At 45.8% G+C, this 232,173-nt stretch overlaps 2 protein-coding genes across 2 annotated transcripts; both read left to right on the forward strand.

Moving 5' to 3' along the window:
- The first annotated feature begins 17,614 nt into the window (after positions 1 to 17,614).
- On the forward strand, positions 17,615 to 119,109 carry LOC142501950 (alpha-2-macroglobulin-like protein 1). The gene is made up of 36 exons (XM_075612580.1): positions 17,615 to 17,740; positions 19,218 to 19,401; positions 26,581 to 26,743; positions 28,629 to 28,681; positions 29,364 to 29,384; positions 31,353 to 31,506; positions 31,593 to 31,677; positions 35,056 to 35,182; positions 35,438 to 35,555; positions 41,733 to 41,842; positions 42,580 to 42,747; positions 45,498 to 45,728; positions 49,245 to 49,311; positions 50,038 to 50,183; positions 51,385 to 51,534; positions 54,543 to 54,749; positions 57,855 to 57,960; positions 58,354 to 58,516; positions 59,146 to 59,371; positions 59,545 to 59,671; positions 60,094 to 60,215; positions 80,543 to 80,603; positions 90,747 to 90,830; positions 91,618 to 91,794; positions 98,602 to 98,683; positions 99,461 to 99,617; positions 99,948 to 100,022; positions 100,244 to 100,406; positions 100,901 to 101,109; positions 101,424 to 101,639; positions 101,796 to 101,920; positions 102,422 to 102,512; positions 102,646 to 102,714; positions 103,062 to 103,164; positions 104,153 to 104,194; positions 118,368 to 119,109. Exons 1-36 carry the CDS (start codon positions 17,673 to 17,675, stop codon positions 118,391 to 118,393), a joined length of 4,476 nt encoding a protein of 1,491 aa, XP_075468695.1. The 5' UTR covers positions 17,615 to 17,672; the 3' UTR covers positions 118,394 to 119,109.
- Positions 119,110 to 156,067: 36,958 nt separating this feature from the next.
- LOC142501949 (alpha-2-macroglobulin-like) lies at positions 156,068 to 225,553 on the forward strand. The gene is made up of 36 exons (XM_075612579.1): positions 156,068 to 156,226; positions 158,337 to 158,520; positions 164,006 to 164,168; positions 165,806 to 165,858; positions 170,828 to 170,848; positions 172,123 to 172,276; positions 172,363 to 172,447; positions 174,703 to 174,829; positions 175,085 to 175,202; positions 180,674 to 180,783; positions 181,520 to 181,687; positions 189,475 to 189,705; positions 192,123 to 192,189; positions 192,910 to 193,055; positions 193,697 to 193,846; positions 194,433 to 194,639; positions 198,551 to 198,656; positions 199,067 to 199,199; positions 199,795 to 200,020; positions 200,194 to 200,320; positions 200,610 to 200,731; positions 207,886 to 207,946; positions 215,598 to 215,681; positions 216,470 to 216,646; positions 218,558 to 218,639; positions 219,377 to 219,533; positions 219,864 to 219,938; positions 220,160 to 220,322; positions 221,016 to 221,224; positions 221,541 to 221,756; positions 221,913 to 222,037; positions 222,352 to 222,442; positions 222,576 to 222,644; positions 223,518 to 223,620; positions 224,837 to 224,878; positions 225,342 to 225,553. Exons 1-36 carry the CDS (start codon positions 156,090 to 156,092, stop codon positions 225,365 to 225,367), a joined length of 4,515 nt encoding a protein of 1,504 aa, XP_075468694.1. The 5' UTR covers positions 156,068 to 156,089; the 3' UTR covers positions 225,368 to 225,553.
- The last annotated feature ends 6,620 nt before the right edge of the window (positions 225,554 to 232,173 follow it).

Below are 232,173 nucleotides of genomic sequence, written 5' to 3' on the forward strand. Positions count from 1 at the left end.
CCTTTGTTACTTTTATCGGTAGTGGTCAACAGCTGACAATGATATGCACTGTATAAATATGCATCACATACATTGTAATCTCCATTTTATGTAATTGTTATGTCATTTTGGAAGACTCATATATGTGCGATGTGAGTCTTAATTGCTGTTAACTACAAGTCTGTTGCTGCTATGCTATTTGATTACCATACTTAATTTAAGCCAATGGGACTCTAGCACAGCCTATAAATAGTCTCTTAGAACATGTCAGATTACACTCCTGATGAAACCGCTATACGGAGAAACGCGTAGAGTGAACCCTGATGAGAGAAGACCACTAAAGGATCGAAGTTCCCCAGAGAGCCAAGCGCAGATGACGTCACTTCCGGTTTCCGGTTTGGGTGAGACGCATCAGTGAAACGCACGCCGAGGCGAAGGGGGGACTAACACAGCTGCTTTGCACAGAGATCCAATATGTGATCTAAACGCTTGTTATTCTTTTATACATTGTGAGTGTATTGTACATCCACTTACCATTTTAATAGATATTTCGTACAGTCTGCACTATGTCTGTTTCCTCATTTTTTACCTAAGGTCCTCAGTATCCACCTAGATACACTGACCCACCTCTACCACGGGTAGACAGGCTGTCCCTGAAAGATACCTTTATGGGAACAACACTCACCATACACTTGTGAGTACTTAGCACACCGCACTTTAATTTTTTTATTTATCTACATCACAATACTGCACCATCAGGAAATGTGTTTCTGTTTTACATGACTTTGCGCTTCCCGATGATCTTCACTTCTTCCACGTCCACGGGATCGAGAGAACGACCCCCCCTCTGGGTTAAGCGGCATTCACATGTTTGTATTAGTATCACCTTATTTATATGCACTTGTTTATATAGGAATATAATTTTAGAGCGCCACATTGATATATATTTTTTCCAATTTGCACATTGTTCTCACCATTATCAAGGCTGCCTGTATTATATCACTTGTATAGTAGTAAGTGTATCATGACTAGCCCAAATATATTCCAGAATAGAACCAATAGAAATTTGAATTTGGATACTTATTTTAAGGATGCAAATTTGTCATTTAAAGATGACCAGGAAAAGATTAATGCCACATGTATAAAACTTGAACGTACACTGATACGAGACACAAAAAAGTGGCTAGATCTATTGTTCTTAAGAAAGTATGTGGAATATAAGATTATTCCTAGAGGACTGAGGGTCCAGAAAAATCCTTCTATGGATTTGAGTGATGAGGAATTTATTATGAAATGGAATAGTGCACAAGATGACTGTTCTTTTAATCTGATTAAATTGATTATGCTTCAGCAAGAAAAACATCTTACAACACTAGATAAAGAAATAGAGGACTTAAGACTTGAATTGGGGTCTTTGGAAAATATCAAAGACTTCAATGAAAGAAATGCTAAAATGCAAAAAAACATAGATGTCTTTAAGAAAGAAGTAATAGAGATCAAACTGCAAAAATTTAGGAGGGATCAGGACGACTATGCTAAAGGCATAGAAAGAACTTGGAATAAAAACTCCAAAAAAGGCCAAAAAGCACAGTCGACCTTAGATCCCTGTAACAAAAGTGCAATGTCCACAGAAAAAATGGACACTTCATTTAGAGGTAAATTTGCAGACAATTATCCCAAACATCATGCAGGATTTCTCCCCCAGGTGTTGGTTAAAAAGGCAGATAAAAAACCTGACATTAAATTACCCAATGTAGGAGGAAAAGCCAAAGAAAAAACAAAGCACATAGATATTAGTGATATCATTGGCACCTCCAATAATGTACAGCTGGCATCCAGAGGTGAGATGACACCCACAGTAACTCTGAGGGAAACATCCTCTTTTTTGGGACAGAGGGGGTGTATGAGTTCATGGGAAACCAGGAACCCATTTGACCCCCTGGCAGTCCCAAGCACCTCTGGAAGGCCCAAAAACAAAAGACGCATGTCAGAGGGCGACGAGGGGGCAGATTACGGAAAAACAAGAAAACTAAAATAGAACCAAAAAATATTTTTAATCTCAGCAGTAAAATTCTCACGGACCCTCAAAAGAGAGTAATAAGCAAGGGCCTTACCTTTGCCCCAACTATTGGCGCAAGTAAGTTTGGGGTATATTTAGATGCCCATAGATTTTTAAGATCCCTGACCCTCAAGAGGTTCTTTATTAATAAAGATGCTGAAACCAGGAACTGGGATAAAACAAAAAGCCCCAATGTTGAAGATGTTTCCAATGTGAACATCGACACAAGGGACTTTGTTCACTCAAAATTTAAACCAAAATCCCATTTCTTTCCAAAATTTGCAAAAGGCAATCATTTGGAAGTTTTTTTCCAACTTGTTATAAAAGATTTAGAATCCCTTTCTGGAAATAACCATAGGAAACAACATTCAAATTTATCAAAGCTTGAAAAACTGGCACTAGAGGAACTCTCAGCAGATAATACAATCGTGATAAAGCCAGCAGACAAGGGAGGAGGAATTGTAATAATGAGTCATGAATATTACATGTTGGAAGCCAATAATATACTAGGCGATATAAACACCTATCAAAAACTCATATCCAACCCCTCTTCTGTGTATAAAAAGGGAATTGCAGACCCTACTGGAGGATGGTAGAGAGCGGGGAATACTGGAGGAGCATGAACTCCAATTTCTAATCATGGAGGATCCGGTGTTCCCTGTTTTCTACTTTCTACCAAAGATTCATAAGAATCTCACACATCCCCCGGGGCGGCCTATAATTTCTGGCATTGGGTCCATAACGGCCAATTTATCTGAATTTGTGGATAGCTATCTACAAGGAATGGTCAAAAAACAGCAATCCCATCTAAAGGACACAAATGATGTCATTTTGATGCTAAGGGACATTAAATGGCAAGAAAATTTCATTCTAGTAACAACAGATGTCACGGCCCTGTACACATCCATTAAATATAGTGATGGTTGTAGAGCCGTGAGACATTTTTTGGAAAAGGAAGGGATTTATCCGAGTGAACAAATTGATTTTCTGGTAGATTGCATTGGATTTATCCTAAGTAAAAACTTCTTTTGGTTCGATAACAACTTTTACTTGCAACTCTGTGGGACCGCCATGGGGACCAAATTTGCGCCCAGCTACGCCAACCTGTTGATGGCCATGTGGGAAGATCAGTACATATGGTCTTGGACGGGGCTGGACGCAAATTTGGTCACATGGCGGAGATATATAGATGACATCATCTTTATATGGAAGGGTACTGTGACAGATTTGAATTTGTTTCTCCTGTATTTAGATGTAAACGAGTTTAATCTGAAGTTCACATCTACGGTCAGTGCAACCACTATTAACTTCCTAGACCTTTGCATATATGTGGAAGATGGCACTATTAAAACAAAAAACTATTTTAAGGAGGTGGATGCAAATAACTACATCCTCCAGTCCAGCTGCCATCTCAATAAATGGATAGAAAACATACCGTACGGGCAGTTTCGTAGACTTAAGCGCAACTGCACTGATAACCATATATTTGAGGAACAATCCACAGTTTTATCCAGAAGGTTTAGTGAGAGAAATTACAATAAAAATGTGGTAGACCGAGCATTAGCTAGAGCGAAGGGTACCCCTAGAGAATCCATGCTAACACCTGCCCCCAAAACATCTATTGATGATGGCACCATAAAAGTGCCCTTTGTCACGCAATATAATAAGGATGCCAGCAAAATTAATAAAATCCTTAACACCCATTGGCCGATACTCAAAAATGACCCAGTTTTGGGGAAACATCTGGCTGACAAAGTAAAAATGGTATATAAGAAAGCACCAAATATTAAAAACTATTTGTCACCTAGTGCCTTAAGAAATATACCTACAAAAAAACACACGTGGTTAGATCCACCTTTAGGATTTTATGATTGCAGAATGTGCACTGCCTGCCAACACAGTTCTAAAATGTCACACAGTTTCAAATCAAACACAACACAAAAATCTTATACTATTAAGCAGCATTTGAACTGTAGAACAAGTTTTGTTATTTACCTCGCAGAATGTGAATGCGGTTTACAGTATATTGGCAAAACTACACGTCCGCTTAGAACGCGCATATTAGAGCATTTGGGTAACATAAAACGCAAAATCACAACCCACAGCGTGTCAAACCATTTTTTATTAAAACATAACTCTAATCCTGCTAGCTTTACATTTAAAGCTATTGAACAAGTGTTGCCCCACTGGAGGGGGGGCAATAGAGACTTAAATTTAATTAAAAGGGAGTCCTTTTGGATGTTCGAGCTAAAAACGATTCATCCTCAAGGCTTAAATCTAGAGTTCGATATAAAACCATTTCTTTGACTCTAACATGTCTCTCTTCTTTCCCACTAGATGCCAAATTTTACTATCACTAGCAATACTTGCATTTAGCTCAGTCCATTATGAGGTTAATTGCCTATCTTAGCTGTAATGAGGCGATTCATATTTAAGTTTTATATTTTAATCTATGTATTTTTAGATGTTTGTTATTTAGTTTTTATTAAAACATATGTACTTAATTTTTATGTAATTTTATGTAATTGTTATGTCATTTTGGAAGACTCATATATGTGCGATGTGAGTCTTAATTGTTGTTAACTACAAGTCTGTTGCTGCTATGCTATTTGATTACCATACTTAATTTAAGCCAATGGGACTCTAGCACAGCCTATAAATAGTCTCTTAGAACATGTCAGATTACACTCCTGATGAAACCGCTATACGGAGAAACGCGTAGAGTGAACCCTGATGAGAGAAGACCACTAAAGGATCGAAGTTCCCCAGAGAGCCAAGCGCAGATGACATCACTTCCGGTTTCCGGTTTGGGTGAGACGCATCAGTGAAACGCACGCCGAGGCGAAGGGGGGACTAACACAGCTGCTTTGCACAGAGATCCAATATGTGATCTAAACGCTTGTTATTCTTTTATACATTGTGAGTGTATTGTACATCCACTTACCATTTTAATAGATATTTCGTACAGTCTGCACTATGTCTGTTTCCTCATTTTTTACCTATGGTCCTCAGTATCCACCTAGATACACTGACCCACCTCTACCACGGGTAGACAGGCTGTCCCTGAAAGATACCTTTATGGGAACAACACTCACCATACACTTGTGAGTACTTAGCACACCGCACTTTAATTTTTTTATTTATCTACATCACAATACTGCACCATCAGGAAATGTGTTTCTGTTTTACATGACTTTGCGCTTCCCGATGATCTTCACTTCTTCCACGTCCACGGGATCGAGAGAACGACCCCCCCTCTGGGTTAAGCGGCATTCACATGATTGTATTAGTATCACCTTATTTATATGCACTTGTTTATATAGGAATATAATTTTAGAGCGCCACATTGATATATATTTTTTCCAACAATCACCCACATGTCTTAGTATGCAGGCTAGGTTAGCGTCTCATACATTTGGTATGCTAATTCCTCCCCTTTCTTTGGCGATCTGTAGTTTTATTAGCGCTGTTCTTGTTTTTTCCCTTGCCAAAGGAATTTGCTCATCCCCTTATTCAGTTCATTAACATCGCTGTGTTTGATTAGCAGTGGGAGTGTTGGGAGGAGATATAGCAGCCCTTCGAATGATACAGTATCATTTTTATGACACATGTCCTGCCAAAAAATGACAGTGGAAATGTCCTCCAGGATCTCATCTCTTCCAGGAATTTTTTTTAACTATTGGCTTGTGGTTATTTTCATATAGTTTTGTGAGATCTGCTTCTAAGTATTTTCCTAGGTATTAATCAGGGCCTTTGTTACTTTTATCGGTAGTGGTCAACAGCTGACAATGATATGCACTGTATAAATATGCATCACATACATTGTAATCTCCATATCATATGGTAATAGTTTGCCAATAAAGATAAGTGACTAAACAGAGTAAAAATTGCATCTCAATGATACAGAGATGACACAAGGATCATGCACACAGTGAAAAAAGTACAGACAATGATCCTTAGTGCTGTACCATACACAATTATAAGTTTGTTTATAACCATCCCTCTTAGGCCGCGGGCATGGTCAGCGCTTAGCCGCTGACCCGCGCTGAGCCGCACTTGCGCTTGTCAGTGATCCCCTGCAGCCGCAATGAGAGTGGCTTTAGCAGGAGCTCGCGGAAGCGTGCCGACTTTCACCCAACAGTCGGATTTTAGCTTGAGCGCTGAGTCCGCTCACGTGATGCCAAAGCAGCCAATGAAGACGAGGAGAGTGAGCAGGGGGAGAGATGTGACCGGGGGAGAGATTGCCTGCCAGCGGGGTGAGTTGCTGATTGGGATGGGGGTAGGTGGGAGATGGGCCAAGGGGACAATATGGTGCTCGGGGGGGGGGGGGGGAAGTGGCCCCAGGGGACATTATGGTGCTCGGGGGGGGGGAAGTGGCCCAAAGAACCGCATCCCGCCCCACCCCCCGTCTCGCACGCGAGGCTAGAAAATGGACGTAGCCTTAGGAACCTTTACTTTATCCTGACCTAGATGTTGAATTGGTGTTCTGCTACTCTTCTTGTAACTTTCTCTTAGTCATACATACATATCATTTTTCATATGTGAAAACTAAAGGATACATGTGTCACAGTTCATGAATCCGCTAAATTTATATTTCTCCTTATGTTGAGAATTTTCAAAGATCTGTATTTTTTGAGTTGTCAGCCACTGTACTGTAGGAGTTTCCACACTTATGGGGGAGGAGACCTGTGCTACAGTCAGTTTATACTAAGTTTAGGACTTGTGACTGTGTTGAAGATATAAAAAAGGATACATAATCTATCTATGGCTATCTAGTATGATTTGAGGGCAGTATCTGTGAGAAAGTACAAACAGTCTCACGGCTAATATCAAACCACATCTAAATACAGCCATCCCTCCTAAAGAGATAGCTACAGTAGTAAAATGTTCAATGGCAACAATTATAGAATAGTCCTATATAGGAAGTTAACATGGGGACAGATTGAGGATCTGTGAAAGGACAAACAGCCTCAAGGCTAACACCAAAACAAGTATAAATGCAGCTTTCTCTCCCAATGAACAAGCTACAGGTTTCATAGCCAGATAGAATGCTGCAGATCTTAGTGCACACTCTGTAACTCCATATTAACAGCACGTCAATATATTATGGCATAAATGTACTCTCTGCTGTTTGGGAGGATAACTTGCTACTGCTGATGTTTAATAATGTAACGGGTATTCCCCCACCCAATCGCATATATGGCGTATGTAAGGAGAACCTATATGTTACCAGGTGTGGTGCAGTATACCTGTCAGGCTCACAGGAGGTCTGAGCCTCCGCTAGTGAGAGCCTGGGGTGAATCCTCTGGAACGATCTTCTAATTACAGCGCCTCCACCTGTGCAGGATTCTAGGAGTGTAGAATGTTCCGTACACAGGACCCACATATATGAACCACATACACCAAGGTATATATAACACAGGTTTACTATATGGCCAGATAAAACACAATACACATGCATCAAAAATATGACATCAACAGTACATAACTTCAGTGTCACCCTGTAACACTACTAGGCACACCTACCAACACACCTCGCAGGGCCTTAACCCCACACAGTATTCCCAAAGTCCTTGTACCCAAAGTCCCAAGAGTCCCACAACCCCACCCACGTGTGGGACAGCGCTGCCCACTAAGATGAAGTGTATAGGTGGTGCACTTGGTGACTTGGATAATACCTGCCCGGTGCTCCTGCTACCAGGTGCTCAGATGACCTTTACCTGGAATCCCTTGCTCCAGGAGATGATCCAAGAGGCCTCCGCCTCAACGGTGGGTGGCTCCCGCATGGAGTGATCCACCTTTATAATGTTTCTTATCCTTGCTAACGCAGAGGATGTTATACTTTCATGCAATTCACCTTCACAGCAATTGCCAGGATAGTTACGTTTCCTGGCTGGATCCTGTCCCTAGTCTAAGGGGAGTCCCTGTAGTAACCACAAGCTGAGATGAGTAGGGCCTAGCTGGGGGCTAAGGGGAGACTTCTGGGCTAGTGCATGAGGCTACTTTCCTCCCTGCACAAACACACCTTCCCCTCTCTGTGTCCCAGCTCCAAACTGACAATCCCTGTCTGCACACAACATTGTTGCAACTTTGCAGCATGAGAATCTGTCAGTCTTATTGGCTGTCTGGCTGCCTGTGACAAGGGTGAAAGTGCAGTCCGCAGAGGCTGCTGGGAATTGTAGTCCTTGGTGGCTCTATTTAACATTGGGGCAGCGTGCGCGCTGTGTAATGGCCGCCGCTGCTGCTAACTGCGCACGTGCGAACTGGGGGATGTCCCTGACTATGGAGCGCCTCTTCTCACTCCCTGTAATGTATTGTATTGCATTGTATGTCTTTATTTATATAGCGCCATTAGTGTACATAGCGCTTCACAGTAGTAATACATGTGGTAATCAAATAAATAACACATAATATAAATAACAGATCATGGGAATAAGTGCTTTAGACATAAAAGTAACATTAAGGAAGAGGAGTCCCTGCCCCGAGGAGCTTACATTCTAATTGGTAGGTAGGGAGAACGTACAGAGACAGTAGGAGGGAGTTCTGGTAAGTGCGTCTGCAGGGGGCCAAGCTTTATGTATCGTGTTCAGAATAGCCACAGTGCTATTCATATGCTTCTTTAAGCAAGTGTGTCTTAAGGTGGGTCTTAAAGGTGGATAGAGAGGGTGCTAGTCGGGTACTGAGGGGAAGGGCATTCCAGAGGTGTGGGGAAGTCAGTGAAAAAGGTTTAAGGCGGGAGAGGGCTTTAGATACAAAGGGGGTAGAAAGAAGACATCCTTGAGAAGAACGCAAAAGTCTGGATGGTGCATACCGAGAAATTAGGGATGAGATGTAAGGAGGGGCAGAAGAAAGTAAAGCTTTAAAAGTGAGGAGAAGAATGGAGTGTGAGATGCGGGATTTGATCGGAAGCCAGGAGAGGGATTTCATGAGGGGAGATGCTGAGACAGATCTAGGAAAGAGTAGAGTGATTCTGGCAGCAGCATTTAGGATAGATTGTAGGGGAGACAGGTGAGAGGCAGGAAGGCCAGACAGCAGGAGGTTACAGTAATCAAGACGGGAGAGAATGAGGGCCTGAGTCAGAGTTTTAGCAGTCGAATAACAGAGGAAAGGGCGTATCTTAGTTATATTGCGGAGGAAAAAGCGACAAGTTTTAGAAATGTTTTGAATGTGAGGGACGAATGTGAGAGAGGAGTCGAGTGTGACCCCTAGGCAGCGTGCTTGGGCTACTGGGTGAATGATTGTAGTTCCAACAGTAATGTGGAAGGAGGTAGTAGGGCCAGGTTTGGGAGGAAGTATGAGGAGCTCTGTTTTAGCCATGTTGAGTTTAAGGCGTCGGAGGGCCATCCAGGATGATATAGCAGAGAGGCATTCAGAAACTTTGGTTTGTACAGCAGGTGTAAGATCAGGTGTTGAAAAGTATATTTGTGTGTCGTCGGCATAGAGGTGATAATTAAACCCAAAAGATGTTATTAGGTCACCTAGAGAGAGTGTGTACAGAGAAAAGAGAAGAGGTCCCAGGACAGAGCCCTGGGGTACCCCCACAGAGAGATCAATAGAGGAGGAGGAGGTGTTAGCAGAAGAGACACTAAAAGTACGATAGGAGAGGTAGGATGAGATCCAGGATAGAGCTTTGTTCCGAATACCTAGAGTATGGAGAATGTGGAGGAGAAGAGGGTGGTCCACTGTGTCAAATGCTGCAGAGAGGTCGAGTAATATGAGCAGAGTGTAATGACCTCTGTCTTTGGCAGCATGGAGGTCGTCAGTTATTTTAGTGAGGGCTGTTTCCGGTGGAGTGAGCAGTGCGGAAGCCAGATTGTAGAGGGTCTAGGAGAGAATAGGTGTTGAGAAAATGGAGCAAGTGAGAGAATACAAGACGTTCAAGGAGTTTAGAGGCATAAGGCAGAAGGGAGACAGGTCGATAGTTAGAAAGACAGGTAGGGTCAAGCTTTCTGTTTTTGAGTAATGGTATGACTGTTGCATGTTTGAAGGAGGATGGAAAGGTTCCAGAGCAGAGGGAGGAGTTAAAAATGTGTGTAAGCGTAGGGATTATAGTAGGAGCTAGAGGTTTTAGGAGATGGGAGGGAATGGGGTCAAGAGGGCAAGTGGTAGAGGGAGAAGAGGCGATCAACAGCGACACATCCTCCTCTGAGACAGTGGAAAAAGAGTCAAGAAAGGCATGAGGAGAGTTAGGAAGAGGTGTAGGATGGGGGGAAGAAACAGAGGGGATGTTCTGCCGTATGGATTCCACCTTTTCCTTAAAATAGTCAGCAAAGTCCTGAGCGGATATGGAGGAAGGAGAGGCAGCTGAGGGTGATTTGAGTAGAGTATCAAAGACAGAGAAGAGTCGGCGTGGGTTAGACTTGTGCATGTTGATTAGTGCAGAAAAGTAAGCTTGTTTAGCTTGCGAGAGGGCAGAGTTGAAACAGGATAGCATAAATTTGTAGTGAAGGAAGTCTGCGAGAGTGTGAGACTTCCTCCAGAGGCGTTCAGAGGAACGAGTGGAGGAACGCAGCATGCGCGTGTGGGAATTTAGCCAGGGTCTAGGGTTAGAAGGGCGAGGGCGGCAGAGAGAAAGCGGGGCATGTAGATCAAGAGAGGAGGATAAGGCAGAGTTGTAGTTCCTGACCATATACTCTTTGATAAAGTCCCATGCTAGGGATGAAACGCGTTAGAGTGGTTCTACTATGATGTCCAGCCTTTTTTTCTAATAAAGTCATTTTATTTTACTAGCTTGTAGTTTTACTAGAAGTAGTGACCATCCGCTTTTCCTACCTCTTTATACTTATTTGGCATGGAGCACACAGCAGTCTCTATGGCTACAGGTGATTTTCATTAGAACTGAATGGAGGCAGTATCCAGCTGATCTGCACTACAGCAACACCCTGCATGCAGTCTCCCAGGTCACAGCCCGGCTGATTGCCTCTGGAGGCAGACCCAGGAAGATCTGAGAGTTGGAGCGTTCTACCCGGGGACCCCAGCACAGCCGGTGAGCTTTGTGACACTACGTCCATGCCATCTGTTTTGGTCACAGCACGGCTGGTTGCCTTCTGGGTGGGAGCCCCAATGTTATCCATGGGCTAGATCGCACTGACCCGTGGGACCCCAGTACAGCGCGACCGTTGCCTTGGTGACGCAGCCCCTACGTCATCTACACCGGTGAGCTGAGGGTTTGGCATTCAAGCCGGGCAGCAGAGCAGTTGCGGTCTCCATCTGCAGATTCAGTGAAAGGAGCGCCCCGGTTCTTTGATCGTTCAACAGCTGGGATTCCCCTGCCATATACAGGTTGGAGGGGACTTCTGCTTTATTGCACTCTATGGCTGATAAGGTGGCAGGATTACCGGTCGGGTCAGGTTAGCATTATTGGGACCATTATTGAGTACAAGTTGGTGAAGCTGCGGTCTCACTACTCTTTATTCAGGTTCACATTTGCATTTAACCCCCGACTGGTGTGCCTATACCTTTATAACCATCTTGATATTATCCCTTCACATTTATTATTCTACACCTGCCTTGAGACATTTCCTAGTTACTCCTGGACAGTGTTTACATGTCCTGTTTTTTTATGATTTGCAGCATTGGAACATTGGCGTTCACTCTCCATTTTTTTCTATCAGTAGTTCCTGACCAGGTTGTCAGGGTCTGTAGCAGAGCTGAGAGAGGAGAGGGAGGAGCGTAAAGTGGACTCAAAGTCAGGTAAGTGAATAGAGTGCAGGTTTCTGCAGAACCGGGGGGTAGATGGAGATGTAGAAGGGGAGAAGCGAGATAAAGAGAATGAGATGATGGTCAGAGAGAGGAAAAGGGGAAATGGAGAAATCAGAGAGAGAGAAATTTTTAGTGAAAACCAGGTCTAAATCGTGGCCATCCTTGTGGGTGCTGGCTGCAGTCCACTGTTGAAGGCCAAAAGAAGAGGTAAGAGAAAGAAAGCGGGAAGCCCAAGAGAGAGAGGGGTCATCAATGTGGCAATTGAAGTCCCTAAGGAGAAGAACAGGGAAGTCTGAGGAGAGAAAGAAAGAGAGCCAGGATTCAAAGTGAGAGCGAAAGGCAGAAGGGGGATGAGTAGAGGTAGGTGGGCGATAGATGACCGCCACATGAACAGGGAGAGGAGAGAAGATCTGGACAGTGTGAGCCTCAAAGGAGGGAAAAGCAAGAGAGGGGGGAATAGGAAGGGTTCGGTAATGGCAGAGAGAGGAGAGCAGGAGCCCCACGCCTCCACCCCTGCCATCTAGGCACGGAGTGTGGGAGAAGGAAAGGCCACCATAGGAGAGGGCAGCTTCCAGAGCAGAGTCAGACTGAGTTAGCCAGGTCTCAGTTATAGCAAAGAGAAGCAGGGAGTGAGAGAGAAAGAAGTCATGCACAGAGAGGAACTTGTTAGAAAGAGAGTGTGCGTTCCAAAGAGCACAGGAGAAAGGGAGAGAGGAGGGAGGGTGGCAGGGGATGGGTATGAGGTTGGAGGGGTTGACACCAGAAGGAGTAGAGGTTGCAGTTGGCAGGCGAGGACGAGCGGATGTAGGAATAAGACAGGGACCAGGATTGGGAGAGATATCCCCAGAAGCAAGGAGGAGAAGCATGGATAGAAAGAGGATGTGTGAAGAGGATTTGTAGGGGTGTTTTTTAGTGCATGGGATATAGCTGTGTGGTGTCAGAGGACGCAGGTAAGAAAGGAGTTCATGTGAACTGAGAAGTGGTGAAGGAAGGAGAGATGGAGATATATGAATAGAGTTTGAGACATACTGAGGCTGGTAGAAAGAAGTGCATAATTTGAGAAGAAGTGAAGTCACAGCAAATATAAATGGTAAAGGCAGCATCACAGCAGTAATGATGCAGTCTGGTATAGATGATATCCTCCTTTCCAGCGTAGTTCAAATGCAGGAATCAGGGCCAGATGGGGTGTCCACTTCTTCCTCACTTCTTTTGAACTTCCTTTTAAACTTCAGTTGTTCAGTAGTCATGCCACTTATAATGGGCCACTTGGATATGGGCTGCCGTATCGCATCTGGGTCTATACTGCGCGTGCGCGAGCTTCCGCGCATGCGCGAACGCACACACAAGATGGCGGCGCCCTGTAGCTGATGTCGCCGGGAGCCCCCGGTGCCGCGATCACCCCTGCAACTGCCCTCACGCTGTCGCAGGTAAGAGAGAGAGATCCGAATGTCTGGGGAGCCAGAGGGACCTGGCTACAATAATATAATGTCCAAAGGTAACTATCATATTATAATAATCCTATATATGTATGTAGCCAGGTCCCCCTCTGCCCGTTGCCCCTCCCTCACCTGGCTGGCGATCGCGGGTGCCGACGAGCCAATGGCGGACCCGTCGGCGATTGAAGGAGTGAGGGGCAGAAGGGAACCGGAGCGGAGGTTGCCGGGAACGCGAGCGGCCGGTTGTTAGGGCGGGCGCGTCGCTAGGGCTCTTGGCGGCTCCCGTGCAGGGCGTCGCCATCTTGGATAGGTTCGGGCGGCCAGGACAGTTGCGCATGCGCGAGCAGCAACCGCGCGAACCCTAGCCTACCAGGGAAGGCTCTTGGACGGGACTACGAGTCCCATGAGCCTTAGGGGACCCCATGTGACACCAGGGAGCCAATAGGGCTTTAGGACCTCGGGACACAAAGGTATTAGATACATTTTGCGGGATTGGAAGCGTGAGAGGAAGCAGGGAGCTGGGTAGGTGAGGGTGCAGGGGAGCAGTAGCCCCTTGCACTAGGCCAGTCACCCCCCACAGGCCCCAGATAATACTTTCCCTTGCCCCCAGTTTGTGGTTGCTCCAGGGACAGACATGTACACGGGCAAAACACGATGTTTTAACCCCTCAGGTGCTCAGAAGGATAATCATGGGTGCTGTTGTGTATAACTCCAAGATATAGTCAGTTAATGTTGATTACCCACTCCACATAGCTATGCATTCTTTGACAAAGGCCCCACGGGCTGAAACGCGTCAGAGGACCCGTTAGCACGCTGTTTCAATAAAGTCTTTTTTTCAGTTAGCCCCATCAGCCTTTTTCTGTTCATTTCTTCTGTGCTGCTGCTTTGCCCCCCCCCCCCCCCCATGGTAGGATTCCTCTGCTTCAGGGACAGGCCTTAAGTTAAGGAGATCTGCCCCTTTAGCTATTTGGTTAAGTAAGGAGACATGTAGTGGCGCGCAGCCTGATTCCTGGGTCTGGGCTCGGACCCATATATATATATATAGACTATCTGCCCAGAGACTTTTATACCTATAGACTATCTTCACGGAGGCCACGCCAAGTAGCGACTGCGGCCTGCCGGCTGCAGATGGATCTTCGCCAAGGTACAGATGGTGCGGAGCCGCGATGATATTATCCACGCCGGAATTCTCCCCACGCGTAGGAGGACATCACGTCGGAGCAGACGGATCCACACCCATTGGTATAGCGGCACCCGTGGCGGGAGCCCAGGCAGGTATCTATAAAGAGTGCACCAACACGTCACGGGATAGCGCTATCTCCAACACACATTGGGTGAGTTTAGACATACGGGACATCGGGGAATTGGTGCCCAGCACCCAGGTACTTGGAGGAGGAGATACATATGTGGATGTGTGTGCATCAAGGGAAGTTACATGCATGTTGGTTATATGCTAATGGTTCTTGTTATTATCCTGCCAGTGAAACTGTTATGCAATCACGTGTGGAATTATATATATGTGGGTTCTGATAAGGGCATACTCCCTCCTCATTGGTATCCGTCATCAGTGGAGGCGCTGCACCAAGTGTAAGTACACCCCAGGCTCCAAGCGGCGGAGGCTCAGGTTTTATGTTATCCTAACAGGTGACGCAGTACCAGTAATACCGTACCCCAGGGGACACCCGTTACATGTAGGAAGGAAATATGGGGACCGACTAAGGAGATCACTCACCCATGCAGCACGTTACAAACCCTCAAACAATAACTAAGTGTATCAACAACTCTGTGTACGGGTCCAATATCTAGCTATTTCAGCCTATATTAACCATATAGTGGCTTATACCCCGTGTCCTGGTCAGTAACTGAAGAGTACGCATACTTTGACTGAGAGAGTCCAATAGTGATTTGAGGCACCACTATTGTCACTCTTTTAAGCTTCGTGGTAACATACAAATTTGACTACAGTGAATATTTACAATAGTCACACCATTACTCTTTTAATTAAATGTAGTACAGGTCCAAAGGTCAAGAAGAAAATCATGATATTCACTTCAAAGAGTAAACTGCACTAGCTGTATTGCAGCAATATATGGGAAGAATTACGATTATGAATATATCATTCTCATCACCACAATAGCACATAAACCATATGACCCCAAGAGATAGGATCAAAAAAAGCACCCCCGTTATTGCACTCATTGCCTAGTATATAGTATGTGACATAATATCCTATATAATTCTGTTACATGGTATATTAGGTCAGAAGGAGAGGGTTAAAAATGAAAATAATAAAACTTTAAAGCTGCAGTTCAGTCAATATCCTGCATGTGTGTTTTTTTAATAAATCAGTTCTGTAGTAAGAAAAAATACTTTTAGCATTTTCTGTTTTAAAAAACAACAACTTTGAAAGACCAATTTTCTTGTATTCTATTTTAACAGCCATTTGCTAAGGCACTGCCCCTTCATGTCCTGCCACAAACCCTGGCACACCCCTTTGTCAGCCCTGCCCTCCCTCTAGCACATGTCAGTGCAGGAGTGCTCATGAATAATCATGAGCTTCCACTGACTGACAGAAGCAAATAAAAACATATGCCAGCTCTAATTATGTCACCAAATTTCGCCTATCAATACATGGAGAACGAATTGACCTGCAGCTATACAGTTCTTTAGGTAATTAGAGATTGCACACATGAAACTATTGAAGTAAAAAAATAAATTAAAAAAAAAAAAGACTGGACTGCAGCTTTAATACATCCAATTCATTAAACACTCAAAAGTTAAAAACATAGATAGTCCTGTTAGTGAAGTGCAATAACTGGGGTGCTTTGTTACCCTTTGCACCTGTGTTTACTAGGACCTTTATTAAGTAGAGCAGTCTGATTCATCAATGTTTGTTTTCATCACCACAATATATTATTATAAATATTTAGTGGTGCTGCCTAAGTGCAGTAGTCCTCTAAACAGAAATAAAGACACTAAAAGTCAAGAGGACAACGGCTTATTATATCTGATATTTGCATAAAGTCAACTACTTATGTAAAATATCATTTATTGTTCTGTATATGTCAGTATTACTGACCGAGAATATCTAGCATTCGTTGTGTTTTCATTTATACCCCTTTATTTTAAGAATATTATTAATAAAACTATTTTTAAGTATTCAACTATACACATTCCGTTAGGGTCCTACTGTATATAGCTTTTATTTACCGGGGACAATCTGAGTTAAAAAGAAAATAATTTCTCCTGTAGAGATCACCTCTGCTCTAATTCTCTATTGGAGAAATTACTTTATTTTAAACTCAAATTGTTACATGCACCATTTTATTTTAAGTTTCATTACATGCTAAATTTTACCCAGAGGCATCAATAGGGATCTGTTATACATACTGTAGTATGGTTATGAATATATTACCTGATAGCACCCCTCTGACTTACACAATATACTTCAGTACAGGTTAGATCAGGTATTGTCTCTTTACTCTAACAAATGAATGATTCCTAGGAAATGGTTCTGTGCTCTTTTATTGGAAATGAATTTTTCTATATGAATTACAGGACCTGGTTATCCTCAGGAGCGACTGTCAGAATCTCAGAGGAACCGGCATGATGCCAGAGTCTGAGCAGCCCTGACAGCTAGAGACACGATGGGAGCGGTTCTATAGATGCTCAAGCAGCTATTTTCTGACAAAACTCCCTATACACTTCAATGGGGATTTTCTGTCAAAAATCATTCCAATGGCCGTTTTGGCTTAAATACAATAAAATGTAACCTGAACACTATCAGACTCATTAATTCACGGGTGATATACTGTATATACCGCCTCTGGACAGCATGCTCTGTCATGTCACAGAAATACCAACTGAGGGCCGGCTACAGCAGTGTGATTGTTATAGAGATGCGAGGTCTCCTCCAAAGGAGAAACCAGGCACAGAACAGGGAATCCATCTCCGAGAATTCATCTACTCTGAGGGTATATTTGGAGCTGTGACATGGGATACACACTTACATTTTTTCTGTAAATATATAAATATATTTGTTTTAGCAATACATTAATAAATCCCCACATTATGTATAAACCCAACAGTGCCTGAACCCAACAGACAATCCCAAAGATGCCTGGTTAGGTTTTATTTAGTTTGCCTGAGGAGACTAGTGCACACACTTCCTAATCAGGGCTGTCCTGTTAGGTTTAGTCCTTTATTCCTAGTTTGCACAAGACTGTAACATTCCCAATATAAACAATTGTCCCTAACCATAAAAACCATTTATTTGCCTATGTCCAAATCCCCCTCTAACTTCCACCCCCACAAACCTTGAGTGAACCAATCAGGAACTCAACAAATATTTGTCAGGCTCTGGTCAGTGTCCAGCCTGTGTGTGACCCTGTGTGTGAGTGTGGGGGTGTGAGGGCAATTTAAGTGGATGTGCGCTGGTCCCCCTGGCCACTCAGATACAGGACACACAAGCAGCAGCTGCTCAGAGCTCTCACATAATGCTGCCCCACGGCCTGTGTGTGGGGCTGATCCTACTGCAGCTCTTGGGGGCATTGGAGGCAGATCTGTGAGTATTTGTGTAGAGCTGTGTGTACAGTGAGAGCTGTGTGTGTGTGACAGTGAGAGCTGTGTGTGTGTGACAGTGAGAGCTGTGTGTGTGTGACAGTGAGAGCTGTGTGTGTGTGACTGTGTGACAGTGATAGCTGTGTGTGTGACAGGGAGAGCTGTGTGTGTGTGACAGTGAGAGCTGTGTGTGTGTGACAGCGAGAGCTGTGTGGCAGTGTGGCAGTGAGAGCTGTGTGAGCTGTGTGACTGTGTGACAGTGAGAGCTATGTGACTGTGTGACAGTGAGAGCTGTGTGTGTGGCAGTGAGAGCTGTGTGTGTGACAGTGAGAGCTGTGTGTGTGGCAGTGAGAGCTGTGTGTGTGGCAGTGAGAGCTGTGTGTGTGGCAGTGAGAGCTGTGTGTTTAGCATGACTGCAATATTCTATCTTTAACTCACAGTGTATGTCTCATTATCGGTGTCTGATTGTATCTCACTATGTGTACTGCACAGTATGTATCATACAGTATTTGTCTGTATCTCTATCTCTCTGTGTCTTTAGCTACTATATATCGTCTTCCCTCTGTCCCTGTGTGTATAGTTCTCTGTATATCTCACTTCATTTACAGCATGGCACATTAATATAAAAACACGCCCAGCCATTTACTGCAGGCCCCCAGTCAGTGAAGGGGTTAACACACATGACTCAATCTCTAATTGTTCAGATAACTCTTATCCTCTGTATCCTCCCCTCATACCCTGCATCCGTCTTTAGACTCTATGCTGAGAGCCTCCTCACCTCAGACTATGCTGTGATCCCCCTTCTCATTTCAAATGCCCCCTTCAGATTCTACACTGTTACATAGTTACATAGTTACATAGTTACATATTAGATGAGGTTGAAAAAAGACTTCTGTCCATCAAGTTCAACCTGTGCTAAATTTAGACAACAGATATTTTATCATATATCTATAATTATTGATCCAGAAGAAGGCAAACAAAACCCCAGAGTCATATCATCCAATGATATCTCATAAGGGGAAAAATAAAGTCCTTCCTGACACCAAGAATTGGCAATCGGATTAATCCCTGGATCAACATCCTTCCCATGTATACTTATTTGGTATATCCCTGTATACCTTTCCCATCTAAAACGATGTCCAACCTTTTTTGAACAAATCTATTGTCAACCCCTCTTTCTCTGAATCCCCCTCACAGTCTATGGTGTGACCCCCCCTCCCCACACCCTCTCATTCTCTGTATCCCCAGCCCTCTCTGACTCTATTATCCTTCCTCTCATTTTTTCTGCCCCCCCCCCCCCCCTGCACCTGCTCTCACACTCTGTGCCCCACTCTCCGACTCTATACTGTGAACCCTCACTTTAATTCTCGGTATCCCCTCTCTGGACTATACTATGATCTCCCCTCTCATGCACTGTGACTCTTCCACCCCCAAACGGTTTGCTGTGATCCCCCCTCTCACTCTCTGTGTCCCCCTCTCAGACACTATGCTGTTATCGTCGCCTCCGAGATCCGCTTGCCCGAACCTGAGCTGGCGTGTCTCCACCTCTGGGGTGTGGAGGGAGAGAGCAGTGTGCAGCTGATCCTGCATATGAGCACCAAGAACATAACCCTGATAGACAAGAGCTTCCAGCAGGACACAGTCTCCACCTGCGTCACATTTCAGGTACAGAGCAGCACGTAGAGCACAGAGAACACAGCACAGAGCACAGAAGAGAACCCAGCGCACAGTCACTTAGGCCCGTAATATAGTGGGCGCGCTTGCTCCGCCGTGTGCTTTCGGCACTTATAAAAATTGGCTGTGGTTAGCCAGCTGTTCTACACTAGGGCTGCCAGCCTCGCAGATGCACGTGCAGCACAGGCAGCGGGGCTGTAGCCCAAGAGCCATTCTATAGATTGTGCGGCCGTGCGCGCGCCTGTGTGAACGCGCGTGCACGTGACGCACGCTTTTTGTGTGTATGCTGTGTCTGAGTGGGGTACTGTATGTATGTGTGTGTGTATGTATGTGTGTTTGTGTGTGTGTTTGTATGTGTGTGTGTTTAAATATGTTTCGAAATAAATAAATAAATCTATATTTATAAAACTCAAAATCTGTTTGTCTGTGGGTTTTTGCGCGCTCTCATTGGCTGTCATTGGCTGTCAAGCTCTCCCATTGGCTGACTGCGGGGCGGGCCTTGGCTGTCATGGCTCTTATTGCCTGACTTTGGGTCGGGTCTTGGCTCTCATTGGCTCTCGCGGTCTCTGAGTGCAAGGTAGGGTGACGTCATTATTTACACACAGAGGGGAGATACATATATTATATACACACAGAGAGGGGGAGATACATATATTATGAACACGCAGAGAGAGGGGACATACATATATTATATACACACAGAGAGAGAGGGGAGATACATATATTATATATACACAGAGAGAGGGGAAGATACATCTATCTATCTATCTATATATATATATATATATATATATATTTGAAAACATTGTATCTTGGCTGTGCTTATGGGCAATCTGATTGGTCCGTCGGTCTGTCACTCAGCCTCTGGCCAATCAGATTGCTCTGTCAGCCCACCCACCCCCCACGGCTCTCATTGGCCGGTGTGGTCTAACAGTGTAATCCACTCTTACACACACACCACCCGCGCCTCTCCAAAACTGGCTACCACAAGATGTGCACCACCCGCCACCACCTCCCGCCCAGGTAAGTAACTAAACTGCCGCCTCACACCCCTGCACCTCCAGCCTCCCCTCCCAGCTCACACCCCTGCTGGCGGGCTGCCGCCACAATCCCCTGCGCCTCCCCTCCCAGCTCACACCCCTGCTGGCGGGCTGCCGCCACAATCCCCTGCGCCTCCCCTCCCAGCTCACACCCCTGCCGCCGGGGCCTCAAATCCCTGCGCATCCGGCCTCTCTTCCCGCCTTGCCTCCCAGCTCACACCCCTGCCTCAGGGCCGCCGCCTCACACCCCGGCGCCTCTAGCCGCCTCACACGCCGGCACCTCCCGCCTCAACCGGCTGGGACCAACAGCAGAACAGACGGCTGGGACCAAGCGGCGGAACGGACGGCCGGTAGAGGGAGCGGGCGAATGTAGGAGTAGGAGCGAGTGGCCGGGACCAACCGGAGAAGCGGACGGCCAGGAGTGGGAGCGGGCAGCCCACACCCCACACCCGTACCACACCAATTGCAAACACGCTGCCTCTTGCCTCAGATCCGTGGGGGAGCGGATGGACGGGTGAGGGAGCGCCCGCCGCGTGCACACGCCTCTGTCTGCTGAACATCCCCAGCAGACGGAAGGTTACCGAGGGGGAGGGTGTGAATGAACAACTGGCCAAGACAGCATGGTAACGGCCGGACGGATAAGCAAGCGGCCGCAGGATAAATTAATTGTCACTTACCCCCCTTCCCCTCATCCCCCCTACCCCTCATCCCCCTTCCCCTTTAGCTCCCCTCACCCCCCTCACCTCCCCCTTAGCTCCCCTCACCACCCTCACCTCCCCGTTAGCTCCCCTCACCCCCCCTTATCTCCCCTCACCCCCCCTTATCTCCCCTCACCCCCCCTTACCTCCCCTCACCCCCCTTACCTCCCCTCACCCCCTTTCCTCCCCTCACCCCCCCTTACCCCCAACACACCCCCTCACCCCCCCACCCTCCCTTACCCCCCCACCCTCCCCCTCACCCCCCCACCCTCCCCCTCACCCCCCCACCCTCCCCCTCACCCCCCCACCCTCCCCCTCACCCCCAACCCCCCCTTCACCCCCCCCCTTACCCCCCAACCCCCCCTTCACCCCCCCACCCTCCCTTACCCCCACCCTCCCTTACCCCCACCCTCCCTTACCCCCCACCCTCCCTTACCCCCCAACCCCCCTTACCCCCTCACTCCCCTTACTCCCCTCACCCCCCCTTCACCTCCCCTCAACCCCTTCACCTCCCCTCAACCCCCCTTCACCTCCCCTCCCCCCTTCACCTCCCCTCCCCCCTTCACCTCCCTCCCCCCTTCACCTCCCTTCCCCCCTTCACCTCCCTTCCCCCCTTCACCTCCCTTCCCCCCTTCACCTCCCCACCCCCCTTCACCTCCCCACCCCCTTCACCTCCCCACCCCCTTCACCTCCCCACCCCCCTTCACCTCCCCTCAACCCCCCTTCACCTCCCCTCAACCCCCCTTCACCTCCCCTCAACCCCCCTTCACCTCCCCTCAACCCCCCTTCACTCCCCACCCCCCTTCACCTCCCCTCCCCCTTCACCTCCCCTCCCCCTTTCATCTCCCCTCCCCTCTTCACCTCCCCTCCCCCTTTCACCTCCCCTCCCCCTTTCACCTCCCCTCCCCCTTTCACCTCCCCTCCCCTCCCCCTTTCACCTCCCCTCCCCTCCCCCTTTCACCTCCCCTCCCCCTCCCCTCCTTCCCCCTTCACATCCCCTCCCCCTTCACATCCCCTCCCCCTTCACATCCCCTCCCCCTTCATCTCCTCTTCCCCCTTCACCTCCCCTCCCCCCTTCACCTAGCGGGACACACGCCTCACATTTTTATATCACTTATGTCACCAAAATATACATTGTAATGTGATGTGTTTACAATAAACCATTTTTAATCAACATCAGATTACATTTTCTTCCATCTTTCTTTTCAACATTATTATCCAACCTTTCGAACAAATACTCAACCTATTGTTCCATGATTTATACATAATAATACCTAATACACATTTACATCCCGGGCAACGCTAGGTCTCTCAGCTAGTATATTACACTCACAGAGAGAGCGGAGATACATCTATATATATTTTTTTTTAAATGTTGTATGTTGGCTATGCTTATGGGCAATCTGATTGGTCAGTTGGCCTGTCACTCAGCCTCTAGCCAATCAGATTGGTCCGCCCACCCGCCCTCCCATGGCTCTCAATGGCTGGTGTCTCCTCCCCCCCGTGTGTCCCCCCCCCACGGCTCTCATTGGCCGGTGCGCTCTAACCCAGGGGTCCCCAACCCCCGCCCATACTGCTGCTGGTGCATGAGCTGAGGAAGTGCTCACTGGGGCTGTTACTCGGGGGGGGGGACATGTGAGTATTTGCCCCACATCCCCCAACTCCGTTTTGGGCCCCACACCCCCTAGCTCCGTTTTGGGCCCCACACCCCCAGCTCCATTTTGGGCCCCACACCCCCCACCTCCGTTTTGGGCTCCACACCCCGAGCTCTGTTTTTGGCCCTACACCCCCAAGCTCTGTTTTTGGCCCCACACCCCCCCAGCTCCGTTTTTGCCCCCCCCCCACCACCAACTGACACACAGTGACGCACACACAGTGACGCACACACAGTGATGCACACACAGTGTCAGATACACTGACACCCCCTCCTTCCCCCCGGCCCTGCCTTCCTCCCCCCCGCCGCTTCCTTTCTCCCCCCACACTTGCCTTCCTCCCCCCCCGCCCCTGCCTTCCTCCCCCCGCCCCTGCCTTCCTCCCCCCGCCCCTGCCTTCCTCCCCCCGCCCCTGCCTTCCTCCCCCCCCACTCCTGCCTTCCCCCCCCCGCCCCTGCCTTCCCCCCCCCCGCCCCTGCCTTCCTCCCCTGCCAGTCCATGAGTATATGCTTAAATGGGCAGCAGAATTGAACATTGATATAGACAGAGAGGACTGGGAAGATATTTGGGAATTCACGGCAAGGACCTCCATATGCACCACTACGAAGGAGAATATTTATAAGATTCTATTTCACTGGTATCTCACCCCAGTGAGACTGAAACAAATCTACTCCCTGGTCTTTGATTTATGCTTGAGAGGCTGCGAACAAAGGGGGGATTCGACTCATATTTGGTGGTTATGTCCAAAAATTCGGAAATATTGGTCCTCTATACAAACGCTTATAGAAGAGGTTACGAATCTCATCCCCATTGATCCTCTGACCTACTTATTGGCAAAGCCAATTGAGAATATTGGCAGACCAATAGGAAATTCATTTCCTTCATTCTTACGGCATCAAGATTCGCGATAGCGGCCTTCTGGAGGAAGGTATCTGCCAAACAAACGATAAAAAGGCGAATTACTGAGGTCATGCTGATGGAAAAGCTGACCGCATTTCTAAAACAGTTTTTACCGGACTTTTACCAAACATGGGAGCCGTGGCTAATGCTCTGAACCTAGTTATGGGACTACCCGTCAGCAGAAGCTAATTAGATCTAGCCACCTTGTCCATTGACACTCAGGCTCGGGTGCCTGGCGGCTGAGGGGTGACGTTACCTTCTTTCTCTTGCCTCTTTCTCGACTGATCTTCCCATAACCTTCCTCCCCACCCCCTTCAGAGACATCCGTGCTTAAAAGATATATAGTCGAGCTAAAACCCTACCCCCCACCTGTTCCCCCTCCCTTACTCAGTCGAGGTCCACTAAGTGATCTAGAGGCCTCGCTGCTCCCGGCGATGCTCTACCCTTAAGGGGGGTAAAAAAGGAAAAATTTTATTTTAGGCAATGCTTATACTTTGTTATGTTGTTTGACTGTTTTTACCTTATAAAAATGTTTGGGGAAAAAAAAGAGAAGCAATTGTTGCTGCCCATCAATCTGGGAAGGGTTATAAGGCCATTTGCAAACAATTTAAAGTCCATCATTCTACAGTGAGAAAGATTATTAAAAAGTGGAAAACATTCAAGACAGTTGCCAATCTTCCCGGGAGTGGACGTCCGAGCAAATTCACCCCAAGGTCAGACCGTGCAATGCTCAGAGAAATTGCAAAAAAAACCAAGAGCTACATCTCAGACTACCGGCTTCAGTTAGCATGTTAAATGTTAAAGTCCTTGACAGTACAATTAGAAAAAGACTGAAAAAGTATGGCTTGTTTGGAAGGGTTGCCAGGAGAACAACTCTTCTCTCTAAAAAGAACATGGCAACACTGCTTAGGTGTGCCAAGTTGCATCTGAACAAACCGCAAGACTTCTGGAACAATATCCTTTGGACAGATGAGACCAAAGTGGAGATGTTTGGCCATAATGCACAGCGCCACGTTTTGCGAAAACCAAACACAGCATATCAGCACAAACACCTCATACCAACTGTCAAGCACGGTGGTGAAGGGGTGAGGATTTGGGCTTGTTTTGCAGCCACAGGACATGGGAACCTTGCAGTCATTGAGTCGATCATTAACTCCTCTGTATACCAAAGTATTCTAGAGTCAAATGTGAGGCCATGTGTCCGACAGCTAAAGTTGGCCGAAATTGGGTCATGCAACAGGACAATGATCCGAAGCACACCAGCAAATCTACAACAGAATGGCTGGAAAAGAATCAAGGTGTTGCAATGGCCCAGTCAACCTCAACCCGATTGAAATGCTGTGGTTGGAACTTAAGAGAGCTGTGCATAAACAAATGCCCGCAAACCTCAATGAACTGAAGCAACGTTGTAAAGAAGAGTAGGCCAAAATTCCTCCACAACGATGTGAAAGACTGATAAAGTTTCTTCAAGTTATTGCTGCTAAAGGTGGTTCTACAAACTATTGAATCATAAGGTGTACTTAGTTTTTCACACATGGCTTCTCCATTTTGGCTTTATTTTTGTTAAATATATCATGACACGGTGTAATATGTCATGTGTTGTTGTCATCTGAGGTTGTATTTACCTAATTTTTAGACCTGCTAAGGAACAGATGATTGTTATTATGTCCTGATATGTAAAACCATAGAATTCAACGAGGGTGTACTTTCTTTTTCACACCACTGTATATATGTAAATTTACGTATACTGCTGTGGCTAAGCTCAGTCTAAAGCTTGCCGGGAGCTGGCCGGGATTGCAGCGGGCTAGCCGCGGGTCCATTCTCCATTTAAAAACAGAGTTTTCCCACGCGGCGCCCGCTTCAATAGATGAGCGCTAATGGCGCTTACTATTGAAAGCGCCCGAGGCGCAGGAAAACCAGCCGAAACCCGGCCGGGTTTCGGCCGGAGACTGCCGCGCGCCGCCCCCGCTATTTTAAAACTGCAGTGGCGGCCGCATTAGAGTCAGCTCGGCCGCCACTGTGTACAGTTGTGTGAAAAAGAAAGTACACCCTCTTTTCTCTGAGCATTGCATGATCTGACCTTGGGGTGAATTTGCTGGGACGTCCACTCCTGGGAAGATTGGCAACTGTCTTGAATGTTTTCCACTTTTGAATAACCTTTCTCACTATAGAATGATGGACTTTAAATTGTTTTGAACTGGCCTTATAAGCCTTCCCAGATTGATGGGCAGCAACAATTGCTTCTCTAAGATCATTGCTGATGTCTTTCCTCCTTGGCATTGTGTTACACCTGAATGCTCCAGACCAGCAAACTGCTAAAACGTCGGCTTTTATAGAGGTGGTCACACTTGCTGATGACCAATTAATCAAGGGCATTTGATTAGCAGCACCTGTCTGCTACTTAACATGAAAATTCTTATGGGAGCAGTAAGGGTGTACTTCGTTTTTCACACATAGCTTCTCTATTTTGGCTTTATTTTTGTTAATGAAATCATGACACAGTGTAATATGTCATGTGTTGTTTTGGAGCTAGGAAGGAATTTATTTTTCCCCTTATGCGTTATAATAGGATGATATGTCACTGGGTTTCTTTGTTTGCCTTCCTCTAGATCAATATTCAGTAAGTACGGATATAGGATAAAGTATCTGTTGTCTAAATTTAGCATAGGTTGAACTTGATGGATGTAGAGTATGTCTTTGTTCAACCTCATCTACTATGTAACTATGTAACATGCAATGCATTGCAGGCCTCTCTGGCAGCGGAAGGGTTAATAAAGAGCGCTAGGCCATATTGGGATATAATTATTTCATTCTTGGATTCTGCGTCATACAATTTCAGAACTTGACCCCTTCCAGTAATAGTTGGTTTCTCCCCTTCAGGTCCCTCCTCCTTCCGAGGGCAATGAGGAGGTGGCTACGCTGGAAGTTTCCATTGAGAGCGGAGGGCAGGCGATAAACAGTAGTAGCAAAGTTCTGGTGAAGAGAGAAAGATCCAACATTCTGATCCAGACTGACAAATCCGTGTATAAACCAGGACAAACCGGTAACATTTCAGGGACGGGTCCAACACACCAATTATCTGAGTCTCACTGATTTTATGTCTCACAGACTTTTTGCAGAAAGAGGCAGAGAGAGAGACAGAGAGATTGTACAAGAGCCCCAAGTGCTACAGTACAGTATATTTACCCCTCAAACCCACAATGTGCACAGAAAAGAGCACAGCTGAGATACCTGGGATATATGCTAATAGGAGTCATTTAAGTATAATTTGCATATCTCTCTCCCTCCGTCTCCAAACCCCATATTTCAGGGTTTGGAGCACTATCCCTGTTCATGCACCCTTTGGGGGGTTTCAAAGTGTGTCCTAGGGGGGCGCGAACAAATATGAGTAATGGTGGCTGAAGGGGAAATATGGCGCACAAGGTGCTATCGATGCTCAATGTCTATAACGACAATCACCGCCGGCATCGGAACTTTGCGCCCTATAACTCTCTGCTCCGCATCACACGGGAGTGTACGCAGGGGGATGCAGGCAGCATGACGTGGGCACATAGTGCGGGAACCCTTCCGGCTGCATGAGATCAGTCTCAGGGGCTCCATTCTACACCCTCCTCGTCTAACCTCTGCAGCCTTCCTCCTCGTCTAACCCCTGCAGCCTCCCTCCTCGTCTAACCCCTGCAGCCTCCCTCCTCGTCTAACCTCTGCAGCCTCCCTCCTCGTCTAACCCCTGCAGCCTCCCTCCTCGTCTAACCCCTGCAGCCTCCCTCCTCGTCTAACCTCTGCAGCCTCCCTCCTCGTCTAACCCCTGCAGCCTCCCTCCTCGTCTAACCCCTGCAGCCTCCCTCCTCGTCTAACCCCTGCAGCCTCCCTCCTCGTCTAACCTCTGCAGCCTCCCTCCTCGTCTAACCCCTGCAGCCTCCCTCCTCGTCTAACCCCTGCAGCCTCCCTCCTCGTCTAACCTCTGCAGCCTCCCTCCTCGTCTAACCTCTGCAGCCTCCCTCCTCGTCTAACCTCTGCAGCCTCCCTTCTCGTCTAACCTCTGCAGCCTCCCTTCTCGTCTAACCTCTGCAGCCTCCCTTCTCGTCTAACCTCTGCAGCCTCCCTTCTCGTCTAACCTCTGCAGCCTCCCTTCTCGTCTAAACTCTGCAGCCTCCCTCCTCGTCTAACCTCTGCAGCCTCCCTCCTCGTCTACCCTCTGCAGCCTCCCTCCTTGCCTAACCTCTGCAGCCTCCCTCCTTGCCTAACCTCTGCAGCCTCCCTCCTTGTCTAACCTCTGCAGCCGCCCTCTTTGTCTACCCTCTGCAGTCTCCCTCCTTGTCTACCCTCTGCAGCTTCTCTTCTCATCTAACCGCTGCAGCCTCCCTTCTAATCTAACCTCTACAGCCTCCCTTTTTGTCTAACCTCTGCAGCCTCCCGCTTTGTCTAACCTCTGCAGCCTCTCTCTTTGTCTAACCTCTGCAGCTCCCTCTTTTACCTTCCAGTATGTATCCTTGTTGTCTGTCTCCCCCCCACCCCTCCGCCCCCCACCCCCCTCTCCTCCCCATCCCTCCCTTGCCCCCGGGACTTCTTTCATTTCACTCCAATGCCCCCATACTCAAACCTCTGGCTCCTTCAAGTTCACGCTGCCCCCTCCCCTACCAACCATTCCCCCCTCCTTTCTCCCACCAACTCAGTGTAATACAGTAGGTAGGGGGAGATTTCGGCCATGAGGATGGTGGAGGAAGAGAGGAGAATGGTGGAGGGAGAGAGGAGGAAGAAGACGTGGGGAGGTGGTCATGGTGGAAGAGAGTTGCTGCATGTGGGGAGATGGTCATGGGGCAGAGAGGTGCTGCATGTGCGAAAGTGGTCATGGGGCAGAGAGATGCTGCAGGTTCTAAAGTCCCCTCTCCTATAGTTAATATTTTTTTTTACATCTTCATTTTTTACAGTGAAATTTCGAGTGGTTTCTCTAAAAGAGAATCTCCAACCAGACAATGTGCAGGTGAGCGGGGCGCACAGGAAGTCACACACAGAGCAGGGAGCACAGGGTGTCACACACAGAGCAGAGAGCACAGGGAGTCACACACAGAGCAGGGAGCACAGGGAGTCACACACAGAGCAGGGAGCACAGGGAGTCACACACTGAGCAGGGAGTCACACACAGAGCAGAGAGCACAGGGTGTCACACACAGAGCAGGGAGCACAGGGAGTCACACACACAGCAGGGAGCACAGGGAGTCACACACAGAGCAGGGAGTCACACACAGAGCAGGGAGCACAGGGAGTCACACACAGAGCAGGGAGCACAGGGAGTCACACACAGAGCAGGGAGCACAGGGAGTCACACACAGAGCAGGGAGCACAGGGAGTCACACACAAAGCAGGGAGCACAGGGTGTCACACACAGAGCCGGGAGCACAGGGAGTCACGCACAAAGCAGGGAGCACAGGGAGTCACACACAGAGCAGGGAGCAGAGGGAGTCACACACAGAGCAGGGAGCACAGGGAGTCACACACAGAGCAGGGAGCACATGGTGTCACACACAGAGCAGGGAGCACAGGGAGTCACGTGAATGGAGCACAGGGGGTCACACACAGAGCAGGGAGCATAGGGAGGCACATACAGAGCAGCACATACATGTATGATATGTTTCCTAATGTCTCATTTATCTGTTTTATTTCAGTTTCCCGTTATAGAATTACAGGTACAGATAATACATTATATACCTGAGTGAGTGAGATGCAGTGAATAGCTGTGTGTGATGGGCTGGAAGTACTAATGAGCACCAGTATTCAGCTGCAGTGTGTGGGTGGGGGCCCTTTATGAGGTATGTGCTACGTGGGACAGGAATCAGGTGCAGTGTGTGGCTGGGCTCCATATGTGAGATTCAGAAATTTTAGCAACCGGTTCTCTCTCACCTTACCATCCTTTCATAGTGAAAAATCAGCTCTTTCCTTCTTCATCATCATCATCATCATCATCATCATCATCATCATCATCATCATCATCATCATCATCTCCCCCTCATCATCAGATCTCCCTCAGCCCCCCTCATCATCATCAGATCTCTCTGAGTTCCCTGCAGCATTCTCAGATCTCCCCCAGTCTCCCTCAGATTCCCCAGATCTCCCCCAGTCCCCATCAGCATCCTCAGATATCCCCCTGCCCCTAAGCATCCTCAGATCTCCCCCAGTCCCCCTTATCATCCTCAGATCTCCCCCAGTCCCCCTTATCATCCTCAGATCTCCCCCAGTCCCCCTTATCATCCTCAGATCTCCCCCAGTCCCCCTCATCAATCTCAGATCTCCCCCAGTCCCCCTCATCATCCTCAGATCTCCCCCAGTCCCCCTTATCATCCTCAGATCTCCCCCAGTCCCCCTCATCAATCTCAGATCTCCCCCAGTCCCCCTCATCATCCTCAGATCTCCCCCAGTCCCCCTTATCATCCTCAGATCTCCCCCAGTCCCCCTTATCATCCTCAGATCTCCCCCAGTCCCCCTTATCATCCTCAGATCTCCCCCAGTCCCCCTTATCATCCTCAGATCTCCCCCAGTCCCCCTTATCATCCTCAGATCTCCCCCAGTCCCCCTTATCATCCTCAGATCTCCCCCAGTCCCCCTTATCATCCTCAGATCTCCCCCAGTCCCCCTTATCATCCTCAGATCTCCCCCAGTCCCCCTCATCAATCTCAGATCTCCCCCAGTCCCCCTCATCATCCTCAGATCTCCCCCAGTCCCCCTTATCATCCTCAGATCTCCCCCAGTCCCCCTCATCATCCTCAGATCTCCCCCAGTCCCCCTTATCATCCTCAGATCTCCCCCAGTCCCCCTTATCATCCTCAGATCTCCCCCAGTCCCCCTCATCAATCTCAGATCTCCCCCAGTCCCCCTCATCATCCTCAGATCTCCCCCAGTCCCCCTCATCATCCTCAGATCTCCCCCAGTCCCCCTTATCATCCTCAGATCTCCCCCAGTCCCCCTTATCATCCTCAGATCTCCCCCAGTCCCCCTCATCAATCTCAGATCTCCCCCAGTCCCCCTCATCATCCTCAGATCTCCCCCAGTCCCCCTCATCATCCTCAGATCTCCCCCAGTCCCCCTTATCATCCTCAGATCTCCCCCAGTCCCCCTTATCATCCTCAGATCTCCCCCAGTCCCCCTCATCAATCTCAGTTCTCCCCTAGTCCCCCTAACATCTCCCCCATTCGCCCTCAGCATCTTCACATCTCCCTAAGTCTTCCTCAGATCTCCCCCAGTCCCCCTCCCCGCCATGCCTACCTGGGAGGACGCAAGCATGGGGAGATGGTATGCAGCGGCACGGGCCCGAAGCTTAAAGAATTAAGCTGTAGAAGAATAACTTAGTGCAGAGTCTAGCAGCAGACACCGGTAGTTCCGGGTCAGACTGCTAGATGGTGCTCCTCGCCTGCAGTCCTGCTCTGACTCTGCCTCAAGTGATTCTTCTACTTGCTAATTCTTTTGACGCCAGGGGCTGCAGCTGCCACTGCATACCCTCTCCCCACGCCTGTTAAGGACCGGTTCAGCGAACTTCTTAGGAACAGATTCGGACGAACCGGTGCGAACTGTCTGAATGTATGTGCTCCATGGGGCAGGAATCAGGTGCTGTAAGTGAGTGTAGGCTCCATAATCAAAAATCATGTGCTATTCTCTCCCAGGATCCAGGCAAGAACCGGATTGGCCAGTGGCTGAACGTGAGCCTCCAGCAGGGAATCGCTGATCTTTCTCTCCCCCTCTCTTCCGAGCCTCCCTTGGGGGAATATTCCATCCGGGTCAAAGACACCGTCCATACTTTTAGTGTGGAGGAATATGGTGAGGATCCTTCCCGCCTGTCCTCAGCTCTGCCGCTGGCTCCGTGTCTGACCTCTGACCCTGTCCCAATTCCCCTCTTTTCTCAGTGCTTCCGAAATTTGAGGTCACCCTCCAGTTCCCTAAAGTTGTCACGGTTTCTGAGGAACATTTTACTTTGAAACTATGCAGCAGGTGAGAAAGGTTACACCCTGTGTTCACTGTGTGTATTGTACTGTATATTCCCTGTGGGTGTCATTGAGGGACAGTGAAACCCTTTGGTCACTGTGTGTATTGCATTGTACTGTATATTCCCTGTGGGTGTCATTGTGGGACAGTGACACCCTTTGGTCACTGTGTGTATTGCATTGTGTACAGGGCCGCCGTCAGGGAGGGATAGCTGGTACTCCAATCCAGAGCCTGGTGATTAAAGCATGAGAGCAAATCATTCAAAGAGGCCTCCTGGAATGTGTTGTCAGAGGGAGCCTGCTGGAAGGTGTCCTTGGAGGTGCCTGACATGGCAGCATGCAGTAGGCCGGTGGAAAGGAGGCAACCCTCCCACGCACCTTCGTGTGCTCCCTCCAGCAGGCAGCTTTGCAGGCACCTTCACAGGCCTCTAACAGGCCCCTCAATTCTAAAGGGCAGCAGGTAGGCAGTGGGAACACTCCGTTCCTCTCCTCCTATCACCCTGTTTCCCCCTAATTCCCCCCTATTTCACTCAATCCCCCAAACTCTCACCCCCCTCCCTTTCACCCATCACTCTCCTCTCCCACTTTCTCCTCCTCTCTAATTAGTTAATCATATTAGTTGAATCTTTACTAATTCCAAGATCCAAAAATGTGACTTTGGATTGACTATGTTCAGAGGTTAGACGTAAATTAAGAGCATTAACATTTAGTTTATTTGTAAATTCAAGCAACAGATTCAATGGCCCACTCCAAATCAGGAGAAGATCATCAATAAATCTGAGCCACAGATCTATATGTTCGGTGTACAAATTATTCTCATCAGTAAAGACAATGGTAGCTTCCCACCACCGAACATATAGATCTGTGGCTCAGATTTATTGACGATATTCTCCAAAGTCACATTTTTGGATCTTGGAATTAGTAAAGATTCAACTAATATGATTCAAACTACAGTGTTTAGAAAACCCACCTCTACCAACAATTTGCTATTAGCAAGTAGCCAACATCCAGTCTCCTTAATACGGGGGATACCGACAGGCCAGTACCTGCGCCTCAGGAGAAATTGCTCAACTATGAAAGACTTCAGAATAGAATCTAAAGATCTAATAAATAGATTCCTTGAGAGAGGTTACTCCATAAACAATTTAAAAAGGGCATATAATAGGGCTTTGATGTGTGATAGGGACACCCTACTGATTCCTAATACAAAAGTAAAGGATACCCAAATCAGATGTATTGGTACCAAGAGTAATAGATGGTCAGATATTAAAAAAATATTTTCAAAACATTGGCATATTTTGAGATCAGATAGTGACTTGGCATTAATACTGAATGAGACACCTAGTATTACAAGTAGGAGGTCAAAAAATCTAAAAGATAATCTTGTGCATAGTCACCATCACAAAAAGACACCACCAACATGGTTACCAAATCCACCTAAGGGCTGCTTTGCTTGTGGCAACTGCAAGGCTTGCCAATATATGCGAACAACTAAAATATTTGAAAATCATGACCAGTCAAAACAATTTGAGATAAAACATTTTATTAACTGCAGGAGCTTTAATGTAGTATATCTCATCAACTGTAGCTGCGGTCTAAGATACGTTGGAAAAACAATTCGTGAACTACGTAGACGCATATTGGAGCATGTTAACTCTGTTATCAATAAACCTGACACGCCAGTAGCACGCCACGTGAATTCGACACACAGTGGTAACTTGAGCTGTTTGCAATTTATGGGGATTGATTTGGTCAAAAATAATATACGTGGTGGAGATATTGATCTCAAACTCCTACGACGAGAAGCAGAGTGGATATATTGTTTAAAAACTTTATATCCACTAGGCTTAAATGAGGGTTTTACATTTACTCCTTTCATTTGAATACCTTATTCCAATCTGTATCTGTATCCCACCAAATCACTACTCAACCCATTCCGAGAATTCAGGTTAAAGGTCACAGTTTTCACTTGCTCTGTGTAGCAGCCAGATTTGTCCAGCTGAGGGAGAGATGCAGATGTCAGTCCAACCTCGCTCTGCCACTGGTCTAGAGTGTGACCTTTGGCCACTGTCCGAGGCGTGATGGTATGACTTACAACCCCAGAACCCAACTACTTTTCCCCAATATCTAATACATTGAGAATGTTTCTAAGGTCAGAAACTGTACCACTATACTGCCAGGGGCAGCTCATTCTGTCTTTAGCTACAGAGTCCAATGGACACATTCACTATCCCATCTCACACTCTTTTCTCACCTTCCCACTGAAGGAAACACACAGATCAACTAATTTCCCAGATTCATGTCTGAACCAGTGGAAGGTAAAAGCTTTCCGGCACACCGCACTCGTAAACTCCCCTTGCACTGGCTTCCCATACGTGTATCTGACGGGAAAGGGAATAAAACATCTCAAATCCACTCTACAATTGTTAGTACTGTGTAAAATGTCCTTTACGTCCCTTTCATAATCAATTGGCTTCTCATATTGACGTATCATCACTGTATAAAATATAAATATAATGTTAACGTAGTGTGCACCACAAATGTACTATCTGTGGGTGATTCTGTGACTTTGTCACACCTTCATTCAATTGTTAATACTATTAGCATTAAGTACATAGGGAGCACCCATTTATGTCTTAACTAACTGTAAAAAAACTTTCAATATCATTGATTAAGTGAGCGGTGTGGCTCCTCTTTTGTGTTGTGTTGTTAATCGTATTGCCTACTCATCAGACTATTGCTGACAAAATTGCTTGACAATTCCATGCAGTATAGTGTAAGGCCCCAAACTGTACCTCAGTGCAGACAGCGTGGGTGGTATACAGTAGCTATCAATTACTGCAGGAGCTTCCAAAGTCACGCCCTACAATGCATTGATGCTTTGCATGCAAAGCATTGTGGGGACTGACTTTGGAAACTCCTGCAGTAATTGACAGCTATACCAGCCACGCTAAAGGTGCAGTTTGTGGCCAAGTCCGCAGTCCCCACACAGGCTCAGGAACCCGCTATACTGCCTGTGATACGCCATTACATTATATTTTGGGGAAAAACCCCTTGGAGACACCTAACAAACCCCTAGGGGTTCCCACACCCCAGGTTGGGAATCACTGTATTAGATCATTTTGGAAAGGATATCATGCAGTTATAGAGACACTGTGTATTATGTTTTTTTCCCCATACTGTTTGTATAATGGAGTTACACTGACACCCTGGGGTCACTGTGTTTTGCTTGATATACTGTTGTACCTATGAAGAAGTGACAGTAACACCCAGTGTTTGCTAACAGTTGCTGTTTTCATTTTGGAAGTCTTTTCTGTGTATAAATCCCATACAGTAGTAACAACGGGACAGGGGATTTGAGCTGTTTTATTCCCTTTCCCGTCAGATACACCTATGGGAAGCCAGTGCAAGGGGAGTTTACCAGTGCGGTGTGCCGGAAAGCTTTAAACTACTACTGGATGAGACGTCAATATGAGGAGCCAATTGATCTGTGTGTTTCCTTCAGGGGGAAGGTGAGAAAAGAGTGTTAGATGGGATAGTGGATGTGTCCATTGGGTTCTGTAGCTACAGACAGAATGAGCTGCCCCAGGCAGTATAGTGGTACAGTGTCTGACCTTAGAAACATTCTCAATGTATTAGATATTGGAGAAAAGTAGTGGTGTTCTTGGGTTGTAAGTCATACCATCACACCTCGGACAGTGGCCCCAGGTCACACTCTAGACCAGTGGCAGAGCGAGGTTGGACTGACATCTGCATCTCTCCCTCAGCTGGACAAATCTGGCTGCTACACAGAGCAAGTGAAAACTGTGACCTTTAACCTGAATTCTCGGAATGGGTTGAGTAGGGATTTGGTGGGAACGGCCTCTATCACCGAGGAGGGGACAGGTAAGTGACTTACATTTGAGGAGAGTGATACCTTAGTTGCTGAGTCTATTAATCACTTAGATTTCCTAAAGGTGCTTCACATCTGAAAGTAAAATTCACATGCCGAATCTATTCAGTTTCCCAATATCGTTCTATATTACAGTGATGGCCACTAGCCATAAGAAAGAGTTAAGTCACCAAGTGTATACTGTCTTTGATGTTGGTAACCTCTATGGGGCCTATTCATTAAACAGTGATAAAATCAGTGCATTGCCAATTGACGGTGTATTGTTTTACCGCGCAATAAAACATGTGGGTCAAAACAGTATTCACTAAGAAAAAACACACGTTTTTTAAAGTTTGCAAAAATTGATGCATCGAACGACTTGTTATTTTTCTAAGTGCTATCGCGCTATCGCGGGAAGCAGGAGGTCCTGGAGGCTGAAATCAATGCGGTTTAGTTCAGTAGACTCCCTGCTCCCGTACACTTTTAGTAAAATTCACATTAAAGCAGCTTCATTACCTTAGCTGCTAGTCGCTAAGGCAATGAAGGGGTTAAGGCACAGTAGCTGATGTATTGGGGGCAGAGGAGGTGAGTGAAGGGGGTACTTGACACAGGATGGGTGGTTAGGCCTACTGGGAAGGTTGCGGGGGGAGTTAACCCCTTTATTACCATAGCAGCTGTAACCCCCCTGCTACTCACCTGGTAGGCCTAAAGAAAAAAACTCTCCAACGCACAGCCAAAATAGAGTGGGTCCCAAGCAAGAATATTAAAATAAAAATCTTTATTAATCCATATTTAAAAAAACGGAGGTAAGTACCCTCCTACGCGTTTCGTACCTACTGGTACTTTATCAAGGAGTGCTTGGGACCCACTCTATTTTGGCTGTGCGTTGGAGAGTTGTTTTCTTTGGATCTCTGCTTATTCTCCTGGTTGCCCGCCTACAGGATACATTGGACTGGGGCAACAATATGTGAGTACTTTATTATAATCTATGTGAGTCTAAGTATTTCCCAATGAGGCTTTAGGTCTGAGTTCATTGTGCTTAGCCTTCAGGGATAGAGACATCCTGCTATTGATTGTGTAGCCATCAAGTGCTTTGGAAATTGTCTGTATACCTCATTAGCCCCAGTAGTCTATTCTCTGTATCTTTCAAAGGACATATATTATCAAATTGTCTTTTCAAGACTGGAATTAAATGTTGGAGCGCATATCACTAATTTGCTCCACCCAGTAGGCCTAACCACCCACCCGGGGCCAAGTACCCCCTTCACCTCTACCCCCAATAAACATTAAAATACCTACTACCCCTTAACACAGGGGTGCACAAACTTTTGGAGCTGCGCCCTCCCGCCTGCTCCCCCAAGTGCTCGCGCCCCCGTACCTTTTTTGCTGACGTCAAATGACACATGACCCCTTTGCGTAATTTGACACTGCATTGCCATGGAGATAGGCATCAAATGACGCTGCATTGCCATGGCGCACATCACCCCAAGCCTCTAAATCTCGGTAAGTTGAACTGCAGAGGCCTCGCGTGGTTTCCTGGCATTTAATTTAAATGCCTTAGGGAAGAGCGTGGGGCCTCTGCAACCGCCGTGCCCCCCCTGAAAAATCTTATCCCCCCCGTGGTGGGCACCCTTGCCCTACATACAGTGCAGTAATGGGAAAAATTGCTCTTATCCAAATATGGATACTAGTGTATTTGCCCACAAAAAAGAAAACATTACCTTGCCATCATAAACTAAATAAAAGTTGCACTTACCCCTGCCAGGATGAAGGCCACCCTCATCTTCCTCCCCGTCCTTGTCCCCCATTGACAGGAACATTACAATAAAAATACAAACTAATGGCCCCTAACCCATTAATCACCTTAGTGGTTAGTAACTGCTATAGTAATTAAGGGTTTAACCCCCTTCCCCCGCTACCCACCTGGGAGGCCTAACCACCCTCTCTGGGGCAACTACCCCAACCCTACACCCCAGCTACCCATTGATTGGCACAGTGTTAAAGCATGCCTATATAATCTGGGCATAATTTGCCACTATAGCAATAAATGGGCAAGTTAAAAAAAACGTGCACAAAATAATACAAAAAAAAAAAATACATTAGAAATGCCAATAAACCAATTGAATGGCTCAGTGTTAAACCATGCCCATATAATAAGGACATGCTTTGACACTATGGCACTCATTCGGCAACCTAACAAAAAAAGCAAATGCCAGAAAAACACAAGAAACCAAAAAAGCAAACACTAAAAAAACAGAAGAATTTAAAAAAGCAAACACCAAAAAAACCCAAGAATTAAAAAAAAGCAAACACCAAAAAATATATAAGAAAACAAAAAAGCAAACGCCCAAAATCAAAAAGAATTCAAAACAATCATCTAAAATAAACAAGAATAAAATAAATCAACAAAAAAATAAAAGAATTAAACAAACCAATCAACAAGAATACATAGCAATGAAATAAAAACAAGCATTTGCCGAAAAATGCATTGCTTGTCACTGTATTTATCTACAGACCTAAAGGGGCATAGACAAACACATTGGCATTCAATGGGCAACCAACAAAATACAAATTAAAAAATACAATCAAAATACCTGAAAAACAAAAATTACATAAGTACAATCAATGTTTTTCTTACCTTTTGATGTCTTCACCGTCCGATTCCAAATGCATCAGGATGATCTTGATCCGCACGCAATGCTCCTCAATGCTCCTCTTTTCTTCTTTCTTCAGTCTTCTCTTCTTAATTGTATTCAATCCATAGTGGATGTTGTCTCGTCGTCTTCTTAAGGTCAAATGAGAAAGGACAGGCCTTATATTGAGTGCCAAATGATACACTTCCAATCTGGTTTATTGGTGTACCATTTGACAGTTTTTTGTTGTTGAAAAGATGTGACGTCATCAAAAGGGAGGGAAGCCAGCTAATCAGGAAGACTATGCTTCCCTCCCTTTAAGATTACGTCACCAAAAACAGGATGGCTGCCATCACATGTTACTCCATTGAGAGATATATCATGGGAGGCATCTCATGGTACACCCCCAATCCGATTGGTTGTAGTAAACCATATGAAAGCTTCCATTTTTTTTAAAAGATGTAACATCATCTCAAAGGGATGATGTCACATCCTTTTAGAAAAAAATGGCTGCCATCACATCAACCAATCGGATTGTGAGATATATCACATGGTACACCTCCAATCCGAAGTACCATGTGATGACAGCCCTTTTTTAAAAAAAAAGGATGTGACATCATCCCTATAAGGCCCGGGCCATAGAGCACTCAGGCGTGCTGAGCCGCGCTGAACAAATGCAGAACGCCCCTGCATCTGCTATCAGCGCGGCTATAGTTTCTCCCTGCTGATGCGCGCTCATGCGCGCTGAGGAGGAGAAACTCTTGCCCGAGCGCCAAACTGATATATTTGGTGCTCGGGGAAGCGGAGGAGCGGTCATGTGACTGCTCCCATCCAATGGGGCTGCAGCCGGTTCCCTGCAGAGCCGCCATTACCAGACATGAGACAGAAGGCATTGTGTTGTGTGTGTTGTGTGTGTTGTGTGTGTTGTGTGTGTGTGTAGGAGGGGAGAGGGTGATGCCCCGATCGCTGTCTCCCTTCTGCTCCGGTCCCTGCCCCGATCGCTGTTTCCCTTCTGCTCCGGTCCCTGCCCCCCTTCTGCTCCGGTCCCTGCCCCCCTCCTGCCCCGATCGCTGTCTCCCTTCTGCTCCGGTCCCTGCCCCCCTCCTGCCCCGATCGCTGTTTCCCTTCTGCTCCGGTCCCTGCCCCCCTCCTGCCCCGATCGCTGTTTCCCTTCTGCTCCGGTCCCTGCCCCGCTTCTGCTCCGGTCCCTGCCCCCCTTCTGCTCCGGTCCCTGCCCTCCTTCTGCTCCGGTCCCTGCCCCCCTTCTGCTCCGTTCCCTGCCCCCCTTCTGCTCCGGTCCCTGTCTCCTGTGTGTGTTGTGTGTGTGTCTGTGTGTGCGTGTGTATGTGTGTTTGCATTGTGTGTGTGTATGTGTATGCATGTGTGTGCATGTGTGTGTGTGTGCATGTGTGTGTGTCTGTGTGTGCATATGTGTGTGTGTGTTTGCATTGTGTGTGTATGCATGTGTATGTATGTGTGCGTGTGTGTGTGTGTGTGTGTGTGTGTGTGTGTGTGTGTGTGTGTGTGTGTGTGTGTGTGTGTGTGTGTGTGTGTGTGTGTGCAGACCGCCACCGCCGAGGGATACCTGACTTAAGACCAGGAGACAAGGTATGGCTGTCCTCTAGGAACATACGCTTAAAAGTCCCCACACTCAAGCTGGTGCCAAGATTCTTGGGCTCTTTTTCAATTCTGGAGAAGATTAACCCAGTGGCATATCGATTACAACTCCCAGCATCAATGAGGATCCCGCAGTCCCCATTTCTCGGATCCCTCTCCTACACCACCGACCCCCCCAACTCGTACAGGGGCACCAGGAGTACGAGATACAGGCGATCATAGACTCCAGGGTATCAAGGAGAACCATCCAATATCTGGTTCATTGGAAGGGATACGGACCCGAGGAACGCTCTTGGATTCCACATCATCAGGTCCATGCGCCCGAGCTGGTCAGGAAATTCCACCTGAAATACCCCCTAAAACCTCGCAAGGATCGCCCGGAGGTCTCTCTTGAAGGGGGGTGTACTGTGAGGATTACGGACGCACGCCTACCCCGCGCTTCCTCTCGCGCATCTCTGCGCACGCGTGGGGCACCTTCAGCCCGTACTCCTCTCCTGACACGCACAGCGGACATGCGTGCAGCAGTGACGTCACCTGACGCTCCCAGTGCGCAGTGCACGCACATGACATGTGCACCACGCCCCCAAGCTCCGTGGCAACTACATCATCAGCTGATACTACAGCTGTACCTGCTCATACGCTGGAACCTATCACATGCTTCTGTGGAGGCCGCGCCTCTGCTCCACCCCCCAAGGGGATTGGCTAATCAAGCCTATATATGCTCAGCTGTGCCACTGGCACTTTGGCTGAGCATAGATTGTGTTACCCTGTGTTTGCCTCTGCTGATCCTGTCTTGTCCTTGTCCTGCTGCCGTGCTTCCTAGATTAACCCCTCATGTACCGACCTGGCTTGCCTTTGACCACCCGCTTATCTGGAATCCTGAACTCGGCTTTGAACTTCAACTACCCTGCTCTCTCCAACTCTGACCTTGGCATAGTACCTTCCACGCTCCGGACCTCTCCTGCACTAAACCTGGCAAGTATACAACTACCCTGGCCTCTCCACTCCAGACCCTGCTGCCAAGACTATCCTGCACTCCGCACGTGGCCCCCGTGTCTGTGGCTGGTGTTTACCTATTCCCATCTCAGTACCGGGGTCTCGTCCTGTTTGTGGTGAGCACAGCGTTACAATTCATTAGTATAGTAAAATATATATATATATCCTTTTTTGCATATCACCCATTGTCGTTTGCATTTATATTCTTTGAGTGCTGGGAACTCCCACTCTGCTCTTGATTGTAACTTTGGAGTGAATTAGGATTCCTCCTCGTTCCCGTGCACCGCACCCTCATTTATTTAGTGATTCGACATAAATCTACTGAGGTGCTATTAAAACTGTATACTATCTTTAGCACCAGCCTCTTGCTGGCACCAAAATATTGCATAATTTTAACGTTCGATATGCTTATCACTGTTTAGTGAATAGCAGTTACTGGCAACAATAAGTGATTCGGGGCTCTCTTTGGCTTGTGGGACGACTTTTTTTTCTCGGAGTGTTAAAGCTCGTTAAAAAGCCATTATTGCGCGATATTGCACTGTTATCACTGCTTAGTGAATAGCAAAGCAGGCAGTTTCACACTATAGCGGCATTTATAGTTCTATAAACCACTTATCACTGTTTAGTGAATGAGCCCCTATGAGTGAAAGATATTTAAGCCCAATCCATCCTTAACTGCTCAGAGATTTGGTCCTAGAGAAAGTACAGATTCTAACCCTATTAATTCCTTATCTTTTTCCCATAAATAAGAGCTCACTCAGTGTATTTGTCCACATGCCCCTTACTCACTTCCAAAGCAAACCTTACTGGCAGGAATAGGGTTAATCATCTTTCTTAGAGAGAGAGCTCCATCGGTGTTTGCTTTTTTTAATTCTGTTTTATCTTTGTTGATTGTTTTTTTTTTTACACTTGTGTTTAAACCCTCAACGTTCCTTCTTCTTTAAGGTATTGTGTTATCCACGTCCAGTAAAACCAGCATCTCGTCTGTAATCACCAAAGTGACCTTTGTGGATGCTGACAATTCCTACAAGCCCGGGATACCATACAGTGGGACGGTAAGGAACACATCTTTCTTCTCATACACTCAGTGCCTCCTTCCACTGCTTCTGGGTGCTGCTAGAACAGCACAGTCCTGTCCCCTCTCACTGCTGCTGTGTATAACACTGGGCGAAAAAGAAAGGGAGGACAGGTTTATACAGTTCCAGAAGAAGCAGAAGTTATCGAGGTTAATAATGAATGAATGAATCTGGGGTGTACTGTGATGTCACTGATTATTCTGAGGCGGTGTATGACATCACACATTAGAAGTGGCTGTCTTTAGATTTCTTTGATGAAATAGAGAATATTTACCTTCATACAGTCTTTCTATGTGCAGAACTTAGATTCACATGGTAGGTTCAACCTACCCTCCTACAGTCCTCCTACCTCCGATCATTGCTGAGGATTATGGACAATTCTGTGTAAATTACTGGGTCATTCCTACATACAGTACATCAGCCACTGTTTCTATCCTCAATACAAATATAACCTACACACTGGAATAAGTGACGTAAATGAACTTACATCAGGACACAAAGCCTGTTTATGGACCTTGATGTGTAATTTCACTGCTCTATAAAGAATAGTAAATGATATTCTCATTGATTGAGGTTTGCTAGAGTTTAGGTTTTAGATCTGGGTATGGAGTATAATAACCCATGTTCTCTGCACTCTCCCCTCCTCTGTGCTACTCACAATCCCTGGTGACAGCTGGTGAAGCTGATTACCTTCTCTCTCTCTTGCGTATGTGCAGCTGAAAGTGGTAGATGCCAGTGACTCTCCCCTCCCAGACAAAGTGATCTATCTTACCTGCTCAGACCCAGGCAGCGGCACAAACCAGACCTTGGTGACAGATGAGAATGGACGAGCCTCCTTCAAACTGGAGAACACAACACACTGGGTGGACAGTGTTAATCTGAGGGTACGTGAGGAACTAAATTAACCTATTTCTCATACTAGCACACAGCTTTTAAGCACAGCATGGGATTAGATGCAAAGCCAGTCAAACCACTCACAGACAGCTGTTTCGACCTTTTGGATCTCATCAGTGTGAGGTTGGTTGTAACAATTGGAAAATTGAAAAGCCAGAAAAACCAATCTCACACTGATGAGACCAAAAAGGTTGAAACAGCTGTCTGTGAGTAGTTTGACTGGCTTTGCATCTAAACCCATGCTATGCTTAAAACCTGTGTGAACAGCGAGCATTTGTGTATAAGGGTTCCGTGTAAAAATGGATTCCAGGCAAAAATGTGACACATTGTGTGCCCATTTCCATGTAATTTCCCAGAATCCCTTGGTGCAGTGAAAGCACTGTATGCTAGGGGATAATGGTGAAAGGCAGGGTTGCAGATCTGTCTAAGACGTGAATGTGCTCACAAGTGATATTCTTTATTGGCTATATGCTAACAGTGGAGGTTTTTGTCGCCTTTTTCACCCACCATAACTGAAATAATATGTGTATATATATATATATATATATATATATATATATATATATATATATATATATATATATATATATATATATATATAGATATATATGTTACCATCCGAGGACTGATAAAGTAGAGACAGCACACAGTAGGTAGATAACAAAAAGGTTATATTAGCTTAAACAGCATAGATATCACGAATAACCGACGTTTCGACCCCACAGAGGGGTCTTTTTCAAGGGGATGTGTATACAGTTCTACCAACATGTGAATGCATATAAGACCCCTCTGTGGAGTCAAATCATCAGTTACATAGCGTGGGACCTCTCTAACTGCTGCACCCCCCCAGAAAATCTACCGCCCCCCAGTTTGCGCACCGCTGGTGTAGAATATTGTAGTAATTGTATGGATAAATGTATGCTAATATCTGCTAGTAAAAACATTTTTTCTGCATATTTAATGTAGTGGTTTTATTCCCCAATTTTATTGGGTGCGTCTTAGAATTGAGGAAATACGGTAGTAAAGGTATGTGGCAAAACAGATTTAAACAGTGGCGAATGGAGCCAGAATCTAGTCCACCGGAATGATAGTTACATAGTTACATAGTTACATAGCTGATGAGGTTGAAAAAAGACGTACGTCCATCAAGTTCAACCTATGCTAAATAATGATAACAGATATATATATATATATTTCTGTGTGTATACTATACATACAGTATGAAAATAATAATAGTAGGCACTTACAGTTTAGTTTAAATAATATTCAAAATGTATTAACAACATCAATGTTTCAGACCTATTCCATTTCTCTTGAATGTTTCACATTGTATATAAATCACCCCTTGCATTGTTCTTTTTGGATTGTTAAAGTTATTTGTGGTTCCTCTATGACTGAAACATTCAGCAGACATTGTTTCTCTGTCTTGCCGTGTTTGGGACTCCTGGAGGACTGTATTGTTCAGGACACATTGTTTCTCCTGGTATAATAAATAATAAAGAATATTGTGTGAAGCTCCATGAATATCACATCTCATGTCTGCGTATATACTGAGAGATGTGTGGAAAGATGGTGCTGAAATATAAGTGTAGATCATGCAGTATATAAAAGTTGATATGCAGATGGTTGACTGGAACCTATCATGGTATATAACAGTCCATAAGAAAACTACATTCCAGGGGTAACCAAACCCAGCAGTAGCCACTTGATAACTGCATCCAGTGGTCTGGATATATAAACCCCATGATGATCCCAAATGAGGTCAAAGGTAAACAATTAGAGCCAAAGCCCGTTACCTCTCCATAGGGAAATCGTGGATGAATCCTTTATTCTTAGGTTCCAGGGCGTGCTATCCTGTAAGGTTAAATCAGCCGGTGAAGATAGTGGAGCAAAGGAGCACAGCACAAAGTCCATCCATGCAAGGAGAATACAGTAAAGTCAGGGCAACTCCAAGTAAAAAGTATAAGGTGGTATAATCAAAGTACAGTGATGAAGAGAGGACTAACGCACCAACGCGTTTCATCCGACAGAGACTTTATCATGGTGTAATTATACATACCATACTGCACCCTTTATACTTACACCCGTCGCGCCAAAACCGGCCGGTGTGGCATCATACGAATGCGTCTGGGTCCGTCGCGTCACTATACATCATCCAGGGATCGCCCAGATAGTTTATATACTGAGCAATGTGTCTCATTCATGCATATATACTGATCAATTTGTCTCTTTCCTGTGTATATTCTGAGCAATGTGTCTCTTTCCTGCATATATACGGTGTAATGTGTCTCTTTTCTGCATATATACTGAGCAATGTGTCTCTTTCCTGCATATATACTGAGCAATGTGTCTCTTTCCTGCATATATACTGAGCAATGTGTCTCTTTTCTGCTTATATACTGAGCAACGTGTCTCTTTCCTGCATACTGTATATACTGAGTAATTTGTCTCTTTCTTGCGTATATACTGATCAATGTGTCTCTTTCCTGCATATATACTGAGTAATGTGTCTCTTTTCTGCATATATACTGATCAATGTGTCTCTTTTCTGCATATATACTGAGTAATGTGTCGCTTTTCTGCATATATACTGAGCAAAGTGTCTCTTTCCTGCGTATATACTGAGTAATGTGTCTCTTTCCTGCGTATATACTGAGTAATGTGTCTCTTTCCTGCATATATACTGAGTAATGTGTCTCTTTCCTGCGTATATACTGAGTAATGTGTCTCTTTCCTGCAGGCCAGTACAAACCTGGAGACTCATAGTTACAACTATGACTACGTTTCTCCTGAACACACTGCTGGGCACCTTTCCCTTAAACCCTTCTACTCCCGCAGCAAAAGCTTCCTGAAGCTGCACTCCATGGAGAGGACGCTCCCATGTGAGGGGAAGCAGGAAGTGAGGGTGGAGTATATCATTCCACAGAAGGAACTGGAGAAGGACGCCAAGCACTTGGAGTTACATTACCTGGTGGGGAGCTTGTCACTTCACTGGGAGGGACCGATTAAAAAAAGTCCCTTTTGTCTGTGCCACTCTGAAATTGGAAAAACCTACCGGTATTAAATGACACATAAGTTCATTCTTTTAGGGACAACATTTCACCTTCAATGGGAGGACAGATTTAATGGGACAAATGTCACTTCTGTATATGTCACTGTGTCAACCTGTGGTGAGACAGACAGACTTCTGCCTCAGCCAATATGGAAATAGGACGTGGGAGTGAACGATTCAGAGGACCATAATGCCCTCCCATGTGGACCAGGAACAGGTCTCACATGTTTGTGTAATGTGTCATATGTTTCACATAGATTACATGATGAGCTTGTAATAAATTATTTATATATGGTAGCTTGTGCACTATGGATCACACAGCCTACCTAATACAACCCGTATTATATATATGTATGGAGATATGTATCACAAAGTGATCATGAAAATGTAAATGTGTTCCATCTGGCAAACAGTGTATAAAATTGGTGACGTTTTGGACTATGCAGTCGTTTGTCAACCTGGACAATCCGAAGCGTCTCCCATTTTATACATTTTTTTGCCAGATGGAATAAATCGAACTATTGATTACCACCTAGTGATTCTTTTTCGCCATGCATGTCACTTGGGGCTGGATTGTGATTCTGTGTGCACCCGACGGGAAGCTACATATCTCTCCTTTATGTGTGTGTGTGTATATACAGCTCAACCCCGTTATAGCGCGGATCCGCATATAACGTGGATCCGCATATAACGCGGTTTGAGCGTGGACCCGAATTAAAAAAAATTATGTTTTTTTTGCATACACACTGCACACACTCACTGCACACTGCGTACATTCACAGCACACTGCACACACTCACAGCACACTGCACACACAGCACACTGCACACACTCAGAGCACACTGCACACACACACACACACACACACACACACACACACACACACACACACACACACACACACACACACACACACACACACACTGCACAGCAGACTGCATACACTCATAGCACACACTCCCAGCACACTGCATACATTCACAGCACACTGCATACACTCACAGCACACTGCACACACTGCACACACTGCACACACTGCACACACTGCACACACTCAGCACACACTCCCAGCACACTGCATACACTCACAGCACACTGCATACACTCACAGCACACTGCACACTCACATCACACTGCACACACACAGCACACTGCACACACACACTGACACACTGACACACACACACAGTCTCACAAAGTCAAATACACACACACACACACACACACACACACACACAGAGACACACTGTCTCTTTAAGGGAGCTTGCTCTTGCAAGACGGAAGCAGAAGCAGGAAGCAGAGACAGGGAGAAGAGCTGCCAGATGCCGGGTAAGTGCTGTGTGCTGTTGCCGCTGCCCCACCGGGTCTGGGAATGCTGGGAGCATTCTCAGCTTTCCCCTTCCGGCAAATACGGTACCACCACAAAAAAAAAAATTCGGCGGCCGTTTTTTTTCTGCAACCCCGTTTATAATGCGGTGGTCGCGGGTGGCCCCCGAGGACCACACTATAACAGGGTTAAGCTGTATATATATATATTTAGGCACTGTACTGTGTATTTGTGTCATAGGATGTAGCACTGAGCTCTGTCTGTGTTTCATGTTCTGTCTCTGGTTTTAAATATATATTGCCATGCTCGGTAGCTCTCCTCTTTGACACTTATACGCATATATATATATATAAAATGGTTATTTTGGGGGTTCAATATGAGCTTGTAGGGGTTCTGTGTGTTATATATATATATATATATATATATATATATATATATATTATAATATAATATTAGTTTATATTTAAGTGCCCATTTTCTGGTATATATATATATATATATATATATATATACACCAGAAAATGGGCACTTAAATATAAACTAATAAGTAATACTTATATTAATTATTTTTTTATATGCTGTGTTTCAACAAGGACCAGGTTCGTACTGGCCCAATGAGAATTCAGGGAAATGAAGGGTGGACCTTGAAGGTCAAGCATCCCAGAATGAGTGGGAGATTCACAAAATCTTGGGTGGACTGGGAATAGTGGCCAGATCTTCCATGGCAGCCTGTGAGTGCAGCTACATGTAGAGCTGGTCATCTCTCTATCAGTGTATTTATGTATCGGTGGGGGTATGTATCAGAACAAAAGAGGCACCTCTCTCCAAAGGCGAGGAGAGTATAGAATACGCAAAGTTTTGCACTCGCTAGACTGATGTGGTAGACTAGTGGCTAGCACAGAGAGACACATGAGGTACAGTATGTACTTGCGGTGGGTAACTGGGTGACCCTAAATACTATGGATGGTAGTATGAGGTAGATTAAGAATATTTATTTTAAATGTAAAAAATTATCAAATAAATAGGGCAGAATAAAACACACACTTTGGGGGCATTAAAGTGTTAAAGCCACCTCAGGCATATAACTAATTGGTGGATGAGGTACAGGCCACCAAGTATACGCAACTATTGGTGGCTAGTGGCACGCAGACCGCTCGTGATAGGGCTCTGTGTGACAAAGTATTCAATCAGCTGTATGAGCAAGTGCTGCGGTCCCTTTAAAGGAAGGGCTGACTATTAAACCAGCCGTGTATGCAAAAGCTGCGATCCCTATAGGTGAGGCTGAACCATTGCGTTCTCCTGGCTTAGTGCTGCTCTAATGGTAAGAGCCTGTGTGGGTTCAGCCTGTTAGTTTAGAGTGTGATTTAAATTGTACAGGCAGAATGCCGGTGCCCGCGATAGGCTCGCTGGGTTTTATCCTGCCCTATTTTATCATTTTTGCATTTATAATAAATATTCTTAAACTACCCTACCTCATACTACCATCCATAGTATTTAGGGACACTCAGTTGCCCACCACAAGTACATACCTCAGGTACCTCTCTGTGCTAGTCACTAGTCTACCACTCAGCCATCTCAGTCTAGCGAGTGCAAAACTTTGGGTATTCTATACTGTCCCCGCCTATGGGGAACGTGCCTCTTTTGTTCTGTCCATTAATTGACCCTAGTGCACCTTGACTACATATTACCCTAGGTTGAGTGGGAGGTATCTTTCTTACTTCACTGTGTATGTATCAGTGTGTGTGTGCGTGTGTGTATCAGTGTATCTATGTATTTATGTATCAGTGTGTATATATGTATTAGTGTGTGTATGTATTTCTGAGTGCAGGTGCATATGCATTAGTGAAACATGTACAGTATGTCCCAGTGTGTATGCTCAGTGCAGGCCCTATTATAACTATTTTGTTGATAATGTTCCTGTAGTGGACGCTGCAATCTGTTTGTAACTAAAGGCCCCTAACCCTGACATTGGTTCTGTCAGTGTCACTGTGTCACCCTGTTATGCTGCGGGAGGGACAGATACATTGGTTCTCACTTTCCCTATAATGTATTATCAGAACTAGTGCTATGGACAGCTCCGTTATAATCCTTTGTGTCTCTTCTGCCAGGTGACCGCAAAAGGAACTTTACAGGATTATGGAAATGTAGAAATACCAATAAAAAGTGAAGAAGACGGTGAGAGAATTAGATATTTACCACAGTAACCGTGACATTTGTACTATATACTGCTTCCCAACACTCAGAAATCTACCCCCTGTCTCCCACACTAAGAATCTGACCCCTCTCTGCCCCACACAGAAATCTACCCCCTGTCTTCCACACCCAGAAATCTACATCCATTGTGTATTTTGTGAGAAATCTTTACTTCTTTTCCTGACTTTGTAAAAACAGAAAAAGTCCCTTTCTCCCTCTTTGGCACTCACTCCTCCCCCACACCCTCTCTTTCTCTCTTACTGCTCTCTCACATTCTCCCCAATATTGCAGTGTTCTGGGCAGTTACTCACATCTGCTAATCTGAGTTTGGGCCTTAATTTGTTGCATTTATCTCCATGCTAGTGGAACCCTGCAGAGTATTACCCCCAATCACCTCTCCCCTTCCTGCAGACTCTTAATCTACTGTCTCTTTCCTTACTAAAGTCAGGTCCTTCCCACCAAGCCCTCAGGATCAGGAACTGGTTTATTGTGGAACTATCTTACCCTCCTTCTTCTTCTCTCCCCTCTCTCTCCTCTTTTCTCCCCCACTCTCTTTTCTATCCCCCTTTCTCTTCTCACTTTTCCAGATGTCCTCCCTCTCAGAGTGCGGTCCCTCTTTGTGTCTATACAAGTTCAGGTATCTCCCTCTCTCGCAGTTTAAAGTGAGCTGTCTTCAGTTTCCTACTTTCATGTCTCCGTCTCTCTCAGTCCTGCAGGGTGCGGTTTCTCTCCAGCTCCCCCTCAGTGTGGATGATTCTCCGACTCTTCGCGCCCTCGTATACATTTTACTCCCAGATGGAGAACTTGTGGCGGATTCTGCAAAATTCAACGTGATGAGATGTTTCAAGAACAAAGTAAGTTCGGAGAGATACGGTCACATAGGGAAACACAAAGAGAGAGAGTGTCCCACAGGGAGAGACATAGAGAATGTGTCCCACAGGGAGCGACAGAGAATGTATCTCACAGGGAGAGGCAGTCACATAGGGAGACACAAAGAGAGAGTGTGACATAGGGAGAGACATAGAGAATGTGTTCCACAGGGAGAGACAGAGAATGTGTCTCACAGGGAGAGGCAGTCACATAGGGAGACACAAAGAGAGAGTGTGACACAGGAAGAGACATAGAGGATGTGTTTCACAGGGAGAGACAGAAAGAAAAGTGTCACACAGGGAGAGACATAGAGAATGTGTTGTACAGGGAGAGGCAGTCGCATAGGGAGACACAAAGAGAGAGTGTGACACAGGAGAGACCGAGAATGTGTCCCACAGGGAGAGACAGAGAGCGTCTCCACAGGTGGAGGAAGAGTGTCCCGTAGAGTGAGACAGAGGGGGAGTGTCCCACAAGGAAATAAAGTATCGCACAGCGAGAGATAAAAAGAATGAGACAGGAAGAGAGTGTGTGTTTACACAGGAAGAGACTATGGGCCTCATGCAGTATGCGTTCATAAAAAAAATCGCCAGTCCATGTAAATCGCCGGTTTTTGGAGTGTTGCTATCATGGTATTCAGCAAGCCTTCATTACCGTTCATAGCAAAATTCCCAAAAAGAGCGAGTTGCTGACAGCGATAGGAACGACCCTGTTAAAAGGCCTAACCCGGCGATACATTTCTGCTGCAGAGAGTGTTGCTCTGAGAGAGCCGCCTCTCCCAGCGAAAATGTCGCCCGAAAATTATGTTTTTTAATATACATTTTATTCCTAGTGTAGATGAACCGTGTTGGTTTCAGGTCCGGGGAACCCTGCTTCCCGAGACACAGGCCCCGTTATGGGTGCCGGTATCTCCAATGCATTGAAATGTCCCGCGTCACGTACTTATTTGATATATATCCCTGTATACCTTTCCTATCTAAATAATGTCCAACCTTTTTTTGAACAAATCATTGTATCTGCCATCACAGTCTCCATGGGTAATGAATTCCAATTACTGTAAAGAACCCTTTAATTTGTTGCTGGTGAAATCTCCTTTCTTCCAACCTTAAGAGAGTGTTACAGAGAGGCAATGTCAAGTCAGTGTCGGTGTGAGTGCCCCCCTGCACAGTGATCTCTCTCTCCATACAGGTGGCGGTTCAGTTCACTCCGGATGAGGTGCTCCCGGGATCGGACATGTCTCTGCGGGTTCAGGCAGCCGCAGGATCTCTGTGTGCCCTGAGAGTAGTGGATCAGAGTGTGGTATTGATGAAACCCGAGAGAGAGCTGAGTGCTGATCAAGTGAGACATGTTGGAGTGCACACTCGTATTCATATAGGGCTGAAAAATCTAGACCTGTATGAGTGCACACTTGCATTCATATGGTGATGTAAGAGACATGTAGAAGTGCACACTCACATTCATAAAGTTCTGACAAATCTAGACCTGTATGAGCTCACATTAATATAGTTCTGACAAAGTGAAATGCAGGATTACACACTCATGTAGTGTGGACCAAGACAGTCATGCTTAAGTTCAAATTCAAATACAGCACTGACAATATCTTATACTTGCTAGAAGCCTGCAGGGTATCTCTGCAATATCATTCCTCTTCCTGTCTGTACTGTAGATCTCGCCTTTTTCCCCCTCTCTTTTTCTCTCTCTCTTCACTATAACTGTCTTTCTCTCTGTCTACCTGCCTGTCTCTTTTGCACACTCTCCTCTCTCTCTTTTTTTTCTCTTGCACTCTCTTCATCTCTCACCCTCCCTCACTCTGGCTTTACCCCGCTCTCTCCCCTATCTCACCCTCCCTGTCCCTCCCCTTTCTCATACATTGGGGGCTATGCACTAAGCTCCAATATGTGGCTTTTAGAGCGCAAAGTGCTTTTAGAACGTGATATTGCGCTCAGAGCGGTTCACTAAGCAGTGATAACAGGGAGTTTGCGCTCTTACACTGGCTTTTTTCAAGAATTTTTTCTAAAGTCCCAAAAAGCTCGCCCGATCATCTAAATGCGCCGATTTCTGCTAGTCTGCGCGATTCTCAAAGCTGCAATAAGTGATCGTGCTTTAAAAACGCGCAAGAAAAAGCACATCAACCAAAGGCAGGTGCAAAAGGAGCTAGACTTAGAAAAATGTCTTTGTTTACCTTTTTGCAGGCACACCATCCATACAACAGGCCGGCGGGTGTCCCCGACTGACCCCGCGGAGGTCCGGGGGTGTCTGCGGGGGTGACCGGGGGTGTTCTTGGGGTTGACCGGGGGTGTCCTCGGGGGTGTTCGAGGGTCTCGCAGGTGTGTCTGAGGGTCCCGTGGGTGTGTCCAGGGGTCCCGCGGGTGTCCGCGGGGGTGTCCGTGGGCCTGCGGTACCAATGGTGTGCCCCCAAAAAATAAACAATACTTTTAAATAAATACACCGCCCCCTAACCCATACACTACAGTAATGGGCAAAATTACTATTATCCACATATGGATAATAATGCATTTGCCCATTTCAAATACATTAAGCAGAATAAATAAAATAAATACACCCTTGCCCGGCTGCCACAATGAAGGCCACCCTCATCCTGTCCATGCCCACCTCCGTTGCTGCAAAAAATACACAAGAATAAAAAGAGCCAATCTAATGTCCCCTAACCACATAATTACTTTAGTGGTTAGTAACCGCTATAGTCATTAGGGGTTAAAACTCACTCCCCCACCACTCACTCAGGAGGCCTAACCACCCTCACCCACTACCCATCCGGGAGGCCTACCAACCCTCCCTTGGGGACAATACCCCCTTCCCCCACTCCCACTGCCCACAATAAAAACACTACACAGAACCGCCCCACAATAAACATTACTATATTTAATAAACATTAATACATACAATACCCCCCCTCCCACCACCCCGTACCACCAAACACACATACAGTACAGTAATGGGCAAAATAACTATTATCCAGATATGGATAATAGATTATTTGTCCATTATTAAACACATTAAACAGCATAAATAAAGTTACAAAAATACAGTTCTACTTACCACAGCAATATGAAGGCAATCTGACAGTCACCAATGTCCCTGTCCTCCGTTGCCAGAAAAATACATTGCAAATACATTCTAATGTCACTTAACCCCATATATATAATGGGCATGATTAACCAATATACAAAGAAATGAATACAAATTACCAAAAAATACACAAATATAAACAGCACATCTCAATATCAAATCACATTGCATCGCTAAAGAGCACATTGCCAAACAAAATAAATCTCATCTCCCAAGAAAACACAGCACCTAGCCAAATAAATATATACCAAATGCCAATAAAACAATAGAATTGTACACTGTGTACATGATGCAATTGATCTGTGCATCATGTAACACTATGCCAAATCAATGTTCAAAATAAAAGAAACAATTACAAGCAAGATACAATGCCATCCAAACAAACATAAAATAAAAATAAAGCAAGAAGTAAACAGAAAAAATTACCATCAATTAATCCAATCCAAAATCAATTACAATCCAAATCAATTACACAATTCACTATTCAAAGTCTAAAACCTAACCATTCAGAAATAAATGCATGTTCAAAGTAACACAGTCAGCCAAAATCTTAACTACCAAAAATAAGCAACTATTCAAAAGCAAGCCCCCGCCCCTGAAATAAACTTTTGCAAATACAACAAAAAATTACATCTAACTAAATTAAAATTACATTGCACAAATATTTTTAAACAAAGCAGCAAAATACATGTTAAATACATCAAAACAAGGCAACAATCATTTGCAAAACACCCATTGAGTGTCCCTGTATGTATGTCTATCAATATAGACATACATACATATAGGAGCAATAAATGGGCATAAAAAAACCCCCAAAAAAACCAATCACATTAACAAAAATTAAAAAACCTGAAAAAGTAAAATAACATATATTTCTTTTGTTTCCTTACCTTTAGATAAGCTCACTCACTGAATCCCGGGGACACCGCATACTCTCGCACGCACGATCGGGCAGATTTGAGCTCGGCCGATCCAGAATGCGCTGAACTCCTTAGTGAATCGCGCCTCTGGCTTCAATTTTTAGCGGACGTGAAAAATGTTTTCACGCCGCTAAAAATCTCACTTCTTAGTGCAAAGCCCTCTCTGTCTCTGCCCCTCTATCCGTCCTTGCTCTGACCCTCTTCGTCTCTCCCTTTCTCTCTGTTTTCCATCCTCTCTCTTTCCCCCTATCCCCATTCCCTCTCTCACCCACTGTCACCATCCCCCTTTTCTCCCCCTTCTCCTCCCTCACCCTCTCTGTTTCTCCCCTCTTCTAGGTTCACAATCTCTTCCCATTCACTGATTTCGGAGGGTATGATTATCGGGTTCAGGATACTAATTCCTGTGAACATGGCCACTTACATTACCACAGACGCTCTTTTTTACCTGTAAGACCCATGCGTCCCCCACGTCGTCCATCCAGGCGCTCTATAATACACCCCAGGTTCCAACAAGATGATGCTGATGTATACAGCTTGTTTAAGGTTAGTGCATTCTCACTTTACTTTGATCCTGGTAGGAAAATACCAAGGGGTTGGATATAAAGCTGAGCTCCCTACAATTTCAGCATTACTTAAGTGGCAACCCCCATAGCAAACAAAAGGATTTTGTAAACAGTTCTTCACTACTGTTGGCCGCCTTGTAGGTATATTAATTGTAGTTTTTATTATCGTTTATTTGTAAGCGCCAACGTATTCTCTAGCGGGGTACAATAGGGTTACAGACACATGCACATTACATAAACAGAATAACATACCAAATAAAGACAAACGCAAACAGAAGGTAATGAGGGCCTGTGCCTGAGAGCTTAAAATCTAGAGGGAATAAGGAGCAATGCTGGAACAAATGGTAAAGTGGCTGATCATTGTGGAACAGAGTATGTCTCCGGGTACAGTATGCCGCATTGCTGATCTCATTAAGGTTTGGGGGTGAGGATGTCAGGGGGTGTTAGGGTGGAGTCGTACAGCTGGTCCCAAGGGGGAGATGTAAGAGGTATGCCAGATAGGCTTCCTTGGTGCATTTTCAGGGAGTTTTTAAATGTCTGAATGCTGACGGAGAGTCTGATGGTGCATGATAGGAAATTCCAGAGACAGGGGGCAGTGCGGCAGAAGTCTTGTAGGCGGGAGTGAGAGGAGGTAATAAGGCAGGAGGAAAGGCAAATGTCATGGGCAGAACGTACAAGGCAATTAAGGATATATTTGGGGATGAAGAATGAGATGTGAGGGGGCAGGGTTGTTGAGAGCCAGTGTAGGGATTTGTATAGTGGGGCAGCAGAAATGGAGTAGCTGAGTCTGGCAGCAGCATTTTGGATGGAATGGAGTTGGGACAGGCGGACAAGGAATGCCATCTAGGAGAAAGTTGCAATATGGAAGGTGAGACAGGATGAGTGAGTGAATTAGGATTTTAGTGGCATCATGAGTGAGAAAAGGGCATATCCTAATGATATTTCGGAGGTCGAGGCAGCAGAATTTAGTGATTGTGTGAATGAAGAAGAGGGCAGAGTCAAAGATGACCCCTAGGCAGCGGACTTGTGTTGTTGAAGAAATTGTGGTGTTATTGACTATGAGGGAGAGTTTGGATGCAGGGATGGCAGTGGCAGTTCTGTTTTGGATATGTTAACTTCAGGTAATGGTGGGACATACAAGAGGCGATTGCAGAGAGACACTTGGTGACATGCGACAAAAGAAAGGTGGGTCAGAGGAGGAGAGAGGTCAATTTGGGTATCATCGACATAGAGCTGATACTGAAAGTCAAAAGATTGTATTACGGTATTTCACCAAGAGAAGGTGTAGTGTGAGAATAGAGAAGAAAAAAAGCCCTGCAGCGCATGGATTCAAGTCATCATCCCTGATGTATGGATAGGGAGAAAAAGACAGAAGCAAAAACAGTAGTGTAATGTGTGTATAAGGGCTGAAAAACATACAATGTATATACTAAAATACATACACTGACATGTAACTAGTTCACACTAGGATGAGACTCTTCCACACTGTCAACAATGATGTAAACAGTTAAAACACATTGACATTTGTGAATAGCTTTCCAGCATCAGCTCTGATGCTGGAAAGCCTTCCCACGTCCATCCCTCTGCTGTGAGGTATCTGCGTAGTGTCTGCTTCAGCCGTTTTTTGGTGCCGACTCCTGCCTGTGTGCTGCAGCGGCATCCCTGGCTTGTGCACAGCTTGATTAAGGTCATCCATTGTTTTCATTTGCTTAGGACTTGGTATACACATGCGCACAGATGGCTGATTGGGGAATGGCTGTCTCCGTGAGCTATGGTGTCTTGCGGTGTCCAAAAAGTAATCAAACGTGTTTCGCTCTTGGCTTTGTCAGAGGCAATTGCAGGGAGACAGTTGGTGACGTGCGACAAGAGAAAGGCGGGAGAGGTCAGAGGAGGAGAGAGGTCAATTTGGGTATCATCGACGTAGAGCTGATACTGAAAGTCAAAAGATTGTATTAGTTCACCAAGAGAAGAGGTGTAGAGTGAGAATAGTAGAGGGTCACAGTCAGAGCCTTGTGGGACCCCAACATAAAAAGGTTGTAGAGGAGGTGACACCAGAGAGGGAAACACTGAAAGAGCGGATGGATAGGTAGGACATGAGCCTTGAGAAGGCTGCGTCATAGAGGTCAATAGAGGGTAGAGAGTGCAAAAGAAGGGGGTGATCAACAGTGTCAGTCAGCAGAGAGATCCAGGAGAATTGGTAATGAGAAATTACCCTTAGACTTAGCTGTGAGTAGGTCATTGACCAGTTTTGTTAGTTCTGTCTTGGTAGAGTGTAGAAGACGGAAACCAGATTGCAAAGAGTAAAGCAGGGAGTTGTAGGAGAAAAAGTGAGTGAAGTGGTTGTATAAAAGCCGCTCAAGGACCGGTAGTTTGAAGGCAATGGGGATGGGAATGTGCCGCAATTAACCGAAAATTTAAAAAGTTGATTTAGGGTAGGACCCGCCAGAGAGCGAGCGGAGACGTGAGGGAGTAGGATCAAGGGGCAAGTTGTATGGTGAGATGACGAGGAGCACGGAAACATTTTAGAAAGGTCAAAACAGACCCATTTTGTATAGTATTGTAAATAAATATTTTACAAATAATAACAATAAACATGTAGAGAAAACTGACTTCAACTGCTTGTATCAGGAGTAGCTCAGTGGTAATATGACTACGTCTCAAGAAGATAAATCTCAGTGTTAGCTACTGGTGAGTTTGGACAACATCCTGTGTCAAAGGTACCAAGATTAGACATTAAGCTCTTTGAGGCAGGGACTCATACTGCGACACAAGTCTATGTACAGCTGGAAGGCCACTGTTAGCGCTAAATAAAAAACAAATAGCAATATTATTATTATTATCCACACCCATAGCGACATGATCCTATTTCTGTTCTCAGCAGCATGGCCATATTCACTAACTGGTGCTATTCTATAAGACACCTTCCCGCGCTTGGCGTCATCCTACAGCATATTAAAATGAATAGACTGTAATCTGTCTTTCAGCGCCAGACGATGTCTTATGGACTAGCACCATTTAGTAAATACTCTATAAATAAAGATTAGTCTAAGTAATTTTAATTGCTATTGTCTGATTATATTTTCAGGCCACACGCTTAAAAATAATCACAAGCTCGGACATTAAGAAGCCTGTGACCTGCTGGGAACCTAGAGTTGGACTCATGGTCCCACAACTTACAAACAGGTTTACATGTAAGAACATCTCCCTTGTAAATACTTTTACACACAGCCCTGGCATTCTACCTCCTGCATGAGGAACCTCTGTTATAAGAACGACCCTTTATATGAATGTCTTTCTCCGCAAAAAGTGTCTTTCTATGGGAAAGAACACACCCCCTACAAGAACATCACAGCCCCCTATGTGCCCCTTTCTATAGGGTGAACCCCTGTTATAAGGATGCCCCTTATAAGGACATCACGGCCCCCAGTGTGTTCTTTCCTACATGAGGAAGTCCTGCCATAAAAACGCCAAAAGTGCATCACCGCCATTATTTGCATGTTCCCGTGGGTGCATCCCCTGTAGTCGGAAGCTTTGCCTCCTATGAGAGGAATCTCTTATTCACCCTGCTTTGTCTCATCATGTAGCTATGCCCATGGGAGGGGCGGCTCACCCATTCATGGAACCAGTAGACAGCCAAATCCCAACCCTGCAGGAAAAGGCTGAAACAGTCCGGACGGACTTCCCCGAGGCTGAAACAGTCCGGACGTACTTCCCCGAGACCTGGATATGGGAGCTGACAGCTGTGGGGTGAGTGACTGCCAAAGAGTGTGGGGAAAATCAAAGGAGTGTGATAAAGAATGAGATAGAGTCAATGAGGGGGGGGGGGGGGAGAACACACAACAAGATCCTCTACCCAAGCCTGCCTCATCTCTGCTCCTCCTGTCTCTCCTGAAATATGTATTCTGTAATGCCCCACTCCACCTATCTATAAATAGAGAAATAATCTTCTAGTAGTAATGGCAGTGTCTCTGAAGCGGTATTTCCAGTTCCTTGTGGCCTTAATTAAATATCTTTCTGTGTGTGTCGATATTCCTTCCTGGTTGACTCGTGTTATTAACTTGATCTCTTGTTAAAGTATTTGCTCATTATGAATATTCATCTTCTCAGTCTGTTGTGAGAAGGATTTCAAGATTCCTCAAATTTGCATCTAGTTAATTATTCTACAGCAGCTCTGACTATCACTCGGGGACCGAACCTGGGTGCTCTGTGTTAAAATGAGACCCTCTGGCCTTCTGTTCTCTGTGATGCTTTTCACTGTGGGCTCTAATCCCAGTGCCTCTGTACATCACTTCTGTATCTCTACCAGTATCTGTGACTCCATCTCAAACAGTTTCTATCTGTTTCTTACCTTCTATCTATTACTGTCTGTCCCTCAGAGAGTCTGGGAGTGCTGATCTCCATCACTCGGCCCCAGACACCATCACAGACTGGAGCGCAGGAGCCTTCTGCATGGGGCCCAGCGGTTTCGGCCTCTCCTCCCCGGCCTCCCTTCGCACCTTCCAGCCTTTCTTTGTGGAGCTCACTCTGCCGTACTCTGTGGTGCGAGGAGAGACTTTCACTCTCAAAGCCTCTGTCTTCAACTACCTGAAGCAGTGCATCAAGGTGACAGCGCAGCGCTCTCTGCATCTCTCTGACCTCTCTATAGAGGCATTAGTGATCACCTCCATGGCAGACACTACAGGCCTCAGACCTCTTCCTGCTGCGGACACCTGTAGAGCATTGCTGCTATCCAGCCCTCACCTGTTGGGCCCTATTAAACCCCTTTTTTCTGACAGGTTCAGGCCACTCTGAAGCCGTCCCTAGAGTTGCAGGAGGAGCCATGTGCTGACTGTCAGTACAGCAGCTGCCTGTGTGCAGACGAGAGCAAAACCTTCTACTGGAGCCTCACTGCCACCAAACTGGGTGAGGCCTGATCCTGTAACCAACTATAAGTAATGACACCCCAAACTGGGTGAGACCTGACCCTGTAACCAACTATAAGTAATGAAACCTCAAATTGGTGAGACCTGATCCTTTACCTAATTATAATTAGGACACCCCAAACTAGGTATGTCTTTATTTATATAGCGCCATTAATGTACACAGCGCTTCACAGTAGTAATACACTTTACAATCATATAAATACAGTAACAAATAACACATCATGGGAATAAGTGCATCAGACATAAAAGTAACATTGTGGAAGAGGAGTCCCTGCTACGAAGAACTTACAAACTAATTGGTAGGGAGAACGTACAGAGACAGTAGGCACATTGTACAGACCCTCTCTCTACCTCTCTATCTCTCTCTTTGACTCTCTGTTGTCTTACCTTCCCCCTCCCCAGGAGAAGTTAATATCACAGTGCAGACAGAGGCTCTGGACACGCGAGATTTGTGCCATAATGAGGTTCCAATTGTCCCCAAGCAGGGGAGTATCGACACAGTGATAAGGCCACTGCTTGTGCAGGTCAGTCTCCCTTCATGCTCTCAGTACTGTGCAGAAGCAGTTATGGAAATGACAAAACAGATAACAAACTAAATAGAATAGATGGGGAAATAGCAAGGGGTTATGGAGGTAAAATGGGGGCAAGTGCGAGTTTGACGAGCAGCGAGACACCCATAGTACGAACAGATAATACTAGAAAACTGCACCTGGATTGAAAACTGGTTGAAGGACAGACAACAGAGGGTTGTCATAAATTTAACTTTTTCAGGTTGGGATAAAGTCGTGAGTGGAGTACTTCAGGGATCCGTACTGGGACCCCTGCTTTTTAACTTGTTTATTAATGACCTTGAGCTGGCATAGAGAGCAAAGTCTCCATCTTTGCTGATGACACTAAATTGTGTAAGGTAGTAGAATCAGAGCAGGATGTCATTTCTCTCCAGAAGGGCTTGGAGAGACTTCAAACTTGGGCAAGGAAAATGGCAGATGAGGTTTAATACAGATAAATGTAAGGTTATGCATTTGGGAAGCAAGAATAAACAGACAACTTACAAATTAAATGGGGATAAACGAGGGGAATCCTTGATTGAGAAGAATTTAGGAGTGCTGGTAGACAGGGCCACCAACAGGGGGGTCTGCCGGGGTTGGTGTCCCAGGTCCGCTTGCTGGGGGGGACCTGGCCGGCGCTGCACATTTCCCCCGACCTGGCCAGGCCCTGCTGCCGGTCACGGTCAGGGCCCGGCCCTCAGCTGCCTCTTCCTTTCTCTGCGCCAAGCTTTCACTGCCGGCGCTCGACGGGACTCTCTGAATAAGCTTGGCCCAGCTTCTGGCGCGTCATGTGATGACATCAGAGAGTCCCATCGCGGGCCTGCAGTGGATTCTCGGCAGCGTGGGGCAGAGAAAAGAAGAGGCTTGCAGGCAGCTGAAAGCGCAGGCCTTGCTGCGACCGGCAGCAGGGCCTGGCCAGAGGTCGGGGTAAATCTGCAGCGCAGGCCAGGCCACCCCCAGCCAGCAGAACCCCTCAGACGCCTGGCCTGAGCCAAGGTAAGTCTGTATTTTTATATGTATTGGGGGACTTGGGAGCATTCTATGTATTGGGGGGCTTGTGGGAATTTTTATATGGGTTGGGGTATTTTTTATATGTATTGGGGAGGATTATTAAAAAAAAAACATACAGTATATATTGTGTGTGTGTGTGTGTGTGTGTGTGTGTGTGTGTGTGTGTGTGTGTGTGTGTGTGTGTGTGTGTGTGTGTGTGTGTGTGTGTATATATATATATATATATATATATATATATATATATATATATATATATATATATATGTGTGTATGTATATATATATATATAATCTGAAATGTTCAGGGCACTCAAAGGGGAAAAAGTAAAAGGAACAAACTAATCTGATCAGTTGTGGTGCTCACAGTGCGGCCAGGACCACCATCCAGCAACAAAAATAGATAAATACCCAGTATAGAAGAATCTGGAGCACTCACAAATTCGAAAAATACAATTTAATGAAGTAACACAGGTATCAGGGTGTAATCACAGAAAATAGAAGCAACGTTTCGGACCCACTGGCCCTTTCTCAATAATCTGACATCCATTGTGAACATTTATAATGCTATCAATCAGCATTTTTTGGTTCCAAAAGTTCCCCACCCAGGCTCTTACGGTGGATCATCAACTTTCCACACCAATAAAAAGCAAGAGCGCGGACTGAACACTCTCCTACGGTGGCTCATATTGGACAAAAACATACACTTCAAAAACAAAATTACAACTTTGCATACCAAAACAGAGAAAGGACATATAATGCTCAATCCTTGGTGTAATAAATGTAATAACTGTATATAAGGGGTAGGAAGGATATTGTAACTGTATAATGTACACTAAACAGCTGAAAAAACGAAGCAGCTGTATCTCTTAACCCCATGCCCATGCACACTGCCATATGGTTGAATATAAGAAAAACCTTGCTATGGAACTCCTATTCGTCCAATATACATGTGGGGCATAAAGGTACTGCATATAAAGGCAGTTGCTGTTCCTGATTCCCTCTCGCCTAATCAGCTGTTCGCTTCTAGTGCGGCTCTCCTGCCAATGCAAAAAGATGCACAGTCTCATGTGCGCATGTGCTTACAGTGAGACCGGACAGATACTGAAGCCGTACCTAGCCTAACCATACCCATATGTACAGCATCTAGTACCCCAATCTGTGTAAATAAAGCATATATGTAGAATAGACACATAAGGGACCACACTATATTGTATCTATACAAAAACAGTCCATGTACAGGTATATCAAACGAAGGACCACTATGCATCAACATCCACCACAATGATATCATGAATATTGTATGCTGAGACCAACCAATTAGTTATATATAACTCATGTAACATAATTATGTACATTATACTTCATTGGTACAAAACGCATCCTTGCTATATGTTACCCTGTTACACCTAACATAAAGATAGTCAGACAGCAACATAGGAACAGTCCATTTGTCGAGCCCCAGTGGTGTATTCAGCTTTGATGCTCAACAATACATGGTCTGAAAAATAGAAAATATTAAATATAACAATGAGTTAGTGTCCCTATGTGGCCATGTCACCTAACTGGTCAACTAGGATGCAAATTAAAGTCCAAATAAGACACGAAGGTGAGAACCCACGTGTCTAAAATAAAATCAATTTTAAAAGACCGGATGGAGACCCGAATCTGGAATATTCTAAACAGCCACAATCTAAATATATGTACCAATACAACGGACCCAAGACGGAACAAAGAAAGTCAGAAGACTATGATGTCATCACATCAGTCAACCATGACCAGGCTAGATCTAATGTTTAAAAGGGGACCCTCAATAGTAACAACCACATACTATCAGGCTTTACAGACTATCAGAGGTAGCCCCACACCAACCGTCCACAACTCCCCAAGGGCAACCTACTGTGATATGCCATAGGCGACAGCCATAGTGGTGGGATATACTGACATGCTCTTGTATGCCAGTGGGAGGCCTCTGCAATTGGTACCTAAGGATCTGAAGTGAAACGACAAAAACTGGTTTGAGTGATAGGTGAACTATGGCACTCATCTCTCATCCCAAACGTCGTACACAAAGAGACACACTAGGACAGGACAGTGAACAGGTCCCGCTATATTAGCGACATCATATTCCCTGTTCAAGCCCCCTGGATGTAGCGTACCCAATTCCCGAATCCAGAATGCCCCCCTTTTCCTGAGTGCACGTACCCTATTTCCACCACGCCGTGGTTTAGCCACCACTTCTATTATCTGAAACCGTAATTGGCTCACATTGTGCCCCGCTTGTACGAAGTGTGAGGACACGGGTTGGTCCAGCACTTTATATCTAATAGTAGATTTGTGCTGACTAATTCGTTCTTTAGCTTTGCGAATTGTTTCGCCTACATATGCCAACCCACAGGGACATTTGAGTAAATACACCACAAAGTCAGTATTACATGTGGTATAGTCCCTTATCTGATACCTTTTGCCCGTACGTGGATGCGAAAAAGAGGAACCCTTCTGCACATTACCACACTGTGCGCACGTCAAACATGGAAAGGTACCTTGAATAGGTATACCTTTAAAGCGAGATCCTTGTATTTTCGCTGAGCCAAGGTCTGCTCTGACCAATGCATCCCGTAATGTGGGAGCCCTTCTGTATGACATCAAAGGTGGAGCCGTTAATAAACTGTCCAATATTGGATCTAATCTAATCAAGGGCCAATATTTTCTAAGGATTCTATTAATCTTTGGACTTGCTATTCTATATGTACTTACAAAAGATATTCTTTGTAACTTAGTTTTGGTTCTGGTAGATTTTAGCAAAGTCTCCCTGTCAAGATTATCAACCCTTGTTCTTTCATTAGTGAGATCACTAATCAGGTAACCCCGGTCCTCAAATTTCTTAGTCATAGCTGTCAGTTGGTTCTTAAGTCTATTGGGTTCACCCACAATTCACTTAACACGAAAGAATTGACTTCTTGGTAATGCCCGAATGGTACTGGGAGGATGGAAACTACTGTAGTGTAGCAAAGTATTGCGGTCAGTAGTTTTAGAGAATAAATCTGTTTGTAGTTCCCTGCCCTTTTGTAAACATTGGTGTCCAGGAAACAAATTTCCTGGGCATCCTGATGTGCTGTAAACGAAATGGTAGGTATTCACCCATTCAAATATGTATTTAACACAGAAAGGTCATCCGAGGTACCCGTCCACACAAAGAAAATGTCGTCTATATATCTCAACCATGAGAGTGCAAATCTCTTAAATAGTATATGGGGGTATAGACGAATCTTTCCTCGAACAGATTCATGAATATATACGCATATGTTGGGGCCACATTGGACCCTATAGCCATACCTCTTATTTGATTATCCTCAAAGAGGAAATAGTTGTCATGCAATATGATCTTCAAAAGCTTAATCAGTACTTCACGTTCAATGGATGACAGGTGGTTCTGCTGGATCAGATAGAAATCAACAGCCCCCACCCCCTCCACATGAGTAATGGAGGTGTAGAGGCTGCCGAGATCCAAAGTGACCAGCACCGACTCACATGTGATGTTATGCAGCTGTCTGATGTGTAAAAGGAACTGCATAGTATCTTTAAGGAACGAAGGTCCCATTTCTACCAGTGGTCTAAGGATGCGATCTAGGAAAATGGATATAGGTTCAAAAATGTAACCTGTCCCTGCCACTATGGGTCTCCCTGGTGGATTCCCTAGCCGTTTATGGATTTTGGGGTGTACATAGATGACTTTGATCATAGGTTCCTCCATTGTTAGATATAACCGTAGTTGTTTCGTAATGGTCCGTCCACCCCTGCCTTCTCCAAAATCCCCTGGATAACGTTATAAATACCCAAAGTGGGGTCTCCTTGTAGTGGTCTATAGTTCTCTAGATTCGATTGCTGTCTTAAAATGTCAGCCCTATACTGGGATCTATCCATCACCGCTATCGCTCCCCCTTTTTCTGCAGGTTTTATAACAATGGCCTTGTTGTTTTTAAGACCATTGACTGCCAAACGCTCCTGTCTAGAAAAGTTGGTGCTAGCAGAATTCCTATTACCAATAAGGCCCTTAGCCTGTAACTTTTCAAGTTCACGTATAGTGGATTGAATGTAGGCCTCAACCAGATGATTGGTAAATGGTGGGCTGCGTGTGCTTTTACGTTTAAGGCCAACCGCTAATTCTATAAGGGAAGTATCTGTCCCAACAACTCCTGCCGCAGTTACGTTAATGGTCCCTGCCTGAGTTTCCAACCCATCCTGCTCTACATGCCTTCCTCAATGGGCAAAAAAAGCCTTCCTTCTTAAATTGCGAAAAATACGCGCAATGTCCAGATCTAATTCAAAATTGTCAAGTCTTTTGCATGGGGCAAATGACAACCCGCGCTGTAAGATCTTATCTTCCATGTCCGTTAAAGTGTATGCAGATATATTCACCACTAATGATGGGTCTTCGTTACAATCATGTTCCTCGACTCTGGTACTTCCTTCTTTTCCTGGTAACAATTTCCTTTCTGAAGTCCTCCACTGTCTTATCCATTTTCGTTTTGAGGCTATCCATCTCTTCAACTATCATATTATTGATCTTCATCTTTTCCTCTATCACTTTGATCTTCTCCTGAACCACTGTCAATTCTAGTTGGATATGCTCTATGGTTAAAATACTGTAATGATGTCAAATGAACATTTATTCAATATTTTCTCAAATTTGTCCGTATACTCTTTATTATCAGTAAACATCGTCGGGCGCAGTGACATCCATAGGCCCCTCGGGATCCTTCTAACCCTATAATATTCCGCCAGGGTTATTCCATGTAATTCTAAATTGGTTTGCTGTTTCATAGCTTTCTCCAGATCTCTTGATAAATTCTCACTATCCGGTGTAGTTAAAAAATCACGTTCTCCCCTCATAAGGGTTGTGATCCTAGCGGCATCAATGTCACTATATGAAAACACCCCATGACTAGCCCCCATTGCCTGTGTGTTCAAAACTTCCATATTGGCGGACCAACGTCTAAATATATAAACTAGCAATACAATGCTAGAGAAAAAACTGAAAACAGATATATAACAAAATCCTACTAAATAAAGCCTTAATGTATATACAGGGGCTTCCCACTCCTAGATAAATGGAGCGGTGCCTCCTGAACAAAGTGATCAACAGATAATATATCAATAACAGAAATGTTCATGGAACTCAAAGGGGAAAAAGTAAAAGGAACAAACTTATCTGATCAGTCGTGGTGCTCACAGTGCAGCCAGGATCACCATCCAGCAACAAAACGAGGTCCCATCATTAGTGGTGAATATATCTGCATACACTTTAACGGACATGGAAGATAAGATCTTACAGCGCGGGTTGTCATTTGCCCCATGCAATAGACTTGACAATTTTGAATTAGATCTGGACATTGCGCGTATTTTTCGCAATTTAAGAAGGAAGGCTTTTTTTGCCCATTGAGGAAGGCATGTAGAGCAGGATGGGTTGGAAACTCAGGCAGGGACGATTAACGTAATTGCGGCAGGAGTTGTTGGGACAGATACTTCCCTTATAGAATTAGCGGTTGGCCTTAAACGTAAAAGCACAAGCAGCCCACCATTTACCAATCATTAGGTTGAGGCCTACATTCAATCCACTACACGTGAACTTTAAAAGTTACAGGCTAAGGGCCTTATTGGTAATAGGAATTCCGCTAGCACCAACCTTTCTAAACAGGAGCGTTTGGCAGTCAATGGTCTTAAAAACAACAAGGCAATTGTTATAAAACCTGCAGAAAAAGGGGGAGCGATAGCGGTGATGGATAGATCCCAGTATAGGGCTGACATTTTAACACAGCTATCGAATCTAGAGAACTATAGACCACTACAAGGAGACCCCACTTTGGGTATTTATAATGTTATCCAGGGGATTTTGGAGAAGGCAGAGGTGGACAGGACCATTACGAAACAACTACGGTTATATCTAACAATGGAGGAACCTATGATCCCAGTCCCCTATGTACCCCCAAAATCCATAAACGGCTAGGGAATCCACCAGGGAGACCCATAGTGGCAGGGACAGGTTACATTTTTGAACCTATATCCATTTTCCAAGATCACATCCTTAGACCACTGGTAGAAATGGGACCATCGTTCCTTAAAGATACTATGCAGTTCCTTTTACACATCAGACAGCTGCATAACATCACATGTGAGTCGCTGCTGGTCACTTTGGATCTCGGCAGCCTCTACACCTCCATTACTCATGTGGAGGGGGTGTGGGCTGTTGATTTCTATCTGATCCAGCAGAACCACCTGTCATCCATTGAACGTGAACTACTGATTAAGCTTTTGAAGATCATATTGCATGACAACTATTTCCTCTTTGAGGATAATCAAATAAGAGGTACGGCTATGGGGTCCAATGTGGCCCCAACATATGCGAATATATTCATGAATCTGTTCGAGGAAAGATTCGTCTATACCCCCATATACTATTTAAGAGATTTGCACCTCATGGTTCAGATATATAGATAACATTTTCTTTGTGTGGACGGGTACCTCGGATTACCTTTCTGTGTTCATTACATATTTTAATGGGTGAATACCTACAATTTCGTTTTCAGCACATCAGGATGCCCAGGAAATTTGTTTCCTGGACACCAATGTTTATCAAAGGGCAGGGGAACTACAAACAGATTTATTCTCTAAAACTACTGACCGCAATACTTTGCTACACTACAGTAGTTTCCATCCTCCCAGTACCATTCGGGCATTACCTAGAAGTCAATTATTTCGTGTTAAGAGAATTGTGGGTGAACCCAATAGACTTAAGAACCAACTGACAGCTATGACTAAGAAATTTGGGGACCAGGGTTACACGATTAGTGATCTCACTAATGAAAGAACAAGGGTTGATAATCTTGACAGGGAGACTTTGCTAAAATCTACCAGAACCAAAACTAAGTTACAAAGAATACCTTTTCTAAGTACATATAGTACAGCAAGTCCAAAGATTAATAGAATCCTTAGAAAATATTGGCCCTTGATTAGATTAGATCCAATGTTGGACAGTTTATTTACGGCTCCACCTTTGATGTCATACAGAAGGACACCCACATTACGGGATGCATTGGTCAGCCAAAATACAAGGATCTCGCTTTAAAGGTATACCTATTCAAGGTACCTTCCATGTTTGTCGTGTGCACAGTGTGGTAATGTGCAGAAGGGTTCCTCTTTTACGCATCCACGTACGGGCAAAGGTATCAGATAAGGAACTATGCCACATGTAATACTGACTTTGTGGTGTATTTACTCAAGTGTCCCTACGGGTTGGCATATGTAGGTGAAACAATTCGCAAAGCTAAAGAACGAATTAGTCAGCACAAATCTACTATTAGATGTAAAGTGCTGGACCAACCCATGTCCTCACACTTTGTACAAGTGGGGCACAATGTGAGCCAATTATGGTTTCAGATAATAGAAGTGGTGGCTAAACCACGATGTGGTGGAAATAGGGTAAGTGCACTCAGGAAAAGGGGGGCCTTCTGGATTCGGGAATTGGGTACGCTACATCCAGGGGGCTTGAACCGGGAATATTATCTCGCTAATATAGCGGGACTTGTTCACTGTCCTGTCCTAGTGTGTCTCTTTGTGTACGACGTTTGGGATGAGAGATGAGTGCCATAGTTCACCTATCACTCAAACCAGTTTTTGTCTTTTCACTTCAGATCCTTAGGTACCAATTGCAGAGGCCTCCCACTGGCATACAAGAGCATGTCAGTATATCCCACCACTATGGCTGTCGCCTATGGCATATCACAGTAGGTTGCCCTTGGGGAGTTGTGGACGGTTGGTGTGGGGCTACCTCTGATAGTCCGTAAAGCCTGATAGTATGTGGGTGTTTCTATTGAGGGTCCCCTTTAAACATTCCGTCTTGGGTCCGTTGTATTGGTACATATATTTAGATTGTGGGTGTTTAGAATATTCCAGATTCGGGTCTCCATCCGATCTTTTAAAATTGATTTTATTTTAGACACGTGGGTTCTCACCTTCGTGTCTTATTTGGACTTTAATTTGCATCCTAGTTGACCAGTTAGGTGACATGGCCACATAGGGACACTAACTCGTTGTTATATTTAAAATTTTCTATTTTTCAGACCATTACTGTTGAACATCAAAGCTGAATACACCACTGAGGCTCGACAAATGACTGTTACTATGTTGCTGTCTGACTATCTTTATGTTAGGTGTAACAGGGTAACATATAGCAAGGATGCGTTTTGTACCAATGAAGTATAATGTACATAATTATGTTACATGAGTTATATATAACTAATTGGTTTGTCTCAGCATACAATATTCATGGTATCATTGTGGTGGATGTTGATGCATAGTGGTCCTTCGTTTGATATACCTGTACATGGACTGTTTTTGTATAGATACAATATAGTGTGGTCCCTTATGTGTCTATTCTACATATATGCTTTATTTACACAGATTGGGGTACTAGATGCTGTACATATGGGTATGGTTAGGCTAGGTACGGCTTCAGTATCTGTCTGGTCTCACTGTATGCACATGCGCACATGAGACTGTGCATCTATTTGCATTGGCAGGAGAGCCGCACCAGAAGCGAACAGCTGATTAGGCGAGAGGGGATCTGGTAAGGAACAGCAACTGCCTTTATATGCAGTACCATTATGCCCCACATGTATATTGGACGAATAGGAGTTCCATAGCAAGGTTTTTCTTAGATTCAATCATATGGCAGTGTGCATGGGCACGGGGTTAAGAGATACAGCTTCTTCGTTTTTTCAGCTGTTTAGTGTACATTATACAGTTCCAATATCCTGCCTGCCCCTTATATACAGTTAATACATTTATTACACCAAGGATTGAGCATCATATGTCCCTTCTCTGTTTTGGTATGCAAAGTTGTAATCTTGTTTTTGAAGTGTATGTTTTTGTCCAATATGAGCCACCGTAGGAGCCTGGGTGGGGAACTTTTGGCACCAAAAAATGCTGATTGATAGCATTATAAATGTTCACAGTGGATGTCAGATTATGTGGGGGAGCTTGAGAAAGGGCCAGTGGGTCCGAAACGTTGCTTCTTTTTTCTGTGATTACCTCCTGATGCTTGTGTTACTTCATTAAATTGTATTTTTCGAATTTGTGCGTGCTCCAGATTCTTCTATACTGGGTAGATAGATAGATAGATAGATAGATAGATAGATAGATAGATAGATAGATAGATAGATAGATATATGTAGCCCTGGTAAGAAATGTGGCTATAGTTCTATCCTCCTCCTGGTATAATCCCTGGTAAGGGCAGGTGCCAGGAGTTATCATGGGTTTCCCCCTCTTCAAGCACTTGCCCTGAATGGTGGAGGTAGGTCACCTGACCCTGTGTCAAAGCAAGAGACACAGGGGCGGTGCCTGCTGAGATTATAAAAGAGCAGTGCATTTCCTATTTAGTGGGTGTTCTGTCAGTCTGACAGAAGTGATAGTAAGTTAGTGAGGAGAGGAGTGATAAGCTCATGTGTAGAGCTGATATACCTGTAGTCAGAAAGGTGGACCAAATACCTCTCACCCTGCATAGGGGGTGAGGGAAGAGCTAGCCCCGCTCTGGATGCCTGTGGTCCAGAGTGGTGGTAGAGAACATCCAGAGGGAGAACAGTTAGTGGACTGTGCATCAACTGTACCTGTCGGCTGCTGCTGCCCAAGAGAATAAAGAGACTTCTGCTTGTACTGTAAAACATAATCCGTGTGTGATACTGGAATCTCTCATCCCTGTGGGGAATCTCTGTGGTAAGGATTCCACCCCGCATTCCTGGGGCTGACTATAGATAGAGGCGTTGCACATTGAACAAAGACGAAAGACATCCACCCCAGTAACCTGTTCCTGTTATCCCCCATGTCATCGCGGGAGACTCAGGCCCTCCTGTGGCCAGCAGGTATGCACCACACAGAGACATCTAGTCAGACCCCAGAACACCTTAGGGGACCTGATCTGCGATTAGGGGAGGAAGAGGGGCTAGAGTTGGAGGCGCTGCTGAGATAAACAGGACAGGTTTTCAGCGAAGCAGAGCTGAAAGTAACATGTACTGCACCGACACACTTTATTCGAGCAAATACCCAGTATGTACCTAGCAGATACCTGGAATGCGCCGCTCCTCACCTCTGACAAGCCCCGTTGCGTTTGCCTTCCCAGCCTGGGTTCATGCCTGGCTGACGGGCAGCTGATCTGTTAAATGATAATGATTAGGATTTAATAGGCTGCAATGCTTCGCGTGTCTACCAGATGGCATAAATTCATGAATTGTAATGCAGTATATATATATATATATATATACTGTGCAGTATTGCAGCCAGCGGGAATAAAATGCTTCAATCCCTGCCTGGAAAATACCTCAATGCACTCGGGCAGAAAACAGTCACAAACCTCAATACACCCGGGTATACCCGAATTCGTGGGACTAGCCGAGCTCGAATAAAGTGTGTCGCCAGTGTACACTTTCAGAGCAAGCGCTGCAGAAGGATGAGCATTTTTGCAGACTAGGGGTTTACAGGAGAGACCGTCCCCTCGCACAGTACACCCTAGGTGCCCTAGGAGGGTGATGTAAATTTGGGTAAAGAGGCTATAGCTGTTCTAGTCGCCTTGTGGCATATAGTGTAGGATTCCTGTGAGGGTAGCCTGTTAACTAGGTCAGGGACTTCAGCATAGGGTTTGCACTATGAGTGTCCAAAAGTAGGTTGACGCCCAGTACTTAGGAATGCCAAGTACACTAGCCAGTATCCAGAAAACTCACCACAGAATGCTTGTAATGAACCGTCAGCAAGTGTGGTGTACAAGGAGAGAGTTCTGCCTAGCCTGGGGTATGCCATGCGTTATATTCATTGGTTAGAGCACCGTTGAAAGTAGTAAGTGTATAGGAACGAGTTGCACTATAGGCACTGAGAGTAGCGCTATCGTGGGTTTAGAGGGCTTACTAAAGATGGCGGCGAGAGATACATGTGCTCTGCGGGGCATAGAGGAGGTTAAAATGGTGACAGCTGCGTCATTCACTGCAACGCGGGTTGCAGCCGATCCAAAATGGTGACTCCCGCCTAGCCTAGATCGCGCACGTGCTGCGTGCAAGCAGGCTGTATGAGAAATGTGGCGAGAGATGTGCAGGGGTTTGGCGCCAAACCCAGATCCCCAGCCAAAAGAAGAGAGCGGCGCGAAAGCCGAAGCCACACCCACCTGTGCAGTGACTGGCCGACGGACGAAGCCACGTCACACAAAGAGAGAGTGCCCCTCCTCTTGTTTCCACCAGAGGGAGGGGGCACACTGAGAACCAATCCCAACAGTCCTCCCAGCGGAAGGAGGGACAGGAAGTGAGGCTGAGGAACTTCAGTTCTGCTTGACTGGTGAAGGAGAAGGAGCTGATTGCGAAACCAGCACGCTGAGCGAATCAACCCCCGCGCAAAAGATGGCTGACCTAAGCATAACCACTTATCAGCTTCAAGGAGGCCTCCTGGTTGTAGAGGTTGATGGCCGAGAATATCTGCGGTGCCAGTGCGTCCAATGCAGGTCACCCGGACTGGCCCCAAGTACTACGGCACGGTGCCAACAGTGTGGCACCTTCTACCTCTGGCCTATCGAGCCATGCCCTAAAATAATGACCCAGCGAGATGCCTCTTCAGCGACGCTGATCGAGGTAGAGGAGGCGGAGGCGAAGGCTGCCCTGGTCCCATATGTCACCCCTGCGGTAGGGACCCAGGCCCAGCCACCAAGAGATGCCCCGACGGAGGAGAGCGCGACCGCAGTGGAGGTACCGGAGCGGGCCCGTTTCGTGCCTATACCCACTGGCGGTGCTGCAAGGACTCGAGGTGATTCCAGCGGAGGAGCCGTTGCACTCCTCGTCGGATGAGAGAGACAGCCTGTCATCGGTGGTGATGCGCCGGCCGGCGGACCACCCCAGCTGTAAAGAAGAAGTTCCACTTACGCTAGAGATGGAGCAGACGAATCCGGAGACCCCCCGACGGCGAGCGCTAGTGCGGCCTGAACCGCGTAGAAGTCCCACGGCCGTGGCGACTCCCAGTGCAGCGGAGATGGGATCCGGGATGGCTCCGGAGGAATCAACGAGCATCGCAAGACAGCGGAGAGGTAAGAGGACATCACCACCCCCTTATTCCCGCCTGGTGAAGGTGGAACCTGTGGAGAGAGATGGGCTGGAGGCCTACCTGCCCGTCCGCGACCCTGATGGTCCACCACCGCTCCTTCCGGTCCTCGACGCACTTCCGGTGCGAGACCAAGGAGCGGATGGAGATTCCGCGACGACCAGTGATGATGTCACTTCCAGGTCAGACTGGCGCAGAGGCCCGGAAGCTTTGATTGCTTCACTAAAGAAAGCTGGGCTGGAACATGCTTTCGAGGAGTTTAAGGCCCAAGTAGCCAAGCAGGGAGCCTGAAGCGCTGATGCAAGAGACAGTAAGAAAATACCTACCGGTCGTGGCATCAATGTAATGGACTATGGCGATCCTATGGTCACCGCCCCTGGTGCCATTGCCACAGCCACTGCCCCGTCACGTGTCGTGCCACCGGGTCCTAGTGGGAGTGAGCTGGATAAGACGCCCAAGTTTTCAACTGATTGGCAGGATTGGGTGACAAGTGATGAGGGTTCTGATGGGGAGATAACATTGTCAAGTGTTGTACATGTACCTAACCCCACTGTGTTTAATCCTGTTCCTAGAGGTAGGGCCCGAGTGTCCGAGTCTACTGCAAAAGCGGGTCCTGTAAGTCCCAAACCACCTAAGATGAACCCCACAATATATAAGAATGTCATTAGAGCGAGGCATAAAGGCTCGCACTCTGCAGAGGCAGCGACATCCTGTGTATCCTCCAGAGCGGAGTCTGAGGAAGGTATGAGTGTGTCATCCTCATGTGAGCTCCGAGATAAATGGTGGGCCCCGTTATTCACAGGATATCATGAGGGGATGGACCGCACCAGATTTGTACTAATAAAGAAAGATACTGTAGATCACTGGTGGGACGTAGGCATCTATTGTCCACAGGAGGTTGCCGACGAGTTAGATAACAGGTGGAGAGAAATTATGCAAAAAGTGATTACCCCCAAAGGCTCATCTATTCTGTACGATGATATTCCGCCTGAGGAGCCAAAGCTCTGGGTACTGCCAGGAAAGGCTGGGAACCGGAACCTTATTAAGTTAAGTAGGGCAGACAGAGCCCTAGCGGCAAGATACCGGCAATCTCATGGATATGAGTTTCCATATGTGTCAGAGCCGATTATGCAGGAGATCGAGGACCAGAGAGATACCTAGCTCAGAGATGCAGTCCTGGAGCACTTAAGAATTAAGTTTGGTAGCACTGCCTACATAAGGTAAGACAAAATATGTTCTGTGATGAAGGCTTGGAGTACAGGCAGGAACATATTTATGCATAAAATTCTGTACAGACCGGAGAATAGGCCTGTACAACCCTTCTTTGTTAAAATTGTAGATCACAACGGGCGGGAATTGAAGAAGCCTGATCCCCATCATTACTATTGAATTCAGGTTCTCTATGTTGGGAGTTTCCCACTCTGTTATGTCACCATCATGGGTGTAACAGTCTAGTGTACACAATATTGATTAACTATGTTTTGTATGTTCACATATTGTTTACCTGCAGGATGGTTCAGCAAATTAGGTCCAAGTGGGCACCATTGGATTCCACCTGAGGGAGAGTGTAGCCCTGGTAAGAAATGGGACTGTAGTTCTATCCGTCTCCTGGTATAATCCCTGGTAAGGGAAGGTTGCCAGGAGTTATCATGGGTTTCCGCCACTTTCAGCACTTTCCCTGAATGGTGGAGATAGGTCACCTGACCTTGTGTCAAAGCAAGAGACACAGGGGCGGTGCCTGCTGAGATCATAAAAGAGCAGTGCATTTCCTATTTAGTGTGTGTTCTGTCAGTCTGACAGTGGTGATAGTGAGTTAGTGAGGAGAGGAGTGATCAGCTCATGAGTACAGCTGATCTAGCTATAGTTAGTGAGGTGGACCAAATACCTCTCTCCCTGCGTAGGGGGTGAGGGAAGAGCTAGCCCCATTCTGGATGCCTTTGGTCCAGAGGGGTGGCAGGGAACATCCAGAGAGAGAACAGTTAGTGGACTGTGCATCAACTGTACCCGTCGGCTGCTGCTGCTGCCCAAGAGAATAAAGAGACTGCTGCTTGTAAAAGATAATCCGTGTGGAGACTGGAAATTCTCATCCCTGTGGGGTTTCTCTGTGGTAAGGATTCCACTCCGCATTCCTGGGGCTTACTATAGATGGAGGCGCTGTACCATTTAACAAAGACAAAGGCAGCCACCCCAGTAACCTGTTCCTGTTATCCCCCATGTCATCGCGGGAGACTCAGGCCCTCCTGTGGCCAGCAGGTATGCACCACACAGAGACATCTAGTCAGACCCCAGAACACCTTAGGGGACCTGATCTGCGATTAGGGGAGGAAGAGGGGCTAGAGTTGGAGGCGCTGCTGAGATAAACAGGACAGGTTTTCAGCGAAGCAGAGCTGAAAGTAACATGTACTGCACCGACACACTTTATTCGAGCAAATACCCAGTATGTACCTGGCAGATACCTGGAATGCGCCGCTCCTCACCTCTGACAAGCCCCGTTGCGTTTGCCTTCCCAGCCTGGGTTCATGCCTGGCTGACGGGCAGCTGATCTGTTAAATGATAATGATTAGGATTTAATAGGCTGCAATGCTTCGCGTGTCTACCAGATGGCATAAATTCATGAATTGTAATGCAGGTATGCACCACACAGAGACATCTAGCCAGACCCCAGAACACCTTAGGGGACCAGATCTGTGATTGGGGGGGGGGGGGGGGGAACAGGGGCTATATATATATATATATATATATATATATATATATATATATATATAATATATATATATATTGCAGAATAAATGAGTTCTTCAGTATTAGGTGATACATTTTTTATTGGACTAACAATTTATGTCATAGGACAAGCTTTCGAGAGTTCTCCTCTCTTCTTCAGGGCTAGCAATACTGATATACAAAGGATTCAATGGCTAATACAGTGTAGAGAGAGGGAAAAAAAACAACAGATATTTACTGTAGATAAGGTAGGGTGTTAAGTGTTTGAAGCCAGGGGACAGTGTCAAAGAAAGGTGGGGAGGGAAGGGATGCTGGGGGGGAGAGAAAGTTTGGATACGAATAGAGGCAAGCAGGATAATTACAAACAATTTTGATAGGGTGTGAGAAAACCCATGTCCGCATTAAGTCCTTTGGTTTTGGTGTCAAAGAGTCTTATCATTCTGAGTTCAAATATTTTCCGTTCTTGGGTGCTTTTAAACATTCCATTGAGGATTTTGATTTTTAAATCATTTATGGAATGATCTGGTTGTGAGAAGTGATGCCCCACAGGTGAGCAGTATCTTCCTTCTTCGTGATGGAGTATAGAGTGTCTGTGCATATTCATTCTTCCTTGTAGTTTTTGGCTGGTTTCCCCAATGTAGCAGCCTTGGTCACATTTGTTGCACTGAATCATATACACTATATTTCTGGATGTACAGCTGTATGATCCTTTAACATTGAATGTTCTATGGTTGTGACTGGCTGTGGGATCTTGGCAAATGTGTTTGCACAGTTTGCAGCGTTTGTTGCTGCACGGTTTTGTGCCAGCACGGTTTTGTGCCATTATCCATGTCTTTAAAATCGTTGTGAAGTTTTCTGCTGACTAATTTCTGTTTGAGGTTTGGTGGTTGCCGGAATGCAAGAATGGGAGGTTTGGGAAAGATTTATTTTAATGTCGCATCCTCTGTCAGCATGGGTTGCAGATCTTTGATTATTTTTCGTATACCCTCTAGGGTAGGGTTGTTATAGTGGCTGTATTAGCCATTGAATCCTTTGTATATCAGTATTGCTTGACCTGAAGAAGAGAGGAGAACTCTCGAAAGCTTGTCCTATGACATAAATTGTTAGTCCAATAAAAAAGGTATCACCTAATACTGAAGAACTCATTTATTCTGCACTATCGCTACTGGACTAACACGGCTATTTTCTGCTTTATCTGCTTTATCTGCTTTGATAAAGTTGCATTTGTTGCGACGAAACGCGTCAGGGACGTACTTTACGACATTACGTCATCACGCTGTGTGCATCCTTTACGGCCGGGGAGCACATGTAGTGATTTGAAGGCCATACTCTGATGCCAGAATTACCTGGATGATTTCGAGTGAACCGAGTGAACCGGAGGGATTGCGCTGTTCGTGAGATCAACTCCAGCCTGCTTTGGACTCTCTGCTCTGCTCTCTGCTGCGGTTTGGACACGCCTTGGTGGTGATTATAAATCACATACTGCATATATTTTACTTGTCTATTGTGAGTGTTTTTAATCCCCCCATCCACCCTTCCCCACATTAAATGTTACAGTGTTACACTATGGGGCGTGCGCTCTCTGTTTTGTCTTTCTCATATATATATATATTAGTATGGGGGGTTAAATGTATATTTTTTTATATGTATTGGGTAGGTGTTTTTTTTGTATGCATTGGGGGGGTGGGGGAGGTTGTATATATTTGGGGGTTGGGATTTTTTTGTATGTATTTAGGGGTGGGACGTTTTTTGCATTGGGGTGGGAAGTTTTGGGGTATATATCTTGTGGGGGGAATTGTGTGAGGGGGGAGGGAATGAGTGAGCGTGGGGTAATTGACTGTGGGACGAAGAAGGGGTGAGTGAGGAAAAGAGGGAGTAAGAGTGAGACGCAGGGGAGAGAAATACATGCGAGGCGGGAGAGTGAGAGGGGGTGATACATAAGGGAGTGAAATACACGGGAAGAGTGGGGGAAAGAGAGGGGACGACTCGCAATGCCACCGACATGATGGGGTGGGGGCTGCTTACAATGTTTGTCCTGGGCCCCACGATTTCTGTTGGCGGCCCTGCTTGTAGACAGCATGTGTAGCAATAGTGCCCAATGTCATGCAGTAGCTGCAAAGGCTAACCAGATCTTATCTTGCATTAAACGGGCAATGGATGGAAGGGAAGTAACATAATTATGCTCCTTTATAAAGGATTGGTGAGACCACACCTTGAATATGGAGTACAGTTTTGGGCACCACTCCTTAGTAAATACATTATGGAACCAGAAAGAATGCAGAGAAGAGCCACCAAATTAATAAAGGGGGTGAAGAATCTAACTTATGATGAGAGACTAGCTAAATTAGATTTATTTACATTAGAAAAGAGGCGTCTAAGAGGGGATATGATAACTATATACAAACATATTGAGGGACAGTAAAAGGAGTTTTCAAAATAACTATTCCTCCCAAGGGCAGTACAGAGGACTCTGGGTCATCCCTTAAGGTTGGAGAAAAGGAGATTTCACCAGCAACAAAGGAAAGGGTTCTTTACAGTAAGGGCAGTTAAAATGTGAAATTCATTACCCATGGAGACTGTGATGGCAGACACAATAGATTTGTTCAAAAAAAGGTTAGACATCTTTTTAGAAAGGAGAGGTATAAAGGGATATACCAAATAAGTAAACATGGAGAGGATGTTGATCCAGGGATTAATCCGATTGCCAATTCTTGGAGTAAGGAAGGAATTTATTTTTTGCCTTATAAGATATTATTGGATGATATGTCACTGGGGTTTTTTGTTTGTCTTCCTCTGGATCAATATACTGTAAGTATAGACCAGTGGTCTTCAACTGGGGTTCTGCAGAACCCGGGATTCCGTGAGCACCCCTCTGGTGTTCTGTGGCCACCAGGGGGTAAGAGCTGGGACAACTCCCCCATGCTGTCCCTGCGATGCGGCGGCACCCCCACACAGCAGTGAGCCGGTATCAGCAGCAACAGCACTTGTGTGTGTACAAGTGGGAGAGTGTGTGTGTATATAAGTGTGTGTGTGTGTGTGTGTGTGTGTGTGTGTGTGTGTGTGTGTGTGTGTGTGTGTGTGTGTGTGTGTAAGTGATAGTGTGTGTGTGTGTGTGTGTGTGTGTGTGTGTGTGTGTGTGTGTGTGTGTGTGTGTGTGTGTGTGTGTGTAAGTGATTGTGTGTGTGTGTAAGTGATTGTGTGTGTGTGTGTAAGTGATTGTGTGTGTGTGTGTAAGTGATTGTGTGTGTGTGTGTGTGTGTGTGTGTGTGTGTGTGTGTGATAGTGTCTGTGTGTGTCTGTGTGCGCATGTGTATAAGTGGGAAAGTGTGTGTAAATGGGTGTGTGTGTGTATAAGTGGGTGTGTGTGTGTATAAGGGTAAGTGGGAGAGCTGTGTGTGTCTGTGTGCGTATGTGAATAAGTGGGAAAGTGTGGGGGAGTGTGTGTAAGTGTGTGTGTGTGTGTGTGTGTGTGTGTATAAGTGGGTGAGTGGGTGAGTGTGTATGCTGTCACGAGGGAGACTCCAGGAGCGGGTAGGACCTCTGTGGTCGGAACAGTGGGAGCAGGCAAAGATTGTTGGCGTCACAGGCTGAGGTCGGTGGCAGGCAGCAAGCAGGATCGTCGTGGGCAACACGCAGAGGTTCGGCAACAGGAAGGCAGGAGCAGGACAGGGTAGCCGGAACTGGGCAGTGGAGCAGGAACTGAGACTAGGAAGCAGGGACAGGTCTGGGACTTGCTAGCAGGAAACAGACTGGGGCAATCTAGTTAAATAGCAAGGGCCTTTAATAAGAACAGGACTCCAATACAGAACAGGACTGGTACAGGATCAGATCAGAGGCATGGAGTCTGACACATATAAAACAAAGGCGAAGGACAAACAGAAAGCAGGAACTATAAGGACAGAGAACAGGAGCAACAAGAGGAGACAGACAGACAAACCCCAGAGCAGAAAGAAAGCAGCAGTACACCCGGTGGACAAGGAAAGGAACTATGGCTAGGAGCAGGATGTCTAGGAGACCCTGATATATGCACGCATCCAAGGGGGAGAGAGTGGGGGAGAGACAGGGGTTACGAGGGGAGAGAGACTGGGCGACGGGAGGGGGGGAGACAGATGGGCAACAGGGGAGGGTTGGTAAATGGGGGAGCAAGAGATGGGGGGTCGAGGGTTGGGGTTCACCAGAATTTCAAAATCGAATTCTGGGGATCCCTAACCATAAAAGGGTTGAAAACCACTGGTATAGATATAGGATAAAGTATCTGTTGTCGAAATTTAGCATAGGTTGAACTTGATGGACGCATGTCTTTTTTTCAACCTCATCTACTATGTAACTATGTAAAACACTGCATACTGTATAATGTATACTGTATGCACAGTGTGCATGCAACAGTGTGTGTATATACTGTAGCACTGTGTTCTCATGTCTGTATCTGAATGCTTTACATTCTCACAGCCTGGTGGAGTCCTAGAGGAGAAATCTCACAGCTCCCTGCTCTGCAGCCTAGAGGGAGAAGGTGAGAAGACATAATGCTGACTGGATGCGGAAGGGGAGATGGAGTGTTTGACCTGATATTTTTCCTGTGCAATTCTAGAGACACCCTCACTATGTCTGCTCTGATTTCCGGAGCCATCATACCCTATACCTCTGCATTTACCAACAAAACTCCTGGTCCTAATGTTGACAACTTACTTCCATTACAATATTTTGGTCCAGTTCTGGATCTCTAGTCTCTCCGTAGAAATACAGGAGAACTATGCACCTGTAACGGGTGCTCAACACAAATTGGACGGGACCGCAAGGCTGAGGTGGGGATGTTAGTAGCCACCGACCTACAACCGTGTAACCGTGTCCGGAGTGCAGAGTAATGGTCGTGTGGCTGGGTCAGGTTAGGAGAGGTCTGGATGGTAGTATATACTCGCTGTGGTCAGGGATGGGAGTGCGTAGAATCGTTGTTATCCATAGCCGTGGTCAAGGCTGAGCATTTAAAGGACAGGCAGCCAATGGAAAGGCAGCACACAGGTGCAAGGTAACGAATGCAGGACAGCGCACAGCTGCAGGGTAATGAGTGGTTAGATGTATGCTGATAGGCAGGGGCAGTATACAATACAGGTGTGGAGCAGACGTGCGTCACCCATAATGTCGCGGGATGCCTCATAGAGGCGGGTCCTGAGCCCGATCCTGACAGCACCAGAACTCAGCAGTAATAGTCTTATAAGACATAGGGGCCTATTCAGGAAGCTTTGATGAAATCACTGCCATATCTATCGGGTTGGCATGACCTACCTCCCGATATGACATTTGTGTTATCACTGTATTCAGAAAGATGTATCTCAAGCCAGATACCGTTTGGTACAAAAATGCCATACCAATAGAGTTTCTATTTGCTTTTTCAAAGATCTGGCTGCAGTCTGGAAGAGCTTCTCAGAGAGAAGCTGTATCTCCCTGCACAGCTCTTACAGGCGATCTCCCTGCACAGAGAGCTGCATCTCCCTGCACAGCTCTTACAGGTGATCTCCCTGCACAGAGAGAGCTGCATCTCCCTGCACAGCTTTTACAGGCAATCTCCCTGTACACAGAGAGAGCTGCATCTTCCTGCACAGCTCTTACAGGCGATCTCCCTGCACAGAGAGAGCTGCATCTCCCTGCACAGCTCTTACAGGCGATCTCCCTGCACACAGAGAGAGCAGCATCTCCCTGCACAGCTCTTACAGGTGATCTCCCTGCACAGAGAGAGAGCAGCATCTCCCTGTACAGCTCTTACAGGCGATCTCCCTGCACACAGAGAGAGCAGCATCTCCCTGCACAGCTCTTACAGGCGATCTCCCTGCACACAGAGAGAGCTGCATCTCCCTGCACAGGTCTTACAGGCGATCTCCCTGCACACAGAGAGAGCAGCATCTCCCTGCACAGCTCTTACAGGCGATCTCCCTGCACACAGAGAGAGCAGCATCTCCCTGCACAGCTCTTACAGGCGATCTCCCTGCACACAGAGAGAGCTGCATCTCCCTGCACAGGTCTTACAGGCGATCACACTGTTTTTATTTTCATTTTAATAACATATTATTGAAGCAGGGGGTCTCTCGACCTGACCCACAGAAGGGTTCTCTGGATCTGACCACACACAGGTGACCCCTGCTTCCCGAGTTACAGGCCTCCTTAGGCAGTGCAGGTATCTCCTGCAAGTTTAAATGTCTTGTTCGCGTGACGTGGTAGAATTAAACTTGCAGGAGATACTGGCACCCCATGATGGGGCCTGTACTTCGGGAAGCAGGGGTAACTGAATTTAATGTGGTTCAGGTCCAGAGACCTTCCGCTTCAGTAATATGTTATTACAATTTAAATAAAAACAGAGCGATATTACCTAAGTGGCTAACCGCTAAGGTAATGAAGGGGTTAGCCCCTCCCTTACATTGCCAGTTACAACCACTATGGTAATGAAGGGTTAACCCCCACCGCGAGGCCTAAACACCCTCCCCGGGTCAACTACCCCCTTGACCCAACCCCTCTACCACCAACACCACCACATGGGAATGGGCAAAGGGGATATTAGTCAAAGATCGTTAATAGTGCTTTTTCCCGTTCAATAAAACAATACAGTGAAATATAAAAAAAATACATTGCTATAAAAAAAATCCTCTAGCCGTTTAACCCATTCAATTGACTGTAGTTATCTATGCTGCTATCTATGGGTCACAGATAGGCGACATTGGCAAGCAATAGACACCCAACAACAACCCCCACGCCCCTCACAGACACTGTAATGGGCAAAAGGCCTATTATCTATATCTAGATAATAGTGCCATTGCTCATGCAAAATAAAACATTAGCCAGACACCCTATAGTAATTAAAACTTGTACTTACCCCTGTCAGGATGAAGGCCATCTTCAGCTTCATCCTCCTGGTGCACCTCATCTTCTGTGTCTTTCGTGTCATGAACAGTAAAATTAAAAAAATAACTACTGGCCAGTAACCCCTTAATTACATTAGCGGTTATTAACCACTATGGTAATTAAGGGGTTAAAAATCCTTCAACTACCCACCCGGGAGACCTAACAACCCTCCCCATGACAACTACACCCCACCCTCACCCCCTCTACACCCATCACCACACATACAAATTGACAAAAGCGCTAGTAGCCAAATATGGCTAATAGCGTTTTTGCCAATTTGTGCTGAAATAAAAATAAATACACAATAAAATACAATACATTACAATACACAGTAGGCAATCAACCTATTGATTGTCACTGTGGTGACCTATACCCTAAATGGGGTCACAGATAACCACTATGAAAATGAATGGACAACCTAAAAAAAAGTAAATTAAAAAATAAAATACATTACAAGTTAAAGAAAAAAACATTAGCCAAAAATGCATTGATTGTCAATGTGGTTAATTATGCCCTCAAAAATGGCATAGGTAAACACATTGCCAATCAATGGGCATCCTTAAAAAATACACAACAAAATAAAATACAATTCATGTGCTTCATACCTTTGCCGGGATGAAGGTTCATCTTCCTCATCCAACTTGGGGGTTGTGAGGGGTGTTGGGTTGTTGGGTGGCCATTGCTTGCCAACGTGGCTATCTGTTACCTGTTCAGGGCATAGATAACCACAGTGACAATCAATGAATTATGACTAGAGTCATTTTTTTTATAGTAATGTCTTTTATTGTATTACACTATTGATTATTTGAATTAGAAAAAGCGCTATTAGTCATCTTTGGCTAATAGCACTTTTGCTCATTTCTGTGTCGTGTTGGTGGTTGAGGGGGTGGGTGAAGGGATAGTTGCCCCGGTAAGGGTGTTTAGACCTTGCAGGATGGGTTAACCCCTTCATTGCCATAGCATTAATAACCGCTATGGGAAGGGAAGGGTTAAGTCCACCGGAAACCACTGTCACGGGACACCAAGCATTTACACCTTTTTACCAGGATCATACATTGAGCAAAACAGGTAAATGAAATACATTGTAAATTTATTCACAGGAAAAGGCATACGCACCATGTTACACAAACTACATGTAATGGTGTTTCCCCCTCCCGGTGGAGATTTGGCCATTACGGTTTGTGTGGTGCATGATACCTGCTGGTAACAGGAAGGTTGAGTTGTCCACCGGTGGTAGTGGGGACACAGGACTAGGCTTCTGGGTTTCATACCCTACGTATTCATCAGCAGTGCAGCATCTCCATCTGTAGTAGGCTCTAGGGAACTGCAAGTGATCTCCCACAGTAGAACGATTACCTCTCCCCAAGTAAGGTCACACACCAGGCCGGAAGTATAATAACAGGAACGGTTATTGTCCTCACTGTACAGCACAGTCACAAGGCAGGGTTCTGCCCGATGCAGTCTCACAGCTACTACTGAAGGATGGTCCCTGGATCTTCACTACAGGCCAAGGGCACCCGCAGCAGTCCTAGCTCTTCCCCACCCTTCTAGCAGGGGCAGAGGTATGTTACACGCTCACTCTCCGCTGGAGGGAAGAGGACCAGAGAAGGCCCAATAGTTAGGCTCTTGGCTGTGTGACCTGCCCCTCTCAAGAGGCACTCCCGAATTTAGGGCGGCACTGCGGTACAGCCAGGAGGAGGGCACCAAGTCTGGCTCATGATTGGTCATGCCCACGCCTGATGTCACTGCCTCCCGCTGTCACTCAAGTGCTGCTCCTTGGAGGGGAAAACCCCCATATCAACTACTGTCAACCTGATTGTACCAGGGTTTACTTCCAGCCTAAGGGCAGAATAGTAGCAATCAGGTGACCTGGCTACATACATAAGAAAAGACACACTTACTGGGGGCCCGGGGTTGAAAAACTATACTTTCCTAGGTGCAGGGGCTTATAAATACAAAGCTTACCCTGACAGGGACCTAGCCTGGAAAGTCCTGAAACTGAAATCATCCTGTAGTTCCAGATGTCACCGCTCCCCTCTCTCCAGAGAACTGGAATTTACTTGCTGGACTTGGTGCTTAGAATCTACAAATCTTATTGGTTCAGGGGTTTATAATACTTCTGAGCTTCATTCACAAAAACCCTGCAGCCAATCTGGGCGTGGGAGTTTCCTAGCCAGCCAATCAGAGCGATGCTGGTCTTGTGAAGCCAGGCAAGTGGGGGTGCTGAATCTGCCACGGGCATGTGCAAGGTTGCCACTTGCTATTCAGAAACCAATTGCTGGGTTGGGTTCCTCCAAGTCTGGTGAAGCAAATGGAAATTCGGAGGACTTCCCTTCATCCCAGGACATGGATACTTGAGCTCTTTCCTCCTGCCCAAATGGTCTTGACACCTCAGACATCCTCTGTGGCTTTCATCTCCGTTGTTCTGTCAGACCTACTGGCACCAAGTTGGTAGCCACATTGGTTCTGAAAGTCCCAGCTCATTTACTGAGCACAAAGCATATATGTACTTAACAAACTTTGTTAATATAATATAGACTTTAAAAACCTAAGTCTTTCTGGTATGGGAAATAGAATACAAAGCTGCACTTTATTTTTCACTAGCCAAATTCCCCACACACTATTGCATAGACTTATTATAGATTCTAAGAATCCCCTCACCACCTTATAAGTATGGCTGGAGCACCTCAGAACTCCTATACTGGTTCTGGGTGATCCGGGCATTTACTGGGTATCCCCATTACCCTAGGGTCCACTTGACTGTTTCAGGGACACCTCACATCCCTATGCCCTTTTTACCTTTCAGGTCTGTGCTGAACCTAGTGGTGAGTTATGAAAGTGTTTTAAAGGGGAAGTATTGCCGGGACAATGTGCCTACATGTATTCAGGAATCACTCATGATTCCCGGGTAAATTTTTGGGGTATCCAGCAACTCTGGACCCCGGCTACCTAGATACTTTCTGACAACACTTTCTCCGCAAAACCCCCCTTGAAAATCCTACCACAGCAGTCTCTGCTCGCTGGCACTCCTGGAAATGTAAAAACAGATCAAATACTTCATTACCGCACATTACAGGTTATGCGTGTACAAACCCTGGGCTCAAGAGCTGACACTCTGGAACCCCAATACATGGATCAGAGGTAACCAAACAGGCTTAAACCTTTATTGTGAGCCTGGTTACCCCGTCACCATCACATCCACCCCAGAGCAACTATGAAGGTGGTATTTGGCTCAGGGTAGGTGTTTCGGACTCCCGGGTAGGTAGCGGTGTGGTTAACCCCGTCATCACCTTAGCGGTAGTAACCGCTAATGCAGGGGTCTGCAACATGCGGCTCTTTCCGCACCTCCATGCGGCTCTCCTCTGTCCGCAGGTTTCTTCTCCCCAGCTGGTGTCTATCTCCCTCACTGTGCTGCGGGGGGGAGGGCCCAGCCAGCGCTGTTTGGGCCTCTTGTTGCCGCTGGGCATCTTCCCAGCTGTGGCCAGCCTCCTGCACTGTCCCACGCCGGCACGCACGGGAAGTGTGCGCCACAACTGTAACAGTGATGGAGGTTGGCCAGCCTCTGGGGAGATGTATATCCGGCAGCACAGTGAGGGAGCGAGGCAATACAGTAGCTGTGTTGCGGCATCCCAGGACAGTGCAGGAGAGAGGCAGCAGCCCAAAGTAAGCGGGTGTGTGTTTCACATATTAAAGGTGCAACCTTGTGGCATCTCTTACTTTAAAACCGATGTTCTTGAGCTTTCGTTAGTGAATCTATCCTTTTTTGAAATTATTTTATGATCGATCTCTTTGCCTTTCGTGTGTGAACAGAATAGTTTATTTTGGGTTTCTCGTGGTTGTATTTCCAGAAGTAAGCCAAACTTTCTACATCAAGAAAACATTGTGATGTTTATTTGCACACTAAGCGAAACAAATTACTGATAATGCTCCTGGAGAGCTGGTGATTAATATGCTTTGCAGAAGGTAACTCTGTGTGTGTATATATATATATATATAGATATATATATATATATATATATATATATACAAGAATGAGAGAGAAAAAGAAGGCCCTAAATAAAGCACTCTAGTATGTGTATTAGTACAAATCACATAAGGTTTATTAATAACTTGTCACAGAACAAAAAATGGTTAAAACAAAGCACAGAAATGTTTAAAATACAGCATGGATCCCCTGTTCATTACAGAGCTAAACAATTCCTCAAAAAAGATACCCAAAATACACTCAGATAGTATTCTGAAACACCTGACAAAATGAACCTGGTGTGACACCCAACAGACTAAATAATCACGGCTAGGGCTATGTAATCGTCAGCAAAAGGTCAAATATGCCTACTATCCCCTATAGTGTAGGGTTTGAAGCGACAAAAAGTAGTAGGTAAGTGACAGCAGAGATACACAATACAGCCTGCAAAGCACATGTAAGTCTATAGCTGAGTAGAGTGATACATCGCCTATGGTCTGGTGCAGTGTGGTCGGTGCATGTAGGGGAGAACATGGAGGGATGTTAGAGCATAGTAATGTTGCCCAGAGAGGGGACAAACCAGGGGATCCTGCCTGCTAGACCTGCTCCTACGCGTTTCGGCACACAGCCTTCTACTGGGAGTGGTGATGTAAGCAGGGTGACATGCAGGTTTAAAAAGGGAACTAATTGGGCTAGTTGGTGTGATCAAAAATCAAATTAACATAGATTATGCCAAGGACAAACAGGTGTGTGCTAAAGATGAGGCTGTATGAGTCAGTGATGGTCATAGGTTATCAGCCAATACGAAGTCTTATTGAATAAATTCACTATGATGGCATATTGTGTTCGAGGGCAGAAAACGGGCCTCCCATATTAAAGGATGATATAGGAGTGATATTATATTGTACAGATATTATTTACCTGTAAATAATATCTGTACAATATAATATCACTCCTATATCATCCTTTAATAGTTAATTTTGGGAGCCATATGTCATGCCTTAAACAATATGTGCTTCATTTATTCTTATGGCTTCCACAGTGATACGGATCACTCCATCATTTGCCTGGCTGCCCTTCTGGGGGCTACATTTAATGAGACTGTAATCCTTAGGTTTCTTTTGCACTCTGAACGCATTAGATCGATCCTCATGTACAATATGTTTATATTAGCTAATTTGTGGGCGCTGTGCGATCGTGGATAGCGGATATGTGTGCTCTTTTGACTGCCAATTACATTTGAAACTATTATGCACAGGCGCGCATGCGCGAGACGCAAAGCAGGGCTCATCTAGCCTACTGAATACACGGACACACTAGACTCAGAGCCGCGCATGCGCAGTGAACTGCCAATAGATACTTTCTGCCTCACAAGTGCCCATTACAAGGCTTAGGGCGTCCTGCCTTGCCAGACGCGACGTTATGACGTCACGGACATGCGCAGTAACATATGGGAGGCCCGTTTTCTGCCCTCGAACACAATATGCCATCATAGTGAATTTATTACACCTGCGGCCCCGAGATGCGTTATGTGCTATAGCCTGAGGATAAGCTTTCTGCCATTGCCACACATTGGATTCACCAGGCAGGTATTCATGTAATTACTGACTATTTTGGAGGTGTGGGAGTGTACCCACAATAAGACTTCGTATTGGCTGATAACCTATGACCATCACTGACTCATACAGCCTCATCTTTAGCACACACCTGTTTGTCCTTGGCATAATCTATGTTAATTTGATTTTTGCCAGGTGATCACACCCACTAGCCCAATTAGTTCCCTTTTTAAACCTGCATGTCACCCTGCTTACATCACCACTCCCAGTAGAAGGCTGTGTGCCGAAACGCGTAGGAGCAGGTCTAGCAGGCAGGATCCCCTGGTTTGTCCCCTCTCTGGGCAACATTACTATGCTCTAACATCCCTCCATGTTCTCCCCTACATGCACCGACCACACTGCACCAGACCATAGGTGATGTATCACTCTACTCAGCTATAGACTTACATGTGCTTTGCAGGCTGTATTGTGTATCTCTGCTGTCACTTACCTACTACTTTTTGTCGCTTCAGACAAACCCTACACTATAGGGGATAGTAGGCATATTTGACCTTTTGCTGACGATTACATAGCCCTAGCCGTGATTATTTAGTCTGTTGGGTGTCACACCAGGTTCATTTTGTCAGGTGTTTCAGAATACTATCTGAGTGTATTTTGGGTATCTTTTTTGAGGAATTGTTTAGCTCTGTAATGAACAGGGGATCCATGCTGTATTTTAAACATTTCTGTGCTTTGTTTTAACCATTTTTTGTTCTGTGACAAGTTATTAATAAACCTTATGTGATTTGTACTAATACACATACTAGAGTGCTTTATTTAGGGCCTTCTTTTTCTCTCTCATTCTATTATACTGCCCTTATAGCACCACCGACACATCACTGTAGTTTGGATTTTTCCAGTGTCGGTATTTAGCTGTGTTTATATGTCTTGTGGATGCGGGGTCCTCTCTTTTTCTCTTGTATATATATATATATATATATATATATATATATATATATATAAAAATGTAAATACAACTGTATGCTCATCTGCATGTCTTAGGCAGGTCTGCAACCCCGCCTTTCCCCATTATCACCCAGCACACAGCACTTACACTGCAGCAAGGGATTCTGGGAAATACAATGTTAAATGTAAATACAACTGTATGCTCATGTGCATGTCTTAGGCAGGTCTGCAACCCCACCTTTCCCCATTATCACCCAGCACACAGCACTTACACTGCAGCAAGGGATTCTGGGAAATGACATGCAAATTAGCACACAGTGCCACTTTTTGCTTCAAAAACCATTTTTAACATGGTTCCCTATAGGCTTAAGCTTGCTGCATGGTCACAGTTTTGAGCACAGCCAGGGTTAAGGTGCATACCCAGAAAACCACCCACAGACAGCTGTTTCGACCTTAATGGGTCTCATCAGTGTGGGGTTGATTAACTGGGTATGCAAAGAAGCTAAAGGATGGGCCAACCATAATACTGAGTTAAGTTATGGTGAGTAAAAAAAGTGACAAAAACCCTCCACAGCAAAGCAAATATGCAAATGTAAATACAACTGTATGCTCATCTGCATGTCTTAGGCAGGTCTGTAACCCCGCCTTTCCCCATTATCACCCAGCACACAGCACTTATATATATATCGCTATTGATGGGGAACAAGACGTGTTCAGGTGAGTTTGGCATGTTATCGGAGCTCTCTGAATAGCTTCACATACAAACTCACTTGAAAAGTGCTCTTACCTGTCGTTAAGTCACATATCGGAGTTTACTGAATAGGCCCCATAGACTGGATTGGTGATATACTGGTGACATGGAGTTAGTTTGGTAGCTGATTTCAAAATACAGTACAGCATAGATTATATAATTGTGCCCAGCCCATATACTATCTTGACCTCGAGGTTTGAGTATTTTATTCTTGATGGTCATTCCCTGAGCTTCCATAACCTAGAGGTTCCAGCATACATGTATGTGACTGACACCATAAGCTAACAGGTGAACAGTATTTCTGAGCCCATTCATCGTGAATCTCAATCACTAGAGATGAAACTGTCCCAACATGTTTTGGCGCAAAACCACGGGTCAATTTTGCATGATTTGCAAAGTGCTTTAAAATTTTGCTCGTCTCTACCAACTACCGAGCTTCCAACTTGTGAGCTGCCCAGTGCTAGCGGGAACCACCCCCTGCATATATCTCCATTCTGCTACCCGATTAGTCTTTGCACAGAGTGTTGTTTATATGTGCTCTATGTTTAGATCCTTCCAAAACCGAGGAGATATCCCTGAAGGTTCCTGAGAACATTCTGAAAGATTCGGAGAGAGCGCATGTAACTGTCCTGGGTAAGAGAGACATGGAAATCTCCACTCAACTGAGCAAACAGATTGAAGTCAGCAAGCGGCACCACATTCTCTGGTGCAACTAGCTAGGCAAAGCAGTTCAGGAGCCCAAACTAGTCTCTGTATGCCTAAGACTCCTACAGTACACAGTAGCATACAGAGTATTACTGAACTATGTTACCCACTGTACAAAAGTATCTTTGTCAGTATGTGGATCAGTAACATGTCTGTGTGGCTGTTATTGTTTTTACCCTTTTTGTCATCTCATGTCTCATGTTAGTGAGTCAGAACATGAGGCAGCGATCTGCACAAAAGCAGGAATCACAGACTATCTGAGCACTCACCGAGAAGCAAAGGAGTATAAAGAATAAAGCAAATAATGCAGGAAATAGGAACAGACTGAGGTGAGGCTCAGGCAGAAGAAATAGCACAAATAGAAGCTGGATAGAATCCCCGGAGAACAAGATACTACTAAAGCGACAGTATATGGTGCCTCCAATCATGATTAAAATATGGAAAGTGATAGGAAAGCATCAGGTGGATCCAGTAATGTAGTGTCCAAGTTAATGGAACAATTACAGATGATACCAAGCACCAGGTGACTGGATGACTATCCTGCTGCCAGATGCTCAGTGCTCCAAACTCACTGATCCAGTATTTATTCCTAAATGCCCCAGAAGATGGGTATACTTGAAATACTGAGCAGTCATGATAATCTTATAGAGATTGCCCCTATCCTGTCTTTGTTGCCAAGTGATCTTCCTCTCTTCACCCATTCTCTTTGCTACAGGAGACCTGATGGGCACAGCCATGCAGAACCTGGACCGCCTCCTGGCCATGCCGTACGGCTGTGGAGAGCAGAACATGGTGCTTTTTGCCCCCAACATCTTCATCTTGCAGTATCTGGAGAAGACCCAGCAGCTGAACAGGGAGATCCAGAGCAAAGCCAACAAGTTCCTCGAGAGTGGTGAGGGATGACTCTCCTGGATCTGTTATCTATCTTTTTACAGATGTAACAGCTCTTATTATTCCTGTTTACCCATTAAGAGCAACGATAAACAACGAATGCATTAAGGAAATATTGCTCATGTTACATTGGTTTCAATATTAATGTTAAATGTTGCATTTGTGGTAGGCTACGACTGTATCTATCTATCTATCTATCTATCTATCTATCTATCTATCTATCTATCTATCTATCTATCTATCTATCTATAATCTATTGTGTCACAGGTAGCGACTGCAGGGCTGGAGTCAAGTGGCTGGGTCAGGCTAGCAGGCAGGTAGCCATATTCAGGAATAGGGTAGGGTTGGCGACAGGCGAAGGATGGTCTTTAAATAGGTAAGAGGTCAGGACGGGAGAGAGGCAAGCGTAGTAAGGTCCAGGCAGGGGCTGGAACATAGCAAAGCAAATAGCAACAGTAAAAAGGCAGCAAGCTTGAGCACTGGAGAAAACCATAATAAACAGGCAACTGGGAACAGGAATGGTCTTCTATAGGTCTGGCTGAGGCAAAGGAAGCAGGTGCAGGTAAAGAGGCAATCAGGAAACTTAGAGTTTTCTCTAGAAAGCAAATAGCAGGCAGCAGCAGCAGCAGACCCTGTTACAGAGTGGAAGAGCTCTGTGTTGGGAGTGAAGGCAGTGCCTTCTCCGTCATATTGTAGCTTATGCCTCACATCTATTGTTCTGTTTGTTTTTTTGTTTCTCTATCTCTCCTTTTCCTCTTCCTATTCTTTCTTTATTCCTCTCTATAACTGCTTCTGTCACTGTGTCTTCTTCCCTTTTACCTCTCTACACACATATACTCGTGTGTATGTATGTGTGTGTGTCTATATATATATATATATATATATATATATGTGTGTGTATATATGTGTGTGTGTGTGTGTGTATATATATATATATTGTGACAGAAACCAGGGGTTGGTAATAAACTCCATATACAGGGCTCCCAGGATACTGAACAGTTTCTGTCCTGTCTAAGCTGAACAGGGCAGCCTCGTGGTACAGGCACTCCATTCCACAGTTTGTCTGCTGCCTGTTTTCTGTCACCTGTCATGCTGATTAGAGTTCAGGTATATAAGACCTGTTTCCTGTTTCCTCTGAGCCCCGCCCAAGAGCCTGGAAGGCTGCTGAACTGCAGAGGGGTGAGAAAGCCTCTTTCCCAAATCGCTTCATTCATTCTGTTAGTTTGTCTAAAGACTGCAAAGGTACTTATTTTGTTGGTGGAAGTGGACAAGCCACTTCCAACTCTGAGTCAGGGACATCTAAGTTTAAGTTATCGCTCAGACGAGCAGCTTTTTGTTTGGCTTTGTTTTCTGTTTAAACTGTGGCAGTCTCAGTGCCTGGGACTGAATAAACCAGGCATAGCCTGTTTAAAGGAACAGTACGTGACGTCTCATCATTTAACCTACCCTAAAAGACCGTGTTCTAACAGTCCCGGACAGACGGCGGAGCCCCGGAGTAAGCCGTTTGTCACATATGGTGGAGAATGCGGGCAGAACACTGAAAGGTCTGGGGGTTAAAGAACTTTAAAAAAAAAAAAAAAAAAAAAAGAAGGTTTTTTTTTTCTCTCTCTCCAAACAAGATGGAAGACGTGGTGAGTGCGCTGGTACGCAATGTCGCTGTCCAGAAAGACGCGAATGAAGCCCAGCAACAGGCGAGTGAAACCCAGCGACAGCTGTTAATAGCCCAGCAAGAGACTAATGCAAACCAGCAAGAGACAAACCGCCTGCTGAGAGAGGAGCAAAAGCGGTTCGCTCAGGGCTTACAGCAGGAACTCGAGATCCTGAGGGGGACTATCAGTAACCTTCCACTGGCAGAGGCAGCCCCAGTTCCGAAAATGACCAGGGCAAGCCACTACCTTCAGAAGATGGGACCCTCGGATGATGTGGAAGCCTATCTTCTCACGTTTGAACGCACGGCACAGAGAGAGGGATGGCCAGAAGCTGAGTGGGCTGGTCTAATCGCACCCTTCCTAAGCGGCGAACCCCAGAAGGCTTACTTTGATCTAGAGCCAGCCGAAGCTAACGTCTATGCAAAATTGAAGTTCGAGATCCTCGCCCGCCTCGGCGTAACCACGGCTGTTCGTGCCCAAAGGTTTCACGCATGGTCCTTCACGATGGATAAAGCCACCCGAAGCCAGATGTATGACCTCATCCACCTCGCCCGGAAGTGGCTACAACCCGAGATCAACTCAGCAAGCCACATCGTGGAACGGTTGGTCATGGACCAGTTCTTGAGGAAACTTCCCTCTGCCTTACGCCGTTGGGTCAGTCGGAGTGACCCCCACAATGCGGATGAGCTTGTGGCCCTTGTAGAAAGGTACAGTGCAGCAGAAGAGCACCCGCAACCCACAGTCGTGGAGCAACCCCACTATCCGAGGTTCCAGGACTCTTCCAGAGACGGTAAAAGGGTACCGGGGTTAAGGGGCGCTGAAGAGCGGCGACCACCTTCACGCCGCTCCAGCAACAGTGGTTCGCACACTAAGGGCAATAGCCAACATGGGGAGCCGGGAAAAGGATCTAAGTGGGACACAGACTATGTACCTAAATGTGTAAATTGTCATGAGAGGGGCCACACAGCAAAAATCTGCCCACTAAATGATGAGCCCATGCAATGCAACAGCGTGGAACCTTATTCGCTGTTGTCCCAATGTATGGGCCCTAGCCTAGAGGACCCCTTGAATAACCATCTGTGGGCATTTGTAAAGGTTAATGGTAAGAGGGTTCGGGCACTTCTTGACTCTGGGAGTATGGTCACACTAGTGTCCGAATACCTATTGCCCATTAAGAAGAAACAGGTAAACAGTTCACAAAGAGTGGCAATTTGTTGTATACATGGGGATAATCATGAATATTCCACTGTTGATGTTTTTTTTGAAACAGAATTTGGTTCTTTAGATTTCAAGGTGGGTGTTGTACCCAAACTGGCACATGATGTGTTAATAGGGACCGACTTTCCCCATTTTCTAAAAATGTGGTCCCCAGCTCAGAATAGCGCCCAGAGTTCAATAGCAGACCATAACGAAGTGTTAGAAGAAACAAATCCTTTCCCTTTTTCAGAAATGGAGGTTGACGAGGGCCCAAATAAGAAGGGGGAAAAGGAGGAGTGCTGTGAAATTCCCTTCCCCATCACTACTTTGGTAGGGAATACCCCAAATCAAGATGTTGATCAGGCACTTACCACCCCAGTACAGGATAAGACCCTCGCTGACCTAGAGGTCAGTCCTGGGAGTTTTAAGAAGGCCCAGTGGGAGGACCCCACATTAGCGGTAGCAAGGGGAAATATACGGGACCAGAATAGTACTCATGGCCAACCAGATAGGTCACTTGCTTACCCCTACTTCGAGGTAGAGAACGACCTAGTATATCGGGTTGATAAAAGAAAATCAGTTACAACTAAACAATTGTTGGTACCACGGACATTCCGTAACGTAGTATTACACCTCGCACATAGTCATCCATTGGGGGGACACCTAGGGGTGGAAAAGACAAAAGAAAAGGTTCTCCGAAGCTTTTATTGGCCTGGGGTTCTGGCAGAAATTACAAACTATTGTTCCTCATGCCCAGAATGTCAGATCACCGCCCCGTTCAAAGCATACCGCAGCCCATTGGTACCCCTTCCCATAATAGAGGTACCATTTGACCGGATTGCTATGGATCTAGTAGGACCCCTAATAAAGTCTGCTAGGGGACATCAGCATATATTGGTAATATTAGATTATGCTACCCGATATCCGGAGGCAGTTCCCCTACGTAGCACCTCTGCTAAAAACATAGCAAAAGAGTTAGTACTTCTGTTTTCCCGGGTCGGAATTCCTAAAGAGATCTTATCTGACCAGGGAACACCATTTATGTCCCAAGTAACAAAAGAGCTATGTAAACTCCTAAAAATCAAGCATCTCAGAACCTCAGTCTATCATCCACAAACAGATGGTTTAGTGGAAAGGTTCAATAAAACCTTAAAGAGCATGTTACGCCGGGCGGTCGATAAGGATGGGAAAAACTGGGACTGTTTGTTACCATACCTGTTATTTGCCATTAGGGAAGTTCCCCAGTCATCCACAGGCTTCTCCCCGTTTGAACTATTGTATGGCCGACATCCAAGGGGCTTACTGGATATAGCCAAAGAAACTTGGGAACACGAGGTTACCCCTTACAGAAGTGTAATAGAGCATGTTGCCCAAATGCAGGACCGCATTGCTGCAGTCCTACCCATAGTGAGGGAACACATGGAGAAAGCTCAAGAAGCACAAAGGAATACGTATAATAAGGGTGCTAGGGTCAGAATTTTTTTTCCAGGTGATAGGGTACTAGTTCTGGTTCCCACCGTGGAGAGTAAATTCCTTGCTAAATGGCATGGGCCATATGAGGTCTTGGAAAGAGTGGGAGAAGTAAATTATAGGGTAAGGCAGCCAGGTAGGAGGAAACCTGAGCAAATTTACCATATAAACCTACTCAAGCCCTGGAAAGATAGAGAGGTCTTGTTAACCCTAGTACCCCCAGGTCCGTCAGAGAATCAAGAAACTGACCCAGAGGTTAGCATAGCTGAAACACTGTCCGTGCATCAGAAACGAGAGGTCCAGAGTTTAGTGAGAAGGAACAAAGAAATCTTCTCTACACAGCCAGGTAAAACTAACGTAATTAAACATGACATAGTCTCTGAACCGGGGGTCCGAGTTAACCTTAAACCGTACCGAATCCCAGAGGCCAAGAGAGAGGCTATAAGTTTAGAGGTTAAAAAAATGCTAAAACTAGGCGTAATTGAGGAATCCCAAAGTGGGTGGAACAGCCCTATAGTTTTAGTCCCAAAGCCAGACGGTACAACAAGGTTTTGTAATGACTACCGGAAACTAAACGCGGTGTCAAAATTTGATACTTATCCTATGCCCAGGGTGGATGAACTTGTAGAGAGACTGGGCAAAGCCCGATATCTCACAACCCTAGACCTAACAAAAGGGTACTGGCAGGTTCCCCTCACAGAAAGGGCAAAAGAAAAAACAGCCTTCTCAACCCCAGACGGCCTCTTTCAATATAAGGTGCTGCCTTTTGGCTTACATGGAGCTCCCGCCACATTCCAAAGAATGATGGATAAAATTTTAAAACCACATGTTCGGTACGCTGCCGCCTACCTGGATGATGTGGTAATCCATAGTGAAGATTGGCAGTCCCACCTTCCAAAGGTCCAAGCTGTGCTCGACGCAGTTCGGTCTGCTGGACTAACTGCTAACCCCGCTAAATGCACTATTGGTCTGGAGGAGGCCAAGTATCTGGGGTATTCTATTGGTAGAGGGTTACTCAAACCACAAACACTCAAAGTAGAGGCGATACAAAATTGGCCAAGGCCAGTCACAAAAAAACAAGTAAGGACCTTTTTGGGGTTAATTGGCTACTATAGGAGGTTTATTCCCAATTTTGCAACTAAGGCAACCCCACTAACCGACCTCACAAAAGCAAGAGGACCGCTAATGGTAAAGTGGTCCCCCGAAGCCGAACAGGCCTTTAGAAGCCTGAAAGAAGCTCTCTGTGCCCAACCAGTGTTGGTCACACCTGACTTCTCCAAAGAGTTCGTAGTCCAAACCGACGCATCTGAGGTAGGGCTGGGGGCGGTACTCTCCCAGGAGTCTCAAGGGGAGGAGCACCCCATCCTTTATTTAAGTAGGAAACTAAATCCCCAGGAGAAAAATTACTCCATAGTCGAGAAAGAGTGTCTCGCAATAAAGTGGGCTGTAGAGACACTCAAGTATTATCTGTTGGGGAGAAAGTTCCGATTGGTCACAGATCATGCACCCCTTACCTGGATGTGTCAAAATAGGGAGAAGAACGCTAGGGTGACCAGGTGGTTCCTAAGCCTACAGCCCTTTAAATTTTCTGTGGAACACAGGTCGGGGCACAAACATGGCAATGCCGACGGGTTGTCAAGGATGCACTCCCTAATATCCATGGTCGCTCACCCCTCGAGGTCTGAGCTGGGGGGGAGGATATGTGACAGAAACCAGGGGTTGGTAATAAACTCCATATACAGGGCTCCCAGGATACTGAACAGTTTCTGTCCTGTCTAAGCTGAACAGGGCAGCCTCGTGGTACAGGCACTCCATTCCACAGTTTGTCTGCTGCCTGTTTTCTGTCACCTGTCATGCTGATTAGAGTTCAGGTATATAAGACCTGTTTCCTGTTTCCTCTGAGCCCCGCCCAAGAGCCTGGAAGGCTGCTGAACTGCAGAGGGGTGAGAAAGCCTCTTTCCCAAATCGCTTCATTCATTCTGTTAGTTTGTCTAAAGACTGCAAAGGTACTTATTTTGTTGGTGGAAGTGGACAAGCCACTTCCAACTCTGAGTCAGGGACATCTAAGTTTAAGTTATCGCTCAGACGAGCAGCTTTTTGTTTGGCTTTGTTTTCTGTTTAAACTGTGGCAGTCTCAGTGCCTGGGACTGAATAAACCAGGCATAGCCTGTTTAAAGGAACAGTACGTGACGTCTCATCATTTAACCTACCCTAAAAGACCGTGTTCTAACAGTCCCGGACAGACGGCGGAGCCCCGGAGTAAGCCGTTTGTCACAATATATATATATATATATATATATATATATATATATATATATATATATATATATGTACAGTATGTATGTATGTGTATATATATATATATATACATATATATATATATATATATATATATATATACTAGATACATCACTTTCTCTTTCCTTCTTGTCTCTGTTCACTCTGAGTGGTTTACAGAGGATTGTTTGACCTTCTTTTGTGACTATATTCAGGGTACCAGAGACAGCTCACGTACAAACATGACGACGGTTCATATAGCGCCTTCGGGAAGAATGACCCCGAGGGGAACACATGGTGAGTGATTGTCTCTATAACACAATGTGTCTAGCTGGGATCACATGGTTATTGTTTGACCTTTTGACTTTTCTATAACTCTACAAACCGGGTCACGGCACCAACACGTTGTGATCACAAATGACTGTTTGTAGCACACGTTACTGTGAATAAGCGGGGCAATGCTGCTACATTAGGAAGCGTTCCAGGATCATTATTACCAATGTGTATTATAGAGACTATCGTTGATTTTCCTTCCATAGTTCATGATTATCCAAGTTTCCTTATAAATATCCTTTCTCTTGTGATAAAGTGCAACAACCAGGAAACTGGTGATACCTTCATACTACTATAGATATGTCAAAGAACACACATTTAAATTCATTATTTGATCTGTAACTGAAATAACTATTCAGTGTTGACAGGTGCCATGTGGCATTGCTTTGTTTCATGCTTAGTATATAGGCCTTTATTTGTTTTATTAATTTTTTTCTCCCTCTCTCCTTATCCTCAATCCTGGTCTCTTCCCATTCCCCATTACTCTGCATCTTTCTTCCTTTCCCTCTACTCCTTATTGCTCTGCATCTCTCCCCCTACCTTCTCCTGCCCCATTACCATGCATCTCTCCCCCTTTCCCTCTACTCCTTATTACTCTGCATCTCTCCCCCTTCCCTTCTCTCTCCCATTACCCTGACTTTCTCTCTGTTACCCTCTCCATTAATCGGCACCAATCCCCCTTACGCTGAATCTCTCCCCCTTTCCCTCTCCTGCCCCATTACTCTCTGACTCTCCCCCCAGGCTGACTGCATTTGTACTGAAGTCTTTCAGTAAGGCTCGGCCATACATCTTCATAGATGAAAGTCACCTGAATCACTCCATCTCTTGGCTGAATCAACACCGTGAGCAGAGTGGCTGCTTCCGAAGTGTGGGAAAGCTCTTCAATAACGCTATGAAGGTGCCTCAGCTGTGCTCCCTCTCCCAATATAAAATGTCACTGAATCCCAATATCAAATGTCACTTTATCACCTTAAGAGGAATGGATAGCATCAATCACAGGACAGTTTTGTCATTGTATCACTTAGAATTATGAGGGAAAAACATGAATTGCTATCAGTCCATGTTGTGTTAATTTGGGATATGAAGGGCATTGTGGGTAAGTTATGCATTTTATCACTGTTACTATGTCACTTTGCAGCGGAAGGGATAGACTGGATGGGTTATTGGTCTCCGTAGTATCTGTGATACCCTTCAGTTGAATGCACAGATTCCTGTCCTTGTGTTACAGGGAGGAGTGGAAGATGAAGTCTCTCTCTCTGCGTATGTAACAGTAGCGTTGCTGGAGGCTGGTGTGTCTCTGCAGGTAAGTGATACTGGTTATATGTGGATAGAGAGAATCTCTGTGGGGATGAAGACACTGTGTTTGTATGGGAAGGAGATGCACTGCACTTCACCTGCATGGTGATGAAATGGAGTCTTTGGAAGAATAATGTAGATGGAGAGACCCCCAGCACAGTGTGTTTGGGACTGTGTGAGGGGGAGGTTGGCCATGTTGTTGTATACACTGAGCCTATTTCTTCATAGGATCCTCTGGTTAAGGACGCAGTGTCCTGCCTGCAGAAGGCAGCTCTAGAAGTGAGCAGTGTGTACACTCAGGCTCTGCTGGCCTACACTTTCACTCTGTGCGGGGAGACACGTCTCAGGCAGAGCTTGCTGGATAAACTAGATGAGAAGGCAGTGAGGAGCGGTAAGAGATGTGGGTGTGTGTTTGTATGTGTGTAACTGTACAGTATTGTATATGTATGGGTTACTATGTGTTTATACCTTGCTCTGTGTCTATTTTTCCAGATAGTTTGGTAGATATAATTTAGCAAGTGCATGGATATAAATGATCTGATTTTATGGAGGGGCCTGATTCAGCAAACTGGGGCTTGTGCCTCATGTCTGCATCTGTTTTTAGTTTAATCTTTACATATCTCACTATTTTCCTATGAATCTCTGTACTCCGTCTCACACTCCCAATATCTGTCTCTTTTGTCCACTACCCCCCCACCTCCACCACCCCGTGTATCTCCATCTCTCTCACACTCCCCATGTATCTGTTTCTATCACACCCTCCATGTCTTTCTGTGTTGGTCTTTTCCTCACCACATGTCCCTGGCTCGCTCACTCACCACATGTCTGTCTCTCACTCACCACATGTCTCTCTATTTCTCTCACACTCTTCTGCTCTATCCCCAGATGGACAGCTGCACTGGGAGAGGAAGTCTCTCTCGCCCGCCTCTGATCTCCCGTTCTGGTACCGCGCTCCCTCAGTAGAGGTCGAATTAACCTCATACATGCTGCTTACTCATCTCTCTGGTCCCGAAAAGGATCTGGGCAAAGCCTCAGAGATCGTAAACTGGCTGAGCAAGCAACAGAACCCCTATGGGGGTTTCTCATCCACACAGGTAACAGTGGAGTCCTGCGGGGGTGTGGGTACTGTAGGTAACATAGTAAGCACAGGAGGGAGTATGAAGTCATGCAAGTAACAGGGTGAGTACTTTAGGGAGTGTGATATAATGCAGGTATCACGCAGAATGTAATGAGAGATATGGAGCAAGTGGACAAAGTATAAAAAAGCAACATAAGGAGAGCACAACCCAATCCCTGCAGAGCTTACAATCTTTACAGAATCTTTAGAGAATCAGGGAAGTCGCTCTTCAGCTGTTTACATCTTTCTGAGGTGTTGTTCCTTTAATCTCTTTCCTTCCTCAAATCACAGGACACAGTTGTGGCTCTTCAGGCTCTGGCTAAATATGCAGAGGCCACGTTCAGTGACAAAGGTGATGTGACAATAGAAGTCCAATCGCAGGCACGATTTGTGGAGCTGTTCCACGTGGATAACAGTAACCGCCTCCTCCTCCAGAGAGCATCACTTTCAGACATACCCGGAGAGTACACCGTGACAGCTACAGGGAGCGGCTGTGTCTACGTACAGGTGAGGGAAGACTCACACTCACTCTGGCCATCTCACTCTTCCTGTTTTCCACCTTCTGTCTTCTCTCCCGTGCTTTTTATCTCACACTCTAACTCTCCTTATGTAGTCCTCTCTCTTTCTCTCTCTATAATTATGTCTCTTTCCCTCGTTCCACAGACAGTCCTGAGATACAATGTTCCTCCTCCTAAAAGTGATGCCACATTTGAAGTCAGGGTAGAGACAGCTCCCAAGGAATGTCCTAAGGATCAACAGAGAAACTTTGAGATCCACATTAATGCTAAGTGAGCCTCCTCTGCTATTCCTGCTTCTCACACACATCCACATCAAATAAGCTCCCTTTTCTGCTATTTCTCTACTGCTCCCCCCCAGACACACACATACACACACACTCACACACATATCACGAGAGCGCAGTCTGCTATTCCTGCCATACACCCTCATCAGCTAAGTCCTCTTTTCTATTCCTGTACTGCTCCCCTCCAGACACACACATACACACACACTCACACACATATCACGAGCGCGCCCTCTGCTATTCCTGCCATTCACCCTCATCAGCTAAGTCCTCTTTTCTATTCCTGTACTGCTCCCCCTTCAGACACACACAGACAGATCAAGTGAGCCTACTCTACTATTCTAGTACTGCCTCCCACACATCTACTTCAAGAGAGTACTCTTTGCTACTGTATTCCAGTACTCCCCCATCCACACACACACACACACACACACCAAGTGGGACTCTTGCATCTCCCTTTGCTATTCTTGCATTCTTGATCTTGCAGGTACACAGGGTCCCGGGAGAAATCAAACATGGCTCTTATCGAGGTTAAGATGTTGTCCGGATATATCCCAGTGAAGAGCTCAGTGAGAAAGGTAAGATACACATTGTCCCCAAGGCTTGGGTGCCTTATTGCGCTGATCCAGTCTATTGGAAGATTTTCAGTGTTAGGATATTGGGCTCCCTGTGCCTCTGACTTTTCGTTCAGACCTGGTTTTCTCTTCACAGCTGGAGAAGGAGAAGCTGATACAAAGAAGTGATATCAAGACTGACATGGTGACATTGTATCTGGATGAGGTCAGAGGCATTCGTCATTCCGTCCCCACGCTGTCTCCTTGCTCTGTCTGTCCCTGTGCTGTCTCCTTGCTCTGTCTGTCCCCACGTGTGTGATTTCTTTCTCTGTGCTGCCACATTACTCTGTCTGTCTGTTGCACTTTTCACTATCCCTCTCTCATACTGCAGTGTTCCTTTTCAGCAATCCCTTCTCTCCTGTGTTTCTCTGTCCCATTTCCTTATCTTGTGACTATCTTTACCCATGACAATCTCCCTGCACCTTATTCTCAGTTTCCCCTCTGTCTATCTCTGTCTCTCTCTCTGATTCCTTCTAACACACTCTCTTTCTCTCTTCCTCTCTCTCCCTGCAGCTACGACATGACTCTCTCCATCTCTCCTTCCTGGTGGAGCAGGATATCCTGGTGAAGAATCTTAAACCAGCCACAGTGAAAGTTTATGATTATTATGAGACGGGTAAGACAAGCTCCTCCCCTCACACTGTCACTTTTGTGACAGCCAATCTGACTGATAGGTTATCATTATTTTAATGATATAATAACATGTCACCTTTCAATAGTAACATGGTGACAGGTGCAGTATATCGTAATACAGCGATTAATTTAGCTGACGTAGCCAACACATTTAACAAGGTGACACTGACATTATTAGCGATCACATATGTGCACACTGAGAATAATACAATTTCATATGACAGGCTGAGGTGACCATGCTAGCCGCTTGTGTCCTTTTAAGGAATCAAGTGTTTCAAGCACTTTGCTCCAAGGTTTACTCCATGTGCACCAGTTTGCACTTTAGGGACTCTCAATAGGAAGAGTTAGATGAAGTTACATGAAGCACAAATTATAATGAGATGTTTAAAACTCTGCATCTTTGTGCATCCATTCCTTACCTTGTATTGTCAAATAATATCTGCCAGGTCTGAAGTGGGTTCAACTTCTCTGTCTCACATGTAGGATCCTCTATTTTAGATTTGATGCACCTCCCCAATGATAACTTTCAGCGTTTGACGCTGTTAAAGATACGTAGATGATCAGACTCTCGGGAGCCTTGTGACATTTGCTGAAGAATTTGTGAAAATAAGAACCTTTTCCAAAATTCACCAACCACTCAAAGGAATTTGAACCCTAATATTTGTGAAAATGTACACAGTTTTGCATGTGAATATTGCTGAGACTTGCACATGTTCACATAAAACAGATCAAGAATATATTTTTTCACCTTATAAATCAACAAGCTGTATCGGGACAAACTGTTCATGGTTTTGCTAATTGTATTTACCCTTTTGCTGCTACAGCAGTGCTTTGCTTTCTAATCTGTTACTGACTCTCTGGCAACATACTGTAGTGAAGAGAAGTGGTCCAGAACATGTACTGATTACTGATCACACAGCACTTTAATCATTTGTCTTCCCACTGAATGTCTCTTCTCTTTCTGTATACAGAGGAAAATGCGATTGCTGAGTACAACTCTCCCTGCAGCTCTGGTAAGAGCTTTGTGTTACTAAAACTCCATCCCGGCAGCACCCTCTGCTATTCCAGTTCTGATCTCCTCTCTTATACTGTACACACAGAACTTTATCACTGCATGCTCTGCTATTCCAGTACTGATTTTGTCTCTTTACACAGACAGAGCTTATCACTACATGATCTACTGTTACCGAACCCTTCCTATTCCTCCCGCTCTTGCTTTTCCCTCCTTTGAGGCTCACACTGTCCAGATCTTCTCTCCTCTCCCTGTCCACATGGCGGTCATCTATCGCCACACCTACCTCTACTCCTACCCTTTCTGCCTTTCTCTCTCATTTTGAATCATGGCTCTCTCTCAGACTCCCCATTTTTTCTCCTTGGGGACTTCAATTGCCACATTGATGACTCCTCTCTCCCTTGGGCTTCCCGCTTTCTCTCTCTAACCTCTTCTTTTGGCCTTCAACAGTGGACTGCGGCCAGCACCCACAAGGATGGCCATTACCTAGACCTGGATTTCAAACAAAAAAATGTCTCTCTTCGATTTCTCCATTTCCCCCTTTACTCTCTCTGACCATCACCTCATCTCATTTTCTCTCTGTCGCTTCTCTCCCTCTCCATCTAGCCCTCGTTTCTTCAGAAACCTGCGCTCTATTAACCTAACAACTTTTGATTCCACTTTTCGCTCCTACCTCTCCTCTCTCAGCCCTGCTTCAGACCCTCACAACCTGGTCATGAACTACAATTCGGCCTTATCCTCCTTTCTTGATCTACATGCCCCGCTTTCTCTCTGCCATCCTCGCCCTTCTAACCCCAGACCTTGGCTAAATTCCCACACGCGCATGCTGCGTTCCTCCACTCACACCTCTGAATGACTCTGGAGGAAATCTCATACTCTCGCAGACTTCCTTCACTACAAATTTATGCTGTCCTGTTTCAACTCTGCCCTCTCTCAGGCTACTTTTCATCACACCGACTCTTCTTTGTCTTTGACACTCTACTCAGACCACCTCGGCTGCCTCCTCTTCTTCTTCCATCTCATCTCAGGACTTTGCTGACTTTTTTAAGGAAAAGATGGAATATATACGTCAGAACATCCCCTCTGTTGCCTCTTCCCATGCCACACCGCTTCCTAACTCTCCTCCTGCCTTCCTTGACTCCTTTTCCTCTTTTTTGCCAAAGACAGAAGTCATTACACTCTGCTCATATTACTCGACCTCTCTGCAGCATTTGACACCGTGGACCACCCTCTTCTCATTCACATTCTCCATACTCTTGGTATTCGTAACAAAGCTCTATCCTGGATCTCCTCTTACCTCTCCCATCGTACTTTCAGTGTCTCTTTTGCCAACACCTCCTCCTCTATCGATCTCTCTGTGGGGGCACACCAGGGCTCTGTCCTGGGGCCTCTTCTCTTTTCTCTGTACACACTTCCTCTAGTTGACCTAATCACATCTCATGGGTTTAAATATCACCTCTATGCTGATGACACACAAATTTACCTTTCAACCCCTGACCTTACACCTGCTTGTCATGGTAGCTTCAGGGTTATAATATACACCAAATAATCTGGGTTGAATTGAATGAGACTGTGATATAATAAAGAGACAACGAAGAACATGGGCATGGAGCTTGCAATTGCTTATATGGGATTTGGGCTCTATCCCTTAACATTGGGACTCAGGCATTGGATAACAATTACCTGGACCAAATTACCGTTTGTTAGCTAATGTGGGAAGCAATATAGTACCTGCCCCCAGGTGGCTGGCACATGCGCTCATTCCTACAGTCAGGGTCCCATTTCCCGAACCCCACTCTAAAGAGTTGGCATCTCCAAGTCTGCCAAATGGGGATCTGGGCCGGGAAACTGACTATAGGTGTGAATTATGGCACTTAATCTAAACAAAAGTAAAATGACCTGGGCGCTAACATACAAAAACAGATCCCTCAAAAAGTAATAAAGTGTGTAAAATACCAATGCAGGAAGAGGTGCCCCTAGACAATAATGAGGGGAGACTTGGGTGGATAACAAACCCTTCTGCTGCAACCCCAATAAGGATTATCCAAACCCTAGACAAGAGCAGTAAAACAAAGATCAAGGGGAGCAAGGTTTAAAGAGCAATAATAATCAGAGTTCTATACACATAGAATACACATACCCGACCTACAATGAGGTCAGGTACAATGGAGGGAGGAGGGGAAATAATATATATATATCAAACGATACTTACACGGCCAAGTGTAAGTACAGGTACAGCGAGGGGTATCTGTGATGATGGGTCTATCCTCCCAGTCCAAACAGCGGGGGAACTGTGATTGGTGGCTGGCAATGAAGACCTTCAATCTGTCAGTTTTTTCAAAGCTCCCGCATATGGTGGTATAAAGACGTGTTATCAACAAATCGATATATTTATTGGTAGGGTATGCAAATAACAATGCACTCACATAACAACAAACTCCCAGGTCGGCGCCCGTAGTGGAGTGGCAAGCTCTGCAACGAAGGTCCCTGCCACCATGTCCGGAGGGCAGGGGAGAGTGGTGATGACGTGCGGCTGCCAGCGACTGCTACGGAGGCTCCCGTGGGACAAAAGCAAACGGCCAGTAGGAGCTACGCATTTCGCCGAGACTTCGGCTTCATCAGGCTCAAGAATGTCCAGTGAGGGGTCCATACATCTTATATAGCCCCTCATACTGGTTAGGAACAACACCCACCTGTCTCAAAGTGGGAGGAATAGAGGCTGGCTATGCCTCCAACAATACATCTAGCTGATTAGGCATGCAGCTTTAGCTAGTTTAGGGTTAAAGAGCAATAACAATCAGAGTTCTATACACATAGAATACACATACCCGACCTACAATGAGGTCAGGTACAATGGAGAGAGGAGGGGAAATAATAGATATATATCAAACGATACTTACACGGCCAAGTGTAAGTACAGATACAGCGAGGGGTATCTGTGATGATGGGTCTATCCTCCCAGTCCGAACAGCAGGGGAACCGTGATTGTTGGCTGGCAATGAAGACCTTCACTCTGTCATCTTTTCCAAGCTCCTGCATGTGGTGGTATAAAGATGGTGAGGCAGACGTGTTATCAACAAATCGATATATTTATTGGTAGGGTATGCAAATAACACTGCACTCACATAACAACAAACTCCCAGGTCGGCGCCCGTAGTGGAGTGGCAAGCCCTGCAACGAAGGTCCCTGCCACCGTGTCTGGAGGGCAGGGGAGTGTGGTGATGACGTGCGGCTGCCAGCGACTGCTACGGAGGCTCCCGTGGGACAAAAGCAAACGGCCAGTAGGAGCTACGCGTTTCGCCGAGACTTCGGCTTCATCAGGCTCAAGAATGTCCAGTCCATACATCTTATATAGCCCCTCATACTGATTAGGAACAACCCCCACCTGTCTCAAAGTGGGAGGAATAGAGGCTGGCTATGCCTCCAACAATACATCTAGCTGATTAAGCATGCAAAGCTCTGGTTAAGACATATGGAGAATCTTAAATCACATTAGCCTAAGCTTGAGACTATTTATATAGCCAAAGTGAATAATGTGTTAAAGCAATGAATAGTTTATATAAGGATGAAAACACCTGCAGCTACACCAATTCACACAATTACTGATCTTGTTTGCATACAAAATATATATATATGGAGACATGATTCATTGTTTCATTGACATTTAGCATAGTCAATAAAAGTGAGAACAAATTAAAAAAGGGCCAAACATGACAAAAAAGGCTAAAATGTACAAGGACAAGGAAATTGCTAAAACATAGTTGTACAAGTTAAAATACAACATAATACTAAAACTAAAATTAAACATTCTTAAAAAACTTTATTGTAGCTTGAAAAAGCTCAGAAGGCTAATATTGGAGAGCCTGAAAGGAAAGAAAATGAAAACACACCTAAAAATTAAAAATGGATATACCAAATGTATGAAATCACGTATAAATGACATTGATGAGCAAACGAGAAATGGGATGAATATATAAATAAATGCAAAGTAAGGGAGGAAAGGGGTAGCTGGGGGCCTAGGGAAATGTGCACGTAATAGAAACCTAAAACGACTAAATAAAAGCCCCAATGTCTAAATCTACGTTAAGGCCATGTGGGGCCAATGTTTTCAGCTGATAGATCCAGAACGTCTCTCGTTGACAGAGACGTCAGTGTCTATCCCCCCCTCTCCAGTTCTCTATCATTGCCTCAATCCCCCGGTATATCAATCCTGATGGATCTCCCCCATGTACAATACTGAAATGTTGGGAGACGCTATGGGTTATGAGGCCTCTGCGAATATTGCCCATGTGTTCCAGTATGCGGACCCTAAGACTTCGTGAAGTCCGGCCCACATACTGGAGACCACATGGGCACTCTAAAAGATAGACGACAAATGTCGTCCCACAGTCTATAAAGTGATGAGTCTTAAAACTCTTTTTAGTGATGTTGGAAGTGAAATTTATTTTCTCTTTTGATGCTTGTCTACATGCCTTACAGTTAAAACAGTTAAAAAAAAAAAACACGGGTTTAGGCATCCAATGGATGGGTTTGATTGGTATTTCCCTCCTAAAGACACTAGGTGCCAACTTCCCTTTTATATTTTCTACTTTTTTAAAAATGACTCTGGGGACCTCTGGTAAATAATCTTTAAGCACTGTGTCTTTACGTAGGATATGCCAGTGTCGTTTTAAAATATTATTGATTTTATAAGCCTCTAGATTATACTTAGTGACAAAAGGTACTACATAGTCTAGACTGTTCATTTTTATCTTAGACATCAGTAGATCTTCTTCAGGCGGCTGTGCAGTCCTAGATATAGCTTTCTCAATAATAGCTGTTTGGTAGTTCCTCTCCTCAAATTTTGTTTTCAGTAAATTTGCCTGTTCCTTAAAGACATCATACTCTGTGCAGTTACGGCAAATGCGCCGGAACTTGCAAAACGGTATATTGTTTAGCCAGCGGGGATGGTGACAACTACTGTTGAGGAGAAAATTATTAGCATCAACTTCCTTGAAAAAAGTTTTAGTTTTAACAATGTTGTCCTCAATGTATATAGTGAGATCAAGGAAGTTGATGCTATTATGGCTGCTCTGTGATGTGAAGGCCAAATTTAGATTGTTGTTATTAATATGGCCCAAAAACAGATCTAGATCACTCTGACTCCCTTGCCAGATAAAAATGACATCATCAATGTACCTCCTCCATAGGACTAGGTTTCCTCCAAATGGTTATCTGATGAGGTTTCTACTGGTGTCTAAGATAAAAACGAACAGTCTAGACTAACTATGTAGTACCTTTTGTCACTAAGTATAATTGAGAGGCTTTAAAAATCAACAATATTTTAAAATGACATTGGCATATCCTACGTAAAGACACAGTGCTTAAAGATTATTTACCAGAGGCCCCCAGAGTAATTAAAAAAAAAGCAGAAAATATAAAAGGGAAGTTGGCACCTAGTGTCTTTAGGAGGGAAATACCAATCAAACCCATCCGTATTTTTTTTTTAACTGTTTTAACTGTAAGGCATGTAGACATGCATCAAAAGAGAAAATAAATTTCACTTACAACATCACTAAAAAGAGTTTTAAGACTGATCACTTTATAGACTGTGGGACGACATTGGGCTGAACTTCACGGAGTCTTAGGGTCCGCATACTGGAACACATGGGCAATATTTGCAGAGGCCTCACAACCCATAGTGTCTCCCAACATTTGAGTATTGTACATGGGGGAGATCCATCAGGATTGATATATCGGGGGATTGTGGCAGTGATAGAGAACTGGAGAGGGGGGGATAGACTCAGACGTCTCTGTCAACGAGAAACGTTCTGGATCTATCAGCTGAAAACATTGGCCCCACATGGCCTTAACATAGATTTAGACATTGGGGCTTTTATTTAGTCGTTTTAGGTTTCTATTACGTGCACATTTCCCTAGGCCCCCAGCTATCCCTTTCCTCCCTTACTTTGCATTTATTTATTTATTCATCCCATTTCTCATTTGCTCATCAATGTCATTTATACGTGATTTTATACATTTGGTATATCCATTTTTATTTTTTAGGTGTGTTTTCTTTTTCTTTCCTTTCAGGCTCTCCAATTAATATCCTTCTGAGCTTTTTAAGCCACAATAAAGTTTTTTAAGAATGTTTAATTTTAGTTTTAGTATTATGTTGTATTTTAATTTGTACAACTATGTTTTAGCAATTTCCTTGTCCTTGTACATTTTAGCCTTTTTGTCCTGTTTGACCCTTTTTTAATTTGTACTCACTTTTATTGACTATGCTATATGTCAATGAAACCATGAATCATGTCTCCATATATATATATATTTTGTATGCAAACAAGATCAGTAATTGTGTGAATTGGTGTAGCTGCAGGTGTTTTCAGCCTTATATAAACTATTCATTGCTTTAACACATTATTCACTTTGGCTATATAAATAGTCTCAAGCTTAGGCTAATGTGATTTAAGATTCTCCATATGTCTTAACCAGAGCTTTGCGTTAAACCAGCTAAAGCTGCATGCTTAATCAGCTAGATGTATTGTTGGAGGCATAGCCAGCCTCTATTCCTCCCACTTTGAGACAGGTGGGGGTTGTTCCTAATCAGTATGAGGGGCTATATAAGATGTATGGACTGGACATTCTTGAGCCTGATGAAGCCGAAGTCTCGGCGAAACGCGTAGCTCCTACTGGCCGTTTGCTTTTGTCCCACGGGAGCCTCCGTAGCAGTCGCTGGCAGCCGCACGTCATCACCACACTCCCCTGCCCTCCAGACACGGTGGCAGGGACCTTCGTTGCAGGGCTTGCCACTCCACTACGGGCGCCGACCTGGGAGTTTGTTGTTATGTGAGTGCAGTGTTATTTGCATACCCTACCAATAAATATATCGATTTGTTGATAACACGTCTGCCTCACCATCTTTATACCACCACATGCAGGAGCTTGGAAAAGATGACAGAGTGAAGGTCTTCATTACCAGCCAACAATCACGGTTCCCCTGCTGTTCGGACTGGGAGGATAGACCGATCATCACAGAAACCCCTCGCTGTATCTGTACTTACACTTGGCCGTGTAAGTATCGTTTGATATAAATATATTATTTCCCCTCCTCTCTCCATTGTACCTGACCTCATTGTAGGTCGGGTATGTGTATTCTATGTGTATAGAACTCTGATTGTTATTGCTCTTTAACCCTTGCTCCCCTTGTTCTTTGTTTTACTTAATCTAAACAGCCATGTCCTGCTTTATTTCCACCCTGTATATACAATCTGGGGGGATAAGCCTTTGATCATTGGTTTCCCTGTAAACACACGGTTGCTCTCTGGCCATTAACATACCTCATGGGCCAGTAACTTTCGCGGGCTTTACCGTAGGCACGAAATACAGTAAACCTTACAACAATTTATACATATCAAAATACTCCGTTTGGTTGATCCGAGGGCTGGAAATTGCCATGCCATCATGCCGGAGGTGTGACTGTATGGTGGCCAAATTTCAGCCCTCTAGGTATCACCGAACCGGAGATAGCAATATTGGGTTTTAAACATCATGTTATACAAACCACATTTCTCCGCCATTGGAGTCAATCGCGACAACCACACTTTATACAGTTAACTATACTCCGTTCGGTTAATCTGAGAGGGCTGGAAACCTCCATGCAATCATGCCGGAGGCATGACTACCCGGTGACCAAATCCCAGCCTCCCAGCTATCACCGAACCGGAGATAGGAATATCAGGTTTTCAGCATTTTTGAAACCTAGTGGCTTTTTTCCATTGTGGTCAATGGCGGTGACCCTCGTGGCGGGCGCGACCCTTTCTTGCGGCCATTGGCCGTCGGACCCGGTTGGGGTCGAGTGAGGGGGTCCCCACGAGCTAGGGGCAGAGTTTTATCGCTAGCTGCCTCAGAACCAAAATTATATATTTTAATATGTTTTGAACTTGACCATGACCGAGTTCCCACGGCAATTTAGTGATCAAAGCCTTTTCTTTGAAACAGTAGCGGTACTCGGATACTGTGGTTTGGCAGGCATCCAACACGGTTACTATGTATCACTTCGTTCTTGCAAAACGGACTCTAGGCATTTCCTATAGAAATGCCGGGCTCCATTCATTTCAATGGGGCAGCTTCGCTCAGACTCTCGAGCTCCATCTGCTGGTCTTTCTAGGTATAGGGCCAAAAACCTTCTCAATCTCCATTGAATCCTATTGAGCTCCAATTGCGACCTATAGGACAGTGCCGGCATATGGTGGGTGAAAAGGCGGGAAGGGGAACAAAGGGCCATAAACATTCAAACACAGTTAACCCTTTCCCTCCCTACCTGATCCCAGTATATGTGCTTGGTGTAAACACTGTATGAGCAAGAACACATTAAAACCAAAGGGGAATACATTTTGCAGGGGAATATAGACACATATTAACCATTATTACAGTTAACCCCTTGCCTCCCAAATGATGGTAGGGGTGGCCAGCTGGGGGGTAACCCCTTTATTACCTGGCTAGCCACCCCCCTCGTGATACTGCTGTACAGACCAAAGTTTCTGAATGCCTCTCTGGGATACTATCCTGGGTGGCCATCCGCCGACTTAAACTTAACATTGCAAAAACAAAGCTCCTTATACTTCCTCTTAAATCTGGCCCTACTATCTCCTTCCACATTAGTGTTGGAAGTACCATCATTCACCCAGTAGCCCAAGCACACTGCCTAGGGGTCACACTCGACTCCTCTCTCACATTCGCCCCTCACATTCAAAACGTATCTAAAACCTGACGCTTTTTCTTCCGCAATATAACAAAGATACGCCCTTTCCTCTGTTACTCGACTGCTAAAACTTTGACTCAGGCCCTCATTCTCTTCCGTCTTGATTACTGTAACCTCCCGCTGTCCGGCCTTCCTGCCTCCCACCTGTCTCCTCTACAATCTATCCTAAACGCTGCTGCCAGAATCACTCTACTCTTTCCTACTCTTTCCTAAATCTGTCTCAGTGTCTAACCTGCTGAATTCACTTTCCTGGCTTCCTATCAAATCTCGCATCTCGCACTCAATTATATATACACTCTTCTGCCCCTCCTTACATCTCAGCCCTAATTTCTTGCTATGCACCATCCCGACTCAAGGATGTCTTCTCTCTACCCCCTTTGTATCTAAAGCCCTCTCCTGCTTTAAACCTTTTTCACTGACTGCCCTGTACCTCTGGAATGGCCTTCCCCTCAATACCCGACTAGCACCCTCTCTATCCACCTTTAAGAAACACCTTAAGAAACATTGCTTAAAGAAGCATATGAGTAGCACTGTGGCTAATACATGATACGTAAAGCTTGGCTCCCTACAGACCACTTACCTGAATACCCTCCAACTGTCTTTGTACATTCTCCCCACTAATTAGATTGTAAGCTCTTTGGAGCAGGGACTCCTCTTCTACAATGTTACTTTTATATCTGAAGCACTTATTAACATGATCTGTTATTTGTACTATTTGTTATTTATATGATCGTCACGTGTATATGATCGTCACTGCTGTGAGTGCTACAGTATGTACATTAATGGCACTATATAAATAAAGACCTACATACATACATACATACATACATACATACATACATACATACATACATACTATTCCAGTACTGAAATTCCCTCTCCTACAGTACATACAAATCTGTCACTGCATGTCAATCCTCCGCATTCGTTGTAATTACATTACAGAATTTCGGTCTCACACACACTGCTTTATAACTGTACTCCTGCTGTCCCATTACTATTCTACTTTTCATACATACACTCAGCATCATCACTGTCTGCTCTGCTATTTAAGTACTGAACTCCACTCTATCACAAACACAAATCACTTTATCGTTGCATCCTCTACTATTCTAAGGGGCCTATTCACTAAACTTCAATACGTGACTTAACGCTTGTTAAGAGCACTTTACAAGCGATTTTGCATGTGTAGTTATTCACGATCTTTATCACTTTTGCTTACATGCCGTGCGGTAGCTCAAAAATACCCAAAAGTTATTTTTTTTTACAGTAGCTGCTATTCACAAAGCTCCGATATGTGGTTAAATACTCACTTTCTTTTATCTTGATCTAAAGAGTGGCGAGATTGGAATCGCGATTTTCATCAGACGGAGTTTATTTTATTTTTACTACATAGGATTGAAGCCGGGGGTCTCCGGAGCGGACCCACATTCATTTCAGCTCCAGGGACCTCCTGCTTCAATCCTAGGTAATACAAATAAAATAACAGGAGGCCTTCATTGCCTTAGTGGCCAACCGCTAAGATAATGAAGGGGTTAAACAGCAGTACCTGGTTTGTTGGTGGTAGAGGAAGTGGGTGAAGATTGTATTTGCCCCATGGTGGATGTTTAGGCCTCCAGGGACGGTTGCAGGAGGGGTTAACCCCTTAATAACCTTAGAGGTTGCTATTGCTAAGGTAATGGAGGTGTTAATCCCTCCCACTACCCACCCAGGAGGCCTTCCCACCCACCCCGTGCTTTATAGTTGCCCCAGGGTGGGTGGTTAGTCCTCCTAAGAGGGGTTAACCCATCCCTTACCTTAGCAGTTACAACTGCTCCCGCGAGGCCTAACCGCTCACCATGGGGCAACTACTCCCTTCATCCACCCCCTCTACCACACAGATATGGCTAATAGCGCTTTTGCCCATTCAAATACACAATACAGTGCAATAAAATATAATAGAAATTACATTACTATAAAACAAACACTAACCATTTAATCCATTTATTGTCACCGTGGTTATCTATGACCTTTTCTTTGGGGTGATGTGACGTCACCTTAAAGGGAGGGAAGCATATCCCTGGTTGTATGGCTTTCCTCCCTTTAAGGTTATGTCACATCTACCAAAAAAAGGAAGACATCAGATGGTACATCCACAATCTGATTGGGGGATGTACCACATGATTCCATCAAGTTTGTTAGAGAAGTCATTCCCTGCCAAACCTGATGCCTATACAAATGGTACATCCACTAATCAGATAAGTGGATGTACCATGTGTCTGTCAAATGTGACATTACAGGCCTTATATAAGGTCTGTCACATCTCATTTGACAAGAAGATAACGGCGTGTCAACATCTCCTCGACCTGTTCAAGAAAAAAGAGAAGAAAAGAAAGAAGATGAGAAGATCTACTCAATGAAGGCTCCTCTTCAAACAACCAAGATTCATGGACTTCTGTGCAGCATACTGTACTTCAAGCTGAGGATTATTGCTTCATGGGTCCAGAGTAGTTGGATGAGGAGGATGAGCCTTCATCCCGGCAAGAGTAAGAAACACTTTGGCAATCAATTGTCAACCTATAGTAAATCAATGTGGCCATCTGTGCCTCCGTTGAGGACATAGATAACCAGAGTGACAATCAATTAATTTTTTGGCTACTGTTTCTTTTAATTGTATTGTACTGTGTTTTTCATTTAAATGTTTCTTATTTGAGGGTGCCCATTGAATGCCAATGTGGTTATCTATGCTCCCATTGAGGGCATAGATAACCACAGTGACAATCAATAGATTTATTGGCTAGTGTTTGTATTTAATGTGTTATGTCTATTTTATTTAATTGAATATTTTTATTTTTTTGGAAACACAAATTGGCAAAAGCGCTATTAGCCATATTTGGCTACTAGGGCTTTTGCCCATTTATGTGTCTGGTGATGGGGGTAGAGGGGGTGGGGTATGGGGGTAGTTTCCCTGGGGAGGATGGTTAGGCATCCTGGGTGGGTTAAACCTTTAATTAACGTAGTGGTTACTACCCGCTCTGGTAATTAAGGGGTTACTGGCCAGTAGCTAGTGTTTTAATGTAAATGTTGGTGGAATGAAAGAGGAGGACGAGGACAGCCTTCATCCTGGCAGGGGAAGGTACAACTTGTAAATACTATACGGTGGTTGGCTATTGAGTTATTTTGAATGGGCAAAAGTGCTAGTAGCCATTTATGGCTAATAGGGATTTTGTTCATTATTGTTTGTGTGTGTGTGTGTATGGGGAGGGGGGTCATTGGGGGTAGAGTGGGTGGGTAATAGTTGCCCATTGATTGTCTATGTGGCTATTTTTGCCACTGTTGAGGGCATAGATAACCACAGTTACAATAAATGGATTAAATGGCTAGGTATTTTTTTATTTTATAGGAATTTGTATTGTATTTTATTTGAATGTGCAGTACAGTACTGTATATTTGAATGGGCAAAAGCGTTATTATCCATACTTGGCTAATAGGACCAAATGGGCATGGCCGTTCCTGTGTGTTGGTGGTGGTGATGGGGGGGGGGGTTGCAGTTTGTTGGTGGTAGAGGGGGTGGTTGAAGGGGGTAGGTGAAACTGGGTAGGTGATTAGACTACGTGGGAGGGGGTAACCACTTCATGACCTTAGCAGTTGTAATCGCTATGGTAAGGGAGGGGTTAACCCCTCTTGGGAGGCTTAACCACCCAGCATGGGGCAATTACAACTTTCACCCACCCCCTCTACCACCAACAAACCAGGTTTAGCCCCTTCATTACCTTAGTGGTTTGCCACTAAGGTAATGAAGATCGCCATGTATTTTTTTTTGATAGTATTAAAGCAGGGGGTCTTTGGAGCGGAACCGCATTACTTTCAGGTCCGGGGACCCCTTATTTCCTGAGCTGCAGGCCCCAGTATGGGGTGCCAGTATCTCCTGCAAGTTTAAATGTCCTGGTAACGTGAGCCGTGACTCGGGACATTTAAACTTGAAGGAGGTACAGGCCTCTGTATGGGTCCCCGGGCCTGAAAGTAATGCGGTTAAGTTTCGGAGACCCCCTGCTTCAATACGTATGTACAAAGAAAATAAAATTAAACAGCGAGATCGCCTATAAGAACTGTGCAAGGAGATGCAGCTTCTCTCTGCGCTGCTCTTCCAGACTGCTGTAGTGAAATCGAACGTTAAGTTAATTTCCCTCGTAAAGCAAATATAAATTGGTGTGGTATGTCATTGTATTAAAAAAAAGCGATTTACTGTACTTTAGTGAATAACTTTTTAACAAAAATGTCCTACCTTTTGGTTACACGTGCCAACACTTTCGATGTTGCAATGAACTTATCAAAGTTTAGTGAATTGGCCAGAATACTAAACTCTTCTCTTACACACTGTTGAAAGTCAATGCTTCATTATATCTGCTCTAGATATAATAATTCTACATCTGGTTAAGCACACAAAAATACTTTTATTGTCAGAAGTTATTACTAACATACAGCAGATATATGGTAGTTCACATCAAAATAAGTCATACTGTATGGTTTTCAAAGATGTTGTATGGTATCTGATCTTTTCTCTGCTTGAAGTGTCCTGTCCTGTTGGATTCCTCTCTTGTGTTATCCTTCTGTGTCTTAGCTAACTAATTGATGTCTTTTATTATGCATAGAAAATTCCCTAGTCCGCATTCTATTCTAAGTATTATGACTGAATATGGTATCACCATGTGTCTGGCATATCGTATGAATACATTTTTTACAGATATAAAAGTCATAAGATGTCTAACAGACACCCGGCCTATCCTTCTTTTTTCTGTACCCACACCCTTCCCCCATGTTATCCAAAAAAAAGAAATACAAATTGTTTGAATAATTCAAGTCACTTATTGGCGTCAGATATATTCTCAACAGCCGCTGTAATAATATCTACTGAAAATCTATATTTCAAACTAGCCAGATTCTTTTACTTCTCAAATATCTTTTTCTTACCAAAAGCTGTTAGAAGGAGCAGCTCAGTGAGTAAAGACACTGAATCGGATAAGAACAACACTGAGCTTGAACCTGGTGCAATTCCCAGTCTCAGCCCCTTGTGAACTTTATCTCCCTCTGCCTCAGGCACCAAAACATAAATTGCAAGCTCTATGGGGTAGGGACTGTGTCTGTAAAAATCTATGTGCTGTGTACTGTGCACTATATTGTAATTGTGTAACAGTTTGCGTCCCATTGGGAGAAATGCGCTATCTGAAATAGTTATTATTATTATTATTATAACCTTTCCATCCACATACTTCATACTGTAGAAAGGGGGAGAGACAATTTGTTAAACAGACACACAACTTTGTCTCTGCACTTTGCTATTCAAGTTCTAAACTTCCCTCTCACACACACAGCGATATCCTGCTCTGCAGTGTCATGCAAATTCATCTGATTTTGTGTTTTGGAAATTCATTTAACTTTTCTATTCTAGATGAGAAGACGGAAAATTCGCAATAAGGACTGGAAGTGACAGAGCCCTGTTATGTATTATTCCATGAGATCGCACGTATACACACGTGTGTACAAATAAACACTAACACATGGGTGCACACGTTTACACACCTACGCACACACAAACACACACATACACACACATACATACATATATATATTTATATATATATATATATATATATATATATATATATATACACACAAAAAGTAAAGATATCTGCAGCACTATAAAAACTATTTATTCCATCAATAATCAAAAAGATAAAAAATGGGCAACGTCTCGGACAATGTAGTCTTTTGTCGAACTCGCCAAAGAACTTCATTATCCGAGACGTTGCCCTTTTTTAAAATCTTTTTGATTACTGATGGAAAAAATAGTTTATTTTTTTATTATCGTTGAACAAGTGTTGCACACTTTGTTTCTCTCTATACACACACACACACACACACACACACACACACACACACACACACACACACACACACACACACACACACACACACACACACACACACACACACACACACACACACACAGTGTACTAAAGGGCAGATCCACAAAGCTCCGTTAGTAACTTACAGTAACAACTCTTTCACTTGAGTTAACGTTTCATTGAGTGCTAACGTGGATCTTCAAAGCTCCCTAACAGGCGTTACGTGCTATCTTAATGCTAAGACGACCTGAATCACCAATAAATTAATAAATCATTTTCAATTAAGTTGTGTGTGGTTCACTGAGTTACCTTTGTGTCATTCTTGATTATTAACTGAGTATTTTTCACACAAGTGTATTTAGTTCTTCGCTAAGTAAAATGGTAACAATTGGTTATGAAACAATGTCCCAATTACTCCTTAACACTCCAGTGAGTGGCGTGTCCTATTTCACCTGGGAAATTTTCATTTAATTAGTTAGAGCAGCAACACCAACATTTCCGGCCACCATGACCTTTCCTTAGGTGGGGGTGGCTGGATAGGACATGTTGGCCTGAAACATTGTTGCTGTTGCTCTAACACAGTGTTACCCAATTAAATTTAGTCGTGGAACCCTTTTTTATTTTGTACAACAAACTGGAACCCCTTAAATATTTTTAGCGTAGCACATGAAAAAAAATAAAAATCTGCCGCAGGCGAAAAAATTTCTTGGTTCAAGATCAAATACCTTTAAATTGAAAGTTACATTTTTCCAGGGGGAAGGCAACTACACGTTTTTTCCTCTTTTAGGTCCCATAAATAAATGCAGCCTCCCTGTATACGTGCCCGTCAGGGGAAAAAAATGATAAGGTGTTACTCTTACTTATATGATAATTATAGCATCAGATTCTGTGTTTATTATTATGGTGTAGGGGGGAAGGGAACCCGCAGTGGATTGGTGTCTCCGTCCCTCCTGGCAGCTGCAATTTTTAAATGTTTTATTTTTTCGCAAAACACTTCATTTTACCTCACGGAACGCCAGGGTTTTTTAAAAGTCCCCCACTGTCCCAATACATTTTTAAAAGGACCTCAGGGTTCCGCTGAACCCCATTTGGGAAATCCTGCTCTAAAATACACGTGTTACTCATTTACTATACAACACACGCACACACATTTTTATATATGTATGTATGTCTTTATTTATATAGTGCCATTAATGTACATAGCGCTTCACAGTAGTAATACATGTGGTAATCAAATAAATAATAGATAATATAAATAACAGATCATGGGAATAAGTGCTTTAGACATAAAAGTAACATTAAGGAAGAGGAGTCCCTGCCCCGAGGAGCTTACAGTCTAATTGGTAGGTAGGGAGAACGTACAGAGACAGTAGGAGGGAGTTCTGGTAAGTGCGTCTGCAGGGGGCCAAGCTTTATGTATCATGTGTTCAGAATGTCAACGGTGCTATTCATATGCTTCTTTAAGCAAGTGTGTCTTAAGGTGGGTCTTAAAAGGTGGATAGAGAGGGTGCAAATTGGGTACTGAGGGGAAGTATATACAGTATATACCTTATACATACACATATATATACACACCCACCCACCTCACTCCTTCCTATACACTTTCCCTCACTCCTTCCTATACACTCCCATACACTTCCCCTCACTCCCTCCTATACTCTCCCATACACTTTCCCTCACTTCTTCCTATACACCTCCCCTGCTCACACTGCCATACACTTTCCTTATAAGAAGATATCCTCTCCTGTCCCTGCGCCCTCCTCTCCTGTCACTGCTCTCCTGCTCCGGCGCAAGCTGTAACTGCCACCCTCCCTACCCGCGCTCCCTTCTCATGCACCTCGCTCTCCACTTTCTTCACCGGCAGCTTTGGCCACGAGTCAGCCAGCTGCGCTAGCGGCATCTTCCCTGAACGAGCAGCGTGCAGAGCAGCGTGCAGAGCCGGGGCTTCCCGCACGAGCCTCAGGGGAGCAAACAGTCTGTCTCTTCGTGGCTGCTCACCCTCTCCACAGCCGCTGTGAGGGAGAGGGGGAAAAGGGGGTGGGGAAGAAGGGGGTGGAGGAGAGCCAGGGTGGAACCCCTGGGACAGCTCCGTGGAACCCCAGGAACCCCATTTGAGAAACACTGCTCTAACAAATTACATATAGGTTTTGCAATTGAATTGAAGCTTCCCGTTCCTGTAAGGAGCAGACTGTGAGATTTGGAGTGAGTGCTGTCTCTCATCTTGTTTTTCAATTTGTGATTTTTTTGCAGCCTTTCAGACAAGCACTTACAGTAGATATTGTTTTCTAAATATTGTATAACTGTTCACCCACTAACAGTATTTTTTGTATTTCACCTGGCCAGTACTTAGTTTACAGAATGCAAATGTTTTATGGTATGTGATCACAAACTATAATGTAGGTTCTCTGTGGTTTGACTTTGGGCACTTGCTGCAACTTTGCTACAGGGTTGTTGTCTTTTAATGTGTGTTTAGTGTTGGGTGCAGTCTAATTTTGCTCAGTTAGGCTGGGATCCTGTGAAGACGTACAGTATTGTATCTGGTCTGGATCCTCAACTCTACTACACAAAAATGACAGGATTGGCGCTTAGAACAGTGTGTCTAAGAACAAGCAGTGGAAGAATAAAAAAGAAATAAGAATAAAGCAGTAGTGACCCCTTAATGGTGAAAGATAGAAATGACACTCCAAACGTAGGATAAGTCACCAAAAGTAAATGTATAGGAAGCTAATATAATGGTATAAAAATAAGGGAACAGACGTGACCTCACTCAACATTCACATATAGAAAGGTCTTCTTTTCCTTGGGATACGGTGGACAAGCAGGATGAGGGAGCGGGATACACGGTATGTGAAAAGAATGATAAAACAGTATATAGTGTAATACTATTAATAAAAAGCCACTGGTGATGCTCAGAAAACTTCTATGGTTATACTCCCATAGATATGAGTAAACCAGGCACATCACACACGGAGGCGTACAAGAAACAGGTCCGGCGTATACCAGGTTACCCGTTGGTTAAGATGCTATCAGGAATCCTGGAAACTACTGTAGTTGCTTTAGCGAAACGCGTTGTATCCAGGAGGAGAGACGGAGTGACACTGAGAGAGAACCCTGTGGAATGCGGCTGTTGTTTCCAGCGGCCGCAATAGGATGCAGCACCCGCTCAACCCTTGTGTTCAATCAGTGTGGACTTGATAGAGAGAGAGGGGTGGTGAGAACATCCCTGCTCCGAGACATATACTTATTGCTTGTTTTAATTGCATATCTTGTAAGTGCGCACTTGTGAGAGTTTCACCGTTATTACATTTGTCACATACATTCTGTGCTATGGTGTTCTCCTGTCTCCTACCATAGCACACCTACACAGCACCAGCAACCAACGGGTAACCTGGTATACGCCGGACCTGTTTCCTGTACACCTTAATATTGTGTGTGATACGCCTGGTTTACTCGTATCTACGTGAGTATAACCATAGAAGTTTTCTGAACATCACCAGCGGCTTTTTATTAATAAAAGAACGGAGGGAAAAAAACCTCCCAAAAACAGAGCTCAAGAGCATGTGAGTAAGCACTATTATATATTGATATAAAAGTATGCATCAAAAGGTAAATGTAACCAATCCAGTATAGATTCGTCCAGGGTATGATAGTATGGATCCTATTATGCTCTTCTATAGGGTAACAGTCCACAATAAATATGGGGATGTCTGAGAAGATCTCAAACAGGATAAGCCAGACCTCCAGTCTGTGAATGAGTCCATAGAGCTGGATCATAGCGTGTAAGTGAGACAACATAGATAAATGTAAGTACTCACTGATGTTCTTCTGGATAGGTGTGCGACAGCTTCAATGAGGCCAGTAAGCTAGAGTTTCTCCCATCAAGGAAGACGTGGCCGTGCACTGCATTTACTCTGGTGACAAGAAAAGCTGATGTTGCTTGGACACTTAAAAATTGTATCTGTTGAAGTCTGCAATCCATAAAAACAGCTGAAAGTAGCTAGAGGAGAACGCTGTGACGCGTTTCGTGTCGACGGGCACTTTGCCAAAGTCAACTTTTTTAAGTGACCCAGCGACCTCAGCTTTTTCTTGGCACCAGAGTGAATACAGTGCACGGCCACGTCCTCCTTGATGGGAGAAACTCTACCTTGCTCTTTTATTAATAGTATTACACTATATACTGTTTTATCATTCTTTTCACATACCGTGTATCCCGCTCCCACATCCTGCTTGTCCACAGGATCCTCAACTAACAGTGTTTTTCTGGCATGAAGTCTATGTATGATGGCAGGCATGCAGCTTCCCTGGACACCTCTGGCTCGACTTGGTTTTGTTGTGAAGATTACTCTGTCCCAATAAAAGATAGGCACATTCATCCATATTGAAAGGTCTCACAGGAGACCAGACCTATTACATAGGGATCGCAAAAAAATGGACAGAACTAATTTATTGTGTCCGGAACCAACAGATAGCAACACAATACTGTACAAGAAACACAGTCACGAAACTGGGGGAACACGGGGATAACTCCTCGGTTCTGGGTGATGCCGAAGCTAGCTTACCCCAGGATGTCTTCAAAAAGGGGTCCGCCTCAGGGCATCCAAGTAACTAGGGATCACCATTCCTGCTTGTAGTTTCAGCTAATCGCTAAGTACAGGGACCACCCACGGACAGCTAGATCGGCTCTCGCAGTCCCCGGCGTGTCTCTATTCCCTCAGCCTCCACATTACCTTATCCCTCTGCCTCTTCGTCTCTTTCACCCCCATTGCCGGGCGCTCCCGCGGCGTTGCCTTCCTCTCATCCCGTGACCCATGCGGTGCACGCGCATAGTGCCCTTACAGGGGGCGCTCACACACACTCCAGTTATTTGCATCTAGCTCCACCTCCCGTGGCTTACAGGCCATAGCCCTTAATTACTTCCCTGTTTCCTCCCCTGCTCTCTCTGACCTATCCCAGCTAACTCTCTCTCAACCCTCTATTCCTCCCCTCTTTCCTATTGGCTCTCCTTCCTTTATAACCCCACTCTGTCCACTTACTCATTGCTCTGCATAGCTTTTCCTGTGACTCCTGTGTGTGCAGTGTCTATGCTTTGCTCCGTTGTTTGTTCCAGCGCTGATTCCTGTCCCTGCTTCTATTTTGGATTCCCCTGGCTTGAACTTCTGCTTTGGATTTGACTACTCAATTTTCTCCAACCCTTGAACCTTGGCTTACGGACACCACTACGCAGCTCTTTCTAATCCTTGAACTCTGGCACACGGACATTACTATCCGATCTCTGGCACCCAGGACTTTGCAAGTATACGTTAACCCTTTTCTTACCAGGCCTGGCAACGCATTACCACACTCCAGGCACGCCCTCACTGCTGTGGGTGCGTGTGTTATTGCCTTACCACCTCAGTATTGGGGACTGGCCAGGTCTTTGGGCATACAGGCGTTACAGGTTGCACTGGTAAAACAATAAGTGCTGGTACTGTGTACCAGTAAGAATTATTGGGGGATCTAGAGAACTAACCGGTCTCTCCACGCCTCTCCCTGCTCTCCTTGCAACTCTATCCATGTCTGCCTCTCTTGCCTACCTGTGTCTCGTTGTTTCCCTGCCTCCATTTCTCTCCCCACAGAAACTGCTTGGCAATGACGTGGATGCATATATATGGATATGCCCATATATGGGCCTCCTACGTCACTGACCGGAGCGGCTTTTTGGGGAGATACGCGGGGAGGCAGGTAGGTAGAGGTAGGAAGAGAGAGAGCAATGGAGAGAGAGAGGCACGGAGAGAGCATGGACAGAGACAGGTTAGTCAGAAGCTCTGCCTCCAACGGGGGGAGAGCCTGTCCTGAGCCTAGTGGAGGCAACCAGAGGTCCAGCAGCTGGACGCGACACTTGTTTATTGTGTAGGTAAGTTTTGTTTTTCTCTTTAAGTGTGGGGCCCCATGGTTAAGGTTGCCCCTAACCATAAAGCACTTGCTAAAATATGTATATATACACAAGTCTCGTCTGGTTGGTCTGACTATGGTATACTAAGGGAGGATGGGCTGAGGCCCCCACCCTGACACATACAGGGAAATACGAGGGTTTACACATATAAATAGTTACAGGTGCGCCGACGAGTATTCTAAAACTTGCCTTAAACTTGCCTTGGAAAATCTGGGGCAATCACCAACAAGATCTGGGAACATGCTGGGAACATGCTGGGAACATGCTGCAACATTTCAGTGACATTTCTGCAGAAACTAATGGCCCATCGGATTAACACAGCAGGGGTCCCTGGCAGTCCCATTCAGTTTGAATGACACTGCCAGGTACAGCCGCTGTTAATCTGATGGGCCATTACTCTGTCTGCAGAAATGTCACTGAAATGTTGCAGCATGTACCCAGGATGTACCCAGCATGTACCTGGATCTTGTTGGTGATTGCCCCAGATTTGTTTTAGAATACTCGTCGGCGCTGCAGTACGTTTATTTTTACATGCTAATTTAAGATAACAGAACAGGATTATACTTCTAAAATCTTAATTTCAAGATCTAACTAAAAATATATTTAGCATATATATATTTTAGACATTGAATTCTCCATTACATATTATAGGGATTCCTTTCTATGTTCAAGCAGTTTCCCCCCCTATTTTTTCTTTCTTTTTTTATATGTATAATTCTACATTCTTACCTAAAATGGAAATCATTTGGTGTTATAAATCTGTCGAAATCCTGCTTGAAGCCGTAATGTAATGGCCGCCTTTCAGTTTCAATCAATACTTCAGGTAGCTCAGCAGCTACTGTACAATGTATACTGATATTACTAAGGTAATTGTAACAGGGTAGATGCTCTGCCTAATTACTATAATTATGCATAAGACCTGTTACAGTATAGAGTTGTTGAGTCCAGCAGTGATCAGGTTAATCTCAACCTGAGAGCAGGCTGACATAAATAACCAGTTTTCTGCTGGCTCATTAGAGGGCTTTAAAAGCCTCAATCTCCCACTGAATCAGGGACACACACACACACTGGGACTCTGAAGGAGGAATTAAGGAAACCCTGTCACAAGGTCTGTTTGCATGGATATTTTACTCCCTGGATTTGAACCCCCCTTTTCCTACAAGGGCTTGCCAACAGTCAATATGACTGTATACCCTAAGGAGTGCTACTCCGCCAACCAGAAGTGCGCTGAGAGGTCAGAGGTAATGTCATTATGCATTGACATTGTCACGGGAGACCAGTACTTTTAACACCTTTTACCACCGGGATCACCAGAGAGGACACAATAATTGAATAAACAGAGTTTATTCTGGCAAGCCAGCAAACATACAAAAATCACAGTGAAACACTCACCAACTGGGCTTCTGGGGCGAAGGCTCTAGCCTCAACTAGGTGCAGGAGCCTGCTTCAGAAGCTTATCCTGTCCACTTCACGTCCCAGGCTTCTCCGGCGCTTCTCCGCTGAGATCAGTGCTCGTGTATGCTCTTTTACACAAAGCACGTTTGAATCTCCCGCCAGCGTGTCTCCGATCAGCTCTAAACTTTGTCTGGTTCTCTGCCCCGGCTGCGCTCCTTACATAGCCTCCGCTGGCTATCCTTAACATGGAACAGGAGCCGGTGACCAATCAGAATGTGGATCGTGAGGTATTGTATTGTATTGTATGTCTTTATTTATATAGCGCCATAAATGTACATAGCGCTTCACAGTAGTAATACATGTCATATAAATAACAAATAATATAAATAACAGATCATGGGAATAAGTGCTTCAGACATACTGTAAAAGTAACATTAAGGAAGTAGTCTCTGCCCCGAGGAGCTTACAATCTAATTGGTAGGTAGGGAGAACGTACAGAGACAGTAGGAGGGAATACTAGTAAGTGCGTCTGCAGGGGGCCAAGCTTTGTGTCATGTGTCCATGATTATCCAGTGCTACTCGTATGCTTCTTTAAGCAGATGTGTCTTAAGGTGGGTCTTAAAGGTGGATAGCGAGGGGGCTAGTTGGGTATTGAGGGGAAGGGCATTCCAGAGGTGTGGGGCAGAAAGTGAGAAAGGTTTAAGGCGGGAGAGAACTTTAGATACAAAGGGGGTAGAAAGAAGACATCCTTGAGATAAACACAAGAGTCGTGATGGTGCATAGCGAGAAATTAGGGCTGGGATGTAATGAGGGGCAGAAGAATGTAAAGCTTTAAAAGTGAGCAGTAGAATTGAGTGTGAGATACGTAATTTAATCGGAAGCCAGGAGAGGGATTTCAGGAGGGGAGATGCGGAGACAGATTTAGGAAAGAGTAGAGTGATTCTGGCAGCAGCGTTTAGGATAGATTGTAGCGGAGACAGGTGAGAGGTAGGAAGGCCGGACAGCAGGAGGTTGCAGTAATCGAGATGTGAGAGAATGAGGGCCTGAGTCAGAGTTTTAGCAGTTGAGTAACAGAGGAAAGGGCGTATCTTTGTGATATTGCGGAGGAAAAAGCGACAAGTTTTAGAAACGTTTTGAATATGAGAGGAGAATGAGAGAGAGGAATCAAGTGTGACCCCTAGGCAGCGTGCTTGGGCTACTGGGTGAATGATCGTATTTCCAATAGCAATGTGGAAGGACGTAGTAGGGCCAGGTTTGGGAGGAAGTATAAGGAGCTCTGTTTTTGCCATGTTAAGTTTCAGTCGGCGGATGGCCATCCAGGATGATATTCCAGAGAGGCATTCAGAAACTTTGATCTGTATAGCAGGTGTAAGGTCAGGGGTTGAAAGGTAAATTTGTGTGTCGTCAGCATAGAGGTGATATTTAAACCCAAAAGATGTGATTAGGTCACCTAGAGAGAGTGTGTAGAGAGAAAAGAGAAGGGGTCCCAGGACAGAGGTAGCAGCCAATCACAGGATGAGGGCTTGCTCGGCTACACCAAAGGCGGAAGGGGGCCGGCTTAGGTGCTAAGTACCACCCCTGGATGACGGAGCGGCTGGGAGGTGGCAGATTTGAAACTATCTATGGGAATCGCGCTACAGGACTCAGATCCAGCAAAGGCTCCCCCCAGCCAGCCCCAAATCTCCCGCTGGGAAGGTGCCTCCAGGTCTGCAGGGAACAAAGGATCTACCCCACTGAGAGCCCGTCCCGGACCTGATATCCAGCTCTTCTCTGCTTACCATTTGTCCTCCCCATCCCTTCGTCCCGATCCAGCATTGCTATGCAGGCAGCTCAGTTAAATGAATTACTGTGTCTGCCTGCACAGAAATTATTACATATATTTACAATACTGAATTTCTTTTCTAACTGTATGGGGAATATATTCTACAGGGAATAAAGTGCTTTTACAGGTATATACATTGACTACAGTCCCTGTTCCCAAGTTATACAGTTTTCCCCCTTCCAGACATCAGACAGTGATTAGCTCTTCTCTGGAAGGGGTTACACAAAACATTATACTGTATACATTGGCCAAAATGAGCCTCACAGAGGTGGCCATTACACACGGTATTGGGGCAGCCAGTCGGGCTTCACCTTTATTATATAAGGCTGGCTACCCCTACCCTCGCAATTGTCCGGATGTTTTGGGGAGCACAGGTATATGAAATAAAAAACATACAAAATATACTGTAATATGTCTATATAGAAGTGTGAACTTGATTGGTCAAAATCCAACAGAGCGTGTACTCAGAAACTCTTAAATCTTTTGTGCAAATCCAAAACTGTGGCAAAATCGGTGTCTTTGCGGTGTCTTTCTGTCAGTCTTTTTGAGTCCCCAGGTACAGCAGCCCTTGTAAAATAAGGTGAAGAACCAAATAGTGTGGACTGATAAGTGTTTTATCTGAGATGCAAAGATAAAATACACTCACATGGAGTCACATAACAGACGTCTGCCACCATTTATTCTAGTGGGGAGAACCTGGCAGAGGTGTGGAGCCGATTGGAATGCTTAGAAAGGCCTGGAAGAGGACAGCCTTGTTAAAACGTCTAATAATCCAAGGAGGCTTTCATCCTATACATCGAAAACTACAATGAAATGTTTTACATGTGAGTTTTTTAATTGCACTTTATCCGTATATATATGTGTATTTTTACTTATACTCTCCTTTTACTTGCGCCCTTTCTTGTTTTGCTTTTATAGAGGGATGATATATCTCCATATAAAATATGCTATTGAAAATATAATACTTAAAAAACACGTTTTGTGGAGTCAATGGGAATGTACCACATTTTGGTTTTGAAATAAAGCATGTTTCCTTGGGTTGATATCTGACCTTACTAGATGGTCTCCAATACTTTTAGGGAAAGCATAGCAGGGGGTATATCACTTAAAGTGTTCACATTTTAAAGTAAACGTGTGTCTATGGAGTTATACAGGCGTTAGACAACAAGTGGACTTCAGTATGTCTGGATCCTTCAACAACTTCATCTTGTGAAGATATTACTGGGAGGCTTTTGGTGAGCTCACATCTCTACATTAGTACTTCTACATATTTGTTAGCCTGCCTATTAAACACACTGTTGCGGGGTACATGCAACCACATGCGGGGTTTCTTGATAAGGCTTATTTATTGAGCCTTAAAAAATGCAGCACACAAAAACAATGTAAAGGGGTTTTGGCTGCACACCACAATATAATAAATACATAGTTTACCGGTGCTGCTGGTTCAAGGAAGTACCTGCCAGGCAAATTTCAATGTACTGTACACTGAGGAAAAAAGGGAGATCCAGCGCTCCACGGATTTCAAGATAAATGAATTTATTGTGCCACACGACGTTTCGACCAACAGGTCTTTTTCAAGTGATTAGGCATACTCAAATGAGGATCTACCCAGTATATATACCCTCCAACATTAATCAAACAAGTGAAAACAAGTGAAAACATTAACATAATCACCCCAGCTGCTCCCAATCCGCTTCCCCCGGTCAGTGCTACCTTCATGCATAGCCATAACAGTCCATGAGAGTTCATTTCCGGTTTCTGTGTCCATTTCCGATCTGTGCGTTCCAGTGACGTCACGATCCTCTTCTGCGCATGTGCATGCGTTCCAGCGTCGTCATCGTCTCCCCGTCGACCTGCTATGACGTCAGTCTCCTTGCCTGGATGGATTATCCTTCCCTCGTGATGCTGTGGGGGCTGTATGCTCGCTCTATGAGCTGTAAGACTTCCTTCCTTCTGCGTCTCGATGTGGGAGGTGCTCCTGCGTCCTGTGTCATCACTGGAATCTTGTAGTCCTTCTTGGGCTCTGTAAAAATGGGCTTTCCTTTTTTCTCTCTCTTCCTGCAATAAAAGTCCTTTACTATGCATGAATGAACCATAGTATGTGATCAGAGGTAGCTGTATACACTACCGACACACTTAATCCGAGCACGGCAAGCACCGCAAGCCGGGGGATGCCCCGGCATGCTAGCCGCACTCCCTCAGCGTGCCGCGCATCACCGATGCGCGGTCACGCGTCATCGGGTGCCTGCGCCCCCTGCACGCGCGTCCAGGGCTCCCCGAGGGAGCCCTGGTGTCCCGCGATGTGGGGGACGGCGGCAGGGGGTTCCGGGGGACCCGGCGGACCCGGCAGCGGGAGGGAGAGCGCCCCGATCGGAGGGCGCTCTTCCGCTGCTTTGGCGCGCGCCCGGCACCCTCCGGCGCGCGCCAGGTTACTGCTGCGGCCGAGAACGGGCAAATGCTCGAATAAACTCGGCCGCAGCAGTATAGTGTGTTCCAGTGTAAAATTTAGAATGTGCAAAATCAACATTTAATAAAAACTTTTGGAATGCTTATCAATCTATTTGGCCCTTACTCACTTTAAAGGCTTTTCCCCAACAGCAGCCATGCCATGTAAGAAACATGTGGACTTTTATATGTGGGTAAGACCAAAAGGAGTCTAAAAACCAGATTTATTGAGCATAAAAGCAGGATCAATAATACATCGGAGAATACGGTTTTTATTGACCACTGTACAGACCACAAACACCCAGTCTCATGCCTTCGTGTAATGGGGATAGAACTAATAAAAAGAAAGTCCACAGGATTTGATGTTGATACACTTTTATTACAACGAGAGACATACTGGACATACACATTGGATACAGTTTATCCCAAAGGGCTAAATGACTACATATCTTACAACTGTTTTCTTGATAGGAGATAAAACTGTTTCTTACATGGCATGGCTGCTGTTGGGGAAAAGCCTTTAAAGTGAGTATGGGCCAAATAGATTGATAAGCATTCCAAAAGTTTTTATTAAATGTTGATTTTGCACATTCTAAATTTTACACTGGAACACACTACTGTATATACAGCTACCTCTGATCACATACTATGGTTCATTCATGCATAGTAAAGGACTTTTATTGCAGGAAGAGAGAGAAAAAAGGAAAGCCCATTTTTACAGAACCCAAGAAGGACTACAAGATTCCAGTGATGACACAGGACGCAGGAGCACCTCCCACATCGAGACGCAGAAGGAAGGAAGTCTTACAGCTCATAGAGCGAGCATACAGCCCCCACAGCATCACGAGGGAAGGATAATCCATCCAGGCAAGGAGGCTGACGTCATAGCAGGTCGACGGGGACACGATGACGACGCTGGAACGCATGCACATGCGCAGAAGAGGATCGTGACGTCACTGGAACGCACAGACCGGAAATGGACACAGAAACCGGAAATTAACTCTCATGGACTGTTATGGCTATGCATGAAGGTAGCACTGATCGGGGGAAGCGGATTGGGAGCAGCTGGGGTGATTATGTTAATGTTTTCACTTGTTTGATTAATGTTGGCGGGTATATATACTGGGTAGATCCTCATTTGAGTATGCCTAATCACTTGAAAAAGACCTGTTGGTCGAAACGTCGTGTGACACAATAAATTCATTTATCTTGAAATCCGTGGAGCGCTGGATCTCTCTTTTTTCCTCAGTGTACATTGGAATTTGCCTGGCAGGTACTTCCTTGAACCAGCAGCACCGGTAAACTGTATGTATTTATTATATTGTGGTGTGCAGCCAAAACCCCTTTACATTGGTACTTAGTTCCTGTCTTTAGGCTAGCACCCTGTAAATCCCTAGGGATTAACTGAAAGGTACTTTACAGATCAATTATTTCTGTGTATCACTGCATTTATATATTTCTATATGTATATTTTGGAGACGTTGAATTTTCTCCCAGTACATTCCAGTTTTACCGTAGTGTTAGACTGTTTCAAGTGTACGGCTCTACTTTATGGAAGGCCTAGCCAATCTATCTCTTGGACTTACAAACAAAGCAGAAATCAAAACTTTTAACGAGGAGGAGATCAGTAACATTTTGTTTAAGACTACTCCCGAAGAGGCCTTTGGTCCTGATAGACCAGCGGATTATATCCAAGACTTAGAAAGACTTAAAAAGAAAGAAATAGAATTTTTTGCCACCTTAAGTGAATTCTATAAACAGAGACTTATCCCTAGAGGTTTCAGGATCCGAAACCGTCCCACCATTGGCATAGATAACCCAACATTTTGTGAGAACTGGTGCAAAATACTGAACAAAGCCTCCTTGGATTTAATGGTATTGGTTATAGAGGAAGCAGGGAACCAACTATCTAACACAAGACATGACATATTGAAACTTGAGGTCACTATAGAACACACACATCATAATGACATTACACTTAAACTTTTGGATGACTTAAAAACAAATCTACAAAAATTTAAGGAGGACTTTGTCCATTTCAAAAAACAGAAATTCAAAAAAGTAGTGGGAGACTATAAAGAAAACAGTGTTTACATGTGGACTAAGCAAGATAAACGCACCAGATCCACTAATAAAGGAAAGGCAAGAAATAATCAAAAAAGAGGAGAAAATTTCTCAAGTGACCAAGAGGCCAGTTCATCTGCTGATGAGACACGGGGACGGACACCAGGACCCTCCAACTCTGCTTCTTTTTTAGGAGGAGGGAGAGGGACGGGGAAAAAGGCAAAAGAAAAAAGACAAGGCGGGGGAGATGAAAACCAACGGAAACCGCCCATCTTGAGACCCCGGCAATAAGTAGTGTGCATAGTCTTGTTATCAATCTCTCTGATTACTCACTATCCGAAACAGAATTGGAGGTTCTGTCTAGAGGTCCCTCATTTGTACCCACCACTACAGCAAACAGATTTGATTTAGAGGTGGAGCTTTTCAAGATGGAGATAAAACTAAACCTTAAATCTTTTTTTCTCAACAGTGGACCGGCCATGCAACAGCAGCAGCCATCAGTAGCCACTCAAAATTTGACTGAAGAAACGGTATGTAAATTAAAATCTACATTTGTACCTCCTGTTAAGAATTCAGCAGTACAAGCATACATGAGTTTGGTGAAACATGATATAAACACATATTTTAAGAAAAAACATCGCATACAATACAACCTTAACAACAGTCAAAAGCAGTGTTTAAAACATTTAGCCGATAACCCCAAGATCATCCTGAAAAGAGCAGACAAAGGAGGGGCTCTCGTTCTCCAAAATTATGAGCAATATAGGGCAGAAGCCAACAGACAACTGGCAGACACAAACTGTTATGTGAAATTAACACATGATCCCACAAACCCATACCAAGAAGAAATAAAGCAAATCATACAATTGGGTTTGGGTAATACATGGCTGACAGAAAAGGAGGTAGAATTCTTAACAATGGAGCACCCACGCCGACCAGTGCTGTTTCTACTACCAAAGATACATAAGAGTCTGCATAATCCCCCAGGTAGACCGATCATATCTGCCACAAGTTCCATCAACCAGCCATTGTCAATGTTTGTAGACACTTTTTTACAACCATTAGTGAGAGAAGGAAGATCGTATATAAAAGACACGTTTGATTTTTTAAATAAAATAAGATCAATTGAATTTAAAGATAGAGAAGTATTTCTAGTGACCATGGATGTCACTAGTCTCTATACGGTCATCCCTCACACAGAAGGTTTAGAAGTGGTTAGGGAAAAATTAGAATCAAGTCACAAAAAAGGACCACCAACTGATTACATCATGCTATTGTTACACTTTATCTTGCACAAAAATTATTTCAAGTTTGAAAACAATTTTTATTTGCAGACCACAGGTACCGCCATGGGGAGCAATGTAGCACCATCCTATGCTAACTTATACATGACACAATTTGAGGAACAACACATCTATGACACACAATTCTTTAGTAAAATGCTCTTCTATTGTCGCTACATAGACAACCTCTTTTTTATCTGGGAGGGAACAGAAAATGAACTTATTGAGTTCTTCACATATTTGGCAGAAGTACCTATGCCAATTAAATATACTAAGAATTGGAGCAAATCACAAATATCATATCTAGATGTAATGATCACATATGATGGACATGAGATACACACAGATCTATTCCGTAAGCCTACGGATAGAAATGCTACACTGCATGGGTCTAGCTTTCATCCAGACCCGTTAAAAAGGATGTTACCATATTCGCAAAAAATCAGAGCGGGAAAAATTGTTGACAGGCCTATACATTTAGCTAGAACCATAGAAGATATAAAAACTAGGTTCACTGAAAGGGGACATAAAGCATCCAAAGTGGAAAAATCTTTGGGTAAGGAACCACTAATGGTGACTAGGCCAATAGCCAAAGAAGACAAAATGACCTTTGTCAGCAAATACACCACTGCAAGTAAATTTGTCAAACAAACCATACAAAAACATTGGAAAATTCTTCAAACAGATCAGATATTAGGAAACATATGTAAAGAAACACCTAGATTTGCCTACAAAAGAGGAGAGAACATCAAGGATATTCTTATCAAAGCAGATAAAAAAGAGCACTATATGAGTACACATTTCTTAAGTAATCAAAAAGCAGGCTGCTATAAGTGTTTTAATGGTTCGGTATGTAACAGTTTAATGACAGGTGATGTATTTTGTCATCCGAGAAGTGGTGCAAAATGTAAAATTAATAAACGTATCACCTGCACTACCTCACAAGTCATTTATATTATCAAATGTCCTTGTGGACTTTTATATGTGGGTAAGACAAAAAGGAGTCTAAAAACCAGATTTATTGAGCATAAAAACAGGATCAATAATAAATCGGAGAATACGGTTTTTATTGACCACTGTACAGACCACAAACACCCAGTCTCATCCCTTCGTGTAATGGGGATAGAACTAATAAAAAGAAAGTCCACAGGATTTGATGTTGATACACTTTTATTACAACGAGAGACATACTGGACATACACATTGGATACAGTTTATCCCAAAGGGCTAAATGACTACATATCTTACAACTGTTTTCTTGATAGGAGATAAAACTGTTTCTTACATGGCATGGCTGCTGTTGGGGAAAAGCCTTTAAAGTGAGTATGGGCCAAATAGATTGATAAGCATTCCAAAAGTTTTTATTAAATGTTGATTTTGCACATTCTAAATTTTACACTGGAACACACTATATACAGCTACCTCTGATCACATACTATGGTTCATTCATGCATAGTAAAGGACTTTTATTGCAGGAAGAGAGAGAAAAAAGGAAAGCCCATTTTTACAGAACCCAAGAAGGACTACAAGATTCCAGTGATGACACAGGACGCAGGAGCACCTCCCACATCGAGACGCAGAAGGAATGAAGGCTTACAGCTCATAGAGCGAGGATACATGCCCCCACAGCATCACGAGGGAAGGATAATCCATCCAGGCAAGGAGACTGACGTCATAGCAGGTCGACGGGGAGACGATGACGACACTGGAACGCATGCACATGCGCAGAAGAGGATCGTGACGTCACTGGAACGCACAGACCGGAAATGGACACAGAAACCGGAAATGAACTCTCATGGACTGTTATGGCTATGCATGAAGGTAGCACTGACTGGGGGAAGTGGATTGGGAGCAGCTGGGGTGATTATGTTAATGTTTTCACTTGTTTGATTAATGTTGAAGGGTATATATACTGGGTAGATCCTCATTTGAGTATGCCTAATCACTTGAAAAAGACCTGTTGGTCGAAACGTCGTGTGGCACAATAAATTCATTTATCTTGAAATCCGTGGAGCGCTGGATCTCTCTTTTTTCCTCAGCACACAAAAACAAAACAGCTTCTTTCAGCATATAAAAACCCAGACAGTTCATCAAACATGTATCTTGAAAACAGACATTATAGCAGTAATCTACTTTAGCGTTTCAGTCCTATCTCATGCTTCAGACAGCTGCATGTGTGTGTAGCCTGGTGTTTTTAAAGCCCCTTGATGAGGCAGCTGGGATCAGACTAATAAAGCAGCCCTCTCATCTGAAACTTAACCTCGTCACTGCTGCACTGCAAACCTAAACACAGGTCTGCCAGGCATATGGCTGGTGACGTTTATTCACCCTGTCACATTCCTGCCCTGTTAGTGTGTGGCTGGGGCCATGCACGGCTGAAGCCTGACCATCCACCCCTTCTCTAGAGAAGAAATCAGCATTCACATTTTTTTTTCCAGATCTGTGCTGAATCTCAAACGAGAAGGGTTGGAGGGCCATATACCACCTGGTCAACCCAGTATTAGAGTCTTTCATACTATTTAACCACTTCAATGGAGCATGGTCTGTTACCAACGTGAAATGGACTCCCGCCAGGTAATGCCTCAAGGCCTCGATTGCCCACTTTACTGCAAGGCACTCCTTCACAATTACTGAGTAGTTTTTTTTTCCTTGGGAACAATTTCCTACTCAGAAAAAGGATCGGATGTTCCATTCCCTCAAACTGTTGTGAGAGCACTGCCCCTAGCCCTATCTCTGAGGCATCAGTTTGCACGATAAAAGGCTTATCAAAGTCTGGGCTTCTAAGGACGGGACCCTCTGTTAGTGTTACGCCGGTGCTGACCGCAGACCAGACCCGTCCCTTCTACTGAGGTGAGGAACGTATATGGGCATGCACCCGCAGCAAAAGGAGTGTGTCCGGAGTGTGGTGATTTAGGTTTTGCCAGGCCAGGTGACGTTTAGCTAGCAATACTTGCCGGTACCGGTGTAGAAGTGCCGTCGTCGTTGCCGTTTTAGCCAAGGTCAGGGATAGGAGAATTCCGGAAGGTCCACTTGATTGGCAGGCAGGTGAGGACTCTTGTTTTGGTAGGAGGTCTTGTTAGTCTGCTGGAGGCGTGGTTTCACTGCTAGAGCAGTGAATAAATTATCTTCACCCGGCGCACGCTATTCACGCGCGCGACCGGGACACATGGCAGCCGCATGGGAGAGGGGGGATCTCGTAGGAGCGAGAGAACGCCGAGGACGGCGGGGAACCCCCAGAGCAGCAGGAGGTAAGTGGCGCCGGCGAGGGGCATGCACCACGGCAGCGGGGGTTAAAGAAGGTGAGGAGGGACCAGGGCGCGGGCGCTGCGATCCCAGACTCCTCACAGTACCCCCCCTTCAGGATCAGCCTCAGGACGATCCTTCCATGGTTTTGATGGAAACTTCTTTCTGAAGCGATTGAGGAGTCCGGGGGCATGAATGTCTTTAAGGGGTACCCACGACCTCTCTTCGGGTCCAAAACCCTTCCAATGGACCAAGAAGTGGACTTTACCTCTCGAAAGACGGGAATCTAGTAAAGCCTGTATCTCGTACTCTTCGTTACCCTGTACCATCACAGGGTCTGGTTTAGAAGTGTGGTCCGGAAAGAGGCTACTGGAGATGAAGGGCTTGAGAAGCGAGGTGTTAAAGACATTCGGGATTCTCATGCTTTGAGGTAGTTGGAGACGGAAGGAAACTGGATTTACCTGCTCCATAATGGAAAAGGGACCCAGAAACCTAGGTGCCAATTTGGGGGAAGGAGTCTTGAGATGGATGTTCTTGGAGGATAGCCAAACCTTGTCCCCGGGCTTGTAGTTGGGTGCCGGACGGCGGTGACGATCAGCCTGGATTTTAGATGTCAAAGATGCTTTTTGTAGTGCAGATTGAATTCTGGACCAAGAGTCCGGAAGGAGGACGATATGCTCGTCCATGGCTGGTACTCCAGAGGAGCTTTTAGAAATAGGTAGGCGAGCCGGATGAAATCCGTAGTTGATGAAGAAGGGAGTCTCACGGGTAGACTCGTTCCTGGAGGAATTAAAGGCATACTCAGCCCAGATAAGTAATTCTGCCCAGTCATCCAGAGAGTTAGAGACGAAGCACCTTAAGTATTTCTCAAGGGATTGATTAACCCTCTCGGTCTGTCCGTTAGATTGAGGATGATATCCAGAAGAAAAGGAAGATGAGATGCCCAGTCTCTTGGTGAAATTCCTCCAGAATTTGGAGACGAATTGAGAGATCCGATCAGATACGATGGATGTGGGAATCCCATGGATACGGAAAATCTCTTTAGAGAAAATATCAGCTAGGGCGGGTGAGGAAGGTAATCCTTTAAGAGGGATAAAATGTGCCATCTTGGAAAACCGGTCCACTACTACAAGAATGGTGTTCATGCCATTCGACCTAGGCAACTCCACAATAAAATCCATCGAAATGTGTGACCAGGGACGCTCCGGAATGGGTAAGGGTAAGAGAAGGCCCTGCGGTTTCTGACGAGAAATCTTGTTATGTGCGCATACTGGACAAGACCATGTAAATTCAAGAATGGTTTTGGCCATATTGGGCCACCAGAAGGTGCGACGGATGAGATCCAACGTCTTCTTGAATCCTGGATGCCCTGCAGAACGGGCAGCATGTCCCCAGTCCAGTACCTCAGGAACGAATTTGGGCTCTACGTACAAGGTGTCTTTCGGAACCTCAAGACCAGTAGGAAGATGTTTTTGTGATTTGATGATCTTCTCAAGATTCTTGAACGCCGCAGCCGCTATGATCCTTTGTTTAGGAAGGATGGACTCGGTGGTCTTTTCCGGTCTCTCTTCAGAAGAGTATTGTCTGGAGAGGGCATCCGCTTTGACATTTTTAGTGCCAGGAATATATGAGAGAACAAAATTAAATCTGGAGAAAAATAACGACCAGCGGGCTTGGCGAGGACCTAACCGGCGGGCATTCTCAATGTACAACAGGTTTTTATGGTCCGTGAGAATCGTGAATGGCTCTTTTGACCCCTCCAGAAGGTGCCTCCATTCTTGAAGAGCCAGCTTGACGGCCAAAAGTTCCCTATTGCCCACGTCGTAATTTCTCTCCGCTGGGGAATTTTTTTTAGAGAAAAACCCGCAAGGATGAAGTTTGTCCTGGGGAGAGAATTTCTGAGACAGAACCGCACCAGCCCCACAGTCAGAAGCATCAACCTCTAGGGTGAATGGGAAATTAGTGTTCGGATGTCGAAGGATGGGAGCAGAGACAAAGGCTTGTTTCAGTGTCTTGAAAGCCGTGGGTGCCTGAGGTGACCAAGATGAAGGATCTGCACCTTTTTTGGTCAGAAGGAAAAAACGAATGGCGCACAGCCAGGGAGCCAGGTGTGGAGTAAAACTGCTTCTTTATTCGTGCATGCAGAGAGACAAGTAACCCCCTTGGTGGGACAAGGACAGGAACCTCCTACGCGTTTCGGACCTGGGGGTCCTTTATCAAGGGCACCACCCACTCCCACTGGTATCTCCAGGGTAAAATGTTTATTATTCATTGAATTGGTTGGAGTCGTCCTGGGTTTGAGCACCCTATTTTTCTCACTTACCTTTTTTGGTCAGTGCCATGATAGGAGCGATGATGGTAGAAAATTTACGAATAAACTTCCGGTAGTAGTTGGAAAAACCTAAAAATCGCTGAATAGATTTGAGGGAATTGGGTTGCGGCCAATCCATGACGGCTTTCAGTTTCTCTGGGTCCATGGCCAAGCCTCTGTTGGAGATAATGTACCCAAGAAAGGAAGTGGTAGACTGGTGAAAAAGGCATGTCTCCATTTTAGCAAACAATCGGTTCTCTCGGAGGCGTGAAAGCACAAATTTCGTGTGGATGATATGGTCCTGTAAGTTTTGGGAAAAAATAAGGATGTCATCCAGGTAGACAATCACAAAGCGATTAAGGACATCCCGGAAGATGTCATTGATAAAGTCCTGAATAACTGCTGGTGCATTGCACAAACCGAAGGGCATCACTAAGTATTCGTAGTGCCCACTACGGGTGTTGAAGGCAGTTTTTCCATTCATCGCCCTCTCGGATACAGATGAGGTTGTATGCCCCACGGAGGTCAAGTTTGGTAAAAAGGTTGGCCCCCTGAAGTCTGTCGAAGAGTTCGGAGATGAGTGGGAGTGGATAACGATTTTTCACCGTAATATGGTTCAGACCCCGGTAATCAATACACGGTCTGAGAGTACAATCCTTCTTCTTGACGAAGAAGAATCCGGCCCCCGCGGGAGAGTTGGAATGACGTATAAAGACCCGCTTTTGGTTCTCACGAATATATTTGTCCATGGCTTCCGTCTCCAGCAACGAGAGAGGATAAGATTTGGACTTTGGCAAGGTATAACCAGGTACCAGGTCAATCGGACAGTCGTAGGAACGATGAGGGGGTAAGAGCTCAGATTGCGTCTTACTAAAAACATCCAAAAACTCTGCGTAAGGGAAGGGTAACTCCCTCTGTGGATTGGATGTGTTAGCTAGTAGATGGGACGGACGTTCCGTAGGCAAAGAAGATTCTTCTGACCTTGACCTCCAGTCAATGGGATTAGGGGATACCCAATCGATGCGCGTATTGTGCTTCTGCAACCAAGGCAGACCAAGCGTGACCGGTGTACCCGGGGCATGAATCACGTCAAAGCCCAGGCTCTCTTTGTGAGAGTGAGAAGAAAGGGTGATGGGTCCGGTCTCCAAGGAGATATATGCCGGGGTGAGTGGCCGATTATCAATCCCGACCAAGGCAACGGGGGACTTCTTCTTGGAAAGTGGGATCTGATTTTGTTCAGAAAAGGTCTGATCCATGAAGTTCCCTCCTGCGACGGAATCGATAAATGCTGCTGTGGAGGTGCGGAAGGTAGGACCAGAAAAGGAGACGGGAATGGTCAATTTTTTTAGGGAGTTCCCTTCTGGATGGAGGACAAGGAGATTTAGCACCCAGGAAGCGCCCCTTCGTACTCACTGGGTTTGGTCGTTTCCCGGAGATGGTGGATTGTTACGGGTACGCTGCTCAGAAGATCCGCAATGATAGCACGACTCTCCGGTAGAGCGAAGTTGTCGTAAGGGTGCTCGAGGTTGCTGGACTCCGAGTTGCATCGGCTCTGGGGCTTCCAGTGCAGGCAGCTAGGAGAAGACAGGTCTCGGGGTAGTAGAGAACCTAGAGAAGGGAGCACGGAAAGGCGTAGACCGGGGTTGCTGACGCTGAGCGCGGCGTACCTGAAGACGCTGGTCCATACGAATGGCCAGGGTGATGAGGTCCTCCAGCAGTCCTGGCCTGGGTTGAGAAGCAAGTTCATCCTTCAGGGAGTCCGATAGGCCTTTCCAGAAGACAGAGACTAAGGCCTCCTCACCCCAACGAGTCTCAGCTGCTATGGTCCTGAATTCCAAGGCGTATTGGGCCACAGGTCGACGTCCCTGTGTAAGTTCCAGCAGGGAATCAGAAGCAGTCTCTTGTCGTGCGGGGGTATCGAAGACCTGTTGAAAGTCTCGTCTGAAGGCCGCGTAATCTTGGGTAATATCTGGACGCAGTTTCCAGATCGGGGAGGCCCATGCCAATGCATTACCTGTGATCAGGCTATATACATAGGCTACCTTTTTCCGACCAGTAGAATACAGCTGCGGAGCCATCTCGAACTGGATCTCACACTGGTTGAGAAAGCCACGACAAGCATGGGGGTCCCCTGCGTAGGGCCTCGGAGCCGGAATCTTCGGAGCTGAGGATAAAGTGGATGTTGAATCGGACTGCGCTGGTGGTGCAGCTGCAGGTGGTGCCTGTAGAGAAATGTCCTGTACCTGTTGGGAGAGGAGAGTCACTTGATCCGTTAAGGCCTGGATTTGTTGGTACATGGCCGTCATCATAGAGTCCACATCAGTCTGGTCTGCGTCTTGTGGGCTCGAAATAATGTTACGCCGGTGCTGCCCGCAGACCAGACCCGTCCCTTCTACTGAGGTGAGGAACGTATATGGGCATGCACCCGCAGCAAAAGGAGCGTGTCCGAAGTGTGGTGATTTAGGTTTTGCCAGGCCAGGTGACGTTTAGCTAGCAATACTTGCCGGTACCGGTGTAGAAGTGCCGTCGTCGTTGCCGTTTTAGCCAAGGTCAGGGATAGGAGAATTCCGGAAGGTCGTTGTCCAAGCAGAGGTCGAGAGCCAGAGAAAGACGTCCGCCAAGCCAAGTCGTAACCTGAGAGAATGAGAGAGAGAATGCCAGAGTAGTATCCAAGTGGAAACTATGTCGAGTAATGAGTGAGTGAGAGGACAGGCATTATAAAGTATGGGTGACCAATCAGAGGTGGGGGCAGACCTGGAGGAGTGCGTGGAGCTATCCTGGATAGGTCCACTTGATTGCCAGGCAGGTGAGGACTCTTGTTTTGGTAGGAGGTCCTGTTAGTCTGCTGGAGGCGTGGTTTCACTGCTAGAGCAGTGAATAAATTATGTTCACGCGTGCGACCGGGACACATGGCAGCCGCATGGGAGAGGGGGTATCTCGTAGGACCGAGAGAACGCCGAGGACGGCGGGGAACCCCCAGAGCAGCAGGAGGTAAGTGGCGCCGGCGAGGGGCACGCACCACGGCAGCGGGGGTTAAAGAAGGTGAGGAGGGACCAGGGCGCGGGCGCCGCGATCCCAGACTCCTCACAGTTAGACACCTTTTTACCGCCTCAAAGGCTCTCTGGCACTCCCTTGACCATACCACTTGTGTAGGGGCACACTTTTTTGTGAGGTATGTTAGTGGGGCTGCAACTTCCTCGTCCACCCTTGGCATCGGATATGCGTCAAACTTGGATGCCGCATTGAACTTCCTGATGTCCATACAAAATCTTACCTTCCTTATCGGGTTTAGGGACTATAACAAGTGGACTACACCAATCACTGCATGATTCCTCAATCACGCCTAAGTGTAACATTTCTTGTACCTCCTTCTCTACCAGAGCCTTATGGCTTTCAGGCACCCTGTAAGGACGGGAACGTACTTTTACCCCAGGTGCTGTCTCTATCACATGTGAAACTAAATTAGTTTGCCCTGGTAAATCAGAAAAAACATAATTGAATTGTGTAATTATTTCTAACAAGTCCCCTTTTTGTTCAGAGGACAATTGTCTACCCATTGGGATTTTCTCGTCACCACAGATGTTCCCCCGTGGGGGCTAAGGACCTAGGTCCGTTTCCTCCTCCACCGGGTGGATGAATAGAAACTGCTGCACCTTCCAGGGTTTCAGCAAGTTCACATGGTAAATTTGTTTACCCTTCCTGGACCCTGGTTGAGCGATCTCGTAATCCACATCACCCGTGCGGCGGAGTACTTCGAATGGGCCCTGCCATTTGGCTAGGAGTTTGCTCTCACAACTGGGTAACAATAACATCACCTGATCTCCTGGGTGAAACACTCTCATATGAGCATTTTGATTGTAATGTCTCTCCTGACTGTCCTGGGCTGATCTAAGATTCTCCCTAGCAAAATGGCCGACCACATCTAGGCGCTTCCTAAGGTCCAATACATATTGCAGGGTATTCTTAGAAGGGGACCGCTGTTCCTTCCAGGATTCCTTTAGGAGATCTAGGATACCCCGGGGTTGGCGGCCATACAGCAGTTCAAATGGCGAGAATCCCGTGGAGGCCTGGGGAACTTCCCGCACTGCAAACAGCAGAAAAGGGAGAAGTTCATCCCAGGCTCTCTTCTCTGAATCTACAAATTTTCTCAGCATCCCTTTTAGAGTTCGGTTAAATCTTTCCACCAATCCGGCAGTCTGTGGATGGTAGACCGATGTCCGAACAGACTTGACCTCTAACAATTTCAAGACATCCTGAATCAGTTTAGCCATAAAATTTGTACCTTGGTCTGTCAACATAACCTGGGGAAGTCCAACCCGTGAGAACAGCTCCAACAATTTGCTGGCAACTTGCTTCGCCGTTGCTGTCCTCAGGATATCGCTTCAGGATATCGTGTTGCATAGTCAACTATTACGAGAATAAACCTGTGTCCTTTCGCAGAAGGTTCTAGAGGTCCTACCAAGTCTACTACGATCCTCTCAAAGGGAACTGACACCAAGGGTAGAGGAACCAAGGGGGCTGTTTTTTGTCCCTTCGTACAAGTTAGCTGGCATTCAGGACATGCTGCACATAACTTAGCAATATCACTATGCATCCCTGGCCAATAGAATCGAAATACGGTCCAAGGTTTTATCTCTGCCAAGGTGACCGCCCCAAGGGACAGTATGGGCTAGGTTAATACAGATTTAACAAACGCCTTGGGAACCAATATTTGTCTGGTGACCTCCCCTGTTTGTGTCTGCCTATTCACCCTATACAGGATATCATTTGACAATTCAAAATGGGGGAATACTATCACCCCTTGTGCATTCAATATCCGTTCATCAATTTTTACCACTTTATCATATTGTCTGGCAAGGACTGGGTCTTCCCTTTGTTTCTGGCGAAAATCCCTTTGTTTCTCTGGTAAATCCCCAGGATCTATATCTTCCTCTTTCTGGCCATCCCCAGTTATCACTTGTGACTCCTGGCTATTAGTATGACCACCTTTAGTCCCAGATTTCTGCAGCCAATCCTGTTTGTCATAGCGTCTTTGCCTCCGAGACTTTGGAACCCGGTGTCTACTGGGGAACAGGTCTGCCGAGAAGGGGAACAGTTTACCAGGTTTCTCCTGAGCCAGAGAATGAGGCTCCTCCTGAGAGACTGGAGCCATTAGGGTTGTGTCAGGAATCCACTCCTGGCTTTTCTCATAGCCTTGCAGGGTGCTGTTGTTCTCACCAATTCCCTCTTGGCAATCAACAGCAGCTGTGTGGGCTATCACTGCAACCTAGCCTTGTACTCTCTCATTGGAGCAGTGCCCTCACACCCTTCTCCGGGGATTGGCCCGCTGGCCTTTAAGTACTGCATTCCCCACAATCCTTCTCTGCCGAGCATAGTTCCTTATGGGATGTTACCTGTGTTTCTGCCACAAGCCCTGGCTTGTTCTCTCTTTACGTATCTCTCTGGTTTTGTTCCAGTTCGTTGTACTCGTCCAGTTTCCTCCAGGCCTGCTGCTGCTACGCTGAGTTCCTGAGTTCCTGGTTCTTAGAGACCTGCTTTCTTTTGCGCTGTAACACGGGGTTTCTAGTGCTGCCTGGCGGTGTGCCCATTGCGGTCAGTCTCCCCTCTCCTAGACCGGCGCCATGGGTCGTGGACGCCACTCCTGCAAACCTCGTTCCCGTCCTGCAGCGATTGTGCTGAAGCAAAAGGACCAGCTTGATTTCCTGTTGCCGACTCCCTGCTTGAACTACGACTACCCGGATATCTCCTACCCCGACTCTGGCTCATCCGGTCTGGTCCCGGTTTGTGGCGAGCACAACCGTGACAGGTTGAAAAGAAAGGCCAGTCACGGCCGAGCAAAACGGGGGCAGGGAACCAAGGAGTGACTCCTACTTCGATCCTGGCCTCCTGACCTTTTACCTGTAGCAGGATTTTGGCCGTCGGATACCATTTTACATCATCGTGTATACACTCTATACTCCATGGGTATTCCTAGGAAAATATGTCAGGCGGTAACAGTTCCCGGAAGACCAGCGTTTTTCCAGAGCCTGAATCTACAAGGGCCTGGACGGTTTTACCCCCAATCTGGACTGGAAGTAACCAGGGTTTGCAACTTACTCTGGGGAAGGCCGAGGCGACTGTCCTGCTGAAGGAACAATCCATCTGAGGACAGTCCACATGGCTGTGGCCTTGTTCTTCGCAGGCAGAACATGAAGAGGGTGCCCTCGAAGGAGGGTGCCGCGGATAGCGCTCCGCTGGACCGGATACTGGAAACCAGGCATCTGATGGGTCTTGTGGGTGACGTCCTCGGAAGTTCCTCTCATTTAGTGACGAGCTGGCATTAGGAAGGGGATGAGGGTCTCGACGGTGCCCAGCGTTTGGACCTCTTCCTTGTTGGAAGGACTGCTCCTTTCATGGCACTTGGCGGTTGCGTTGGAGGGTCCGTAGTTTCCCCGTTGTTCTGATCTCCCTACAGACAATGATCCTTAGTGCTGTACCAAAACAATTATAAGTTTGTTTATAACCATCCCTCTTAGCAACCTCTACTTTATCCTGACCTAGATGTTGAATTGGTGTTCTGCTACTTTTCTTGTAACGTTCTCTTAGTCATACATACATATCTTTTTTCATATGTGAAAACTAAAGGATAAATGTGTTACAGTTCATGAATCCGCTAAATTTATATTTCTCCTTATGTTGAGGATTTACAAAGATCTGGATTTTTTGGGTTGTCAGACAATGTACTGTAGGAGTTTCCACACTTAAGGGGGAGGAGACCTGTGCTACAGTCAGTTTATACTAAGTTTAGGACTCATGACTGTGTTGAAGATATAAAAGTATATATAATTAAGGATACATGATCTTTCTAAGCTATCTATGGTTATCTAGTATGATTTGAGGGCAGTATCTGTGAGAAAGTCTCACGGCTAATATCAAAGCACGTCTAAATACAGCCATCCCTCCTAAAGAGATAGCTACAGTCTTGTAGCAAGATACAATGTTGCAGATCTAAGTACACATCTTGTAACAAACTATTTACAGCATGCCAGTATACTATGGCATATATATATCCGCTGTTTTGGAGGACAGTTTGCCACATATGAGTTGCTGATGCTTAGTAGTAAAATGTTCAATGGCAACAATTATATAATAATCCTATATAAGAACATAAAGAGTGTGTTGCTCCACGCTAATGTTGATGCTGTAGGGGATCCCTCTTGCAGCCTTTAGTCTGGGGGGGTTCCACACATCCCCTATAAAGGTGAGCTCCCACAAGGGGGGGCTCACAGACAAGAAAAAACAATGACAGGCAGGCGCACTAAGGGATAGGAGCACATTATTAAAAAAGGGGAGGAAACAATGGGCAAAGGCGTCCACTGATACAAATTACAAGGGGAATATAATCAACAAATAACGTTAAAATGACTGGTACATACACCAGTAAAATCGGGGGATAGCACCGGGTCAACACTGGATCTAGCTTGTACTACAGAGAGGGTCCGGACCAGTCTGAGTACTCACCCTGCTAGATGCGTGTAGACCCGCTTCCACCGGCTGCAAAAACTCCACAGGAACTTCCACCACGTGACCTCTATGCGTTTCACACGTAGTGCTTCGTCAGGAGGTCACGTGATAGCGCTGTCCCCGGAGTTTAAGTACAGAGCAGCAGCCAATGGATCTAGCGTTATTAAGGAAAGTGGATGCACATGTAGTTCAAACAAAGTGAAATGGAGTCTCAAGCAGCATATATAAATAATTAAAACCACGTTCTGGATTGGAATAATGATAGGTCCCATGTCTGTCTCTAAGTCGACCTAATGCCCTCAGAAATAAATCACAGCCCTTCTGACCATATACTATCATTTACATATTAATTAAAACATATATTTATACACATATATTTAAAATGTTCAAAATATTTTTAAAAATACATATTTATTCAAAAAAGTTTTAAACACAAATTGACTTCTTGTTATGTTCCATAGAGTTTATATTAACTCATAACTATTTTTTGTTTGAATCTGAATTTTATTTGCAGATACTTGGTACCGCAATGGGTACCAAGTTTGCCCCATCATTTGCAAACTTGTATATGGGTTGGTGGGAAAGGCTCACTATCACTGAGAGATCTCCTCCACAGTTAATCATGTGGAGGAGATATATAGATGATATTCTCATCATCTGGGATGGTGCTGAAACCTCTCTTTTAGAGTTTATTGCACAGTTAAATACTAACACATGTAACCTCTTTTTTAGTGGGGAAAACAGTGAAACATCAGTGCACTATTTGGACCTTGAAATTACTATTGAATCAGAGCAAATCTGCGCAAAAACATATTTCAAGGATACCAATGTGAATTCTTACATCCACCCCTCTAGTTGCCATTTTAAACCCTGGATTGTTAATATCCCTTTCAATCAATTTGCACGTCTTAAGAGAAATTGCACCAATGATGAGCAATTTCAGGATAAGGTACTCTTTCTGAAAGAAAGATTTATACAGAAAGGCTATGATAAACACCTGATTGACTGTGCTATTGATAAAGTCAACCTCGTTAAAAGAACTAACTTATTAAAAAATAAGAAGAAAAGAACCAAGAGACCTGACTTTAGGAAGGGAACAGCTAATCAGAATTCACAGGCTGTGACTGAGCTTGCACCAATAACAGAGGGAGTAAGATGTAATGATCAAACACATAGCGACAAATTCCCAGTGTTTATGACACAATTTAATGACAAACATAAGGCCATACAATCGGCTATTGTTAAGCACTGGGGGGTTCTATCGTTGGACCCAATGTTGAGTGTCGGGATGTCGTTGAAACCTAAAATTGTATACAAAAAAGCTCAACATTTTAAAGGAATAATAGCCCCCAGCCATTTAAAGCCTGCTTCTAGTCAAGAAGGTACATTAAGATCCTATCTAGAATTAAAGGGCAACTATAAATGCAGTAAATGTCAAATATGTACCAACATACTGAATAAAAAAGATATTGGGCCTCATGCAGTAAGCCCCGATACAAAATTTTCGGCACGAATTGCGAAAAGGCTTTTTTTGGGCGATTTGCCCTCGCAGTATTCAGTAAGGGCCGAATCCTTCCGATCCCTGCCGAAGCACTGCGAAAGCAAAGCTGCCGATGACCTGTGGCGATACAGCCTGGCTCCCGATAAGGCTCCCGATAAGCCTTTGGTGCCGATAGATGTTTGCAGCTGAGAGAGACAAGCCGCTCTCTCAGCGCAAACATCGGCACCAAAAAAAGTATTTAAAAACAACTTTTACTCATAGTGTACATGTGCAGGGGGTCTTCGGAGCTGAACCGCGTTGGTTTGAGGTCCGGGGACCCCCTGCCCCCCGAGATACAGGCCCCTTTATGAGGTGCCGGTATCCCTCGGCGTTTAAAGGTCCCGATCACGTGACCGCGACCTGTAAACAAACCAGAGGGATACCGGCACCCCATAAAGGGGCCTGTATCTAGGGGGGCAGGGGGTCCCCGGACCTTAAACCAACGCGGTTCTGCTCCGGAGACCCTCTGCACATGTACAGTATAAATAAAACACACACACATCAATAAAGACTCGTTCCTTACCTTGGCGGCTATGTGCAACGGTAATGAAGCAGCATGAATGTCTTTTTAATTATACTGTACAGTGAGCAGGGGGTCCCCTGAGCTGAACCGCATTGCTTTGTGGAGCAGGGACCCCCTGCTTCCCGAGTTACAGGCCCCGGTATGTGTCATCGGGTGGCAGTGTCGCCGCCATGTTTATAGCGTCCCCGCAATAAACATGGCGTCCACACTGTAACCGATGGCCCAAACCGGGGCCTGTAACTCAGGAGGCAGGGGGTCTCTGAGCCACAAATAAATGCGCTTCAGCTCAGGGGGCCTCCTGCTTCCGCACAATATTATTAAAATACATTAATGCTGCTTCATTACCACAGCGGATAGCCGCTAAGGCAATGAAGGGGTTAACGCATAGTAGCATGTTTATTGGGGACAAATGCCCCCAATAAACATAGCAGCAATACACAACATACAGTATAGTAATGGGCAGAATGACTATTATCCACAAATGGATAATAGTGCAGTTGTCCATTTAAAATACATACACAACAATAAAGACTTTAAATACATATAGCACTCACCCATGTCCCACTGCCACGATGAAGGCCATCCTCATCTTCATCCTGCCCATGCCCCATCCGCTTCTGCAAAACAAACACAAGAATTACAACATCCAAATTAATGTCCCCTAACCCCTTAATCACCATAGCGGTTATTAACCGCTACAGTTATTAAGGGGTTAAGCCACCATCACCCACATACCCTCCCCCACAAAGCCCCCCAACCACCCTCACCCAATACCCACAGGGGAGTCCTACCAAATACCCTTGGGCCTAATACCCCCTCCCCCAGCACATACAGTACAATAATGTGCCAAATAACTATTATCCACATAGGGATAATACATTATTTGGCCATTATTAAACACATCCAACACCGTTAAAATGTAAAGAAAATTGTACTAACCTCATCAATAAGAAGTCTCCGTCGCCAGCATCATCCTTGGGGTCCGTTGCCAACATTATAAATAGCCACAACATTTGAATATCATTAACATAACACTGAACCCCTTAATCACCTTATCGGGTACTAACCTGAAAGGTAATTAAGGGGTGAAGCCATCCTGCAATGCCTACAACAGTTATGTATAACATCCTCAGTGAAATAAAAACCAATTGCCTAACCAAATTCCATTTAATCATTCAATCTGTAGGCTCACATGCCTCATAAAACATTGCATTTACAGTGTATACATGTAGCATAACATGTAAACTGCATGTACACGCTGCAAATCAATGTTAACAATACAATAATCCCACTCAAATCGCCATACATCACAAGAAGTATATTATTTAATCCAATAAACTCACCATCAATGAATTACCACACATCACTTACACTGGCGACACACTTTATTCGAGCTCGGCTAATCCCACGAATTCGGGTATACCCGGGTGTATTGAGGTTTGTGACTGTTTTCTGCCCGAGTACATTGAGGTATTTTCCAGGCAGGGATTGAAGCATTTTATTCCCTCTGGCTGCAATACTGCACAGTATATATATATATATACTGCATTACAATTCATGAATTTATGCCATCTGGTAGACACGCAAAGCATTGCAGCCTATTAAATCCTAATCATTATCATTTAACAGATCAGCCGCCCGTCAGCCAGGCATGAACCCAGGCTGGGAAGGCAAACGCAACGGGGCTTGTCAGAGGTGAGGAGCGGCGCATTCCAGGTATCTGCCAGGTACATACTGGGTATTTGCTCGAATAAAGTGTGTCGGTGCAGTACATCCCTAAACAATTAAAATACCATCCATACCAATTACACAATGAACTAAAGCTATCCTAACAGAGAACAACTTCAAAACATAGACAAAAGTACACCAACAATTACAATATACTAAAGCAAGGCTTTCCATATCCTACTGTACGGCCTGGAAGCCCAAAACTTACATCTGTCTAAAAATAAAATACATTTAGCACACATCAATGCATAGCCACAATGATTAACAATACAGAATTAGAAGCTTTAACAACACTATCATTTCTTACCCTGTATATATATCTGTACACATACATACAGACATACATACAGTGGGAAGAAATGATACAGTATGCATTATAAAAAATGAAAACATGAAAAAGCAACAAAAAAAACAGTTACATTAAGAATATTTCTTTATTTAACTTACCATTACTTGCCCCCACCGACTCCCGTTGATCAGCTTACTCACGTACCAATCCACGACACCATCCACGACACCATCCACGACACAATCCAGGAACAAATCCACGAACCAAACCAGGAACCAATCCAAGAACAAGTGCAGGAACCAATCCAAGAACAAGTGCAGGAACCAATCCAGGAACCAAGCCACGAAGAAATCCACGAAACAATCCACGACACGATCCAGGAACAGGAAACCATAAAAGAAAAAAACATAACAAATTAAACATTAAAATAATAAAACATGACAATCAAGGGTTGTACTAGTTTTATTCTTAGTGAATCTGTATTAAAATACCTTGTTCCGGGGTCTTCTTGACGTCCGGTGCCACGCCCTGGTCTTCAATCTTCAGGAGAAGGTCCGTCCTCCTCGGCGTCTGCCTTCAAAATGAGATGACATAGGCTTTTAAAGGCCTATGACGTCACATTTGTCGTCATATGGTTCCCACGGCCCTGATTGGGCCGTGAAAACCATGTGTTTTGGCCGATGTAAAAAAATTGATGACGTCACTTAAAGGCAATGCCAGCACAGCCAATCAGAATGGCTTTGCTGCTATTGCCTTTAAGAAAACGTCATGAAATAACACATGGCCGGACTCACATGGTAAGCCAGCCAATCAGAGCGTGGGAACTCCATCCCTACTCTGATTGGTTCAAGTACCATGTGAGTCCGGCCATGAAGATGAGGATGGCCTTCATCGTGGCAGTGGGACATGGGTGAGTGCTATATGTATTTAAAGTCTTTATTGTTGTGTATGTATTTTAAATGGACAACTGCACTATTATCTATTTGTGGATAATAGTCATTCTGCCCATTACTATACTGTATGTTAGGGGGGTATAGGTGTTGTTGGGTATATATATATATATTTATTTATTTCGTTATTGTGGGGCTGGGGTGTGTTTTTTTATTATTGTGGGTAGTGGGGGTGTGTGAAGGGGGCATTAGCCCCAACGGTGGTTGTTTAGGGCTTGCGGGTGGGTAGCGGGAGGCCTTAACCCCTTCAGGACCGTAGCGGTATTAACCGCTACGGTCGTGAAGGGGTTAAGTGCCCCCGCATCCCCCCCGCAAGTCCTAAACTCACACCCAGGGCCAAATACCCCCCTCACCCATCCCCGCTACCCACAATAACGCTGGCACGGTGGGTTAACCCCTTCATTGCCTTAGCGGTTAGCCGCTAAGGTAATGAAGTGGCTTTTAAATGCCTTTTTCCTGCCTCGGATGCATGCCGGGGGGCTCCGGTGCGGGTATCAGCTCCGGAGACCCCCGGCATCAATCACAGGCAGGAAAAAGGGCTGATTTTTCCTAAGTGTCGCCCTTGCCGATGCTTCTCCTTCAGCAAGTTGCCAACTTTAGTTGGCGGGCTGGATTGGCCATAAAATCTCCAATCTGGCCTGCCGATCAGCACCGAAAAGCTGATCGGGGCTTACTGAATTCAGGCGGGAAAAAAAAGTCCCGATAAGTGGCTTATCGGCTGCCGGGTGGCGAAAATTTTTTTTTTTCGGAAGAAAAGTTGCCGATAATTCCCACTTATCGGGGCTTACTGAATCAGGAGGGCAAAAAACGGCTATAAAATGCCGAAAAAGCCTTATCGGGGCTTACTGCATGAGGCCCATTGTCTCTTTTACCACTAAACGGAGTTACAAAATTAACCATTTTATAAATTGCTCCACTGCATATGTAGTGTATGTACTCCAGTGCAAATGTGGGTTACAGTACATCGGCAAAACTAAACGGTGTATGAAAGTGCGGGTAATGGAACATATGAGGAACATTAAAAATGTCCAAAAATTAATTGATAAACATATGCCCCTAACCCACCTTTTAAAGCACTTTCATGATAGTCACCAGTGGGACCCGAGTGGCATTTCCTTTATGGCATTGAAGTTATCACTGCCAATCAGCGTCTCGGTAACAGAGATTTACGCTAAGTAGAAGGGAGCAATTCTGGATCTATAGCATGCAAACTAGGTTTCCACATGGTTTAAATGATTATATAGAATTGGTTCCCTTCCTTAAGGAGTAAATCATTAGGGGAACACTTGGGGTTTCTTATGTGATCTATTTGATGTTTTTAAAACTTTTTTGAATAAATATGTATTTTTAAAAATATTTTGAACATTTTAAATATATGTGTATAAATATATGTTTTAATTAATATGTAAATGATACTATATGGTCAGAAGTGCTGTGATTTATTTCTGAGGGCATTAGGTCGACTTAGAGACAAACATGGGACCTATCATTATTCCAATCCAGAACGTGGTTTTAATTATTTATATATGCTGCTTGAGACTCCATTTCACTTTGTTTGAACTACATGTGCATCCACTTTCCATAATAACGCTAGATCCATTGGCTGCTGCTCTGTACTTAAACTCCGGGGACAGCGCTATCACGTGACCTCCTGACGAAGCACTACGTGCGAAACGCGTAGAGGTCACGTGGTGGCAGTTCCTGTGGAGTTTTTGCAGCCGGCGGAAGCGGGTCTACACGCGTCTAGCAGGGTGAGTACTCAGACTGGTCCGGACCCTCTCTGTAGTACAAGCTAGATCCAGTGTTGACCTGGTGCTGTCCCCCGATTTTACTGGTGTATGTACCAGTCATTTTAACGTTATTTGTTGATTATATTCCCCTTGTAATTTGTATCAGTGGACGCCTTTGCCCATTGTTTCCTCCCCTTTTTTAATAAAGTGCTCCTATCCCTTAGTGCGCCTGCCTGTCATTGTTTTTTTTTTTAAATCCTATATAAGAAGTTAACATGGGGACAGATTGAGGATCTGTGAAAGGACAAACAGCCTCAAGGCTAACACCAAAACAAGTATAAATGCAGCTTTCTCTCCCAATGAACAAGCTACAGGTTTCATAGCCAGATAGAATGCTGCAGATCTAAGTGCACACTCTGTACCTCCATATTAACAGCACGTCAATATATTATGGCATATATACACTTGCTGTTTGGGAGGATAACTTGCTCCTGCTGATGTTTAATAATATAATGTCCATAGCTAATAATCATATTATAATAATCCTATATCGGAATGAAATATGGGGACAGACTAAGGAGATCACTCACCCATGCAGCACGTTACAAACCCTCAAATAATAACTAAGTGTATCAACAACTCTGTGTACAGGTCCAATATCTAGCTATTTCAGCCTATATTAACCATATAGTGGCTTATACACCGTGTCCTGGTCAGTAACTGGGGAGTACGCATACTTTGACTGAGAACGAGTCCAATAGTCATTTGAGGCACCACTATTGTCACTCTTTTAAGCTTCGTGGTAACATACAAGTTGACTACAATGAATATTAACTAGAGTCACACCATTACTCTTTTAATTAAATGTAGTACAGGTCCAAAAAGTCAAGAAGAAATTTGTGATATTCACATCAAAGAGTAAACTGCACTAGCTGTATTGCAGCAATATATGGGAAGAATTACGATTATGAATATATCATTCTCATCACCACAATATACATTATTATAAATATTTAGTGGTGCTGCCTAAGTGCAGTTGCCCCCTAAACAGAAATAAAGACACAAAGTCAACAGGACAACAGCTTACTATATCTGATATTTGCATAAAGTAACTACTTAGGTAAAATATCATTTACTGTTTTGTATATATCAGTATTACTGACCGAGGATATCTAATTGTGTTTTAATTCTTTATTTTAAGAATATTATGAATAAAATTATTTTTAAGTATTCAACTATCAACATTCAGTTAGGGTCCTATATAGCTTTTATTTACCAGGGCCAATCTGAGTTTAAAAGAAAATCATTTCTCCTGTAGAGACGACCTCTGCTCTAATTCTCTATAGGAGAAATTACTTTATTTTAAACTCAAATTGTTACATACACCATTTTATTTTAAGTTTCATTACATGCTAAATTTTACCCAGAGGCATCAATAGGGATCTGTTATACATACTGTAGTATGGTTATGAATATATTACCTGATAGCACCCCTCTGACTTACACAATATACTTCAGTACAGGTTAGATCAGGTATTGTCTCTTTACTCTAACAAATGAATGATTCCTAGGAAATGGTTCTGTGCTCTTTTATTGGAAAGAAATTTTCTATATGAATTACAGGACCTGGTTATCCTCAGGAGCGACTGTCAGAATCTCAGAGGAACCGGCATGATGCCAGAGTCTGAGCAGCCCTGACAGCTAGAGACACGATGGGAGCGGTTCTATAGATGCTCAAGCAGCTATTTTCTGACAAAACTCCCTATACACTTCAATGGGGATTTTCTGTCAAAAATCATTCCAATGGCCATTTTGGCTTAAATACAATAAAATGTAACCTGAACAGTATCAGACTCATTAATTCACGGGTGATATACTGTATATACCGCCTCTGGACAGCATGCTCTGTCATGTCACAGAAATACCAACTGAGAACCGACTACAGCAGTGTGATTGTTATAGAGATGTGAGGTCTCCTCCAAATGAGAAACCAGGCACAGAACAGGGAATCCATCTCTGAGAATTCATCTACTCTGAGGGTATATTTGGAGCTGTGACATGGGATACACACTTACATTTTGTCTGTAAATATATAAATATATTTGTTTTAGCAATACATTAATAAATCCCCACATTATATATAAACCCAACAGTGCAGAAGTCCAACAGACAATCTCAAAGATGCCTGGTTAGGTTTTATTTAGTTTGCCTGGTGAGACTAGTGTACACACTTCCTAATCAGGGCTGTCCTACAGGTGTTCTGTTTAGTCTTTCTTCCTAGTTTGCACAAGACCGTAACATTCCCAATATAAACAATTGACCCTAACCATAAAAAAAACTGTTTTATTTGCCTACAGTATGTCCAAATCCCCCTCTAACTTCCACCCCCACAAACCTTGAGTGAACCAATCAGGAACTCAACAAATATTTGTCAGGCTCTGGTCAGTGTCCATCCTGTGTGTGACCCTGTGTGTGGGTGTGGGGGGGTGTGAGGGCAATTTAAGTGGATGTGCGCTGGTCCCCCTGGCACTCAGACACTGGACACACAAGCAGCGGCTGCTCAGAGCTCTCACATAATGCTGCCCCACGGCCTGTGTGTGGGGCTGATCCTACTGCAGCTCTTGGGGGCATTGGAGGCAGATCTGTGAGTATTTGTGTAGAACTGTGTGTGTGTGGCAGTGAGAGCTGTGTGTGTGGCAGTGAGAGCTGTGTGTGTGGCAGTGAGAGCTGTGTGTGTGGCAGTGAGAGCTGTGTGTGTGGCAGTGAGAGCTGTGTGTGTGGCAGTGAGAGCTGTGTGTGTGGCAGTGAGAGCTGTGTGTGTGGCAGTGAGAGCTGTGTGTTTAGCATGACTGCAATATTCTCTTTATCTCACAGTGTATGTCTTATTATCAGTGTCTGATTGTATCTCACTATGGGGGCTATGCACGAAGCTCCGAGCTTTCGTGACGGCCTGAAAAAAATTATCACGTCCGATAAAAAAAATGAAGCTGATTCACTAAGGCCCTCAGCCCATTTTCTATCGGGCGTACCCAAAACTGGCTTATCGTGCGTGCAATGTTTTTTCCCTGTGCTAGCGCACTGAATCTTCCCGTACGCTAGCTGATAGGAAAAAAAAAGCCGCATGTAATATTTGCATGGAGATTTGCCACCTCCAAGCAAGGCTGTTACAGGCGATCGTACACTAAATAAATACATTTGAATAATAGTGTACATGAGCAGGGGGTCTCCGGAGCTGAACCGCAGTGGTTCAGGAGATACAGGCCCTGTTATGGGGTGCCGGTATCCCCTGCAGAATTTCAATGTCCCGGGCACGTTGCGCGGATGCTTGAAAGTGCAGGGGATACCGGCACCCCATAACGGGGCCTGTATCTCCTGAAGTAGGGGGTCCTCGGACCTGAAACCAACGCGGGTCAGCTCCGGAGACCCCCTGCACATCTATACTATGAAACACATGTATATTAAAAAAAGATTTAACAAACATCAATACACGACCCCCCCCCCCCGCCCTAACACATACAGTACAATAATGTGCAAAATTACTATTATCCAGATATAGATAATAGATATTTGCCCATTATTAAACACTGCATTAGCATACCTCAATAAAGTAAATAAAAACAGTAGCCAGCTAATCCAATGAATACAAGCAGTAACAACATCAACAATGAATTAATTAAACTATTAACCAATGAAACCAATTAATTCCTAAACCAACTCAAAATGAATAGTAACACTAACCAATCAAACCATGAATTACTACAACATTAATGAATGTAACCATTAAAAGACAAAGAAATAAATTCAAACAATATCTGAAATAACCATAAAACGCATTAGCCAACATAATACAACATTAACTACAAACAAACACCAATCGCAAACATTTTATTACATTAAGCAGGGAAAATACAAACAATCACATCCACATAAGAAATGCAGCTCATCGTACGAGCAAAGTTGGACTTTGAAAAATTTCCAGGAAAAAGTCAGTTTTAGAGCGCAAAGTGCCTGTTTGCACGGCTTAGTGAATAGCGCTCGGAGGAACTTCACGTTCTAAGAGCACTTTGCACTCTTAAAACGACTTATCACTGCTTAGTGCATAGCCCCCTATGTGTACTGCACAGTATGTATCATATCTGTCTGTATCTCTGTGTCTTTAGCTATATCTTCTTCCCTCTGTCCCTGTGTGTATAGTTCTCTGTATACTCACTTCATTTACAGCATGGCACATTAATATAATAACATGTCCAGCCATTTAGTGCAGGCCCCATAACACAAATGACTCAATCTTTAATTGTTCAGATAATGCTTATCCTCTGTATCCTCCCCTCATACCCTGCATCCATCTTTAGACTCTATGCTGAGAGCCCCCTCACCTCAGACTATGCTGTGATCCCCCTTTTCATTCCAAATGCCCCCTTTAATTCTACACTGTTACCCACTCTCTCTGAAACCCCCTCACAGTCCATGGTGTGACCCTCCCCCCCCCCATGTGTGACCCCCCCTTCTCATTCTCTGTATCCTCATCCCTCTGAGTTTGTGATCCGTCCTCTCATTCTCTGTGTGTCCCCCACGCACCTGCTCTCACACTTTGTACCCCACACTCTCCGACTCTATACTGTGAACCCTCACTTTATTTCTCTGTATCCCCTGTCTGGACTATACTATGATCTCCCCTCTCATGCACTGTGACTCTTTCACCCCCAAACGGTTTGCTGTGATCCCCCCTCTCACTCTCTGTGTCTCCCTCTCAGACACTATGCTGTGATTGTCCCCTCCGAGATCCGCTTGCCCAAACCTGAGCTGGCCTGTCTCCACCTTTGGGGTGTTGAGGGAGAGAGCAGTGTGCAGCTGATCCTGCATATGAGCACCAAGAACATAACCCTGGTAGACAAGAGCTTCCAGCAGGACACAGTCTCCACCTGCGTCAGATTTCAGGTACAGAGCAGAGCGTACAGCACAGAGAGCAGAACCCAGCGCACAGAACAGAACCCATAATGAATAAATCTTATTACCAACTCATCAACAGACTATTGCAATGCTAACAAAACTGTTTGTCCGATCCCAGGCAGTATAGTTTCTCAAGCTTGTGAAGGAACACACCAAAAAGGCCCTACACTGCACCTCAGTGTGTGCAGAAAGTACGAGTGGTATCTCTCTCAATTACTGAAGGAGCGTCCAACGTAACGGGAGAGACTTTGAAAGGTCCTACTGTAATTGACCGCTATGCCACCCACGCTAACATGCAGTTTGTAGCCTTACTAAGTGTGTAGTTATCAAACGCCCACTATGCTGCCAGGGAAACGCCATTAAAATATTTCTTAACAAACCCCTTGGAGACACCTCACGAATCCCTAGAGATTTGCGAACCCCCTGTTGGGAATCACTGGTATAGAGATGCATCACACAAACGCACAGATGGGGATTTCTGGGGGAAACTGAAAGAGGGAAATGCAACCTATAAATTTAAATGCAGTGCCCTGCAGTTGCCACAGATGCCACAAGAAAAATTTTTTTTCCTGCAGCTTCGGTATAGATGAATTGAGCAGAATCTGACGATTAATATATATCATTCAGGTTCAACAGTCATAAAAAAAGCCAAATTTTCACTGGATGAGTATATATATATATATATATATATATATATATATATATATATATATATATATATATATATATATATATATATATATATATATATGTTAACAATACAGGACAGCCAACGTTTCGGTCCTCACAAATATTATATATATACACACACACACACTCCAGTTCAATATCCCTAATTTCTGTTCATAATGTTTTTAACCACTTTACTGTGGAGTATGCCATCTTAAATCCTATCTTCAACTCACATTTTCCTGGGTGCATATTTCAGTCATTTTAACTGCTAACACCTGGTTATCAGAACTGTCTTATTACAAATAACATTTGTCTTCTGTGCCTCACGTGGTAATTCAGTTGTACCTGGGCAGAACTTAATTCACTGAGTCAGGTGACGTCTTAACCTATACTGTATATTTAGAGTCAGCACCTGCAAGGATAGCAGCATCTCATCTTTAAAGTTTCCCTTTAAGTGCCATACATTGTGGAGTTTAACAGGAGTGGAACAAGACATGGACACATCTTCTGGCCCTGGATTCTGGAGTTGAACTGCGTTGGAAAGGAGAAGAGTTTCTATCACAGACTAATAGGATGCAGCTCTCCTCACTCTGGAGCACCTCCTCTCATACTGTATATTGCATTTCTCACAACTTCTACTTTAGCCTAACTTAATTTTCATTGCCCGGTCCTCACTCAACGGTCTACACTGAACTATCACTCCTCTACTATTTATATTTACTCTGACCTCACTTCTTTTGAAACTACACGCTTCCTTCCACCAGCCTCATTGTGACTCTAACTCCATTCATATCTCCATCTCTCCTTCCATCTCCACTTTTTAGTTCACACAAATTCCTTTCCTACCTGCGCCTTCTGACACTACACAGATATACACCCCGCACTAAAACACCCTTATAAATCCTCCCAACACATTCTCTGTCTTTCCATGCTTCTCCTCCTTGCTTCTGAAGATATCTCTCCCAATCCGGGTCCCTGCCTTATTCCTACATGCTTTTGTCCATCCCTACCACATACAACTTCTACTCCTCCTGGTGTCAACCCCTCTAACATCATACCCAACCCCCATCAACCTCCTCCCGTGCTCCCTTTCTCCTGTGCCCTTTGGAATGCACACTCCATTTCTAACAAGTTCCTCTAATAGGGCCGGCCTTACCTTAACCAGAGGCGGCCTTACTTTTGGAAGGGCCCAAGGCGGGATGCCGGCAGTGGTGCCTTCCTCCTGCAGCGTAACAATGTCGCAATGTCGCGTTATCATGATGTCACGACATCACGTTGTCATGTCAACATGGCCTGTCGCCATGATAATGCGACTCTACAGAAGGAAGGTCGCTTCGCGAAAGGTAAGACCTCCCCCAGCGGCACACACATACACGTGCGCACGCAAACAAACATGCTCACACATACACCTCCCCCAGCTACAGACACCTCCACCCCCTCCTTACATTAAGGTGAGCAGCGGTGAGGTCTTGCGCTGGTTCGGGGACTCCCTAGCTCCCTCCTCCAGCTCTCCTGGAAAGCAGAATTTGGATCCCGGCAGCCACCGGAGCAGGGAGAGGAGGGAGCGCCGGGCCCCCCGAAGGAGCGGGGCCCAAGGCAATTGCCTTGCCCTAAGGCCATCCCGGTTTTCTATGCAGGAATTCTTTTTCTCTCACTCTCTGTTCCTCTTTGCTACTCACTCAGTCTGACTCTGCACTGGAAGCTGCCCTCTATTATGGTGGCCTTTCTTTCTCCCACACTCCGCACCCGGGTGGCAGGGGTGGAGGCGTGGGGCTCTCTCCTCAATCTGCAGTTACCAAACCCTTCCTATTCTTCCCTCTCTTTCCTTTCATTCGAGGCTCACAACGTCCAGCTTTTTTGTCCTCTCCACGTGCCGGTCATCTATCATCGACCTACCCCTACTCATCTCCCTTCTGTCTTTCTAACTTTCAATTCTGACTCTCCTTTTTTCTCTCCTCATACTCCCCTGTTCTTCTCCTGGGGGTCTTCAACTGTCATATTGATAAACCCTCTCTCCCTTGGGCTTCCCACTTTCTCTCTCTAACCTCTTCTTTTGGCCTTCACCAATGGACTGCAGCCAGCACCCACAAAGATGGCCACTATCTAGACCTGTTTTTCATAAAACTTTTCTCTCTCTGATTTCTCCATTTCACCCTTTCCTGTATCTGACTATCTTATCTAATTTTTCTCTCGCTCACTTCTCCCTTTCTCCACCTCCATCTACCCCTCGTTTCTGCTGAGACCTGCATTCTATTAACCTACCAGCTTTTTATTCTACTTAGCACTCCTCCCTCTACTCTGCTCCAGATTATGACAATCTGGTCATGAACTACAACTCTGTCCTATCCTCCCTCTTGATCTACATGCCTCTCTTTCTCTCTGCCGTTCTCACCATTCTAGCCCCAGGCCCTGGCTAAACTGCCACACACATATGCTCTGCTCCTGCATTCCCTCCTCTGAACACCTTTGAAGGAAATCTCGCAGACTTCCTTCACTACAAATTTATCCCATCTTGTTTCAACTCTCCCAGGCTAAACAAACCTACTTTTCGTCACTGATCAGCAATCACGAGTCTAACCTACGCCAACTCTTCTCTGTCTTTGACTCTCTGCTCAGATCACGTCTCTTACCTGTTTTTCTTCCTCCATTTCACCTCTGGACTTTGCTGACTATTTCAAGACAAAGGTGGATTCCATACGTTACGACATCCCCTTTGTTCTCCTCAAATCCTACACCTCTTCCTACTTCTCCTCCTGCCTTCCTCAACTCTTTTTCCGTTGTCACAGAGGAGGGTGTGTCGCTACTGATCTCCTCTTCTACCTCTACCACTTGCCCTCTAAGGGGAGGGGGTCATTTAGCTTGAGAAAGCTTTGAGAAAGCGCCCTGAGAGACGAAAAACGCGTCAGGGGATATTTTGTGCTTTTTTAACCTTTGGCCATTATGCCTAAATAAAGTAATTATTATTCTTTAAAGACCAGCCTCATTCTCCAGTATCAGCAGTGCCCAATTTTTCCGATATCCATTACACACTCTCTAGGTGACCTTACCACATCTCTTGGGTTCCAATACCACCTCTGATGACCCACACATTTACTTCTCTACCCCTGACCTCACTCCTGCTATACAGACCAAAGTTTCTGAATGTCTCGCTACTATATCATCCTGGATGACCCTCTGCTCACTCAAACTTAATATGTCAAAGACTGAGCTCCTCATATTTCCTCCCAAGCCTGGTCCAAGTGCCCCCTTCTACATTATTGTTGGCAGCACGGTCATACACCCAGTATCACAAGCACGCTGCCTAGGGGTCACACTTGACTCCTCCATCACATTCTCCTCTGACATTCAGAATGTAACTAAAACCTGTAATTTTTTCCTCTGTAACATTGCAAAGTTACGCCCTTATCGCTGTTTCTGTTGCTCTACTGCTAAAACTCTAACTCAGGCACTTATTCTCTCCTTTCTTAATCTCCCTTTCAATCGATCCTAAATGCTGCTGCTAGGACTAATTTACTCTCTCCTAAATCTATCTCGGCATCTCCCCTACTGAAATCCATTTCCTGGCTTCCTATCAAATCCCGTTTTAGACACAAAATTCTCCTCCTCACTTTTAAGGCTATACATATCCTCTGCCCCTCCCTACATCTCAGTCCTATATACTCAGCACTAAACACCACCCTGACTCTTGCTCAAGGATGTCTTCTTTCTCACTCATACCTCTGGAATGCTCTTCCACCCAATATCCGACAAGCACCCTCTCTATCCACCTTCAAGACCAGTCTTAAAACACACTTCTTTAACGAAGCATATGGGTAGATCCGTGGATGATACTATTCACTTCATACATCGACCTTGGCCCCTTGCAGTCGCACATACCAGAACATCTTCCTATTGTCTCTGCAAGTTCTTCCTACTTATCAATTTGATTGTAAGCTCTTCAGGGCAGGGACTTCTTTTTCTAATGTTACTTTTATGTCTGAAGCACTTATTCTCCTTATATGTTATATTATTATCTCACGTGTATTACTGCTGTGAAGCGCTATGTACACATTTGGAGCTAAATAGATAAAGATATACATACAGGCAGTCCTCGGTTATCCAACGGGAATCCGTTCTGGGAGTAGCGCTGGATAGTGAAACCATTCTAAAGTGAGTCCCATGTTAATCAGTGGCGGTGAGCGTTGGATAACGCATTCTGGCGTCGAAAAACGGCCCATAGGGAGGCGTTGTAAAGCGTTGGATAAGCCATTCGTTATTAAGTGAAATGTTGGATAGCAAGGACTACCTGTACAAACATACATACAGGAGAGCATCGTATAGCAGTATACAATAACATATAATTAAAATAAATGGCCATCTTTTTACAAAGGAAAGATATACAGGGATATAACACATAAGTAAACATGGGAAGGATGCTGATCCAGGTAGAAATCTGATTGCCATTATTTGGAGTCAGGAAGGAATTTATTTTTCTCCTTATGAGATATCATTGGATGATATGTCACTGGAGTTTGTTATTTGCCTTCCTCTGGACCAATATACTGTAAGTACGGATATAGGATAAAGTATCTGTTGTCTAAATTTAGCACAGGTTGAACTTGATGGATGTACAGTGTCTTTTTTCAACCTCATCTACTATGTAACTATGTAACATGCAATGCATTGCAGGCCTCTCTGGTAGCGGAAGGGTTAACAAAGAAAGCTAGGCCATATTGGGATATAATTATTTCATTCATGGATTCAGCTTCATACAATTTCATCACTTGACCCCTCCCAGTAATAGTTGGTTTCTCCCCTTCAGGTCCCTCCTCCTTCCGAGGGCAATGAGGAGGTGGCTACGCTGGAAGTTTCCATTGAGAGCGGAGGGCAGGCGATAAACAGAAGTAGCAAAGTTCTGGTGAAGAGAGAGAGATCCAACGTTCTGATCCAGACTGACAAATCCGTGTATAAACCAGGACAGACCGGTAACATTTCAGGGACGGGTCCAACACACCAATTATCTGAGTCTCACTGATTTTATGTCTCACAGACTTTTTGCGTCTGTGTCTCATAAACTAGAGAGAGATATAGAGAGAGATTTTTCTAGAGCCCCAAGTGCTACAGTACAGTATATTTACCCCTCAAACCCACAATGTGCACAGAAAAGAGCACAGCTGAGATACCTGGGATATATGCTAATAGGAGTCATTTAAGTATAATTTGCATATCTCTCTCCCTCCGGCTCCAAAACCCCATATTTCAGGGTTTGGAGCACTATCCCTGTTCATGCACCCTTTGGGGGGTTTCAAAGTGTGTCCTAGGGGGGCGCGAACAAATATGAGTAATGGTGGCTGAAGGGGAAATATGGCGCACAAGGTGCTACCGATGCTCAATGTCTATAACGACAATCACCGCCGGCATCGGAACTTTGCGCCCTATAACTCTCTGCTCCGCATCACACGGGAGGGTACGCAGGGGGATGCAGGCAGTATGACATGGTCACATAGTGCGGGAACCCTTCCGGCTGCATGAGATCAGTCTCAGGGGCTCCATTCTACACCCTCCTAGTCTAACCTCTGCAGCCTCCCTCCTCGTCTAACCTCTGCAGCCTCCCTCCTCGTCTAACCTCTGCAGCCTCCCTTCTCGTCTAACCTCTGCAGCCTCCCTTCTCGTCTAACCTCTGCAGCCTCCCTCGTCGTCTAACCTCTGCAGCCTCCCTTCTCGTCTAACCTCTGCAGCTTCCCTCCTCGTCTAACCTCTGCAGCCTCCCTCCTCGTCTAACCTCTGCAGCTTCCCTCGTCGTCTAACCTCTGCAGCCTCCCTCCTTGTCTAACCTCTGCAGCCTCCCTTCTCATCTAACCTCTGCAGCCTCCCTCCTCGTCTACCCTCTGCAGCCTCCCTCCTTTACCCTCCAGTATTTATCCTCAGTGTCCGTCCGTCCCCATTTCCCCCCAACTAAGTGTAATAGATAGGGGGAGATAGGGGGAGATGGCTGTCATGAGGATTGTGGAGGAAGAGAGAAGAATGTGGTGGGGGGGGGGAGAGGAGGAAGATGATATGGGGAGGTGGTCATGGTGGAAGAGAGTTGATGCATGTGGGAAGGTGGTCATGGGGTAGGGAGCTGCATGTGGGGAGGTGGTCATGGGGTAGGGAGCTGCATGTGGGAAGGTGGTCATGGGGCAGGGAGCTGCATGTGGGAAGGTGGTCATGGGGCAAGGAGCTGCATGTGGGGAGGTGGTCATGGGGTAGGGAGCTGCATGTGGGAAGGTGGTCATGGGGCAGGGAGCTGCATGTGGGAAGGTGGTCATGGGGCAGGGAGCTGCATGTGGGAAGGTGGTCATGGGACAGGGAGCTGCATGTGGGAAGGTGGTCATGGGGTAGGGAGCTACATGTGGGAAGGTGGTCATGGGGCAGGGAGCTGCATGTGGGAAGGTGGTCATGGGGCAGGGAGCTGCATGTGGGAAGGTGGTCATGGGGCAGAGAGGTGCGGCATGTGGGGAGGTGGTCATGGGGCAGAGAGGTGCGGCATGTGGGGAGGTGGTCATGGGGCAGAGAGTTGCTGCAGGTCCTAAAGTCCCCTCTCCCGGAGTTAAAAATTTTTTTACATCTTAATTTTTTACAGTGAAATTTCGAGTTGTTTCTCTAAAAGAGAATCTCCAACCAGACAATGTGCAGGTGAGCGGGGAGTCACACACAGAGCAGGGAGCACAGGGTGTCACACACAGAGCAGGGAGCACAGGGAGTCACACACAGAGCGGGGCACACAGGGAGTCACACACAGAGCAGGGAGCACAGGGAGTCACACAGAGCAGGGAGCACAGGGAGTCACACACAGAGCAGGGAGCACAGGGAGTCACACACAGAGCAGGGAGCACAGGGAGTCACACACACAGAGCAGGGAGCACAGGGAATCAAGCACAGAGCAGGGAGCACAGGGAGTCACACACACCGCAGGGAGCACAGGGAGTCACACAGAGCAGGGAGCACAGGGAGTCACACACAGAGCAGGGAGCACAGGGTGTCACACACAGAGCAGGGAGCACAGGGTGTCACACACAGAGCAGGGAGCACAGGGTGTCACACACAGAGCAGTGAGCACAGGGAGTCACACACAGAGCAGGGAGCACAGGGAGTCACACACAGAGCTGGGAGCACAGGGAGTCACACATACAGAGCAGGGAGCACAGGGAGTCACACACAGAGCAGGGAGCACAGGGAGTCACACACAGAGCAGGGAGCACAGGGAGTCACACACACAGCAGGGAGCACAGGGTGTCACACACAGAGCAGGGAGTCACACACAGAGCAGGGAGCACAGGGAGTCACACAGATCAGGGAGCACAGGGAGTCACACACACACAACAGGGAGCACAGGGAGTCACACACACAGAGCAGGGAGCACAGGGAGTCACACACAGAGCAGGGAGCACAGGGAGTCACACACAGAGCAGGGAGCACAGGGAATCACACACAGAGCAGGGAGCACAGGGAGTCACACACAGAGCAGGGAGCACAGAGACACACACACAGAGCAGGGAGCACAGGGAGTCACACACAGAGCAGGGAGCACAGGGAGTCACACACAGAGCAGGGAACACAGGGTTTCACACAAAGAGCATGGAGCACAGGGTGCCACACACAGCAGGGAGCACAGGGAGTCACACACAGAGCAGGGAGCACAGGGAGTCACACACAGAGCAGGGAGCACAGGGAGTCACACGCAGAGCAGGGAGCACAGGGAGTCACACACAGAGCAGGGAGCACAGGGAGTCACACACAGAGCAGGGAGCACAGGGTGTCACACACAGAGCAGGGAGCACAGGGAGTCACACACAGAGCAGGGAGCACAGGGAGTCACACACAGAGCAGGGAGTCACACACAGATCAGGGAGTCACACACAGAGCAGGGAGCACAGGGAGTCACACACAGAGCAGGGAGCACAGGGAGTCACACACACCGCAGGGAGCACAGGGAGTCACACAGAGCAGGGAGCACAGGGAGTCACACACAGAGCAGGGAGCACAGGGTGTCACACACACAGCAGGGAGCACAGGGAGTCACCCACACAGCAGGGAGCACAGGGAAGTCACACAGAGCAGGGAGCACAGGGAGTCACAAACAGAGCAGGGAGCACAGGGAGTCACACACAGAGCAGGGAGCACAGGGAGTCACCCACACAGCAGGGAGCACAGGGAGTCACACACACAGCAGGGAGCACAGGGACTCACACAGATCAGGGAGCACAGGGAGTCACACACAGAGCAGGGAGCGCAGGGAGTCACACACAGAGCAGGGAGCACAGGGAGTCACACACAGAGCTGGGAGCACAGGGAGTCACACACAGAGCAGGGAGCACAGGGAGTCACACACAGAGCAGGGAGCATAGGGTGTCACATACAGAGCAGGGAGCACAGGGAGTCACACACAGAGCAGGGAGCACAGGGAGTCACACACACAGCAGGGAGCACAGGGAGTCACACACAGAGCAGGGAGCATACGGAGTCACACACAGAGCAGGGAGCACAGAGCAGGGAGCACGGAGTCACACACAGAGCAGGGAGCACAGAGCAGGGAGCACAGGGAGTCACGCACAGAGCAGGGAGCACAGCGAGTCACACACAGAGCAGGGAGCACAGGGAGGCACCTACAGAGCAGGGAGCACAGGGAGTTACACACAGAGCAGGGAGTCACACACAGAGCAGGGAGCACAGGGAGTCACACACAGAGCAGGAAGTCACACACAGATCAGGGAGCACAGGGAGTCACACACAGAGCAGGGAGCACAGGGTTTCACACACAGAGCAGGGAGCACAGGGTGCCACACACAGAGCAGGGAGCACAGGGAGTCACACACACAGCAGGGAGCACAGGGAGTCACACAGATCAGGGAGCACAAGGTGCCACACAGAGAGCAGGGAGCACAGGGAGTCACACACAGAGCAGAGAGCACAGGGAGTCACACACAGATCAGGGAGTCACACACAGAGCAGGGAGCACAGGGAGACACACACAGAGCAGGGAGCACAGGGAGTCACACACAGAGCAGGGAGCACAGGGTTTCACACACAGAGCAGGGAGCACAGTGAGTCACACACAGAGCAGGGAGCACAGGGAGTCACACACATAGAGCAGGGAGCACAGGGAGTGACACACAGAGCAGGGAGCACAGGGAGTCACACATAGAGCAGGGAGCACAGTGAGTCACACACAGAGCAGGGAGCACAGGGAGTCACACACAGAGCAGGGAGCACAGGGAATCACACACAGAGCAGGGAGCACAGGGAGTCACACACAGAGCAGGGAACACAGGGTTTCACACAAAGAGCATGGAGCACAGGGTGCCACACACAGCAGGGAGCACAGGGAGTCACACACAGAGCAGGGAGCACAGGGAGTCACACACAGAGCAGGGAGCACAGGGAGTCACACGCAGAGCAGGGAGCACAGGGAGTCACACACAGAGCAGGGAGCACAGGGAGTCACACACAGAGCAGGGAGCACAGGGTGTCACACACAGAGCAGGGAGCACAGGGAGTCACACACAGAGCAGGGAGCACAGGGAGTCACACACACAGAGCAGGGAGTCACACACAGATCAGGGAGTCACACACAGAGCAGGGAGCACAGGGAGTCACACACAGAGCAGGGAGCACAGGGAGTCACACACACCGCAGGGAGCACAGGGAGTCACACAGAGCAGGGAGCACAGGGAGTCACACACAGAGCAGGGAGCACAGGGTGTCACACACACAGCAGGGAGCACAGGGAGTCACCCACACAGCAGGGAGCACAGGGAAGTCACACAGAGCAGGGAGCACAGGGAGTCACAAACAGAGCAGGGAGCACAGGGAGTCACACACAGAGCAGGGAGCACAGGGAGTCACCCACACAGCAGGGAGCACAGGGAGTCACACACACAGCAGGGAGCACAGGGACTCACACAAATCAGGGAGCACAGGGAGTCACACACAGAGCAGGGAGCGCAGGGAGTCACACACAGAGCAGGGAGCACAGGGAGTCACACACAGAGCTGGGAGCACAGGGAGTCACACACAGAGCAGGGAGCACAGGGAGTCACACACAGAGCAGGGAGCATAGGGTGTCACATACAGAGCAGGGAGCACAGGGAGTCACACACAGAGCAGGGAGCACAGGGAGTCACACACACAGCAGGGAGCACAGGGAGTCACACACAGAGCAGGGAGCATACGGAGTCACACACAGAGCAGGGAGCACAGAGCAGGGAGCACGGAGTCACACACAGAGCAGGGAGCACAGAGCAGGGAGCACAGGGAGTCACGCACAGAGCAGGGAGCACAGCGAGTCACACACAGAGCAGGGAGCACAGGGAGGCACCTACAGAGCAGGGAGCACAGGGAGTCACACACAGAGCAGGGAGTCACACACAGAGCAGGGAGCACAGGGAGTCACACACAGAGCAGGGAGTCACACACAGATCAGGGAGCACAGGGAGTCACACACAGAGCAGGAAGTCACACACAGATCAGGGAGCACAGGGAGTCACACACAGAGCAGGGAGCACAGGGTTTCACACACAGAGCAGGGAGCACAGGGTGCCACACACAGAGCAGGGAGCACAGGGAGTCACACACACAGCAGGGAGCACAGGGAGTCACACAGATCAGGGAGCAAAAGGTGCCACACAGAGAGCAGGGAGCACAGGGAGTCACACACAGAGCAGAGAGCACAGGGAGTCACACACAGATCAGGGAGTCACACACAGAGCAGGGAGCACAGGGAGACACACACAGAGCAGGGAGCACAGGGAGTCACACACAGAGCAGGGAGCACAGGGTTTAACACACAGAGCAGGGAGCACAGGGAGTCACACACAGAGCAGGGAGCACAGTGAGTCACACACAGAGCAGGGAGCACAGGGAGTCACACACATAGAGCAGGGAGCACAGGGAGTGACAAACAGAGCAGGGAGCACAGGGAGTCACACATAGAGCAGGGAGCACAGTGAGTCACACACAGAGCAGGGAGCACAGGGAGCCACACACAGAGCAGGGAGCACAGGGAGTCACACACAGAGCAGGGAGCACAGGGTGTCACACACAGATCAGGGAGCACAGTGAGTCACACACAGAGCAGGGAGCACAGGGAGTCACACACAGAGCAGGGAGCACAGGGAGTCACACACAGAGCAGTGAGCACAGGGAGTCACACACAGAGCAGGGAGCACAGGGAGTCAGACACAGAGCAGGGAGCACAGGGAGTCACACACACAGCAGGGAGCACAGGGAGTCACACACACAGCAGGGAGCACAGGGAGTCACACACAGAGCAGGGAGCACAGGGAGTCACACACAGAGCAGGGAGCACAGGGAGTCACACAGAGCAGGGAGCACAGGGAGTCTCACACAGAGCAGGGAGCACAGGGTGCCACACACAGAGCAGGGAGCACAGGGTGTCACATACAGAGCAGGGAGTCACACACAGAGCAGGGAGCACAGGGAGTCACACACAGAGCAGGGAGTCACACACAGAGCTGGGAGCACAGGGTGTCACATACAGAGCAGGGAGTCACACACAGAGCACGGAGCACAGGGTGGCACATACAGAGCAGCACATACATGTATGATATGTTTCCTAATGTCTCATTTATCTGTTTTATTTCAGTTTCCCGTTATAGAATTACAGGTACAGATAATACATTATATACCTGAGTGAGTGAGATGCAGAGAAGAGCTGTGTGTGATGGGCTGGAAGTACTAATGAGCACCAGTATTCAGCTGCAGTGTGTGGGTGGGGGCTCTGTATGAGGTATGTGCTTCATGGGGCAGGAATCAGGTGCAGTGTGTGGGTGGGGGCTCTGTGTGAGGTATGTGCTTCATGGGGCAGGAATCAGGTGCAGTGTGTGGGTGGGGGCTCTGTATGAGGTATCTGCTTCATGGGGCAGGAATCAGGTGCAGTGTGAGGTGGGGGCTCTGTATGAGGTATGTGGGATTCCGAAATTTTAGCAACCAGTTCTCTTTCACCTTACCATCCTTTCATAGTGAAAAATCACCATCATCAGCTCTCCCCTTCATCATCAGATCTCTCCCTGATAATATAATCATCATCATCATCAGCTTCTCCCCCTCATCATCTTCAGATCTCTCCCAGTCCCCCTCATCATCATCAGATATCCCCCAGTCCACCTCATCATCATCAGATCTCCCTCAGTCCCCCTCATCATCATCAGATCTCTCCCAATCCCACTCATAATCATCAGATCTCCCTGAATTCCCAGCAGCATCCTCACAGCTCCCCCAGTCCCCCTCAGATCTTCCCCAGTACCCCTCAGAATCCTCAGATCTCCCCAGTCCCCTCTGATATCCCCCAGTCCCCCTCAGCATCCTCAGATCTCCCCCAGTCCCCTCTGATATCCCCCAGTCCCCCTCAGCATCCTCAGATCTCCCCCAGTCCCCTCTGATATCCCCCAGTCCCCCTCAGCATCCTCAGATCTCCCCCAGTCCCCTCTGATATCCCCCAGCCCCCCACAGATCTTCCCCAGTCCCCCTCAGAATCCTCAGATCTCCCCAGTCCCCTCTGATATCCCCCAGTCCCCCTCAGCATCCTCAGATCTCCCCCAGTCCCCTCTGATATCCCCCAGTCCCCCTCAGCATCCTCAGATCTCCCCCAGTCCCCTCTGATATCCCCCAGGCCCCCTCAGCATCCTCAGATCTCCCCCAGATCTCCCAAAGTCCCCCTCAGATCTCCTCCAGTCCCCTTCAGATCTCCCCCAGTCCCCTCAGCATCCTCAGATCTCCTCCAGTCCCCCTCATATCTCCCCCAGTCCCCCTCCCATCCTCCATGCCTACCTGGGAGGACACAGGCATGGGGAGATGGTATGTGGCATGTGGCAGGAGCGAGGTGCTGTTTGATAGGTGGGGGCTCCATGTTGCAAAAAATATTGTGCTGTTCTCTTCCAGGATCCAGGCAAGAACCGGATTGGCCAGTGGCTGAACGTGAGCCTCCAGCAGGGAATCGCTGATCTTTCTCTCCCCCTCTCTTCCGAGCCTCCCTTGGGGGAATATTCCATCCGGGTCAAAGACACCGTCCATACTTTTAGTGTGGAGGAATATGGTGAGGATCCTTCCCGCCTGCTCTCAGCTCTGCCGCTGGCTCCGTGTCTGACCTCTGACCCTGACCCAATTCCCCTCTTTTCTCAGTGCTTCCGAAATTTGAGGTCACTCTCCAGTTCCCTAAAGTTGTCACAGTTTCTGAGGAACATTTTACATTGAAACTATGCAGCAGGTGAGAAAGGTTACACCCTGTGTTCACTGTGTGTATTGTACTGTATATTCCCTGTGGGTGTCATTGAGGGACAGTGACACCCTTTGGTCACTGTGTGTATTGCATTGTACTGTATATTCCCTGTGGGTGTCATTGAGGGACAGTGACACCCTTTCTCCCCATCCTGAGTCTCTCTCTCCATGCTGTGTCTCTCTCTCCATGCGGTGTCTCCCTCTCCATGCTGTGTCTCCCTCTCCACGCTGTGTCTCCCTCTCCACGCTGTGTCTCCCTCTCCACGCTGTGTGTCTGTCTCTCTCCCAATGCTGGGTGTCTGTATCTCTCCCAATGCTGGGTGTCTGTCTCTCTCCCCATGCTGTGTATCTGTCTCTCTCCGCATGCTGTGTGTGTGTCTCTCTCCCCATGCTGTGTGTCTGTCTCTCTCCCCATGCTGTGTGTCTGTCTCTCTCCCCATGCTGTGTGTCTGTCTCTCTCCCCATGCTGTGTGTCTCTCTCCCCATGCTGTTTCTGTCTGTCTCCCCATGCTATTTCTGTCTCTCTCCCCATGCTGTTTCTGTCTCTCTCCCCATGCTGTTTCTGTCTCTCTCCCCATGCTGTGTGTCTGCCTCTCTCCCCATGCTGTGTGTCTGTCTCTCTCCCCATGCTGTGTGTCTGTCTCTCTCCCCATGCTGTGTGTCTGTCTCTCTCCCCATGCTGTGTGTCTGTCTCTCTCCCCATGCTGTGTGTCTGTCTCTCTCCCCATGCTGTGTGTCTGTCTCTCTCCCCATGCTGTGTCTGTCTCTCTCCCCATGCTGTTTCTGTCTCTCTCCCCATGCTGTGTCTGTCTCTCTCCCCATGCTGTGTCTGTCTCTCTCCCCATGCTGTGTCTGTCTCTCTCCCCATGCTGTGTCTGTCTCTCTCCCCATGCAGTGTCTGTCTCTCTCCCCATGCAGTGTCTCTCTCTCTCTCCCCATGCTGTGTCTCTTTCTCCCCCCATTCTGTCTGTCTCCCTAGAGTGTGAGCGTGAGTGTGTGTGTTTTTTCTCTCCCTATTCTTCACCCTACCTGTCACTGTGGTGGAGCATGGTTGGGTGGGGAGCAATCTTGAGCCTTGGCAGCAGACACTGACTCACTTCCGGGTCTCACTGCTGGGGCTCTCCTCCTGCTCTCCTCTCTGCCAGCATTCTCTGCTCTCTGCTGCCCCCCCCCTGCCAGCATTCTCTGCTGCTCTGATGGTCAAAACTGGGACAGTCAGAAAAAAACGGGACATTTTAAAGAATGTCGGGCAGCCGAGACAAACCTTAAAAAAACGGGACTGTCCCAGCTAAACCGGGACATCTGGTCACCCTAACTATTACACCCTTTGGTCACTTGTGTATTGCATTGTATATCCCTGTGGGCATCGTGGAGGGACAGTGACACCCTTTGGTCACTGTGTGTATTACATTGTATTTTCCCCGTGGGTATCATGGAGTAACTGTGATACTCTGTCGTCACTGTGTGTATTGCAAAGTTTATGTATTAAAGCAGTGGTACCCAACCTTTTTTTACATTGAGCACCTCCGGCTACAAAATATTTGTTAACCCCTTATTAATCGTATTGCCTACTCATCAGACTATTGCTAACAAAATTGCTTGATATTCTCACGCAGTATTGTGTCCTGCCCAATAAGGCCCCAAACAGCACCTAAGTGCAGACAGCGTGGGTGGTCTAGCTGTCAATTACTGCAGGAGCTTTGGAAGTCACACCCCACAATGCCTTCCTGCTTTGAATGCAAAGCATTGTGGGGACTGACTTTGGAAACTCCTGCAGTGATTGACAGCTATACCACCCACGCTAGAGTTGCAGTCTGTGGCCAAGTCCGCAGTCCCCACACAGGCTCAGGAGCCAGCTATACTGCCTGTGATCCGCCATTACATTATATTTTTTGGGGAAACCCTTCGAGACACCTCACAAACCCCAGGGGTTTCCACACCAGGGTTGGGAATCACTGTATTAGATAATATTTGTATGGATATCATGCAGTTACGGAGACACTGTGTACTACAGGTTTTTTCCCATACTGTACAGTATGTACAGTATAAAGGAGTTACCGTGACACCCTGGGGTTCACTGTGTTTTGCTTGATATACTGTTGTACCTATGAAGAAGTGACAGTAACACCCAGTGTTTGCTAACAGTTCCTATTTTCATTTTGGTAGTCTTTTCTGTGTATAAATCCCATACAGTAGTAACAACGGGACAGGGGATTTGAGCTGTTTTATTCCCTTTCCCGTCAGATACACCTATGGGAAGCCAGTGCAAGGGGAGTTTACCAGTGCGGTGTGCCGGAAAGCTTTAAACTACTACTGGATGAGACGTCAATATGAGAAGCCAATTGATCTGTGTGTTTACTTCAGTGGGAAGGTGAGTAAAGAGTGTGAGATGGGATAGTGGATGTGTCCATTGGACTCTGTAGCTACAGACAGACTGAGCTGCCCCGGGCAGTATAGTGGTACAGTGTCTGACCTTAGAAACATTCTCAATGTATTAGATATTGGGGGAAAGTAGTGGGGTTCTTGGGTTGTAATTTGTACAGTCACGCCTCGGACAGTGGCCACAGGTCACACTCTAGACCTGTGGCAGAGCGAGGTTGGCCTAACACTTGCATCTCTCCCTCAGCTGGACAAATCTGGCTGCTCCACAGAGCAAGTGAAAACTGAGACCTTTAACCTGAATTCTCGGAATGGGTTGAGTAGTGATTTGGTGGGAACGGCCTCTATCACCGAGGAGGGGACAGGTAAGTGACTTGCATTTGAGGAGAGAGATTGCTTAGTTGCTGAGTCTATTAATCATGGCAACGCGGCGTCAAATTACGCGGTGGGGTCACGTGACCCGCAACGTCATTTGAAGCAGTATATTTAAAACCAGAGACAGAACATAAAACACAGACAGAGCTCAGTGCACATCCAGTGATGTCTTTTAGTTTAACATTTTTGGCCAAAATTGTTGTAAGCCCCTGAGCCACTGCACGGCAGACCACATTTCCAGGGGGAAAGCAGTGCCTTCGGGGGAGGAGGGAGCGAAGGAAGGGGGCCGCAGCTGCAAAAGTTTGCGCAGCGCTGTCCTAACACATACAGTACAGCAATGGGAAAAATTACTATTATACAGATATGGATAATAGTGCATTTGCCCATTAAAAATAAAACATTACCCTGCCATCATAAAACTAAATAAAAGTTGCACTTAACCCTGCCAGGATGGAGGCCACCCACATCTTCCTCCCCGTCCTTGTCCTCCGTTGCCAGGAACATTACAATAAAAAATACAAACTAATGGTCCCTAACCCCTTAATCACCTTAGTGGTTAGTAACCGCTATAGTAATTAAGGGGTTAACCGCCCTCAACCCACCTGGGAGGCCAAACCACCCTCCCTGGGGCAACTACCCCCACCCTCCACCCCCATTACCCATTGATTGTCACAGTGTTAAAGCATGCCTATATAGTATGCCACTATTGCAATAAATGAGCAAGCTAAAAAACATGCACAAAATAAAACACATTACATTTTTAAAAATACATTAGAAATGTCAATAAACCAATTAAATGGCATAGTGTTAAACCATGCCCATATACTGCTGCGGCCAACTTAAGTGTAACAGTTACCCGTAATTTTTGGGGGCTTTTTTTAGCTGGCGCCGAACTTGGCTGCGCGCCAGCCGCATCTTGCGGCCGCACGCGGCCCGTTTCCCCATTCGGCGCTAATGCGCTGAACAATGGGAAGCACCTGCGGTGCCAGGAAAAAAAAACGCTGCGTCTGCATGGGGTTTTAAATTACCCGCGGTGCAGGCCGCCTGAGAATTAGTTTAGCCGCCACTGTAATATGGACATGCTTTGACACTATGGCACTCAATGGGCAACCTAACAAAAAAAAGCAAAGCCAGAAAAACACAAGAGACCAAAAAAGCAAACACCAAAAAAAACACAAGAATTAAAAAAAGCAAACACATAAACACAAGAAACCAAAAAAGCAAACATCAAAAACAAAAGAATTCAAAACAATCACTTAAAATAAACAAGAATAAAAAAAATCAACAAAAAACACAATAATTAAACAAACCAATCAACAAAAAATCATATCAATGAAATAAAAATAAGCATTTGCCAAAAAATGCATTGCTTGTAACTGTATATCTACAGCCCTAAAGGGGCATAGACAAACACATTGGCATTCAATGGGCAACGAAAAAAAATTAAATTAAAAAATACAATCAAAATACCTGAAACACTTACAGTATAATCAATGTTGTTTTACCTTTTGATGTCTTCACCCTAAGATTCCGAATGCATCAGGAAGTGCTTGATCCGGTACCCAAGTGGTGCGCAAACTGGGGGGGGGCAAGATTGTTTAGGGGGGGCGCAGGAAGCAGCAACGATTTTGCCAGGAGCAGAGAAAAAAAAGCCGTCTGTAGCTGCAATTTTCCTTTTGGCCATTAGGTGGCGCTGTACTACACAGCAGCATCTCATTGCTTCCTGCATCAGCGTGTGTGACATGGGGAGAGGGGGTGAGTGAGACTGGGACATGGGGGAGTGAGACTGGGACATGGGAGGGAGTGTGAGACTGGGACATGGGGAGTGAGTGTGAGACTGGGACACGGGGGAGTGAGCGTGAGCCTGGGACATGGGGGAGTGAGTGTGAGACTGGGGCATGGGGAGGGGTGTGAGAGACATGAGGGGGATGAGAGTGTGAGATGGGGAGGGGGGTGAGAGTGAGTGTGACATGGGGAGGGGGGAGAAAGAGCTACATGGGGATGGGGATGAGAGACACTGGTGGGAGGGAGGGAGACACTGGCAGGAGGGAGGGAGACACACAATGGCTGGAGGGAGAGTGTGAGAAAGACACCGGGTGGAGGGAGAAACAATAGCTGGTTGGAGAGTGCAAGAGAGACACTTGGGGGAGGGAGAGGCAATGGCTGGAAGGAGAGTGAGAGACAATGGGGGGGAGAGAGACACTAGGGGGAGGGAGAAAGAGAGAGAGACACACAGGGGGAGGGAAAGAGAGTGGTGGGAAACACTGAGGGGAGGGATAGAGAGGGACTGGAGGGGGAGTGAGAAATACAGGGAGAGGGAGAGACTGGAAGAGGGGAGAGAGTGAGAGACAATGGGGGGGAGGGAAAGAGAGAGTGGGGGGAGGGAGGAGGAGACACTGAGGGGAGGAATAGAGAGGGACTGGAGGGGGAGTGAGAAATACAGGGAGATGAAGAGACTCGGAGAGGAGTGTTAGACTGGAAGAGGGGAGAGAGGTCCTGAGAGGTTCTAATGTGGCGGGAAGAGAGAGATTAATAATACTACAGAAATGGGGACACTATTAGACAAATATCATAATATTTATTTTTAAGTTATGTAATTTGTGTTATAAATACTTTTTTGTAGACGCGTGGCGGGGGCGTTACAAAGCTCAATGGCTGAACCAGATCACGTGCACTGACGTCATGTGATTTTGATTCCATCAGGCAGGGGGGGCCTGAGAAATTTCATGGATGAAAAGGGGGGCTCGGCATAAAAAGTTTGCTCACCCCTGCGGTACGCAATGCTCCTCAACTTTAGGTAACTTCTTATTTTCTTCTTTTCTTCAGTCTTCTCTTCTTTAATTGTTATTCAATTCATTGGCGGATATTGTCCCGTTGTCTTCTTAAGGTTAAATGAGATGGGACAGGCCTTACATTGAGTCAAATGATACACCTCCAATCCGATTGGATGGTGTACCATGTGAGTTTTTTTGTTGTTGTTGAAAGGATGTGACATAATCAAAAGGGAGGGAAGCAAGCCAATCAGGAAAGCTGAGGCATCACATGGTACACCCCCAATCCGATTGGTTGTAGTAAACCATGTGACAGCTTCCATTTTTAAAAAGATGTGACATCATCTTAAAGGGATGATATCACATCCTTTTTTTTTAAATGGCTGCCATCACATGGTACTTCAACCAATCAGATTGTGAGATATACCAAATGATACCCAATCTGAAGTACCATGTGATGGCAGCCCTTTTTTGTAAAAGGATGTGACATCATCCCTATAAAGCTTTGGTAAGACCACATGAATATGGAGTACAATTTTGGGCACCACTCCTTAGAAAAAAACATTATGGAACTAGAGAGAGTGCAGAGAAGAGCCACCATATTAATAAAAGGGATGAACAATCTAACTTATGAGGAGAGGCTGGCTAAATTAGATTTATTTACATTAGAAAAGAGGCGTCTAAGAGGGGATATGATAACTATATACAAATATATCTGGGGACAGTACAAGGAGTTATCAAAATAACTATTCATCCCACGGGCAGTACAAAGGACTTGGGTCATCCCTAAGGCTGCGTCCATGGTATGGCAGACCGCGCAGACGAGTGCTGTGCGAACAGACTGCCTAAAGGCAGTGTTTGCGTTTATGCGGTGTGCGGGCGCGGACCGCGGAAGCGGGAGGGGGCGTGCTTTGCACAGGCCGGTCACTTGAGCGGTTCGCCCAATGAACGCGAACCAGATCCGTGACATCCTGGAATGCCCCTAGACATGCCCACGGACGGCACGCGTACCATGGGCAGGGAAAGCACTCGCTTTCCCTCAACCTCCGCGGACCTCCGCACGGCTGAAGTTACCTTAGTCTACGCTTATAGTGCCGGTGACGACAACGTGACGGCAGGCTACAGTCGCTGGAAAATCAAATTGAGATGACTTTTAGTGATCGCGACCAAGCCGTCGCGCCTTCGCGTCACGCTTACTATAAGCATTTGTTTTTACGTAGCGTCGCTGGTGCCGTCGCTGGCACTATAAGCGCAGCCTTATGGTTGGAGGAAAGGAGGATTTCACCAGCAGCAAAGGAAAAGGTTCTTTACAATAAGGGGGGTTAAAATGTGAAATTCATTACCCATGGAGACTGTGAAGGCAGATACAATAGATTTGTTCAAAAAAAGGTTGGACATCTTTTTAGAAAGGAAAGGTATACAGGGATACACCAAATAAGTAAACATGGGAAGGATGTTAATCCAGGGAGCAATCTGATTGCCAATTCTTGGAGTCAGGAAGGAATTTATTTTTCCCCTTATGAGATATCATTGGATGATGCGTCACTGGGGTTTTGTTTGCCTTCCTCTGGATCAATATATTGTAAGTACGGAGATAGGATAAAGTATCTGTCGTCTAAATTTAACATAGTTTGAATTTGATGGACCTATGTCTTTTTTCAACCTCATCTACTATGTAATTATGTCACATCCTTTTAAAAATGGAAGCTGTCGCATGGTTTTCTACAATTTATCGGATTGGGGGTGTACCATGTGATGCCTCACATGGTATATCTCACAATCCGATCGCTTGGAGTGACATGTGATGGCGCCATCTTGTTTTTGGTGACATCTTAAAGGGAGGAAAGCATGGCCTTCCTTATTGACTTCCCTCCCTTTTGATGACGTCATCCTTTCAACCCCCCTCAAAAAAACTCACATGGTACAGCATCCAATCGGATTGGAGGGGTATCAATTGACACTCAAATGTGATGTCACAGGCCTTATATAAGGCCTGTCCCATCTCATTTGACCTTAAGAAGATGACAGGACAACATCTGCAAATGGATTGGATTATAATTAAAGAAGAGAAGACTGAAGAAAGAAGAAAAGAAGTTACCTGAAGTTGCGGAGCATTGCGCCACAGATCGAGAGTTCCTGATGCATTCGGAATCGGAGGGTGAAGACATCAAAGGTAAGAAAAACACTGATTGTATGTTTTTTGTTTTTCAGGTGTTTTGCCGACTTTTTTCCCTCAGAGTGTTAAAGCTCGTTAAAAAGCCATTATAGCGCGATATTGCACTGTTATCACTGCTTAGTGAATAGCAAAGCAGGCAGTTTCACACTATAGCGGCATTTATAGTTCTATAAACCACTGATCACTGGTAAGTGAATGAGCCCCTTTGAGTGAAAGATATTTAAGCCCAATCCATCCTTAACTGCTCAGAGATTTGGTCCTAGAGAAAGTACAGATTCTAACCCTATTAATTCCTTATCTTCTCTCCAGAAATAAGAGATCACTTAGTATATTTGTCCACATGCCTCTTACACACTTCCAATGCAAACCTTACTGGCAGGAATAGGGTTAATCATCTTTCTTAGAGAGAGAGCTCCATCGGTGTTTGCTTTTTTTAATTCTGTTTTTATCTTTGTTGATTGTTTTTTTTTTTTTACACGGGTGTTTAAACCCTCAACGTTCCTTCTTCTTTAAGGTATTGTGTTATCCACGTCCAGTCACACCAGCATCTCGTCTGTAATCACCAAAGTGACCTTTGTGGATGCTGACAATTCCTACAAGCCTGGGATACCATACAGTGGGACGGTAAGGAACACATCTTTCTTCTCATACACTCAGTGCCTCCTTCCACTGCTTCTGGGTGCTGTTAGAACAGCACAGTCCTGTCCCCTCTCACTGCTGCTGTGTATAACACTGGGTGAAAAAGAAACGGAGGAGGACAGGTTTATACAGTTCCAGAAGAAGCAGAAGTCATGGAGGTTAATAATGAATGAATCTGGGGTGTACTGTGATGTCACTGATTATTCTGAGGCGGTGTTTGACATCACACATTAGAGGTGGCTGCTTTTAGATTTCTTTGATGAAATAGAGAATATTTAACTTCATACAGTCTTTCTATGTGCAGAATTTAGATTTACATGATAGGTTCAATCTACCCTCCTACAATCCTCCTACCTCCGATCATTGCTGAGGATTATGGACAATTCTGTGTAAATTACTGGGTCATTCCTACATACAGTACATCAGCCACTGTTTCTATCCTCAATACAAATATAACCTACACACTGGAATAAGTGACTAAATGAACTTACATCAGGACACAAAGCCTGTTTATGGACCTTGATGTGTAATTTCACTGCTCTATAAAGAATAGTAAATGATATTCTCATTGATTGAGGTTTGCTGGAGTTTAGGTTTTAGATCTGGGTATGGAGTATAATAACCCATGTTCCCTGCACTCTCCCCTCCTCTGTGCTACTCACAGTCCCTGGTGGCAGCTGGTGAAGCTGATAACCTTCTCTCTCTCTTGCTCTATGTGCAGTTGAAAGTGGTAGATGCCAGTGACTCTCCCCTCCCAGACAAGGTGATCTATCTTACCTGCTCAGCCACAAGCAGCGGCACAAACCAGACCTTGGTGACAGATGAGAATGGACGAGCCTCCTTCAAACTGGAGAACACAACACACTGGGTGGACAGTGTTAATCTGAGGGTACGTGAGGAACTAAATTAACCTATTTCTCATACTACCACATAGCATTTAAGCACAGCATGGGATTAGAAGCAAAGCCAGTCAAACCACTCACAGACAGCCGTTTCGACCTTTTGGGTCTCATCAGTGTGAGGTTGGTTGTAAAAATTAAAAAATTGAAAATTCAGAAAAACCAACCTCACACTGATGAGACCAAAAAGGTTGAAACAGCTGTCTGTGAGTGGTTTGACTGGCTTTGCATTTAAACCCATGCTGTGCTTAAAAGTTGTGTGAACAGCGAGCATTTGCGTATGAGTTCCAGTTAAACATGGATTCCAGGCAAAACGTGACACATTGTGTGTCCATTTTCATGTAATTTCCCAGAATCCCTTGCTGCAGTGGGAGCACTGTATGCTAGGGTGAAAGGCAGTGTTGCAGACCTGTCTATGACATGTGAATGTCTTAAAAGTGATATTCTTTAGTGGCTATATGCTAACAGTGGATTGTGTCGCCTTTTTCACCCACCATAACTTAAATAAGGTGTGTGTGTGTGTATATATATAATATATATATATATATATATATATACAGTGTTCGACAAACCTATACATTTGCTCGCCCCGGGTGAGTGGATTTAACCCCCGGGCGAGTAAATATTGGCCCAAGCAGCACACGTTTGGTACTAGGTGGCGAGTAGATTTTTTTGTGTGGCGAGTAGATTTTTTGGTGATTTGTCAACCACTGTATATATATATATATATATATATATATATATATATATATATATATATATATATATATATATATATATATATACAGTATTCGACAATCCTATACATTTACACGCCCGGGGCGGGTGTATTTAATCCCCGGGCGAGTAAATATTGGCCCAAGCAGAACACATGCTTGTTTTTTTAAATTTCCCTGCTCGCGCTGAAATTTTCCCGCTCGCGCTGAAAAATAAAAAAAATAAAAACTCCACCTACCTGATTGCTGATTGGCGCGCGCTCCCAGGCTTTGTGGGCGCGCGGCCAGGCTCTATATGAGCCCGCCCCCAACGAGCGGACATTCTTTCTGGCCGGAGATCTATTGGAGAGTACAAGAGTAAGTACTCTCCAATCTCTGCATGCTGCGGCCGCTCTGGTCCTTCCCTGCCTCCTGCAAGCCTCCTCCCCGCTTCCCGCGTGGGGCAGGAGATGGTAGGGGGGTGTCCCCCCTTCTGTCCCTGTCCCCACTTACCCCGTCTTCCTGCTGATTCCCGCGCGGGGCAGGAGATGGTAGGGGGGTGTCCCCCCTTCTGTCCTGTCCCCGCTTACCCCGTCTTCCTGCTAATTCCCGCGCGGGGCAGGAGATGGTAGGGGGGTGTCCCCCCTTCTGTCCCTGTCGCGCGGCCTTTCCTCTTCTTCCCCCTGTCGTGTGTGTGTCTGTGTATGCATGGGTGTGTGTCTGTGTGTATGCATGGGTGTGTGTCTGTGTGTATGCATGGGTGTGTGTCTGTGTGTATGCATGGGTGTGTGTCTGTGTGTATGCATGGGTGTGTGTCTGTGTGTATGCATGGGTGTGTGTCTGTGTGTATGCATGGGTGTGTGTCTGTGTGTATGCATGGGTGTGTGTCTGTGTGTATGCATGGGTGTGTGTCTGTGTGTGTGCATGGGTGTGTGTCTGTGTGTGTGCATGGGTGTGTGTCTGTGTGTGTGCATGGGTGTGTGTCTGTGTGTGTGCATGGGTGTGTGTCTGTGTGTATGCATGGGTGTGTGTCTGTGTGTATGCATGGGTGTGTGTCTGTGTGTATGCATGGGTGTGTGTCTGTGTGTATGCATGGGTGTGTGTCTGTGTGTATGCATGGGTGTGTGTCTGTGTGTATGCATGGGTGTGTGTCTGTGTGTATGCATGGGTGTGTGTCTGTGTGTGTGCATGGGTGTGTGTCTGTGTGTGTGCATGGGTGTGTGTCTGTGTGTGTGCATGGGTGTGTGTCTGTGTGTGTGCATGGGTGTGTGTCTGTGTGTATGCATGGGTGTGTGTCTGTGTGTATGCATGGGAGAGTGTGCCCAGCTATCTTCATGACAGCATAAGGTGTGTGTGGGGGGTGGGGGGGGGGCGTCTGCCCGCTCGACCACAAGCTTCATGCCCTCGAGGGGAGCAGGGCAGTGGCAGCCACTGCGGGGCTGACTCCCCTGGGGCGCCCGCAGGGGGGACACATCACAACGTGCCTGCCACCTCCCCAAACTACGACCGCGTGGGGGGGGGGATGTCGGCCTGCCCCCCCCCCCCCCCTCCCACGAGCGGGAGATGGGCGCGGGTGGGTGGGGGAGGAGTGTGGGGTTGCTGGTCGCGGCCTTTTCCTCCACCCCCTGTGTGTGTGTCTGTGTGTGTGTCTGTGTGTGTGTCTGTGTGTGTGTCTGTGTGTGTGTCTGTGTGTATGGGAGAATGTGTGACACACCAGAGGTACCCCCCCAAGCAGTCACCCCCCCAGTCAGTGTCAGTCACCCCCCACCCCCAGTCATTGTCAGTCACCCCCCACCCCCAGTCAGTCAGTCACCCCCACCCTCAGTCAGTGTCAGTCACCTTCCACCCCCAGTCAGTGTCAGTCACCCCCCACCCCCAGTCAGTGTCAGTCACCCCCCACCCCCAGTCAGTGTCAGTCACCCCCCTGCCCCAGTCAGTGTCAGTCACCCCTGCCCCAGTCAGTGTCAGTCACCCCTGCCCCAGTCAGTGTCAGTCACTCACCCACCCAGCCAGCCATCCCCTCACCTAGCCAGCCACTCGCCCAGCCAGCCACTCGCCCAGCCAGCCACTCACCCAGACAGCCACTCGCCCAGCCAGCCACTCACCCAGCCAGCCACTCACCCAGCCAGTAACTCACCCAGCCTCTCTCTCTGTGTGTATCACCCACCTCTGTGTGACACCCACCTTTTCTCTCCTCTGTCTCCCCTACACTCTCTCTCTCCCCCCACACTCTCTCCCCCCACACACTCTCCCCCCACTCTCTCTCCCCCCACTCTCTCTCCCCCCACTCTCTCCCCCCACTCTCTCCCCCCCCCCACACTCTCGCTCTCTCCCCCCACACTCTCTCTCCCCCCCACACACTCTCTCTCCCCCCACACTCTCTCTCTCTCCCCCCACACTCTCTCTCTCTCTCCCCACACTCTCTCTCTCCCCCCACACTCTCTCTCTCTCCCCCTACACTCTCTCTCTCTCCCCCACACTCTCTCTCTCTCTCCCCACACTCTCTCTCTCTCCCCCACACTCTGTCTCTCTCCCCCCACTCTCTCTCCCCCCACTCTCTCTCCCCCCCCACACTCTCTCTCTCTCTCCCCCCACACTCTCTCTCCCCCCCCACACTCTCTCTCCCCCCCACACTCTCTCTCCCCCCCACACTCTCTCTCTCTCCCCCCACACTCTCTCTCTCTCCCCCCACACTCTCTCTCTCCCCCCACACTCTCTCTCTCCCCCCACACTCTCTCTCTCTCTCTCCCCCACACTCTCTCTCTCTCTCCCCCCACACTCTCTCTCTCTCTCTCTCCCCCACACTCTCTCTCTCCCCACACTCTCTCTCTCTCCCCCACACTCTCTCACTCTCCCCCCACAATCTCTCCCCCACTTTCTCTCCCCCCCACACTCTCTCTCCCCCCCACACTCTCTCTCTCTCCCCCACTCTCACTCTCTCTCCCCCCACACTCACTCTCTCTCCCCCACACTCTCTATCTCTCCCCCACACTCTCTATCTCTCTCCCCCACACTCTCTCTCCCCCCCCACACTCTCTCTTCCCCCCCCACACTCTCTCTCTCCCCCCACACTCTCTCTCTCCCCCCACACTCACTCTCTCTCCCCCCACACTCTCTCTCTCCACCCACACTCTCTCTCTCCCTCCACACTCTCTCTCTCTCCCCCCACACTCTCTCTCTCCTCCTCCCCACACTCTCTCTCTCTCCACACTCTCTCTCCCCCCACACTCTCTCTCCCCCCTCCACACACTCTCTCTCTCCCCCCCACACTCTCTCTCTCCCCCCCCCACACTCTCTCTCTCTCCCCCCCACACTCTCTCTCTCTCCCCCACAATCTCTCTCTCCCCCACACTCTCTCTCCCCCACACTTTCTCTGTCTCCCCCCCACACTCTCTCTCCCCCCACACTCTCTCTCTCTCCCCACACTCTCTCTCTCCTCCCACACTCTCTCTCTCTCCCCCACACTCTCTCTCTCTCTCTCTCCCCACACTCTCTCTCTCCCCCACACTCTTTCTCTCTCCCCCCACACTCTCTCTCTCCCCCCACTCACTCTCTCTCCCCCCCACACTCTCTCTCTCCCCCCACACTCTCTCTCTCCCTCCACACTCTCTCTCTCTCTCTCCCCCCCACACTCTCTCTCTCTCTCCTCCCACACACTCTCTCTCTCTCTCCGCACTCTCTCTCCCCCCCCACACTCTCTCTCCCCCCCACACACTCTCTCTCTCCCCCCACACACTCTCTCTATCTCCCCCCCCCCCACACTCTCTCTCTCTCCCACCCACACTCTCTCCCTCTCTCCCCCCACACTCTCTCTCCCCCCACACTCTCTCTCTCTCCCCCACACTCTCTCTCCCCCACACTCTCTCTCTCCCCACACTCTCTCCCCCACTCTCTCTCCCCCCACACTCTCTCTCTCCCCCCACACTCTCTCTCTCTCCCCCACACACTCTCTCTCTCTCCCCCACTCTCTCTCTCTCCCTCTCCTCTCACACTCTCTCTCTCTCCCCCCACACTCTCTCTCTCTCCCCCACACTCTCTCTCTCTCTCCCACACTCTCTCTCTCTCCCCCACAGTCTCTCTCTCCCCCCACACTCTCTCTCTCTCTCTCCCCACACTCTCTCTCTCTCCCCCACACTCTCTCTCTCTCTCTCTCTCTCCCCACACTCACTCTCTCTCTCTCCCCACACTCACTCTCTCTCCCCCCACACTCTCTCTCTCCCCACACACTCTCTCTCTCTCCCCCCACACTCTCTCTCTCCCCCGCACTCTCTCTCTCCCACACACTCTCTCTCTCTCCCCTACACTCTCTCTCTCCCCCACACTCTCTCTCCCCACACTCTCTCTCTCTCTCCCCACACTCTCTCTCTCCCCCACACTCTCTCTCTCCCTCCACACTCTCTCTCTCTATCTCCCCCCCACACTCTCTCTCTCTCTCCTCCCACACACTCTCTCTCTCTCTCTGCACTCTCTCTCCCCCCACACTCTCTCTCCCCCCCACACACTCTCTCTCTCCCCCCACACACTCTCTCTATCTCCCCCCCCCCACACTCTCTCTCTCCCACCCACACTCTCTCTCTCTCCCCCCACACTCACTCTCTCTCTCCCCACAATCTCTCTCTCCCCCACACTCTCTCCCTCTCTCCCCCCACACTCTCTCTCCCCCACACTCTCTCTCTCTCCCCCACACTCTCTCTCCCCCACACTCTCTCTCTCCCCACACTCTCTCCCCCCACTCTCTCTCCCCCCACACTCTCTCTCTCCCCCCACACTCTCTCTCTCTCCCCCACACACTCTCTCTCTCTCCCCCACTCTCTCTCTCTCTCTCCTCTCACACTCTCTCTCTCTCCCCCACACTCTCTCTCTCTCCCCCACACTCTCTCTCTCTCTCCCACACTCTCTCTCTCTCCCCCCACAGTCTCTCTCTCCCCCCACACTCTCTCTCTCTCTCCCCCACACTCTCTCTCTCTCCCCACACTCTCTCTCTCTCTCTCTCTCTCTCTCTCTCTCTCTCTCTCTCTCTCTCTCTCTCTCCCCACACTCACTCTCTCTCTCTCCCCACACTCACTCTCTCTCCCCCCACACTCTCTCTCTCCCCACACACTCTCTCTCTCTCCCCCACACTCTCTCTCTCCCCCGCACTCTCTCTCTCCCACACACTCTCTCTCTCTCCCCTACACTCTCTCTCTCCCCCACACTCTCTCTCCCCCACACTCTCTCTCTCCCCCACACTCTCTCTCTCCACCCCACACTCTCTCTCTCTCTGTCACTCACACTCTGGATCTGGATCTCTTATTTACCCTATATATCTTAACTGCCCTATACTACACCGAAATCTTAACTGCCCTATACGGCTTTCTTCCAGATCTGACTCAAGCTTCACACGGAAGACATCGGAACCCCGCCTAGCCCAGAAGACAGGTAGGGAACACCTCCCCTCCAATGTATAACATTGCGGGAATGAGGGTACCTGACATTGAGGGACTGCGGATCAGGTAAGATCCCAGGTGGGATTGTTGCTTTAGATATTGTGAAGCGGGGACGTCCAGACACTGGTTAAGGGGTTCAGGAAACTAGTCATTCACACCTGGCTTTTAATTCTAGATCCGACATTTACACACACACACACACACACACGTAACAAGGACTAATTGTAGTATTATGTAATACAATAAATACATTTGTCAAAAACAAATGTTGTTCTGACTAGGAATTTATTAAATGTATTTTATTTATATATTTTATTTTAAAGCGGGGTTGGGGGCGGGACTAGGGGCGGGGTTGGGGGCGAGACTAGGGGCGGGGTTGGGGCGGGACTAGGTGGCGAGTAGATTTTTTGGTTGGGCGAGTAGATTTTTGGGTGATTTGTCGAACACTGTATATATATATATACATATATATACACACACATACACACACACATATACACATACATACACACACATATACACATACATAGATACACATATACACATACATACATACACATATACACATACATACATACATACACACACACACAGTCCTCACTTATCTGATAAAATGCGTCCCACAAACCGCCGTCGGTTAACGGACCGTGAGATTGCGGGTCCATGTTAGTTGGTGGCGACCATCGGATTAGCGGGTATGACGTCGGATAATGCGTCAGCGGACTGCATTATGTGGTGTCGGATAAGACATTCGACGGAAAGTGGGCCATCGGATACCTTTGTACTGTATGTGTGTGTATGTGTGTGTATGTGTATGTATGTAGATACTGTATGTGTATGTATGTGTGTACTGTATGTATGTGTGTATTGCACCTGCTGGTGAATTTCGTGGAATATTCTGTGACATTGTGCGCTATCACAGCCATTGAAATATGTGGGAAACTCATATTCTGCATCGGAACGCGGTATGTTGTATTATCAGTAGGAACACTGCTACTACATCTGTGTGTGTGTGTATATAAATGTTTGTGTCTATGTGTCTATGTCTGTGTGTATCTAAAAAAATTATAGTAGGCACTCACAGTTTGGTTTAAATTGTATAAAAATGTATTAACTACATCAATGTTTCAGACCTATTCAATTTCTCTTGAATGTTTCACATTGTATATAAATCACCCCTTGCATTGTTCTTTTTGGATTGTTAAAGTTATTTCTGGTTCCTCTGACTGAAACATTCAGCAGACATTGTTTCTCTGTCTTGCCGTGTTTGGGACTCCTGGAGGACTGTAATGTTCAGGACACATTGTTTCTCCTGGTATAATAAATAATAAAGAAGATTGTGTGAAGCTCCATGAATATCACGTCTCATTCCTGCATATATACTGAGCAATGTGTCTCATTCCTGCATATATGCTGAGCAATGTGTCTCTTTCCTGCGTATATACTGAGTAATGTGTCTCTTTCCTGCATATATACTGAGCAATGTGTCTCTTTCCTGCATATATACTGAGTAATGTGTCTCTTTCCTGTGTATATACTGAGCAATGTGTCTCTTTCCTGTGTATATATTGAGTAATGTGTCTCTTTCCTGCGTATATACTGAGTAATGTGTCTCTTTTCTGCATATATACTGAGTAATGTGTCTCTTTCCTGCAGGCCAGGACAACCCTGGAGACTCATAGTTACAACTATGACTACGTTTCCCCTGAACACTCTGATGGGTACCTTTCCCTTAAACCCTTCTACTCCCGCAGCAAAAGCTTCCTGAAGCTGCATTCCATGGAGAGGACGCTCCCATGTGAGGGAAAGCAGGAAGTGAGGGTGGAGTATATCATTCCACGGAAGGAACTGGAGAAGGACGCCAAGCACTTGGAGTTACATTACCTGGTGGGGAGCTTGTCACTTCACTGGGAGGGGCCGATTTCAAAAGTCCCTTTTGTCTGTGCCACCCTGAAATTGGAAAGACCTACCGGTATTAAATGACACACAGGTCCATTCTTTTAGGGTCAACATTTCACCTTAAATGGGAGGGACAGATTTAATGGGACAAATGTCACTTCTGTATATGTCACTGTGTCAACCTGTGGTGAGACAGACAGACTTCTGCCTCAGCCAATATGGAAATAAGACGTGGGAGTGAAAGATTCAGAGGACCATAATGCCCTCCCATGTGGACCAGGAACAGGTCTCACATGTTTGTGTAATGTGTCATATGTTTCACATAGATTACATGATGAGCTTGTAATAAATTATTTATATATGGTAGCTTGTGCACTATGGATCACACAGCCTACCTAATACATCCCGTATTATATATATATATATATATATATATATATATATATATATATATGTATGGAGATATGTATCACAAAGTGATAATGAAAAGGTAAATGTGTTCCATCTGGCAAACAGTGTATAAAATTGGCGACGTTTTGGACTGGGAATAGATCTTCCATGGCAGCCTGTGAGTGCAGCTACAGGAAGAGTTGGTCTTCTCTCTATCAGTGTATGCATGTATGTATCAGTGGGGGTACTGTATGTATCAGAACAAAAGAGGCACCTCTCTCCAAAGGTAAAACAAAAAGAAAACAGCGCACAACGCTCATAGTGAAGTATACCAAAGGTAAAATTGTATTATATATCCAAGGATAGGTAATGTGCGTACATCAGGGAAATATTAAAACAGCATTTCATGGGACAAATTACCCATACGCCACGCCGACACGAAGATCTCAACAGTCACGGATCACCAGCCATCTGGCTCCACAGATAAGGACAATTCGAAGGTCACCACGGTTACAAGGCTAGTCCACAAGTGGGGTGCGGTGAGGGCAGCAGTCAAGTCCCAAGTTCAGAATCCCCCAGAGACAAGCCCGATCAGTCTCAGTGCATCTCCACCGCAGCTACTGACTCCACGTGTGTCTCTGAGTCTTCCGCCGGTGGACGAGTGACGTCACTGAAGGGCGTTGCACCAAAATGACGGTTCCGCAAGGGGGAGCGGGGTGAAGTAGCAAGGGCTCAAGGGACTAGGCAAACACTCAGTATATGGGAGAATAAATATATTCCAACGCGTTTCAAGGCTCTAAGTGCCTCTTCATCAGGGAATGATGAAGATTAGTGACTACTTATGTACTTGCGGTGGGTAACTGGGTGACCCTAAATACTATGGATGGTAGTATGAGGTAGATTAAGAATATTTATTTTAAATGTAAAAAATTATCAAATAAATAGGGCAGAATAAAACACACACTTTGGGGGCATTAAAGTGTTAAAGCCACCTCAGGCATATAACTAATTGGTGGATGAGGTACAGGCCACCAAGTATACGCAACTATTGGTGGCTAGTGGCACGCAGACCGCTCGTGATAGGGCTCTGTGTGACAAAGTATTCAATCAGCTGTATGAGCAAGTGCTGCGGTCCCTTTAAAGGAAGGGCTGACTATTAAACCAGCTGTGTATGCAAAAGCTGCGATCCCTATAGGTGAGGCTGAACCATTGCGTTCTCCTGGCTTAGTGCTGCTCTAATGGTAAGAGCCTGTGTGGGTTCAGCCTGTTAGTTTAGAGTGTGATTTAAATTGTACAGGCAGAATGCCGGTGCCCGCGATAGGCTCGCTGTGTCTTATCCTGCCCTATTTTATCATTTTTGCATTTATAATAAATATTCTTAAACTACCCTACCTCATACTACCATCCATGGTATTTAGGGTCACTCAGTTGCCGACCGCAAGTACATACCTCAGGTACCTCTCTGTGCTAGTCACTAGTCTACCACTCAGCCATCTCAGTCTAGCGAGTGCAAAACTTTGGGTATTCTATACTGTCCCCGCCTATGGGGAACGTGCCTCTTTTGTTCTGTCCATTAATTGACCCTAGTGCACCCTGACTACATATTACTCTAGGTTGAGTGGGTGGTCTATTTCTTACTTCAGTGTGTGTGTGTGTGTGTGTGTGTCAGTGTATCTATGTATTTATGTATCAGTGTGTATGTATGTATTAGTTTGTGTATGTATTTCTGAGTGCAGGTGCATATGCATGATGAAACATGTACAGTATGTCCCAGTGTGTATGCTCAGTGCAGGCCCTATTATAACTATTTTGTTGATAATGTCCCTGTAGTGGACGCTGCAATCTGTTTGTAACTGAAGGCCCCTAACCCTGACATCGGTTCTGTCAGTGTCACTGTGTCACCCTGTTATGCTCCGAGAGGGACAGATACATTGGTTCTCACTTTCCCTATAATTTATTATCAGAACTGGTGCTATGGACAGCTCCGTTATAATCCTTTGTCTCTCTTCTGCCAGGTGACCGCAAAAGGAACTTTGCAGGATTATGGAAATTTAGAAATACCAATAAAAAGTGAAGAAGACGGTGAGAGAATTAGATATTTACCACAGTAACCATGACATTTGTATTATATACTGCTTCCCTACACTCAGAAATCTGCCTCCTTTATCCCACACCCAGAAATCTACCCCCTCTCTCCCCCACCCAGAAATCTACCCCCTCTCTCCCCCACCCAGAAATCTACCCCCTCTCTCCCCCACCCAGAAATCTACATCCACTGTGTATTTTGTGAGAAATGTTTACCTCTTTCCCTTACTTTGTATAAAAATTAAAAAAAAGTCTCTGTCTTCCCCCTCTCTCTCTCTCACATTCTCCCCAATATTACAGTGTTCTGGGCAGTGACTCACATCTCCTAATCTGAGTTTGGGCCTTAATGTTTTGCATTTATCTCTATGCTAGTGGAACCCTGCAGAGTATTACCCCCAATCACCTCTTCCCTTCCTGCAGACTCTTAATCTACTGTCTCTTTCCCTACTAAAGTCAGGTCCTTCCCAGCAAACCCTCAGGATCAGGAACTGGTTTATTGTGGAACTATCTTACCCTCCTTCTTCTTCTCTCCCCTCTCTCTCCTCTTTTCTCCCCCACTCTCTTTTCTATCCCCCTTTCTCTTCTCACTTTTCCAGCTGTCCTCCCTCTCAGAGTGCGGTCCCTCTTCGTGTCTATATCAGTTCAGGTATCTCCCTCACTCGCAGTGTAAAGTGAGCTGTCGTCAGTTTCCCACTTTCATGTCTCCGTCTCTCTCAGTCCTGCAGGGTGAGGTCTCTCTCCAGCTCCCCCTCAGTGTGGATGTCTCTCCGACTCTTCGCGCCCTCGTATACATTTTACTCCCAGATGGAGAACTTGTGGCGGATTCTGCAAAATTCAACGTGATGAGATGTTTCAAGAACAAAGTGAGTGCAGAGAGACAGTCACAGGGAGACACAAAGAGAGAGTGTGTGACACAGAGAACAGGGAGAGACAGAGAGCATGTCCACAGGGGGAGGCAGAGTGTCCCACAGAGTGAGATAGACAAAGGGTATAACCCAGGAAGAGACAGAGAGAGAGTGTTCCACAAGTAAATAAAGTATCGCACAGCGAGAGATAAAAAGCAAGAGACAGGAAGAGATTGGAGGAGAGAGTGTGTGTTTACACAGGAAGAGACTATGTCACACAGGAAGAGGCAAAGAGAGTATGTTACACAGGGAGAGATGAGTGACAAGGAGAGACAGAAAGAGTCAAAAAGGGAGAGAAAGTGTAACACAGGGAGAGAGAGACGGCAAAATAGAGTGTCACACAGAAAGAGACAGGGAGAATCACACAGTAAGAGAGAGAGTGTGTCACACATGGAGAGTCACACAGCAAGAGAGAGTGTCAAAGAGGGAGAGACAGAGAGATAGTATTACTCAGGGAGAGTGAGAAAGAGACAGTGTCACTCAGGGAGAAACAGTGAAGAGCACCTCAGAGGATTACAAGCCAAGAGAGTGTTACAGAGAGGCAATGTCAAGTCGGTGTGAGTGCCCCCCTGCACAGTGACCTCTCTCTTTCCATACAGGTGGCGGTTCAGTTCACTCCGGATGAGGTGCTCCCGGGATCGGACGTGTCTCTGCGGGTTCAGGCAGCTGCAGGATCTCTGTGTGCCCTGAGAGTAGTGGATCAGAGTGTGGTATTGATGAAACCCGAGAGAGAGCTGAGTGCTGACCAAGTGAGACATGCAAGAGTGCACACTCACTGACTCACACTTGTGTAGTGCTGAACAACAGAGACATGCAGGAGCGCACACTCACTTGTGTAGTGCTGGCAAATCTAGACCTGTCTGAGCTCACATTGATATAGCTCTGACAAAGTGAAATGCAGGAGTGCACACTCATGTAGTGTGTGCCAAGACAGTCATGGTTAAGTACAAAATCAAAACAGCACTGACAATATCTTATCTCTGCTAGAGGCCTGCAGGGTATCTCTGCAATATCATTCCTCTTTCTGTCTGTAGATCTCTCCTTTTTTCCTCTCTCTTTCTCTCTGTTCACCATAACTGTCTTTCTCTCTGTCTATCTGCCTGTCTCTTTTGTGCACTCTCCTCTCTCTTTTTTTTTCTCTTGCATTCTCTTCATCTCTCACCCTCTCTCACTCTTGCTTTACCCCACTCTCTCCCCTATGTCACCCTTCCGGCCTTCCCTCCCCTTTCTCATACTCTGTCTTGCTCCTTGCTCTGACCTTCTTTGTCTCTCCCTTTCTCTCTGTTTTCCACCCCCTCTCCCCATTCTCTTTCTCACCCTCTCTGTCTCTCCCAGGTTCACAATCTCTTCCCGTTCCCTGATTTTGGAGGGTATGATTATCGGGTTCAGGATACTGAGCCTAATTCCTGTGAACAATTCAATTACCAAGGATCCTCTTTCTTACCTGTAAGACCAGTACGCCCCCCACGTCGTCCTTCCAGAAGCTCTATAATACACCCCTGGTACACACACGATGCTGCTGATATATACAGCTTGTTTAAGGTTAGTGAGTTCTCCTTTACCTTGATCCAGGTAGGAAAATACCTAGGAGTTGGCTATGAACCTGGCACCCTACAATTTCAGCATTACTTCAGTGGCAAACCCCATAGCAAACAAAAGGATTTTGTAAACAGTTTTTCACTACTGTTGGCTGCCTTAAGCAAATACAAATATATGTAGGTATGTTAATTGTATTTATTATTATTATAATTATGAATATTATTATCGTTTATTTGTAAAGAACCAACATATTCAATGGTGTGGTACAATGTGGTTAAAGAAACATGTACATTACATAAACAGGAATACATGCCAAACAGATGCAACAGGTAATGAGGACCCTGCTCCTGAGAGTTTACAATCTAGAGGGACTAAGGAGCAATGCTGGAACAAACGGTAAAGTGGCTGCTCATTGTGGGACAGAGTATGTCTCAGGGTGGTGTTTGGTCCAGCCGCATTGCTGATCCTATAAGGTTTGGGGGTGAGCATGTTAGGGGGTGTTAGTGTGGAGTTTGGTCCAGTTGTACAGCTGCTCCCAACAGGGGGGTGGGGTGGATGTAAGAGGTATGCCAGATAGGTTTCCTTGGTGCATTTTCAGGGAGTTTTTAAATGTCTGAATGCTGACGGAGAGTCTGGTGGTGCATGATAGGAAATTCCGTAGAGAGGGGACAGTGCGGCAGAAGTCTTGTAGGCGGGAGCGAAAGGAGGTAATAAGGCAGAAGTTAAGGCAAATGTCATGGGCAGAACGTACAAGGCAATTAAGGATATATTTGGGGATGAGGAGTGAGATGTGAGGGGGGCAGGGTTGTTGAGAGCTTTGTAAGTCAGGACTAGAGTTTTAAATATAATTCTAGAGGATATAGGAAGCCAGTATAGGGATTTGTATAGTTGCCAGCAGAAGTGGAGTGGAAGAGTTTGGATGGAATGGAGTTGGGACAGGCGGACAAGGAATGCCAGCTACTGTAGGAGAAGACAAAAAGAACAGAAATACAAGTGCGCAACTCATATACTCTATTGTGCAAATAGTATTAACCCATAAAGTACCTATGTGATAATGAAAATTAAAGACAACCTCTAAGTTGTAAATGGGCGTCTGCAGCTATATGTGAGGAGTGACTCAACACCCCTGGAACAACTGAAACACAAAGAAAACAAAAGCGCAAACGCACATAGTGAAGTATGTTCCAAAATGAATATATATATTATGATGGAAAAAGCGCAAAAAACCTCATAGTGTAGTATGTATAAAAAATTATATTAATATAACAGGTGAGTATTGCACGTACATCAGATAAATTAGTTACTGGCAGTACATGTATATGGACATGTTACCAATCAGCCGCTGATGGGATAAGCTGGTCAGCAGGTGGATTTTCTTCTCCTATAACCTCTCCTTTGTTGCTCTCTGCATGGATCAACGCTGTGGTGGTGGATCCCTGACGAAGTACACTCAAAGTACGAAACGCGTTGGATGAGAGGACACATTCATAGTACTACCTGCGGTGCTATCATATCCTGTATACAATTCTCGTTTGTCTCCGTTCCCTCCCGCTGCCTCCCTGACCGGCTGATATCGTGAAACTGTGGGCACCACCGGATGACATCATTGACGCGCGCCGCACACACACAGACGTCACACGCCGAAAGCCAGGAAGTGAGAGCCTGCTTCTCTGCAGTAACAGCCGCGGATCAGAGGAACTCACCCGGGCTGCTGTAACCACGATGTTGGGCTGACGCCATACACCACCACAGCGTTGATCCATGCAGAGAGCAACAAAGGAGAGGTTATAGGAGAAGAAAATCCACCTGCTGACCAGCTTATCCCATCAGCGGCTGATTGGTAACATGTCCATATACATGTACTGCCAGTAACTATTTTATCTGATGTACGTGCAATACTCACCTGTTATATTAATATAATTTTTTTATACATACTACACTATGAGGTTTTTTGCGCTGTTTCTTTTGTATTTGTTCTTCTAGCCTCGGTCTGTGGAGCCATTCCACGAATACAGCTGCACACCTTCACCCATAAAGTAACAGGTTTTATATATATTTATATAATCACTTTATTCACTATAAGAATATCACACAATTGTTCACAATTATTAGAGCGCAGTTCACTCCCCCTTTTTTGTTTCCATATATTATGATGGTAAGATATCTGCGTACATCAGATCACAATAAAATAGGCATTTTGCTGTCCTGTTGCTGTTGCCTTACCTGCAATAAACCAGACCTATTGCTATATAGGAGTGTGCGCCTTTGCTTTATGTCTCTGGTTCCACTGGGAGTTGGATTTCCCTGGCAGTGCATTCCATTATCCATCTCTACCTTGCTGTTTCAACTGTAGGAGAAGGTTGCAATATGCAAGGTTGGACAAGATGAGTGAGTGAATTAGGATTTTAGTGGCATCATGAGTGAGAAAAGGGCATATCCTAGTGATATTTCGGAGGTCAAGGCAGCAGAATTTAGTCAGTGTATATGAGGAATGAAGAAGAGGGCTGAGTCAATGATGACCCCTGGGCAGCGGACTTGGGTTGTTGAGGAGATTGTGGTGTTATTGACAGTGAGGGAAAGTTTGGATGTAGAGATGGCAGTGGAAGGGGGAAAGAGTATTAGTTCTGTTGGCTATGTTACCTTCAGGTAATGGTGGGACATATAAGAGGCGTTTGCGGAGAGACAGTTGGAGACATGCGACAAGAGAAAGGCGGGAAGGTCGGGAGGAGAGAGGTCAATTTGGGTATCATCGGCGTACAGCAGATACTGAAAGTCAAAAGACTGTATTAGTTCACCAAGAGAAGGCGTAGTGTGAGAATAGCAGAGGGTCAAGGACAGAGCCTTGTGTGACCCCGACAAAAAGAGGTAGTGACGAAGAGGAGACACCAGAGAGGGAAACACTGAAAGAGCGGATGGATAGGTAGGACATGAGCCTGGAGAAGGCTGCGCCATAGAGGTCAATAGAGGGTAGAGAGTGCAAAAGAAGGGGGTGATCAACAGTGTCAAAGTCAGCAGAAAGATCCAGGAGAATTAGTAAGGAGAAATTACCCTTAGACAGCTGTGAGTAGGTCATTGACCAGTTTTGTTGGTTCTGTCTTGGTGGAGTGTAGAAGATGGAAACCAGATTACAAAGAGTAAAGCAGGGAGTTGTAGGCGAAAACGTGAGTGAAGTGGTTGTATAAAAGCCGCTCAAGGACCTGTAGTTTGAAGGCAATGGGGATGGGAATGTGCTGCAATTGAGCGAGAATTAAAAAAGTTGATTTAGGGTAGGACCCGCCAGAGAGCGAGCGGAGACGTGAGGGAGTAGGATCAAGGGGCAAGTTGTATGGTGAGATGACGAGGAGCACGGAAACATTTTAGAAAGGTCAAAACAGACCCATTTTGTACAGTATTGTAAAGAAATATTTTAAAAATAAAACATTAAACACGCAGAGAAAACTGACTTCAACTGCTTGTATCAGGAGTAGCTCAGTGGTAATGTGACTACCTCTGAAGAAGATAAATCTCAGTGTTAGCTACTGGTGAGTTTGGACAACTTCCCGTGTCTCAGGTACCAATATTAGATATTAAGCTCTTTGAGGCAGGGACTCATACTGCCGACACAAGTCTATGTACAGCTGGAAGGCCACTGTTAGCGCTAAATAAAAAACAAATAGCAATATTATTATTATTATCCACACCCATAGCGACAGGACCCTATTTCTGTTCTCAGCATCATGGCCATATTCACTAACTGGTGCTATTCAATAAGACACCTTCCCGCGCTTGGTGACATCCTACAGCATATTCAAATGAATAGACTGTAATGTGTCTTTCAGCGCCAGGCAGTGTCTTATGGTCCAGAACCATTTAGTAAATATGAATAAAGATTAGTCTAAGTCATTTAATTGCTATTGTCTGATTTATATTTTCAGGCCACACGCTTAAAAATAATCACAAGCTCGGTCATTAAGAAGCCTGTGACCTGCTGGGAACGTAGAGGTGTATCCAAGGACTCATTTGTTACAAACAGGTTTGCATGTAAGAACATCTCCCTTGTAAAAACTTTTACACACAGCCCTGGCATTCTACCCCCTGCACGAGGAACCTCTGTTATAAGAACGATCATTTATATGAATATCCTTCTCCACTACTCCACTACTCCACTAAGTGTCTTTCTATGGGAAAGAACACACCCCCTACAAGAACATCACAGCCCCCATGTGCCCCTTTCTATAGGGTGAACTCTGTAATAAGGATGCCCCTTATAAGAACATCACAGCCCCAGTGTGTTCTTTCCTACATGAGGAAGTCCTGCCATAAAAATGCCCCCCTTATAAGAGCATCACCGCCATTATTTGCATGTTCCTGTGGGTGCATCCCGTGTAGTCAGAAGCTTTGCCTCCTATAAGAGAAATCTCTTATTCACCCTGCTTTGTCTCATCACATAGCTCCTCCCATGGTAGGTGGGGGTCACCCACTCGGGGGAATACCAGACAACCAAATCCAAACCCTGCAGGAAAAGACTGAAACAGTCCGGACATACTTCCCCGAGACCTGGATATGGGAGCTGACAGCTGTGGGGTGAGTGACTGCCAAAGAGTGTGGGGAAAATCAAAGGAGTGTGGTAAAGAATGAGAGAGAGTCAATGAGGGGGGAGAGGAGAACACACAACAAGAACCTTTACCCAAGCCTGCCTCATCTCTGCTCCTCCTGTCTCTCCTGAAATATTTATTCTGTAATGCCCCTCTCCACCTATCTATAAATAGAGAATTAATAATCTTCTAGTACCAGCGGTATTTCCAGTTCCTTGTGGCCTTAATTAAATATCTTTCTCTGTGTCCACATTCCTTCCTGGTTGACTTATGTTATTAACTTGATCTCTTGTTAAAGTATTTGCTCATTATGAATATTCATAATCAAGGATTTCAAGATTCCTCTAATTTGCACCTAGTTAATTATTCTACAGCAGCTCTGACTATCACTCGGGGACCGAACCTGGATGCTCTGTGTTAAAATGAGACCCTCTGGCCTTCTGTTCTCTGTGATGCTTTTCACTGTGGGCTCTAATCCCAGTGGCTCTGTACATCACTTCTGTATCTCTACCAGTATCTGTGACTCCATCTCAAACAGTTTCTATCTGTTTCTTACCTTCTATCTATTACTGTCTGTCCCTCAGAGAGTCTGGGAGTGCTGATCTCCATTACTCGGCCCCGGACACCATCACAGACTGGAGCGCAGGAGCCTTCTGCATGGGGCCCAGCGGTTTTGGCCTCTCCTCCCCAGCCTCCCTTCGCACCTTCCAGCCTTTCTTTGTGGAGCTCACTCTGCCGTACTCTGTGGTGCGAGGAGAGACTTTCACTCTCAAAGCCTCTGTCTTCAACTACCTGAAGCAGTGCATCAAGGTGACAGCGCAGCGCTCTCTGCATCTCTCTGACCTCTCTATAGAGGCATTAGTGATCACCTCCATGGCAGACACTACAGGCCTCGCACCTCTTCCTGCTGCGGACACCTGTAGAGCATTGCTGCTATCCAGCCCTCACCTGTTGGGCCCTATTAAACCCTTCTCTCCTGACAGATTCAGGCCACTCTGAAGCCGTCCCTAGAGTTGCAGGAGGAGCCATGTGCTGACTGTCAGTACAGCAGCTGCCTGTGTGCAGACGAGAGCAAAACCTTCCACTGGAGCCTCACTGCTGCTAAACTGGGTGAGGCCTGATCCTGTAACCAACTATAAGTAATGACACCCCAAACTGGGTGAGACCTGACCCTGGAACCAACTATAAATAATGATACCTCAAACTGGGTGACACTTGATCCTGTACCTAATTATCATTAGGACACCTCCAAATTTGTTGAGACCTGACCCTACCCCCATCTACTATTAGTGACACCCCAAACTAGATGAGACCTCACCCTATACATTGTGTAGACCCCTCTCTCTACCTCTCTATCTCTCTCTTTGACTCTCTGTTGTCTTACCTTCCCCCTCTCCAGGAGAAGTTAATATCACAGTGCAGACAGAGGCTCTGGACACGCGAGATTTGTGCCATAATGAAGTTCCAATTGTCCCCAAGCAGGGGAGTATCGACACAGTGATAAGGCCACTGCTTGTGCAGGTCAGTTTCCTTTGTGCTCTCAGTACTGTGCAGAGGCAGTTATGGAAAAGACAAAACAGATAAACTAAATAGAATAGATGGGGAAATAGCAAGGGGTTATGGAGGTACTGTAGAATGGGGGCAAGTGCGAGTTTGACGAGCAGCGAGACACCCATAGTACGAACAGATAATACTATAAAAACTGCACCTGGATTGAAAACTGGTTGAAGGACAGACAACAGAGGGATGTCATAAATGGAACTTTTTCAGGTTGGACTAAGGTCGTGAGTGGAGTACCTCAGGGATCGGTCCTGGACCCCTGCTTTCTAACTTGTTTATTGATGACCTTGAGGTTGGCATCGACAGCAAAGTCTCCATCTTTGCTGATGACACTAAATTGTAGATTGTGTGATATGTATCCACAGCCGGATACAAAAAGATCCCTGTTATGGTGCACTGCAGACCTTTATATTATACTGTAATGCGGTCAGAGGTAGCAAAAGACAATAAATAAAATCAATTTTATTAACATTTTGTGTGTAATTTAAAAATAGACATATAAAGCCGGGTGGGATATATGTCTATATGTTGTAGTCACTCAGTTGTTCCAATCAAGTCGTATTGGGATAAGTTTATGGAGCAGTCTGAATCAGTGAAAATAGTCAAGTGTTTTGCCGGGTATAGAGCTCACTTCAGTATGTATTGTTTTGATTGAGGCTAAGTATCTTGTGTTTGACTGCGCATGCTTCACAGTGAGCTGTGGGATTAGTATTGTATCGAGCTGTCTGGTGAGAAAATAGAGGTAAGTAAATGGCGTAATATAACCCTTTGAAAGTTAGGCAGACGGTGGTAAGCTTAAATTCCCTTTAATTCCCCTTTTGTATGCATGTCCTCCAAATCATATTATCAACAGTGGTATGCAGGAATTCCTGATAGGGGATGGATAAGTAGGATGTTAATTGACTCCGTTAGATGTATTAGATCTAAGTATGCTTTGCACAATATGTCAAAATACCATGATTATTGTCCATTAAGAGGGATGCAGTTGTAGGGATGTGAGTCTACCAAGATGGGTATGTTGGCTATAGTAGTACCTCTCTGATTCAAGTAAATGTACTGGTAGCGTTAATTTGCCCCAGAACATATATTCATATTGCGTGCATCTAATTGCGCATGCGTCACGGTGGGTCCGTGCGAAGAGAAACAGGGTGGATGTGACTGGATAAGTAAATAAAGGTGTATTCTGTCCTTTAGTAGAGAAGGGCTATGAGCCGCAAGATCATTACTTATCTTAGTTGTTGTTTAGTGTATTACGCTGGGGTATACGTTGTATCAAAAGCACATGTAGCGTTTCTTTTGAGTCACTGAGAGGGGTGAGGGTGCAGATGGATAAGCGGGAGTTTAAACTGTGGTAGTACCTCTCTGATTAAAGTGCATGTATTAGTGGCTTCAATAACCCTATAGCGTATATTATTATTACGTGAGTCTTACTGCGCATGCATCACAGTGAGTCCGTGTTGGTCCTATTCTAATGACCAGGGCGACACGCAGGGGAGAACCAGGGTAAGTATACCAGGATGTGTAAATGAAAGTGTTGTTCAATCTTTCAGTAGAGGAGGTCTATGAGCCGCATTAAGTAGTTATACGTAAATCGCTGGTAGCACCTGTGGTGTGAATATACTCAGCAAAAAATGCTGCAGTAATCACTGTGTAAATGGATAGGGGGGAGTGTTGCCCTATAGTTGTGGCAAAACCCCTATGTAGTATGGACAAAAGGTACTTCCATATGGTAATACGTTAACAAACACCTCTTTAAATGCGTGTATCAGGACTACGAAGTAATGCTGCAGTCTAAGACATTCAAGTTGAGTTTTAACTCAGTGGCAAGCTGTCGGCAAACCGGCAAACCCGACGTTCTAACTGAGGTTGACTACAGTTGATAAGCTGTCGGCAAAGACCCGACGTACAGTACGTCTTCCACCGGGTGTCTTAGACTGCAGCATTACTTCGTAGTCCTGATATCCTGTGGTATCACACAATTTACATCACCAACCTCCCTGGCAGCATGCACATACCACCAGGGGTTAGAAGCAAGGTTCATTGCACATCATTGACACTAAATTGTGTAAGGTAATAGAATCAGAGCAGGATGTAATCTCTCTCCAGAAGGACTTGGAGAGACTGGACACGTGGGCAGGTAAATGGCAGATTAGGTTTAATACAGATACATGTAAAGTTATGCATTTGGGAAGCAACAATAAACAGGCGACTTACAAATTAAATGGGGATAAATTAGGGGAATCCTTGATGGAGAAGGATTTAGGAGTGCTTGTAGACAGCAGGGTGTCACGAGTGCTCATCACAAACAGGACGGGACCGCAGGGCTGAGGTGGGAATGTTAGAGAACACCGACCAACAACCGCGCAACCGCGTCCGGATTGCAGAGTCCTAGGGCCTCATGCAGTAAGCGCCGATAAGGCTTTTTCGCCATTTTTTCGCCATTTTTTGCCCTCCCGATTCAGTAAGCGCCGATAATTGGGAATTATCGGCAACTTTTCTTCCCGATAAAAAATTATCGGCATCCGGCTGCCGATAAGCCACTTATCGGCACTTTTTGAACCCGGCTGAATTCAGGTAGCCTCTATCCGCTCTTCGGTGCTGATCGGCACTCCAGAATGGAGAGTTTTTCAGCAATTCCTCCCGCCAACTAAAGTTGGCAAGTTGATGGAGGAGAAGCATCGGCAAGGGCGACACTTAGAAAAAAATCAGCCCTTTTTCCTGTCTGGGATTGATGCCGGGGGGGGGGGGGGTCCGGAGCTGATACCCGCACCGGAGCCCCCCGGCATGCATCCGAGGCAGGAAAAATGCATTTAAAGGCCACTTCATTACCTTAGCGGCTAACCGCTAAGGCAATGAAGGGGTTAACCCACCGTGCCAGGTTTATTGTGGGTAGCGGGGGTGGGTGAAGGGGGTATTTAGCCCTTGTTGTTTGTTTTGGGCTTGCGGGGGGGTTGCGGGTGCACTTAACCGCTTCACGACCATAGCAGTTAATACCGCTACGGTCATGAAGGGGTTAAGCCCTCCCGCTACCCCCCCGCAAGCCCAAAACAACCACCGTTGGGGCTAATACCCCCTTCACCCACCCCCACTACCTACAATAAAAAATAATCACACACACCAGCCCCACACTAAATAAATAAATAAATCTAAATAAATAAATATCTCTATATAAATAAATAAATAAATATATATATATATATATATAACCCCTATAACCCCTAACATACACATACATGCACATCAATGATAATATAGGCCGGCGGGGGCCCTCGGGTGTTACCCGCAGGCCTGCAGTACCAATTATGTGCCCCCCCCAAATTAATGTCTAAACACATACATACTTATAAAGAAATACCCCCCCCCCTTAACACATACAATATAGTAATGGCCACAATTACTATTATCCACAAAGGGATAATAGTGAATGTGCCCATTTTAAATACATAAACAGCAATAAATACATTAAATACATATAGTACTCACCACCCATTTCCTGCTGCCACAATAAAGGCCATCCTCCTCTTCATCCTGCCCATGTCCCCTCCGCTGCTGCAAAACAGACACAAGAATGAAAACATCCAATGTAATGTCCCCTAACCCCTTAATCACCATAGCGGTTAATAACCGCTACAGTCATTAAGGGGTTAACCAACTCTCACCCACCACTCGGGATGCCTACATAACCTCCCACACTAAACCCCCACCCCGTGGGGCCTAACCACCCTCACCCACTACCCACAAGGGAGGCCTACCCATATACCGTTGGGGAACCCCCCCACCCCCAGTACCCACAATAAAAACAATACACAGACCCACAATAAACATCATTATATTTATTAAATACATTACCCACCCCCTGTGCCCCCCCATAAATACAACATTTATCCTTTTACAAACAGGGTTCATAACACAGCCCAATGCGAGTCCCTGGTGGGCTGGCAGGGCACCTGACAGACCTACAGGGTACCAGCAGCCCTTTTCAAACAGGTTCTGGAGGCCTGCTGGTGGGTCCCGTCAAGCGCCATGGCCCCCAGGTGGTCTCCTTGGGTCACCGTGGGCCACAATTGGGTCCCCACGGTATGCCCAAGGATGTCTGGGAGCCCCGGGTCAGACCCACAGGTGTCTGCGGGGCCTCGGGTGGTTCCCACGGGGGTCTGGGGAACTCACAAGTGCTCACTACGGGTCCGCGGTGCCCCCACAGATGTGAGGCCACCGCTTCATCCCCGCAGACTACGGGTCCGCGGTGCCCCCACAGATGTGAGGCCACCGCTTCATCCCCGCATGTGTCACCCGTGGAACCACCAGCCTGATACCCATGAGATACCCGAGGAGACCCGCAGGTGGTCTCCAGAGGTCCCACGCAGAACCACGGAACAAACCCTGAATGTAAAACAAATAAACCTGGCCTATACATTCAATACATACACCCCCCAACACCCCCCCAACACCTACAGTACAATAATGTGCAAAATAACTATTATCCAGATAGGAATAATAGATTATTTGCCCATTATTAAAAACATTAACTAGCATATTCAAATAAATAAAGTACTACTGACCTCATCAATACGAAGTGTCCGTCGCCAGCAACATCCTTGTCTTGCCCACAAAATACATAGCCAAAACAAAGCCAATACATTGCAATTACATTCAGATATCAATTAACCCCTTAAACACCTTATCGGATAATAACCGCAAAGGTAATTAAGGGGTTAAGCCACACTGGCCCGATACCCACCCTTCACCCATGAATTTGTACAGTGGCTTCATCATGCAAATATATATATAGATATATAGATATATCTACTGTATATATATATATATATATATACAGATATATATATATATATATATATATATATATATATATATATATATATATATATATATATATATATATATATATATACACACACATGATGAACCAATATACAAATAAATGTAGAAGGGTTATCAAAAACATGCTGTACTCCAAATAACACTTCTCCATACAGACACACTACAATAAAATTAATTTCCTTTAATAATCCTAACTGAACTTACAATCACAATCATCAAATGCCAATCAAATACCTCTAATGCCAATCAACACATTGCATTTACATTGTATATAAGATGCATACAATCTATGCAGCATATACATTCTGCAAATGAATGTTAACAATAACATTGCAAGCAAAATACAAATACCTCCAAACAAGTATACTATTTTATCCAATCCAGTAAACATAAATCAATTACCATTCATTAATGACATCTCTAAACAATTTACATTCCATCCCTAACAATTAAACAATTAACAAATTCAAGCCTTTAACATAACAATTTAGCCTGTGAAAAAATATATGTATCAACAAGAATACAAAATAGAAAACCAAGGCAAACCCTGACCTCAAGAACACCATAGAATATCAACAATTACATCTATCTAATTTTAAACTACTTTAAACACACAATAAAGCATAGCAGCATAGACAAATTAATTTAAAACACATCAAATCAAGCTTTTAAAACAACATCATTTCTTACCCTGTATGTATATATCTCTCTAGACATACATACATACATACATACAGTGGCAAGAAATGATATACCACAAAAAAAAATACACATGTTAAAAGAGCTTTAAAAAAAATTAACAAGTTAAATAAAATACATTTCTTTAGTTCACTTACCATTACTTGGCCCCACCGACTCCCGTTGAACAGCTTACTCACGTACAAAACCACCAGGCACAGGAACCCATAAAATAAAAAACCATAAAAAAATAAACATTACACTAAAAATCCAAATCAATCCACGGGTCTTCTAATTGTAATCCATCTTCATCTGTATTCTTCTTCTATCTTCTTCCGGGGTCTTCTTCCCGTCTTCGGCCACGCCCTGGTCTTCTTTCTTCTCCGGAGGTCCTTCCTCCTCGGCGTCTGGCTTCAAAATGAGACGACATAGGCTTTTAAAGGCCTATGACGTCACATTTCCATCATGGTTCCCACGGTCCTGATTGGGCCGTGAAAACCATGTGTTTTGGCCGATAAAAAAAAAAAGATGACGTCACTTAAAGGCAATGAAAGCACAGCCAATCAGAATGGCTTTGCTTCAATTGCCTTTAAGATGACGTCATGAAAAGAAACATGGCCGGCCTCACATGGTACGGTAGCCAATCAGAGCATGGGAACTCCATCCCTACTCTGATTGGCTCTAGTATACCATGTGACAGAGGCTTGGGGAGAACGGATGTGACGTCATTGAAAGCCTGGAGGGAGAGAGAGGAATTTGAGAGAATGGGCGGTCGCTCTGGCAGAGGGGAAGAGGGGGGGGTTGGTGTGTGTGTGTATGTGTATAAGTGGGAGTGTGTGTGTGTGTATAAGTGGCAGTGTGGGTGTTTGTGCATAAGTGGGAGTGGGGGTGTGTGTATAAGTGGGAGTGTGGATGGGTGTGGATGGGTATGTGTGTATAAGTGGGGGTGTGGGTGTGTGTGTATAAGTGGGTGTGTGTGTGTGGGAGTGTGTGAGTGTGTGTGTGGGAGTGTTTGTGTGGGAGTGTGTGTGGGAGTGTGTGTGTGTGTGTAAGTGGGGGAGTGTGTGCATGAACGCAAGGGGGAGAGGGAGCGCAAGGGGGATAGTGAGGGGGAAAAGGAGCGTAAAAGGGAGAGTGAAGGGGGGGAGAGACAGGGACAACAGGGGAGGGGACAGAGACAGGGGCCACAGGGGGAGAGAGATGGGGTGACGGGAGGGGGAGACAGATGGGGGCAACAGGGGAGACAGATGGGAGCAACAGGAGAAACAGGGGTACGAGAGATGGGGGGCGAGGTTTGGGGTTCCCCAGAATTTCAAAATTGAATTCTGGGGTTCCCTAACCATAAAAAGGTTGAAAACTACTGGTATAGATATAGGATAAAGTATCTGTCGTCTAACATTAGCATAGGTTGAACTTGATGGACGCATGTCTTTTTCAACCTCATCTACTATGTAACTACCGTATATAACTATGCAAAACACTCTGCATACTGTATAATGTATATGTACAGTGTGCAGACAGGCAGCATAAAGCAGTGTGTGTATATACTGTAGCACTGTGTTCTCATGTCTATATCTGATTGCTTTACATTCTCACAGCCTGGTGGAGTCCTAGAGGAGAAATCTCACAGCTCCCTGCTCTGCAGCCAAGAGGGAGAAGGTGAGAAGACATAACGCTGACTGGATGGGGAGGGGAGATGGAGAGTAATGTTTGACCTGATATTTTTCCTGTGCAATCCTAGAGACACCCTCACTATGTCTGCTCTGATTTCCGGAGCCATCATACATTATACCTCTGCATTTACCAACAAAACTCCTGGTCCTAATGTTGACAACTTACTTCCATTACAAGATTTTGGTCAAGTTTTGAATCTCTACTCTCTCCGTAGAAATACAGGAGAACTATGCACCAGAACTCAGCAGTAATAGTCTTATAAGACATACTGTAGGGGCCTATTCAGGTAGCTTCGATAAAATCACTGCCATATCTATCGGGTTGGCATGACCTTCCTCACGATATGACATTTGTGTTATCACTGTATTCAGAAAGATGTACCGCAAGCCAGATACCGTTTCGTACAAAAATGCCATACCAATAGAGTTTCTATTTGCTTTTTCAAAGATCTGGCTGCAGTCTGGAAGAGCTGCGCTGAGAGAAGCTGCATCTCCCTGCACAGCTCTTACAGGCGATCTCCCTGCACAGAGAGCTGCATCTCCCTGCACAGCTCTTACAGGTGATCTCCCTGCACAGAGAGAGCTGCATCTCCCTGCACAGCTCTTACAGGCAATCTCCCTGTACACAGAGAGAGAGCTGCATCTCCCTGCACAGCTCTTACAGGCGATCTCCCTGCTCAGAGAGAGAGCTGCATCTCCCTGCACAGCTCTTACAGGCGATCTCCCTGTACAAAAGAGAGCTGCATCTCCCTGCACAGCTCTTACAGGCGATCACACTGTACACAGAGAAAGCTGCATCTCCCTGCACAGCTCTTACAGGCAATCTCCCTGTACACAGAGAGAGCTGCATCTCCCTGCACAGCTCTTACAGGCGATCTCCCTGCACAGAGAGAAACTGCATCTCCCTGCACAGCTCTTACAGGCGATCTCCCTGCACAGAGAGAAACTGTATCTCCCTGCACAGCTCTTACAGGCGATCTCCCTGCACAGCTCTTACAGGCAATCTCCCTGTACACAGAGAGAGCTGCATCTCCCTGCACAGCTCTTACAGGCGATCTCCCTGCACAGAGAGAGCTGCATCTCCCTGCACAGCTTTTACAGGCGATCTCCCTGTACACAGAGAGAGCTGCATCTCCCTGCACAGCTCTTACAGGCGATCTCCCTGCACAGAGAGAGCAGCATCTCCCTGCACAGCTCTTACAGGCGATCTCCCTGCACATAGAGAGAGCTGCATCTCCCTGCACAACTCTTACAGGCGATCTCCCTGTACACAGAGAGAGCTGCATCTCCCTGCACAACTCTTACAGGCGATCTCCCTGCACAGAGAAACGCTGCATCTCCCTGCACAGCTCTTACAGGCGATCTCCCTGCACAGAGAGAGCTGCATCTCCCTGCACAACTCTTACAGGCGATCTCCCTGCACAGAGAGCTGCATCTCCCTGCACAGCTCTTACAGGCGATCTCCCTGTACACAGAGAGAGCTGCATCTCCCTGCACAGCTCTTACAGGCGATCTCCCTGTACACAGAGAGAGCAGCATCTCCCTGCACAGCTCTTACAGGCGATCTCCCTGCACAGAGAGAGCTGCATCTCCCTGCACAGCTCTTACAGGCGATCTCCCTGCACAGAGAGAAGCTGCATCTCCCTGCACAGCTCTTACAGGCGATCTCCCTGCACAGCTCTTACAGGCGATCTCCCTGCACAGAGAGAGCTGCATCTCCCTGCACAACTCTTACAGGCGATCTCCCTGCACAGAGAGCTGCATCTCCCTGCACAGCTCTTACAGGCGATCTCCCTGCACAGAGAGAAGCTGCATCTCCCTGCACAACTCTTACAGGCGATCTCCCTGCACAGAGAGCTGCATCTCCCTGCACAGCTCTTACAGGCGATCTCCCTGCACAGAGAGAAGCTGCATCTCCCTGCACAGCTCTTACAGGCGATCTCCCTGTACACAGAGAGAGCTGCATCTCCCTGCACAGCTCTTACAGGCGATCTCCCTGTACACAGAGAGAGCAGCATCTCCCTGCACAGCTCTTACAGGCGATCTCCCTGCACAGAGAGAGCTGCATCTCCCTGCACAGCTCTTACAGGCAATCTCCCTGCACAGAGAGAAGCTGCATCTCCCTGCACAGCTCTTACAGGCGATCTCCCTGCACAGCTCTTACAGGCGATCTCCCTGCACACAGAGAGAGCTGCATCTCCCTGCACAGGTCTTACAGGTGATCAAACTGTTTTTATTTTCATTTTAATAACATATTATTGAAGCAGGGGGTCTCTAGACCTGACCCACAGAGGGTTCTCTGGATCTGACCCACACACAGGGGACCCCTGCTTCCCGAGTTACAGGCCTCCGTAGGCGGTGCAGGTATCTCCTGCAAGTTTAAATGTCTCGTTCACGTGACGGGGTAGAATTAAACTTGCAGGAGATGCACCCAAAATACTTACTTGCTTTCCGCCTCTTCACCCACGGATGGGTAGAGGCGACTTCCACGGAAAACGTCACTTTAAAAAGATCCATGGAAGTTGTTCAGCTGGATATACCCAAGGGGACGCTAGGCCCAAGGGTCGCCAGAGCCCATGTTGTTAGAAACGAGGGGCGCCACGTGAAGGCAGGCTTGTCAATTGATAACGAGAGGCTCTATATTCCCATCAATTATCCTTGCACCCCCACCCCATGATGGGGCCTGTACTTCGGGAAGCAGGGGTTCCAGGACCTGCATTTAATGGGGTTCAGGTCCAGAGACCTGCTGCTTCAGTAATATGTTATTACAATTGAAATAAAAAAGTTGTGTGTGTGCTGATCCCACGCGTTTTAAGTGAAACTTCTTTGTCTTTTGTCACTGTTTTGTCACAGAAAATGTATTTGTGATGGTGATGTTTTTAATTAATAATGAAAACGCAATTACAGTGGCAAAATGCAAAGAAGTTTTACTTAGAACGAGTTTTAGCTATTTGCACTTCTACATTTATAGTAACTGAATTCCTTGTCAGTGTGTGTGTGTGTGTCAGTCACTGTGTGTGTGCGTGTGTGAGTGTGTGTGAGTGTGTGTGTGTGTGTGTGTCAGTCAGTGTGTGTGTTTGTGTGTGTATCAGTCAGTGTGTGTGTTTGTGTGTGTCAGTCAATGTATGTGTGTGTGTGTGTGTGTGTGTGTGTGTGTGTGTGTGTGTCAGTGTGTGTGTGTTTGTGCGTCAGTCAATGTGTGTGTGTGTGTGTCAGTCAGTGTGTGTGTGTGTGTGTGTGTGTGTGTGTGTGTGTGTGTGTGTGTGTGTGTGTGTGTGTGTGTGTGTGTGTGTGTGTGTGTCAGTCAGTGTGTGTATGTCTGTGTGTGTGTTATTCTCAGGGTCCTGCCTCCCCTCTCTCCTGACTCCCCCCCCCTGCAGCCCCCCCAGCGGAGGTACGGAGACATGGGGAGGGGGGTCTGTCTGAGCCCCCTGTCTGGAGCAGCCCACACGTGGACACGGGCGTTCGGCGGTGGCTCAGGGGGGGTGGGGTGCTCGGCAGCTCACGAAGGGGTGGTAGAGGGGGTGAGTGAATGTTATTGTTGCCGCAGGGTGGGTGGTTAGGCCTTCCGGGAGGGATTAGCCCCTCCCTTTACATTAGCGGTTACAACCACTAAGTTAATGAAGGGGTTAACCCCCACTGCAAGGCCTAAACACCCTCCCCAGGTCAACTACCCCCTTCACATACACCCTCTACCACCAACATGGGCAAAAGGGCTAATAGTCAAAGATCGTTAATAGCGCTTTTTCCCGTTCAATAAAACAATACAGTGAAATACAAAAAAATACATTGCTATAAAAAAAAATACTCTAGCCATTTAATCCATTGAATGATTATCACTGTGGTTATATATGCCATTATGCTATCTATGGGTCAGAGATAGCCACATTAGCAAGCAATAGACACCCAACAACCCCCACCCCCCTCACAGACACTGTAATGGGCAAAAGGCCTATTATCTATATCTGGACTATAGCGCATTTGCCCATTAAAAATAAAACATTAGCCAGCCACCCTATAGTAATTAAAAGTTGTACTTACCCCTGTCTGGATGAAGGCCATCTTCAGCTTCATCCTCTTGGTCATCATCTTCTGCATCTTCCATGGCACGAACAGTAAAACAGAAAAAAAAATACTCCTGGCCAGTAACCCCTTAATTAAATTAGCGGTCATTAACCGCTATGGTAATTAAGGGGTTAAACCCTCCTCCACTACCCACCCGGGAGACCTAACAACCTAACCACCCTCCCTATGGCAACTACCCTCAACCCTCACCCCCTCTACCCCCATCACTACACATACAAATTGGCAAAAGCACTAGTAGCCAAATATGGCTAATAGCACTTTATCCCATTTGTGTTGAAATAAATAAACAATTGACAATACAATACATTAGAATACACAGTATGCAATAAACCCATTGATTGTCACTGTGGTGACCTATGCCCTCAATGGGGACACGGATAACCACTAATAACCACTATAGCAATGAATGTGCAACCTAAAAAAATGTAATTTCAAAAATAAAATTCATTACAAGTTAATGAAAACAAACATTAGTCAAAAATGCATTGATTGTCAATGTGGTTAACTATGCCCTAAAGGGGGCATAGATAAACACATTGCCAATCAATAGGCATCCCCCCAAAAAAATCACAATTAAATCAAATACATTGCAAGTGCTTCTTACCTTTGCCGGGGTGAAGGTTCATCCTACTTGGGGTTGGGGGGGAGGGGTTTGTTGGGTGACCATTGCTTGCCAAAGTGGCTATCTGTGACCTGTTCAGGGCATAGATAACCACAGTGACAATCAATGGGTTATACGGCTAGAGATTTTTTTTTTATAGTAATGTCTTTTATTGTATTACACTATTGATTATTTGAATGGGAAAAAAACGCTAATTACAACCCAGGACAGTGCAGGAGAGTGGCAGGCCCAAAGTAAGTGTGCGTGTGTGTGTTTCACATATTAAAGGTGCAACCTTGTGGCATTTCTTACTTTAAAACCGACGTTCTTGAGCTTTCTTTAGTGAATCTATCCTTTTTTTAATAATTTGATGATCGACTTTTGTGTGTGTGTGTGAACAGAATATTTTATTTTGGGTTTCTCGCAGTTGTACAGTTGTATTTCTGGAAGTGGGCCAAACTTGCTCCTTCAAGAAAGCTGGTGATTAATATGCTTTGCAGAAGAAAGCCCCTCATGTAATTATATATATATATATATATATATATATATATATATATATATATATATATATATATATATATATATATACATTGTGTTTTGGGGGGATAGTATGTGTATTTGGGGGGAAAGTGTGTACGTGTGTATTTTGGAGGGGTAGGGTGTGTGTTTATTTGGGGGGTGTAGGGTGTGCATGTCTATTTTAGGGGGTAGTTTGTGCGTGTATTTGTGGGGGGGTAGTGTATGTATGTATTGTGTATTTCTAAATAACAAACTGTTTTGCACAGAAAAACAATGAAAAAAATAAAATAAAGGGACTTATTATTGTGAGATGCATTTTATTCCCACACATATTTTTTCCTTTCTTTAATTCTGATGAAAGTAAGTTTCTGGTGTGTTAATGCACGTACAGTATACATATTAGGGTGTGCACAGTATATGTATGTGTTTCTGAGGCTGCAATATTCATGCATGTGTTGTAGCTCTTGGAAAATATTGGACAAAGACATTTTTTTATATTCTTCCTTGAAAAGGTTACAGACTGCTGCTCTAAGGTAATAAAGGGGTTAACTCCTACCGCAACCCTCTCTGGAAACCTTATCATGCACCCTGGGGCAACTGCATGCTTCACCCACCCCCTCTACCACCAACAAACTGGGCACTGCTATTTAACCCCTTCATTACCTTAGCGGTAAGCCACTAAGGTAATGAAGGGGAGCTATACATGTACTTTTATTACATAAGATTTTCGGCGTCCCCAGAGCTGATATTAATGTGGGTCAGGATCGGAGACCCCCGGCTTCAATCCGATGTAGTAACAATACATTTTTCTTCTTCGTATGCACATCGCGATTCCCAAGTGGCGAGATCTGAATCTGGGAGTTGCAGCCGCGACGTGCATATCAAAGCTACCTGAGTTTGGGCATTATTTGAGCTGCCGCTCGGTTTGTCTGAGCGAGAGCGCTAACGATCAAGAACAAGACATTTTCAAGTGAGTTTGGCATGTTATCGGAGATCTCTGAATAGCTTCACATACAAACTCACTTGAAAAGTGCTCTTACCTGTCGTTAAGTTACTTATCGGAGTTTACTGAATAGGCCCCATAGACTGGATTGGTGATATAGTGGTGACATGGAGTTAGTTTGGTAGCTGAGTCCAAAATACAGTACGTCATAGATTATATAATTGTGCCCAGCCCATATACTATCTTGACCTTGAGGTTTGAGTCTTTTATTCTTGATGGTCATTCCCTGAGCTTCCATAACCTAGAGGTTCCAGCATACATGTATGTGACTGACCCGTCAAAGAAAGTTCAGTCCGCGCTCTTGCTTCCTAGTGTTGCAAAAATGAATTCTTCTCCCTCCTCTTGCTGCTCCTATGGCTTGAAGTGTATCCCCTCACTCCATAAAACGAACTCCGGTGGAAGACCCCGCCGGCGAACAGAATGACCAAGAAAAGAAGCACAGGAGCGCACCAAGGTAAGGAAAAGTTGTAAATGTATTAAACAATAAGGCAATAAAATAACTTACATGTAAGTAAGAATAAATGAGAATCCAGGTCAGCGAAATGTTCAACAGATCGGCATCATCATCAGTCAGACAGGGGGGCAATTTCAGTTCCGTTTATGTGGAGATCCCGTGCGCTGGGACTCACTCTATGGCACTTGCTGCAGGAATCGCCTCCGCATGTATGCAGGTAGTGGCGTTGTATCCAAAGCTAATGCACATGTGTGGAAGGAAAGCCCCCTGTAGGTATCTGTGGATGCCGGTTACGAGGGAAAATCGTGACCAGAAGGGTACACAACGGTGTAAACTGGCCCCCAAAGATGGAATAGGGAAGCTAGTTGCACAGTTCACTCGCGACGCGTTTCGTATAGTAAATATACTTCATCAGGCATCTGATGACGTATATTTACTATACGAAACGCGTCGCGAGTGAACTGTACATGCGGAGGCGATTCCTGCAGAAAGTGCCATAGAGTGAGTCCTAGCGCGCGGGATCTCCACATAAACGGAACTCACATTGCCCCCCTGTCTGACTGATGATGATGCCGATCTGTTGAACATTTCGTTGACCTGGATACTCATTTATTCTTACTTACATGTAAGTTATTTTAGTGCCTTATTGTTTAATACATTTACAATTTTTCTTTACCTTGGTGCGCTCCTGTGCTTCTTTTCTATGTGACTGACCCCATAAACTAACAGGTGTACAGTATTTCTGAGCCCATTCATAGTGAATCTCAATCACTGGAGATGAAACTGTCCCAACATGTTTTGGTGCAAACCATGATTTGCTAAGTGCTTTAAAATTTTGCTCATCTCTACCAACTACTGAGCTCCCAACTTGTGAGCTGCCCAGTGCTAGAGGTAACCACCCCCTAGATATATCTCCATTCTGCTACCCGATTAGTCTTTGCACAGAGTGTTGTTTATATGTGCTCTATGTTTAGATCCTTCCAAAACCGAAGAGATATCCCTGAAGGTTCCTGAGAACATTCTGAAAGATTCGGAGAGAGCGCATGTAACTGTTCTGGGTAAGAGAGACATGGAAATCTCCACTCAACTGAGCAAACAGATTGAAGTCAGCAAGCGGCACCACATTCTCTGGTGCAACTAGCTAAGCAAAGCAGTTCAGGAGCCCAAACTAGTCTCTGTATGACTAAGACTCCTACAGTACACAGTAGCATACAGAATATTACTGAACTATGTTACCCACTGTACAAACGTATCTTTGTCAGTACGTGGATCAGTAACATGTCTGTGTGGCTGTTATATTGTTTTTACCTCACTTTGTCTTCACATGTCTGGTTACTGAGACAGAACATGAGGCAGCAATACTGTAAAAATTAGGAATCACAGACTATCTGAGCACTCACCAAGAAGCAAAGGAGTATAAAGAATAAAGCAAATAATGCAGGAAATAGGAACAGACTAACGTAAGGTTCAGGTAAAAGAAATAGCACAAATGGAAGCAGGATAAATTCCAAAGAAAGAACAAGATACTACTAAAGCTACAGTATATGGTGCCTCCAATCATGATTAAAATAAGGAATGTGATAGGAAAGCATCAGGTGGATCCAGTAATAGTGTCCAAGTTAATGGAACAATTACAGACGATACCAAGCACCAGGTGACTGGATGACTATCCTGCTGCCAGATGCTCAGTGCTCCAAACTCACTGATCCAGTATTTATTCCTAAATGCCCCAGAAGATGGGTATACTTGAAATACTGAGCAGTCCTGATAATCTTATAGAGATTGCCCCTATCCTGTCTTTGTTGCCAAGTGATCTTCCTCTCTTCACCCCTTCTCTTTCCTGCAGGAGACCTGATGGGCACAGCCATGCAGAACCTGGACCGCCTCCTGGCCATGCCGTACGGCTGTGGAGAGCAGAACATGGTGCTTTTTGCCCCCAACATCTTCATCTTGCAGTATCTGGAGAAGACCCAGCAGCTGAACAGTGAGATCCAGACCAAAGCCAACAAGTTCCTCGAGAGTGGTGAGGGATGACTCTCCTGGATCTGTTATCTATCTACAGATGTAACCGCTCTTATTATTCCTGTTAACATTAAGAGCAACGATAAACAACAAATGCTTTAAGGAAATATTGCTCATGTTACATTGGTTTCAATATTAATGTTAAATGTTGCATTTGTGGTAGGCCACGTCTGTATCCATCTATGTATCTATCTAATAATCTATTATGTCACAGGTAGCGACTGCAGGGCTCGAGTCGAGTGGCTGGGTCAGGCTAGCAGGCAGGTAGTGATATTCAGGAATGGGATAGGGTTGGCGACAGGCGAAGGATGGTCTTTAAATAGATAAACAAAAATTAGAGAGTGGAAGTATATTAGTGCCTCAACTCTCCAACTAGTAGCTCATTTGACAAAAGCACTCCTGGGCAGTTAAAACTTAACATTTAATAGATATCTAACTAAAATAAAATTTACACACAAAGTAATGGTTATAAACACACAATGTAATTAAAAAGGAAGGGTGATGGGGAGGCAGGGTTGGGCTCAGGGTGTGTAGCACAGAAGAAAATTACCTCAAATTGATCAAGGCAGAAATCGGCTAAATAAACACCTGGAGTCGCCTATTATTGTAGGACATAGGATCTCATGATAGCCACCACTGATAAAGCTTCATTAACAGTTGCAGACATGCATATGTTGTGCGGCATTTAGCGTAGCATACCGATCAAGCCAACCTGTAATTGTAAAGTGTAGCACCAAACAGTGATATGCCCGTTATAATATACTGATATTCTAAATCAATGAAACGTAATGTTTACACCGTAGGTACAACACAATAACAGGTTGCTGGTACGTGGATTGACTCTACGCCAGATGACGTTAATATACACAGCACATGGATCACTAGAATACAACTGCAACTGATGCAATTATCACTGAATTCAAATATAGCTTTGCACGCAGCTGAAATAATTGTGGCCAGCACTTAAATGTGTAAGGATGCAGTCAATGTCTTACAATGCTATTAAACAATGTAACCAATGAATCAGTGTATCCAATACAGAGCACTAAACCATCCTAATGAATAGCATTAGTAGCAATGAGACTGCATTTAACATATACACAACACACAGTGTGATCGCCAGCAGCAAAGGTAAGGCAAATAGCTGAAAGAAAGAAATCTGTGGCAATCAAACCAGAGACACCATGTAACAACGATACCAGACTCCCATCAGTCCCTCCCTCGTGACGTCACCACGCCGAACGCCCTACGCGTTTCCGTCCTTCACGGAGATTCTTCAGGGCGAGTGATTGGTCTTTAAATAGATAAGAGGTCAGGACGGGAGAGAGGCAAGCGTAGTAAGGTCCAGGCAGGGGCTGGAACATAGCAAAGCAAATAGCAGCAGTAAAAAGGCAGGAAGCTTGATCACTGGGAAGAACCATAATAAACAGGCAACTGGGAACAGGAAGGGGAGGTCTTCTATAGGTCTGGCTGAGGCAAAGGAAGCAGGTGCAGGTAAAGAGGCAATCAGGAAACATAGAGTTTTCTCTAGAAAGCAAATAGCAGCAGCAGCAGCAGCCCTGTTACAGAGTGGAAGAGCTCTGTGTTGGGAGTGAGAAAACCATGGTTCAATCCCTGCCAGTGCCTTCTCCGACATATTGTATCTTATGCCTCACATCTATTCCTTCTATTGTTCTGTTTGTTTATTGTTTTTCTCTCTCCTTTTCCTTTCCCTATTGTGCTCTCTTTATTCCTCTCTATAACTACTTCTGTCACTGTGTCTTCCTCCCTTTCGCCTCTCTGTACACTTATACGTGTGTGTATATCTATATATATTTATACTAGATACATCGCTTTCTCTTTTCTTTTAGTCTCTGTTCACTCTGAGTGGTTTACAGAGCAGTGTTTTACATGCTTTTGTGACTATATTCAGGGTACCAGAGACAGCTCACGTACAAACATGACGACGGTTCATATAGCGCCTTCGGGAAGAATGACCCAGAGGGGAACACATGGTGAGTGATTGTCTCTATAAGGCAACACAATGTGTCTATAACACAATGTGTCTAGCTGGGATCACATGGTTATTGTCTGACCTTTTGACCTTTCTATAACTCTACAAACTGGGTCACGGCACCAACACGTTGTGATCACAAATGACTGTTTGTAGCACACGTTACTGTGAATAAGCAGGGCAATGCTGCTACATTAGGAAGTGTTCCAGGATCATTATTACCAATGTGTATTATAGAGACTATCGTTGATTTTCCTTCCATAGTTCATGATTATCCAAGTTTCCTTATTAATATCCTTTCTCTTGTGATAAAGTGCAACAACCAGGAAACTGGTGATACCTTCAAACTACTATAGATATGTCAAAGAACACACATGTAAATTCATTTTTGATTTGTCACTGAAATAACCTATTCAATGCTGACAGGTGCCGCATGACATTGCTTTGTTTCATGCTTAGTATATAGCCCTTTATTTGTTCATTTTGTTATACCTGTCTCTTGTCTCTCCCTCTCTCCTTATCCTCAATCCTGGTCTCTTCCCATTCCCCATTACTCTGCATCTTTCTTCCTTTCCCTCTACTCCTTATTACTCCGCATCTCTCTTCCATTTCCCTCTCTCTCCCATTACCCTGACTTTGTCTCTGTTACCCTGTCCATTACTCGGCACCTATCCCCCTTACCCTGAATCTCTCCCCCATTCCCACTCCTCCCCCATGACTCTCTGACTCTCCCCCCAGGCTGACTGCATTTGTACTGAAGTCTTTCAGTAAGGCTCGGCCGTACATCTTCATAGATGAAAGTCACCTGAATCACTCCATCTCTTGGCTGAATCAACACCGTGAGCAGAGTGGCTGCTTCCGAAGTGTGGGAAAGCTCTTCAATAACGCTATGAAGGTGCCTCAGCTGTGCTCCCTCTCCCAATATAAAATGTCACTGAATCCCAATATCAAATGTCACTTTATCACCTTAAGGGGAAGGGATAGAATCAATCACAGGACAGTTTTGTTATTGTATCACTTAGCATTAGGAGGGAAAAACATGAAGAGCTCTCAATCCATTCTGTGTTAATTTGGGATATGAAGCGCATTGTGGGTAAGTTGTGCATTTTATCGCTGTTACTATGTCACTTTGCAGCAGAAGGGATAGACTGGATGGGTTATTGGTCTCCGTAGTATCTGTGATACCCCTCAGTTGAATGCACAGAATCCTGTCCTTGTGTTACAGGGAGGAGTGGAAGATGAAGTCTCTCTCTCTGCGTATGTAACAGTAGCGTTGCTGGAGGCTGGTGTGTCTCTGCAGGTAAGTGATACTGGTTATATGTGGATAGAGAGAATCTTTGTGGGGATGAAGACACTGTGTTTGTATGGGAAGGAGATGCACTGCACTTCACCTGCACGGTGATGAAACGGAGTCTTTGGAAGAATAGTGTAGATGGAGAGACCCCCAGCACAGTGTGTTTGGGAATGTGTGATGGGGAGGTTGGCCCTGTTGTTGTATACACTGAGCCTATTTCTTCATAGGATCCTCTGGTTAAGGACGCAGTGTCCTGCCTGCAGAAGGCAGCTCTAGAAGTGAGCAGTGTGTACACTCAGGCTCTGCTGGCCTACACTTTCACTCTGTGCGGGGATACACGTCTCAGGCAGAGCTTGCTGGATAAACTAGATGAGAAGGCAGTGAGGAGCGGTAAGAGATGTGGGTGTGTGTTTGCATGTGTGTAACTGTACAGTATTGTATATGTATGGGTTACTATGTGTTTATACCTTGCTCTGTGTCTCTATTTCCAGATAGTTGGGTTGATATAATTTAGCAAGTGCATGGATATAAATGATCTGAATGTATGAATGGAACCGATCCAGCAAACTGGGGCTCGTGTCTCTGTCTCATGTTATCCCAATGTTTTTCTGTCTGTTTCTATCTCACTCTTTACATATCTCACACTCTCCCCGTGTATCTCTGTATCTCTCACACTCTCCCCATGTATCTCTGTATCTCTCACACTCTCCCCATGTATCTCTGTATCTCTCACACTCTCCCCATGTATCTCTGTATCTCTCACACTCTCCCCATGTATCTCTGTATCTCTCACACTCTCCCCATGTATCTCTGTATCTCTCACACTCTCCCCATGTATCTCTGTATCTCTCACACACTCCCCATGTATCTCTGAATCTCTCACACTCTCCCCATGTATCTCTGTACCTCTGTCTCACACTCCCAATATATGTCTCTTTTACACCCCCCAGCTCCCGTCTATCTCCGTCTCTCTCACACTCCCCACGTATCTGTTTCTATCACACCCTCCATGTCTTTCTGTGTTGCTCTTTAACACACCACATGTCTCTCTCTTTCTCTCACACTCTTCCGCTCTATCCCCAGATGGACAGCTGCACTGGCAGAGGAAGTCTCTCTCGCCCGCCTCTGATCTCCCGTTCTGGTACCGTGCTCCCTCAGTAGAGGTGGAATTAACCTCATACATGCTGCTTACTCATCTCTCTGGTCCGGAAAAGGATTTGGGCAAAGCCTCAGAGATCGTAAACTGGCTGAGCAAGCAACAGAACCCCTATGGGGGTTTCTCATCCACACAGGTAACAGTGGAGTTCTGCATGGAGTGTGGGGTACTGTAGGTAACATAGGAAGCACAGGAGGGAGTATGAAGTCCTGCAAGTAACAGGGGGAGTACTTTAGGGAGTGTGATATACTACAGGTATCACACAGAATATAATGAAACATGGAGCAAGTGGACATAGTATAAAAAAGTAACATAAGGAGAGCACAACTCAATCCCTGCAGAGCTTACAATCTACAAGTGATGTGGGAGAATCACAGAGACTTTAGAGCAACAGCTATTAACCCCTTGCTGCAGTGTTGCACCATTAACCCCTTTCCTTCCTCATGTCTCAGGACACAGTTGTGGCTCTTCAGGCTCTGGCTAAATATGCAGAGGCCACGTTCAGTGACAAAGGTGATGTGACAGTGAGAGTCCGATCCCAGGCAGGATTTCTGGAGACGTTCCATGTGGATAACACTAACCGCCTCCTCCTTCAGAGAGCATCACTTTCAGACATACCCGGAGAGTACACCGTGACAGCTACAGGGAGCGGCTGTGTCTACGTACAGGTGAGGGAAGACTCACACTCACTCTGGCCATCTCACTCTTCCTGTTTTCCACCTTCTGTCTTCTCTCCCTTGCTTTTTATCTCACACTCTAACTCTCCTTATGTAGTCCTGTCTCTTTCTCTCTCTATAATTATGTCTCTTTCCCTCGTTCCACAGACAGTCCTGAGATACAATGTTCCTCCTCCTAAAAGTGATGCCACATTTGAAGTCAGAGTAGAGACAGATCCCAAGGAATGTCCTAAGGACCCACAGAGAAACTTTGAGATCCACATCAATGCCAAGTGAGTATCTTCTATTCCTGCTTCTCACACTCAGCCACATCAAATAAGCTCCCTTTTCTGCTATTTCTGTACTGCTCCCCTTCAAGACACACACATACACATCAAGTGAGTCTCCTCTGCTATTCCTGTATTGCTGCCCCAGACACACACATTCACATCAAATGACTGCCCTCTACTATTCCAGTACTGCCTCCCACACATCTACATCAAGGAGTACTCTTTGCTATTGTAGTACTCACCAATCCACACACACACACACACACAAGTGGGACTCTTCAGCCCCTTATGCTATTCCTACATTCTTGATCTTGCAGGTACACAGGGTCCCGGGAGAAATCAAACATGGCTCTTATTGAGGTGAAGATGTTGTCCGGATATATCCCAGTGAAGAGCTCAGTGAGAAAGGTAAGACACACATTGCCCCCAGGGCTTGGATGCCTTATTGCTCAGGTCCTGTCTCTCGGGGGATCCTCAGTGTTAGGATATTGGGCTCCCTGTGCCTCTGACTTTTCTCTCAGACCTGGTTTTCTCTTCACAGCTGGAGAAGGAGAAGCTGATACAAAGAAGTGATATCAAGACTGACATGGTGACATTGTATCTGGATGAGGTCAGAGGCATTTGTCACTCTGTTCCCGCACTGCCTCGTTAGTCTGTCTGCTGTCCTATTACTTGGCTGGGGCCATAGAGGGGTGAGGCGTTCCGAGCCGCGCTGACGCTGAGGCTCGCATGCTGAAATCTGCGCGATTTCATGCCCATGCAGGCGAGCCAGCGGGCTCGATCGAAGGCGGGGGGAGACTGAGGGAGGCGGGGCAGTGACGTCGCTGGGCCAATTGCCCGCGACGCACCGACGTCGACGTCACGGCGCCGACGTCACGGTGCCGTGACGTAGACGCTGCTCCGCGCTCTTTGGATGTTTTCAGCCGATAGCGCGCTGAAAAACAGCTTGGCTGTCGGCTGAAAAATCTAGCGCCTCCGCACGCCTGTGGACGCTCGCATGAGCCCCCTCTCAAGGCATCCTCATTGAGGATGCAGGGGCTCAGCGCAGAGCATCCGCACGGCTCAGCGCGGCCTGTCCTTCTATGGACTTGGCCTTAGTCTGTCTGTCTGCTGTACTCTTCCCTCTCTCATACTGCAGTGTTCTTCTTCAACAATCCCTTTCCTCCTGTGTTTTCTCAGTCCTAGTTCCTGCCCTTGCCTACTATCTTTGCCTGTGACAATCTTATTGAACCCTATTCTCAGTCTCCTTCTCCCTCTTTTCTCTCTCCTCTCCCTCTTCTCTCCCTCTTCTCTCCTCTGCCTCTTCTCTTCTCTCCTCTCCCTCTTCTCTCCTATCCCTCTTCTCTCTTTCCCCACTCTCTCACTCTCTCCATATCTCTCTCTTTTTAACACACTCTCCCTATCTCTCTCTTTTTAACACACTCTCTCCCTATCTCTCACTTTTTAACACTCTCTCTTTCTCTCTTCCTCTCTCTCCCTGTAGCTACGACATGACTCTCTCCATCTCTCCTTCCTGGTGGAGCAGGATATCCTGGTGAAGAATCTAAAAGCAGCCACAGTGAAAGTTTATGATTATTATGAGACGGGTAAGACAAGCTCCTCCCCTCGCACTGTCACTCTGGTGACAGCCAATCAGACTGTGATAGGTTATCATTATTTTAATGATGTAATATCATTATAATTACTTAATATGACTTAATACACTGATAGTGTGACAGTGACACTACACCATAGTGACACTGAGACATTGTAGCATTTGTAGCACTGTAATATGGTGACATTGGAAATGGCCGACATTACACTGTCACATACTGATATTGTCACATTGCAATATAGTGGCTTTTCATTTAAGGTAACACTGCATTATGGTGGCTTTGCAACAGTAATATGGTGACTGGTATATTGTAAAACAGTGATTAATTTAGCTGACGTGACCAACACATTTAACAAGGTGACACTGACATTATTAGCGATCACATGTGTGCACACTGTGAATAGTACAATTTCATATGCCAGGCTGAGGTGACCATGCTAGTCGCTTATGTCCTTATTAAGGAATCAAGTGTTTCAAGCTCTTTGCTCCATGTGCACCAGTCTGCACTTTATGGACTCTCAATAGGAAGAGTTAAATGAAGTTTCATGAAGCACCGATTCTAATGAGATGTATACAACTCTGCATCTTTGTGCATCTATTCCTTACCTTGTATTGTCAAATAATATCCGCCAGGTCTGATGTGACGTAAACTTCTCTCTTACACTCTGCATCACATGTAGGATCCTCTGTCTTACATTTAATAAACATCCCACCATCATAACTTTCAGAGTTTGACTCCTTATCTCAAAGATACGTAGATGATCACACTCTCGGGAGCCTTGTGACATTTGCTGAATTCTTGATAATAAGAACCTTTTCCAAAATTCACCAACCACCAATTTCTGACTCAAAGGAATTTTCACCCTAATATTTGTGAAAATGTAGACAGTTTTGCATGAGAATATTGTTGAGATTTGCACAAATTCACATAGAACAGATCAACAAATTGTTTTTTTCCCCCTTGTAAATCAGCAAGCGGTATCGGGACGAACTGTTTGAGGATTTGCACATGTCTTTAGCTTTTTGCTGCTACAGTAGTGCTTTGCTTTCTAATCTGTTACTGCCTCTCTGGCAACATAGTGATTAAATATCTCTGGAAACCTTTGTGAAGAGAAGTGGTCCAAATTAGAACATGTACTGATTACTGATCACACAGCACTTTAATGATTTGTCTTCTCACTAAATGTCTCTTCTCTTTCTGCTCACAGAGGAACATGCGATAGCTGAGTACAACTCGCCCTGCAGCTCCGGTAAGAACTTTGAGTTACTATAACTCAATCATTCCCTGTTGCACCATCTGCTTCCCAATTCTGAACTCCCACACACACAGAGCTTTAGAGCTTTATCACTGCATGCTCTGCTATTCCCGTACAGAAATCCCCTCTCCTACATACAAAGCTCTGTCACAGCATATCAATCCTCCACATTCTCTGTTATTCCAGTACAGATCTTCTGTCTCACACTCACACAGTTTATCTCGGCGCACTCTACTATTAAAGTACTGAATTCCCCTCACATACAGCATCATCACTGTCCACTCTGCTACTGAAGTACTTAACTCCTCTCTCTCCCGCACACACAACTTTATCACTGCACTTTGCTATTCAAGTTCTAAACTTCCCTCTCACACACACAGCGATGTCCTTCCCTGCAGGGTCATGCAAATTCATCTGACCTGGTGTTTTGGAAATTCATTTAACTTTTCTATTCTAGATGAGAAGACAGAAAATTCGCAATAAGGACTGGAAGTGACAAGTCCTATTATGTATTATTCCACGAGATCGCACGTATACACACGTGTGTACAAATAAACACTAACACATGGGTGCACACATATACAGCTGCTGACACACCGACACACACACAAATACTGACACATCCCAATCCAGTATTCAGCAATCAATAAAAAGTGACCCTGCTTGATACATGCGGTATTTTCCTCATTCGTTATTTCCTTTCTTATAATTTCATTTGTTGTTTTCACCGCGCCGAAGCGGCTGTTTCTGTCATTTTTTATTTAGTCTTTTTTTGTGTATTATATTAACTTGTCGCTGCCGGACGTACCTACAGTGCTGCAGCGTATCTACTTTTTGTAGACGGTTGTCATGTGGAATCCTGTTTTGTTGTTATACACAGTGTCGCGTACGGCACACCTATTAGCATGTGACCTGTATCTGGACAAGGGTTAATACAAAGTTCTCTAGCTGACCCACTTACAGTATCACCTTCCGCATAGATCCATCAAATGAACAATATCTCCCCTCAATCCGTCCCCATATACCATCTGTCACGAACAGCACACTTGTGAGCACGTAACATATATATGTGACCAGGGTTAATACACCCAGCTAACTAGCTGAGACTCTTTTCACCTTCCACAAGGGTTCCTTAAATGAATAATATATATCCACAACCCGTCATAATCTATCTTTAACCCGCTGCCACCACGAAAGGGATTATTACATGCACGTACAGTCTCTATTTATTAATAAAACTATGGACTTAAACACAACAATCTGCTACAGAAAAATGTGTCCAAAAATGTACTCAACAAAGCATGCAACAGTCCAATCGAAGCCCAAAGCATTTACTTATTAAAGTTTCATATAATTTACAAAAAGTACAATGCTTAGGGTACAGAAAAAGATTATTACAAGAGCATTTAGCTATAATAAATGCAGAAAGTGTCAGCAAAATAATAAGGATAAACAAACAATTCATAAACATTACCACTAAACATGTATAAGGTTTCATCCTCAAGATTTTCAGTTGAAAAGTATGAGACTTAACGTATCTTGTTGACAGATTATAGATATAGGGGGTGACAGAACGCACCACCAATGTAAAGTAATATGTACGTATGTATCTGTGCGAAAGGAAGAGTAAAGGGATCCCTTGTAATCCCTAAAAACTAAACTGTATATATTCTGTATATATGTGGCTCCCCACATTCATAATGTAAAATATTAAGCAATAGAACCCCTTAATCAACTTAGTGGTTAGTAACCGCTAAAGTAATAAAGGGGTCAACCCCCCTCCCCCACTACCCACCGGGGTGGCCTAACCACCCACCCTAGAGCAATTATCCCTACCCTCTACCCATTGATTGGCAAAATGGTACATCATGCCCATATAATATGGGCATGATAAGCCTCTATAGCAGTTAATGGGGAACCTAAAAAAAACAACAGCACCTAAACAACACAACAATAAAAAAACAATCACCTAAACAACACACGAATGAAAGAAATCAATCACCTAAACAACACACGAATGATAGAAACCAATTACCTAAACAACACAAGAATGAATGAAACCAATCACCTATAAAAAGAGCTTACTGGGGTTCTGTGTTTTGTCAATCACCTATAAAACACAACAATTAAAGAAACGCCTAAACAAGCAAAAAATTAAATAAAAACAAGCCCTACAAATACATAACAATTAAGTCAAAACAAGAAAAACAAATACAAAACATATCAATTAATTTAAAACAAACATTTGCCTAATTATTTTGTTGTTTAGGTGATTGGGTTCTTTAATTCTTGTGGTGTTTAGGTGATTGGTTTTTTTGTTGTTGTGGTGTTTAGGTGCTGTTGTTTTTTTTAGGTTGCCCATTAACTACTATAGAGGCTTATCATGCCCATTTTATATGGGCATGATGTACCACTGTGCCAATCAATGGGTAGAGGGTGGGGCTAGTGTGAGGAGTGAGTATGACGGGTGGTGGTGGGCAGAGGAGTGAGGAGTTGTGGGGTTTTTACAGGGCCGGCTTTACCTTTGGCGGGGCCCAAGGTGGCATGCCGGCAGCAGGGCCTTCCTCCTGCAGCGTCATGATGTCATGAAATGTGGTGCGTCGATATGACGTCACGACGTGACTCTGCAAAAGGAAGGCCGCTCCGCAAAAGGTAAGCCCTCCCCCAGGGTCACACATGCACACACCTGCCCCATTGCCCCAGTTACAGACACCTCCCCCCTCCCCACTCTACCTTCAGGTGAGCAACGGTGCAGTCCTACGCCGGTTCTGGGACTCCTCAGTTCCCTCCTCCAACTCTTTCCTCTCCTGTCAGGCAGAATTTGGGGACCAAGGCGACCGCTTTGACCTCAGGCCGGCCCTTGGTGGGAGTAGTGAGGAGCGGAGGGAGTGTGGGGAGCGGTGGCGGATGGAGGAGTGTGGAGCAGGGGAGTGGTGAGGACGAGAGCAGAAGGATGGGTACACAGGTTAGGGCAGGAACACACTAGGGTAAGAGGCCTGGGGGGGGATGAGGAGAGAGGGGCATGTCAGAGGGGAGTGGGATGAGCAGTGAGGGAGACAGGAGATGTAAATAGTGTCCAATACCTGTCACAAATCTAAACTGTGATATTATATTTCAGAGAATATCATTCAATAGTCACATACTTTTAACACACTTCATGTAATATACACAAAAAAACTGAAAAAGCACTTCTAACGTACCCACTAAATAACCCTGTATAATACGGGCGGTGCTCCCTGGAGTCAATAGAGACACTATAATCAAAGAGAAAAGTGCAAGTCCCAAAGACAGGATTTGCAGAAACTCCAATTGCGGCACTCAAAAAGTGTGTGATTGCCCCAATTGGAATTTCTGCATGTCCTGTCTTTTGGGACTTGCACTTTTCTCTCCTTGATTGTAATATACAGTATGTGGCTGACATTACCTGTGAATATTGTACAGACAAGTAATTAATAGAGATGGGCAATTTGCTTTGGCGGATTTGGATCCGCCTTACATCGGTCGGTCCTTTGGTCTGCGGATTTCCACAGATCAGTCCCAAAAAGGCAAGTCGGCAGTTTTGGATTATTTGATTTCAGAGAGCAATCCGCAATCTGTTAAAAATCTGGAAAAGGATTACTCCGTGGGGGGATCGCTCTCTCTCTCTCCGCGGATTAATCCATGTGTGGATTTATTATTTTTTTTTCCAACATAAATTTTATTAGTCACGTACATAGTTTACATACATAGTATACTTTTGTAATACAGGATCATCATGCAAAATATGTAACTCAGTTGTGTGCAGGAACCTACAATTACAGACAATCCAGGCAAACAGACAGACATACACACAGCCCCCCAGGAGAGGGGAGGGGCGGGGGCGGTGTTGTGGGGGGTGGGGGTGTGTGGATTTCTCCTACTGTGGCTCCGCCTCTTTTATGCTCCAGCTGGCTCTCTGCTTCTGAGGAGGCACGGTGCTCCCCTTATTTCGGCCCTGATCTACATTCCATTCCCTGTCTGCCGCTATCTAGGTGTTCAAGGGGGTACTGTTTGAACTGTTATGCTCCCTTTGGTCAACTTTTAAGGGAGAACGCACTTACCTTTATTAATGCCAGATTGTGGCCCTTTCTACCCCCGGTATGTCTGTCTGGGCTAACCATGGTAGCCAGACTTTTAGAAAATTTGTACCAGTGTCGTTGGCCAAACTTGTCAACTTCCCCATCTGGCAAACCGATCAAATTCGATTCCGCATCTTAGTAATTGATGGGATTTCATTTTGTTTCTAGCGTGCTGCGATCTCCCCTCGAACCGCCATAGCAAAGTGAGCTATTAATTTATTCTCACCTTTGATAAACCCTTTATCTGGCCTGTTCAGGAGGAACAGCCATGGTTCCATTAGTATGGGTTTGCCTGTAATCTTGTTCAGCCAATCTTTAATTGAATCCCAGACTGGGACGATCTTGGGGCAAGACCACAGCATGTGTAACAGGTCTGCCTGCTGTCCACATTGTCTAGGACACAATGGGGAGTAACTGGGCAGAAATTTAGCTAGTTTTGTGGGGGTATGGTACCATCGCATCATAACCTTATATGCGTTCTCCCTTAAGGTCGTGCACATGGAGCTTTTAGATGTCGCTGTCACAATCTTTGTCCACTCCTCTAGCTCCAGTACATCTCCTAAGTCTTTTTCCCATCTAGTTATGTATCCTGTATTGTTCGTCACTGTCGCACTAGACCCGGTTACTTCTTTGTACATCTGCAATGTGAGTCCCGTTGTGGATGTCCCTGATCGACAGAGCTTTTCGAAATTCGTCATTGGGGTATGCGGCTGGACAGTCTGATAGAATGCCCTGATCTGGAGGTATCTGAAGAACTCGGCATTGGGGATATTTTTGCTAGATTTAAGTAAATCAAATGTTTGGTAGACCTGGAAGGTAGATGAGGCATACAATCTATTGATGTTTTTTTGTTTCCAGATAGTGAATTCCGCACTGTACTGGCCGGAGCAAAAAGTGGATTGTCCCACAGTGGGGTCATGCCCGATGACTTGTGGGTCAGTGTACATTTGAGCCTGGTGGCCTCCCAAACAGAAAGCGAGTTGGTCATTGAGGATAGCGGCAGTTTGGCGTCTAATTGCACCTTTTTGGAATACCAAATCAAGTGTTCCAGCTCCACGGGGGAGCAGAGCTCTTTTTCTAGAGTGACCCATCTTTTTGAGTCTGGGTTAGAATGCCATTGCACAATTTGGCATAATTGCGCCGCCTTATAATAAGACAACAAACAAGGTACCGCGAGACCTCCTGCCCCGGTTTGTTTACGCATGATTTGTTTGCCTACCCTCGCCTTCTTCCCTCCCCAGATAAATGTATCTATCTCGGATTGGAGCGGAAGGGTATCCTTCAATCCTAATTGCACCGGAAGGGTTTGGTAGAGATATAGAAGGCGCGGCAGCAAGTTCATTTTAACACAATGGATTTTACCAATCCACGAAATTTTATGGGTGGCCCAACTCTTAATGTCCCCTCTCAGGATTCGCATCAGGCTGGGATAGTTTGCTTGGTATAGTGTGCTATATGTCTTGGTGCCGTTGATGCCTAAGTATTTAATTTGGTGCTGTTGCCATTTGAAGTAAAAGTTTATGGCAATCAGTTTCTCCAAGTGTTTGGGGAGATTTATGTTTAGGGCGTCCGATTTAGTCTGATTAATTTTGAACCCGGAGACCCTGTTGAATCGTCCCAATAAATCGAACAAGTTTGGTAGAGAGGTAAGGGGTCTGGATATTGTCAGGAAAAAATCATCCGCATACAGTGCCACCTTCCGATGTCAATACCCGTGATGTCTTTGCTACTGCTGCGGCACAGTTTATTCGAGCATTTGCCCGTTCTGTGCCGCAGCAGTAGCCTGGCGCGCGCCCGAGTGTGACGGGCGCGCGCCGAAGCAGCGGAAGAGCGCCCTCCGATCGGGGCGCTCTCCCTACCGCTGCCGGGTCCGCCGGGTCCCCCGGAACCCCCTGCCGCTGTCCCGCGATCGCGGGACACCAGGGCTCCCTCGGGGAGCCCCTGGACACGCGTGCAGGGGGCGCACGCTCCCGATGACGCGTGACCGCGCGTCTATGACGCGCGGCACGCCGAGGGGCGGCCACTAGCAAGCCGGGAAATCTCCCGGCTTGCGGTACCGGCCACACTCGAATAAAGTGTGTCGGTAGTGTATCTCGTATCTGGGCCGCCAATTGCTCCATACACAGTGCAAAGAGGAGGGGAGAGAGCGGGCATCCCTGTCTCGTTCCGCTCTTAATTTGGAAGGGGTCTGAAGCAAATCCCTGGTGGGTGACCCTAGCTGACGGGGCCGAGTATAGAACAAATATAGATTTATCAATTTATCTCCCATCCCAAATGCTCCAAGTGTGGCCTCTAGGTATGGCCAGTCTATCCTATCAAACGCTTTTTCTGCATCCAGACTGAGCGCCATAATTGGTATTGATTTAGAATTAGCTATTTCTATCAGATCAATAATTCGTCGGGTGTTATCTGATGCTTGTCGACCCTGGATAAACCCGACTTGATCTGGGTGCACCAATCTGGGTAGGATGAGACTCAATCTGTTGGCCAGTAGTTTAGCATAGATTTTTATGGTTCGAATTAATCAGGGATATTGGTCTGTAACTCTTACAGTCCTGGGGGTCTTTCCCTTGTTTGTGTATTACCAAGATGGACGCTTGGAGCATATGTTGGGGAAAGGGGGTACCTCCGAGCACTTGGTTAAACATACGGAGAAGGTATGGGGTTAATTGTTTCCTAAATTTCTCATGTGTGGATTTTTAACAATCTGGCCATGAATTGTTGAGTCTGCAGATCAGATTGTTAAAAATCAGTCAGATTGTATCCAATGGCGCATTTGAATTGATTAGCACTGATTTTTTTAGTGACCAATTCACAGACAGTTTTTGGTGGGTAGGACGGCTTTGGACTAAAAAAAAAAAATCAGGAAATTCCGGGAAACTGATTTGGACTGGTTCACCTATCTCCAAGTTATTAACCATTTACTATATTGCTCATGTAGCCTAGCCTCCAGCCGCTACTTCTCTGCCTGGACCTTTCCAGTGTAGTCCTGTTAGGCGCAGGCATTGGTGGGGTTAATTCCTTCAATAAGACCTTATATGCTTTTGCAGACTGGATTGTGTCACCAGAATCCAAGGGCGGGCCTTAGCAACTACCAGAGAGTGTCAGCCTGAGGAGAGGATACTGATTGGTTCATCTATAGTGTGTGATAGCCAATTAGTATTCAACCTGCTCTGTTAAGGGGCAGGGTTA

This window comes from Ascaphus truei, chromosome 8, assembly GCF_040206685.1.
Source record: "Ascaphus truei isolate aAscTru1 chromosome 8, aAscTru1.hap1, whole genome shotgun sequence".
NCBI classification, from domain to species: domain Eukaryota; kingdom Metazoa; phylum Chordata; class Amphibia; order Anura; family Ascaphidae; genus Ascaphus; species Ascaphus truei.

Bases quoted from the DNA above. Each gene is read 5' to 3' on its own strand.
- LOC142501950 (XM_075612580.1), top strand. From the start codon at position 17,673: ATGCTGCCCCACGGCCTGTGTGTGGGGCTGATCCTACTGCAGCTCTTG. The intron at 59,372-59,544 runs GTGACAGCGCAG...TTTTTCTGACAG, and splicing joins ACCTGAAGCAGTGCATCAAG to GTTCAGGCCACTCTGAAGCC. The intron at 60,216-80,542 runs GTCAGTCTCCCT...ACATTCTCACAG, and splicing joins TAAGGCCACTGCTTGTGCAG to CCTGGTGGAGTCCTAGAGGA.
- LOC142501949 (XM_075612579.1), top strand. From the start codon at position 156,090: ATGTGCGCTGGTCCCCCTGGCACTCAGACACTGGACACACAAGCAGCG. The intron at 194,640-198,550 runs GTTAGTGAGTTC...TTATATTTTCAG, and splicing joins ATATATACAGCTTGTTTAAG to GCCACACGCTTAAAAATAAT. The intron at 222,038-222,351 runs GTGAGTATCTTC...TTGATCTTGCAG, and splicing joins GAGATCCACATCAATGCCAA to GTACACAGGGTCCCGGGAGA.